The 257,108-nt window shown below is 46.1% G+C and overlaps 14 protein-coding genes across 19 annotated transcripts; 5 read left to right on the top strand and 9 right to left on the bottom strand.

Annotated features, from left to right (window-relative positions):
- Nucleotides 1-15,996: 15,996 nt before the first annotated feature.
- Nucleotides 15,997-20,767, bottom strand: LOC8052646. The gene is made up of 4 exons (XM_002435819.4): nt 20,588-20,767; nt 20,480-20,495; nt 19,662-19,800; nt 15,997-16,732 (listed from the first exon to the last, which is right to left on the bottom strand). The coding sequence occupies exons 1-4, from the start codon at nt 20,621-20,623 to the stop codon at nt 16,021-16,023; spliced, it is 903 nt and encodes a 300-aa protein (XP_002435864.3). The 5' UTR covers nt 20,624-20,767; the 3' UTR covers nt 15,997-16,020.
- Nucleotides 20,768-24,777: 4,010 nt separating this feature from the next.
- LOC8052639 (ATP-dependent RNA helicase DDX3X) lies at nt 24,778-47,809 on the top strand. Of its 4 annotated transcripts, none has more exons than XM_029967416.4 (13): nt 24,778-24,940; nt 26,559-26,604; nt 28,860-29,012; nt 30,064-30,169; nt 31,691-31,897; nt 32,124-32,359; nt 33,723-33,802; nt 34,334-34,576; nt 35,519-35,846; nt 36,442-36,632; nt 38,667-38,784; nt 39,174-39,345; nt 43,236-47,809. In XM_029967416.4, the coding sequence occupies exons 1-13, from the start codon at nt 24,896-24,898 to the stop codon at nt 43,468-43,470; spliced, it is 2,160 nt and encodes a 719-aa protein (XP_029823276.2). In that variant the 5' UTR covers nt 24,778-24,895; the 3' UTR covers nt 43,471-47,809. The 4 variants fall into 4 exon arrangements, with proteins under 4 accessions (XP_029823276.2, XP_040359876.1, XP_029823274.2 ...); XM_040503942.2 differs by having other exon boundaries at nt 24,788-24,940; nt 28,860-29,003; XM_029967414.4 differs by having other exon boundaries at nt 24,811-25,145.
- LOC8052638 (semaphorin-1A) lies at nt 47,428-49,807 on the bottom strand. The gene has a single exon (XM_002435817.5). It carries the CDS (start codon nt 49,719-49,721, stop codon nt 47,835-47,837), a length of 1,887 nt encoding a protein of 628 aa, XP_002435862.3. The 5' UTR covers nt 49,722-49,807; the 3' UTR covers nt 47,428-47,834.
- A 13,599-nt stretch (nt 49,808-63,406) lies between these two features.
- Nucleotides 63,407-116,957, top strand: LOC8052637 (flocculation protein FLO11). Of its 2 annotated transcripts, none has more exons than XM_029982419.4 (13): nt 63,407-66,095; nt 98,696-98,914; nt 99,661-99,764; nt 100,436-100,538; nt 100,670-100,744; nt 101,184-101,270; nt 102,238-102,394; nt 103,499-103,547; nt 104,004-104,090; nt 105,987-106,131; nt 108,950-109,099; nt 110,865-110,968; nt 112,979-116,957. In XM_029982419.4, the coding sequence occupies exons 1-13, from the start codon at nt 64,251-64,253 to the stop codon at nt 113,124-113,126; spliced, it is 3,273 nt and encodes a 1,090-aa protein (XP_029838279.3). In that variant the 5' UTR covers nt 63,407-64,250; the 3' UTR covers nt 113,127-116,957. The 2 variants fall into 2 exon arrangements, with proteins under 2 accessions (XP_029838279.3, XP_042149728.1); XM_042293794.1 differs by lacking the exon at nt 112,979-116,957 and adding an exon at nt 111,348-111,491 and having other exon boundaries at nt 63,420-66,095.
- Nucleotides 115,087-119,992, bottom strand: LOC8052636 (centrosomal protein of 19 kDa). The gene has a single exon (XM_029982418.4). The coding sequence runs from the start codon at nt 119,990-119,992 to the stop codon at nt 119,489-119,491; it is 504 nt and encodes a 167-aa protein (XP_029838278.1). The 3' UTR covers nt 115,087-119,488.
- Nucleotides 119,993-120,419: 427 nt separating this feature from the next.
- Nucleotides 120,420-162,413, top strand: LOC8052648 (mucin-5AC). The gene is made up of 23 exons (XM_029982416.4): nt 120,420-120,501; nt 124,530-124,601; nt 126,171-126,270; nt 126,398-126,472; nt 127,466-127,647; nt 128,424-128,612; nt 132,925-133,202; nt 134,849-135,044; nt 136,283-136,504; nt 139,076-139,213; nt 140,794-141,065; nt 142,670-142,831; nt 143,199-143,364; nt 144,247-144,371; nt 145,625-145,730; nt 146,233-146,412; nt 146,488-146,564; nt 147,255-148,746; nt 150,867-151,199; nt 153,677-154,720; nt 155,931-156,010; nt 156,606-156,770; nt 162,269-162,413. The coding sequence occupies exons 2-23, from the start codon at nt 124,541-124,543 to the stop codon at nt 162,308-162,310; spliced, it is 5,685 nt and encodes a 1,894-aa protein (XP_029838276.3). The 5' UTR covers nt 120,420-120,501; nt 124,530-124,540; the 3' UTR covers nt 162,311-162,413.
- Nucleotides 162,414-163,528: 1,115 nt separating this feature from the next.
- Nucleotides 163,529-202,621, bottom strand: LOC8052634. The gene is made up of 18 exons (XM_029982417.3): nt 202,535-202,621; nt 195,339-195,579; nt 190,786-191,010; nt 187,926-188,161; nt 186,210-186,371; nt 184,768-185,076; nt 182,989-183,036; nt 180,805-180,904; nt 179,367-179,524; nt 178,049-178,152; nt 176,559-176,661; nt 174,336-174,515; nt 171,251-171,408; nt 170,511-170,613; nt 169,699-169,737; nt 168,087-168,185; nt 167,656-167,703; nt 163,529-163,996 (listed from the first exon to the last, which is right to left on the bottom strand). The coding sequence occupies exons 1-18, from the start codon at nt 202,563-202,565 to the stop codon at nt 163,902-163,904; spliced, it is 2,439 nt and encodes an 812-aa protein (XP_029838277.3). The 5' UTR covers nt 202,566-202,621; the 3' UTR covers nt 163,529-163,901.
- Nucleotides 202,622-213,134: 10,513 nt separating this feature from the next.
- Nucleotides 213,135-213,817, top strand: LOC121838242 (the record flags this gene model as incomplete). Its single annotated transcript, XM_042294344.1, has 3 exons — nt 213,135-213,602; nt 213,682-213,782; nt 213,814-213,817. Coding segments are annotated over exons 1-3 (573 nt in total), but the record flags the coding sequence as incomplete, so codon positions are not given.
- An 8-nt stretch (nt 213,818-213,825) lies between these two features.
- Nucleotides 213,826-216,508, top strand: LOC120846806. Its single transcript, XM_040503946.1, has 2 exons — nt 213,826-213,889; nt 216,117-216,508. Exons 1-2 carry the CDS (start codon nt 213,826-213,828, stop codon nt 216,506-216,508), a joined length of 456 nt encoding a protein of 151 aa, XP_040359880.1.
- Nucleotides 216,509-217,115: 607 nt separating this feature from the next.
- On the bottom strand, nt 217,116-218,691 carry LOC120846807 (translation initiation factor IF-2-like). Its single transcript, XM_040218685.3, has 3 exons — nt 218,573-218,691; nt 217,811-218,029; nt 217,116-217,474 (listed from the first exon to the last, which is right to left on the bottom strand). The coding sequence occupies exons 2-3, from the start codon at nt 217,992-217,994 to the stop codon at nt 217,176-217,178; spliced, it is 483 nt and encodes a 160-aa protein (XP_040074619.1). The 5' UTR covers nt 217,995-218,029; nt 218,573-218,691; the 3' UTR covers nt 217,116-217,175.
- A 7,458-nt stretch (nt 218,692-226,149) lies between these two features.
- On the bottom strand, nt 226,150-227,716 carry LOC8052633 (NPC intracellular cholesterol transporter 1-like). 2 transcript variants are annotated; one of them, XM_029973760.3, is made up of 2 exons: nt 226,854-227,630; nt 226,150-226,820 (listed from the first exon to the last, which is right to left on the bottom strand). In XM_029973760.3, exons 1-2 carry the CDS (start codon nt 227,601-227,603, stop codon nt 226,743-226,745), a joined length of 828 nt encoding a protein of 275 aa, XP_029829620.1. In that variant the 5' UTR covers nt 227,604-227,630; the 3' UTR covers nt 226,150-226,742. The 2 variants fall into 2 exon arrangements, with proteins under 2 accessions (XP_029829620.1, XP_002435857.2); XM_002435812.5 differs by having other exon boundaries at nt 226,150-227,716.
- A 9,876-nt stretch (nt 227,717-237,592) lies between these two features.
- Nucleotides 237,593-239,051, bottom strand: LOC8052632 (NPC intracellular cholesterol transporter 1). The gene has a single exon (XM_002435811.5). It carries the CDS (start codon nt 238,513-238,515, stop codon nt 237,766-237,768), a length of 750 nt encoding a protein of 249 aa, XP_002435856.3. The 5' UTR covers nt 238,516-239,051; the 3' UTR covers nt 237,593-237,765.
- A 3,274-nt stretch (nt 239,052-242,325) lies between these two features.
- On the bottom strand, nt 242,326-245,873 carry LOC120846818. Its single transcript, XM_040218699.3, has 4 exons — nt 245,726-245,873; nt 243,810-243,863; nt 243,596-243,649; nt 242,326-242,452 (listed from the first exon to the last, which is right to left on the bottom strand). The coding sequence occupies exons 1-4, from the start codon at nt 245,871-245,873 to the stop codon at nt 242,364-242,366; spliced, it is 345 nt and encodes a 114-aa protein (XP_040074633.1). The 3' UTR covers nt 242,326-242,363.
- An 860-nt stretch (nt 245,874-246,733) lies between these two features.
- Nucleotides 246,734-256,381, bottom strand: LOC121838240. Its single transcript, XM_042294343.1, has 6 exons — nt 256,311-256,381; nt 255,587-255,744; nt 254,193-254,293; nt 251,625-251,712; nt 248,780-248,935; nt 246,734-246,897 (listed from the first exon to the last, which is right to left on the bottom strand). The coding sequence occupies exons 1-6, from the start codon at nt 256,379-256,381 to the stop codon at nt 246,734-246,736; spliced, it is 738 nt and encodes a 245-aa protein (XP_042150277.1).
- Nucleotides 256,382-257,108: the final 727 nt, after the last annotated feature.

The following is a 257,108-nucleotide window of genomic DNA, read 5'->3' as shown; positions in this document are numbered from 1 at the left end:
CAACCAGAATACAGGAACATCTGACAAATGCTATTATAACTTGTAGGGTTCTGTGTTTTCGGTCCAAAAAGGTCAGAAAATACTCCTCGGTTAAATTCCTGTAAATTCAGATTTATCCGAAAAACTCAAAATTTCGAAATCGCGACGGCAAAAAAAAAAAAAAAAATATATATATATATATATATATATATATATATATATATATATATATATATATATATATATATATATATATATATATATATATTGTGAGGAGTGTCTGGCGAAGGACTATGTCAGGCGCACGTGCCGCGCACGTGCCGCGAGAGTACAAACACGGAATGGGAAAGACGACGAGGACGGACCGGGGGGAACGTGCAGTTAGGTTCTGGGATTTAGGACGGACAGTAAAGGTTCCATCTAGTGGCACTAGTTCCATCCTAACAAGTGCGGGCCCGTCCGGGATCGGAGATGGACAACCTGGAGGTGCCAGATGAACTGATAGCCCGCCTTTTGAGACAAACCGACGGATCCGTGATGCATCGGGAGCGAGCTTCTGTTCAAGTGCGCCAACTGCTACTGACTGCTGCAGTGCCCCCAGCCAACGAACCCGAGGTGACCGCGGCTGCAGTCCACCCGTCTGGCGGCCCTCTGCCGAGAATTGCGGCGCAGTTGCCGAAGTTCACAGGCTTCAGTGATCGACAGTCGCCCGAAGAATTTATCTAGAGGCTAGAAAACTTTTGTTTGATTACGGGAGTCACCACTGAAAACCGTCTCAGCCAGGTCGTTCCGGCTGCACTGGATGGGAGCGCCAAATAATGGTGGCGTTTTATCGGTAACTTCGGCAGTTGGGATGATTTCAAGACGGCGTTTCGTGCCGAGTTTGCCTCAATCGACGCCAAGCGACGTCTAAAGGACGAGTTGAGACACCGCACTCAACACCCCGAGGAGAACCTCAAGAAATTCATTTACACCATCGCCGAATTTTACGAAAGAATCGGGGAAGGGGTGCCCGACTCAGAAAAGGTCGACCGCGTGCTACGCCAAATGCATCCCCAGCTCCAGGATTTGGCGGAAGGGACGCAGTACGCGAATTTGAGCGAGCTTGCCAAGGCAGCGGACGGCCTCATGGAGCGTGCCTGGCGGCGTCTTCAGTACAAACCGCCCCCCCCCCCCCCCCCCCCCCCCCACAAGAAGCAACCAGGTCGCCCGTGACCTAGCTTTCCGGGCACAAGGTAACCGCGACTTCCCCGGGACGGAAACTGCAATTCCCGTTACTTTCGCACCGGCTCTAGCAGCGGCTGTGTCATCTGCAACAGTCGCTATGCCGTCGACGTATCGCTGGCCACTCCACCCTGCGGCAATCGAACCAGCCTACTACAGGGACCAGCTTTCAGGGCCCACAACGTCAGGGGGAGTTGCAGATTCAGTTCGGCCGATGTCTCAGTGGCATCAGCGCCAACAAGGAGTCGACCGTTGCCGGAGATGTGGAGGAATCGGTCACTCCGCTCGCACCTGTGCCACGGGTCGGCGTTTGGGTCCAGGCCTCTGCTTCAGGTGCCGACAGCCTGGCCATTTTCAAGCACAGTGTCCGGGAAACGGACACTGGTAGATGCTGTCCCGGTGAGCATCTACGACAGAGCGCTGCAAGGGGCGACTACTGCCGGGGGAAAAGAGCCTCTCCTTGACGTTACCATTGGGTCATCAACGTTCAAGGCGCTGCTCGACACAGGCTCCAGCGTCAGTCTCTTGGGTCCGCCGGCCATCGCAGCTGCTCAAGCCACAGGTGCCAGTCGAAAAAGGGAAGTGCGCACACTGCGACTGGCAACAGGATGGTCCCAGTCCACTGCATCTCTTCGGTGCAAGATCCGGTGGGCGGCCGGTTCCCGGAGACAACGTTTTTTGTGTATGCCCGACCTCTGCAGAGACATTGTTTTAGGAAGGGATTTCCTTACAGTGACAGATATCTCCTTGCATGTGGCGCTTGGGGGATGGACAATTGGAACAGAGCCCCAGCGCATTGTTCCATTTGTGAAGACCATAAAGCAAGCAAGCAGCGAGCTTGGGGCAGAAGAATACTCGTACTCCCTGGAGAACCTCTTCAAAGAGGAGTCAACTTGCGCCACCACATTCAGCCATAGTGCTACCGAAGGCGATGGAGACTCTGCAAAGACACCGGGAGTGTATGCTCCTATAAAGAAATTGTTGGAGATCTTTGGGCCAATCTTCACCAAAACTCCCGGCTGCACTTCCCTTGCTGAGCACCGAATTGACACAGGAGACAGTCCACCCGTTCGTTGCAAGTTGCGTCCCGTCAATACCAAGAAACAAAAGATCATTGACAGTTGCCTTCAAGACTTGCGGGAACAGGGACTTGTGCGTCGGAGCACCAGTGAGTGGACCAGTGCACCTGTTCTGGTGGCCAAAAAGTCCGGAGGCTTTCGCCTGGCCATAGACTACCGGCCGCTCAACGCACGCACCAGGGTGCCAGTGTATCCAATGCCCCGAACCGACTGGCTGCTGGCACAACTCGGGAGAGCGGAGTGGTTCTCAAGCTTTGACCTTTCGCAGGGTTTTTTCCAAATCCCTATGCGCGAGGACGACATTCCGAAGACGGCGTTCATATGCCACCAGGGCACCTTCGAGTTTACAAGGATGCCGTTTGGTGTTGCAGGTGGTCCAGCCTCCTTTCAAACGCTGGTGGACAGAGTCCTGAATGGAATCAACCACCAATTTGCTATGGCATTTATGGACGATGTACTTGTGTATTCAGAGACGCTGGACAGCCATGTTGCACATGTCCGAGAAGTCCTGGAGCGCATCAGATCAGCAGGACTCACCATGAACCCCGACAAGGTTCAGGTGTGCTGCCAGTCGCTGAAGTTTTTGGGCCATGTAATAAGCCCTGGACAATCTAGGCCGGACGAGGGGAAGGTGTTGGCGGTGCTCGACTACCCCCGACCTACCACAGTCAAGCAGCTGCAAGCCTTTCTGGGTTTGGTTGGCTATTACCGGAACTTTATCAAACTGTTCTCCATTATTGCCCGCCCCCTCACCGATCTCTTGAGAAATGACCGAAAGTGGATCTGGAATCACCAGCAGGAGTATGCCTTCACCCTGCTCAAGGATGCACTGGCTCACGATGCGGTGATGAGTTTGCCAGACCTGAATCGGCCCTTCGTCGTCGAAACAGATGCCAGCGGAGTTGGCATAGCTGCAGTGCTTCTACAGCAAGGCCCCGACCAACTGCAACCGGTGTCCTTCATCAGCAGGGTGCTTACTGAATCTGAGCGACGTTACACCGTCCAGGAGTGGGAGTATCTCGCAGTGGTCTGGGCAGTAGACAAGTTCAGACCTTACCTCGAGTTTACCGAGTTTGAAATCCACTGCGACCACTCCTCACTATCCTGGATTTTCAGCACCGACCAGGCCTCCCCAAGAGTCAAGCGTTGGGTGCTTCGACTCCAGGGCTTCAACTGCAAAATCAAGCACCGGAGAGGGCTTGCGAATATCCCAGCAGATGCCCTCAGTAGGACACCTCTCCAGCAGGTAGACATACCTGATCAGAGCCTGCCTGAAACGCTGTTTCCCATCTGTGCACCAGAGTCGGAGCCTCAGATCACCTTTGAGGCAGCTGCAGCAGTGTCCCTGATCGACGATGTCACCTGCTTGAGCGACAGAGCAAGATTAATTGACGAGCAAAAGCAGGACACTCTTTTGTCGAGGCTCCTGAGTGTTAAAGAAGGCATGAAGCTTCCTGATGATGACCCTGACCGGCGCCTACTGGCGGACTTGGCGGAAACAACCGAAGTAGAAGCCAACGGCCTCCTCGTTCAACTACGCGGGGAAAGAAAGGTGCCCTGGCTCCCTACCCATCTTCGCCAATTGGCACTTAAGATGTCACATGACCATCCCACAAGCGCTCACGCAGGTTTTTTCAAAACTCTAAAACGCGTCTCTTCCCGCTTTGTCTGGTTGGGAATGAGAGCTGACGTCGCCAGGCACGTTCGTTGCTGTCAAGTGTGCCAAGTGCCAACGCACTAAAGCCCGCCGCCAGAAGCCACAAGGGCTTATGAGCAGCCAGTGGGCCACTGCACCGATGGAGGAGCTAAGTGTGGACATTGTAGGACCTCTGCCCACCACACCTAGACGCAACAAACACCTTTTGGTGATAATCGACAAATTCACAAAGTTTATCGAACTTTTTCCTTTACGAACAGCAACCAGCAAAACCATTATAGAGTGCATGGTGCAAGTTTTCTGCCGACACGGCACACCTGTTTCCATCTCCAGTGACAACGGCAAGCCATTCGTCAGTAAACTGTGGCGAGGTCTCCTAAGCCACTGGGGGATCGCCGACCGCCACACTGTGCCATACAGGCCATCAGGACAAATGGTAGAGAGGCACAATGGCACGGTGAAGGAGAGCCTTAGAGCATATTGTTCTACCCACAGAGACTGGGACCAGCACATTCCTGAAATCGCTTTCGCGATGCGCACGGCAGAAAGCGTCGTCACCGGATTTACCCCAGCCTTCCTTTGCTACGGCCGAGAGCTTCGCACCCCGTGGGAAGTGGCGGGACTCAAGGATGACAGCGAGCCACCAGCTTCAGAATGTCATGCTTTTGCGGCGGAAGTCACTCGGCGCCTGCACGACGCACTCGATTTCGCTCGGGATCACCAAGAGAAAGCAAGGCAGGCCCAAAAAACTTATTACGACCGGCACCGGAAGCCTGCAACAATACGTCAAGGTGACCTTGTCCTCCTTGACGCCCACACATTGAGCGATGCGGCCAAAGGCATTACTGCGAAGCTTGCTCCACGCCGCACGGGGCCCTTCCGTGTGGTCCAGTGCCTGGGTGCTAACGACTTTGTGCTTAAGGACCCAGTTACTGGGCGAAACCGACACGTGGCTAACGCAGACCAGCTGACACCGTACCACGAGCCAGTTCCAGATATAGAGGCTTTACACACGCGCCAGAATACAGCCGCCATTGCTGACCTTCTCTTGTCTTACGGAGATACCGAGCCACTGGAACGGGTGTTGACGAGCTTCCAGAAAGGTCAATGCTGGGAAGAAGGACACAATGGAATCTAAGATGGCAAAAACCTGGTCTGCTATGGCAATGACGAAGTGATGAAAATGGAATAAGCGGAAACAAAAACTGAAGGTCAGTTATGGCGGCGCCCATGCACAACTGCTGTAAAGCGTCTATACTCCCGTCTGGTTCACGTCTCAAGAGGGGGAAACCTGTGAGGAGTGTCTGGCGAAGGACTATGCCAGGCGCACGTGCCGCGCACGTGCCGCGAGAGTACAAACACGGAATGGGAAAGACGACGAGGACGGACCGGGGGGAACGTGCAGTTAGGTTCTGGGATTTAGGACGGACAGTAAAGGTTCCACCCTAACAATATGTATAAAATAAATAAATAAATAAATAAATAAATAAAATAAAGACGGTGTTTTACAGCTAAATTTTATAAGAGCCTAGGGTCAGTGGTCCTAAGGAAAGGCCACTTGAGTTTGCTTGAAATCTTGAACTACTAAAAAAAAAAACGTTTAGCCTTTGCACTCTCGTGAAGAAGGAAAACCAGCGGACCTGTACTCGATACACTGCCGCAACGCGCACGCGCCCGTTTCCAGCTTCTTCTCGTCCGACACACCACCGATGCCGCCGATCGTGGATACGTCTCCGGCGACCCAGAGTCGGTCGCACACGGCGCACGTGACGCCAAACGGGTAATCCACGAACTCCCTCCGGAACATCGCCGTCGCGCCCGGGAACTGTTCAGCTGGCGTGGAATGCAGTCGTCGCCGGGCCTCGCGCTTGCGCTTGGCCTCCGTGGCACGATCGTCGTCCGTGGCGTTGGCCCGCCGGCGCCCTTTCCATCGCTGGTTCTGTTCTCGGCGGCGGCTTACCAGGCGAGCGATGGGCTCTTTGGAAAGGGAATCTGAAGCGCTCGACGCAGTGGAAGTCGAGGCGATAGCGGCTTTGCGGCGGTTACGGACCCATTCGCGCTGCTGCGTACGTCGTCGCTCCTTCCGCAGCCAGTCTTCTTTCCCCGAAAGGGCACGCGGCTGATTCATCATGAGTCCAATCCGAAAGTGATAAGAGCGTAGCAAACAGCACGCAAAACAGACGACGACGAAGAAACACACGTGACGAGCGCTGCGCTCGTTACGTGTGCTTCTTCTTTGTCTTCGTCTGTTTTTCGCGCTGCTTCCTACGATGAATTCCCACCGAAACGCCGCCCAACTATCCAATATTCTATGATTGTATTGTATTGTATTGTATTCTGCGGCGCAATCTCTTTGAAACGAGAGTCGAAGTTCGACACGCCAAAAAAGTTAAAAAAGAAAAAAAGGAAAGAAAAGAAAGAAAAAAAAAACGGGGAGAGAAGCGGGGAGGTCGTCAAGGCCCACCATCTGTCGTCGATGGCCCCTGATGGGCGGAGGGTAACAGCTACACGATCACGGTTGTCCGATCGGTACGCGCTGACTTCTCGGTGCGCAAATCACCGTCGCACTTTCCACCACGCCTCCAGTCTTTGCCTAGAACAGGCCACGTGGTCATGTTCGTTCGTGAAGCCGAGTGCCTGCTCGATGCGGGAATCCCCAATGGGCGCTGGGAGGAGCTTCTGGCACGTGAGCAGCAAATGCTCGATGATAGCTGGAAAGGTTGGCGCCATCTACGAGCGACGGCGGCAACCATGCTGGTTGTGTGCTTGCCGCCGTCGTTTATAGATGGCGGTAGCTGTCCAGAAGCATTTTTGTCGATAAGTGTTTTGTACCGGACACGATCCTCGGGAACCTAGACCTTAAAGGAGCGATGCAACAATTTTTGTACTTTGCGCAAATACCGCTTAAAACGGATCCCTAACGTTAATGACCTATGAAACAGGCGTTCGTTTTTCACCCCACGCAATAGAAGTCCCAGAAAAAAAATTAAAGAAAAACGAGCAGCGTTCACCCCCTCAACTCGCACCCAGAACAAGCGGCCACGTGATCTGGAGCCGATTATATGCCGCCAGTGTTGATCATAGCCACGCGCTGGGGTTGGCAAAGCGCAGGACACGCGCTGAGTTCCAGACGTTGTTATGGCTCGGCTGTTGTCATCGTTGCAGCGATTGGACACGGCTCACAACCCGAATGCTCCTCGAGCTAGCAATTGTCACGAGCCCAAGTCGAGTGCCCACGCAATGCTCGGGTCCAATCTATGAACCGCATTCAAATATCGTCACTTGGGTGTACTGCGATCCCCGAGTTACGTCATCAAATTTTGCAAAGGAGAGATTGAATGAAAATGATCGCTTTTGTCCTTGAAATTACACCGCAACAAAGGAGTTTCTTTGACAATGGCGTTGCGTGTGAGTATCCTTGAGTCCCAGGTGTGCCATTAAGCTCGTGTAGAGAGAAAAACATTCCAATTGAATATCGTTGCACAGCTCCTTTAACAGCTCCCCTGTAAAAATGGCTTTACTTTTCAGCTCCTCCAGGTTCAAGACCTCTGGGTCACGACAAAAGACATTGTTTGCGTTTCCACTTTGAACCATACTGTTGGTGCTTTTAAGAGAGAGGGAGGGAATTGTTGGAATAGCAGCGGAAGCTATGAACCCATAGATTTCAATGGACGGGGAGGTCGGCTTAAGATGCTTCTCAGCGGCTACGTCAAGAAGTATAGTTATTTCAAAGTATCAACTGTGATTGAGTCAACGCTTCGTTGAGGTACTTGTCATGGAATAGTCAGCATTCCCAATGGCAAGGGCACCAATGCCAAATGCAGCCGACGAAATATCCTTCGATACAGGTAAGTTCTGATGAATTTGGGGCGGGTTTGTGTTTGGACTTTGTTTCTCTTGTTCGTGAGTTTCGAAAAATTGAGAACGCAGTAAAATTAAGCACCGAATTTCATAGATTTGAGAATTTAACAAAAATAAACTCCGATATGCCCCGAATTTTCGGTGAAAAGTAAACTCCGAGAAAGACCCTTCAAATATCATAAAATATGAACTTCGAAAACACGGAATTTTAAAGAAATCCGTATTTTCGGTGTTTATTATTATTTTTTTTTTATTTGGGTTTTCTTTTTTTTTCTTTTTTTTTTTTTTTGGGGGGGGGAGGGTTGTCTTTTCTACAGATTCGGTGTGCTTTGTTTAAATTATAACTTTACCAATTTACACAAAAAAGCAGTGGAGAACACTTAAAGGGACACTGACAAGGTATTTATGCTCGCCGAGGTTTTTAGTTGTACGTGACATATGAGAGCTCAACTACCCAGAACAGAATTTGCAGCTCGAAATTCGGTTTCTTTCCGCCCGAAAACCGCCGATCAAGAACTGGCCGGTTCGAGTCTCGCTCACTCTCTTTTCCGCGGTCACGGGCCGTTTTCTAAGGTATCGATGCGACCACCAAATTTAATCAAAGTCGTGGGTCACTGAAGGCACACACTCAATATTAAAAATAGAAAAAAATATGAAACCCATTTTTTGTGGCTTCTAAAAAGCTGCAAATACGTTGATTGAAAAAAAAGTTTCACAGACAACCGGAAGCATTCTGTGCGTGCGTCGTTTCGCGTATCGTGGGACTCGCAGGGACGCGATGGCAGCGGACGACGGGCGTGGGACCTCTATTTCAGAACTGTCATTCGCGGTACCGGAGAATTTTGTCTGCCTTTAAAAGAGAAATTTGGGACTGATCAAAAGAATTGGTCTTCATCCCGTACGACACGCCCGACCACCAAGCCGATTTGCACGAAGACGTCGCCGAGCCGTCGCTCCCTTCTCGTGGCTGAAGACATCGCTCGCGCAAACGTCAAGCACGACGTGTCTACTTCGAGTTGAGTATGCACGCGTACGATTTCTTTACAAGGTGAGAATGTCGCCAATGCGGGGTGCATCCCGACTTCGACCCTGGAGTGCTTTTGCCAAAGGAAAATCGGTAGCAAACTTTCCAACTTACAGTTTATCGGCTGATTTATTACTAAGGAAAGAGATCCCCTAGTTTCGATATGCCCCAGTAGCTTAGTGGGAAAGACGTCCGCTTTACACGCCGTGGGATCGGGTTCAATCAAATAGTTCAATCCCCCGTGGAACTTTTTTTTTTTTTGTTGTTATGTTTTTTGATGTCTACATTTCTTTTCTTTTTTTTAAATTATCACTGAAGAAACAAAAAATAAAAAGAAACAAATGTTGTGGACGACACGTCGCTGAATTAAATGGTATGGGATTTCCTTTTTGACACCTGCGAACTCAATGTAATCACTCCACAAAATGCAAGAACATAAAAATCAGGTAGCGTCCGCTTTCCGAGGTGCCCGTAAATGGTCTACAGGAATTGCAGCCAGCCATTGGTCCCGATCCCGTTGATCTTTCAGAAACTCTGTCGCACAATGCCACTTCTGTTTCGGACGCAGGACATGTGAGCCAGCTCTTCACGCAACATCGTGGGTGTATTCTTTTCGGAGCCGATCAAGATTCACCACGGGCACTCACTACTCATCTCCAACTCCTCAATATACAAAACAACTCATCTTGGAGTAGAGAACAACGAGCGGAACATACATAACTTCAAAAGAATCCCACGGCGAACAGTTCCCGTATGCCGCATGTCATCTGCTACCGGGAAGGAGAAAAAAAACAAAAAAAAAAAACACACGGTCGGGTGTAGCCACGTGACTTCCGCCACTCGCTCTCTTCTCTCCACTTCTCCGACCTCCGTCGGGTTTCGGTTTCGAGCAGTTGCGTCTTTTGGCTTTATTAAAAAAATACGCTACTCTGTTGCAAAATATTAATTGGGTAGTCCTCCGACGCCATAATGAAGCGCCTGGCAAAAAATTAAAAAAAAATTTTGGGGGGTGTCAGTGTCCCTTTAACCCCAAAACACAAGTACCTCTAAATTCGAAAAAAAAAAAAAAGTTTAAAACACAGAACCTTAATTATAAGTCGCTGGCAGCTTAATATTTTCCAGACGGTGCCCATAGGCCATCAATCACCGGTGATCGATGGTTTCGAAGCGCCGTCAAGATATAAAATTGAATGAGGAGAATTGTGTTCCATAATCTCGTGGATAGCCGAAGAACGCTAGTTTCGGTTTCAAGGTAGATTTAAGCTTACAAGGTGGTGGGTTGTCAAAAATAGTCCTGGGAACGTGGGTTGCACTTGTCTATGCTCTGTTTCACCTTATGATGTACCGCAGGAAAGGCTACAAGCGCGAGCCCCTTGCTCTAGGGCACATCTCGGCGGCACAAGCTCTCGTGCGCTAAGAGTAGCTCCCAACGCTATGAGCTCGCGCTTCCAGCCTTGTCTGCGGTACAACATAAGGTGAAACGGAGTATAACATGACTAACCGCTTGCACCAGTCTTCGTAACAAAGATGGATGGTAATATTTACATAATTCATCTGTCTTGTGGCATAATATTTAGCTCTGAAGAGCTCTGGGGACACTTTACATTTTGCTATAGGCGTCGCTTAAAACAGATATAGTTGTCAGTAAGCGTCACTATAATTTCCAAGGCTGTCCTGAGCCTGCGTGCACGTTTTATGTTTCAAACAAGGCGCACAAAAATTCTAAATACGAGAGAACTGCAATCGAGCCCTTGACAAAATGAAGGTAGAACAGAGCGAAAGCATTCTGCTGAGGGTGTAGGTGTATACTAGCTGTGCTTCACATGTCTAGGCATTCTTTCGTTGAAGAACACACGTGTTACGGAGACTAACTCTTCGACGAACCAAAAATAGATGACGTCAGTTGGAGTGCACTAACTTCCAGAAGTAATAGCCGTGAATGTGGGGCACATTTTAAATATACTGAATTTTATTTAATTGTCGTTTAATTTGACATAGCTGTAGAATTAAGTTTCGGTGTTTATGCGCCTTCTTCACTTACATTGCATTTTGAAGAATAAAATTTAAAAATCTTTTTTTCCACATTTTGTCAACCTTTGTTATTTGAAAAGAACAATTAATTGGCCACATTTTAACATGTCATATAAATCCGTACGCAAATTAGCTATGAAAATATAAGCGTTTACACGGATCCTCTGAAATTGGCTACTTTTCCCGCATCTCAGAGCTTTGCAGCCGATGGCACCGAGACTTTCGCTGATAGGAGTGCCAAAGCAAGAAACGTTAAGATATTAACTTAATAAACCACGCGTTTCTTTAATTGTCAGTGACACGAGCGCAGCCTACGATGCTATGAAGCCAGTCAGGCAGCGCTAAAAGCTCATCGTCACGGCACTCGTCGTCTTTTTGCCCTTGCTATCACCAGCTAAACCAATTGCTTGAAATAATGCAGCGCAATCCGGCGTATTTTCTTCTTTTTTTTTTCCTCTTCTTCCTCATCTTCCTCTCTCTTCCCTTGGAAGAGAGAGGAAGATGAGAAAATAAAGAAACGTTCAACTTGCACTATTCCCCATAGAAATCGTGACGTGAACGGTTAACATAAATCAATATAGTACGCCAATCATGATGTTATCTTACGCGAAGGTATGCACTTTCCGGTGCAGTAGTGTATGCTTGATTGCGTAATATGGGAGAAATGATTCTCTTGACTAACATTGTGTTCTGCTGTTGACAGATCATTCGAAGTCGTATTCTTTGGGAAGCATGTCATAGATTATGTTAAAAAAAATGTTTTTCTTTTTAGAGGCATGCACAAATTACAGCCACAAACTTTGCATAGCACTAGAAGTTATAGCTCCTCTATTTCCAACTTCATCCAAACCTATTTTATGAAAAGCTTCCCCAGGATCGTGTCCCCCGCAAAGAAATGAAGACACCGAACTCTGGACACCTACCGCCATCTATGAGCGGCGGCGGCAAGCCACGTATCTGGTTGCCGCCGTCGCTCATAGATGGCGGCAGCTTTTCCACTCTGGCTTGCCGACTTGCGGCCCGCCATTATTCGCGACTCCAGCGACCTATAGGGGGCGCCACCACCAAACAAACATGGCGGCTGAGTCCAGGTCGCGTCGGCTCGGCCGAGCCGCCTGAACGGGTGGCGCGTTCAATTTAACAGATTTTCTTTTGTTTAATGCCCAATTTTATAGGTATTTGAACTGAGACGGTTAAGTGTAGCCCGTGCAAATAAATTTGCAAAGCATAGTTTTGTTTTGCCGGTGTTTTTTGTTCTTTTCGTGTCAAACTTTCGTTTCGGAGATTTCGTTCAAAACCGAAACTATGGACTCCGGAGAGGCGGTAATATACTAATCAGTTTTGATCATCTAAGGAAAGCGGCGTTGACTACAGACTTGTTCCACAGAGAGTAACGTTTCAGCTAACTCGCATGCCTCGACCATGCGAATTATCTGTTCGCGAAATCCAGCTTCTGTGCGTATCCGCGTTTAAGAAACTGCTCCAGTCGTCTGCTCGGTCAACAACACAGGCTGCAGGAAAATTACGAAAATTAAGCAAGCGCTTCTTGAGTCAAGGACCATGTTAACCCGCTGGCGCCCGACTAAGCAGCTGATACTCGTATTTCAATTCAGGTTTTAGTAGCAATCGAGAAGATATTTTGACGAGCGGGTTATGTATTATATTACGTACTATGTCCACTAAGGTGATATTAGTATATTCTTCGGGTTGAAATATGAGTTGACTAGCTATTAGGTGAGCTGTTGAATAAAAGTATATTTGACAGACAGAGAGATACTACTTAAACTTAGCCAAATGGTTCTATAGCCGGCAGCACGGAGACAAACCGAAGAAAGTCTTCATCGAGCATTCACGCAGAACCTCTCTGCATTGAACTTTGCTTCGAATCCTGAACGGAAAAAATGAGTATTTTTTGTGGCCGGTCAACCTGAGCAATGTAGACGTATATTGCTGCTGGCTTCGATGTCCTCGTAATATAAATATTGGAGGCGCGATAGGTCAAAATGCCGTGACAGCATCTAACGTTGCGAGACTCGTCCCAATTTCCATCACTCATAATTTGCAGCGAGCAGGTTTTTCTGAATCAAGTAATTGCGAAATCAGCCCAACTCCTTCAGTGTGGTCCAGAGGCTTTTTCGGCGAAAAGCAGTCAAGATGAATAGCCAACGAACCGACCGGGGTGGGTGGCTCAAACTTGAAGCAATAGCCGAACACAACCAAACTCAACACTCTCAAGAAAAAAGGGTGTCAAAAGGTGTATCATTACACCCTTTGTCCCATATAATACACCCCCAAACTTTAATTTGACGTCCAGCGCCCTACAGTCGAACAGACGGCCCGAAATTTTACGAGGGGCTTGATAGCCGTGTGGCCCAGCTTTTTAAATAGCTAAAGTACGTTTCAAAGACGACATAAAGAAAACATCGAGTTTTTACAGTAGGGCCAAGAAAACCCCAATTATTTTTTTCGTGGTCAGTAAAACGTACATTAGCTATTTTAATGAGTTGCACCACACGGTTATCAAGCCCCCTCGTAAAATTTCGGGCCGTCTGTTCGACTGTAGGGCGCTGTACGTCGAATTGAAATTTCGGGGTGTATTATATGGGACAAAGGGTGTAACAATACACCCTTTTACACCCTTTTTTCTTGAGAGTGAAGGAAAGCAGCTATCGAACCTTTCCATTCACTTGACTGCAACATTGATGTTCCCTCCAGTGAAATGCCTCGTCTGTCGTCCTCAGTCCACTGTTCTACATCCTTATAAAGAAAGCATTTATCAGTTACCAAGTAGTCGTCACTTTGAATGTGAATCGAGACAGACAAGAAATGAAAACGTTTTTCCGTGATTCCTCCCCATCCAAGAAATCGAAAGCACGCGACCGTATGCTGTGGAGTAAACGGGCTTTCAAACACGTAATAGAAGAAAACAATCTACTGAGGCTTCACCACACTAATGATCACTCAGGCAAACTTAAGAAATATTCGGACCTTCGTCAAATTACAGTGTTCGCGACCGCGCCGACTACACGCTTCCGCGAAAGCCATCAGAGACGCGGAGGGGCGCGAGCGACCTGGACCGGCTGGTTCCCGGTTTTCCCGCTTGGTGGTGTCCGTTTTGCTGGAGTCGCGAATACCTTCCATTGCACAGCTTCGCTTCCTTCTTCACCAGAGTGGAAAGACTGAAAGTTTTTGAAAACGTTTTTGCTATACTGCCACGCGAGCCATGCCCACGCGAGCCAAGCAACACCACCACGGAATGAGGAGCAAACTACCTCAAGCTCTTGAGTTTCTTACCATACACCGTCGGTCGTATGATGATTCTCTTTCTTATGGACTGAGCGAACTAATATAACGGCTTCGTGAGAAAAAATAAAACCCAATTTATTGGTCCGGATAAATAACGCATAGAAAGCTCGAACTTCGCGAGGATGTGGTGCTAGCGATGGTGAAGGAATGTCAAAGGTGATAGAATGTCAAAGGACACGACGTTACCTGGATCGGAATATAAAACCGGGAAACGGACTCTCTCAGTGAGCCCACGTTTACATGACAGGATTGTCAAGCCAAACAATGAGATTTCGGGTACCTGTAGCATTTATATCAATTCAAACAAACTGCCAGCAAGCAAGAGAGCAATACTGTCTTTCTTGCTGACCCCCCCCCCCCCCCCCCCCTTCTATAGTGTTTTCAAAACAATAAATTCAACAGGCTCTCTCTCATGGTGTCATATTTTGGGTTGACGAATACTGGCTTAGGTGGACGTCACGGCTCAGAAAATGTTCGCGCCTCTGTTTTATCTTTCGATTCAAATAACGCAGTGTTCTCAAACTTAAAGGAGCGGTGCAACGATATTCAATTGGAATGTTTTTCACTTGACACAAGCTTACTGGCACACCTGGGACTCAAGGATACTCACACGCAACGGCACCGGCCAAGAAACTCCTTTGTTGCGGTGTAATTTCAAGGACAAAAGCGATCATTTTCATTCAACCTCTCCTTTGCAAAATTGGATGACGTAACTCGGGGATCGCAGTACACCCAAGTGACGATATTTGAATGCGGTTCATAGATTGGACCCGAGCATTGCGTGGGCACTCGACTTGGGCTCGTGATAATTGCTAGCTCGAGAAGCATCCGGGTAGTGACCCGTGTCCAATCGCTGCAACGACGACAACAGCCGAGCCATAACAATGTCTGGAACTTAGCGCGTGTCCTGCGCTTTGGCAACCCCAGCGCGTGGCTATGATCAACACTGGCGGCATATAATCGGCTCCAGATCACGTGGCCGCTTGTTCTGGCTGCGAGTTGAGGGGGTGAACGCTGCTCGTTTTTCTTTGATTTTTTTCTGGGACTTCTGTTGCGTGGGGTGAAAAACGAACGCGTGTTTCATAGGTCATTAACGTTAGGGATCCGTTTTAAGCGGTATTTGCGCGAGGTACAAAAATTGTTGCATCGCTCCTTTAAGCATTTTATCACCAGCGCTAACGTCACATTCTCAGTAATCTTCAGCTTTCTGTGATGTGTAGCTCATTTATGCAAGCCCGAAAACTGGGCTTAATTTTATCTCACGAAGCCGGCATTCAGTAGGCTTTGATTATTATTCATCCACCTGCTTTCTCAATTAAGCCCAATGAACAGACGCATGCCATTGCCATTTTTAGTTTAAACAGTCATTAATTTGCATTTCGATGTTCGTTGCGAAATTTAGATTAACAGTTTTTTATTACTTGAATAAACTTAATTTCGTTTTCTTCGTGTTTTTTTTTTCTTTTTCTCTAGAAAAAAAAAAGAAAAAAACTTTCTTTCTCCCTAAAATCTTAGTTTTTTACACATCCCTAGCTGCAGTAGAACCCAGGTTGCCCGTTTCGGTCAGGGTGAGCATTGTACCTGCGTGCGGTTGTCTATCACTATTGCGAGGTGCACGTTAAAGACCCCAGGCTAGCAGTCGTACTGCACTGGCTAATTTTCTCATGTGCAATGGGTAACAATGTCGCCATGTTTCTGCAGAGCAAACTCCGCTGTAAAAAACAACTACCGACTAAATTATTTTTTGCTGCTGCTGCTGTTGTTGTTGGCATCCTTGAGTTTTTGGCGCATACCCACGGGTGGGACTGGTCAGTGGGCAGTGTAAGTCGCTGATGTTCCAGAATATGTTTATAAGTTTATTAGTCATCCTCCTCCTCGCTGTCTTCATCATCCCCCGGGGCACTTTGACCGTAGACAGTCCTGTCACCAACGAGCTGCATGGCGGTTGGGGGCGCATCAGACGCGGGAACTTGTTGCAGCCTCATCTCTATGTTGGTCCCACCGTGGCCTACGAAGGTTCCTGCGGTCTCGACAGCTACGCCGTCTTTGACCTTCTTCAGACTGGGGTCGACCTTTGTGAGATGTCCGACAGGGTAGAACCACAGCCAATGACCGTTGACCTTGTTATGGTACCAGACGGCAACGTTCCCCGTGGCCACCACGTCGGCCGTCCACGGCGCCTCGATTTCCAGGGTGGTCTCTGTCCATTTCGCACATACAGCCGTCATCGGAGGCACCGCAATTTCTTGTGCATTGTGGACCATCTCGCTGTCGTATTCGTTCTTACCGGTGGTGGTGTTGAGGTTGATAGAGAAGCTTACAGGTAGCTTGACATTGAGCTGAACCTTGGGGAATTTGGCGGTGCCGGACACGTTGAACCCGGACTTGAAGGTTTTGCTCTTCCTCCACTCGAAGGTAGTGTTGCGCTGCAACAGAGACTGTACGATGACGGTACGAGTTTTGTTCGCTTCTAGGTTGGTGAAACACTTGTTGAGCATGACCCTGGTGGTATTGGAAACAGTTTTCACGTCGCCATACTTGAACTCCGGGTCGTGTAAAGTAACGTGCATTCTGCAAAAAAGAAAAAAAAAATGTACCCGAACATTTTTGCAGAATGTGAGGAATAAACTCCCTGTAGTTAGTACTACGTCATGCGGGAAGACAGTTTGGTTGAGAGACCATATGAGACTAAGAATATGTCCATATTTTTTCGCAGCAAGATTTCTCGGTAAGCGCATTCATAAACGGGCAGTAACATAAAATTAGCTTGAAAAGTGTGTGTGTGTGTGTGTGTGTGTGTGTGTGTGTGTGTGTGTGTGTGTGTGTGTGTGTGTGTGTGTGTGTGTGTGTGTGTGTGCGCGTGGGGGGGGGGGGGGTATTTCGAAAACCACGTTGCAGAAGTTACGAATACAGGCTACACAAAGTATACCTTGATAGCATAATCGTACTGCGGTGTCTTTTTTTTTTTTCACTCTAAGAAATGTCTGCGCGTCTACTTACCCGCAAAACACTCGAAGAGCCAATCTCTGCGATCTACGAAGTCAGCTCAGCGAATGATGAGGCGGAACATCTGTTTAGACCTAAAAATAAAGTCTGCGCTGTAGCATTACGCAATGCAAAGCGTCATGCTTGCATTGCGTAATGCCACAGCGCAGACTTCATTTTTAGGTCTAAACAGATGTTCCGCCTCATCATTCGCTGAGCTGATTTCGTAGATCGCAATGACTGGCTCTTTGAGTGTTTTGCGGGTAAGTAGAGGCGCAGGCATTTCTTAGGGTATACAGTTATCTGAAAGCTACAGGAAAAGGATGCACATGACGGCAAATTTTTTCAACTATTTTGGAAGCAAGATTTTCCTCTGATATCCAAACTACTGAGCGTTTTTGCACGCCAGATCAAAAGCCGGAACATTATTATAATTTATCATTATCCGCTAAATCAACGAAACAGCGCGTATGGGTTGGATTCTTCACAAGAAAGTTATCAGGCCAGTCTAGGAAGTTTTATCTGCTGTCGAGTACAACCCTGCAAGGGCGTCGATTGCACTGTTCTACTTTAGATTAGTAAGAGGCAAGGTGCACATCAGATAACGATGCATACGTGTACCTAAAAACTCTCGCATAGACTAATTGTTCTCATATCAGTGATATTAAAACAAAATAAAATCACAATTTCTATTGTTCTCGGTGCAAGAAAAAACAAAAAAAAAAAACTGCCACTTGCGAAGCATAATAGCAGTATTTAGTAGGAATGCCAAGACAACAATATGGATTGTGTTGTTTTTTTTCGTTTCATGCAGGACGATGTTTTTTGTATACTAAACTGGTGTTCGTCATTTTTTAAATTAATTAATCCAGATAAAACTAAATCTTTGTCCTTATAAGAAAAAACGAGAAGTAATTCTCGTTTTTTCGTTATCTTGGAGTGTTGTTTGATAGCTAGTTTTCATTTGGCTGTCACGTGACTCATATTGTCGGTTGTGCAGTTCGAATATTGGGTCTAATATCTCGCATAACTCGAAATTCTGATAATGTAGCATGAATACTTCGTTTAATCACAACCCTCATCCGATGTGTGCTAGAGTTTGGTTTTATAGTATAGAATTCGTTCAGTTCATCTTGTATAGACCGTATAGAATCGATTCAGCGACGTTTTGTTCATATAAGCTATTCCAGATACTTTGGCCGAATGCGCTTTTATAATTATAAACGCCTACTGGATCAGCCAGAAGTTCAAGTTTTATCCATTGGAAGGCTGTTACGTGATGTTACCTTTTTGTACAAAATAACTAACGGTGTTATACACTCCGAACTTTCGTGCCCAGTGAACTTCAATCTACCTTCTCGTTTAAATATGAGTGCACTTACATTTTACCCACATAAATATATGTTAACCCCGAATTCAATATTTCAGGCATGTATAAATGATTTTCGGAATGTAGACTTGGGAATTTTTTCGTTTGCAATTATGATAATTTTGTTAGGCAGCTGAATGATATGCTTATCCTTTCTTATTAGTGCATTGAATTTTCGCCTTGATTGTGTCTGTGTTATATATATATATATATATATATATATATAGTTATGAAAGTGCGTTTTATTTATTTCTATGCTTGGGAGAAGAGCGTGTTGGTTTGGGTCATGGATGAAGAAAGAATAAAACAATTAAAACAGGGACAACACAACCACATCTTTCATTGAAAGATTTGGTTGTGTTGTCCCTGTTTTAATTGTTTTATTCTTTCTTCATTCATATTTATTTCTGCACGTTTTACATTTTATTACGTTGTGCCACATTACAGATGATTGTTGTTTATGGTCAAAGAAATAAAGACGACATGGTGATGGTGATGATACTATAAATTGAAAAATTTTGGTCTATGGCCGAGCTTTGAGGTGATGAATGATACTTCGTATTTCATAAGTTAGGTCGTGGGATTCGTCGTAAATTCAAAATAACTGTGGGACCTAGCTTCGTCGAATCTCTGACTAGATATACCATATGGCTGCTTTTGCTTTGTCGAGCTGCTTTTGAATCAACTTTGGGGATATCCCCGATCGCAGAGGACAGGGATAGCACGTGCAACATCCCTTTGCACTGCCTGCTATTTCTGGTGTTGATATGGATGAGAGCTGTATGGTGAATACTATGCGAGGCACACTGCACTGACCAAATTTCCCTTTTAAAGCAGTGAGGGGAAGTTCTAACCTTTCAGAACCTGTAATCTTCTCTCTGTATAGACATCCGTGCAACCAATTTGAGTCTTTTAAAGTGAATGACTTATCGCACGTTTGTTATAACAGCATATGTCGCACAAGCTTCATCCTCGTCGGGAGTCGTGAAGTACGCTCCCGAGACTTGGGGAATATCGTTTTGCTTCGTCTCCATAAGAGGGAGCTCCGTGATCCCATAACTTCTCGTGGCGACTCATAGAAACGTGTGACTCATCCAACGAGCATGTTGATTCCACCGCACTGTTAGCTTAGAGGGATATTCTTACCTCCGGTATCTCGCTTTTGTCTTGAGATGGGGATGTTTCCCGTAGGCGTCGTGCCAGGACACTGGCTGCTTGTTGTCTTCAGACATTTTATCTACAAACGCCTTGACTGTTTTGTCAAAGTCGTATTCATCAGCGGCCACTGCAGGAAAGATAACAGGCGTTAAATCACATCGAATTTAGTTTGTGATTCCAACGCGCTGAATAACAATTTTTTTAACGGTTGAATTATTTATTATTTTTGCGTTATGTTGATAATCAAGCTACGTTCATCGAGATAAAATTAATTATCTGATTGGCGAAGTTCACCTGGCAGGCAAGTCACTGTTTGAAACAATGATGTTCGATACTAGCGCACATTCACCTTTATTCTTTGTTTATAATTTTATACGAATATATTTTCCTAACTGAACGTCGCAGTATATGAAAGCGGAAGAAATCAAGTCTCTGAATCGCATTTTCTATATATGGGACTAAAAAAAATCCCTTAGAGGAGGGCAGCAGAAACGTCCAAGCCTCTTTGACGAAATTTTGATGAGGAAACGAATAGTGAATAGGAGCAAGTGGCAGCTCGTTTGTTACTGGCACAAGCGTTCCATCACCGAGACGCATCAAGATATATTAGCGAGCTTTAGTGGGCCGCCTTCGTGCGATCGCCACTGCGCATGCGCGGCCGCTTTGAGTTTGAGCGTAACCGGCTGCGCACGCGAGTGGAGCGGAAAGTTAAACGCTATCTACTAAAACTCCCTTTTTACGCGTGTCTTTAGAGCGATGTTACGTTTAGCTATTTTAAACACGGGAAATGCGGACAACGCACTCACCGGTTAGGCACACGACCTGTAATTAAATAAATAAAAATAGAGTTAATATTTTGACCATAAAAAAAAAATTGACGAACCTATACCACTCGCAAACAAAACCGGACTCACCAAAGATAACACCACCAGAACCCTCGCGTAAATCATCCTGCAAAGTCGGATGGTGCCACTCTGTGAAAAATGCTCGAGATCCGGATAACACCTTTTTTATATATCTCCTATTATCTGCGAGCCCCTTTCGTCTTAATGGTTCGATCCATTAGACTGTCCACGCTAACATGTTCGTTCTATCTCTGTCTCTTATGGTCTTATAATCGATGACGTAAGCTGCGCTCGCTCGAACCGTCGACACTTATCGGCGCTTCGATTGACGATATTTTATTGGAACGACATAGCTTCACATATCATGAGAGGCACTAATGATCCCGTGACAGTGCCCAAACAATGGATCGCCCATTTCTCTCTCTCTCTCTCTCTTTCTGCTTCTTGCGCGGTTTGCGGATATTTTGTGAATACACATCTATATAGCCGGTGACAGGCTCAGGGAAAGCTCCTCCCACCCATTCTCACTTTAGCAGAGTGAACGTTGGAGAGGAGGTCTCCTCCTCTCCAGCGTTCGCTCTGCTAAAGTGGGAAAAGGTGGGAGGAGCTTTCCCTGAACTCTTCACCTGTCACCGACTATAGCGAGGAATTAATTTGCGTAATATATTATTGTGTGTTCAGCAATAAATTTTAGGGGTAAATATCTTTTTAAAGACAGCTTGTTTTTGCAAGTTGTGTCGCTCTGTGTACTTACGTTATGCACACGTGTGTGGTGGTAGTGACGGTGTATTTCATAAAGGTGTAGAAACACCAGACCGAATTGGAACGTTTTAGGGTGAGAAATGACTCGTTTCAGGTGGCGAAATGACCACCTGACAAAGGCAGAGGAGGGGCGAGATGTTCAAAGAACTTTGACTCATAAAGCGTTCCCTCGCATGGTAAGAAACTGAGGCAACCCCATATTTGTTCCACGGTGGGACTTCATGAGGACAAGGCCCCATGAAGACCTCCGCTTGGCTCCTCCGTGAACGCGGTTCGTCAAACATTTCAGTATCTGGAGGATGTACCTTATACCTTGAGGGTAAATAAGGAAATAAACAAACTGGAGGATGCACCTTGTACCTTGAGGATAAATAAAGAAAAAAATAAACTTATCAGAATATGTGCAGGCTGAGCTAATACTGTATGGGCCTTGTATAAAGTTTCCATTCACTGGTTTGCGAGACCAAAATGAATATGCACCTTCTTCTAATGCAGGTCAACATTCTGGATAGCCATCTGTTGTGCATCCTCCATATGATGTGCTATCCTGCAGCAAGAAGAAGATACAATATTATAACTGTCAGTGTCAAAGGTCAGGAATCTAATAATACGCGGACGGATGCTATTTTATATCTGAAGAGTAGCTGAAAAGCAGGACCTGCACAAAGCAAAAGTGGAGCCATGTCACCAAAAACCAAGGTAGCATTTCAGACAAAAAATGGTGACATTAAAAACTGATCATATTGTTATATTTCTTTTGTTCCTCGCGTACCAAACAGTTTGCTCCTTTTTCTTCCGAATATTTTTAACGCAATCAAGAACTTTTTTTTTTTTTTTACTATTTTGGTGGGTAAATTTTTTTACGTTGAGCGGCTGTCCTTGAGATATGTTGGAGACAATGGTTCAGTGCCCTAGAGAGGCAATTTAGCTGACGACTGCCACCAATACGGAGTGGCTGATACAGTGCCATAGTACTGATTATACGATCGCGCGCAAGTCGTGTTATCATTATTAATACAGAACATGCATTCCTTCTACATAAAATAAATAACAGAAAGAAGACCCATGGATTTATCGTGACTTAGTGCATTACAAACCGCACCAAATTTGTTTGAAAACAAATCCACCACTTCTAGCAACTTCTTTACTGAAAAAAAGAAAAAAAAGAAAACACTTTACGGGAGACCGTGGCAATATCTGTCAATTTTGAATATACTTTTTACATGACTTATTGTTTATCATCTGCAATTGTGCACCACGTTGTTGTGAACTTACAGGCCGCGTCTGTTTTCGATTCTGTTCTTTTGAACTCTCAAGTCTGAAGACTTGAGAGTTCAAAAGAAAATCGAAAATTCAATCACTTCAATTTAGGGGTGCAAAAATATAAATTTTTAACTGCTAATCGATTACGAGTGTCACATACTTGAACCGAATCGAATGTTTTAATACGACTTTTACAGAGACTGTTAATTAATATGAATGCTTTAGCAAATCACAACCGGATGTGTTTTTCTTTCGACAAACATGATTTGTAAAAATTGTTTTATTGCTTGACAAACATTTCACGCTCTTCTATTCAATATACGTATATATATAAAAAATGTCCCTGGTGAGATGAGTCCAGTAAAACATAATGTAACATGGCAAGTAATGTAATAACTACCTTATCTATTTGAATATAGGTTGACGTTCGTTGCCAGCACTGCCCCCCCCCCCCCCTCTTTCCTTTTTTTTTTCTTCTTCTTTTATTGTCGCTCGATTTTATGCTATCTGTCGAAGTAGGTTGACCCGTAGTAGTAAGCAATATTTTCCAGCCCATCGGACCAACAGAGATGTTCCGGTACGCCAGCCGTGTTTCTCCTAGCACGCCGGTGCGAAGCAGTGAAGACTGACGCGAGCGCATCGGTGTAAAGCGGCAAAGTTTGACACGAGTGCAGGGGGATCGGTGACCCAGTAAGCTAACGCGTCTCAGATCGGAGCAAAATAATTGGGGTAGTGGGCATGGGCGTACCAACCGGGGGGCAAGGGGGGCGCTTGCCCCCCCCCCCCCCCCCCCCCCCCCCCCCCCCCCAGTTCTCAGAGTGGGGGGCAAGGTATGTGTTTTGCTGGGCAAACACTGGCCGGCGGCGCCCAAGGGATACCAAGGGCAGCGGCTCCCGTCCCTGGAAGGGGGGGGGGGGGGGGGGAGTGACTGGATTGCCTCGCCCCCCCCCCCCCCCCCCCCCCCGCTCGAATACAAGTTGGTACGCCACTGGTTGTGGGTAGGGTGTCTACATGTTTCCGCTCCGGAGCATACCGGAGCGGCGGAAACATGTAGGCACCCTAGTTGTAGGGATATTTATACAGCGTGTAGTTGGTCAGTCATTTCAAAGTTGCGGCGAGTCACCCGCTGTAGATGAGCAATTTAGCCAGTGCAGTACAAGTTGGTGTCTTTAACGTGCACCACGCAGTAGTGATACACGACCGCACGCCGGTACGATGCTCATCCAGATCGAAACGGGAGCGGGTGGAGATTGAACCCAGGATCCCTGGGTTGTGCAGCGCGAGCTTTCGCTCCACGTGCTACGAGCTGGTGTGCGCTAGCCCACTCGGCCACCGACCTCCTCAGATCAGAGCGTGGGGCGAAAGCTTGCGCTGCACAACTTCCCGGGTTCGATCCCCCACACCCAGCCCGTTTCGATCTGGATGAGTTTCGTACCGGCACGTGTTTGTGTAATCACTACTGCGTGGTGCACATTCAAGACCCCAGGTTACCAGTTGTGATGAGGTGGAACTTGACGAGAGAAATCTGGGAATTCCGACATTACTCGTATTTTTTAAGATTCGAAAAAAAAAAAAAATCATATACTATTAACAAAACGCTTGGTGCAGTAGTAAAAACACTGCGGGGCGCAGGTTCCTCTGCTTCTTGCACGGGGGTTGCGAGGATGTCACAATGAAAACAAATACTGGGTAGACCTCAAGGCATCTAGCATTGGGGTCTACCCACTATCCTGCTAATCAAAGCCAATCGGAACTCCACGTCCTTCTGACGTCACCCAGTCACCGCAACCCCTGCGCAAGGAGCAGACTCGCTCTCCGCATTCGGAAATTATTTAAAGTCCCGAATATTCGCGCACCCCTACATACCACTAATTCGATTCCTAGGCTTCGCCCACATGGATACTGATGGAATAACATGGAACAGTGTCGGGATTATTTCAAGGGGATGAAAACAAATGAATGCATAGATGGCGCAAGCCGCCGTCTAATTAAAAAGGCTCACTCGTGTGTCTCAGACCTACATAGTTTTCGACAAAACCTTTTATTGCTTAATTATTCAAGTTTATAAATAAATTTTCGTTTAATTTTCAATACTTTACATACTAAAATGCTTTATTTTACTCGAAGTGTGTCGCTAACGTCGCTAAGGTATATTTTTACCAATTATGTTTAGCTGTAAACCAGCGCCGCGCAGCGTACGGTGGTATTTTTCCAAGACGGATATGGCCAGGGCAAGTACAAGAGAAGGACATGACGTCACTGCGGCCTCTGCTTTGTTGCAAGAGGAACTGATTATTGCTGTGGTTTGAGTCGCACGTATTATCCGTGAACTATCCATTTGTTTTGTGTAATATGATTAATGAATCCGACCAAAATGGGAAGGGTCTAGAGCAGCAGGTAAATTTCAGCCAATTTGGCCTTTTCCACTGAACAGGATATTTTTTTTTTTTATTTCGGCATAAGACAAACTGCAGGATTCCAAGTTAGGGTTAGCGTGTAGCACGGTACTCTCAAGAAGATGGCGCATTGGGATAAAAGTTTACCCTTGTGGAATCCCTCCGTGCCTCTGGATTTTGCATCGTGTTGGGTCCTCTGCAACAATGTAATAACCTTTCCTTTTCACGAGTGACACAAGATGTTTGTGCTCAAAAGTTTTTGCTCGGTTTGTGCGGAAGACTTACATTTACGAGGACGATAGCAAAGTAGTCTTAGGACCAAAAAAAAAAAAAAAAAAAGCCACGAATTACTTTTTCTTCGCCCTCGACGCTTCCTTTGTTCTGTCGGTCGCTGGCCCTCTTTTTAACCTCCGGACTTAACATCGCGATGGACCTGGCGTCCAGCGCTGCTTTTTCTGGCCGTTTTTAATCCCGTTGAGTGCAACCGCTGCCCCGTAATCGTATCTGCTCTGTTCGGCCTCTCCAAAAAGATCGCCTGCCCGTGGCCTAGTTCCGTTTCACTCGTAGCCGGCTCAGCACCCGGCGCGGTTTGGTTTGTCCAAACACGGGTTTATTCCGCACGGTTAAGCCTTAACATTAGTCATCCCTTCCTCCTAAACCCGTCGCCGACTCCTACACGGTCCTCGGTTCGAGCCTTTTACGTTTTCGCGTGGTGTGGCGGCAGACACCTTTCCAAGCCTTTTTCTCTCGGGAGCAACGCTTTGTTCTTTCGCACTCCCATCGGAGTCGATGAAAGGTTGACGGCTTCGGCGAGCCGATAACTGCGCGTGGCCACGGCGAGAGTCCCGAATTAGGATAGCGCTAGCGTCGTCGAATACCTGCAGTTTGCTTGCCTTGGTTAGTTTTCTAGCGCTAGTAGTCTAGCGTAGAGAGTTCCGTCCTGGCTCCTCGAGTGCTACCCAAATAACATGTCTTTTGGGGATCAATTTGCCTTTGGTTCCTCTATTCTAAGGCTCTCTGTAGTTACTCAACCGGATGGGTGTCAACAAAAGCAGATAAATTCCGTCTGTGCTTGCTGTTTCTTTTTTATATTGTTTTCTTTTTGCATGATTTGTAATATTTCAGTTGTGTGCAGAGATCTCTGCTTGTAGCCATGTTAGAAACTGATCAACTCATGGCCAGATAAATGGAGAATCTGGAACCGCAAATCTTTCTGGAAGAGTGATAGATTTGTTTTTTTGTGGCCCCAGATGGTTGGACTTTCTGAAATTGTCATGTACAAACTCTGCTTAGGCTTATTTTTTCAGTTTGAGATTGAGGTTCTCTCGTTTTAGTACCTTGTCATTCAAACTTTGTTCATTGATTTATTTCTTATGGAATGATCAGCTTATGAAATCTCGACAAGTATATATTGTGAACCCTACCCTGTTTTTGAAATGAGTCACTTTAGTCCATGGAGTTGTAAGAATTGTAAATATAACTTTTTGTTTTCATTTCTTTTGCGTTGAATGATAGAAAGGTTAGCCTGAGCACATGGCTCTAGTTGAATGAATGGGGTAGAGAGGAATGCTCATGTTGCAGTTCACATGACCTCACATGTTTTCCCTGAATTTTCTTAGTTTGCTGGTCTAGACTTGAACTCCGGTTCCCAAGGAAACAAGTCTGGTAAGTGATTTCTTCAAACATTGGGAAGGGGAGGTGGGAACTACCAGAATCTAGGGAGAGGAATACAGTATGGCACGGAATTCTTTCTGATGGTGAACCACGTGATCTCGCTTTCTCACCCCATATTATTTTTCTGTAATGGCAGTTTTTAATTTTCTAAGTAATTCTTGAATAGCATCGAAGTATTGTCTCGATTGCCTTGTGGAGTACTGTATTGCTGTACGTTTGTGCACACTTGCATGAGAGCAAAGACATGACTAACTTCCACTTAGAGATGAGAAAGCAATTTTTGTCACGCTTTTGGTTAGGTGTAGGCTTAAGAATTACTTTTTGAGGAGCTCATGTCTGAAAAAAAGAAGAACTAAACATACAATGTTTGTTTGTCTGTGCCAGCAATTTTTTTTCATCAATGGTGCATTTGCCTACAAGTAAACTGGTAGCTTCTCAGTTTTTCCTGCTAACAGTTTACTAGCTTGACTTTGGCTGGGGCACTTTGTGAAATATAGGAGCAGTTGCTAAGGTTGCAGTGAATGCGGTTAGCAGAATTTAGGTGTGTTTTTTTTTCTTTGCTTTCAACATGGGTGCTGGAGTGTTTACAATCCACCGATTTATGCACAATGTAGCTCGTAACAATGCTGGTCTTATAGCTGCACCATAGTTATTACAATAACCGCTAGAGGCATGGATGGTGCTAGTGTGCAGTTGCATTTTGAAGCAGGCAGCAACCAGTCTACATATGACTTCCGATGATGCATTCCTTTGGGGAAACGCAAATGCTTTTTCTCTTCACTCTTGATTATAAAAGCAAATCTTGCTTAGTGTTGTGACAGAATAAAAAGTTAGGAATGCTTTGCAATCAGATGTACGAAAATATCTCAGTGTTTTTCTTTCGAATTCATGGAGTCTAATACTGCACTACAATAGCCTAATACACATGTATAATATGTATTGGATGTTGCAGACTGCTATTATGGGGCATGTATTTGCGCATATAGTCAATGCTATGAAGCACACAGAGTAAATCAACTTGACAAAACACCAAAAGGATGCTAATATATGCCAAATCAAACAAAACAGACAAGAACGAAGCATGGAATTGTGGAACGAAGAACACATACCGGATTAGTAATCAAAATAAAGGAGTAACCGAGTGTGACCTTCTTCTTTATTTTTTGCTCGAATTGATAGCTTGTGTTGGACATATCACGCTGTACAACATAGACCTGGGCCTCAAAGTTGGTAACTGAAAAATTGCTCAGTAATGAAAAAAAATAATAAAGTAAGTCACTTTTATAATGCAAATAAAGCTTCCCTAGTACCCGTTACGAGTAGAGAAACTACAGATTTGTATCATTCCCTGTTGAAGAGAAAAATATCACTTACATTTTCCCATAGAAATGCACAGCAAGACTGGAAAAGTAGACTAATTGCTGTCTGCTTCAGTTTGCAACCGCAAGTCCCGCAGACACTAGCGCCAGCTGAGCCTCTAGCGTTTATTGTAATAACTATGGGCTGCACATTCTCGAACCCAGGTTTCTGGAAAAGGTAGATCCGTTCTTTTGCAAGAGGTGGATCCGCTCCTGGGGAACTGGGCTAGATTGTGGCCTCTCGAACTTCCCTCTCTCAAGAAAGATCCAACTTTCTCGACTGATATCCAAAGAACCCCATCCATTCTCGGTATTATTGTAGCAAAGTGGCGCAGAAACCTTTAGAACACGTAAACAGTAATGACCATACCGGGGAATGTATGGCACATGGTTGCGTATAGGTAGATAGCTTATGATTGCCAAAAAGATGTTAATTTAACGGGAAAAACTGTTCACTGGGAAGCAGGGACGGTGAACAAAAAAATAGGGAGTTCGGGAACACCGGTGTTCCCATACTCTGTTTCACTTTCGACCGCGGCTGAGAGTACAATCTGGCGGAGCCAATCGAGCAGTGCCTCGTCACAGCGATCAATGCATTTGCTGTCGCCAACAAAATTAATCGCGCGCAGTGAATGCACCTTGATCCTGGACATTTCTGTACATGATTGTTTTATCCAGTGATGGCAAAAGACGAGGAACGCCGCGACGACACGCTCTTGGTGCTGATTGTTTGAGTCCCTCGGAAGTGAAACGTGGTATAGGAAACAAGTTGTAGAAGCCCTGGGCTACGTGAAAGACCGCAAGTGTCGTCTTGGAACTGACCAATCTCTGTGACCCCAATGGAAAGTTTCCCTAAAGTCCTTCCGCGGTTGGGTGTTCCCCTTGCAGCCGCTAGCAGATACGTGCCCCCTCACCTGAGGAACAACCGATCTGTGGTGCCTGGACCTCCTCAGCCCAACAGCCAGTGGAGCCAGAAGGGGGCCTACCCGGACCCGCAGGGAGGAGACGATTGGGCCGCTCGGGACGGACAAGGTTTCAGGGGTCCGTTTCGGACTCGTTTCTTTGGACCCCACCCCTCCCCCCCTCCTCTGCATGCTGTCTTAGCTGCCGACGCCTGGGGCAAGCTTGGGCTCTCGCGGGGCTGCGTCGTGTGGTTTGTTGAAACTAGCATCAGAGGGCAGAGAAACCAACTTTTCTGTTTGTCGCTGGGTTGTGGGCACATTCCCATCCGTACAAAGATTGTAACCAGATGAGTGCGGACCGCATCGCCATGTGCTTGAGGTCGAGGAATTCTTTGTGAGGTAGACGAGAAGTGGACCTGCCGTCCAACTTACCTGGAGTTCACTTTTGCTGCAAGTAGCGAGGCCTTACATTGCAAGTAGACAGTGAGGTGTCTTACGTGACTGCTAGTGCCAGTACTACTGGTATTCACAATGATATACTTGCCGCCTTTTCTAGCGAGCGACATTGCCAGGAATGTTTGTCCCTTGGTCATAGGCGGAGGGGATTGACTCGATGCTGATAGCTGGCTCGGGGTCAGTGAGGATAGAGGTTTGGAGCTGGTTTATGTGCTTCTCGGTTGGTGCACCTAGAGCCGAGAAATAAGCTATGCTTGGAGCGTCGGTCCCCGGTCTTCTTGTGGGCTTTGGTATTGGTACGATTAGAGAATGCAACTTCCCGAGCTTCGGTACAGTCTCATTGTTTTGCTCTGCCACAAACTGTTTCAAACGTTTCAGGAGGACATAAAAACGTGCCCCATGATTTCAGACAAAGGTTCAGATAACTGGCAACCGTGAATTTAAGTGCCAAGACGGCTCAAGTACGGTTTTTCTGAAGGGTAGCTTGCTCAGTGGCATGAGAAGCACCCAGAGGGGTTTGTGCAAGAAGGCAATGGACGCCAAGCAGAAAGCTCCCTAGACGCAGCCCCACTCTAGCCGGTGCGAGCATGGCTGGGCAGCCTCGTGAACTCTCTAAACCCCCTCTCCCCCTTAACCACTGAGCAGACCCGTTATGTGGTTAGCGGCAGAGTTGTGTTTTGGGATTCACGCCACGCGGTGCTGTTTGCGTGAACCAGTGTCTTCCCCATGTCCAGGCAACGATCGCGGAGGAGGTGGCCGTGCTGACTTCTCCAATTTCGGAGGACGTTCCAAGAGGATCGATGGCCCCAATGTGCGCAACAATGCCATGCCACCACGCCAGTGAGTGGTTTTCACATTTTTTAAAATGATTTTCAGATCAACGGCGAGGACCAGGGTTTGTACGATTGTGTTCCAAACTCGCGTGAAAACCACGAGCACCTCTTAAAAAGTGTGGAGATTAAGGAAGCTATTGGGAACCCAAAGCAGTCTCCCTTTTACCTGGAAACAGCAATTCAAACTAAACAGCATATTTTTTTAAACACAAGGCTGGAATAAAGAAAGTTCGTCAGGAGAAAGTATAAATCTTTCAAATTGCGGTACTTCATTGCTGTGCATATTTTGGGCAGTTCAATACATCATATGCAGGCAACTGGGGGGGGGGGTTGGCCTTTGTTCTTGCTATCATACACGTGCATGCACAATGACAATTCCAGTAAAACATGCTTGTATACGTGTACAAACTACTGTAAACGATTAAATTTTTGCGAGTCACGTACAATTCGCGAAAAATACACCCCGCGAACAATTCTGGCAATATGTGAACGCTACGGAAGCTACACTCGATTCGTGAAAATTAGAACTCGAATAATTTCAAATTTCCAGCTTTGGCCCGATTCGCGAAAATTTAAGCCCGCGAAAATTAAGTCGTTTACAGTATATCATTATTTCACGAAGAAATCCTGTTCCACAAGCATTTCAAAGGCATTCATTAATGCATCTGCAAACCAGCGCATGCAGAGTGGCACGCACAGGGTCAGGGTTGTGAGCTAATTTGCCAGCCGCCCAAAGGCTTTTGATATAAATGCCACTTCAAATGCTCGCAAAGCAGGGTATAATATCCTCCCAACTGATAAACATGCAAACATAATTTCATTTTCTGAAACACTTGCGCCACCACTTCAGCGACCCCTCGCACACTACTACCACCTTGTGTCGTGTGGACGGATGGGGAGGTTCACCGGTGGAGCTATTTCTGTCGATAGCTTTTGGTATTTTTAACCTAATTATAAAGATAAAAGAGACAAACATGATAAGAAAAGGTACAGAAACACGTTGGTATGGTCTTGCCCAGCGTCTTGTACGCCGGGTAAACGAAGGCCCGCTCCTCGAAGTCCATGCAGCACACAACGGCTGACGTTGACAGTGCCTTTCCCATCCTTAAGTAGTCCATGCTTTCTTTAACCTCGACGTCTTCGGGTGGTGAAAGCGCGTACTGGCTTTTTGGGATTTGCATTGCAGCTCTAAACAGTAGGTCAGCATGATCGGAAACCAGGATACGGGGGCAGAAGTGAGCTGAATGTGGGATTGCGAAGCGGAGTCCTTCCCCCGATGTCACGGTAAACCTCGCCCGATCGGGGCGCGGCGATTGCAGCGACGCTTGTATTCGCTCTCGGGCCTAACAGAGCACACCGACTAGACACTTGTGACGATGACTCTGCGTTTTTTTTTCGGCAAAGTTTAATCAGTGCGTTCCGCTAACTTTCGGCGCCAACTTTGTGTTTGACGAGTCTATATCTTCAAGAAAGTTGTTCTTTCTTTCGGAGTGTCTCTCAGTGGGCTGCTATTTTGTGTGTTGCACAGGGGAGGCTCTAACTGGCGCAATCCTGAGGAAGCGGCCCGGGAGGGCTGGGGTGGAGGAGGAGGAGGCGGCGGCGGTGGCAGCCGCGACGACCAGCGTGGTGGCGGCGGCGGTGGCGGCAACTGGGACCGCCGCAATGGGGGGCGGCGCAACTACGACGGTGACGAAGACTGGACCAGACCGCTACCTAGGGACGACAGGATAGAGAGGTGAGCACGATCCTCCTCGCCCTGCAAGCCTTTTTTTTTTGGAGGGGGTTCATTTGTTCCGTTCCCTTTCTTTGGCATTTTAGAGAAAGAGAGAGTAAGCGAGGCGTGGCCCAATAAAGGAGTGCAAAGCTCGAGTCATGTGAAAAGTGGTTGGCGGCCTTTGATTAGGTTGCAGAGGCTTGAGTGGAAGGCAGACTCGAGAGCCTGCGGCGTCTCTTTGTTGCAGAGAACTGTTCTCCCAGGGACACACTGGTATCAACTTTGAGAAGTACGAGGACATCCCTGTGGAGGCGACGGGCGAGGACTCTGCCAAGCACATCAACTCGTTCGACGAGTGCTCCTTGACGGAGATCATTCGTGTGAACATTGAGCTGGCCCACTACACCTGCCCGACCCCCGTGCAGAAGCACGCCATTCCCATCATCCTGGCCAAGAGGGACCTGATGGCCTGTGCCCAGACTGGTGAGGTGCCGCTCATCAACTTCACTTTTTTTTTTTTTTTTTTTTGCATGTGTGTGTTTGTGTAGTACGATTTGAACTGGTTTGTTTTGTAAACTGCAACAGCTGCGGCCCCAGCAAGCTCGTCAGACCGAGGCACGTGAAACTTGCCGTTGAAGTGTTCTGCTCCTGCAGAGAGCTCTCATTATTGTTTTTGTCGCTAAATTGGCTCACTAAAACCATAGCATTAAACATGTACGAAGTTACCGCTAGAAAGGCGTCTAATCTAGGAGTGTTGGCCGTCATTGAATGACTGAAATTTCTGTTCGCTGAAAACTGAGAAATATTGAGCATTTAGTGTCTTCAGATCACTTTTGTACCGCAAACAAGTACCGTATTCGAATATAGGTCAACCTTTTTTTTTTTTCGGAAATGTTGTCGAAAATTAAGGGTCGACCTATAATCGTGACCAAAGAATTTCGACCTAATTCGCGACCAAAATTTTAAACCCTACCGAGGGTGTGGAGCTATCAATCACCTAGCCGGTGTTGCGGTAGAGCCCCGCGCCGAACAGCAGCAGCCGACAGCCAGCTACGGCTCTCGCACATTTTCCTCGGGCGTCGGGTTTCGCCATCACGCCTGTAGCGTTCCCCTCGCTGGGCAAGGGGGAAGGGGAGGGAGAGGAACGCGATGCGCCATGCACTTTGCCCTTCTATGCGCTCCATTCCTCTCTCCCTCGCAAACGCGCAAAAAAAAAAAAAAAGAAACGGAGGTACTTTAGTTTGTTTTTCTTCGGCGGGTCGCGTGTTGCTCACGGGGCTCGCAGCGTTGCTCATGTCTTTGTATTTGGTCTTTCGTGGCTGGCCCGTCTCCACCTTCTTTCGTTTCTTCTTGTCGTCATTTTACAACGGTGTCAGTGACGTATTGTTGCCAATTTGCGAGGATGTCTACCAAGCTGACCAAGCCTCGGACAACGATATGTCCGGAAGTTCTGACGATGAATAAGTTTTTGACATCGCCCTGTGATTTAGCTGAGAGTGCTGTAAATAAAGGTTTGTCTCTTTTGCCCTAACTTTCCCCTGTTCCTTAAAAAAAAAAAGAAAGGTCGACCTATATTTGAATTATTTTTTTTTTATTCTCGGTGGGCTCAATAAATAGGGGTCGACCTATTTTCGTGGTCGACCTATTTTCGGGTAAACACGGTAGTTGCGACAGGATATTGGACAAAGCAGGAGTCGTTTTACAGTTATGTGGTTTTTGTTCAGTACTGAGGGTTTATACGTTCCTACCTGATCTATAGAAAATTGAGCTGCTACGGGGAACCTTGGTGGCAAAGTGAACTTGATGTCTGAGCGGCGTGCTCATGTGCCCTTTCTCTCTTGTACAGGGTCTGGGAAGACTGCGGCCTTTTTGGTGCCCATCCTGAACCAGGTGTTTGAGGACGGACCGCCGAAGAATGTCCCACAGGTGGGTTGTGTTTTGTCTCATCGTTCCCTTTGTTGGCACTTTTTTTTGTTCCAACATGTGCCAATGCTGCGAGCAGAGGGTTGCACCACTGCAGAGTCGTATGACTACGTCTACGTTCTAAAATTAACGACTTGTTAGTAACTGTGGCACATCTTGACGTCGCTGAAACTTTGAAGAGTAAATGGAACATCACTCGGTTTCTTATTGCAAGTAACCGTGGATATAGTCGGTGACGATTAGGAGTTTAGGGGAAGCTCCTCCCACCTCTCCAGTTTAGCAGAGCGAACGCTGAAGAGAAGACAATTTTCTCTCGGCTAAGAGTACAGCTGTTGTCCTTTCGCTGGCATTCCTTTCGTGCTCCTCGTTTGTTGTAGCTGTTATTCCTATTGTGTTAAACTATTACCAGCTCTCCCAGTTCAGCACCGATTAAACAGCTCGATTATTCTTGGAGAGTGACTCCCAACAATTCGGTCTGTGCTTGGTCGTGAAGTGCTTGGGAAATGGCCCTGACTGTTACGGGGCCCCTTGCAGCAACCGCACCGCTACTCGTCGCGGCCCAAGCAGTACCCGCTGGCCCTGATCCTGAGCCCGACCAGAGAACTGGCCTGCCAGATCTACGAGGAGGCGTGCAAGTTTGCCTACCGGTCGCGGGTGCGCCCCTGCGTGGTCTACGGTGGTGCAGACCCCATGCAGCAGATGAAGGATTTGGACAGGGGCTGCCACCTGCTTGTGGCCACTCCAGGACGCCTGGTGGACATGATGGAGAGGGGCAAGGTGGGCTCTCTCTTTCTGCCTCTTCTGCTTCCTTCAGGCTCCGAATGAGTGGGAATGGGCGCCTCCATGTGTGCTTTGCTTAGGGCGCTGGCCTGTACCGTTGTGTCCCGAACACTCCTTTTTTTCTTTTTTTGTTCTCAAGCGCGTAAGAAAGAGCACCTCTCGGCACGAGCTCTGGGCGTTGACGGTGCTATGGCGGAATTTTGTTGCGGCTATTTCTTTGTATTTTTCCCGAGAGCGTATGCTGTCAACATTAGGTGCTACAAAGAACGTCTCTCCAAGTGGAAGGGCATTGAGGCACCCTAGGTTGGGGGCTTCAGTGGACCTGGAGAAGTAGGGGAGGTGCAAAAAGAGTTGGGTTTTGTAGCTAAACTCTTTCACTGTTTTATTTAGAGCATGCGTGCTAGAAAAGGTGCCATTGTATATTTTTTTTACAAGTGGTGACTGTTGTATGTTCGTCAAGGAACTGTGCTAGTCAAGGAAGTGTACAAATCTAAAAGGATGCCAGTCAGTGTGTGTTCGTTCGTAGATGAAAGCTTGGGAGACTATCATTTTCATTTTTGATTGATCTTGCATGTGGCTCACGAATCGGTAGTTTTCTAAAAAAAGAATAAGCAGGCAAAATATAGTAACGTGGTGACGAGCTCACGACAGGGCAGTTGTTCAGAGATTTCAAAATGTTTCTCGTAATTACCAGTTTGGACATTCATACGAGGAATTAAAGATGTGTACATGGTCACACCTAACGATCTGTCCCATGCTAGATTATTGGTGCATATGAAACAGTCTTGCTCCAGGGAGGTGAAGAGACAGATAGCCTTTTTATTTTAATGTCACTGTTTGGATGGGTGACGTGAAAAGCATGTTTGGGGATGTGGGGGTGACCCTGGGCACACGAGCGTGTTGCCGACCCTTTGTCCTTGTCTCTTGTGACGCATCCAGGTGAGCCTGGAGTTGGTGCGGTACCTGGTGCTGGACGAGGCTGACCGCATGCTGGACATGGGCTTTGAGCCCCAGATCCGGCGCATTGTGCTGGAGGACAACATGCCCCCTGTGGGCCAGCGGCAGACGCTCATGTTCTCGGCCACCTTCCCCAAGAAAGTGCAGGAGCTGGCCCGCAAGTTCCTCGACAACTACATCTTCCTGGCCGTAGGACGGGTGGGCAGCACCTCGGAGAACATCACCCAGAAGGTGGTCTGGGTCGAGGAGCACGACAAGCGCTCCTTCCTGCTCGACCTCCTGAATGCCGCAGGCCTCAGGACTGGCAGCCGTGAGTCTTTGCCACTGGCCTTTTAGAGCGGAGCTCTTAGGCGCCTGTTTCCAAGTTTCACGGCGTCGGCGTAACTGCGCTTTGGGAAAATCAATGTCGCGTGACCTCGGCACAAATTCAACTCCCCGCTTAATTTAGCGGGAAAAATGACGTCGCATGACTTGGTGTCTTGTCACCTGTGAACAAATTCAATTTCTCCGCTAGATTTAGCGGGAAAATTGACGTCGTGTGACTTCACTACCAATTGAATTCCCCGCTAAATTTAGCGGGGAAACTGAATTGGTGTTGAAGTCATGTGGCATCAATTTTTCAGCTAAGTTTAGCGGGGAAACTGTGGGAGGAGGAGGAGGAATGGAAGAAGAGTAGGGGCATACCCTACCCTCCGTATCCTCCCTTCCTCCTCCTCAAGAGCTGCGCTCTGATTTCGTGTTAAGAGATTTCTGAATGTCTCATTTTTTTCTCTCAACTTTATTTTCTTTTTGTCCATCGGGTGCTGAGTAAAGTTGAACTGTGCCTCTTCCCAGTCCTTGTGGACTGTTCTTCTCTAGGACCTTGTCGGTGGTCCCGTGCATGTGGTCAAAGGGTTATCTTGCAGAGGCGGCCCTGTCCGACTCGCTGACCCTGACCTTTGTGGAGACGAAGAAGGGAGCAGACTCGCTGGAGCACTTCCTCATGAAGGAGGGCTACCCCGTGACGAGCATCCACGGCGACCGCAGCCAGAGGGAGAGGGAGGACGCCCTCTGGTCCTTCCGCAAGGGACACACCCCCATCCTGGTGGCCACTGCCGTGAGTCTCGGATGCCTCTTCCACTCTCCTTGGGACGCTGTCTTGTCATTCTGCGTAGGAGAGAATGGTGTTCTCCCACTGTCGTGTGGTGTCCGGTTCGAAACACCTTCTGCAAACGTTTATTCTGGAGGGAGTGAAAAGGGGGAGTGGGAAGGTTCTCCCCACCATGGGCGGCTTTGCCGCCCTACGCTCGTTCATGCCACGGGATGACTATGCGATTTTGCCTGCACACATGGCTGCAAACTGCCGTACTCAGCAATCCTGCACACTGCCACTTCATTGTGTGTTATCGCATCGCCCACTGCTGCCACTCTTTTAAACAAGGAAGAGCGGAGTTGCAGGATGCTGCCGGCGGTGCGGAGAGGGTGTGGGGCAGGTTGTGCTCGACCGAGGAGAAACACAAAATAAATATGCGACGAATGTGCATTGCGCATCAATTCTCCACAGGTGGCGAGTGGCCGAAAGGACCTTTACAGCAAAGCTGTTTATGGCTAGGGTTCCGTGGATTTGTCTTGTGTGCAGTGACTAAAAACGCTCGCATTGCCGCACGAGTGTGCCTTCCCCGTATAAAACCAAAATAAAACATTGACAGACGTGCGTGCAAGATGTCATTTGTTTTAGGATTTTACATTAGAACAGTTACCGCTGCTGACGCCGGCACGTGTGGCGTGTGGAACACCATTTTCTGCATTCTCCTTGATGCATGGGTAACTTAGCAATAGGCCTGTTCAGTAGATCTTGAAAATGGGCTCCATTTTCAAGATCAGTTCACTCTCAAGCAGATTATAAAGGTCTCTCATATTTGCCGCTTTGCGACCTGCGTCGGCCATGTTCGCACGCTGCACTCCGCACTCTCCCGGGGTGGCAGTTCCGTCGAGCGTGTCTAGTTTCCTCCGGCTCGTCGGGGCAGGTCTGTATCGTCTGCTAAACAGCTTCGTTGGTAATCCACCTTCACAGAGTGGAATGGCTCATGATTTGTTTTTCCTTCACTGCTCAATGCTTGCTCGCGCAGTGTCTTGGTTTATCTCCGCCTCTTCGCTTGCTCCTTTGCTTTCCTTCACATTTTTTTTTTTTGTTTTCTAGGACAATTTGGTCTTTGTTTTAACGCCGCGGCATGGCACCACTCACAGGGTTGCAAAGTTAGAGAGCCTACAGAAAGTGCAGTCTGTCAGCAAGCCAGATCGTGCCTCCATTGCAAACTATTCCCTTACCGCTGCCTCCACTCTCATGGTGGTTATGTCCACCCCTAAGAAATTCCTGGGGAGGGGGTTGCTTTGGCTTTGCCACCTTGGGTGCTGCTTTGGTGTGATGTTTGCTTGGAGCGTTCTTGCATAGTCCAGCAGGGACGGTCCTATGCGGTCGTTTCTCTGTCGACTGCATAGGACCGTCCCTGTCGCTTTTCTGCAGCTCAGTGGGGATTATCCTTTGCAATCTTTGATGGCCTTTTGGCATCTCACTAGCTTCAGGCATTCTTGCACGGCCCTGTGAGTATCATTCTTTGCAAACTTTTGACGGTGGTTCAGCAGCGAACTTCATGGACAGCCCAGCAGGCACTGTCTTTCCAACCCCTGCTGGTGCTTCAGCGTTGCGCAACCTTGGAGTCTTCTCGCACGATCCAAGTGCCGTTGAAGGCAATGATATTCCACTGTTATGGAGCTGTGTGTCATTCCAAACCTTCCCAAGACTAGTGGTTTGATTTGGCCACGGGAGAGTCAAGCCGCAGTTTGGCTCCTAAGATGTGACAAACTGCATTTTGGAAATAAAGGTGCAGATTGCTGCAGGTTGAGAAACGGGAAGACTCTTGACGAGTGCAGAAGCATGTTGCGGATTTGGCGTGTACGAAACGTTTGCAAGAATATGCAAACTGCTAGTAGTGTAATAGTTACACGGCTCAACTCGGATCACGTGACCATATTTAGATAGTGGTTTTTTGAGAGCAAAACAAGAATGTCGGAAAGTGTGCCGCTTGCAACGTGCTTTTGACCGCATAATTGCATATCCTCGTGACTTACAAGTGCCATACCTTGGATGCAGGTGGCAGCCAGAGGCCTGGACATTCCAAACGTGAAGCATGTGATCAACTTTGACCTGCCGAGCGACATTGAGGAGTACGTTCACCGCATCGGTCGTACGGGCCGTGTGGGCAATCTCGGTGAGTGGCTTTGGCCTGGTGCTTCCTTTTTTTTTTGTGGGATTACAGAGGGTGTGGCTTCCACCATGTTTCATTAGAGGTAGCTAGGCCTTTGTGTGGTGTAATTTGCATCAAAGTGCTCTCGTGGTCTAACGCATTTTGAAAAGGTATAGTTTTGAGTTGAGGTTTCCCCTGTATTAATGCTATAGTCACTGACAGGTGGGAACGGCAGGGCTCTTCTCTAAAACGCGCTCGTTTCCTTTGACTGGGTGTGCACCCCCGTGGAAGGTGACGATAATCCGCTAATATTCTGCTCAGCTGTCGTGTCAGTCGTACGAAAATGGCTTTTGGTAAAGCACGCACAATGTGCTTGAGCTTAGAGGGCACGGTGCTCTTCTTTACCCATCCAGGCCTGGCGACGTCGTTCTTCAACGAGAAGAACCGCAACATGGCGCTGGACCTGGTGGAACTGATCACGGAGACGAAGCAGGAGCTGCCCGACTGGCTGGCCGCCCTGGCCAAGGAGGTGCAGGGGGAGCAGAGGGCCACCAACCAGAGGCGCTTTGGCAGCGGAGGCAGAAGGTGCGTCCCCCCTGCACACGAGATGGCCCTTTTGGTCTGGGTAGTGGGGAAAGCTGTCTGTTGCCGCCCCGGTGGCTTTATTTCTGCGAAGGCATATCGTCCTATCCACTCGGACGTCCTGGAACCATGCACCTTTGCTGGAGAGCATATTTTTTGTATTGGTGCTGGATAAACTAATTTTATAAGCGGCGCTTTTTTTTTTTCTTTCTCTCTTTCTCTCTCTCTCTCTGTGCCGATCTGTTACCTCGGATTTGGCCTTTGTGGAGCCCATTTCGGTGTCCCGTAACTAGATAAGCAGAGGCATGTTTCTGAGGCTAAACCTCTGGCAGAAGACTCTAGCCCTGGTTCGCTGGCTATGTGTAGTCGGCAGGGATGGGCAGTATTTCAAATAGAAGTATTTGAAATACGTATTTCAAATACTTTGTGTATTTTGCATTTGTATTTAATTATAAATTGAGTAATGTATTTAACGTGTGTATTTAAATACTAAAACGTGGGTATTTCAAATACATTTGTAATTAAATACAATTTTGTGGGCGAAAATACATCCCTCAAATTTATTGTCACTGTCCAGAGCAGTAAGAAAGCTACGCTCTGCACCGAATGCAGTGTATCTCAATCAAGCACAAGCGTTTAGTGACTTTGTGATTATGGTGCTAGTCCAGGTCAAGAATAGTGACGAAATCGACGTTCACATGCAGACTGGCTAAATAACTGCCTGTGACAACTTGTGATGCTTTCCAGCCTGATTTCCATCCATATTTTTGCCTGGAACATTCTAAATGCGCCGGTCGTCCAGATTTTCATAACTGATGCGAGTTGCAACAATACAAAATTCTCTAGCTGGTGCTGCGCGTCTTGGTAGTCTCGGTTCTTTGATGGTCTATACCAAAATGTAATCGACAAAAAAAGCTGCTTGAAGCTCTGTACTTTTTCCACCTATTACGTCCAAGCTGATAACATTTTTTTTGTGATTATATTGTTATTACGTTACTAGAGCCTCGCACACTAACTCCCGAGTGTGCGATGCAAAATTAAAATGAGATACCAGAAACCTTTTGCAGATGCCCTGAAGTTGCTGACGCAAATTTTGAGGAATGTATCTGGAAAAGTATTTGGAGGAGACGAAATACATTTGGTTGTATTTGTATCTTGTATTTAATTGCTTTTGGAAAAGTAATTAGATTTGTAATTACTTTTTTGACGAAGTATTTTGTATTTGTATTTCGATACATATTTGCATGTATTTTGCCCATCCCTGGTAGTCGGCGTACGTCCAAAGCATAAAATGTATTTGCACGAATATAACGCGAGAGCAGGTTTTAATGCCCTCAAAAAGCAAGACTACTATTATGACGCGAGCCGGAGGCTGCGTAAATTTATTGGACTCTGGGACATAGCTGAAGTGAAAAGGCAATGTAAATCGGGGAAATGTGAGTATCTTTTGACTGCATTCATCCTACTGCTCATGTCCTTCCATTTGCAATCCACTTGGTGACTTCGCAGATATGCAGTAGCACGGCGTCCCTTATCTGGTAGTTCCTTTTTCTTCAGTCCACAAGCAAAGCAAGGCAGGAAGCAGATGCACCAACATACAAGCACCACACCACTCTGGAGCGGAAACTAAAAAATGCGCAGGCAGAAAAAAGACTGCTGGACACGATACACCATCACACTCATTCTTCTGGTTCCTCCGCATAAACGACTGCCGCCCCATGACGCTGAGTGTCCGTGCCGCGAGGGCGCCTGTAACACCAAGCGTCCAACGTCAGGAGAGCGTTCGCAGGGCAGACGCAAATACGCTGCAAACGAAACACGGGAGCGGAAGAACAGCACGCATGCTTTCGCATTGCCAACTGATGAGAAGTGCTTAGGTGTACCTCAAGCCTTCCTTCCCCACCCAATCTCCTGCATTGATCCAGAAGGATTGCTTTCTCCAGACTCACGCGCCTCATGGCTGAACTTGATTCCAAATATTCGCGACTCCAGCGACCTTTAGGGGGCGCCACCACCAAACAAACATGGCGGCTGAGTCCAGGTCGCGTCATCTCGGCCGGGCCGCCTGAACAGGTGGTGCATTAAATTTAACAGATTTTCTTTTGTTTAATGCCCAATTTTATAGGTATTTGAACTGGGACGGTTAAGCGTAGCCGGTGCACATAAACTTGCAAAGCATAGTATTGTTTTTCCGGTGTTTTTTGTTCTTTTCATGTCAAACTTTCGTTTCGGAGATTTCGTTCAAAACAAACTATGGGCTCCAGAGAGACGGTAATATACTAATTAGTTTTGATCATCCAAGGAAAGCAGCGATGACTACAGAATTGTTCCGCCGAGAGCAGTTTTCAGCTAACATGCATGCCTCGACCATGCGACTTATCTGTCCGCGAAATCAAGCTTTTGTGCGTATCCGCGTTTAAGAAACAGCTCCAGTCGTCTGCTCAGTCACCAACACAGGCTGCAGGACAATTATGAAAATTAAGCAGGTGCTTCTTGAGCCAAGGACCGTGTTAACCTGCTGGCGCCCCACTAAGCAGCTGTCACTTGTATTTCAATTCAGGTTTTAGTAGCAATCGAGAAGTCGTTTTGTTTAGCGGGTTATGTGTTATATTACATACTATGTCCCACTAAAGCGATGTTAGTATATTCTTCGGGTTGAAATATGAGCTTAATTGACTAGCTATTAGGCGAACTGCTGAATAAAAGTATAGTTGACTAGCTATTAGGCGAACTGCTGAATAAAAGTATATTTTACAGACAGAGATATACTACTTAAACTTAGCCAAATGGTTCTAGCCGGCAGCACGGAGACAAACTGAAGAGAGCCTTCATCGGAGATACATGCAAAATCTCTCTAAGCATTGAACTTTGCTTCGAATCCTGAATGGAGAAAATGGGTATTTTTTGTGGCCGGTCAAACTGAGCAGTGTAGACTTACATTGCTGCTGGCTTCGACAGGGGTATAATATAAATATTGGTGGCAACATTTGTGTTCCCTCCAGTGAAACACCGCGCCTGTCTTCCTCAGTCCACTGTTCTGCATCCTTATAAAGAAGCCACTTATAAGTTACCTAGTAGTCGTCACTTTGAATGTTATTCGAGACGGACAAGAAATCAAAACTTTTTTCCGTGATTCCTCCCCATCCAAGAAATCGAAAGCATGCGATCGTGTGTTGTGGAGTAAACGGGCTTTCAAACACGTGATGGAAGGAAAGAATCTACTGAGGCTTCACCACACTAATGAACACTCAGGCAAATTTTTAAAAAAAATATTCGGACCTTCGTCAAATTACATTGTTCGCCACCGCGCCGACAACACGTGTCCGCGAAAGCCACCAGAGATGTGGACAGGCGCGGAGCGACCTGGTCCGGCTGGTTCCCGGTTTTCCCCATTGGTGGCGTCCGTTTTGCTGGAGTCGCGAATAACGCGAGGTGTGTTTTGGAGCACGTAATTACGAGAGAAAAACCTTGCGCTATATTCATGCAAATACGGTAATTGTTAGCAGTGGCTGGACACAAATAAACTACCCTTCCAGGCTTGTTGTATTAACCCGAAAATATTGCTGCACGTGAAATACGCGGAGGGCCAGTCATTACGATTGCAAAAGGGGTCCTATAAATGAAGAGGCACAAAAGTGTTCTTCGCCGGGCATATTTTGCGTTTGATTTCCAGCTCGAATGCTTCACACTCACTTGTCTCTTCTACATTGTAGTACTGACCCTTCTGTACTTTTCTTTAGGCTTTGGTCGTAGAAAGGGCTTACCTTTTCTTCGGTAGAGGCAATAGCCCGTCAACGAGTAATGTCCGAAGACACTGTCTCGCGTTGTGCGAGGCTTCTGAAGACGTCGGAACCCTATTGCGTCTCCTCAACGTGTCTTCCGTCCACTCGCAGCACCCGTTATGGCGCCGGCGGCTTCGGCAGCCGGGACTACCGGCAGTACGGGGGCCGCGAGCGCACGGCGGGTCCTCCCAGCGCCGGCGGAGGCCGCAGCACGGGCGGCGCCCCGGGAGGCTATGGCGGAGCCCCGCAGTACGGAGGCTACGGCAACAACAGCTTCGGGGGCAGCTACCGCCCGAGCAGCTACGGGGGCAACTACAACTCCTCCAACGACTGGTGGGGCAACTGAGGGGGCTCCGGGTGTGCTGGGGGGGACTCCTATCTCTCCGCCCTACGGTGCCCCCCCCCCCCCCCCCCCCCTTTTTTGACATTTTGGGTCCTCCCCTCTTTCTTTACTTGTACCTAGCTCGCTTCTTCGGTCCCCCTTCCCCCGCTCGATTTCTTTTAACCGCTTCTTCTTCTCGGCGGGGGACGGGGAGGTTGAGAGTCTGTCTGCTGCACAGGGTGGACCTCCTTGTGTGTGAGCGAACAGACTCTTTGGTGGAGAGAGGGAGGCGCTCTCTCTTCTCGCCATGTATTCCGTTGTTTTCCGCCGCGACTCGTTCGGTGAACTGGACCGTCGCTGCCGCTACGACTGCTGCGACAAGGGGTGGCGCCATCTCCGGCCGGCACCACCGAAGACGACCGAACCAAAGTGGTGAAGTGCACGTTTATTTTTCCCGAGGTTTTCGAAGGGAGGAGGTGCTTGTTCCTGCGTGACGGAGAAGGTAGGCGAGTTAACGGCATTCTCTGTGTGTGCGAGCAAGGTCGGAGGAGCGAGACCCAGGTGACCTTTTTTGTCGAAGGGGGGAGCACACCATTGTTGTCTTTTTTTTTTTTTAAGCTTTCTCCTCGCGCTCATTGACGAGGAGGGAGGGTAATAGCAAAACAAGATGTGTGAGAAGAAAAAAAATTGACTAGCATTGTTTTTATCCTCCTCACGCCTAGATTCTTTCAATTAAAGTATGCGGAAGTGAAAAAGGAAAATGGAGAGTTCGTAACTTGCACGGGCTCTCGTAGTCTTTCTCGGCAGCCGGCGTAACATCCGGTAACCGCCGTCGGCGTTTGGGATTTGGGTCCTGATGCAGTAGAGGTCCCAAAGAATGTCGCTTCCCTTTCCTAATTTATTGCTCTCGCATTTGTTTCCCCCTCGCTGTCCGAGTACTACACATGTGTGCCGTGGTTGCGGCCGTCCTTCGCTCTGTTTTGGAAAGCCAGCATCGCAATTCTTGACTGCAGGAAAAAACAATCTGGACAATCTAATAACTCCCCCACCCCCTTCGCTTTTTCTCTCGAGTTTCTAGCCGAACTTTTGAGTGCGTCTCGACGGTATGGGACTCTTTCCGGCCTCGGATGTTTGTTTCGAGCATTAGTGAATGTAACACTGTGCGTGTGCTTTACATGTGTTTCGATTTGCTCGGCGAGTAAATGCTGGCCGGTTGGGTCAGTCAAGGCCAACTCCTGTGAACCTTTGCCTGCGTTCTCCTTGGTGTTTATTACTCCCCTTTTGGGGGTGGAAAAGGGAGTCTTTCCCCGAGCACGAGCTTGGCCAGGCCACTTGCTAGTGTACCATGACTCGAGGCTGCCAATTGCTGTGTTCTTTGTCCGGGAATTTTTTTTTCGTTTCGCTTTCGTTTAAAAGGTGGTTTATATGCATACGTATATATATATACATATATATAGTTGCGGTTGTACTGGCGGTCTCATTGGTTTTGCATTTGTATGCTTTTGTGTTCTTCCATGTAATTCTAAGTTACTGTGCGCACTGGAGGAAAGGTGGGAGGTTTAGTAGCATAAGTCTTTCTCTTTGTTTTTTAATGCAAAGGGTGTGAAGATTATTTTTTTTGTCTGCTTTCTGTGTTTGCGTGTAGTGTTCTCTTGTTACTTTTTTCCCCTTCTACTCACTAGCTTCTTGAGACGCCGTTATGTATACACTTGTGTATGTGGAAATATCTTGGACACTTACATTTTTTGGGGAGACGCACGGATCCCGAGGGGTTTCCGGCGCTTCCTCTGAACGCAGGAGCAGGCACACAAAGTGGGGGACGAGGAGACAAGGCGCTACTATAGGTCTGTGTGCGGCACGTGTGTGGCTCTTCGCGGTTTCGCTATGCGCTACGGCGGATTATGTGGCAGATGTCACAACCAAATCCCCGTCTCTCTCTCCCGGAGATCGGGAGGGCGAGGCCGGTGAACCTGCCTATTTTTTCGAGTTTAGGTGTACAGCGCGGTTTTAAAAACAAATGATGGGCAAGATGAACAAAGCGGGGGAGGGATGAGGCAAAATTTGAGCATTGGCAGCACAATTTCTGGAGTGGCGAAAAAAATGGGGACGAGTCAAATTCTTGTCTTTTTGTTTTGGTGGGGAGGGCTCATAACCAAAGGGGTAGGACAGGTTTTTTTTTTTTTTATCTTGCTGCTGGATTGTAGGGCAAGAGTCTTCGTTGGTTTCCTTCCAAATTCCTCGTCGATGAAATCTCGGAAATCCGTCAGAGCAGAGACCTTCCGTGGCACGGTGGAAAAAAAACTGACAAAAGAATGAAACGGCGTCTTTCTTTTGTGGCCAGGATATGCAGGGTTCTCGCTCTTTCTGCCAAGAGATTAGGAAGTGGTCCAGAACATTTTGCTCCCCGGCAGGGGGAGGAAAGAAAGGGCTCGTACATACCGGAAGTATTGTGGCCTCGTGTGCCCTTGGGCAACCTTTCGTTTCAGCGGCATCTTGAAAAGGCTCATTTTATTCCTTCCCACCCATCTGGAGTCGATGGCTCTTCTATTTCTTTTAATGCGTGTATATGTGTATGTATATCAGCGTGTGGCGCACACGCGTGTATGTATGTATATATGGCTTGAATCTAGAACTGCGAGTCTTCCCGCATTTTTATTTCTCCCGTTCCTGCGATGCAAAGGGAAACAAGCTGCGAGGCCACAAAACTTGACTTTCGGTGTTTTATTGTCTGAGCGAGGAGGTCTCGGAAAGGGCGAGAGTATACACCATCCCACCTCCCAGGCACCAGCCGCTGCACGCAGCAGTACGAGAAGGCTGTCTAGTCTTTGTTCCTTCCTGTTGAGAGAGTCTCGCACGACAATGCCGCGTGCCTTTGGAGCCCTCGCTTGGCTCGCAGAGCTCGTCCGCCGAAAGGTTTGCAGGCGAGACTCTCTGTTCTCTACGGAGTTTGAAGAAACCTTTTTTTTTTTTTCCCTTTCTTTGCGCGCAGAACGTCGCTTCCGTTGCGAGGTCGTACAAAAAACGACGAGTGGACAACCATTGATTTTGCGGTCACTCAAAGTGTATGGGCTCAGTCTTGCCTATAGCTGGTGTGGGGCGTCGGGGGGCCTTTTGTAGGGGTTGGGGGCCGAAAGAGCTTGAGGAGGGTACGTCCGTGCTTCCAAGTCGGGGGGTGCATCGCGGCCGTCAGTTCTGACGAGAACGTGCCTTACGACGACTAGTGGAAGGGGCAGGTTTTTACACTGCCGCTTCCCAAGCAGTTCTTGGCTGGGCACTTGTACATAAGTTCATCTGCAGGGAGTGCATTAGGTCTCATTGTCTATAGGTATATATGTGCATTACATATTTATATACGGGAGGTGAGGTGGCACTCCTGGCGTGCGTGTGCCCGCATTTTCTAGCAGTTCCGGGGATTGTACATAATCGGAGGGTGCCCGGGGTAGACTTGTGAGCTGCAGCCATTGCCTCCTGGGCTGGCCCGAGCACCTTCCTTTGCCGGCGGGAGTGGGTAGACCATTGGGTTGGGAAGTGGGCGCTTAGGCAATTTTAAGCAGAGTTCTCTGAATTTCGGAGTATTTAAATGGAAGGGGCATTTCTTTGGGGATGGTCGTTTATGGGAACAACAGGTTTCTCCCTTTTTTAACCTGTATTTAAACGCTGCAGCTTTCATTTGGACAATGAGAGAGAAAGTGCTGTTGGCACATAGCCTCTGTCATCAGGTTCAGTTTCAAATTTTCATCCTTCACTCCAACATTACTTTCTGGAACAAAGCGTTCGTCCTGGGAGGTCCATTGCCAATCTCTCGTCGTCTTGGCATTTGTGAGGGAAGACGCCGACACATACATTTTGCCGGAGGTCTCTGCTACGTTTTGGCGGCGCAGCTCCTGAAAAGCATAACTGTCCACCAGAACAAATGACCAAAGTACACAGCACAAAAACAATTTTGCCCATCATTGCTTTCTTGATTTTTTTCTTTCTTTCTTTCTTTTCGGGGCTTGCATTCTGTTTTGGAGTGCAGGCAAAGTTTAGGGGAGACAGGCAAGGCCAGTTGCTTCTTGGAAGGCCTGAGATTAATAGACAACCTGGTGAGAGCTGGTTGTGGTGATCCTATGGGTCACATGCAAACGTGCCGGGCGGGCCTGGCGATTTCGCGAAGTACACAGATTAAAAGGCTGAATCCTCTACTCCAGAAATTGTAATCTTGTCTTACCTTGGGTAGCGAAGGCCTGTTGTTTTTTTTCTCCGTAAACAACCAGATGTGGGGAGGATTGTTTGGCCCCCAAGTTTTGGGCATTTTATTGTCATTGTATTGGATGTGACCTGTTCCAAATCAACGAGAAATAAAATTGGTAGTCACGCACCAGCTACATTGTCTTTTCTTCGCTTGCTCACCTGTAGTTAAAGTAGGACATGTCTTTTCTCTGGTAGTGTCTGTACCAGTAACCGATTCCAAAGCCGATGACGATCGAACCCATGATGGAAAATGCGATCGCAAAGCCTAGTGTGTATGCGCTGTACAGGTGAGCCATACCTTTTGCAGCAGAGTCTGCACCCCAGTGATCATTGAAGCTTGGCAATTTCATGTTCGAAAAGTGTTTGGAGAATTCGTCTGGACACTCCATGCTGTGTCCCGTGAGCACTTCCTGGATGACTCCTTTCGGAGGTTCGCCGTCCACAAGGGACCGACACTTTCCTGTGGCTTTGTCCCACACGCAGTAAGGATCTTGGAGTCCCACGCACTGAGTGCACGTGCGTACTGTCCAGTTACAGTTGTCCAGCGGCACGGAAACCACCTCGACGTGTGATGTCGCCAAAAGCGTCATCAGTTGGCGGCGGCGTACTACCTTTAGCTCTACGACAGGCTCTTCGGCAGGGAAAACCACTATGTCTTCAATGACCACCGTGGAAACCTCCTTAGCTCCTATATTGATGGCTTTAATTATGTGACCGTGACTAGTACCCACAAAGAAGACGTCGTACCTTTTTCCATTAGCGCTACGCACTTGCGGGTCTATCGTCAGGCTGGTGTAACGGTAGTCGAAACCAACGTGAGCCAGGACGGGTTTGTTGAGGTAGTTGGTCACATCAACCTTAGAGAGTGGGTCGTACCGCTCAAGGGGCGTGGATGTTGTGGATGAGTTCGCAACTACTGGAGACTTTCCACTGCACCCACTCTGGTTCGATTTGCCATCTCTGAAAGATCTGTCAATGTCTTCGATGCTGAACGCGCACACGGCTGAAGCCTCGAAGGGACTGTCACGAACATTAAATGCGGCGTACAGCACAAAGGCGTCGTTCCAACGAGTCAGTACTGGACTGATACTCTGGATGTGCGAGAAGTCCAGAGGATGTGTGCCATTGAGTGAACAGCACAACCGTGCCTTCTGGAAGGTGGTCCACATCCATTCGTGCGGTGGCGCTCCGCCAGGGTCGTTGCCGCAGACTCGGACAACCGTGGACGCCACGCGTCGACCGCAGCTCTCCTTTTCTAGCGCCGTCTCCGTCATGAAGAAATAGGCGTACTCTTCGACCGCGAAGGCCGCAACGAACTGCGCGTCGGCGCTGAGGTACTTCCAGTCGTTCAACTTTGTGCGTAGGGACATGCCAGTCAGCATGGGCAACTTCTTGGGCGTTGTGTGGGCCGAGACGCCAGCGATCTGGCGGTTCCCGAGAAGCAGCATCACGGCAGACTGGTTGCGGTTGTATGGACACAGGTTCTTGCCATCCACCTCGGTCTTCCACGTGTAGCCCTCGGTGTCGCTGTATTTGTACTCTCGGCAACGTGGCGAGTACGCGTTCGTCCCGCAGACTAAGAAGCCATTGCGGGAAATCCGTTTTGCTATTCGAATGTAGTTGGCGCAGTTAGGGTCTACTTTTGCTTGTAGCGCGGGACACGCATAATCTAAGCCCCCGTACGACGGCCAGCTGATGTTGCCGAGCTGTTCAAGCGTCCGCAAACTCAGGTTGTAGAGGTAGTCTCTGCCCCCTACGAGGACATTGTCCCTTTCAACCAGCAGCAGTCGTAGACTCTCTGCCGATGCGTGGGTTTCGTTGCTCCTGGAGAAGACTTGAACCATCTGATGAGGATACTCCTCGATGAAAAGCTTGGGCTCCAGCTGCCGCTCCCAGAAACCTGTGCAGAGGGACAGCGCTTGGAGTATCGTCAAGGGAAGTAGCGACCGCATCCTGTCTTTGCGTCGTAAGTTGAGCGGAGGCGGTGAGGAATTTCTGGTCCCGATTACGGCTCCAAAACTGGGGTCTTCATCTTCCTTCATAGTACGTCTTTTATAACGTGAAGTCCATAGAGATAGAAATGATGATTGGACTTCGTTGGAGAGGAGACTATGCGCCGAAGAGGGAAAGGAGGATATGCACGAGAATGTCAGAACGCGGAGCTCTGGTTCCAATGATTAGTGGGTAGGCCTAAAGCTGGCCCTTGTCTCTACTGCACTCGTCGAACGCGTTCGAATGCCAAACGCCGGCGTTCAGCGTTCTAACGCGTTTGACGAGTGCTACGGAGTAGGCAATGTACTGTTTGAAGCAAGTAAGCAAACGCCTGTACTGTTTCAATATAGGTTTAGGTCAATATAGGTCGAAATACATTAAAGGGGTCATGAAACGAATTTTGGGCTGGGATGAATGATTTCAAACTGGGACTTTACTAATCGCATATCGTTTAGTTGGCCAAAAGAAAGAGGGCAGATAGTCAAAAAACAGCTTTCCGGTACGGACATTTGAAAATATGGCGGACCTATTTTGTACATTCTTTCCTTCGAAAGCCTTTTCACTATGATACATCCGCGGCTCCCAAAAGCGCGTCACCGGCGCCAACCTGACGTCAGCCGAGCCCAGCTCACGCATTGGACACGAGAACTGAGTCACTCGGACGTATGCGCTCGTCAATAATCAATCCGTCGACGAATATTTGGATTCGCGCTCGTGGCCAATGAGTGCCCTGGCGGAACTTATCGTCACTGGGGAATGACAAGTTCTATGGTGTGCATAAAAAGCACGGTGAAAGCTAGGAGTCATCGCACCGGTGCCGAAGAACGTCACGACTACGTGATTTCACAGTTCGCATTTTAGCTGAGCATTAAAGCTAAGGAGGTAGAAGTAGGAAAATCGTTTCATGATCCCTTTAACTGATGGCGAATTCGGGTGGTCAATCGCCGGCGAGCTCACGCCGGCGGCACAGGCAACGAAAACCGCGCCAGCGACGCACCACATGACCCTCTCCACCCGAACACAAAGCGCCTGCAACTGGCGTTTTCGTCTGCCTGGGTAGCGCGTGAACTTCGTTAACTTCTTCCTCGATTATTTTATGATACAATAGGCACGCTGTAGGCATCAGCAACATATATTCGGACTCTGAGATGTGGGTAAACAAATTATAATATATTTTGTTTAGATTCTCGAAGAACTGTTGACATTTTACAAGGATCCCAGAAGGCTCACCAGCGTCGCCATTTTATATTCTATTTTCTTGTCATTACCTTTTTGTAGGAATCCTCAGCATTTTGATTTGACCCAGCCCTTTAAAATAGCAATGCGCGTTCAAGTGTCGAGCTGCAGCACTATCAATACATTCTTTACAGCGGTGTAATAACACGCTGTGTCCCATAGGAAACTGATCTTGCGGAAGCTTCCTTTAAAATATTTTATCTTTGTCTCCGTTTTTTTTTTTTTTTGCTGTCTTTTCTAGGACCACAGAGGGGTGTCTGTCTCAATGGCTTCGTTTTCAACTCGAACCCGCTCTCGGCGACCATTGTTTCGTTTGGTTCCCTTTCCCGATTCGGATATGACGATACCGGATACAGTCTGGCAGACAAGCTGCCCGAGCTCTTGGAGCTCGGGCAAAAATTGTGCCGGTTAATTGCCAGCACACGCCTGAGAACTGCCACCCGAACGGCGCGCACTCGCCAGCCTTTGACCACGCGAACGCCCTTGGCGGAGATATGGCAAAATATTTTGCCGGGAAATGACCACGCGAGTTCGCCATGAGTATGTACCTATTTTTTCTGCTACTTTCCGAAAAAAAGTACAATTCCCGATTTCAAAGTGCATTCGCCAAATCTTGTTAAATTTGTATCACAAAATGATACCGCGTAAAAAAAAAGTGCATCATAAGTTTATTGTGTTACGTTGTTCGTCAGCGAGTGTAAAACAACTACGTGGGCGCTTCATCGCCACTCCCCCCCCCCCCCCCCTCAAAAAAAAAAGTGTTAGTTTGAAAAAAGAATGCACTATGAAAGATCGTGTTAAAAAGTACTCGTACTTTGCTATGAAAGTACCTGAGTTAAAGTGCTAAAATACTATTCATAGTACTTAACTTCAAGAGCATTGTGCCCGGTGTACTTACTACTTTACTTAGAGTAGATAACCTCTAATTTGATCATAATTTACTTCAAGTACATTTGACATGTACTTAAACCCAACACTGGCTCTAGGCCTACCCAATAATTATGCCAAGCAGAGCTTGGCGTTATAAAATCCCCACGCTCCCTCATTTCTTTCCCTATAAGTTCCTCGGCGCATTAAAGTTTGCTTAATCTTTTTTTTTTTCGTTACCGATGTAGTAGAGCAGTCGAATATTGCATTTAGAAAAGTAGTAATTTGAGCTACTTGGTACTTCAACATCATAAAACAGCGTACAAAACACGGAAGAGAATTCGGGACAGGTAGAGCGAAAGAGCGCCGACTCCCAACTGATTTATGACACACCTCATTATGGGGTGTATCTGTGCACCCCCGAATGCTGAAGGTGTATAGAAGGGTGCACATATGCACCCCTAAAGAGGGTGTATATATGCACCTCGTTTTGAGGTGTTCTTGTACACCGTTATGGGTGTAGTATATGTGGCAGCACTTACACCCCCTGTGGGTGTACCCACTACACCCTTTTTTTTTAGAGTGTAGAAATGGACCCTACGTGATAGCTAACAAAGTCGCAGCATCACAGAAAGGCCATTGGCCCGTACTTGAGGCCCGTAGCGCCGAAAGGAAAAAGAAATTTCGAGGACACCGAAGCCCTTCTTACGAGTTGTGAATGCGAAAGCATGGACGTCGTTCTTCCGCTCCTTTAGTTCGTCTGCGGTGTACTGGCGTGGACGGCCGCGTTTTGCTACTGCCCAAGTTCCGGTCTGCGGCCGAGCGCGCGCTATCGTGAAGCGGCCGCAGCCCATTAAAAAAAAGCAAAAAAAAAAAAAAAGCGTTTGGTAGCAATTTTGTACCTTCATAAATTAACCCACAATTTGAAAAAAAAAAAAAAAAAAAATAGCCAGCAGGTATGATGTTCCAGTGGGTTTTCTGCGCCCAAAGGCTAGCCAAGATCTGCGCAAAGGTGGGCTCCGTAATTGACCATCGTTCACGAACCGCATGCCACAAGAAACACAAGAACAAGTTCGTTGCCTGCACGGAAGGTGCAGTTTGCAAGATCCCCCTAACCTGTGCTGGTTGCTACAGGACAGACTGAAAGATGCCTCAACGACCGGCTTAGAGAACATTCTTATTCTCTAGTAGGAGGGCATCTGCCTACACATTGTCTCACCTGCCAGTGCACACCGACTTTTAGTGGCACAACTATACTCGAGATATTTCAAGGTCGGACTACCCGAGAGGTACTTGATGTTCATCAAATTAAAAAAAAAAATAAAAAAAAAAGTTGGAGGGTATAATGCGTGAGCCAACCTCCTCTGTCGTTGAGTGCCAAAGACGTGGCATTCTTAGTCAACGCCAACGGCGAGTGAATTTGGCCAACCGGGAGTGAAAAAGTGCCGTTTTGTATCTTTTCTGTTCTTCTTATTTCATTTTCTCTTTTTTGTTTCACCGGCGAGCTTTACGGTTTCTTCTTCCTTTTCCTTTTTCGCTCAAATCAATCACGTCTGTTTATATTTTCTTCTTTTTCTTTTTCCTTTTCGTATTAACTATTACCTGGGGTCCAGGTTTATGGGTTCTTTTTATTTCCTTCTCAAAATAAATGAGTTGGGAGTCAGCGCTGTTTCCCCCTACCTGTCCTTTCTCTTCCTCCGTGTTCTGTGCACCGTTTTATCATGTAACAGGGAGTTTTCGTAGATGGCTTTTGCCGTCCCGCAACGCTTTCTGCAACCCGCTACGATACTCTGAACTCTGCGGTCAAGTCCATGGGCGCGCAAGCGCAGGCTTCTCCGTTGCGGAGGGCTTAGCGGTGGGGGGAAACGCGGCCTACGAAAACTCCCTAATATTGCATTCGTTTCTCCGTTGTCTCTCAGCATCAGCTACCAGCGTCCTTTCAATGGCGTGGACTTACCTATAAGTCAAGGGTGCTCATAAAATCAAGGAGTTTCGAATCCAGGACGGCTCTGAGCATTTCGGAAAGTCGCCTGTGCGCCTGCGCCGTGCAGCACGTGCTCGTGCTTTCTTACGCAAAAGCGCGCAGTAAGGCACGGTCAGCTTTCCCACATAGCTTGGGATCGAGCATTTTGAACCAGGTATCAGGATCGCCGTAACAAATTAAAGTGGTAACTGGTGGGCATCAGCGGTAAGTCGAAGCCACGGGGGGCATCGTCTAATCCATAGGCGAGAGTAACCTGTGCGTGTATATTCATGCGAAAACAAGCAGAGGTGAGCGGGATTGGGCCGATCTGTCACATGGCTATGCCTAGATCACAATCCGCAGTCATTTTCTGGGCTCTGCCAGATGACCTTCGTAAGCTCGTAAAACCCAACGATTTACTACTACTTTTCTGTCCTTTTCTTATTCTTTATTATTATTTTTTTTTTTTTTAATTGCGGTTGCATATGATCGTTACCGCGATTTGCATAGCATCCTTGGTTGCGGGTTTCGGGTCGGATGTACGCGGGCACAGCTTGCAGTGACATTACATCAGGGGCCTTTGTGAAGGACCTTGCAGCTGCGCGCGTAACTCACATTTCGCACAACCGATTTTTTTTTCTTAGCAGTAACGAACGAGTAGGAATGATCGTGGTGTTGTGCGATGACGTCACGTACAAGCCACTTATACGCCTTTCTGAAGTCGATGCAAGAATGGCGAAGAGAACGAGCAGAATGGTCTGTCTTGGACAATCCTCGAGGAAGTCTCCCAGACCTGTCACGCGCAAGGCAGCAGACTGCGAGAGGTTCACGACCTCTTGTAATGTCGTGGATGTTGTTTGTCGTGCCGCCCGTGCCGTGTCCTTTTATATAACTCGGGGTCCTCACCCGAGGTCGGAAGCTTGCTCGTTGAACGAACACACGGTTATTTTGGGAGTCGGCAACGGTTGCTCTTTTCCTGCTTCTTCACAATGCCCGCTTTCACTCGAAACGTCTTTTGCTCGACGCGTTTGTGTATCAGTTTTATGGGACTCTGGTGTCGCTTATATAAAGTGACTAGTGTCACCGCTGGAGACTACGCGGCTTGCACTGACGTCGCATTTCGGTGACCTCGGCGCTGAGCACGCGTCTTCAGCATGCAGCATACGTGGTGCACCACCGAATCTGTTTTCCTGCGCAAGAACAAGTAGAGATGGTCGCCAGCATGATGCGATGAGGCCGTCACCACCGGTTCAGTTAGATACTGTCACCATTCCTTCTCAAGAGCCATGTGCAGCGTCGTGTGAAGTACGGCGAACAAGTAACTTGTGTATATGTGCTTTGTTTGTGCGCCTGCTGGAGTAACTTTGCGAAGCACAGTGCGGGGCTGCGTTCGTTGATATTGACGCACGGGATTCGTGAGATCGAACTTCGGCCTGCCTTGATTGTTCATTGACTTGACTCGAGCAGTTGTGCAGGGAAGTAGACTGGCTTTGTTTGGATGACTTTTCTGTGTAAGCACGTGCAGCATGGAAAAGAGACAACTTCGGCAAGTCTTCTGTCACCCGCGCTTGTCCGCAGGGACAGAGGTATGGAAGCGGCCAGATTGCCATTTTTGCAGTCAATAATGTATAGAGCCTTTTAGGAATTATTCTATTCAAGTCGTACATTTTTCTCAAAGACGGCACCAAAATTGGATCCCTGGAAATGCCTTTCCACTGTATAGACCACGAGCTGTTTGTTCGAGGCCAGAAGTGTTGCGGGCAGCGACATAAAGGGGTATTCACACGAGGGAGAAATCCCGGGGATTTCTCCCCGGCACGCGCATCCAACGACGAAAACGTCAGGCTTCGCGATGTGCAAAAGCCTCGCGTTTTTATCTCGTGATGCGCGCGTGCCGGGGAGAAATCCCCGGGATTTCTCCCTCGTGTGAATACCCCTTAAAGAACTAGGTTCCAAGAATTTGACAGAGTGTGCAGAGGAGATTGCGACGGCTGACTGAACACTTGATTTTGTACCGTAAAGAGCTGCATCTCGCCGAAGGTGTGATTGTCCCAGATAAAAATAATAAGGTTTATAAAATGCAAAAATTAATTTTACCTGAAAAAAAAGTGCACTATTTACATTGCGAGGCTCATTTGAGTGATTCCGAAACGTACTTCTGTTTCGGGGTCGCTGTCTCAAAGCCTCCGAATCGCTACTAACTCAGAACGAAGCTCGTGACGTAAATATTGCGCTACTTTGTTTTACATAAATGTGCAATTTAGTTTTTGAAGAAGTTAATATTTCTTTTTTTGTTGAATGCCTTTGTAAGAGAGCGAGGAGAACAACAAAAAAAAAAAAGAATGTAAGGCAGCTGATTTTTCCCAAACATAGATAAACTGATTTGTGACTTAAATCGAGGAAAGGACAGACGTTTTCTTAGTTCTTCCCTGGCGGTCTTTGGAACACCTGCTAGGTGCCATGCAGTTGCACAGAGGCGCCTTTCTCGTACCGGTCTCAATTTGCAAAGTCATCAATATAAAAAAATCTTCACCTTAATTTTGTTTAAAAAATGACAATTTTTAATGAAAAACTGGGAATAGAAATACGAAGAATGGTTAGATAGTGCAAGCCACCGTTCGATTCAAAGAGACGACCGGCATCCAGGGATGCAAAATTTCAGAAAACTTTGAAGGCCGGAAAAAAACATTTATTTTCAGGAAATCTTGGAAACATTTGGAAATTTGTTTTAGCAACAGTAATGCAGAAACCTTTCGAAAAATACTGACGTATATCAAAAGCGGCAAAAGGTTTTCGTCAGTTCTTGAGGTAGTATAATTACCTTTTTTTTTTTTTTAACGTTTATAAGAGTTCTGCCAATTTAGCAGATTTCTTACTACACGTACGCATCTGGCAATAGCAGTAAACTCTTCATCGTACTAAATGCTGTATTATTGGATTTGCAGTGATGGAAGTGCTGCGCCAGCTGCGCCAGATTGCGGCACGAACGAAAGTCTGATATGTCTTGCGCCAAAGTGCTATATTTTCTAAGACCTGCGCCAAAATAAGCAAAGTAAAAAAGCATTATTGATTGATTGATTTTATTATATAGAGAAGTAGGAGGAAAGAAAAATGCTAAAAATATGTATTTCACAGCGTCTCTACTCGGCGTATAGTTTGTTTTATCTTAGGTCAGAGCACAGTCGAATACTCGAACACACACAACTATAAAGACACACTAAAAGCGCAAGTCACGGGACATTTGCTGCACTTCATTCGTTTAGCGGATGAACGACCACGCAGAGGAAGATGGACGAATGCCACGATGTCGCGCTTTAAATCAAGGGAACCGCGCTGGTCGGCTGATGCGCTGACGGATTGATCGCCGACGTCGTCTAGATTTCCAGACGATGTCGGCGATGTAAGCAGCTACACGTTGCGAGAAATGATTGCCGAATTTTAGAATGGTGGCTACTGTGATAAGACAAAATCAGGTTTTGTTTTACCCCCGATGAGATCACCTAATTATCGTGTCTGCAGAACGCCTCCGTGCCGCCTCTCACCAGCACGCGCGAGTCGAGCTTCACTGCTTCGCACCGGAGTGCTAGGTGCAGCGGCTGACATGGGGGAGCGCCCAGGTTAGCGCGATAGACTCGATAATTATGCTCCAATACTATTCCAGCTGTACATTTTTTTTTGTTGTTTTTAGAGCGCAGCTCTTAGGCGCCCGTTTCCGGCTTGAGCGGCGTCGCCGTCGCCGTCGCCGTTGGCGTCGCCGACGGCGTAACCGCGCGGTGCATTATGGGTAAATTTCCCCGCTAAATCTAGCGGAAAAATTTCCCCGCTAAATCTAGCGGAACAATTTCCCCGCTAAATTTAGCGTAAAAATTTCCCCGCTAAATTTAGCGTAAAAATTTCCCCGCTAAATCTAGCGGTAAAAATTTCCCCGCTAAATCTAGCGGAAAAAATTTCCCCGCTAAATCTAGCGGTAAAAATTTCCCCGCTAAATCTAGGGGAAAATTTTCCCGCTAAATCTAGCGGAAAAATTTCCCCGCTAACTCTAGCGGTAAAAAATTCCCCACTAAATGTAGCGGAAAAATTTCCCCGCTAAATCTAGGGGAAAAAAATTCCTCGCTAAATCTAGCGGAAAAATTTTGGTCACGTGACCCGGGGGGTCACGTGACCTGGGGAGTCACGTGACACCCCGAGGTCACGTGACCCCCTCCCGAGGTCACGTGACCTCTGAGGGGGGCACGTGTTTGCCCCCACGTGACCCCACCAAGGTCACGTGCCCTCGGGGGGGGGGTCACGTGACCCCCCCCGAGAACACGTGGCCCTCGGTACCCTCCCCTCCTCCTCCTCAAGAGCTGCGCTCTAATTCGGCGTTACAGGGAGTGGTAAACGGCTTTCACTTTTTGTTTTGTTTTTGGTGGTAGGTTGATTTCCGATCTTTCAAATATGCGCCGAAGTGAAAAAAAAAAAACTTTCAGCCTTTCCACTTTGGTGAAGAAGGAGGACCAGCGAAGTGGGAATGAAGTAATGGCCGGCCGCAAGTCGGCAAGCCAGAGTGGAAATGCTCCAAAGGTGGCCGCCATCTATAAGAGACGCCGGCAACCAGACAACAGGCAAGCCGGTTGTCTGGTTACCGCTGTCGCTCATAGATGGCGGTAGCTGTCCAGAGTTCTGTGTCATCAGGTCATCTGAGGACGGACACGATCCTCGGGAAACCAGCCCTTAACAGCTCCGCTGTAAAAAAAATTTGCGGGTTTATATTTAAATAAATGGTAGTCATGGGTGTCCCCGTGCAGCTGTCGAAAGAACAGCGAACTTTGACTTCACTCTGGTTCCAATGCCGCTAAAGATCAGTTTCACTTGCAGAAGTGTAGGTTTTCATAATATTGCGGGGTGGTTGTTTTGGCAGTTTATAATATTAAAGTCTCGAGTTCGGTAGGTTCATGAAACTATGGGCACGCATTTTTGTTCATAGACGAGCTGATTTTTGCTGGCATTTTATGGAACTTATGTATACAGGCTAAATAAATTACCGGCTGTAAAAGTGCGAGGAAGGAAGCTCGATCCCAACTTAAGTGTTGCACTATGGTAAATGTTTCATAGATATATTTTACTATCCTTTGTAAACAAAAACAAGGCTCTGACTAGAGCCTGATTTCTAAAAAAAAAGAACGCTCTGTGTTTTTTCTGCGCCTTATTTATTCTCATTACAAAAGGTAATGAATAATATGCTCCAGTATCAAAGAGGAACCCTCACTCATTATCAAAGATGGGGTAATTTGACGATGCAATCACTTTTTTTTTTCTTTTCTTCGAGTGATGTGCTAACAGATGTTGGCGTCTGCTCCAAAAGGATCAGTTACTGCTCCAAACTAATGTTTTGCCTGCAACAGAACGCGCTACAAAAGGTCGACTGCCGCTTCCATCACTAAGTTTACTGTAACTGTTAACTTTCAGAACACAAAAGTGTGTACATATTTTGGTGCTGTAGCAGAGGCTCGGTGTCGTGTTATACAAGTCCCACGTCCCTCGTTGACGGGCGGGAAATATTTGATAGATGACATAAAAGAAATCGCTTCTTCACATACATGCACATTCACATGAACAAATCTCAGGCAGCTCTAAATTATCACTCCTCTCTTTTAAAGTTTTCGAAACTTTATTTTGATATGCTTCTAACATTTATAGCCGTGCCGCTCCACAATTCATACTGAAGAGCAGAAAAATGCTCGTTTGATGTATGCTTTTAGGACAAGGCAAACAGTTTGACGGCAGATACAGTCAGGAGACGACCACAGGCGTTCGCGTTTCTTTCCATTTTTTCCCCTGCTACGTCACTGCACCGTTTATTGATTTATTTATTTTTATGGACTGACTCATTCAATATGGTATCGTGTGTTTAGTTGTCCGCCTGCACTGTCGAAGAAGTGACGTGCGATATGATTACATTTTGTTTTGACGTAGTGATTATTGTAAATTTTAACGTATGTTGCAGAAATTTACCTTATAGGTCTGTTAATAATTGAAATAAATTGGGCCTAAGTTTTGTTTTTCTCGTTTTGTTCGGCTTTTTATGGTAAAAAAAACGCATTTTTACAAAAAAAAATGTTTTTAATTTTTTTTTATTACTATCGGCATCTGTATCTGTCGCAATAGACGTTCCTGTCATAAGTTATGATTGCGTCGAAATGGTTAAGAAATACAGTAGTTGTTTCCTATCGTGCAAATGCATCACGGCTGCGGGTCAATCCACATAGTCAGAAGACATAGGTAGTTTGCATATCGGGGTCTTTTTTTTTGTCTTTTTTTTTTTTTTACAATGATTGATTTCAAATACCTTTCCAGATATGAAAGATTTTTTCAAAAGGTTTCTTTTTAATTGTCCATTCATGTATTGATCGTCACGTTAAATATAATTTTCAGAGAAGGTACTGACTGTAATCGTTTTATAAATCAAAGTGAATGCCTCTGGACGACAGTTATTACTTCCTACTGAAACAATATTACTAGCCATTTAACTCCTAAGTAGGAGTGGGGCAGAAAAATAGGCGAGAACATAAATAATAGCAGACGAATAGGCATGACAATACAATACACTGGCATTTTAATAAGGAACATAATTAACCATCAATCAGCATGGAACTACACCAGAGACACGAACACAGAAGGGTGTGAACGGATGAAGTGAGTGTAGGTGTACACTTATCGCAGTCTTCAGCTAGGAAAAGTGAGAGCGTGCGCAAACCTTAAATAATGAGACTCCGCTAGTCATCAAGACGTTGAAGGTCTTGGGCAAAGCTTGGTAAGGAGATACAGTCATTATAGTGGTGCTACGAAATAAGCTAAACTTAGATAACGTCAGAACGAGCAAAGGCTCGCGTAGAAAGGTAATCTGAAGGGTCTGAGTGCAACTAGCCCGGTTGCAAATAAATAAATAAATAAATAAATAAATATATATATCAGGGTGTCGAACCGGAACCGAACCGAACCGAAAACCGGAACCGAACCGGTATTTTTTCCGGAACTGAACCCGAACCTGAACCGTTATATTGTTATCGCGATGAACCCGAACCGGAACTGAACCGGAAAAAAAAAAAATAACGGTTACCGGCTCATGTCAAAACGGTTCGGCCACGCGCTGTTGACAATAAATATGCTATCAATGCCATTTGTTTTTTAAGTGCCGTCAACTGACACACACCTCGCTTACATATTTTTCCTCTCCACTCAGTCTTAGGAATATAAACGCTGCATCCATGAATCTTGACAAACGGTTACCTTCTCCCGCATCCCTTTAGACGTCCAGGTAATATAGTGTGCGGTGTAGTTAGTTTTGTGCGAGTGGCGGCCGCTGACGAAAGCCAGCACCACGATGCATCCGGTTTCGTATAGGCACTTAGAAGCTAACATATTTGTGAGACAGCGAACTCTTCTATTTTAATATTTATCCTATTACGTCCTTCTGGCGTTGCGTTCGGTGAAGTGTTTTTCATATTCCGTATCTTGTTTAATGAAAACTTCTTTAAGGGTCTAATTTGAGTTACCCATAGCTAGTTCAAATAAAGAAAGCTGTATTTTCTCCCCACTGTTCCTTCAATTGCTTACACGCCGAGGTGGCGGGATAGTTAGCGAGTTCTACTTGTAAGTGGGTTTGTAAGGAGGTCGCGGATTTTACAGCTACTGCGTCGGACCCAATTAGATGAAGTCCGAATGCGTAAACGTCGGTGAGGTAACCTTTGAGTGCACATAAAGAAACCATTCCTGGTAGAAATCCCTGAGCCTTACACTACGATGTATCTCGTTTCGTATGTGCTGATTTCAAATGTTTTATTTGTAATTTATTTTGATGTTGGAATTTGTCATTTATAATTTCTGAACCGGTTCGCGAACCGGTTCAGCGCCGCGAACCGGTTCGCGGATCGAATTAATCGAACCGGAACTGAACCGGAACAAAATAAATTTACCTGAACCTGAACCGTAACCGAACCCGTATTTTTTTCGGTTCGACACACTGATATATATATATATATATATATATATATATATATATATATATATATATATATATATATATATATATATTGCTCGAGCAGTTTGTTGTGTATATTGGTCTGAATTAGCTGGGAAGGTGAATCTGCAGCCTCCCATATTTTGCATAAGTGAAAGCTTTCCGCTGGAACCATTTCCAATCTCCATGCGTCTTTCGGAGTAAAGAAATCGCAAAGAGTATTTGCATGCTCAGTTAGGGCCTGACCACTGAGTTGTAAGCGTGTCGGTGCACAAATTTTCTTAAAATTGTGTAGTAATTCGTAAAAGTAGTTTTAGTAGAATTCAGCTCCATTTTCCAGTCAAGGTTTGACGCATGATGACCTCCAGCACTGTTTCAGCAATGGAAAGTTTGTATAGGGCAGGCGAGCATGTTGAAAGAGATAGTTTATTTGTAATATTATAATAATAAACTACTTTTGTCATCAGTTCTATTATTTAATAGACATGCCTCGTATGAGACGATTTATCGCAATCAAGATACATTGTTTTAGCTGTAAGCTTATTCCAGTTGCTGTAAGCAATCACGTAAAATGTCACAAGCGTGTTTTCTCTTTTCAGAGACGAAAAGGTTAGGGTGATGGAGATGTATAAGAAAATTATCAATAAAATGTCCGATTCTCGGCATTTCGTAGAAATTCTAGGGGGGCATCAAACTCTACCCGGAGGATGTCTTGGGGGGGATGTATAAATAACTGTCGATGCCACACACCCACGTGCTCAGACGAACGCGGCGAAAGAGAAGAAAAGCTCATTCGAATCAATGGGGGCCCGCAGTCAGTGCTCAACTTTGATACGAGTCGCCAGCCGGCAGCAAGCATCAAACTGACAGCCACCGCCATCAAAATAGAAGCCCTCCCTTTGGCCGGCCAGTTGTCGCTCCCCTTCTAAACCCGTCGCTGTCGACGACCGCATCCTGGCCAGACGCGGAGGATATCAGTCCGAACCAAACCGCCGAACCGCTAACCCCCCCCCACACACACACAAAATAAATAAAAAAGCAGGAAACGTCCCACCAACGTGCACACACGCACACACACACACACACCCGCACAGAGACAGGTGCTCGCCGCACTCGCGCATCCCTACAAAACGGTATGTGCTCCCACCAGAGCGTAACGGAGCTCCGAGCTGTACGCGCCTCAACGACCGCATCTCCTTAGCTGCAATTTAATATACGACCCCGCCCCCTCACGTCCACTAACAAACTGTGCAAGTTGGGGGCAGAGCAGTAGCGCGAGGTGCCACGCTGCTTTTTGTTCTTCTTTCCTTTCCTCTCCCTGCAAGCCAGCTTCACCGCGCAGCACGAGGCAGTGCTCGGCGGCAAACGTGCCTTTGCGTGCTGCCGGCATGCGGTGCGGGCGAGCGTTCCTTGTTCCGGTGCGCGGTGCAGCGTTCCCGCTGCCGCTGCGGCGACCACGTCTCCAGCGGGACTCCGACGGCCGACTCGCGAGCGGCACGGCAGCCTCGGCGGCAGCTCGCCCACCCGGCCCCTTATAAGGACTCGGCGACACTTATAGCACAGCGCCGGTCCTGCCGCCACGGTCTGCCTGCGGCCGGCGGAGTCTGGGCGAACTCTCGCTGCTGCCTCGGTTGCCGCCTGGGGACCCCAGAGCTCCCGGGGCTTTTTTTAGGAAGCGGGAGCAGCCGGGAAGAAGAAAGACGATTTCGCCAGCTTCTTCCTTCTCCCAAACCGCAGCCCGTCATCGTCGCGCCCAAGCGCGCTCCTTCGACATCAAGAACTTTCGCCACGCGCTCCGACGGATGGGAGCATCGTGATGCGACTCCGTGGCCTGGACCTCTGGCTCGCGCGCACGGGATTCACCCCGGATTCGTGACCCCACCGACGCCGAAGTGACTGTGCAGGGTGAGCAGGTGCGAGCCCTGAATGCCTCTGGACGTGCGCCGTGGGTGCCCTGGCGTACGAGTGAATCATCCGGTTCGGCGGCCGAGGTACAGTTCGAGTGATTTTGGTGGCGTCACAGGACCGCTAAGAGAAAGGCGGGTTTTCCTGCTTTTGTACCGGCACTTTGTCGCGAATTTCGGTGCCAACGTTTCCGTGGTTCCGCACGGACTGGTACGCCCGCGCACTCTGCGTGTTTCGTGAGAACGTGCGCCGTCGCTGCCCCTCCGCTTCTTCGCCAGTGCTCTCTCGAGAGGGCGAGCGAGTCGACCCTCGTCGTGTTTCCTGCTCTTTTTTAAAGTGGTGCGCGTGGCCGCAACACCCCCACTTCTGCCTCTCGAGTGTTGTTGCTTGTGCCTTCCGAAAAGTGTCGTAGATGCCAACGCGCCGCAAGGACAGCTCGCGTCGTCTGTCGGAGCCGTACGGACCACGCTGTTCCGACTCGCAGAGATCGGACGCGGGACATGAACTGGTGCGTCGCAAGCGCGTTCGTACCGGACGGAACGCCTACCGCTCCTCGCATGCTCGGATAGCAGCCAGGTCATGCTCTAGGAAAGGGACCTACGAAGGATTATGTTGAACTATGCGTGCTGCAAATACGTGGTGACCAAAGCGACCGTCTACCACAGTTCGCTGATTGACCTCTCGCGAAGCCGTTCGGTGCACGCTGTGGAACATCAGCCCTGTTGTCCGGACCCCCAGCTCCTGTCGGCAGCCGACTGCAGGGCCGTCCACTACGGTCTGTGTTCTCCTCTCCTCAAGCTCCCGTCGTTCTCAGTGGCGCCGACGTCACCGACCAAGACGGCTCCACAGCCGCCGAGGGCCCAGTCGGCCTCTCCGGCCGCCGGTCTGGACCTCGAGGCGCTGGACCCCGTAGAGCTCCTCGCCGCCGACCTGGAGGGAAAATTGGAAGCTCTGGTCAACTCGTTCGTCGCCCAGGATAAGGTCAGGCTGGCGGCGAGGAAATCCAAGACCACGGCTGTCCCTTCGGCGCAAGCGTCATCCAGCGGGAAGAGGTCTGTCCTGGCGCAGTCTTCCGGCGTCGACACGTCTTCAAAAGCATCGTCCTCGTTTTCAGCGAAGAACAAGGCTGACGTGGACACGAAGCTCGAAGTTAAAAAGAAGTGGCTCGCAACAAGCGACAAAGAAGCGAAGGCTAAGAAGGATAACGGTCTGAAGTCTGGTGAAACGAATTCACCAAAAAAGAATGCATCAGATTCGTTGCTTTCTTCCACGTTGGGAAAAGCGAAGAAAGAAGTAGCACCCGCTCGCTCTTCTAAGGTAAGCGAAGACAAAGCGACAACTTTGACTAGGCTATCGAGACAATCTGCACCAGACGTAAAAAGTCCAAAATCCAGCTCTGGCTACGGTGCTTCGAGAGGCGAGACATCTAAGCCACATACTGCCAAACCTGTGACGAAGGACCTGAAACCGGCTCCGGATGAAAAAGCTCGCAGTCCTGTCCTCGAATCCGTCAACGCTGACAAGTCCCAGAGGAGCCCTTCTCCCACCTCTACTAGATCAAGTCCTCAAAGAACAGTCTTCAAGGTTTCACCACCAAGCGTGATATCTCTAGTCACAGGAGCCCCCAAACCAACTACGACGACTCAGAGTTTCAGTGCGACCTACGTTCCTACAGTGACAACCGCTCACGCGGTTCCCGCGTTGATCACAACAATTACAACAGACAGTGTTAAGGCTCAAGAGCCCCCCAGCGTTAAGAGCCAGAAAGAGGCCGCACGTCCATCCAGCTGCACCAGTGTTCCCAAAGAAGCCACCGGCAATGCGTCTAGTCAATCCTCTAACGGCGATACAAAGCCTACTACTTCAGCACTCAGTGAAGCTCTCGACCCCAAGCCCAGCACAGTCAAGCAATCCACGTCTTCCGCGGTGGACTACGCGAAAGCGCGATTCCAGGGTAACGCGGAGCCCCACCGCTTCGAGGAACTCCTGAAACAGAGGCCAAAGAACGGCCACGTCGTGAATGATGCCAAGTCTCGCTGGGAGTCGTTGACTTCCCCGGAACAGCTATGGACCGGCGGCGGGCCGTCGGTCCCGTGCGCTATCCCGAGCGAGCCGTGCCACGAGATGGACTCTCCCTTGTCCACGTCTCCCCGGAGACTTCACTCTCCGGACGGTCTGTACATGGAAGGCGGCGCGCCCGCCATCCCGCACCCCAAGCTCACGTCTTCGCAGAAGCAGCACATCAGGGAACGGTCCCTTTCGCCCACGGAAAGGACTCACGCGCACGTGCCCGTGCGTCCCTTCCTCACCAAGGGGTCCGTGGCCGAGCGCGTGCTCTTGTTCGAGCGCTGTCCCGAACGCAACTTGGAACGTACGCCCGCGCCGTCGAAGAGCAAGAACGCCGTTTACAGCGCGTGGAAGCACGGATCTGTGGATTCCCAGGCCGCGGTACAGGTGAGGCGGAATCACGCAAGCTGCCTTCGTTTTTATGAGGAAACAGCTTGGACTCTAAACACTTACATACTTGTAGACGGGACAGGACATACACAGAGCTGGCTATCTACAGCTCTGTGTATGTCCTGTCCTGTCTGTGCGTAAGTGTTCAAGCTGTCTCCTCATAGACACGTACGTACCAACTAGCTCAACTCAAACCGGTTATTTGCCTTCGTTTGCCCGTGTGTGTATGTTGTGTCTATATGTATTCCTTTAGTCGCGCAAGGACTGGTCTTAGTTAGCGGTAATGGTGACGGTGCAGTATAGGGCATGATCAATTTGATCCCGTCATTGTGAATATCAAATACGTAAATTAAAATACACAAATAAATATTGCAATTATATTTAATACAAAAGATAGCTGGTGACTATTCATAATTACGAAAACTCGAGACTGGGGAATACATAAAAGGGGACAAACGCATAAATGGTGTGTTTGTTGCCGTCTACGTGTTTTTCAGTCTCAGTTTTATTTTTTTTATTATTATTGAGATGAAAACAAGTTTATTTTCGCGTTTTTTTTTGTCGGCATTAATTTTTTTAAGGAGTTAGTAGTGACAAGTCGGCGAATTAGTTTATTCTTAATATAATGAACCACTAAATCGTTGTTTCGCATCTTTATATTTACTACTCTTTGTAATTTCACAGTATTTTTTTTTTATTTGTAGTCATTCATTTTTCAATTTCTGGGCGAGCTTCTCAACGTATGAAAGTGCGTCGTTCAGGGGATTTCTCTGAAACCCAGGAAAACCAGACCGAGATTGTCGTTGACGCGCATAAGAGACGGAAATATGCGACAGATGTTGAGGTCTAAGGTCCCCGAGACAAACAACTAACAAATATGGAAACCAACTAAATGAAGGGGGGTTGAAATTCAGGTCTGTTACACCATTCCAATGTTTACAAATCTACGGCCCTGCGTGCGATCTCCACAGGCCAGCACGCGCGAGCGGTGATCTTGCATCAGGAAGCGTCCAAAGCATACTCACGAACCCTAAAGATAGCAACTGCCAGAAGAACTTTTATGAAATGGTCTATAATGTCAACCGCTTTTTCCTAGCGGGATGCAAATCCGCTCTTGCTCCTCTATTACACTCGCCACATTGGAGCGTATACTGGTAATTTACAAAATTCAAAAGAAAGCGAAAAAAAAATACGAAAAAGGGACAAAACATCTGCAAAACAGCAGCAATCGCGTTGATTTTACCCGTCAAAACGCGTAAAAAATACCCCGATACGGTCCAGATAAGCGAGACACGTCTACTACATGAGTCCGTCGAACACTCAAACAAAACGTGTTTCTTGCTTCGAGCTCAGACCATGCCGTTCAAAGCGTGAAAGACTCCACTCTCAGCGCTCACAAAGAAACTGTCAGTGTTGCGGGTGGGATCGAAGATCCAATTTGCCATGGCTCCTCAAACTCCTGACAGCGATGTTTGACTTGCGTTTGACCCCATTGTTTGCCCCGTCAACGCACACACATGTAGGGCACGCTGCATCGTGAAAAACCGCAATCCGTCAGCTCCACCTCGGCCGTCTGCTGCATGTTCGAGTACTATCGCCGCTTGTTCCCGTCGCCACAAAAAAAAATATAGTTTGTGTCGAGCGGACGACGACGGAACTTGACTTTGAAAATAAACCCGGTGGGGCCGACGACCTTTTTATTTCGTTGCGCGGCGATGGAGGAGGGAGGGCAGTCGGGAGAGTGATGCCTTGAGTACGAGTTTGTCGGCTCGCTCGCGACTCTTCGCATCGCGGAGACAGATGACACCGCAACATCGACGCTGCGCGGAGAATCCTTTGATGGATGGCCTCCCTAGCCTCGATTGTTGCCGCGGACACGCACGAAGCTTGGCGAGCAGTTGTGAAGGAGTGCGCCAGTACGCCGCGGGGTGTGCCGACACGCAAGTCCCTTTCTTCCGTTGGTGGAGATTTGTACAACGGACAAACCAACGACGTTTTGCCTGCATACGCACATCGCGTTGTGCGGGTAGCACGTGCATATTTTTCCTCGTTTCTTTTTTTTTTTTTCTTTAAGAGTTTTTACAGCTTTTTTTTTTGCGCAAGTTTTAACTTACATTTGTTGATGGGCCGAAACACCCGAGGTTCGGGGGAGGGGGGGGGGGGGGGGGAGGCAGAATTTTGGCAGTTCCAGGTTGAGATCGGCTGACTATCGACACAACCATAAAAGTTGCGAACTTTGATAATTTAAAACCTTGGACGTTTTTCTTAACTGAAAACATATCGTCTCATACGCTGCAAAAAAAAAAAAAAAAAAGAAAAAAAGTTGTACTGCATAACTTACGCACGGCCCGCTAAGGGCCTGCCTTGTTTGCACCGACGTTAAGACATTCAATGGACCCATTTGGAAAGACTGCCCTCTGTTGGCCGCTGAGAAATTCCCGCACAATAGCGGACTACAACAGCAACGTCACGGCACACTTTATGAGTTTGGTTGAATTGGAAAGTAAACACCCACAAAAAAAAGAGGATGAGCGCCGTGACGTTGCACTTTTGACGCTGTTTGATTGGTTTGTTAGGCTCCTAGCGTTTGCCGCGCTCCGACGGTCGCTATCTTATGGAATGACTTGCACGTACTACGATGTCAGCTGTTCCGCCATTATGCAGTGATTTCAATCTTCTAATAATCAGAACGTGACTTTCGAGACCAGAGCAAGAGCAAGTCGTCTGCTTTTTTATTTGCAGGAGTTGCGGTGACGTCAGGAGGACGCTGAGCTCTGATTGGCTCTGATTGAAGGATAGTGGGTAGACATCGAAGCAAGCTGCCTCGAGGTCTACCCCTTCCTTCATTCAGAACCAACCAAAGCTCGGCGTTCTGACGTCTTCAGAGGCCCTGTAAAAGAAGCAGACGAACTTGCGCTTCGCACTGATATGCCACGAATGAGGATTTGCGCAGTTGATTTGGAGCCTTCCTGCATTCTTTGTTTCCCACAAAGGGAGACTGAGGGACACACATATGTATGCTTGTCCCGCTTGTATGTTCTTCGAAGATAAAGAATCACCGGCTCGGTTTTCTAGGTTGAATTCATCGCTGTTGAAAAGTTCCCAAGAACACCTGTGTCTCCAGTCAACATCACCTAGATATAACGAGGTCATGGTGCTGAATTTCCCACGTCGCCCACTGGGGGTCCAGCATGGGGCACAGACGGTACAGACCGTGCTGCGTTGGCGTGCGGCTGGGACTAGTGTTCAATCCACGTCCCGCGATGGCCTCCGTGGCGCAGAAAATGCGGCGCCACGGCCTCGTTACCTAGGATGTGTTGCCCCAGCCAAAACCAACTAGAAGCCAAGGCCTGCGCGTGACGTCATCGTTAGTGGATCCCCTACCCGCCCGAAGTGGCAAACAGGCTGACGAGAGTCGGCGCAATGCGGCAGACGAGTCCGCCGTGGCGTCGCCGCTCGTGAGACGCTGGCATGCGGCGACGCCACGACAGTCGCAAAAATTGCGGCGGCGACCATCGTCAAGCTTCAGCCTGTTTGCCGTGTGGGGCGGTGCGGGAAATCACTAACGATGACGAGGACCCAGGCCTTGTCTTGTAGGTGGTATTGCTCCAGCCAACACCTTCTAGATAAGGAAGCCTAAGTGCTTTCCTGCGTCACTAATGAAGGCCACCGTAGGCCACAGATTGGGCACGAGTACGTCGTCAGCGTTTGGCTGGGACTCGGGCCCTCACCTATTGGACACGTCAGGTGTCCCGGCCAAGCACTGACGCTGCGCCCGTGTCCAATATCTGGCCCACGATGGCCTTCTTTGGTGACGCAGGAAAGCACTCAGGCTTTCTTATCTAGGAGGTGTTGCCGGAGCACGTGGCGCATGACGTACATGTCGTGCATAAGCGCTTTTGCATCGTGTGCTTCGCGCCTGTAGTCAGTTACAGGTTAAGAAAAGCTTCCAAGGAAAACGGGAACTGGAGAGGAGGAAGCAGATGGAGCGCTGGAGAGAGGGGGAGGAGGTTTCCTCCTCTCGTCCCCAGCATTCCGTTTGCCCAGCCGTCCTTTCCGTCGAAAACTTTTCTTAACCTATGTGATCACAAACCGGAAGAACAATCAGTCTCCGAGAGGAATCGCAAAGTTTTATTCCTTTTGGAGATCATGTCACCATGTGGCAGCGCCACCGATCACGTGTCATAGACAGCTGTAGACAGCTGTGTCTACGATAGTGCAGGCGCCATTTCTCGGTTCATCCTCGAGAGCGGTCTCGACCCTTCGAGTCACATCAGCGTCACCTCCGTGGGTGGATGACGGTTCGAAGGAAAAAAGAGGCCGGGGAACGTGGGTTGCCCTCCCTCGCAGGCTTCCTGCACGTGTGTGAAGGCCAGCACTGCGCTGGAAAGTGTTTCTTTGGCCAGATCTCGCTGGGACTTCGGGGCGCCTACTACAGCCGTTTGTGCATCGAATTACGTGCCCGGCGAAACGCGTCCCATACAATCCGAGTCTGTAAAACAAAAAGAGTACCGTTATCGGCCAGCGCTCCCCGTTATCGCTCTTCCGCTTTTTTTTTCTTTTAAATTGTACGGGTTTTAAACCCGGAAATGAAAAGAGCAATAGTGCAGTATGGCGAGAGTGGAATGAATAGTTTGATCACTTTTGCTAATGCTTGGTGCTGCGATGTCACTGTGTTCGGGTCTTTTTTTTTTTTTTTCCCCGAACGTTGAAAAAAAAAGATATTTATATATATATACGATCACATATGCTTTTCTGGCAGCCGGTATATTAAATCCAGCCCTTTTTTCCACCAATGTGTAAAAATATTTTGAGTATTGTTACGGTGTTTCCTTTCTGCAAACAACGAGTAATTTAGGGTATAGTATGTTACCATATGAAAATATATTTGATGCTACTGACACCGTGGTGTTCTGTTGTAATCCATCCTCGCGTCTGTTACGACTCGGTTGAACGAAATGTGGGTGGAAGGATCTGTTTTGACTTCAGTACCTTCTGGTGCAAAGGATGGAGTCTGAAAAACCCATGAGTCTGCCTGTTTTCTGCATGAGCAAATTACGAGATACTTATGTTGCTGCTGACAATACATGGAGGTATTGTACTCGGTGGCCTATTGCATGTCAGTTGAGGAAACTTCCGAACGCATTCCCACTGTAAAACATAAGACTCGAAAAAAAAAAATACAACACTGTACGGGTCGGAGTGTTGTCTACACATTAGAAATGTGTCTTTTACAAAATGTGTCTTTTCCAAGTTCATATTTCCGTTCCCCGATAAACCAGAGCCAGTTGTATTTTTTTTTTTATAACTGTGTGTAAAAAACAAACATGCCCGAAAATTCTCATTCCTTTCTCGAAAAAGACTGACTTGTCATTATTATTATTAACTTTTTCATACGGTGCGTTTGCAGCGCTTGCAGCCGCTTTCTTGCTCGGTTGCTGCGAAACGCGAGTTTTGGCCGCGATGGAGCAATAGGCTGTCATACGTAGCCTTCGCGAATGTAAAAAAGAAAAGAAAAAAACATTTATATGTGAAAATAAATAATTGCCGACACACGCCTAATCTCACCTTGCAAACTGCTGATCAACTGAGTTCGAGCGGATATAAATTCCGACAAGAGAAAAGCCCCGTGAGTAGCATATTAAACAGCGTGTCTTTCTCACTGGATTCGCAAAGCCAACGTCAAGGAAGGCAGTTGGAACATGTGGGTTTAGCTCCAGTCCGCAAAGGTTCGTTAATCTCCGCTTCCTCGCACTTAGTGCGACTATAGTCCCTACGTGAGTTTCCTGTTCGTCTGTGGAGGTTCCTGAACCTATAGCATCGAACCAAGCCATGCAGGGGCTTCAGCGGGGACCCAAACTTAGCGGCGGGGAGTCCACACATGGGCGACCATTCCGGAGAAGTGTGACGTCAGAAAGAAAGCGGCGAGGATTACGTCCCGTCTCCACTGTCTGCGCAGCATCTGTTCCGCTTGCGAAAGACGTCGCCAAGCCGCGTGGACAGCGAGCTAAGTTTGGGTGCCACTTCTGCGTATACGGTTGTTCCCCTTCTCGGGAAATTCGAGTCTTCCGAACTCGAGGTCCATGTCTTTGGAAGATGCGCGTCGTCAGCTGCGTACTCGGTTGCGGAATCGTCACTGAATTGAAGGGTAGAGCGAAGGCATCACTTGCACCACTACGCTTGCATTGACGTCACTCTAGCAGCCATTGCGGTTGCATTCTCCGGAGCATCTGCCTTCTTCAGTATACGATTCGTACAATCGAATTTGTTCCCTGTGCAAGAACAAGCGGGAACGATCCACCAGCTTAATGCGATGACGTCACTTGCAAGCCATCCATGGATTGAATACAACGACCGAATCATCCTTATTAGGAGTAGTTGTCGGATCCTACTGATGATCTTGAGAAGTTGCGCTAACTGTTTTCATTGGCGTTTTGAAACAGACCACCGAAAGTCTCAATAATTAATTTCATCCTCATTCAACGCGTGCTGATACGCGATATTTTTTTACACTTAGCCTTGTACCACCCTTGCAATCCTCGCCGGCTAATCTGATTGAAATCCAATTACAACGGCCAGGAATCTGTTTCGGGAGGAGGGAGGTTCGAATCCCGATGACGGAAGGGCGGGTGGGTATGGAGTTGGTCGTTAAACAAGGTGAAAAAGGGAAATTACACCCCCGACCACCTCTGCGTACGTCACTTCATGAGTTCTTGCTATTCCAGATGCGCTGTGCTCGCAGTATATCAAACGCATGCCGGGGTTTTAGTGGGTGAGTGCGTGCATGCCCTCTGCGGCTTGGCTTTGTTCGAACGTATTCTGTACGCCGGAGGCGGCTTGTGCGAGTGAGAAGAAGAAACACGACTCTCGCGAAGAATCTTGAACTTTATTTTTCCGGCGTCGTGCAAACGCTGCTCGCGGCACAACGGTTCTCGCGAGTGCTCGGTAATGGGTCTGGGCGGCCGCGAGCACATGCACACACACATCTCGGGGCGCTCGCCATTGCGAAAGAAAGCGAAAGAAGGCCAAGGCTCGGCCAGATGCGAACTGAGTGCGCGGCCGCTCGCAGAGCGACGACGACGAGGAATCCCCCGGCCAGTTAGCGAACTCCAATGAACCTCCGAGGTCACACGCTGTCTGCCACGCTTTTCCCGCTTCACTTCATTACCCCGTTCTTCATGCTCGGCGCACGGGAGGCACCGTGTATAGTCACGCCGGTTTGTGTGCACTCGTCGTCCGGATAGAGTGGCATTATTCTCGGCGGTTCAACTCTATGGGCGACATTTGGGATCTCGGTTGAAAGGGGTGGCGGCACTGGGTGTACCAACCGGGGGGGGGGGGGGGGGGGGGGCAAAGAGTGGGGGGGGGGGGTCAAGGCATGTTTTGCCCCCCCTTTTTCTGAAACAGCTAGCCGTCACTGGGTAGGGCAAACACTGGCCGGCAGCGCCCGAGGGATACCAAGGGCACCACCCCCCCGCCCCGGGGGGGGGGGCGGGGGGGGGGGCGGGGGGGGGGGGAGGGGAGGTGCCTCCCCCTTTCCCACACACACACACCCTCAAAAACAAGTTGGTACGCCACTGAAACGGAGTACAGCTGTTCCTCACTCCCGACTGTGAACGGGAGGGTCGCCGCAGCGCAAAGGAATGTGCGAATTGCATCCGTCGCCCGCGAAAACTGCGACATCAGCCGAGCTGCGACTCGTACGACGCGCGTGTGACAGTAGGCGGCGTCTGGATGCGGTGTACCGTTTTGTTTCTCTGTGTGCGCGTGGTCGCGGTGGGCGTGACCGCTTGCTCCAGTTGAGCGCCGTTGCGCCCTTGGGCCCCTGACCTCATGCATATGGAAGGCAACAGAAAGAAGAAGAGACCCAAAGAAACAAGCAAAAAAGCGATGTGCGGCGGAAGCGGAAGAGGGCGGTGGCGTTCCGTTTATTCCGCGGGTCCGAAAAACAAAGAAACGCTGAAGTTCATCGGCACTTGCCGACGCTGACGGCGCACGGTCGCTGCCGTCCCGTTTTCGGACGACAATGGATTGTTTTTTAACGGATCCGAAATTAGAATGGTCGCAGTGCTGGAATACAAAGCGTTCAAAAGGGAGCTAGTCAACGCGGACAGGAAGCAAACAGTGCAAACGGGAACGTGTTTTTTTTTTTTTTTTTACTTTTTTTTACGAGTAACGAGGAGCCAGTTTTTTTTTTTTTCGGAGTTTATTTTTGAAGCCAAATTGTATCTAGCAACGCTTTACTAACAACTAATTCGTATGCAAAAAAAAAAGAAAGAAAAAAAAAAAAAAAAAAAAGGTTAGGGAGATAGCGATTTTTACGCGCGAATAATTACAAAAACAAATTGCGAAGCTATGTTAAAACCGGCCCCTATCCAATCCAAAATAGAAACCAAGAGATCAAATTGACGCGATCGTTAATGGTATAACAATTGAAGAATAATCAGACGCGATACGCACGAATAAACAGAACTTTAGGCGTTGTTTCGGTGGTGATATTGTTTAATAAGCGAAGAGATCGGTGCAGGAGTACGTGGTTAGTCTCGCACAAGAAATGGGGCGAGAGAGTCAAGGAACGATGTGGGCAACATATCCTATAGGGTGTTTTCACATGACGTCAATCCGCCATTTTGTTGTTTGTTTTTTCGAAGGAATTTACTTATTTTAAGGATTACATCGCAAAAAAAAACCTGTTAAGATGATGTCCGCGTTTTAATACTGATAAGCTTCTATGCTCTACGCATTTGAGTGGTCTTGTGTATACTTAGAATGCTCACCTTCGACACACGCCAGGCAGCTCCCAACGAGAAAATGGTGGACGAAATTGCGTCAGTGAAAACGCGTAGCTCTCGCTGCGCAAGATCCTATTGGGAACAGAGCAGTTACTCTATTGGGAGTCCACATGGTGCTTCTGCTGACAACTTTGCCCGCTAACTGACGATCGTCTGCGAGTTATTACCACTCAATCGTCTCTGATTGAGCGGTCGTGCACGAAGTACTAGCATAACGGCCTTGAGCTTCCTTCACGAAATTCACCCGAGACTTACTACACAAAAGACAGTCTGCAGGCCCCCGACTTCGTTAACGTGTCAGAATCTTAAAACCGTATAGTACAGGTTTCGTGATACAGACACTAGCTTTGTCCGACAAATATCTAGTATACTATTCTTGTAATTTTGTCAAGCGCCCCAAAGAAGCTTCAGATTCTGTCAAACACGACCGTGATGACAGAATAAGAATACGTTAAAAAAAGTTTTATATTAGTCTTTTTAAGTACAGGATACAGATTCACTGATCTCTAGCTGTATTCGAGGGGAGGGGGGGCTCAACACGCGTGCTTTACGTCGAGATAAACGTTCTGTAGAACTGTTCTTCAGTAAGTTTCTTTTGGGACAGCGAAAAAAAAGTATTGTTGTAATAAAAGACGAAGACAGTTGTCTTTCATGGCTTGCACGGTTGCTTGCTAAGCCGTGAAAGGAAATGAGTGCTTCAAGACTAAATTAAGAGGTGATTTAGAGAGAGAGAGACAAGGAGAAGGAAAACTATTTATTCGACGATGACGAGTAGCTAGACGTTTTTGAAAAGTTCTAAATATGGTCAGGGAGTTCAAACATTATAGATATATTTGCAACATTGCATCGTGTAATTAGGCATCACATAATTATGAAACTCAACCGAGGAGTAACCTTGGTATTCAGCCGATAGCGGTACTTGAATTAAAACTTGGAAGGAACTTCTCAAAGTGTACAAATTCAATACTGCGTCAATTGTTGACAAGAGTCGCTCAATCGTACTATCACCATCAAAGCTTTATAAGAATCTCGTAATATTTGATGAAGGTAAAATTGTCAACTGAAGAAACAGTACCGCATTTTATCACAGCTGCTAGGGTTCCAATTAGGCGAGGTACCAGCTTTCTTTGGTTTTTGCTCTAAAACGTTTCTAGCTTGTGCGATGGGTCATCATTTTATAGAACATACTTTCGGGATACTCGATACGTAGGGTTTACGTGACTCGATGTAACACGATTATTGTTTTTACTAGGCTGTCAACAGAATTAAAGCACCACGAACGTAGGTTTCTTTTCGCATAGTGTGGTATTTTTTTTTCTCACAAATGCGTCATATCGTCGTGGACAATTAGATTTTAGCGTGTACAAACACATAGGTTAGAAACCCAATATAAAACCAAAGATATAAACTTTCTACAGCGAGGCACTGCGGTTTGTACCGGATGGAACGTAGCAGGCGTTACTTTCAACTGCACAAAAACACACACACACAAAAAAATATTCTGGATGTTCACTGAAGCTGGCAGCCTTACAAATTCATTGTCCTTAACCACGCGATCAAACAGGAATAGTAACAACGAAAACAACGAAGGCATTGGAGGTTCCAGGGACATCTTGGGCAAGCTGAAAACAAAACAAAACGGCGCGTTGTTTATCCACTGCCGGATTTATCTTATAGCCGCATTTGAGCAGCGAAATCGTCGGGCTGCTTAGCTCCTGGGTCGTGCATCGGGCTCGGGGAAGGGTACCCCTTTAGCATCGAGGAAAGAGTGAAGAAAAAAGAGAGGACGTAAAAAGAAAACAAGTTTATTTTTTGTTTGTTCTTGTTTTGGTGGTTGTTAGAAGTGTCATTCCTGACTTCCGCTTCCGTCGACGATGTCGGCATCTGCACCGTTTGTGGTCCCAGAGACGGCGCAGACCGCGAGGCAACTGGGGTGGAAGAATCTTGCGCTCGTTCCAGCCCTGGTGCCCTCGCGTGGCGCATGTCCACGGTATACGGGCGGAGAGCCTTTTGTCCGTTTGCTTTTGGTCTCCCGGCGTGCTTTTGGACCGGGTTGTTTGCCCTATTCAGGGTACGAAAATACCGCGTTCACGCGCGTTTTTACGATTGCGTCAGTAGCTGTGTGTTGCCCTAAACATTACGAAACTTCGCCTGTTCACCTCGTGAGGCAGAGCTGCGGTTCCGGTTTGAATTGCGCAGTATGTTGCAGTAGCAGAAACGAACCAGGGAAACGCAGCGTAACTTCATTGTCGCAGAGCGTCTCTCGCGGTTCAGAGAATACATATAAGTCCAAGAACGCGGCATTTTATACTAAAATGGCGAACGCACAAACATACAAACCCCAGAATCAAGAAGGCATACCGCAAGATTGCGATCATTCCAGCTGTCAAGGAAATGCTATCGCATTTACAACAGAAACTTGTTGGGAACAATGAGCTGGTGCGTCGAATAAATAAAATAAATTCGGCGCGCTGAGAGAAATAAAAAGGAAGAAAACGGAACGGTGCGTCAGGAAGCTAAGACGCAAGTCGTGCGCTCCCGAAGCACCCGACAACCGACAAGCGGTTGGTAACTTCTGGCACTCGGCGTGGGGTCCCGTCTCGCGTGCCTGGAGATCCAGCCACTTTCCGGCGCGCCGTCGTTATGCGAGGACGCTTGAACAAGTGCCAGGACAGCGTTTTGCCCTTTCAGCGTTTTTTTTAAAGGAATCTATCGGTACAACCGTCCCGAGGCGACTGGTTCACACACTCACTTGCGAGATACTGTCGAGACAGGTTATAACGAAGTCAACGGAAATCGGAAATCACTTCGCTATATCCGCTATTTCGTTATAACCGGCTTCGGTTATAACGAAGTGCAAAAGGGAATGGGAAATCGTGATCGCTTCCCTGTAGCGGCCATTTCGTTATAACCGACTTCGTTATAACCGGTTTCGACAGTAACATATTAGGGAGTTTTAGCAGATCTTTTTCTTTTGGCCCCGATAACGACACCCGATAACGATACGACGCATGCCCAAGGCCGCCGGAGGGGAGAGGAGGTATCGTCATCGGGGCGAAAAAACGATCTACTAAAACTCCCTACTATCGTCATCTATGGGTAGCCGTGAAGCGCAGAAAGTTACGGTATAATCTTTTTACAATGTTATAAACGACCATTTCTCGTAGACAGTACGTACATTTGATCTCACAAAGAGCATGGAACCAGTGAAAGGCAGATCCAGGGTCACCTCATAGATGGCGCCAGCGTGGCAGTGTGTGCTCTCCTCGCAAGAGGTCGCAACAACTCGGCCCTGGGAAACTCAACTGTGGAAACGTGAAAGGCACTCGGAGTCGGCGCTTTCCACTTTTGCCCTCGTCTCTTCCTTTCCTGTATCCTCTCCACTTTTTATCTTGCTCCAACTTGGCTCCTCTCGCAGCTTAGGAGAGGGGAACGCTAAGAGGATTGCCTTTCCTGCCGAAGACACTCGGCGAGAAAGTTAGCGACATCGCCGACTTACTCACAGAGTGTCCAAATTAGAGCCTCCGGAATGATTGCGCTTTCATTCAATCATTCATTTATTAGCCATTTTGGTTGGGGCGGCAGGGACAAAAGGTAAAACACTTCACCTGACCAGGGTCCCACACCTCATACAGGTTTCAGTGCGACGCAGTCGTCGGTCGTACCGTGTTCCGTCCACCCGATGTTGTGGAAAAGGAAGCAAAATGTGTTTTCCTAATCGCAACCTGAGAACATTCGACGATCTATCGTAAAATTGCTCATTTGTTCCTTTGGCAACTTTGTTTGCGAGTCATTGCAATACCGAATCTTGCAAAATGCCGAACGCCATTATTCGTTACACAGTCGTACTGTGTTATGCTTAATTCTTTTGCAGTAGTAGAACTCTGACCCTATTAATCGGTTATTTACCTTCGAAAAAGCGCCGAGCATCAGATCATTGCCCGGCCGTATCACGCAAAACATCTAAAAATAACTCCAAAAATGTTGCTAGCTTCAATCTAAAAAAAAACAAAAAACGAAAGATGTGGGTAGTATTTTACTCTTCACATTCACGCGCGAGCTCATTATGTTTATGTCTAATATTGTTTTACTCTGACCCACTTCGTGTCAGCAGAACAGCTACGTATATGTCAAACATACGTTGCAGTTATGCCAGAGCGTCCATGGCGGACGTTTGCCAGCTCCAACTTTGACCGCTTCTTGAGGTACTACAGCAGCTACATCTTAAAAGCGCAGCCCCCGAAATGCATGCCAGTTCGCGTCGTCCCAAAGCAGAGCCCCCCGTCCCGCTCCCCACGCTAAGCAAACACTCTCGTTTTACTACACTCGCTTTTCTTTTTTCTTTTTTTTTCTTTTCGCTGCATTTAGCGAACGAATTGCGGACGCGTCCCCGCTGTTTGTTTTGAGAGGCCTCGCATATTTCTTACCTTGGGACGCGCTCTCGACGTTCTGGTATAAGAAGTATTCACTGGCGACCCTATCTGTGTGCGTGGTTGCTGACGGTGAGCTTCCACAGTTCTTTTGCCACGTGCATTCCGCACCATCAAGAGTGCCGGTCTTACCAAGCTATTAATGTGAGCTCGTTCTGAGCATGCGCTCTCGACATCGCCCTCAAATATGGCGTCCAGTGAATACCCCCTATACTCGTTTTCACCTTAAAAAGGAAGTTTTGCGCATTGTTTATACGCCGTGCAAAGTAGTTCCTACTAGATATGGTTGTTAAAGGAAGAAGCGATGCTTTTTGGCATTTGAAGCGGGTACATCTGGATAAGATAACAAGTACCATGGAATACAAGATGTATTCCATGGTAAAGTTTGTTTTGCTCAGCCTTTCCGCCCACTGTCCTTTCCACGCGGCAACGCGCGGATGCGCTCAAGCAACCGCGCGGGAAGAATGAAATGCCCTGCGTTGCTCCCGGGCTCCCTGCGTCAGCCGGGCGACCTTCGCCTCCCTTTCGGCCACCCGTCTCGGTCGACGACGAAACAAGCGGCACCCTTGTGCGGTGCTCGCGGACTATAACGGCATCACCACCCATCTTTAGCCCTTCAGGCGGGGGGAACAAATTGAGAGATAATTCACGTTGCTGTCGCCTATCTTGTCCCCGAAGAGCTCGGCATAGAGCAGCGACAGGGTTCGCTCATATGACTTCACTGTGAAGTTTTCTGTGTGGACGTTTAGATAGCTGGTTTCATTGCTGCAGATATCATTTGTCCAGTGCACCATGGCGGTTAACCTAGGGTCTTTAACATTCATAAAGAAAGAGCCATCTCACGAATTAGGGGTTGTTAGAACGTCTGTTTGTATAAAAACTCCGCAGGATTCAGTTATGATATAGCTATGTTTCCAACTGTATGTGAGCATTCGCTACGTATGCTACCGGCTGAAGAAATTTCTTAAATTAAAAAAAAAAGAAAAGAAATCAATGTTTTTTATAAAGAGGTGCGGGAATGAGTCACGCTGCAGAATTATCCAAGTATACTTCCCTGGATTGCGAAATATAAGCATTTTTACCCCATTGAAAGATACTGGCAAAATGCTAATGTCAGCACTTACTGATTTGGTGCCTTTGGTGATATCGTGCATTACATGACATCGAGCATTCGCTAGCATCTTGCATCTGCTGATATCGTTGCAGCTGCTTATCAGCAAATGCATTGGCATTTACTAATATAGCCATATTATTAGAAAATGCACACTACCAGCTGTAAATACATAGCAGAAGGATACTAGCGCGCGCCATACCAGAATTTCCTATTTTGTAACGCTTTATATGGACGACTCTTGTGTCAGCGACCGGAATGAAACAGGTGTCAAAGCACTTGTTGTATGAACACAGTGATGTGTACATTGTACACTGCCCCGTGGAGCACTAACTGCAGTGTAAAAATCTAGTATGGTTAAGTTGATTTTTGCAGTAATATCTATAAGGTGTGTTCTGTGATCGTTTTCATGACAAGCATCTGAAACTTGATTCTGTTCGGTAACTGTTTACCACGACTCTCGGTATTCCTGTAAACCAACCTGCGCTTGAAATCGACGGTTCTTCTGTAAGAAGTTTGAAAGCTGTAACTTGATTTTATAGGAATTGTGAATCTCTCACGATAAAGTAAAATTCCCGACCCTCTTCTGGGTCTTCAGTCTTGTGTCATCTTAGAAACCCACGCTTACAGGATGTACCTTCGAACACAGCCAGGCGTCCGCACGCAAGCTAATTTCGCCCGAGGTGTTCGTCCGGAACTTGACGATGTTCCAGGACTGCGACGGCGGTTTTTTTACTGCATGTTCAGATGTTTTAAGAAATTCGTGGTTCACAGTTCTCAGAAGTCACCAACTGGGAATGTGTGACAAGTAAACAATGAAATCGCGTAAAAAAAATATGTGCCGAGCAAGATGGTGTTTCTCCCTTCGAATAACATTTGCCAACACAGCGTCGAGGGAGATGTAGGCGACTCGACATTTGTCGACATGTTGACGTTGGCTTGGTTATCACCACCGCTTTTTCGGGGACTCCAATTTCACCCCGCAAAGAGACAGCGCGTTTTAATCCTGAGGACAAGCACTCTCGCGTGTGCCAACCCGAAATATGCGCAGCTCCAGAGAAAACCCATTGCAACGCATTTTAAAGCCCCTCTCCCACGTGACTTCACTTACCAAACAAGAAACAACTATATATAGTTCGTGCGGGCTTATCAGTAATCGCAACAAAATCCACGTTATTCCTACATGTAAATTAGGAAAGGACGAGCGATCAAGCACTCACGCCAACGATGTCGCAAGACCAAGTTGGTAGTTGAGACGTGCAGTTTCCACTCAAATCGTTTTAAAGATGACTATCCTCATGGCAGCACATAGGGCTAAGAAACCAAGTTAGATCCCAAGGTCTAGTCTAGGTCTTGAGACCTAGGCTAGACCTTGGCTTCATCTTCTATCTCGGACAAGATCAAGGCTAGGACAAAATCTAGGCTAGAAAAAGATATCGAACAAGATTTAAGCAAGAACAAGATCTGGGCCAAAACAAGATCTGAGCTAGAGCAATATCTAGGCTAGAAAAAAGATCTAGACTAGAGAAAGATCTAGGCTAGAACAATATCTGGGCTAGAACAAGATCTAGGCTAGAACAAGATCTAGGCTAGAACAAGATCTAGGCTAGAACAAGCTCTAAGCAAGAACAAGATCTGGGCTAAAACAAGATCTGGGCTAGATCAATATTTAGGCTAGAAAAAGATCTAAGCTAGAGCAAGATTTGGGCGATCAAGATCTAGGCTAGAACAAGATCTAGGCTAGAACATGATCTATACTTCGTTTCACCTTAGACGCAGCATCAAGCAGCGTTTCAAAAGCGCAAGTTACTGGGCCCTTTCTGTTTCCGATTAGTTCAGCAATGATCTACAACACGTACACAAATATGACGAACATCATGATAGTGCACTTTTGACGCCGCCTGATTTGTCCCATCAGCTCACTGCTTCGGCTGCGCTTGGACAAGCAGAGTGTAGCTTTGTGAGTATACAGGACACGATGTGGGGGACTCAGAGTTTTGCAAAGCGCGTTTGAGTCGTCGGACCGTTTCTAAGGTGCCTCAAACAGGAACAGTGCTGGACATGCTGGTACCGCTTTTAAGGAACTTTAACAGGAACAGCGCTAGGCATGTTCGAAACGTGTTAGGTTAACTAGTATTTGTCTCGAAGCGCAATATACAAGCCTTCAGGAAAAACTTCAACCTCACGAAGCTCTCGCTTTGCGCAAATTCTAAGCAGTCACTGTTTAGAACAACACGGTCTCACGAACATAACTCAGGAGCGGCTCCCAATATACAGCCAACCACAGCAGCGACACTAGTGGGTGTATAACCATGACGAACGGGCGTCGAACGTCTGGTTCCCACGTCCACCGAGCTGTCGGACATTGCAGCCCCAAGAAGGCACACGCACACGCGTATACCTCACCACGGCGAACAATAGAACCGGGCGTTCGGGCGTATGACCGAGCCAGTGGCTCGTTTTCGTCTGCGGATATCTCCAACCCGTTCATCGTTATAAATAGAAGGGAACCACCACGAGACAAGGGCAGATTGCCAGGTGGGCTGGGACAAGGAGTGCTGTCCCGATGCTCCCACAATTGCAACCGCCCCTCATTATTCGGTCTGTCTTCGCCAATTGACGATGAAGAGTGGCCGAGCTGCCGACCTTCTAAACTGCGGTCACACTGCATGCATCGCATACAAAAGACAGTCTGGTGTCACATTGGTCATACAAAAACTGTCTGCAGACATGTATGAAGTAAACATGCTTCGATTATGCTCAAGGCCTGTCAGCAGACAACTCTGTCATCATGTCTCCAGACCGTGTCTTTTGCATGATATATATACCGGGTGTTTTTGCGAAGACTTTCAAAAATCCTAAAAATTAGGGCGATTGAAAAAAGAAGAAACTCTCTTCGGGAACAAACTACCAACCACGGCGGACGTCAGGAATTGCCAAAAACCTACTAATTAGCTAGATAATTAATTAAAACTTGTTAATTAACTTTTTTATTAGGGGAAATAGACATATGGTTCCAATTAGAAAGTTGCTGAGCGTTATCGAAAACCACTAAACCAGTCATTTTCAGAAAGACTTTGAGCGCGTGAGACGAGTAGTAGCGCACTAAAGTTACCACTCGTGGAGAAGGTACAAGGCTAGCGGTTGCGGTAAGGCGCCCGCGCGATTTTTCCGCCTCTTATCTAGCCCCAGCCTTGTACCTGCTCCACGAGTGGTAATTTTAGTGCGCTACTACTCTTCTCAAGCGCTTAAAGTCTTTCTGAAAATGACTGATTTAGTGGTTTTCGATAACGCTCAGCAACTTTCTAATTGAAATCATATGTCTATTTCCACTAATTAAAAAGTTAATTAACAAGTTTTAATTAATTATCTGGCTAATTAGTAGGTTTTTGGCAATTCCTGACGTCCGCCGTGGCTGGCAGTTTGTTCCCGAAGAGAGTTTCTTATTTTTTCAATTGCCCTAATTTTTAGGATTTTTGAAAGTCTTCGCAAAAACACCCTGTATATACGAGCAGTGGGATGTTAAACATTCACGATTGAAGTGCGGACCACTGTAAGCCCTATTTCGCCAACTCCTGAAAAAAAAAAAAGTTTTTGTTTTTAGTGCGCAACATACTGACGACTTCTGCGAAATCGACAACACCTATAATTGCTAAAACACACACACACACACAAAAAAAAGAACTGTCGCGGCTGGTTTGTTTCGCCAGTTTTCTTGGGTGCATCAAACATTCACAGCATCTGGCGGTGTAAGCACGAACCCGTGAAAATAGATTCGAAAACGCGCGATGAAAGTCTCCAGTAGTCCTCGATACCTCGAGGAAAACAGTTTTGGTGCGCTCCCGAGCTCGTGGGAAACTCGGCGGCGCACCAAAGTTACCCCTCGTGAAGCAGGCGCAAAGCTAGCAGTGGCGGAACGTAGATGATGAGATTATCATCGCGTTCCGCCACTGCTAGCTTTGCACCTGCTGCATGAGTGGGAACGTTTGGTGCGCCCCCGAGTTTCCCACGAGCTTCATGTCGTACTAAAATTGACTGATATAGTGGTTTTTGATTATGCTCACATGTTCCTAATTGAAACCATATGATTATTTTCACTGATTACAAAGTTAATTAAGAAAGTTAATTATCCGACATATAGCCAAGATTAGCCACCTATAGATAATGTCCCCCTGGCCGTATAACTCACCTACCCAAACTGTATTTGTTCACATTTGACGTTTTTGATTTTTGTAATAAATCTGTTTGAATTTAGATGGGACACCTGTTATGAGTATACATATATAAATATAAAATCTGTGAGGTAAAAGATTGGTCAGAAAGCTTCGGTCCTTTTCGTTAATTATGCCCATGCCAGATGTTAAAACTAATGTGTTTTTTTTAAATTTATTTTACTAAATTCATGTTGTTGCTGCCGTTTATGTCCGGGATTGTGTAAGGATAGGTTCAAAGGTTTTATCCTTTTATGAAAGAAACGTCTGAAGGTCATTAGAAAATTCAATCTGCGCAGTCTTAACATTCTCGTAACCAACGACAGCTGCAGAAGCCAAGACACGATGGAAGTAAGTGTTTATCTAGTTCCCTTGTCCATGCACGTATCTCTACTTCTATTTCTAGGTTATCACTAGTCCACGTGTCCCCCAGGCACTAACAATTTATGAAGAATAGTTTGATACTGAACTGCCGCCCATTTCTAGTTTTCTGTGTCTTTATACAACTCTGAAGTTCGTGTGAATCAACGTTTATAACGGTCGACCTAGGATTATTATTTAAGCGCACCGAAAAATAACATTTTATTTTGGTAAGCTTTATATGGCATAAAATAATAACTTGTAGCGGATGTAGTATTCTCTATTTCCCGAAGTCTTAGCTGGGGCATCTGGTTCTGGTCGGCGCTCATACGGCACCGGGGATTTGCGGACCCAGAAGATATAGCGATGTATACACATTATATCAGTATAGAGATAATGTTACCTAGAAATGAAATGGCTTCGTCTACACAATCGGCGACTTCGTGAAAGAACGCGTCTCAGCACCAGAAATACGTATAATGTGTCGGTGACGTCATTTGGCGAATTAGCGGAGGCACGAACGACAATCCAACGCGCCCAGCTGTAGCTCACAGCTGGCTCCAAAATGCCGCACCTGTTTAGTCGAGTTCAGCGAGAGTGCTCGAACTCCTTACGCGTTCTGTCAGATCTTTACCCTATACTGCCCGGACTCCGGTATACAATGACCATCGGGAAGCTCTCAACTAAAACGGTGAGGTTGGAGCAGAATCTGAGCTCTCAAGATTTTGTAGTTCGTCGTCCTCGCTAAGTAGAAGCTCCAGACGCGGGCGGTTGTGCACCGGGGCACCACGTTTGCTTTCGAGGGAATCAGGGAGGTGCATCGTGAAACCAGTTCGAGAGAAACTGTAAGGACGAAAGCGGACGCATCCTTTCCTCTAAATTCCATATCAACGTATCGTTGCGGTCAGTTCCCGAACTGAATGGATTTTACGTACACACTCTAACCAATCATTGCGCTGCTGCTTTTCCGCAAAAAACTCCGAGAGAATTTACTGCACTCGGCGAAGAAATTACCGATACAACGCATTCTAAAAAAAAAAAAATATATATTATTTGATATTTTTAAAAGCGCAACGTGAGCTGGGAACGCAAATGCAAATGAAACGGATTGCTTAGTGTTTCTGCAAAGATTTAATTTTTGGTTCCAGTCATGCGTGTTTCGTATTTGTCACCGAGCTGCTTCTGCAGAATGCAATGATTGATTGTCTGAGTTCTCTGTGGAGAAGTAGACTTGCGGGTATTTTGTTGAATTGACCTGCGACGAAGAGAATATATCGGTTGAAAGAGTAGTTCTATAATTCTGGCTTAGTTTGTTCGATAATTCACACGGCAGGCTTTCGGATGTACAACGTTTATAAGGTTACTCGGAAGCCGATCGGTACACCAACGAGTGAATTAACTATGTAAGGTATTTGTCTCGCGTCGCAGAAATAAAGTACGAATTTCATTGAGAAAATGACGGCCCACGTATCCCCCGAATCCATGAAGAGTAAATACCGTCTGCTATCAGGAACAGGCCGCATTTCGCTAAGCCTCTTTCAGGTGACGCGATTTCAATTGCGGTTTCGCAGTTGCGACGTCGCACGTGCGGCAAACGCGAAAGCGTGGTGGAAGCTAGCTGCGGCGCTTGACGTCGCAATTGCGAAATCGCGCACAAAATCGCACCACGTAAGTCGGGCTACACTGACAATTTCCAAAAATCGTTCTTAACTTGCGAATCAGTTCACTTTGGCAGAGTCTGGGCTTTCGGCAATGCGCAGTTTATCTCATGCGATGCGAATAACGCGACCTTGTTTTCCTCCCAGACATCCGGTATATTTATTTAGGCATATTGTGCCGATCTTTACAACTACTAAACATAAACGGCAAAAAAAAAAAAAAAATCTGAACATAGACTGTTAACTTGAGTGTGTTAGCGCACCGCAGCTTAGAGTACGGGGAGCGAAATCTCGGACTGCAGGACCAATCCTGGATTCGATCCCGATTTTTTTTCTCGTTTCGATCTGGATGAGCGTCTTATTATACTGGCGTCTGATTAAGCCTGTATTACTGCATGGTGCATTGCACGGATGGACGTTAAAAACCTCAGGCTAGCGTCAGTGTGGGGTAAAGTACATCTAAAAAGTACTTACAGTAAAGTACAAAGTAAATGAGAGGTTATGTACATCAAGTAAAATAGCAGGTACACTGGGTGCAATTACTTGAAGTAAAGTTCCATAAATACAATGTACTCTCAAACTAAAGTATAAGTACTTTTTTAACACGATCTTTCATGACGCCCTTTCATTCCTCCATATATCTATTTTTTTTTTTTTTTGCTTTGAAATGGCGTTGACAGGGTATTTATGTTCGCCGAGGGTTTTATTTGAACATGACCTATTTGAACTACCCAGAACACAATTGGTGGCCCGAAATTAGTTTTCTTTCCGCCAGAAAGCAGCCGGTCGAGAATTGGCCGGTTTCAGTCGCGCTCACTCTCCTTTTCATGGTCACGTGGCGTTCAAACTATGATTACCAAATATATTCAAAGTCGTGGGTCATCTAAGAGACATATTCAATATTAAAAACAGAAAATAATATGAACACCATTTTGGTAGCCTCCAAAAAGTAACAAATACGTTGATCAAAAAAAAAAAAAAATGTTGCTCAGATTACAGCAAATACATGTACACGTCATTCTCAATATGGCGACGTACCGTGGGCTGGACGACGCGATGGCAGCGCACGACGGACAAACGTTGCGAGAACTTGCGACGGACGTGTGGCAGCGACTTCGCAACTGTCGTTCCTTCATGGTACCGACCAATCGATCTTCAAGCGCAGAATATCGAGCCGAAGTGATATAAGTGCGAAGCAATCACACGACAAACGGTGCACGCAAGTTCGTGGACGCGTCGTCGTCTGCTTCACACGCCAAACAAAAAAAAAAAAAAAAAAAAAAAAAACGCGGTCGGGTGTATTTACGTAATTTCCGGCCGTGAGCTTACGTGCTCGCGTTTCAATTTCGGTTTGAAGCAGTTAATATTTTTTTTTTTACTTTTTTTAAAAATATATCTGACTCTGCGGCACAATATTGATCGGATAGTATGCCGACACCATATTAAATCTCCTAGGAAAAATTAAATTTGTTTTTTTGGAGTGGGGGGGGGGGGGGGGGGGGGGTCGTGTGTCTTTAACCGGTATGCAACGCCTCAGTGGTAATCGGGGGTGCATCAGTTATTTTCGGAAATGACGACGAATATTAGATAAAGTTAAGTGCCCGGAGGTAGTTGTTTCATTCTCGGTGACAAACTATTTAACGCAATCAACTTATAAAGCACGTATAAGTTGACAAATGCTAAATATCTGATACAAACAAGACCAAATTTGCGGAATGTACTTTAGAGTCGGAGTTGTTCTTTCCTCGGAAAGCACCAGAAAAAATACTAGAAGTACAAGTACATACTCAGATAATGTTCTTCCAGTAAAGTAAAAGTTTCCTATCTACTTGAAGTAGTACTTTAAGTAATTTCCCAACACTGCTAGCACCGTTGTACTGCACTGGCTGAATGTTTCATCTACGGCGGAGACAGCAGACGGGCGTGACTAACTTGGAGCCGACCAAACAAACACACAACATGATTACTTTAAGACCGATCTAACGCGGTACACAAGACCAGTATCCAGTAGCACGTTCTCAACCCGCGATTCCCGAAGTGGGCGTCCGTCGTCAGTGGCCGCGGGCATCTGCGTTTCGTCCCAAGCCCACGGCTCCCGGTGGTCCGTCGATGGCGGCCATTTCCTCTCGAAACAAAATAAGCGCAGAGCCGGGAAACTTGGCTATTCCGGGATCGGTCCGAAGGCCCTCCAAGGACGCCTTTCGTTTACGCCAACGTACGCCCCGCGCTCTTCCGGCCGACGGCCGCATGTTCGCGGACCCATTCACTCTCCGGCCGACAGACGAGAACAACCTGTTGTCGGGAGGTCGAAACGGATCAACATTCGCGTCGTCTTTAGCCTCGGCAAAGGAAGAGAGGTAGGATCTCAGTGAGGCAAACAGAACGCCGGAGAGAGGCACGTTGTACCTCCCGGAGCACATCTACACCACCTATATATACTTCGTTCCCCAATAACCTGACAGCGACGAAAGCTACGTGCTTGTTGGACCAGTCGTCTCTCTTTCCTCTCGGAATCACGCTCCCGCCCATATCCACGCGCAAAGAGTGGAGATCAGGTGGTCAAAAGGGAAGCGGCTGATTGGTCCGTGTAACTTCCACCCCGTTGTCAGCTTAGATGGGAACGGAGTCTAGCAGCCGACAAGCCGAATGGCCAATCAAACAGTGCCGAAAGCGCCAAGTCACGGCATTTGCCGCCTTCCTGCGCGTGTTCATCCACCGGCTCATCCGGACAGGCGCAGGGAGTGCGCCGTGGCTCTAAGCTTCTATCCTGCGACTGTGCGCTTGTTTGCCTTCTCGGCTTTGGACCCGCTCGGACTTGTGGGGAAACCAAGTGTACATTGATCAAAGCCAGCCCACTAAACTTTTGACGCCATCACAATCGATGGGTGGAACTACGCTCGGTGGCCGTCTCGGGTCCAATTGCCAAGTTAACGTAATGTGCGGGCGATGACGTTCAACGGAGGTAGAGAAGGTTGTTCGCAGGCTTTGATTATTATATGCCCGTTTTCACCTCAAGAACTGCAGTAAATGAAAAAAAAGTCCGTCTTCTCACGGGGCATATCACTAGTTTTCTCTTTTTAATAGAGACATAAGATATATGCAGTTAAATTTTAAATTAAATATGTTATCTTACCAAGACTTCCACGTTTTGAATTCCAAAAGCATCGCTTCTTTTTCCGACAACCAAATCTTGTAAGAACTACTTCGTGTGGAGTATCAACAATGCGCAAAACTTCATCCCTTTTTTTTTCTCTTGAGGTGAAAACGATAGGTGGTGTTTAATATTCACTCCTCCGGAAGGCTCTCACGTGCCTTGCGACGTCGATGTAATTGGTTCACAGGGGTCGTAGCTTTCGCTCATTTTCCAAGCTATGCTGGAATGGAGAGTGCATTCATGCACGTGTTTTCTCTCCCTCAAAACTGAGCCGCCATTGTTCTGCGAGATAGTTACTTCGAATTACACCTTTGCTGCTAAAAGATTTGAAGGCCTAAAAGCTGGTAATTTCAGGCCAAGGTGTCTCACTTTCAACGTGACGAATTCGAAACTTAGGCTATACTTTGTCCCACCTGCGATGGACGGCCAAAAGTACGAGTTCCCCAAATCCATTCGCGAGCCAGTTAGAAACCAGGTGGTACGTAGATTGCTCCGACGAACTTATGACCTATAGACTACAGCTTTAGCTGTAGTTCATCGCAGCATGAAACGAAGTATAGTTGATGGGTAATTTCATAAGAACTAGATAAGTTCTTATGAAATTATTGATTGATTAAATTTTAAAATTCGTACACCAGCTTGCCTTCCTTTTCTGTTTTACATTTTTTACAATACGACGAGAAATTTTCATTCCAGATTTTTATCTTTCACCATTTTCAGAAACGCGGTAGCCAAAATAGATTAATAAAAGCAAAGCATTTAGCCGGTCCTTTTTTCCTTTTTCAAACGAACAACGACGGGTTGAAACTTTATTTATAGGACTATGTACTACGCTTTTAGTTCTGAATTACCTTTTCAACCGCAGAAACGCCTCGTGTGGCCCGCACCGGAAAACATCTCCGAGAGCGTCGGTCGTGTCCTCTCACGGTATACCAGCCTTACTAACGCAATGGCCTACTTAAGAAAACGGCATGCAATGGGATTTTGTTGCCTGAGCACGCTACCCAAAAGGAAGGTTGTTGCTGGAGCGAAGAACGTGGATACCGAGCAGAGAGCAAGAGGCGCAGGAAAACAACTCGCGTTTTGCCTCTTCCTAAAAGAGGGAGAAGAGAAACAAGAGCAGGAATATGATATTCGTAAAAATAGTAGCGCCCAAAATCGTCCGCGCTCGCTCGCGCCCCCCCCCCCCCCCCCCAAAAAAAAAAAAAAATAAAAAAATAAAAAATAAAATAAATAAATAAAAATAAAGGAACAGGCTGTGTCAGCGTTTAGTTGCAACATACTCGGTTAAAAACTCATTTTAAGGTGATACGAGCTCGCAAATATTTATATTCGGACAAAAAAAAAAATCTATTTCGCAACTAATTCACCTAGCTTTGCGCGCAGCGCGTGGCACAAGCTGACCTCTTCGTCACATGCCGCTGCACCGGTTCTGTTTCTTCGTGTTGTCGATTCGACAATAATTAGTTTCTAGAATTGATGTCACGTAGGTTGTAAAAATGGCGCCTTCTACGAGTCGCCATCCTACACGTTTGCAAGTCCGGCTTCAGGGCGCTGCCATCTTGCTTGACTGGGGTGCGCTTGGCCGAGTCATAATCCGATTACGAAGCCTTGCTAAGGCGTCGTAATCAGATTATGGCCGCGCCCAAGAGCGCACCCCACTGAGGAAGATGGCGGATCCTTGAGACTGGACTTGCAAACGTGTTAGACCGCGCAATACGACGGTCGGAGGCGAGGGTTTTCAACGCTCTCCGATGCTACGAAAACCCTCTCCCCCCAAGGTCATTCTGGCAGTCCGCACGTCGGATCGGACGGTTTCGTCGTACATGTGTTTCGCGCTTGAAGCGCGAGACACATGGACGGCAAAAACGTCCGATCCGACGTCCGAACCGACAATCCGAACGCTGCTCCGAATTGCCGGACGCGACAGTTTGAGACACACGCTTCCGACCTTGCATGCGACACGACGATCCGTTCGGCTCCGCCCAGGACCCAGGAGATCCAAGCGTTCCAGCGGACTCCGGAGGTCATCTCTGGTCCCAGATTGACGGTTCAACTCGCACGAGCGAAATTACGAGCTCGTTCTCAATAGCGCGTGCATTCTTTGCTGGGCCATCTTTCTCGAATGGGTCAGCGCCGGGATTCACGCCGCGCGTCCGGCTTCTCCTCGCCTGTCCCGTTATCGCGTTCGCTTCGTCCCGCCAGACCCAGTGCGCAGTGGCGTACCAACTTGTTTTTGAGTGGGGGGGCAAACCCGACCCTCTTCCCCCCCCCCCCCCCCCCTTAATCGAAAATTCGGCGCAACTTTTGTCGAAGTTTTGTAAAGATGTGGCAATGATTCGGCAAAATTACAACGTTACCAGACTTAACATTGATATTTTGTTTTTTCTCACGAAAAAAATTTTGCTTCTTCTTCTTAAAATAAATACAACTTGTAGTGCCTATTGAAACAGTTATGATTAAATAAGGTGATATTCTACAAGATAATTGTATCGATGTCGCTTTTGTGTGTTTACTGGCAATTTTAGTGTTTGCTTGCAGAAAGTGGCGTGACAACGAGGTTGGGTAGTAGCCGGAGCAGTCACGAATCACACTACGAGAGTTTTGATTTTGAGGCTTCATCAGCGCACGCCTGCAAGTGTGTTTACATTGTTAAAATAAAGACAATCACTGCGTTCTTACTTTCTCTGGGAGTCACCGTTTCGTGCGCGAAAACGGATGCAACGGTTGTTTAGCCTTCACCAGAAGAGATAACAATACTGTAAATATGCATGTTTTTCGATTTGAGTCACTTGACGTCAGCTTTGCATGAAAGTGCGCGTTCCATATTCGCAACGTGCCGTTTTTAACCTTTAAAATTCCGGTTTCTGGTGTTAGGACACACACGGACGTTTAGGAAGATGGGGAGAGTTAGGAATGTCGGATGTGCAACGTCGAGCATGATAGTTCTGTGTTTAACGAATACTTTTCATCAGTGTTTACTAACGAGTGCTTGGACTTCGTCCCCACTCTCCCTGAAGAGCTTTACGAGCGCATGCATCCTATTAACGTTAACTCCGCTGGTATTAAAACATTGATTGATAAACTAAAACTTACTTCGTCCGCTGGAACCGATAACATCAACCCTAAAATTTAAAAGAAACACCCGTGTTATTTCTAGTGAGTATTTGAAACTCATCTTCATTCAGTCCTCATCTCAAAGCTGCCTTCCATCTCACCAAAAGGTGGGAAGGGTAATTCCCAGTCTTTAAACAGGGCAGCCGCTCTTCCGCATCTAATTATCGCCCTAATTCATTGACTTCAATTTCTTGCAAACTACTTGAGCATATCCTCTACTCCAATATCATGAGGCACCTATCATCCCATTTCTTTTCTTTAAACAGCAGCACGGTTTTCAAAAGGTGCTTTCCTGCGAAACGCAACTCTGCGACTTCATCCATAACTTGCACACTAACCTTGAATGTCACGTCCAAACTGACGCAGTTTTTTTTTTTTTTTTTTTTTTTTTCCAAAGCGTTCGGCCGTGTCCTCCATCAACGCCTTCTTTCTAAGCTATCATCTTTTTGCCTCGACCAATAACCGTTTGCATGGATTCGTGACTTTCTTTTTTCCCGTGTACAGGTCACGTCCATGACGATCATGAATCTTCCTTAATAAATGTATCTCCTGGTGTTCCCCTGGGGTTCGTACTTGGGCCCTTACTCTTTTTAATATTTATTAATGACATTCCCATTGGGATTTCTTCAAAAAAACGCTTTTTCGCCGACGACTGCGTCATCCATAACAAAGTAACTTGTGTGCAAAATAATAACCAGCTTCAGGAAGATCTAGATAAAATTAACAATTGGTGCAAAGAGTGGATTATGTCACCAAACAAGTATAAACGCAAACTAATCCACTTCACCAAGAAAAAAAACCACTCTGTCATTTAATTACTTCTTGGACTCCGATCTGATTGAGACCGCTACTGTGTATAAATACCTTGGTGTAAGACTAACATCTGACCTTCCCTGGAATAACCAGATTGAAGTCATTACCGCCGATTCATCTGGAACTCTTGGACTAAGCAGACGTAACTTAAAAAATCGCTCCACCCTTTGTCCCTAAGCTAACCTTTAACACGTACGTCAGACCAAAAATAGAATATGCTTCAACCATCTGGAATACCCATCGACTGTACCTCATCAATACGCTGTACAGGCAGTTCAGAACAGAGCTGCTCGCTTCATTTCATCCACTTATGACTTTTCTTTCAGTGTCTCGGCGCTAAAAACTGAACTAACCATGTCCTCTTTGCAGCTTCGCAGGAAAGTCTCTCAGCTGTGCCTTATTCACAAAATCTACTACCACATTCCCGACCTCAAAACCACTTTGTTATTACCCCTCGACCGAACATCTTCTCGCCTCAACAACGTCTGCACCATCAAACACACTTCTGGCTCTACGAACGCTTTCAATTGGTCATTCCTTTCTCAAGCCATCAGCCACTGGAACAGTCCCGCATCCTCCATTGTCACCATCTTGGACCCTGCTGATTTCTCCTCTGCAGTAAAACTACACCTTTCTTGGCCCATGTGATGGTGTGCGGGGCTAGGCAGATCAGTGAAAACACTTACGCAGAGCGCTTGCCAGGCCAGACTTGTACGTAGTTCAACTACTTTACTCAAGTTACTGTAGTTTAACTACTTTTCTGGGTAGTTTAGTAACTTTTAATTACATTTCTATTCTAGTAATTAGTAGTTTACTTTAACTACTTTTCCGAGTGACTTCCACTCAAATTACAAATTACTTTCTAATTTTAGTGGTTGTTTTGCCTATCAACAGAGAACAGAGGTCGGAAGGTCAGCTGATATTTGCAGAGGGGGAAGCATGCGGAGTAGAAAAGGGGGGGATGGGAAGGAAGAAAGTGATTTAGATAGTCCAAAAAACCCCAAAATTTTAACGAGCCCCCCCACTGCAACAACACTGCTACGAGGCGCGGGGAGCGAACAGACACGACGCAAGAGAGGTCGAGTAACTGTGGGATTAGCTCCGAATAGTGGCGTTTCTTTGTATTCCGAAGCTCAAGGAGACTTGACGCATTTGAAGAAAGGGCTTGTCCCCGCTTCTCTCCAATGTAGGAATTCTTGCCCACTACAGGAGGTGCACACACTGCTCCTTTTACGGTGCAGGCGATAGAACCCCTAACAACGACGCTCACGCCGGATGGGCTGCTCGTGTATCACTCGAAGCGCGTTAACCCACCCCCGCGCCTGCGTTCACGCCGCTTCGCGGTGACGGTGTGCGGCTGCTAATTACAAATCTATTAACCCACCTAGCCCCCCCACCCCCCGTACACGCCGCTTTGCGGCGTCCGGTCGGCAACCCAAGCCCCGCTGCCCCCCATGCACTTCCGTAAATAGAGTCGATACGATTTAGTTTAGCGATGTTTCGTCAACAACATTCGTTTTTTTAGTGTTAATGGTAAAAAAGAAATGTAAATATCGCCAAATGCCTCGACAAAACAAAATGTTCGAGAAAAAAAATAAAAAGAAGTAAGCCGGCCCACACCATAAATAGAACCCGGGTCTGACACGTATGAGGCAGACATCTCACCACCACTAAGTTACGCTACCTCTTCGGAAACTCGCATTGTATCCGCTGCCTATGTTGACGGCGGCAGCGCCTATCTCCAAGCAAGCAAGCAAAACTTTATTTTGTGTAAGGGCCTACGTCCTGGTCTGGACGGCCCGTCCGGCCCATGTCTCGCGGATGGATTCCGTAAGGTTACCGTGTAGCCTTGTTCGTGGAGCAAGGCTTTACGAACCAGCCAATCCGGCGTGCGTGAGCACCGCTGCTAGGGTTTGTATCGCCTGCGCGTTAAAAATATGCCCGCGCGGGTCGGGTGGCAGTGCCCTTGGTATTCCTTGGGCGCCGCCGGCCTGTGTCTGCTCTGCCCAGTGGCGGCCGTTTCAGGGGGGGCAAAACGCATGCCTTGCCCCCCCACTCTGAGAACTGGGGGGGCAAGTGCCCCCCTTGCCCCCCCGGTTGGTACGCCCATGCCAGTGCGTCATCATCACGTTCGCGCTAGCTGTGCTGTCATTGGCTGGACGCATCCGACAATCCGTCCGCCGTGCGAAAGTATCTGGCGCGTTGGACGCGCGTCGGATCGCCGATCCGACGTCTGATGCGACCAAATTTTTCGGATCAGGCAGTCGCATTGCCGGATCGGACGTCGGATCGGATGGATTTTTCGCACATGTGTCTCGCGCTTCACTCTCTTTCAGCGGAGACCAAACGCCACCCACGCATCCGCCCACAGCATTTTTCGCCCGGTTGATGAGCGCTGGAAAAGTGTATTCATAGCATTCGCAGTGCGACGAAAAGGCGGATTTGCTACCACAACCTAAACCAATCGCGCATTAAAAAAAAAAAAAAAAAAAAAAAAAAGAAGTTTGTGATTGCGGTTTATTTACTGTGCTTGATTAATCTGGTCGGTGACAGCAAACAAACAAAGACGACAAGCGCTATGACTATGCAATTTTTGGCGCTGCTTGATTAGAAAGTTTTAGCATAGACCGATCCAATGCAGAGCGCAAGTTCATCCGCTTCTTTTGCGGGGGTTGGCTCTGATTGGCTCTGATTAGCTCCGATTGAAAGGATAGTGGGTAGAAGACCTCAAGGCGGCTCAAGGCGGCTTGCTTCGAGTTCTACCTCTGCTATTCTTCGATCGGAGCCAATCTGAGCTCTGCGTCTTTCTGACGTCACCACAACTGTCCCCCCCCCCCCCCCCCCTCCCCCGCGCAAAAGACGCAGTCCCCGACAACGACACGATGCACGCGCAAGCATCCTTATCAAACTCATATCGGAACCATCTATTCCAACTCTCTATTGGTTCCATTGCATTGTCGTCTGCGGTCAGACGTATAGTGAAACGGAGTATATGGAATGACACTCTAGGCTCACTATTCACATGGAGCTCCGCGAATCATGGAGGCCGGAAGAAACGTCGTCACTATAGCCACCTAGAAAACCAAGTCTGCATTTGTGGCACTGAGCCAATAGCACCCATAGTGAGGCATGCTGGTTGCCACAAACGCAAACATTACTGCGTGCCGAAAAAAAAAAAAATTCTAAGCGCGTTACGCCGCAAGTATTTCTACACGCCGCCCGCTTTAAGTAACACAGTTTTACTACAGCGTGTGTCGGAAAAGTTTCCGGAAGCCAACTGGAGCGGGAAGTCTTTTAGTGCCTTCTCCAGAGACCATCCGCTCGTATATACCACGGAAAAAGTTGGCTTTGCACCAAGGGTAGGTTCTGGGAGTTCTCGCGCAAACCCTCCCTGGAACACTCTATACCAGTTTGGGTCGAATGTACGTTTTCGAAATCAAAAATAGATCGGCCTCGGTACCCTCACCACGATGGCGTCGACGTTAGTAGAGTACAGCGTGCAATAAAACGAAACAAAGAAGACTTTAATTTGCGGGATATGACGGCTCCTCGATGTCTGTAAAAAAAAAAAAAAAAAAAAATTGTCTTATTAATTAATGTAGCGCCTCTGTGCTTCAAGCAGTTGTCAGCATTCTTTGGCCTCACTCAGTATTCCATCTTTAAAACCTACTTATTCGATACTGTGGCGGATTCCGAACAAAACTATCTGGTTTTCCAGCTCCGCCAATTATTGTGATTAAATTGTGCCAGCACGAAGATCGCGAGATTATTGGAATCCTGGACACTATGATAAACACCAATTTATAGATTAATTACGAATACTTGTGCGTGGTGGTGGTGGTACTGGTGTTTGCCTGACGTGAGGTTTTTCTCACTGGCTGTGGAAAAGTTAGAAAAACCTCACGTCGGGCAAACACGTCAGGCTCATCTTCAGGCTGCAAGTGCTCGATCAAAACACCGACGTACACGTTTCGCCTAAGACAATGACAAAGCCCCTACAGGCTTTCATAAATCCCAATATTCAACATAGTTCGTGTCTTGGAAGCTTTCTTTTTTTAATTTAGGGTGTTTTTTGTTTTTTGGGGGCGGGGGGGGGGGGGGGGGGGGGTATTTTCGCCAAAGATTGGGAATTTTTCGGTATATATATTAAAAAAAAAAAAAAAAAGATCGGAGTATATCGAGGCTTATGGTGAAAAAAATAAGATACGACATTTTCCAACCTCCAGGTGATACTTGGAAAGCGTCCCCGTACCGATAAGAAAAAGAGACAAGATATCTGAAACAAGAAGCCTCGCAGACATCGGGGGCTGTGTTCCGGCTGAGCACAAGCCGTACATTAAGGTTTTGACTCCCCGTGAAACTTGGGAATTGCTCATTCGAGGACTGGCTCCTATTCGGATTTTTTTCGCTTTTCACCGATTTGGATAGAACCGACTCTGGTGTTAACTTTTGGTGTTTATCGGTATTTACCGAAAGCACGGAACCTTATATATAGCTACATTTGTGATTAAAACCTCTTACTATTAATATTATTATTAATTGCGCAACTACCCCCTTCCACTGCCCGACTTGGCAACAGATTCACAAGAGTAAGTAAACAGGCGAGCTGGCTGATGTTACACATATTTGAAAAAAAAAAAAAAAAAAGAGACGACGGACGAACAAGGGGACAAACACAAAACATCTGTCCCTTCTTCGTTTTTTTTTTTTTTTATATGTCTAACTTAGTTTTTACCTTTTTTAAACTAATTTTTAAATGCCTCTAGCGTACCTCAGTGTGACTTCTTCATTGCACACCTGGAAGTGGTAAGGCCTGAGGTATTATTTAGGAGCCATCTTGCGAGTGGTACTTGTAAATACCTCCGGCGCGCAGCTCTTTCAAGATGATTCATCGATGTCGTTCACCCGAGCGCGTCTTGAGCTCTTGGTTCGCCATTTCCCCCGTCGGCAGAGCCCCCACGAGAAGGCGTTCGTGGACTCCCAGACGGCGTCCCTGAAGCGCGTGGTGCGGTCCTCGGCCAAGGCGACCTGCATCCCGAGGTTCTACTACCCGCAGGGAAAGCCCCTCACCGCAGCCCAGGTGGACGGCCACCTCAAGAAGGTGTGCGCCGCCTTCGCCGTGTTCCGCGACGGCAGGGCCACCCGCAGCAACTTCGCCGCCATCGCCAGGGTAAGGGACACTGGCTGCATGATATAGGTAGTTTTTGGTGGATCGTTTTACCCTCTTTCTTGATTGCACTCTCCGCAAACGAAGACGCCATTACTGCGTGCGCGCTCTGCTGGCCTTCCCTGCACAGTTCCGAGTGTTGCGGGACGGCGAAAACGAGTGCTTTTGTGCCATGCGCGCCTCTTACGTTTAAAGAGTATAAAAGCCCCGGGCACACCCTTTTGGGTGTTATAAAGGTGCTTCGGCGGCTTGCACCCCCTTTCAGCACTCCATTTGCTGGAGTGCTGAAAGCGGATATGTTATCCCTCCCTCGCGTTCCAGCACGAGGGAGCGGTAACTATTTGCTTGAAATTGCTTCAGCGGAGATTGTTTTGGCGACCACGTCGAATAGTTATGGCCTGCACTAATTCGTCTTAGTTGGAGACACAGTTCACGAACCCCGTGAAATCGTTTCATGCGAAATATGGGCGAGAAACAGACAAGGCAGCATGTTTGCAACCCTTTTTACGGTAGAGGTGACCCCGACGAAATGAGTGCCGAAAGTGCATGTTTATTTCGCGCAGGAAAAGTGAATGGCCATAATTCCGGAGTTGTGAGTTGCTTTGTGACTCATGATTTGTTGTTTCTGTGTATGTAGTACGTGCTTTAAGTAAACTGTATGTGTACAGGAACGTCGGAAATGTACAGAATATTTCAATGACTTGTTTTCGATTGACCTTTCGTTTTGCGCTCTCTCGCTTCCATTTAAGGCCTGCGGGATTCCCCTGTACTGGAAAATGCCGCTGTTCGTGGCGTGCGGCGGCGAGTCGAGGGGATACGTCACGAGCGATCACTTTACGGGTTTCTGGAAGAGGTGCGTATCTTGATTTTCTTCTCGATGTTTGCCTCTCAATGCAGACGAATTAATAACACTGGCAAAGCATGCGTGAATAAACAACAGAAACAAATGTATTGCTTCGTTTCTATCGAACCCCAGTATCTCGATGAAAACTCCTCCATTACTCAGCATGGGGCCCCAGTCGTCGGGATATACAGTAGTAAATAAATAATATTAACTGACAAACCTCTCTTTTTTTTTTTCGTGGATTGACAGTTTTATTTGGAGTTGTGGCCTGGGTCACAATAATGCGATAACTAGATTCCGTCGATGGGAATGGACGCGACAGATATCAGTCTGGCGGCGTAATAATAAATAGCGACCTTCTTAGAAAAACAAAAACAAAAAAAAAAACTTTTAGTTTTTTTTTTTTTTGGTGAAGAAGGAAGATTAGCGAAGCTGTACTATGGTGGGAATGAAGTAAGGGCCGTTCGCAATTCGGCAAGACAGAGTGGAAAGGCTCGAAAGGTTGGTGATTTGAGGACGGACATGATCCTGGGGAAACTAATCCTTAACAACTCCACAGTAAAAAAAAAAAAAAAAAAAAAAGAAGAAAAGTATGCGTTTAGCTATAATAAGTTTTGATAGTATAGATACGATCTCAGCAGGGAAATATTGAGGTAAAGGATAATTTTCATTACTTCCAGGATAGTCTCTGGGGGTCGTGACGAACCAACCTGGTTCGTCAAGATTCTAAGCAAAGGGACGAGAAACTATCTCCTTCCCGACGACTTTATTCCAATGATGCAGGTATGTACAACTTTACACAGGTCAGTAACAATGGATGCTCCTGTTAATGAACGTAATGGTTACTGTTGGAAAGAATGACAACGTCAAATACGGCATAAGATACTTCACTTTTCATTTTACTGTTTCGACAGGATGTGATAGACACTCATCCAGGATTGACATTTCTCAAGGAAGCCGTGGAATTCCACTCAAGATACATTAATACGGTGAGCCACCTATGTTTCCCCCCTACACACGTTTATGTCTAATGGAAACCGTAGAGGTAGATTATGTCCTTATGTCTTGCTCTTTGACGGCGTATAGTTCAGTCCCTACACCGCTCGGTGTAAATTTTATGTTGAATTTTAATGTTAATGGCAACCACACGTCTTATTAGGCATGCGAAGTAAAAATGCCACTACATATTTGTAGTGTTATGTCACACGCCATCAAAATACATTTGTATCAGGCGATAGTTATTAATGTAACAGCCTCATAGTGGTATTACAGAGGGTAGCAAGTAGAAATTAAGCAGAAAAAAGAACCCACAAAATATTCACGTTATTAGACTGTGTCCTCGTGAGCCCTTTGTGACTGTCGTGTTAGGTTATGTGCTGATATGTAATTACTTTTCTTTTAATATCTCTTTATATATATTTTTTGCAGGTGATTGCTAGGATATTTTATTGTGTAAATAGATCGTGGAGTGGCAGGATTACCATTCCCGAACTCAGGAAAAGCAATTTCTTACAAGTAAGTCTTTTTGCTACAAAATTACCCTATTCAATTAAAACACACACTCACACACACAGGCGTACGCACACACACGCGCGCACAAACACACACGCACGCACGCACGCACACACGCACGCACACACTCAGGCACGCACACACACGCACACGCGCGCACACACACACACACGCGCGAAACATAGATTTCCTCTGGAGAACTGTTTAGCGTTATAAGTGTTGCCAAAACGGGACCAAACAGGCACAAAATATCTATCTTCAAGGCAACGGCGTCACGTATACTAGAATAATATGCATCATGTAATTTTTTATGGCCACATTAAAAACGATCACATGACTTTTCACACACCAAAAATAAATAGTAAAAATCGCCCTTTTTCAGATAATTGGCCTTAGTACTTGCCTTATTTCCTGGATTATTGAGGGCCGATTGCTTGAACTTTTACAAATATTCATGCCCCAGTGCGTGCAGCTATTATAGTCCAAAATTAGCACTTTAATGTTCTCGGTGCCAAGTTTGACCATTTTTAGTTCAAACGATAAAGTTAAAAAATATATAGCAGCCACTAAAGCACACTGTCTAAAAGCAGAAGTCATGTGAAAGTTGCCCTAAGTGTCAATAAATTAAATGTTTATTAAAATGCTTTCAATTTCGCCACCGGTGACGGCAAAACTTTCTGACCGCCCGTTTTTACCTCCAGGACAAAATATTTCGAGAACCAAATTAGTAAATACAATACAATTGGTACGGTTGTTGTAGTTATGAAATTGGTCAAACTATACTACAGTTAATTTAAAATTTGTTAAACACTTTTCTTGCACAATTTAAGATAAAATTGCCCTTGAACATAGCTGCAATAGAGAAAAAAATGGATAATTTGCGGATTCCGGTTTAATTAAGTAATTGAGTACCGCAGTCTACAGTCACTAACGATCTAAGCTGAACGCTAGCGTGGACGCTAATCTCCAGGTGCTGTCACTTCTGGAAGACGAGGAGGACATCAACCAGATTACAGAGTACTTCTCGTACGAGCATTTCTACGTCATCTACTGCAAGTTCTGGGAACTCGACAAAGACCACGACCTGTACATCGACAGGTACGACTTGTCACGACACAACGAGGGAGGTAAGTCCTCGCTTCACGTCGTAAGAACGCTTGCACGCCCGAATTCCAAGGCGATATAACGTCATGTTTGATACATCACACGCGTCAGTGATCCCTTCTTGGCACATATGTCCGGTCCAAAATAAGTGTATACCTCGATTAATTGTTCGAAATATGAGAAGCAATAGGACGTAAAGATTGAACAGAGACATACAATGAACAGAGAAAGAGAAATTGCAACTATACGACCCGAAAGATGCAGTGCAGAGTAAGGAAGGAGTTATAACTGTCATAATAATAATAATAATAAATCCTTTATTGCACAGTCTTTCGTACAGTGAAATCAATGGCCCACTTAAGCGCGCAAGCGCTTGTGTGCGGGACCATGGCAACCCAGCAACGCACTCAAACAGTGCATACATCTCGCTCAAAACAAAAGTAAATGATGGCAGTCACATCCATGCTCAAAACAAGTGTACAGAATGTTAAAATCGTGGTGACGAGTCCGCTGGGAAAATAGATAATACATGAGAATTGATAACATTTATAATTCAAACCGACAACACCATTCCTTGAGCTTCTGTTTGGCTACTTTTAAAGATGGCAAGTCGCATAAATCTTGAGGAAGTTTATTAAAGTAGGAGGGAACATAGTATTTTCTTAAACGTCGTCCGTAATTTGTGTATACCATAGGGATAGAAAAGGTTTCCGAATGTCTTAGGGTCTTTTGTCTGGTGACTCTGTGCTTGTAATTATTTTTATTATAATAATATTTTATTAGAACAACAAATTCCATTAATTCCTCTATTTGCAATATTTGGAGGGAGGCCAATTTTTCTGCTTTATCAAGGTTTTCATATTTCGAACCATAGGCAATGCTAGTCATGCCTTTTTGAAGGATGCACACAGGGACAGGAGGTAAATCGAAGGACGCCTCAGAGCTTTGAGTAGTAGCGCTTTCTTCAGAAAAACTGTGGGAACGGAAATACGTTTAGAAATGCAAACGTTTCCTAAAAAAAACCAAAAAAACAAAAAAAAAACCGAAAAACATTGGTTGATTGGAATTAGTCTTTGTCCTTTGATTTTAGCTTTGTAACAAAAGATCGATTCCAATTTTAATTTCAGCCATCTCTATGCGGATGATTGAAAGAATATTTTCCGGTGCCGTGACAAGGTAGGTATATAGCTTTTTTCCCTGCACAATCTTTCGCTTCAACGCTAAAAAAAAAGGCTTTATTTATATTTAGTGATTGCAATCTTATCTTGCACGCGTCCATACACTGGTTCCCAGTGTTGTGATATTTGTGCACCAGCACCTTAATCAGGTGAATTTTAGGCGCGAGTTCGGGGCATTCTTGGTGCATTCAAGGTGCGCCATGGATGCCCTTCAACAAATCAATCTAAATTGTAAAAAAAAGAATGATAACAAACGCATTGATTGGCGGTGAGGGCAGTAAAATTGGCGCTACGATAACCTGTAATCGAACCAGGATATTCATAGTAATGATGTCCGTATAGCTCCCATATAGGAAATCCATGGGACTTTATGGCGACTGCTGGACGTTTTTGTGAGAATCGGTGCTGTTGGAGCCTTTCTTTTCTCACGCTGTCACTGTGCGTCCTCTGACAGGGGTCCCGTGCAAAGGGAAGGAAAAATGAGCTACAGCGAGTTCGTCTGGTTCATCATGTCAGAAGAAGACAAGAGGCATCCCAGGAGGTTAGTGCCTCTTCTCTACTGTAAGTTGTAATTAAAGAGATGCCCTAAAGAGGACTTACGCGCTGTGGGCGTCAAAAAGGTCGTACGGAAAGAAGCAGGGAAAAATTCTATCCTGTTTTATGTTTGTCCCTTGTGCCTACTCACGTTCTAAACTTGCGCGAAGTTGTACAGACTGCACACTAAAACAATCCGTTCTAAATCAGCTAACTAAGAACGTTAAACGGAGTGTAAAAAAACAGTTTTTTTTTTTTTTTTTCACTTTCGAGCGCAGTTGATTCCGAGAGTTTACTTACGTGCTTGTTGAGCGTAAGCAGTGACTGACGTAAGACCAACGCCGTCATCGCAAACCGCGATTTTAGTGACGTCATGGTGCTTATGACCATGCCGCGCTGGCATCCTTCGCTTTTTGTGCCGTTGGTTCCGCCGTCTTGCTCCGCGTATGCGCCTTCCGAGTCACGATCAGCTTCGAACGCATTGTTGCTTCTGTCTGTTGATTTAATTTAGGACGACAGACGCTATGGTCATATATAGTACAGCATCTTCATTGTTCTTGACGAAATCGTCGCACGTAGATTACGCACGGCGGTCAGATGGTCGGTACAATTAGCAGTCACGTAGTCACCTGACCTGATGGACGGTCACATGACGATGTCACGCGACGCCACCGTGTCACGTGATCCGACATCTACGTGTGACCTGGTCACGCGGTCGGTATACCGTTACGTTGATGACATCCCATGAACGTCATCTGCTAAATTTGGCGGGCAATGCTTCACGCGAGACATAACACACTTCCGTAACGCACTTCCATGGCGAACTTCCGTGACGCAGTTAGGTCACGCTGGAATGTGCCCAGTACTCTCATATAACATCTTCCACGTTAAAACTCTCGGGTTGCACTGCCTGTACCGTACTAAATTTAATCGGTAACACACACAGATGTAAGTCAAAACGCAATTGCTGCATTCGTACATCAGAAGAGTTTTTGAAGCTTGCAAAACTATGGCGCGTATCTGCGCATGGCAGCCCCTCGCTATGCTGCTTCCCAGCACCGCTAGAGCGCGTTGGGAGAAACATCCTTCTCAGGCGGGAGAGATTGTGTTGTTTTGACCAGGTTATATAGCTTGTCTATGTGCAGCCACTCGAAACGTTACAGATGGAAAGTTCACGCGACTATATTCAGTACACTTGTACTGAATATTGTACAAGAAGAAACACGCAGACGGCAGCGCTTGTACCGTCTGCGTGTTTCTTCTCTTTCGTCCGTGTGTGGTTGCGCTGTTTTTACATTATGATCAGTACACTACGCTATGCACGCATTCGGGCGCACGTTGACCATTTATGTTTGCCCAGTGGTTTGCCCCAACGACCTTGTTGTAACTGCATTTACTTTTCTTCCAAAACCTCAATATACAAAAGAATAGATGTACTAAAGTTACTTATGAATCCTATAGCCTGTTTCATAGCTTAGAAATACAGCAGTTTCATTAAAAATGGTCGTACTCATTAGGTACTATCGGACCAAAATGCAATAAAGGAGAGTGAGCATAATGTTTCACACATTTTTCGTGCTGCCTATTAATTGTTTCATGATAAAATCCTGCATTTTTGTGCATTCTTAATGTTCTTTTCCGGCTTTGAAGATTCAGTGATTGTCGCAGATATGTCGTGTAACAACCTGCCAAAATCGCAGTTGCAGCTGTGGTTGCATATACGGTCTCAAACTATGTAGCCAAGGCTTGGAAAATATAAGATGCACAAGAACGCAATATTCCTACTCCAAAATGGTGAACGGTATGCCAGCCACGTATGGAAACACAAAGCTCACATCGCCCCTGTGGGCAGCTTGCTCTGAGTTCTAACAAATAGCTCTCTTTCTTTTGTTTTGTTTTTCAGCATAGAGTACTGGTTCCGGTGCATGGATATAGATGGCGATGGGTACTTGTCCATGTATGAGTTGGATTACTTCTACGAGGAGCAACTGACACGCATGGAGGCACTTGGCATTGAGACGCTACCTTTTGGAGACTGCCTCTGCCAGGTATGTGCTGCTATTTAACTATGTTATAGGTTCAACCTATTCCTTTTGATTTTGTCGTTAGTCATCAGCCTTGGGAATGTGGAAGTAATTCTTTCAGTGCCTCAATTTAAGTCTCATGAAGATACTGTGACTCATGTATGCTTCTGAAATATCACCCGTATATTCTAGACAAATGAAGGAGGACTATATACAGGGTGAAACAAGGAGACGCCAGGCTCTTTAAATCGACCGGAAAGTTCGGTTTCTTAACCTATCGCGCTACGACTTTGTGCAGCGTTGCCCACAGATGGTGCATTTTTTTTTTTGTAAAATTTGCAAAGAGCGAACTTACCCGAGGAAAAAGTAAAGAAAGAAAAGGCTTAGCTCCTATGGAAACGCAGCGACGCCACCGGTCTTCAAACAACACGGCGCCGTTTCGCACGGGAGACAAGAGATGGCGCAACGAACGCCGCCAACGAACGAGCATACGGCGCCGAGAGCCGGCGTCTTTAGCAGACAATCTTTTCGACTCAAAAGCGGCGCGAGTTCCGCAGGCGGTGACAGTCGCAGAAACAAAAACAGGCGCGATAACAACAAGGAACTGCAGTTCTTCGTCTGCTAAAGACGCTGGCTCTCGGCGCCGTATGCTCGTTCGTTGACGGCGTTCGTTGCGCCATCTCTTGTCTCCCGTGCGAAACGGCGCCGTGTTGTTTGAAGACCGGTGGCGTCGCTGCGTTTCCATAAGAACTAAGCCTTTTTCTTTCTTTACTTTTTCCTCAGGTAAATTCGTCTTTGCAAATTTTACAAAAAAAGAAAAAAAGCACCATCTGTGGGCAACGCTGCACAAAGTCGTAGCACGATAGGTTAAGAAACCGAATTTCCGGTCGATTTAAAGAGCCTGGCGTCTCCTTGTGTCACCCTGTACTATGCAGGAATACGCAAAATTTGCAAGCTTTTTCAAGAATTGGGAGCAGATTGCTTTACTCAATTTTGCCATAGTTTCAGCATAGAGTTATTAAAACAGCAACCCTCAGGAAACGCACAAAGTTATTGCACATTTACGGCCACACCTTAGCAGTTATTACGAGCATTATTTCAAGAAATAATAGATATAGTTAAAACTAATATTTAAATTATGATAAAGAAGCGTGGACATGACAAAACATTTTAAATGTTCTAACATTGATTAAAATAAAGTGGTTAATGAATCACATCAGCATTAGAAAGGTTAATATATTCTCGGCTTAACAGGACACACTATATATCTACGAGGTGCGATCAAAAAGCTCCGAGACTTATTTTGTGGCGTAAAAATAGAGGGCAGGACGGTGATGCGTGTGCAACTGTCGAAGGACGGTGATGCGTGTGCAACTGTCGAGGGTGTTCATGTGTCATTAGGACAAATGGCGTCGCTTTGTGAACAATTGAAGCTGAACTACACGAAGTTTTGTAACCACGTGCACGAGCTCATCGGCACTTTCAGTATAAAGCAAGGAAGGAATTTCTATTCTGCGTCAAACTGGCAAAATCTGGAACAGAGTCCTCAAAATGAGTCAACAAACTTACGAAAAACAAAATTATTCATGAGAGGCCTCTCGAGTGGCGCTCGAACTTCAAGAATGACAGAACTTTAGTGGAAGAAGAAGGAAGTCTGGGAAGGTCGCACTACCTCTCTTTGTGAGTTTCCAGTGATGTTCTGCCATTCCTGAAATCCAAGCACCCCTCAAAACACCTCGCACGACTCACTTCTTTTTCGCTATTAAGTCTGCCGACTCAGCCAAATGTATCTCTTTCCGATTTGCCAAGTTTGATGTAGGACTGATGTTCGCTTTGGTTGCAGTCCATGCTGAAATCGGCTTTGTGCTCGTACACATGGTCACAAAAACCCATGTGACACAGCTACGAATTCTCATAGAATGATGTCCTTTAGGAAAATGACGCATGAAGGTCCCTACCTTCAACAGCTGTGTACGCATCACCATTGCTACCCTTTCTTTTAACACTACAAAACTAGTCCCGGAATGTTTTAGTCACACCTTGTACATTCTAAAATGCCCGCTCATCTACTTTTCGGCAGAGCCCACGGCGGATCAATCACCGTTCTAAGCAATGCATCCAGTGGGTGGCGAGGCCCAAGAAATGGTTGTTTGTAAACGCAATCTGCACAGGGATATTGAGCATGACGTTTTGTTTGCCTATCGCCTCTAAACAGAAGGCGTTTTCCAGCCAAACCGTTTTTTTTTTCGCCTCGTCAATCCCTGGACGCGTAAACTGTAGATCGCAATGATGGGCCTCTTGTGTGCATTGCAGGAAAGTAGGGGGGCAGGCATTATTTTTCAATGCAACTTAGGGGAAAGGGTTTCGCCTCCAACATAATTGCACTGTGGCGAAGTAACCCTGGCAGAATTGATGCCGCAGTGCCGCTTGTCCACAATACGCTACCATATGCATACAAAAAAAAAAAAACAAAAAAAAACACTCTTTCATGCTGCTTGTTCAGCAATCGCTATGACTGCTGTAAAAATATGCCAGACATAATTTTCTGTACAACAAAGTTAGTGAAGTGATTTTCGATTTTTATATGTTCTGTTACTAAATTATTTTTCCTAATTCCAAAATGCCGAAACTAATTAATTTACTAATTAGGGCAACCATTTGGTAGAATCATTAATTTTGGAGCTCTTGCTGAGCATCTAACTGCTTATAACGTCAGAAGCAAATGTATAAATACCGTTTCAAGGCACACATCTTGATGTATGAACATCAAGAGAAGACATTGTGATGTCTCGACAAAGTATCCCCATGACCCCAAGTGCTTACCTTCCAATATGCACTCCAGATGTTGGACATGATCCAGCCGCGAAAGAAGGACAAGGTATCCCTGGCGGACCTGAAGAGGTGCAAGATGACGCCCATCTTTTTCGACACTTTCTTTAACCTGGAAAAGTATCTGGATCATGAACAGCGTGATCCGTTTGCATCTCAAAGGGTAAGGGCTCAGGTTTTAACAGAATAGCGTTAAGGAACTTGTGTCGCAGAAAAGCAGATGTCGGTGGCGTAACGGGAAAATCCTGATTGGTCGATAGGGTCATGACGTCACAGCCATATGACCTCGCGCGGGAACTTCAAACAACCCACAACGCTCACGTGACGTCACGCGTGGAATGAAAGGGACTAAAAAGCATTACATGGAATGCAAATCAAAGGTCGTCGCATATCTCAAATGATTTCACTTCATAAAGTAATTAATTCTTAAAAGACACACTATTGACTAAGCCATGTCCGCCACACGTTCTGCTCACTGGCAGGAAGAACATGAGAAGCGAATGAGAAGACGATGCGAATGGCGCCCGATAATGCGATCGCGTTGCACTCTTAAAGGCAAAGTTTAAGCGTCCTCCAAGTTTTTTTTTTTTTTTCATTGTGTATCGGTGTTTAAGTTAAGTCCCTAAACATTAAACACGAGCATATATTTCATTTGCATTTGTCCCAAAATTGCGAGTACACATTCTTACTTTTCTTGGGTGTACTCGCTGCACAACCACATGCGTGGAGGAATTCTCCTTCTGAACTGCAAAGTTTGAGCCCGTAGTTTTCATAGATTACTGAAAAGAAAATAGATTTTAGAACAAGTGCGTTAGAGGACTAAAAAAAAAAAAACACAGAAGACCGACAATTACAATTACATTGTTTTATTGCCACCCCCAGTGCCCCAAGGACCCTGAACGAAAATAAACGGTGTTGGTGATTTAAACAATCAGATGGCTGGTGAATTTGTGATGATACAGTTTCACACCATTTAGTTTAATCTTCAATACGTTTTTTAGCGTTGGTTGCACGTCTCCTAGAATGGCTATACGTTATCGTAACAGCCCTTTTTATTCACAACAGTCACAATAACAAACAACAGAAATTGCACATACAGTCATGTCTCGTTTACATGGACCCCATTAATAAGGATACCCCGCTATATAGACACCATTTTCGGGGACAAACTGAGAAAATACATGCATTTTTATCTCGTCATTATGGACTACTCACATTATGGACGATTTATGGAGGAGCGTAGGTGTCCATATAACATATCACTGTAGCCGTATATTTATTCATTTATTTAGTTTTAACATTCTGCCATCCAGTAAAACAATCAGTTTAGTCCTTGGAGTTTATTCTAACGAAGAAAAGTTAGTCGATTGAACTAGAAAATGTAACGAAATAGACAATTCCTGTCACGCTGTGGGGAATATGAAATGCTGCGGGGGCATTTGTCATATGAAAAATATGGAAACAACCATACAAATATTTTTAAGGCATGCTCTGCACAAATGTTAGTCATATTTAAATTCAATCATAGTAGAACAAACAGTTCTTAGATAGCAGTTGATCTTTTTTGTAAATTGGCTTTACTGTATATTTTATAGGAAACTGAATACAGATGGAGTATCACAGATTCGCTGAAATCTGACTGCAACGCTCAACTGTTTTGTGTTACTGCAAAGCCCACCAGAGAACCAACATTTATTACTAGTATAAGTGAGCACAGTTTAGTTTGTCATGACACGTCATTGCTGCCTATACTGGTATGATTCGTGGTAACCATAGTTACAATATAAATTAAATAAAAGAACTTAATTTTTATCAGTACTATGTAAAAGTTGAGTGAATAAAAGGGGAAAAAATCTCACATCTATCACGAGTTGCACTTTTCGTCCTATAGCCTCACTTATCTCATTTTGTTTTCTGCCTCTTTTTAGGACCATGACGGTGACGGGCTAGAGATTTCTGACTGGGACAGGTTTGCCGCCGAGGAATACGAGCTTCTAGTCGCTGAAGAAGGAAACCTTGAAAATCATGATCTGTGAGTTACTGATGTATTTTCACTACTATTTGGTACGATTCTACATTCACTTCTAAACAAAATATAAAGAATGAGGACTATAAACCATTGCTATTCGATCACAGATTTCCATAAATGATGTTTTACGCAAGTACACGAGGAGACTTGGCACCTCTCAAAGTAATATGTTCTCAAAAATGGTCAAACTCTGGTACGCTATGTTTCACTTTCTGTCAACTGTGCACAGAAAAGCCGCAGCTGTCTCAGTTCCTCTCCTCTAACGTTAAAATGTAAAAAAAAAGAAAAAAGAAAAAAACACTAGCAATTATGCTCGAATAAAGTGAAATCTTTGGGGTTATATAGAAGCCAAACGCAAGAATGCGGCTACTTTTTTCCATAGGAGTGGATCGCCGCCCCGAGAATTACTCTACTTGCTGTCTACTTCAATTGGATCCCACGACCTGCCCGAAAGCTAATGTCGGCCGAGCGTCTAGCCTATGTCTAAGAAAATCTATGGACATATTTAGGGCAGCTCTTAATTAAGGTTAGTAGTCTCTCGAGTAAAACATCACTCGCTTCGGCTGAACTCTGAATGTGCTTATATACTAGCCGCAGAGTTCCTTCTTTAACATCCAAAGTTCAAACTGCTAGATAACGTAACCATGTGCATGTGCACTCTCCAGTCGGCGCATGTGCTCCCGCCTCCCCCTGAAAAGGGCGCTTCTCCCCATGTCACCGGTGCAATGAAGGAAAGTGGCACATCAAGGAGCCCCAAAGCACGGACTCACTTTATTGCTCTAGCATCCAATTAACAATGAAATGGCTGTAGTCTGGCTTTGTACGAATATATGTACTTCTTTCCTAAAGTAGTTACTTCACATAAGAGCTGAAAACCAGTCTCACAGATATCAAATAAGCATGGCCATATTGAAAAAAATTGCAACAAGTTGGTTGACCTAATTATTTGATTGAAAGTACAGAGGGAAGCTACCAGGCTACTTCACAACTCAGCCTATTTTATGTCATTAGCTTTTCACGTATTCGAGAGGGACGTATTATGCATCGGCGATAAAAGTACAGCATGGACGAAATGGATTGAACACATCTTAAACTGACCGCATAAATCGGTTTCTTAACTTATCGCGCTGGGATTTTCTACAGAGGTGCTCGAAGCTGGTGCATTCATTAATCGAGAGTATAAATACATAAAACCTCTAAAGTCAAAAGAAAAAAAAAATAAACACTTGCTTCGTCTGTGGAAAAATTATCCCTAAGCCTTTCATTTCAAAGGCATCGGAAAATCGTTGTGGGCTATTCTGCCGTTTACTACAATTTAAAAAAAAATGGACTTACCTTTTTTTCACTTTATTTGGCCCAAATAAGCGCCACAGTAAACATATTTTTTTAGTGTACATGCAAAGTATGGGGAAAACAGGTTTTGATTCTTCTTGAATTACTCAGGTCAGTCAACCTTTCCTCAATTTTAACGAAAGCTTCCACCGACTTCAGGCACCTGTGTGGGAAATCCCAGCGCGATAAGTTAAGAAACCGATTTTTGCGATCAGTTTAAAGTGCGTTCCATCCATTTCGCCCACGCTGTATAATGTTCACAATGCCGTTTCCTCACTCCCAAAGCTGGTTATATCATTAAACTAAAGCAGCCAACACACAAAACTAAAAACACCGACGTGTATTAATCTCAAGTGATGCGTACAATTTGTTAGTTCGATTATGACTATTGTTAAGGTATCTAAAATCTTTTTCTAGAAAGAAGTCTTGGATGCACCACCGTCGATTAAGCTGATGTTACATTCTTTACTCAATCGAAAATAATAGGAAGACACCATATTCTTTACTCAGTCGAAAATAATAGGAAGACACCATATTCTTTACTCAGTCGAAAATAATAGGCTTTACCCATTTTGCTTTTTTAAATGTTGCAGATGATACAGAAGTTCCCATACAGAAGCCGTACATATACAGGGCTCGATGAATCGAGAGATTATTGATTCTGCAACCGTGCCCTTTCAGGATGTACGGCGACTACGATCCAGACGACGATGACCTGTCGCCCCACTTGGACAAGCTGGGAGAGCCCTTCCGCTGCCGAGGGCGAGGTGGAAACCTCGATGACGACGAGTATGACTACGCGGAAACGGACGCGGACTACCACTACTGAAGCCACCAAGATCGGCCAAATCCTGCGAGCCATGAAGTGACTAGAGTCCTTTGAAAGTGTTTTTTTTTTCCTCAAAACCGGTGAAAAGGAGAGCCGAACAGCACACAGCTGTCGGCCCTAGGTGTGCTGTTAAGACGACGTGAAACATGACGCAACCATCTTTCAGCTTCTACAGCCACATGGAACATCGGTACAAGTGCGCCCTACCGTGTAGAATTTAAGAGCGGTTTACATCCTTCAGTGCAGCATGCAAGTCACTACAGTTGCCTTACATGAACTACGGCAAAATATTGTTTTTGATGAGAGTGCAATAGTCCAGTTGTCGACGTTTATTTGGCTTCTTTTCCACGGGGAAAAAGTCACAATTCATATCATATAGCAAATGGTCCACTGCAGCCTTCTTCGCTGTAACTTTCTGAGCCTGCGTATTTAAAATATTGTTTATCGTCCTTAAAACAAACTGCAAATTTTTTTAGCCAGCATATTTTATTTTCTACATTACCTCTGTAGGTCATCTCGGGAGTTCTCTGGAGAATTGCAGGAGGCGTGGATGTGAGCACGACTTCGGAAACTGCTTTGTCTGTCCTAGTGCTCGTGCAAACCAGCGATTTCCCTACACCCCCCCCCCCCCCCCCCGTTTTTTTTTAAGGCAACGACTCCTCTATTCTCAAGCCCTTCCCCCCCCCCTAATTTCAATTCCTGGGAAAACCCCTGGTGCAAACGCAACTACTTTTTGGACCTCTGCTTTCTCCTTTTGCCCTTCATAGCATTGCACAGAACTTATGAGACAAAGAAAAATATAATATATATTATTTATAGACAAAGGCATTGTCTTGAGCAAGGTTTGCCACATCAAGGGAAGGCCTTGATCATGAAAGCTAAAATGTAAGAGCAGTCATAATTGAACGAGCAAAGGGAACATATTTTGTATGTAAACCCAAATTGAGATATAACACAGAGCTACAAGATGTCTTTCTTCGGGCAAATTGCAGAAGACAAAAATAGTTGACATGAGGCTTGAAAGTGGTAAGGTCACGTAACTAAAAGTAGATTGGTTTTAGAGTTCCTCGTCTAATGTCAATGATTAAAACTCGGTTTGTTGCACGACGTCAGTCTATATTGTGATAACCATAAAATTCCCAAGTTTGGGGAAGCTAACTAAATATTTGTGCTATTAAATGAAACTCATGCCTCTTCTCTGCAGTAAAGATAATTCATTATGACATGGTTTTCTGAGTAATAGGGAGACAGGGGATGGAAGTTCTTAACTACTGTTTGCGGTACTTACAAACCTTCAGGAATATTCTTAATTCATTTTAAACTAAACATTTGGTATCTTTAAAGATAACTAAAGACACCTAAAAAACATATTAAGAATAGGGACAAGGACAAATCGCTCTCTGCCAAAGATAGATTCACTATACTTCATTTTTTTTAAAGAGGGTTGCACGGGCCACCATTTATTTTACAAGTGCTTTACTACTATGACGCAATGCCCATTTGGTATCCTAGATGATGGGTTTTCAAACTACGATGTAGGAGACAAATAGTATCTACACTTGAAGGAAAGCTGTCACCAAATTGTATTCTGGTCAAGTATATTTTTATTAGAGAGGATAGTATATACCACCAAAACATTCTGCAATTTACCTTGTTATTGGACATGCAGCACTTAGGTATCATTATCTTCTTTAAAGCTTGCTGCCTAAAACAAAACGCAAGCTGGACTCATGACCGTATTTGAATAACATACAGATAAGAGCTCATCCAAGAAAGGAAGAAATGAAGGGAGGTTTAGCACAATGAGCCAATTGAAATCAAAGAAGTGACATGACAACTGGCATCTAGCATGGCTTATCATAGCAAAAATGTGAGAGTATAACTCAGAAGGGTCTTACTCTCACGAGTCACCAATTGCTTGTAACTGCCGTAGTACCGATTTTTGTCTCATTATTTTGAAGTTTTGAAAATGCTTGAAATTGCCAGTACCCACAGGTTAACCAGCTACTTTCTTTTCCATCGCAGTTTGCCTTTAACTTCTAGTCTAATGAATGGAAGTATGACTAACATTTAACATGAAGGGTCACACCCTGTTGGTGAGATGAGCAATGAAGCTGAATAGAATTTGTGCAAACTACAACTTTTTCTGGTCCTACTTTCTAGTCCATTCAGAGCAATTTGTATGTATGGCATAATAAATTTATTGGCATAAATTACTAGCTACATAGTCTCATTAGTTATCTGCAGTTATGTGTAAATGTATTGTAAATTAAGATTGATAGCATAGTTCATTATTTACAAATATGTGCAAAGGCTAAGACACCTACCAAAACATGCGTGAAAATCCTTGACATACTTATGAAACCTGCTTTTCGTGATACCCATGTCCCCTACTGGCAGCAAACAGTTGAATATTTTTAGGGTACAAAAGCAGCAAATACTATTTTAACAGAGCTAACAGCCTCTGGAGATAACCGGAAAATACCGAGCATCCGCCCATTCTATTTTAAGCGCCTACTCCTCAATTTTGTAACATTCAGAAAATACAGAAAAGAGATATCTTTACATATTGTAGACCTAAAGAGTGCCCATTCACCAATTTTACATGATTATCTTCAAATTATGAGTGGATGCTTGCTCGGGATTTTAAAGGTAGGCATTTGTACTAAATGACTAATATTCGTCTGCTACCATCTTTTTTTTTTTTCTGAACATGATGTGCCACATTTTATACATTAAGACTAAGGTCCTCCCATAAACACTTTGTTTGCATTCGGCTTGTCAGTGTTTGCAAATTGTTATTCAGTACAAAGATGTTTTTCCCTCTTTTCATCCCAGTTTTGTGTTTATTAATTAAGCATCAATCGGCCTCATTGTTAAAGAGTTAGCTGAAACAATGTTCATATGTAAATATGACCAAATCATTTTTTGTGTCCGAGTGTATGTAGCATCTAGGATGTTTCTGCAGAGATATAAATGCTAGAACTTTTATTTATAAGACTACAGAGTTGCAAGCAGTGACCACTCTAGGCTATAGAGCAGTGGTTTTCAAACTCTGGAGCATGCACCTCCAGGGATGCTCGAGTGTTTAATTATTTTCTACTATATTCATTAGTGCAAACTGGGTTGCACAGGCTACAAAATATATGTTTCCCTAAGTGTAGATTTAATTGGTCAAGTGCATAATCACTTGATGCGAGGAAAATCCCAGTATCACAACTGAAGATAAAAATGCAACACAGCAGGGGAATCAAATTTGTTATGCTTAACAAGCTAGCTGCTTTCAAGATATTTTTTGTTTTTACCGAAGTATGGGCAAACTCTACGAGAAGTAGCCCTTGCTGTATTTAATTCTAAGCTTTTTAAAATACAATCTAGAATATATTCAGAGAACCAAGAATACAAGTGACACTCCACTCAAAATGCTTGGAAACCACTGGTCTTTAAAGGAAAAGGAAACCATGCTTTTAAAAGTGCAAGTAGGGTATGCATTGCTTGCTTAACAGAGTATAAGAAATGAAGTTTACCTTAAGTAGAAAAAAGCTGCCATGAGAAAACTGTAAATACAATGGCATAACTTCTAGCTCTTTGTCATCACTTTTTCCCAGAAAGTTGCTGTGGGGAGACGGCGATTCCCATGCGTAGTGCACAGACATACTATGCCAACCAGAGTGCCTTCGAGAGAGAAACAAAAAAGAATTGCTTCGTTTGTGCATGATGAATGAAGCTAGCATATTTATTAGTTTGATTGAGTTGTTTGCGAGTTTCTTTTATGCATCTAATTTGTTTCACAAGTGTACAAATTTCTGCTGTGAAATAAAACTTCTTACATAACTGTGTGTCCTATGAACTGCATCTCCTCATTAAATAATGTATCCTTTGTAGTCTTGTGCGAATAGTGGATTTTGAGTTCGAAGCGAATACTGGTTTTGGCTGAATATTTTCGATTTGAATATCAAATAGTTTTTCCACGCATTTCACTACCATTGCATAATGCTTAGACGAAAACCCAGCTAAACTTGTGAAGGTTGTTCCACTTGTTCATTGATAAGCTAAGTTTATCCATATTTTTGAACTGTGTCTTCATAAGGTCTCATGTTTTGGGATGGCAATTAAACGAGGAATTAGACAAAAAATGAATCCCAAAGAGATGGCCAGCTATACCCAATTGAGTGAATTTACAAATCTTGCTATATAAAATATTCCTTCTTTAACCTCGAGTTAAAAAAGAAATAATTGCGCATGTTGAATGCAGGTTGAAAGGGCATCTCGGCCTACCATAGTATTATACTCCTGCATAACTGTCAGTTTAATTTTGGAACTTTTACTACAATATAGATATGCACTTTTACTAAGTTTTCATTTATTCCCAAATACAGCCGGCACGTATGCACCATCCCGCTTTGAATGTATGCTTTTCTTCCAAGCACGCAATTGCGATATTCATACTTTTCCAAGTGTTTATCTCGGTGGGTTACCCCGTTGAGTGCGCTTCTTACCGAGCACTGATGTAATGCAGAGAAGCAATACCCACGGAGCTCGCATCCGTGGGTATTGCTTCTCCTCTCGGCACCAGTTCTCAAAGAGAAGCGCACTCAAAGGGGCTAACCCACCGCAATCAACACTTCGAAAAACGCGAATAGTGCAGTTCTTTTCGAAGTGAATATTGAATAGTCTATTATTCGAAACATATATTCGAAATTTCGAATATTCGCACAACGCTAATCCTTTGCCTTACTACACCAGCCATAGATTGTCTTTCAAACCATTTCAAATGAGCAGAATTCTCTAAATTAGTGCAAGGTGTCCCACAGATATCCTTTGCGTTTACCCACAATGAGAAATGAAAATACCTTCTCAGAAATATAATCTTAACTGATTTTTCACAGCGACAGAATGGTTTAAGATGTATTAACACGAAAATCAAAATGCAACAGCTGCTGCGAGGCACTTTAAATACATAAATAAATAAATAACTAGATTAGTTACAGGTACATAATTATCACCATAGCTCCAAGGATTTATCTACTGCATCTATATGAGAAGAGAGTTAGCAGCCACACCACTGGTGGTCAGGCAGTGTTAATACAAGAAACATAAGCTCAAAATTCGACCAGCAAGAGGTGGCTATAGTTAGAGTAACTGTATATGCTCCGCTTGCGGGGCTCTGCAAGCAGAGCCTATACAGTTACTCTAGCTATAGTAAGTTACAGGTCAAGAAGGTAGCGGCAAATGGCCCTCAAAGGGATTCATACATCCCTCTGCCACCACCGCATCCAATAGCGTCCCATCGTTTTTGTGACGTTGTGACCAATGCGGGAGAGGGTTTTGCCTTCCTGTAAATATTTGCCTTATCTTTCGACTTTGACTTAGCGTTGTGGAGGCCACGAGAGGAAGGTTAGAGTTTCCCCCCTTCGATGGAAACAAATACGACTTTGGGGGGTTAGGTTCCCCCTCCGATGGATACAAAGCCCACTTTCAGGAGCTCGGTTCCTTCTCCAATGAATACAAAGGTCGCTTTCTTTAAGAGTGGGGGTTGTAGACAAGTTGGCATCATTCTGTAGCCAATATCTATTCATTGATGCGGAACAAGGGTCGTTTCCAGTGAACTATTCTCTCTACTACAGATGAATTTGAACCGGGCGCATCACGCTTGTGGGAGGAGCTTCTACTATCTTCTTGACTTGTAACCGACTAGAGTGACCACAAAGGATATACCAAACAGTTTAAGGATGAGAGTCAAGGCTTGGCAAGGCCAGTTTCTCCCATTCTTGTTGACTGAAATGGACAACATTCGGATCCACGAACGGCCAGTTGTGCAGTTGAAAAACTACATCTGATAAAACATTTTGCGGACACCGCACAATGCCATAGACCCGTATGGCCAGTAGAAGTTATTAGCTTCTTCCGAACTGGGGTGGGGGGAGCGGAGCAGAGGTGCTTATGCAAAGATTGGCATGCTTTCAAAGGCCCAAGACATCCACACAATGTCCCTACTTTGGTAAGGGAGCCACTGGCAGAATCAAAATGCTCAAAACTCCCAACCTTGGTATATGAAAGAATTCAGTTACCGTGAGAAGGTTTCAGGTCAACTAGGAGCAATAGGAGGCGCGTAGGGCTTGGGTTCGTCCGATTGATCGATCCAAGCACACCTTACATCAAATAGGCACAAAACTAAAAGCGTGAAAGATAAGACGCGCAAAGGAAGCGAACGATGCGCCCGAAACGTCGCCTGCTTCCTTTCCTCTTCTTTTTTGCACGTCTTACCTTTCACGCTTTGGGTTTTGTGCCTTTTCACGTGCCGGCAGCACCACAACCTTACATCAGATGTCTGCGACATATGACGAGAACGGGTGTAGGACTCAGAACCCAAAGTCGTCGTCCTTTTCTGAATCCCATCCAGACGTCTCAATGGCACCTTCCAAGTCAAAATCCTCTTCGACGTCGTACTTGAAGTCGGGATCTCCGGGTTTCTTGCAGTTCTTTTCGAAGGTGAGGTTCATGAGGTCCTTTTTCCTCTGAAGCGTGTCGTCGTCCACTTTGTTGAGATCTTCTTCGGGGTTGAGGGTGAACTCTTTCGCGACGATTTCTAAGCACTCGTCCAGAGATTTACCCTTCATGCTCTCCTGAGCGAGACGCAGCATTTTTTCCACTTGCACCAGCGACGCACTCCCGAAGATCGCAGCGTGCCGGTCGCGAAGGGATTCGGCGACGTTTCGGACGTTTGAGTTCTTGGACATGTCACGAATCGGCATCGTCCTTTGGTGCAGCTTCCCACTGGGCGTTTCGTAAATCACGATCAATGCAGGACCCTTGAATCGTATTCCAATCTTTTTTAAAACCATTTTTGTGGAAGAAGCCATCATCGAACTAAGAGGCAAGATGGTAAGATCGTGATCGTGCTTTTCACAGCATTACTGTCACGCCTGAAAGGATGCTATTATCACTGCCTCTGTGATACAGACGGAATAACTGTGTTATTATCTTTTTAAGAAGCATTTTCTGCCGCTTTTAAATCGGCGGGAAATAATTTAAACACTCGCCTACCGACATTCGCCACCTCCACAATCAACATCACAAAACGGAAATGGGGCATGGCGTAACTAACCGATAAGCCGCAAAACAAACCGATAGCTATTTATGCACAGTATAAAAGATTCCCACACCGAAAAACAATATTGATAACGCAGTTGTTTATCTGAGAGGAGACAATATTAGCTTCAGCCTCAGTTATTTAGGACACTCTTACTGCTCGACTACCTTTGCCTGGCGACTTCCTTCTATGCATGTCAAACATGGCGCACGTCAAAGTAGCTGGCGATTGAAATGGAGAGAAAGTGCGCTTGAGTTTCGGGGGTTGTTCGACCTGAAATCGGTGAGTACACGCTATTTTTATAAGATATATTGATCGTACAAACTTTCTGTCCGTGTGGCGTTCTTTAGGGGCCCGTAGCCTGCCAGAAATCTGCTAGTGAAGTCGCAACAGTTTTTCGAGCCTCTAAAGTTGGTTTACAATGTTTGCCCCTACGTTTGAATATCGCTTTAGCTCGATGTTCTTTTGGATATTGCTGCAGTGTACGGCTGACGCTTAAGTAGTTCAGTTTCCCTAACCGAAGTCTCCGCATTGTAACAGGATTATAAGATCGACCCTTGTTGTTTTGCACGAATTTGGTGAGTCGAAAAAATGCGCGGAACATTCGTTTGCTACTCGACGCTCGGTCCGTGCATCACTTCGAACATCAACCTACAGGTTTATCTTGCTTACAGGATCCTTCTCCTGTAGGCGAAATACCTTGGTCACCGATTTGTTTCCAGTTTAAGACGTTTGTTTTTTACGCCGTGACGTTTCGTCCGCGGAATCGCCAGGAGCGCAAAAATTTCAGTCACAAAAAAACCGCTCGGTCTGAATTTTGTTTTTTTGGCCACGATTTCGTTTTGGTGTAGCGCTAGTTACCATCAAATGGAAACGTAAGCCGTCCAGATTTTTCGTTACACATTTTGCTTTTCTCAGCTGGCTTCGAAACATGCACCTCGCGAGTTGTTGACGCTTTTGCCTTCTGCCTAGCACGGAGAGAGTAACTGACCTTTTTTTGTTGTTGATACTCTTTCGATCACGACGTTAAAGGCGCTCGCGACTGTGTCGCGCGGCGGGTCTTTCGTGCCTTAATGTATTCCAGATTGCGTTGTGATTGCGCTTTCTTCCGAGGAAACAGTGTTCTAATGCCAGCATATGCTTCATATTTAGGCCAGTGAGAATGAAAACAAGGATCATTCGTGCTCTGACCGTCTTCGCTTGAACAGGATCTGTCTGCTAGTATGCCCATTTCTAAGACCATTCCTTATTTTGGGAGCTACTCCCTGTGAAGTTGGGAGGGACTCTGGGGAGTTGGTATAGCAAAGCTTGCACTCGTTTTTAAGTAGGTTTAGTTAGGTCTCAATTACACGGTCCTCATGGTGCACTATTAGAATTGTTGGCGAGCGTGTAACATGGCTCTACGAGGCTTCAAACCTTTTGTCTAGACCTTGGTTGAATCCTACCGAAGAAAGATTAAACATTACCGGGAATCAACATACTATCTTTCACTACTAAATAATATTCAAAATAAAATTATTTATGTTTCATTGTGCAGTTAAATAATATTAAGAATAAGCTTATCTATGTTTCATCGTGCAGTTACTGCGGAGTGTATATTAGTGTTTCATTGTGTGCCCTACCTTCTGCCTGAAAAACCCGGGATACTGGAGCAGTGCCAGCTACTATGGCACACAGAAAGTCGAATACAAGTGCATGTAGTGCTTCTCCGGGATAGCAGGCACGGTCGAGGTCCTTTCAATATCTAGGTGTATCCCCTACAAGCTTTCGTAGGCATCCACAGTGGTAGACGAGGTGGAAAATACCCCTTTTATACCACTTTTATTTCTTTGGTATACCAGCAAGCATGAAGCTTCTGGCTAAAAATTTTGTATTTAAATACACTCCGACCACATAGCTCGAGATATAAACCCGTAAAACAAAAACTGCATTTCAAGATTGTCTAATGGTTCTACTCACAAACTTCTAGATTGGCTGGTCAAACTCTAGGTGGGGAATCACGATGTGGGCCAGTAATACAAGCGCTAGCTCAAACTTTGTGCGGCGGCAGTGTAGGGGTAGCGAGCAGGTGGCACCATTTTATGTGTGCGCTGAGGGCTTTGCATGAAGTTGCAGACGGGTCGGTAACATACATTTTTAGCATGAATATTTCTGTTGGTTTTTGGATTAACGAATTTTGTCTAACACTAGAACAGAAACTGACTGCTCCTAAAATGTCTGCTTCCAAAAGCTGACATGCAGATCAGGACAGTGGAGTTGGGCCATTATAGTTACTCTTCTTCACCTCAAGAACCATAACGGGGAAGTTGCCTCCTTGCGGAATGTTATAGCCAGTGACAGGTTAAGAGTAAAGTGGAAGCTCCCCTCTCCACTTCAGCAGAGCAAACGTGGGAGAGGAGGTCGCCTCTTCTCTAGCATTCGCTCTGCTAAAGTGGGGAGAGGAGCTTCCACTTTATTCTTAACCTGTCACTGACTATACCAGCTTCCTCATTTATGTAGTGAATTAAAGGGGCTCTCCAGAGCGTTCTGCGATGGTCTATTTATGGCGGTAACTCAATCCACAGGCCCTAAGGATCGTAAATATCATAAAATTGCGGTCATGCGCGGCGGATTTCTTTATTAAAATTGCTATCAAAGTCCCCGGCACGTGCCCCTTTCTGAGATGACCGCGGGAAACGGGAGGGGCATCTCTTTACGCGTCAGCCAATAGCAAACGAAGGATTCCGGCGTCACTGCGCGTCACCAACGCGGCCGACCGCCGACCCGCGGAGGAATCTCTAGAACACGCGCGGACCGTCGTCAAGGAGCCCGGACTTTGTGCTCAGCAGTCGTCGTTCGTCGCACCGCATCGTCGCGCTGCTACTGCAGTACGCAGTCGCATTCCACAGATGACAAGGAAAAGTTTGACTTGTTTACATGGAAGGATTGCAAAGCTGACTTCGGAGTCGGGATCCACGGGAAGAAGGAACACGTGTCCCGCAAACGCACGCCTGCAGACGCCCCGGGAAGCAGACAAGCCGACGCGCTGACGCATCACCCCCTAGCAACAAGCTTGCGGGGAGAAAACATAGTTCGCTGGTTTTGGAGCGATAATTGCGGACTATGTTTCCCGCACCACAATCAGTTTACGTTTTTCTCAAACTCTAATTTACAACAAGCTTAAAAAGTGTTGCAATAATAACATTTGCATTCACCGTGTGATGCAGCATTTCCATTGGTCAAGTTTTAGCGATGGCCAGGGAATGGGGGATTGTCTTCCAAGAGAAAATAGTCCCGATATATTTCTACTGCCATCTGCTCAATAAACGGTTTTGTAATCTAAAACTTAGTATACATATTAACTTGCACCTACTATGGAATATAACAACATAAACAGACAATCTCAGAAAGCTCCGGAGGGCCCCTTTAAGATACTTGTGTATACATCAAAGATCAGTTATTTGTTATTTTATTCGCATGTGCAAATTTCAAGTTGTTTGGTTGCTTGCTTCTCTGGCAACCAAACCTTGTAGGAACTACTTTGTGTAGCCTATGAGCTATACGCAACACTCGTTTGTCTCTTCAAGTGACACCAAGTTTAGCTGACTTACCCGAACTGCCATTTGTTTCCATGACTCATGTTTGCCTTTCCAGTTAATGTATTAACACGCTTGAGCCCCTCTCAATCTCACTTATTAATTGAAAAAAAAAAAAAAAAAAAAAGTCCCTCTCTTTCTACTGCCTATGCTTTCCCCACTCGTCATCCTTTGTTTACAGGAAACAGATTTTGGGTCACTTGCAAGCTGTGTTTAACCTGCCTTCAAAGCCACCCCCACACACATATGTGCCTTTCAGTATCTGGCTCAGAGGAAGCATTAGCCCAGCGTACTTTAACAATTTGTATGCTTGCCCCACATAAAGGTGTAATGAGTGAAGCGCATCATTGCTTTGGTGAAGTACAATGTTTTCTGAATTATAGCCCGCACCGAGTGCAGAGTTTGCGGGGGCAAGTTTTGGCAGAGAAATGAGTTTTCCTTAGATATTCCACATGAAAAAAAAATAATGATCATACGCAGTATTCCTTAAAATATGCCCGATTCAACGGCACACAAGGAAGCTTGAATCATTGAAAAATCATCTACCGTTCGCAAAATCCGTCACATCTGGTCATAATGAACAATTGTGTAAAAACAAATCCTTATGTAGCCCCCACCTGTAGGTAATCCGGGCAGCATAATATTTCAACTTTTAGACATGTATAGTCCAAAAAATATGGTACTACCTTTATTTTGCACTTTGGTGTTGCAGTGAATGTTAGTTTTCTTCTGCAGGACCATCAGCCATGTGGCCAATGCTTCTGGACTACACACGGGATGAATGCCAGAGAATGCTCAGGAAACTGGGTGAGTCAGATGTCGGGAGTCCTTTTTGTTTGCTCCACAAGTTTCATTATCTTGTTGACTCATGGTCAAGTTCTCTGTTCTTAGCTAGTCAAGCCCCAGGGTCTTCGCATTTTGTCTCGAAGACTGCCGAGGAATGCCGAGAAAGGAGCATTTTCTTTCTTAACTCATTGTCAGTGTCGAAAGTATGAGGGACGTGAATCCTGGTCTTGTGAAACTCGTTATAAACACGAAAGCAGGAAAAGGCAGTGGGATGCATGTAGGAAAACACATAATTGCTAAAGAGAAAGGAAAACGATAGGAAGTAGGCAAGCAAATCCAAAGAACATGATAGGCTCCTTTCATTTTCTCTATCCCAATGGGGAAAAGACAGGGCAGACTGATTCCACACCTCTTAGATAAGAAGGTCATGGTGCTGAATTTCCTACGTCACCTACCAGAGGTGAGCATGACGCCCAGGTTGAACGTGAGCACTGCATCGGCGGTCGGCCGCATTTCGTGTTTAAGCGGTTAGATGACGAGTCCCAGCCGAACGTGTTCTATCTGTGGCCCACATGGGCCTCTGGTAGGTGATGCTGAAAGTTCAGCACTACAGCCTTGGTGGACTCAGCTTGCAGAAATGACCGAGCGAGGAAGAGGGCTGACCCTAGCATTGCAGATTGTTTTGTGGGGAAGGTACGAAGATGCTCGTTTTCAAATATGGCTTCCGTCGGCTGAGGTTTCCTGACTAGTTTTAGTCAAGATGTTTAAAGGTAGAATTTCCTTTGCGCTTGGCATGGCCCATTAACCCTTTCATGGTCACATTTTTTGTCCAAAGATGCGCGCCCGTGGTCGGGTTTTTTTGCTCGATGCGATAGCGAAGAGTATACACTAGTTTATTGTCGCATAAAAAAATGTAAGATTTAAAATAAATAGTACACACGCTTCAAAACATCTGCGGCACACTAGCTGGAGGCTGAACGAAACAAAAACGACTAAAACTTGGATGCGCCCGCTTCTGAGACACTCTAGCAGACGGTGCGGCTGTTGGTCAGACTTCGGACTCCAAACCGAGCTGGTTTCCAGTTGTTCATGGGATGTCGAGCTGTCATCCGACTCAGTCCGAGAAGGGTTCAAAGTCTGAACCCCAAGAGCCATCGTTCCAATCTCCACTACACTACCCCCGAGCAGCCGGCACGGGCGACCATCTCAAAAGTATCACTTGCTCAGAGCGTCTAGTTTCGCAATTTAAAAAACCGCGCCAAAACAAACACGACCGGAGTTATACAGTCGTAGTTCCCTACAAACCCACCAGATGGCAGCACGTCCCCGCGAACGCGCCCGTTCAAGCAGAGGCGCGAATTTTTGAATGAGCAGTCGCGGACGTACCGGTACGTCAGCAACCATGCGGGACGCTCCCGCGCTGACGTACAGGTACGTCAGTGACCATGAAAGGGTTAACAGCTTCTTTTTTGTGGCCCTTTGAAACATAGTGTAATTTGTTGCTTTCAATTGGAAGCTGCTCTAATGTTTGTAAGAAAGTAAAAGTGTAGCCGTTTTCTTAAAGCTCCCGCTTTTGCATTTAATGCGTAGAACTGGAGGCATATGCCTCGGTGGTGTCGGCCTTTCGAGCCCAAGGGGAGCTGACGAAGGACAAGAAAAAGATGCTCCAGGAGCTCAGTGGCATTCTCTGGTAAGCACCCTGTCTCTCTTCTCCTTTGCTTCAACGAGAGTAAAGAAAGATGGTGCTACATGCACCATCTTTTGAAATGTTGAAAAGGACGCCTTTAATCAAAGAGTATGATTGACGGGCTTTGCAGCATATCGCTGGAGCGGCATCGGGCGGAGATTCGCAGAGCTGTCAATGACGAGAGGTTGAACACCATTGCGGATCGGTAAGCCTGTGTTGAGCACTCGGAGCTAATCTCTCTTTTTCCGTGCAGCCAGGCATGGAAAGGAAAAGTTCAAAAGTTTCGTACCCTGGTGTTAAAGGGATGCTGAACCGAAATCTGGATTCCACAAAACATGCGGCAGAAGCATGCAATGGGATGCTACAAACACCAAAACATCACTCGTACAGCAATATCTCGAATGGATGACCATATTTTTCTAGAAAAGGAAGTGCATTTGACAGAAATGTTCACGTCATGCTTCTCCGAGAAGGAGAGGGAACGGCCTCGCGTCTTCTCCGCCTCGCAGCCTTGAGGGAGCGAAGCGAAGAGAGGAAGAAACTAGGTATCTTCACGTCACGCGCCTCGTCGGCCACGTTCAATCTCGACCTCTTTTTCCGAAAATACGGCCGTCCATTTGAGATATCGCCTTACGAGTAGTGTTGTAGGAATTGTAGCGTCCCGCCTACATCTCTCGCATTGTTTTTTTTTAAATCCAAATTTCGGTTCACCATCCCTCTAAGCCTGGCTTACATTACCGGTGCTTAAGTTTGGTATACAGCATGCAAGTTTGTCTGCTCTTTGTGCACCTCGTGCGTTTGCTTATGCCCCAGATGCTCCCACAGAATTTTCCGATCTCAACCAATAAGGCGTATGCTTGGATGCCTCATCATTGAGCGTTCTCTGTGTGTTGCCCGTTGATTGCCGTGACCCTCCTTGCGTTCCAGTCCACAAAAGACGCTTTTTGGAGCACTTGCTCTACATAGACAATCTTCGGCTCAGCGGGAGCTTGAACGAGCTTTCATGAATGGCAGAGCTAAGTGCAGTTGAACTGGAATTCCCGCTGACTAGAGAAGGAAAATATATCAGCAATCAGCAGCTGCATTTTTTCGAGGCTCATGCAACGAACGGCGCTCACCCAATACAACGTTGGCCCTGTTGTCATTGTTTTTTTTTTTTCCTGCTGTTCCCACATTGATGTGGCCCTCATGTTTTCAGCATCCTGGGTCCCAACACGGGTGCGGAGTGGGCCATTGAGGGCCGTCGCCTCATCCCCCTGATGCCCCGTCTGGTGCCCCAGACGGCCTTCAGCGCACTCGCCAACAGCGCCGCCAACATACAGGCCGCCAAGAACGCCGCCATGCCGCCACCCAGTGCCACAGGAGTCAACAAGGATTCCCGTGAGTCACCTGAGTGGAACAAAGTTGGTTCTGATGCTTTATCACTCGCATTCATGTGCAGAAAATGGGGCGTATGCCGGCCTTCAAAAATAAGAGATATGCTTTAGACGGTGCACTACTGCCGATCACGGGATTCTCCTTCCATATTGTGCTGCAGATAGAAAAGCTGGATTGCCTCTAGATGGTTCGCAGTTTTTGAAATCCCCCCAGAACGTTTGGTAACGTCACGAATTGCTGCGAGCCTCTTCCCTTGCTTCGTTTTTTTTATTTTTTTACCTTCGATGTGCTGCCAGCAGTGTGGGAGAGGAGGAATCACTGAAAGTGCTCTGCAACTTTTCTTGGCGTAAACTTTCTTTTGTAACATTGTCAAGGTTAGCGTAGTGTCCCTGTGCTGCAACCCCGCGCTATTTCAAGGGCACTCTGTCATGCATAGGGGATGCCAAATGAAGCCATACACCCTAGCAAGTAGCTCTGACAGCATTGGAGCGTCGCAGAAACTATGCTAGCCCTGGCAATGTAGCGTAGCTACCTTGACGCTGAGTATAGCCATTTGCGGCGGCTATTCAGTGACAAAACGAAGCTGTTGTTTTTACTGAATTTTTAGATTCGGTTTTGGGACCTCTTATTTGATATTCTGGATCAAAATCCAGGTGACTCGGCCAAATTATTTTGATCCTCTTCACCGCAATCAAACCGCATTTAACATGTGTTTGACTGGGCGCACCCTTTAGACGTGCGACACAGTCCAAGCGGCCACCCCTCTTGTTTTTCCTCAGCTGGGAATGGTTCCTCCTCTGCCGTGTCCCCCGTGCCACCAGGCAGCCCGTCCACTCCAACCCGGATTCCAACGCCGACGTCGGTGGCTTCCACAGGCGTTGCTAGGGTCCTGGGCCTTGGAGGGTCTGGGTGCGGCCCCCCCGGCGTCAAGTGCCCCAGCCCCACGGCGACCCCAGCCGCCACCCCGGGTGAGGGCGTGCTCTTACTCCCGGGAGGGATGTTGGCCCATGTCGGAGGTGGGAGCTCCTTTTAGGTCTTCCGGCACTGCGAAGGGAGCACCCTGCGCGACGAGCGTGTCCGCGTTCTCACTTCCGGTTTCGTTTTCGTGCTTCGTCGTTTCCATTTTGTTTCACTCCTGAAACGTGTTTCTAGCCTTGTCTCTCGATAGTGCACCGTCACGCCTGGTTCAGGCAGTTGCGTTGCTAACACTCGTAGCAACTGAAACGGCAGTAAGGACAAAGTCTCCAGGGAAGCTGTTTGCCTTACACAATGGGGCAAGCAACCAATCGTAAGTCAAGGTTGGCTCGGTGCTGTCATTTTCCTTGCTGTAAATGCAACCAACGTCAATGTCTGAACCAGCCTTCACACTGAACCAACTTTCCTGCACAGCATTTGCGAGGCTAGCATTGTTTCTGTGGCACTGCAGCTTTGCACTGCACCCAGAAAAGGGTGAGAGGGGTCACCCTTTCCACCTAGCGACACTGGAGATGCTGCTCTAGTTAGAGAAAAGGAAAGAGGAGTGGGAGATGTCTTCCTTTGTTTATTTCTTGCCTCCTTTCTCTTTGAGTACCGAAGAAACGTGCTAGGCCCGCCAGCATTATGCAGAAAGGCTGACATGGAATATAGTTGACAACACGTTACGGGGAAGTCATATAAAATTTGCGCTACTGCAGAGTTTATGCCAGCTTTGTCACAAAACGTTGATGTAAAGTTCAGCGATATATTTAGTAGAGAGCTTTTGCTACAGATAAAGTTGCTAAGAAGTGGTAATGGGCTTAGCTGCTATGCAGACTGTCCTTAAGTGCATCGGTACTTGTCTCAAATTTTTACTCAATGTCGTGTGTTCGTTGGGCACGATTAATTCATTGGTAGAGAAAGAAAGTGCTCATTGTCCAAGTCTGGCTCGTTTGCTGATCGTAGCGTTTGTTTGCGTGCACACCGTGGTGAACAGGCTACATCCTCCATAAAGTGAAGAGATGCCATGTAAAGTTTCATGCCCACATTAATTTACAAAACCGGCGGCAACGAGCAAAACACATAGGTGGCCAAAGCCGCAACGATGAACTCCAAAATGAGTCTCTGGAGCATCAAAACAGCAGACAACATTTTGCTAGCTGTCTTGGCGGAATGTCGGCTGTAACTCCCGGGCTTCCAAGATGCTTCCCAGTGACGACACCAAACTAAATTTGATCTGGGTACCATTACCTTCATACCGAGCTTAGGCTGGATTGTGCAAAAAACAGCTGATCACTGCAGGCCAAGTCGGTGGTGCAAGCACTGAACTTCAAAGAGATTATCCGGTCGAAACTGGAAGTATGTTTTTGCGCTCGTTACATCGAGGGAGCCTTCATATTGGTAAACATCATTTTTATTTTGATATATGATGTCTCAATATTAATTAAACCTTCATGAGCGTGTGCACAAAACCGCATCCTGAATTTCACCAGAGTCAATGGCTGACATCTGTAGCTGCTGCGTGACGTCGCATAACGCGAAGGATTGTCGGATGTTCAGGATAACAAGCGTTGGTTGAGGGATGTCTTGTATTTTGTTTCGAATTATGCGGTTTCCTATGCTGTACCCTACTGAAATATGTTTCTTGTAATGCAGTTCCAAGCGTGTGCAAAGATGTAGCGCCTTTTAGCAAGATATTACTCGAAAGCAGCCGTGAGCTTTGAGCAAACATATGCCGTTTCGCGCATACAGAACTGCGACGGTCAAGGAGCGCTTGCAAAGTGAAGCACGCGGATTTTGCCTCTGAAGCGGCATCTGGGATTAGGAGCGGCTTCTGGGTCCACATATCGGGGGGTCCACTGTATCAGTGATGCGGCTGCAGGTCGTTCCCTCAGAGGCGATGCCCGTGGGTCGAAGACAAGCAGCGAATCATTCAAAATGTTCAAAATGCATGTAACATTTCAAGATTGCCACTTGACTTGGACGATCTTGGTGGATCGTAGCCACGCTCCATTGTCACACGCGGGTCAAGCAGAATCGGGCTGCACGCTTGCTAAATATGACTTTTGGCATCATTTCAAGATGGCTTAGCTGTTGGTTCCAGTTTCGCTGCATAATCAAACTGATTGATCCGATTTGGGCGAGGAGTGGGTAGACGTAGTCGAATATTGTTGGCACAGCATCGCACCTTGGCTTAGGAGCCTTCTCTCGGCTTAAAGCTCAGCTCGTAACTCTCTTCCGTGAAAGGATTGCTCCATAAGCGGAATCTCGATCTTGATGGTGACCCAGTGCTTCCTACGCACGGCGACGATGCATTTTGCTCGTCGCTGCATTTCTTGTGGATCGCAGATGCTCCCCGGTGGTTCTGACTTCCAACTGCGCAACCAAAATCTCACCCATTTATGAAAAGAGTCGAGCACAACAACAAAAATGAAATAGCTGCAGCATTCACTCGCAGGCAAACGACGAGACATAAAATGCTTGCTATGCTCGCTTTGCGTTATGTGATGTCGGGGCTTCAATGTTGCCAACGAAAGCACCGTTTACCCTAGGATGCGATTGGAACAGTTTAAAATTCAATTGCTCATGCAGAAGGCCATATAAAATTCAGATACAGTCTAAGCTCATTATAACAGACCTGGTTACAACATGCATTTGGATATTACATACCGATTTGTGAAGTTTGGTTGGTTTTCCTCTACATACCATTGACTCAACTTCATATCTGCATACAACATACTCCTTTTACAACAGACCAAAATCATGGTCAAAGTTAAGGTCTGTTATAACGAGCTTAGACTGTATTGTATGGGCGATGTGTTCCGAGGCAATAACAATGATATTCAATTAACAAACAAAAAGTTAGGGTACAAATGATTGTTTATTTGAACACAAAATTTGACCAGACAATCCCTTTAAAGGTGCACTAAAGACATTTCTGAGATCGTCTGTCGTTGGTGATACCTCATTCTACGGGATATTAGCATCCCAGAAATCGAAAAATTATGTTTGTGTGATGTCTATTTCCTTTCTACAAATGGGATAGAAGTTTGTGCCACTCCCCTTTCTGAGCGGGAAAATCTGGAGCACAAAATTCAGCGGAGGCGCCGGTGACGTGATTACAGGCGCGTGTCAGCCAATCGCAAGCAAAGATGCCGGCAGCGGAGGCACCGCCGGTGCCTCCGCTAGAATCTGCGCTCCAGATTTTTCTGCTCAGAAAGGGGTGTGGCACTAACTTTGATCACATTTTTAGTAGGGAAATAGACGTCGCACTAGCATAATTTTTGGGTTTCTAGGATGCTTGGTGCCCATAAATTAAGTTATCATCGAGAACAGACAATCTCAGAAACGTTTTTAGTGCACCTTTAAGGTTCGTTCACACACTTGCGTTGGCTTACGACAGCTCTTGGAATCTCTTGGGGTGACCGACAATAAAGCCAGTTATATTTTACCTAAATCGTCTACGGGGTTAACACTATCCTTTGAGAAATGATCGTTAATAACCTTGTCAAAGGGTTTCTATGCCCCCCCCGAAAAATAACAATGCGTTAAAAAAAGGAAATATAAGAAAAATAAGTGTTCCATGGCTACTCAATAGGAAGTGTAATTGTGTTTTTTCGTGGCGAGAGATTTTAAGAGGTTTCAACCCTTTGGGGTCACATGTTGGGTATGTCCCGACAAATAAATATCACCATTCTGGACAAGTGCTGGGGCTCCTCCGACAGGCTCATTTCGCCTTTGCGGGCAAGCGTCGGGTACCTCTCGAAAATTTCAACTTTCCACCTCTGATTGGGTATGTAAACTATCCAACAAATGCCGTAAAAGGCGGGACACCTTTTTTTTTTTTTTTTTTTGCTATATGCGCGGGCAGGCATTTTGTGCATGCCTTTGGGTGTTCAAGATGGCAGCCTTTACTCTGTCTCCATTTTACGTATTGTGGAGGCTGGAGACTGTGTAGTCTGCAGTCACAGGGAAGTCAAAAGGCAAAGACACTAAAATGTTTTCTACTTAAAACCTGCACTCGACACCCTGACTTGCACCTCGGCATTTGCTTTGAAAAGTATCATATGGTAAGCAAATACGCTAGTATAGTTCAGTCATTCAAATAAAAACATTCATGACATTGCATAGTTATATCAAAGTTAATATATTGATCGTAGTATATTAAAGAGATAAATTTTGAAGTCACTCATGGATTTGATCTTTTTTAAATTAGTTCTGACTAGAGGGGCCTACAAGTGGAAAACTCGCATGACCCCAAAAGGTTAAGGTACACGTTCATAAGCAGTTGGGAGTGTCTGAACCTGCCTTTACGCAATGATGCAGCTGGTGATCCAACCGGAGAGGACGAGCACATGCAGCGCAAGCGCAAGCGCTCTTTGAGTCTGGACTCCTCCTCGTCTGCGGCTGCCGCCACGTCCCCCGCCGCCCCCCCGCCCCAACGGGCAAGCAACGGCATTGCCAGAACCGGCACGGGACTCGGCTCTTCCGGGATCGTCCCGGGAGTCGCCACCAAGGTGGTGAACTTGCCGATGGGGCCTGCGCCAGTTCGAGTCACCCTGGCACCCCAGAAGACCACCGTAACCCCTCCGTCTGCTCCCAAGGTGAGCCAGAGTTTAACACGTCGCCTATCGCGGGCCAATGTGGGGCACGCATCGGCATTTGGCGGGGGACGCATGTTCAGTTGCCGAGGACGCGAGACTAGCCGATAGCTGACGCATCACTTTTGTCTGTCGGGTCCCCTTTGCGCCGGATGGGGCGTCCTTTTGACAATGTAGTTTTAACACACACGCTCGTGTCCTATCTGGTAGGTGACGTGAGTGTAGTGAATAGGGCTGAATGTGCCGAACATTCTGCATCCATAGTTCTGCATCCATAGTTCTGCGTCCATAGTGCGGAATGTTTTGCATCCATAGTGCCGATTGTTCTGCATTCATAGTGCTGAATGTTTTGCATTGCCTACCTCTGGTAGGCGATGCGGAACATTCAGCACCATGGACTAGAACTGAGCAGACATTAGACTACTGAGCGAGAGTTTATTGGTTTGACTCCCGTCAAGGATGAGAAGATTTTTGTGTAGAAACTTGGCCATGTTATGTTTTTTAGACTGAAGGTGTTAAGGGCTAGTTTTCCCTGGATCGTGTCCCCCGCAAAGAAATGTCAACACAAAACTCTGGACAGCTAGCGCCATCTATAAACGACGGCGGCAACCAGACAATCGGCTTGTCGGCTTTGCTTTAAGATGGCGGACAACCTTTCCAGCCTTTCCACTCTGGTTTTCACCAGAGTGGAAAGGCTGAATTTTTCTAGGCATCGTCCTAGATGTCATCCTTGAGGTTGTCCTAGAAGTCGTCCTTGAGGTCTTCCTAAACGTCATCCTTGAGGTTGTCCGAGAGATTGTCCTCGAGGTCGTCCTAGAAGTTGTCCTTGAGGTTGTCCTAGACGTCGTCCTTGATGTCGTCCGAGAGGTTGTCCTCGAGGTCGTCCCGGAAGTCGTCCTTGAGGTCGTCCTAGATGTTGTCTTCAAAATCGTCCTAGAAGTTGTCCTTGAGGTCGTCCTAGACGTTGTCCCTGAGGTCGTCCTTGGCGCCGTTCCTGAGGTTGTCTACATGTCGTCCCTGAGGTCGTCCTCTAGATGTCGTCCTCGAGGTCATCTTAGAAGTCGTCCTTGAGGTCATCCTAGACATCGTCCTTAGGCGGCGTCCTTGAGGTCGTCCAAGAAGTCGTCCTTGAGGTCATCTGACCATAGTACAGCTTCGCTGGTGTTCCTTCTTCACCGGAGTGGAAAGGCTGAAAGTTTTTGTTACAAACTTTTGTGACACCCTAGACTTCATGCTGGTTTACACACTTGTGACTACTTACAACCGAGTGCCTTAAAACCTTTTAGAACTTTTTGCAACGAGAGAACAAACTATCAAGTGGTCATAGAACACTTATGATTTCCATATATTCCCAACTTTTTTCGTGCATCACTCTCTTTCTTGGCTCGGAAAACTTTGACCAATGTTACGAATTACCATTTTTGGTAGATAGTGCATACATTTAATCTCGCAAATTCCAGAAAACCTTCACTCTAGTGAATGTCAGTTCCAGGGTCAGCTCATAGGTGGTGCCAGCGTGAGAGTGCTCACCCTAAGAGATAGCGAGAACTTGGTCTTAAAGAAATGCTAGTGTGAAAACCAGCCTTTAGAAACCAGCCCTAAAACGCATTCCGCGTTAAAATACTTCACGATTTCTTTATTGCACCCAGGTGATACTGGTGTCGACGGGCGGTACGTCCTCCTCGGGAATGCTGCAGCCGCCCCTAACGGTGCCGGTGGTGAAGACGGTGTCGGCCCCAGGATCCACGTCTGCCATGCACCAGGGCAAGGCCGTGCTGCCTGGTGCCGGCACGAGGGAGTATGCTGCGCTCACTACAAGCGTCACCTCCGTGGTCACCACTCCCGGTGAGGCTGGACTCTGCTTCTTTCGTCGTTTTTACCGCTTCAGGCGCTTAAACCTTCGTATGGCTCGTACCTGTTATCGGTTTCTTTGTGCTACCCGGGGAGAATTCGCACTTTCTCCCCGGGCATGTTGGAGCGATGCTTTCCTCGAGCTGGAGTGGTATTACGTCGCGGGACGGTGTAATAGTGCACTGCATAGCCGAAAGGCTGGGTTGCACGTTTGCGTTTGACCCTGGCACTAACACTAACACCACGTGGGACAGCTTACGACTAATGAACATACTTGGCTGCCGACGTCATTTATCAGGTCGCCTTAGAACCCCTTCGATCTGGGCGCAAGTAAACTGAACCTTTTGCAATGATTGCGAGTACAACTCTATGTACTGTCTATGAGAAAGTGTCTTTTTATGACATTGTCAGAAAGGTATTAAACTTGCAACGAAAGAATGATGCACAAAATGTATGCACGTGAAAAGCATTCCTGCTCGACAGGTGGCACTAACGTGTCGTCGTACGTCGTCGCAAGTGGTCTTGGCGCAGTCGGTCGGAGCACTCAAACGCAAATCTGAACCTGGGATGTAGCATTAATATAATTTGAGCAGAACTTGAACTTGGATGCCAAGTTTGCCATGCAGACATGCTTGCAATCAAAGAGAAAAGAGAGTTGAAAATGACAGAATATAGCTGGCTGAGAAAAAAAATAAGCAGTAAGAACTGCGCGCTGCTTGTGCGATATTGCTCGGTTGGGATAGCCGCCATTGGTAGTTTACTGGGTGCACGGGTGGTGGCATGCAGTTACGAATTATTTGTGGTGGAGCCAATTTGTCAGTAAATTAAAGGGCTCGTTTATTCGTGGAGTTGGATGCAGTGCGGTCGTACCGTGGCGATTGGTTTGATTTGTCCAAAATCAAAAAATTAACAAGGTACGAACTAACGACTTTTTGCTGCAAGCATACTTAGGGCCGATTCGGATGCTTACGTTCGACCGTGATCGACCACTCATGACCGCTTTTTTGACAAGGTGGTCGCCGTGCCAGCCGAGTTTCGTGCAGCGCGTCGTATCGGAATTCAAGGTGTCTTCACGCGGACGGTCACACGCAAACGCAAATCTCCGAACCAGCCTTACCAACGCGAAATTGTTTCTTGCTGAAATTTCCCGACTTGGGTAGCGGGCTCTTTTACAGATGTACCTCTCAATAAATGCCAAAAAAATGGTAGCCAATGAGCCATACTCTTTGCAGTTCCGTCCCCGTCCGTCTCCGGAAGCGAACAGGGCATCGCGAGGGCAGTGCGCCCACGGGCGGTGACGGTGAACCCCCGGATGCCCCTGCGCCTGCCCCGGGGTGTTTCTTCCCCCCTGGGGGGGCCCCAGCTCCCCTCTCCTGGTGGAGGAGGCTCCAGCTACGGGAAGGCCACCATCTCGGTGCCCAAGGGGGCCATGATGCAGTACCGGCCCGAAGGCAGTGAGTCCGATGGGTTTCTCTCGCGACTCTGGGACGCATGCGGGAAGAATCCTTCCTTCGAACACGCTCTGTAGGCGACGCATGCAACCAAGAGTGTTACCCTGGTCCGCCTTCCACAATCGACCAAACGCCCATTATGACGTCTCGAGTACAATGAATTACGCTTTTATTAGTTGAGGCAAGAGGATTCTCAGACTGTTAGCTTTGGCGGTGTTGGTTTAAGGACGCGACGACTGCGAGCTTCCACCTGCTTTTCACACGCGCCACCGAAATTGTCGCTGGCAGTTGATAATCCTCTTTGTGACGTCACAGATAGGAACCGTGAGAAAGAGCCATCGAAACGTGTTGTTTGCAATGTTCTGTCTCGCCGCAACTTGACAAATGGAGAAGGCTACCGTCGCAGTGAGGCAATCGGCGCGTCTGAGGTAGTTGTGCGACTTTCTCACCAGTTGTGCTTGGTGCTGTCGAAGCCATGGGTGGAAAGAGAGGAAAGCCACTTCTGCATGAATTTTGAGTGCTAATCTTGTTTTTGAGGGTAAAAGCACTAAAAACAATGGACAGGTAAAAGAAACGAACAACACAGAGCGCTACTTGCAAATGAAGTTTATTCTCGGAAAACACACACATATATATACACCGTGAAATCCCGACATGTAATCTCCAGGAGTGCTAATCTCCAGGGTGGACTAAGACAACCTCTGAGACACGCAAAAGAGGATCCGGGTAAGAGAGGAATTCCTCCTTCCCCTCTTCTACTGCTTGGGTTACGCTCTTGCCCCCATACCTTTGGTAAGGGTCATGATGTGGGGTTGCACGAATAATCTAAAACTTTTGAATATCGAAGCAAATAATTCCATATTCGATTCAAAGTTCAAATTGAATAAGGCTGTTCGGAAACTTCTAATATTTTCAAAGTGTTTCGAAGTTTCACGTTCTGCAAAGCATGCCTTAATTCAGACTAAAAAATAACAAACAAAACCACTATGTGGTACATACTTGAAATGAATTCACCAACCAAGGTTGGAACGTAAGTAGCAATAAAAATAGCGGCAACAAGCCTACTCCCTCGAATCGATTTCGGATTGCGTTTTTAATAGCTAACGCCAAAGTGTCTGTGCAAACGAGTCTCAGCATTTTTTCCCTAAATAAACCGTGTCTTTTGCAGCAACGCTTTTTGTTCATTATTTGTGATCTTGACCTTGATTTACTATTATAGACAGTTCACATTATGGACGATTTTAATGTGAAAGCATTAACTGGTTCCATGGAGCGAAGTGGGCGTGGTTTGTAACTGTCTGTAGCAGCGAAATGGCAGTTGAATTCCCATTGGCCAGCGAAACGGCAGTTAAATTCCCATTCGCCGAAAGCACAGCAACGCAGATGCTTCGTCACGGAAGCCGACGAGGCTATTCGAGGTCAAAGCGGATGCGCCTCAGACATAAAACGCAAAGGAAAGCACAGCAGTGAGATGCATCATCACGGAAGGCATGGGGCCAGGGGGTTCGCCGCGCCTTCACAGTGGGAGAGTGTGTTGTCACCGTCAGAGCGCTGCGTGAGAGAGGAAGACGTGGCGCGCTGCTTCTAGGAATGCGCCGCATGTAGAAATGCTTTTACATTCTTACGTGTAAACAGTCTTAAGTTTCCTCTTTAGTCTTTTTTGTGGGCAATGGAAGTGTCTATATTAATGAGGCATAACTGTATTGAAATAAGAGTAATTGTGGAGGTGAGCTGGTGAACTACCCTTCCGACCTTGCATTTCATTTTTTTTTTTGGTCAATGGTCTCCTTTACCATGACTGTATTGATTACCACAGTCTATTCACTTCGGTTTGAAATTATTTGATTTGATTCCAAAATTTTCGTACAAAAGAATGATTAGCTTCGAATAGAAAAATCACTATTTGCACATCCCTACTGTGATCTGTCTTGCCTCTATCTAAGTGGCTAGAGCAGTCCGTAGCATTCGCTGTTTGCTAAGTTATGGTGAAAGAAGTATGACGGAACAGGAGTTGTTACACTTGTTGATCTTGAGGAATTCCTGCTGGCCTCGAATGACCCCCATGGAGTCCCTGTCCCCTTCTGCGGCATTACATATAAGTGGTGCAGAGGCTTACATACTTTGTTAACAATAATGCACAGTCCAAGGTTGACTGATAGCTGGGTGTTAGTGTATAGCACAGGCAGGCTAAAAAGCTGCTTGAACTGCGGAAACACCCTACAGTAGAGCCTTGTTATAGGCGTAGTTGGCAGGAATATGGGAGCGTGCGACATTGCTAGCACGAACACGACATTGGCGCTTTTCTTTCATTCTACCTTGAAAGGGTATTGGAGGCATCGCATTTGGCCATGATGACAGCCCTTTGGTACTGAGTGAAATACAGATATAAATGGCAATTGCTTGTTAGTGTTAACGGCGTCGTGCAGTGTACATACCTACAGCAAAGCTGTTGATTTCCAGTATCTTCCCTTTCCCCATTGCTATTTTCCAGTATGTCGCTCGTCAGTTTGTCGATCGCGAGTTTGCCGATGCCACCCCACTAAGACAGTTGCACGTCATTCTCTTACTTTACAGCTGTGAAAATTATTGCTCAAAGCCAGCTGCCCATCTCAAGCAGCAAGCTGGGTTCAAAGCCCGGCGGCACCATGGTGACAGCCACCTCTGCCGGGGGCCCCAGTGCGGCACCTCGGGTGTCCACCGTCTCCATGACAGGTAAGGTGGTCACTGAATTTGTTTTGTATTGGATGAAAGTGAACCTTGCCTGGTGGAGCAGGACGGAATCTGTGGCACCCATCTACCTGCATAGCATTAGGTCGTAGATTTTCCGGTGTCTTTAGAGGGAGGTTGGCAGATGCTTTTTGGCTTTCGGTATTTAGTTTTAGGATATTGCTATATTTTGGTGATCTGGTTTGGACGAACACTAAAAACGGTGACTATCGGTGAAAAAAAAGCTTATAAGGAACTAAACATTCTGTTGTAAGGGGGGACTGTTTGGCAAAAAATGAAAGATGTTTACAATTCTCTGTAGTGCATAGAGCGCAGCTCTTAAGGAGGGGAGGGTATGCCCCTCCTTCCCCTCCGTACCCTCCCCTGCCATTTAGAGGGAAATTTTCGCTAAATTTAACGAAAATTCTTTTGTGAAATATAGCGGGGAACTTTTTTTGCTAAATTTAGTGGGAAATTTTCCCCGCTAAATTGGGAAATTCAGTGAAAATTTTCCATCTAAATTTAGTAAGAAATTTAGCGAAAATTTCGTGCCTAAATTTAGCGGGTTAAGTTCCGCCGCTAAATTTAGTGGGGAAATTGACGTCATGTGACCTCAACACCAATTCAGTTTCCAAGCTAAATTTAGTGGAGAAACTGTGACGCAATGCGTGCGGTTACGCTGACGCCGCTCAACCTGGAAACAGGTGCCTAAGAGCTGTGCTCTAAAAAATCCTAGCGGGATCAAAAATTTCCAGAAATCAGTGCTTTGTAGGCCGCAAAGTCTACGGCCCTACATGTAATGCACATTGCTGTTTAGTGTGCACCCTGCAGTCACTTCGGATGTAAATACAGTAATCCCTCGTTATAACCAAATCACTTTTTTCAAGTTATCGCTTTTATTGAAGTTCAACGTGGTCTCGACCGAAATGCCGGATGAAATTATTGGCAAACTTCACTTAATTATTTTTTTACTCAGTAAAGCTGTCGGGAGTTGTTCATAAGCAAGGTTTGTTTGATTAAATATGCGGTCAGAGTGTTCCGCAGTGTTCCCATCCACCTTCAAGGCTGCTGTTGCTGTTTTTTTGGCTTTCCTGCTTTTATCGAAATACCACTTGTATCAAACTTTTTTGCTGTCCAGTTGACTTTGATATAACGAGGGATTACTGTAAAACACTACTCAATCCTAGAACTTTTATAAGTTCCCTACCAACCTTTTTCTTGCAAGCTCTTTGTAATGCGTTCACAAGGCCTATTTAGCCGGCTTCTGCAAAGACGCCGTAGCTTCAAAGTCGATGCAGAATCGAAAACTATGTTTATGAAAAGGAGTTGAAAAGGATATTAAATGGTTTCTGTTTTCTTATTTAGTGTTTCTTTTTTGTCACACCAGAATTATAATGTGTATTGACCCTCCTTACATATTGTACTCCAAGGATGACCTTAAAATGGAGGACTAGCGAGTAAATGAATGAAATATTGGTCGTCTCTCATTGCTACTTGCATTCCTCCTAGCACCTCAAATTCTCGTACACCAGTCAATCAATCTCGACTGATCCATCGATGACTCGGGTATTCCCGACTCCCCGCAGGCACCCAGGCCCGTGTGGTGAATGTGATTGCGACGTCCCAGTCGGGCGTCGTCCGGACGTTCGGCCGTAGCGTGGGCTCGCAGCTGTCCGGCATCAGTCCCCGCCTGGGCCCCGGGGGCACGAGGCCATCCGGGCTGGGCTCCTCCTCCCACCAGGGGGCCAAGCCCAACGTGATTGTGGTGCATAAGGCGCAGGTGTGGCCCCAGAGTCAGGCCGGCCACGCCTCGGGGTTAGGTTCCTCCCTGGGCACGATGCACGCCGGCAAACCCACGGTCGGTAGTCTGCTTTGTGTCTCATTTCGTATAAAGCGGGGGTTCTCGGACGAATTAGTTAGAGCTACTAACTGAGCTACGCTTTGGAGTAGCGACACCTCGGCCGTCTTGACGATTAAACTAATTTTTGGCAGTTATGTGAATGAATCTTTATCTGAAATCATAAGAAATGGTGTTCCAACATTCAGGAATATCAAAGCAAACCACGGCAGGGCAGTATCACTCGAGCGTTTTGATACCGTGTCGAGAGCCCAGAAAGTTGCATTTTAGAATCGTGACGATCGCCCATTTCGCCCCCTCTGCTGTAGGCAACAAAATGGCGACCCCCGCAGGAAAAATGGGGAATAGAGTGCCGACACTCCGAGTTTGCGTTGCTCATTTAGTGGCTCTAGTTTCAATCTCGAGGAACCCCCGCTTGTTTCGAATGGCAGCCAAGGATTTCCTTTTGACTTTTGGGTAGGGGTGTGTGAATATTCGAAAACTTCGCGAATAGCACTTACTATTCGATTCGATTCGCTTCACACTTTTACTGTTCAAAGTATTCGAGTTTTTCAAATATTCGAACAATTCGAATAACGCAGAACTTGCTGATTAGTCTCAACTTGCGGTTGTGTTCCCAGTCTGTTTTTGGACTGTGCAACATGGTTTCAAGTTTGGAAAGTCCAATAAACCAACCTAAGTTCCTTTTTTTTTTTTTAATGAAGCACTGGAAAGTTATTTGTAAGCGGTATCACAATCTATTTTTTGCTTGCCATGATGTCTGGACTCCAGAGTTGGCAAAGTGGTTATGGCACAAACGTGACCATCGCTGAGATCTATTTGATAAAGGTCCACAATTTCCAATTGATGTGAATCTTCATGAGCACAAACGCCACGGACTACAATCACTAACTACAGTCACTAACTACAGTAACAAAGGTGCTATGAATTCGAATATGGATCTACGGCTGACCTCAAAAATCGGTAATATCTGTTACAGTGGTTACCGTCGTTGCCGTGATGGATCTAGCAGCTCGTGTTATTTCCGGCTTGATTTTCCGGTTCATCAGTTTTCCAGTGTTCCTTTTGCTATTTATTTCTACCCGTTTTCACTGGTCGCTCTCTCAACCGAAACTTATTTTGTTGCTTGGTGGCACCCTCTCGCGGCAGAACTATTGCGCAGGGGAAGAGATTGCGCAATCTCCGACTGTGTTGTGGCTTGCCAACCCACCTCCGCCTGTTTTCTTTCGTTTACATTCTGTAACTTCACTCCTTTAATGGTGTTTTACTGACTGATCTTTTATTTTCTCTTTTTTTGTCAGTCACGTCTGAGATTTTTTTATTTCACTAAGCTGGGGCTTGCCGACCCGCTACTGAGTGCATCTGCGAGCAGGCTAGCAGAAAGCTTGTAAGGCTTTTTTTTTTCAGAAAGCTCGTAAGGCTTGGGGGCTTTTATCTTGCGGTAACCTCGAGAAGAGGGAGGAGTTCTATGTTTGTTTCTGAAGGTGGCCGGACGTTCTCCCAGCCCAAAATATTTGGAGACATCTTGTCTCGACAACTACTATGTTTGCAATCAAGATTAACTAAATTTAATTTTTTGTCTCCCCCCCCCATTTTTCTTTCAGGAGTCGCTAAGCTACCTGCAGCGGCAAGACCGGCTGAAAGGCATGGCTGGTACGAGCACAGTGACAGTCGTGAAGACGTCTCCTTCCATGTCTCAACAGTGCAATCCCCTGCTGAGAGTGAACAGAAACACCGTCCCCAGGGCTTCCTGTCAGCCAGTGAGGGTGAGTTCTCCGGTGGGAACATCCGCGTCTTCTCGGACAGAATGCCGCTCGAGACATTTCCACGGTTGAGTGTCGCTCGCTAAGCTGAGCAGGACAGTTTGAAATGAGGAGCCGGTAGGAAATTTCCTGGGTGATCCATTGAAGCTCGAACAAAACTGTGAGGTTTCTTTTGTTAGGCGTCAGTCTGTTTCGGGCCTTTATGTTAAACGTGGCTGCTATTTTTTTGTTCTCTGAAAGTTTTCATGTAATTCAAATGTCAACAGAGGCTGAAAACATTAGTTTTATTTTATCTTGGAATCCTGACCTGTGCACATTGATCATGGAAGAGAAAAGAAACAATGAAGTGCGCCCGTCGTGCGGTTTGCAGTCGTCTCCGGACCAGGAGCAGAGCAACCTCCTCGCTGACCTGATCCACGCGGCGGGCATTCTGCCCGACAGCCTGGCAGACGACGTTCCCCACGCTGAGGTGGAGGTGGCCATTGACAGCGTGCCCCTGGATGACAACGCCCTCCTGCTAGACGAAGGGGCACTCAGTGAGTCCCTTCGACCATCTTATTAACGTGGGGCCATTTCCTGCGATGGTGTTTGTGTTCGACATTCTCTAAGCTTGACATTGGTCTCTCTTCGTGAATGAATGGCTTGAGGCTACGTTTTTGTTAGCTTATGTTGTCCGAGGCCATGATCGCTTTCAGCTCTTTCTTATCTATTGGTAGATTCTGTTTGGTTTGGTATCTACTGAATGAGGCCAGTGAATGTCCGCTGGTTAATCGTTTGGCTCTTGTTGCATTTATATTCTAGGATACATACGGCCGTGTGCGTGGCAGAGTTGTCAATGCATGTGACTGCTGCCCGAAGGAATGGGGTTCTAACCCCACTTTGCCTTGTTCGTTCTTTTCTAAATCTCTGGTCTTCTAGGTAGTTCCTGCTTACTCTCGGTCACCATCGTGTGTTATGGTTCCGAACATTCCTGAACATACCGCGTGTATAAAGTAACGCTCTGCTGTGAGGCAGTTGTCCTTCCATTGCCAATGCAGAATGTTTGTTTTAGTTTCAGGCACAAGTTTGCTTAATTCAACATTTATTTTTGGTTTCTCACTTCATTTTCTGTTTTTACTCGTGACAATACTACAAATTTAATATGAGCGTAGAGAGCTTTCATCATGATGTCTTTGTGAGCATGTGTGTTCATGATGATTCGGCAGCTAGTGAAAAAGCAGGATGTTTTTTATGTACTGAACTGCAGGACTTCCGTTTACCTTTATGCGCCATGTGAGTGTTTACATTGTGCCATGAAGTTGATGAAGGTGGGGTGACTGCTAGTAGTAGATGCAGAATTATTAACCCTGAAACCTGCGAAAGATGCCTGTTGAGAGTGTTTTCTGGCTGTTGCATGATGGCTCGCTTTCTGTTTGCAGTCGATTCTGAAGACATTGTTCCGTGTGAAGCGGAGAATGTTGTGGAGGAAGCACCGTGCATGCTCCAAGACCAGATTGTGTGCCAAGAGGTGGAGATGTCTGATCAGCCTGGGCTCCAGCTTGAGGTAGGTTTTCTTTTTTATCTGAGTTTTGTGAGGCTAGCAACGTTTAGACTTTTTTTTTGTTGTTGTATCATTTTCATTTTTGGACACAAATACTTCGAGTCATCCCTTTGTTGCTTAATAATATCCTCGTAGGAAATTCTCAAAGAGAAACGAAGGAACATAAATTTAAGGGACCATGAAAACGTTTTTGAACTTTTTTAGGAAAGGGTTTTTCGACTCTCTAAGGACCTGGCAATATGCTCAATCTTTTTGCGCAGTTTTATGAAGCGGCGCTTTGTGGTTTGAGAGCATTGTACCAGTTGTTCCGCGTTGCCACTGCAAGTAAACAGGACATACTTGCTTCGTACGCCGCTTACTAAGCTACTTATTGAATCGGTTGCCACGCTTCGTACGAAGCACGGATGACCGGTGACTGGCGGCTGTTTGTCGACGCAACACTGCCAAATACGTTGAAACGCAACTGTGTGTATGAAAAGCTGGATGGATGTGCAGGAAAGATCGGGGCGTGCTAGACGAGGTCTGACAGAAGCTTTTCGACACGGATCCGGAGGAGTGTCGGAAACTGCAGCGCGTCGGCCTGTAACAGTTTCTGCAGCTCCCTTCACTCGTTCAACCGGGCATTGCGCAACAAAACTAACAAAACATAATGATGCGCCATATCTGTTTTTTTCGTCAGAAAAAAAACAACCTTATGTGGTTGCCACACTAACTGCTTTTCAAGTCCGTCCCTGCCCACTATTCGCGAGTGGAAGGCACTTGGTTTTTCAGTTTTTTCAGTCCACGTGCCCCTGGAATGAAAAAGTATTTCATATCTATTGTGGTAATTCTTTCTGACAAAAATATGTAATTCTCGTTCCACATGACTCAAAGGCTGTTTTTCTTTCCCAGTCTCGGGCGTCACTGTGATCGTTCCTATCGTGATTATTGCTAAATCTGCTAACTTAATTTCTGCGGCGCACAGGCGCAACTTTGGTCTAAAACTTGAGCAACATTAGCTGTAAAACAGCTCACATCTATTTCAATCATTCAACAGAATTCCAAATCGTCTTCATGGTCCTTTCAAATAAAGCTATTGACAACATGCATTAGGTGATGTCCGAAAGGGTTAAATTTTGTTTTCGGTTATGCCTTCTTACTCACTACTTGGTATGTTGAACATACCAAGTTTATTATGCAGCTCTTAGTACTAGTCTTTTTGCCAACTGAGAAGGTCTGGTATCCTCAGTTTTCATCACCTTTTTGTGCAAATGCAGGTGGTTTCAACATCCCCATCAGAACCTGAACCTGCAAGCATTGAGGAGCCTGCACCTTTGGAGCAGGCTGAGACATCAGGCGTGGTCGCAGTTGAATCTCAACAAGGTGAGCCCCGGTCAAGTAAAGTCTTGAGGAGAGCAGTTGCCGAAAAATAGTGGTGCAAAAAGTGGGAGCTTTCAAATCATTCTTGATTTAAGTCAGGGACAATTGTGAGCGCTTGTTATTTCTCAGTTCATAAAGTTGTGAATTCACACCATATGTTTTTCCAGAAATTTGTTACCTCTCCGTTCATAAATGCATTTTTGTTCCCGCATTCTTTTGGAATGTATTGGCAAGTGGACCTTTGAGGCATTCTGTTACTTGCTCGAGATGATATTGCTCATTGACAAATGAGAGGTGGTAATGTACATTGCTCGACCTTTTTATATGATGGTTTAGTTTTGCAGCAGTGTAACTATAGTAACCAAGAGTTTGTGACCATTTGTTTTTGCTATTCTCCTCTCACATATAAATACCCTGAGTTCATATTTGCCTAGTTTTAATGCAGTTTATTATTCAGAAGGATCACTAAATGCTTACTGCATTATCACTTTGGTGCTGGTTCCAGGTACGTCGCGTCAAGATGTGCCGCCCACGGTTAGAAACGAGAGTAGTCAAGATACGGCCAGCTGTACCAAGGATACGGGAGACCGTTTGCGAACTACGGGCGGCTCCTCACCTTCGGCGACACCGTCTTCCAAGGACGACGACAGATCCCAGAAGCGAGGAGATGACGACCCAGATCCCTGTAAGCTTATGTCCATATGCCTGTTGTCCATAAACCCAATGGGCCTTACTAATAAAATACTTTTTGTTCCTGCAGCCAATGAACGAAGTGCTGTCGTAACAAGCAATGGTGCTGACGTGCCTGCGGAGGACATTGAAAGGCTGCGGGGCACGGTAATGTGCTTGCTTTGACCACTTTTTGTATGCTTTAGTACGAGGCACCTGTGTTGGGAGAAAGGTGTAGCTTGAGCTTCAAACTGAGTCACTTAGGAAAAGCTTGTGGTTTGGCATTCTTCATGTCTTTAGTCAGAGAATGGATGCAGTCAAAGCTGATAAGGGGAACTTGAGAGGAACCTAGCTTCAGGGCTCAGCCTACTTTTCACTAAGAGACCTAGCTGGGAGAAGTCAAGCTTCCCAGCAAAACAGCTTTCTTTCTGAGGCTTCCAGGAGTTTTCTTCCTAATTCCTACTTTCAGCTACTTGAGTTATCATTCATGCTTTTGACAGCGTTTTTGCTAAGTCATGTTTCCAAAATATTTACTCCCGATGTTACTCATATTACTAATGGTTCGAAGCAAGTAAATTGAAGTCAGAAAACTTGGTATTTTTTCAAGTTAAGCAGTAGATGTTAGAGCTCTGTGTTTAGTGACTGTGAAGTGACACCACATTTCTGTGCCTAATGTTCCTGCTTTATGCTTGTTTCGAAAAAAATGAAAAGTGAAATTGTTGGTAACTTTTAGATGATGCCTTTTGTTCAGAGTATGCGAGACTATCTAGATCAATCAGCTCATAAGAAAAGACGTTTTGACCAACTTTTACGAATACATCTTTCCAATTAAGAGAGCATTTACATTTCTTTTTACAGACATCATCGCCTCCAAGTTCCATAGTCCTATCTCCCGACAAAGACTCAAGTTTTGAAGCCATGCCTACCGTAACCACAGAACCCGCAGCTAGTCGCCGGAAGCCGTCCAATGAAAGGCTGCCCATCGAAGGTGTAGCTGGTCCAAGCGGAATCTTTAGCCTGCGAGCCACCCTGAACGGCAGCATCGGTTCATCCACTCCGCGATCTCATTCTACTCGCGAAACCCCGAAGCAATTTCCAAGGTCGACCCAGGAAAGGAGGATAGGCGAAGGGGAGCAACTTTTACCTGCGCCTGCAGCAGAACTGGCATCTGTCGCTGGCAGTGCCAACGACAACGTCGCCGCCGCGGGTTCAGTTGCGATGACAAACGGAATCTCCAATGAGATCCCGCTCGAAGTCCTCAATGAAGTCTCAATCGCAATCTCAAGTGCCACTTCAAATGCCTTGTCCAACGCCATCTCAAATGTGGTTTCGAACGTGGTCTCAAACGTAGTCTCCAACGTCGCCTCCAATGCGGCCTCCGACACCGCCTCTAACAACAACTCTAACGAAAACTCGGACGCGAATTCGGTTGAGAACTCTAACGAGAACTCGCAGGAGGGCAACAACGTGTCGGGGGCGGACGAGGACGACTCCGTCGGACCGCTCCAGGAGTCCATCTCAAGCTCGTCGTCGATGTGCTTCTTCCGCAACCCGGACGAAGAACAGTCGGCCATCATCAGCTCGTCGTCCAACGAGCACGGTCGGCGGGACTGCGGCAAGTTCAAGCGCACGTCCGACGTGAGCAGCTCCACTTCGGTCTCTGCTTCCTCGGTCCTTCTCAACGTAGCGACGCCGTCCGTGGCGGCTCCTTCCACCAACGAGCAGCGCCCCCTTTCGACGAGTGCGCCATCTGTCCAAGAGCAGAACTCTCCGGACCAAACGGGGGAAAGCGGACCGTCTGCAACAAACTCGCGGCCGCCCGAGAATGGAGACGGTTCCAACGTGACTTCGGCTGAGTTCGAGATTGCAGTTGTCTCGTCGCCGACTCCCGAAGGCCGGGAGTCGGGTTTCGGGGTCGAGGAGAGTTCGGTGGACGTTACGAGCGCCGAGGCGAGCGACATCGTCAACGGAAGCAGCGCCGTGGAGTCGTCGGAGCAGGACGGTGGGGAGGTTAGCTCGGCGATTTTGATGGAGCCTGGTCGGCAGGAGGAGGTGACGTCAGCGGAGAACGGCGGCTCGTCGTCAGTCGCCGGCAACGAGGTTACTTCAGCGGTGTCGTGCCGGGACTTTGGGGATGACGATCCAGACGACAATGAGGCGGGTCCGCTGGTGAGCGAGCTGCTCGTGGACGGGGAGGTGAGCACGGCGGAGGCGGTGCTGGTGAGGACCGAGGACGTTGCCGAGATCACCTGCTCGAACGTGGACCTTCCGGGCGTCCTTGCGGACGGCGTGCTGCACCTCGACCGGCGACCCCTGTCGGTGTCCAGTACGGAGGAAACGGAATTTTTAGGTGAGCTGTCGCGTGGTAATTGGGTTTGTAGGTTGTCTTGCCCTAACCTCTTACAACCTCTGTTTTATAAATTGTTTTCATGAGAAAATTGTCATGACCGAGGGTCGTGGACGAGCGTCTAGAATGTATGCTGGGAGCGTTACATCGCATTCAGGCTATGTATAAAGATTGTCCCGTGTAACATACAAAGGACACCTCAGCAGGCCTAAACCTGGGTCAGTTTTGTGGCATGGATACTACTGATCTGCGAAGCACAGCTACTCTAGAAGAATATGTGATTTTATTTCCATGAAAATGTGCCGGCAAGAGAGGCATGTTTTGAATGAAAATAAAATAAAATAATAAATAAAATATAGTAAGAAAAACATAGATAATAAAAAGTAGGGGTGTGTGAATATTCGAGATTTTGAAATGAATAGAATATTTTTCTTATTCGATTCATATTCGATTCGAGAATTGCATTTTATGGAATTTCTGAATATTCGATTATGGCCGAATATTCAGGCAATGTATGAATATTCGAGCAAATAGCGAATAATCCGCACATCGGACATGCCTTGAACATCCAAAGCTTTCTTAAAATCCAAGTTTAGTTGCCTAAAATGGCAGATAATGTAGCCCTTGCCGTTTACGTTATACATAGAAGTACTGTGTTTGTACAATTCTAACGTGCAGCCAAATCTACCAAGTAGGCAGATTTAGCTCCCAGATATTCAAAAAGTAAATTGCTGCCGATTCTGCCGCACAGGTAAAATAATGAAGGTCGAACAGATACCTTACCTCATAGAACAGATTTTATGAAATGCATGCCAACACAAAAATGGATACCACGCAGTAGTCGCCGTTGTCGGAGCCCGACGATGGTTGTTCGCTCTCCACAGAGGTAATCCTTGCTTTTGTCTAAAGCAATTTAGGCGCCACGTGTCTTGCACTTGTACGAGTGCCTGATCATCGCTTATGGGAGGGTCGTCTTCCAAACACTTCGCGAGCTCGTCGGGTCGCTGGAATTGGGAGGCCACGCACTGCTACTTCGTTGTTATCTTTTCCCGTGAGCGTGATGGCCATTCGTTTCAATAAAGCCTCCTAGTGGAATTTCCTTTGTTTTTCTGTCACGATGATGACACGAGTCCTTAGATGCGAGAGATTCGCGTGATACGGATACCAAAATGGCGAATGTAAACCTACGGTCACTTAACCTACGGTCACGGTCACAAACTGTTATACAGCTTGTATAACTGTTTTTCATGCAGTTGAACCTGTTAAATTGATGCTTCTTGGGTCTTGTGTTGCCCTATTGCAAAGAGCTGAAGATTCGAGCCTACTAAAGTTTGCATTGGAAATGCATACTATCGATAGTGTCAACTCTGGAAGTTTCCGTGTCCACAGATGTATCCTCGATGGTGACACATGACATTGTGATGTCAGCTGAAACGTGACCCCCGTGACATCACGTGACACAATGACTTCACATGACACAGTAGCGTCGCATCGCATGGTCATGTGACGGTCACCAGGTGACTTGACAGCACGATGCCACATCGTGGAATATAAATATATAATATAAGACAAAAACATTTCCTCAACTTTGAGGTGTGGTACTTTGTTCTAAATCAAGACTTTGGTCCGAGTCCCACTGGCGTGCAGACGCCAAAGTTGATGGAATGCTTGTTGGCTTCACATCGGTTTCATCACTCCTGTCGCTGCCCAAAAAACTATCGTCCAATCCCCCAAAGTCGGGAAGGCATTCTTGGTTCCAGGTGCGTGAGCATTAATAACTCATAAAGGTTCTCGTATCTCTTCGTTGGCCAAAGTGTACCTCCGCAGCAAGGCCACGTTGTTTTAGAGCAGATGCTTCTGCTGTTTTTTTTTCTTGGCTAAATGGAGCGTTTTCTCTTTGTCAAACAGCAAAACAAACAAGCAAACATCCCAACGTAAAAGGAGCAACAGGGGAGGTTTTGCCGCTTGTCGAAGAGCGTGCTAAACACATGCCCAAACCGAAACAGAAGCGCCACTCGTGGTTGACCTTTAGGGTCTGTAGGGGGTGGCACAAGTGACACTCGTTATTGGTAGGCAAGGGGTTGAGCTTATGAGAGTGGTTGTTGCCTGGTTCACGTTTTCAGGTGCAGTGGAGGTGGATTCCCACGAGATGCCTCTGGAGGTGCGCGTCTTCAGCGATGTGGGCACGAGCAGCAGTAGCAGCGGCGGGGCAGCTGTTGCGGTGCCGCCGGTGGTCTCGGAAGCGTGCGTGGATGTCGTTGCGGCTGCCGAGTCATCCAGGGCGGTGGCGGCACCCAGCGTGGACGATTCCCCCGACACAGACGATCGGAGAAACGCCGCCTCCGACCAGCCGAGCCAGTCCGAGAATGAGAGCTCGCCTGCGGCTGTGCTGGACGACGCCGTGGAGTCTTTGGGTGATGGCGAGCAGGTCTATCAACTTCTCATCTGTGGCTCTGGTAAGTGGGCTGGCTAATATGGCATCCACTAGAGTGCTGCCTCGTATGCTGTTGTTTTCCATACCGAAAGTCTTTTTGCCCCTTATGTGGTCGTACGATGCATGTTGTTGCAGTAAAGTGCACCTCAGTGATTTTGTGACTATGGATAGAACCAGCTGAACATGTTGTGATGAAGGAGACGGTGGCGCTAGGGCAGTGGCATGTCTGACCATGGTGCGCCAGGCTCTGTGCGCACGGCCTGGCTTCTTAAAATATTTATATCTCATTGAGTGAATATGTCTTTGTCATTTGCTGCCGGTCGGACACCATTGTAACAGTATATAGAAAGAAAAGCAATGAGAGAAATAGTAAATGCTGGACTAATAGCTGCAATGATATCGAAGATCTTTTTCTTGCTCTACTATGAAGCCGTTACTCTCTGGTTTGAAATTTCTAAATGGGAAACTTCTTCATCTTTATATATCCGAAGTGATGGTCCCTGTGGAACATTTTTGCTTTCTCGTGCAGCGCAGTGAATTGGGCACTAACACAGTTGTCGTTCTATCCACAAGCATGACCCAGCTAGCTGAGTTCCAATCCATTGTTAGAATTTGTGGTGATTTGGGGCAGCTTATTGCGATATCTGCCCAGCTTTTGCATTTCACACTCCTGTTGTGCGTGTATTCATGGCATGCGCTGTGTGAAGAATGAAATGATATTGAACTAAACAATTTTATTCCAACGAAACTACCCTGCTTTACTGCCGTCCTGAGAAACAGATATACCGTAATATTCCGAATCATCGCCCACCTAACTTTTTGGCTGAATATCAGTTTCTCAAAAAACGCAGAGTGATTGCCCACACCTACAATTACCCAAACGCTGACTCCGTGATTTGCGAAAGCGCCTTTTCCACATCGCATGTAGAAAAGGCATTGTGGCATGCCGAGAGGGGTATTCGGAACGCCAGCGACAACGTATCAGCGGAGATGACGGAGAGAGCCTAGATTTAAAAGAGGGAGCAACTCCAACCATTGACACATTGAGAGCATTTGCGATTTAAAGGCGGAGAGGCGGACACATTTGCAATCGAGCAGTTGCCCCCTGTCTTAAATCTAGGCTCTCTATACCAACGAAAGACGAGCTTGAGCATGAACTTGGTGCCGTGCGCGCTTCCTTGTTTGCTTCGTGTTCCGTGTCGGCATCGCTGGTCGGTGTGGTTGCTCTTGCACAAAAGTCTTAACTTTGCTCAAGCACCGATTTGGTAATCATCACCGCCCAACGATAGAGAGTCTTTGCACTGCTGGCACCTCAATGGGGAACACAAAGGCGATCTCCTTGAAACAAAAGCGTGCCGTCCTCGATGAAGTGCGCACAAACTTAAAGAATGCCGTCCATCGCCGACGTCCTCCGTGGCGGCCATCACAGCTGTCGGCACGGTCCGTACGCAGCTCGCAGGATCTCTTCTCGATAGGAACTTTTCGCAGTTGGCAAGAAGTGCTTCTGATCTAGCAGAGAGTGGATGCAGGGAAACCTCGACCGCTTTTTGCAGGCACGAAAAACATGAGCCCGTGACGGCCCATGTTATCTTTTTTTTTTGTGTGTGTGTTACTTTTATGAGTTCAGATATAACGAAGAAGCGGACATAACTAAGTGATTTCTGATTTCCGTTGACTTCGTTCTAACCGGTCTCTACACTGTGCACCAAACAAGAAAGTTGCGCAAGAGCCTGCTCCTTGAGGTTGACAAGGCTCCCAACTTAGCCCAACGCCAAAGTATTTGCTAACGTGATAACCGACTTTACCACTTCCTCAGCATCGCTCTTCAGTGATTCTTTCGCTTGCTCGCTCTTTGCAACAGGTTGTTTTTTTATTTTCTTGTTGACTTTCTTTTTTTACTAATGAAGAGAAATGGCGGCATTAGAAACGTGCTTTCAAGGAACAAACGTTCGTGCTGTATGCCGTTCGGCAGTGTTCATCGCGCGTATGTGAGCAACGGACTTTGCGATAGTAAAACATTCTTTCATGCACATTTCTTGTATAGAACAATAGATCTAATTCGAGTTTTGAGTTTAATGTATCTCTTGTGCAGCCTCGCTAGGTATGTACAAAGAAATGGGCTTTTTTTTTTTTTCATTTTCTAAACTTTTTGTGCTTACCCAGCGAGACATGGCCTGCCCCACTTTCTTTTATGAATTTCAGGCAGCAGGGGGTGGGCAATGACTTGAAATATTACTGTAAGGGATATCTGAGATGAGTCCAGGTTAGTTCAATTTATTAGACTACATCAAAGGCACTTCAAGTGAAGTCCAATACTTGAGAGAGGGAGAGATGCCTACTGGGTTTGTTGAAAGACTCAATATTGGCCCTTATTTTTATAATGGTGCTTTTACCTTTGAGTGAGCGAAGGCCTGCACTTCAGTTTGAACAGCGTACCAACGATGACATTCTGTAATGTCCAACCTAATTATCCGCCCATCTTGGCTTTTCTCGTTTCAGAAAGCGGGGAGGGCCTCACGTCAGTCATGGTTGACTCGGTGTCGAGCACGGTGTTTGGGGCGCAACGAGTGAGTGGACCGTCCTCGTCGACGTACCACCTCCTCTCGTTGCCTTCCTGCTCGTCTTCTGCGCCTAGAACCGCCGCCTCTTCGTCCTTCGTGCCGTCCGACGCACCTTCGCTGATGGCACCTCAGGAAGTCACCAGCGCCGAAGGATCCTCGGAAAGCTCTTCTTCTTCCTCGTCGAGTGCTTCGCATCCCGCCCTCGCAGATTCGTCGGCTAGCGTCTGCCTCCGCGGCGCGCCGGCCCAGCCGAGAGATTTGGGAAGTGTCCATGTCCAGCCGGACGATCCGCCCAATGCGCTGGAACTGGAATCCAGCATTTCCCAGAGCGTCGACGACGCGGAAGCGTTCGGAGTCGGGACGTCCACCGCTGCATCGTCTTCCGCGTGCGAGGTGATCCTCGTCGGCCACGAGCCGATCGTGACCTCCGAGATCGTGATCGCGGCCGAGGAAGAACTTGTGGAACCCGCGGAGTCCTCAGAAGACTGCCCGGCAATCCCCGAAGATCCGTCGGGGAACTCTGTGGCCGTCAGCTCGTCCGCCACGCTTCTCCCTGCTCCAGAACCGCTCTTAAATGGCCTGGCAGAGGACGAGGACTCCGAGAGCGCCTCCAAGTTCCTCCCTAGTGGCGGTGAGGTGGACTCGGCAGCCAGCTCTGTGGCTGACCTCACAGAAGTGGCCGTCGTGGTCGGAGAGGCTGCAGGGGTCGCAGACTCTAATGTCGTAGAACTTGCGGTGACGTCGTCTGCTTCCACGGCGCCGGCGTCCCTGTCGCAGCCGAGCACATCGCGGGGGACGACCTCGCAGCCGGCGAGGCGGAAGCGGCGAGTGAGTGCCGTCGCGGAGGAAGCGGCCCTGGTGTCGGCACACGTGTCCGGATGGGCGAGGCTTGCTTCGGGGCTGTTGGACCGCGTCTGCCGGTTCCGGGGAGCGGGCAGGCCCAAAGGGATGCTGCCGCCTGCTCACTGGTTTCTCGAGCCAGGTATGTACGCTCCAGCACATTCTTTTAGGGGGAGGGGAGAGCAGGAAATAAGCCTCCAAGTTTGGGCAGTCCTGGCTGTGCGGCCTGCCGGAAATGCCCAAACGATGAGAATGGTTTTCGCCCTTTTTCTTTTTCACCCCGTTGATTTGTTTGAAATGCCCGTTAAAGGGAAGGGGGAGCACTTTTCAAGAAAGCTGAGTTGGGAACAAACTTCTGTAGCTTTTTGCCCGTGAATTCGGTTATCGCACTTATCTTGGGCAGAAGTAAATGTAAACCGCATTTATTTTAAAAACCACGTGCTGCGAATGCCGCACGGCATGCGGTGATCCTCTATGCCGCCTGTTATCTGTCCTGAGCGTCGTGATGGCATCGTCAACATCCCCGAGCCAGCTTAGTGGCGAGCAAGGATCATCTGATCCTGCCGATGACGTCACTTTTGTCCGTTTTTTGTCTTTAAACCTTTATTGCCTTTAAACGCGACAAGAGCAAGCGCTTCCATTACGAAAGGTAGTTTTCAATGACAAATCTGTCGCTATGTCACCGTTTACACTCACTTGTCTTCAGGGAGGCCTAGTACTCTTTAACTTCACCTATTCTGGAGTCATCTCTAATTGCTGCCAAGCCTCAGCTCGGCAGGAGATCGTCAATGGCGGCATTACTCGCACTCGCTGTGGCGACGACTGACATAGTCGTGGTGGCGCACCGTCTAAACAGGGTTGCCTGTTTGTAGTCTTTAGCGTAGTCGAACATGGCGTCTTAGGATTGCCAGCCGCAATTTCGGAAAGGTTCTATCAAGAAGGTTTCTTTGCATTTTACGTTTGTCACTCCCACGTCTGGATAATATGCAAAACAGCACCGTTGTGTTTGTACTAGCTGTGTCATGCAGTATATGTTTTCCTTGCCAGGCATAGTGTGGTGACCAAAATTGATTTTTAGAACTGGGGGTTGCCTTTGGTTTGGCCAGGAAAATAGTGACCAATTAGGCCTACAGGTTGCACCACTTCCAAACTAGGTTGCAGTAGGGTAGGGGCTTTTAGCAGTACTTCTTCAGCATTTATAGGCATTAGCCTGCTGCAAGTCTTGCTTCTCTAGCTGTGACCAAAGTGGAACATTTTCGTGGGCGCATAATTCAGTGGGGTGACGCAGTTGACTGCCTGCAAACTACCATGAATTGATCTGTCGTGCTGATATTATTTGTTTCTTTTTGCAGTTGATCCCGAAGATGCGCCCGGGTATTACGAGATCATTGGACAGCCCATGGACTTCGCTACCATCAAGAAAAAGTTGGAGGTAAGTGTGCTTTTCTCTTTGGTATTGCAGTCACCTGTTAGAGGCAAGGAGTTATTGAGACACGGGTGATTGACATTCAGCTTTGCATGCAGTTGATAGGCATCTGTGCTCGCAAGTCTCATGGACCCGAATTTATAGTACTTACTATAGATAAAAATATCAAAGTCGAATCTAGGGGTTTTACGTGCCAAGCCAAAAGAGGGCATCTGGGGTTTGATTTCAACCACCTGGGTATCTTCTGACACGAAACCAAAGCTTCGGCTTGTCTGCAAATAAGCCTCCGTTAAATTGCGTGCACCTCAGCCAGAATCCTAAACCACCAACTGGGGATCTTTATGTCCGAGGTGGCTCTTATAGATAACAATATAGTTCTTGCATACATCATAAGCGCTTGTCAATCACAATATTTATAGATCACAATGCTGCACAAACAAAGAGATTTTGGAGAAAATGGCATTGTTAGGAGCATGATGGCATTGGAAAAGCTCAAGTGCACTGCTAGATGAATAAAGAGAAATTATGTGTGGAGCAGATGAGCATTTATGCTTGTGTAGTGTTCATGCAGTGTGCTTCATGCGCAAGTATCTCGTTGCAGAGTGGCCAATACAGAGACCTCGCAGACTTTCACGCAGACATGTTGCTCGTGAAGCAGAACTGCGAGACGTACAACCCTCCCGAACACGAAGCATGTCGTGACTGTGATGAGGTGTTCACCTTCTATCTTCAAGAGTACAATCGCCTTGTGGAGAAGTGGCAAAAGGTGAGTAACCCTCACCGTTACTGTTTCATAGACTTTTTTTCTCTCAATGAGAACATATAACTTGGGTCAGAGCTGTGCAGTCGGTTCAAGCCAATTTCTTCCAGACATCAAATCGGATCATATCAAGTCAATTTGTTTGTTTTTGGGTAAAGTGCATCGGACAAGTACTTGAAGTAAAGCGCAAAGTAAACAAGAGGTTATGTACCTCAAGTAAAGTAGTAAGTTCACCGGGCATGATGTACTTGAAGTACTATAAATGCAATGTACTTTCAAAGTAAAGTACAAGTACTTTTGAACACTCATTCCCCTATACAGTGTTTTTTTTTAGGGGCGAAGCTCCTCAGGGGCTAGCCATGTCCGTATGTCCGTCCAATGTCCGGCGTCGGGTGCTCGTGCTCATGTGCTTGTGTAGGGCAAAAAACAAAACAAAAAAAACAATCGCATCTCCACGTGGTGAATTATGTTGATTGGGGCGAAGCTCTGGTGGTGCTTGTCTGCGTAGACGGTGAGCCGCAGAATGCCGAGCCTTTCGTTCGTTTTCATCCATGTCAGAAAGAGAATGTGTGGTATGGAGCGTGGTTATATACGCATTTGAGCATTTGACCGCAGCGTGACGTGGATGAAAACGAACGAAAGGCTCGGCATGCTGCGGCTCAGCATCTATGCAGACAAGTACCACCAGAGCTTCGCCCCAATCAACATCATTCACCACGTGGAGATGCGGTTGTTTTTTTGTTTTTTTTAATTGATACATTTGTGCCAGGGGTAGTCAGGGGTGCACCAGTTGCTTTTTTTTTTAAAATAGCGGCGAATATTGGGTAAAGTCAAGTGGCCACACAGTCACTGATCTCTATTTTATTAGGCTGGATCGCGGATCAGGAGCCCGTCAATGTCGCCACCGGCGGCCATTACTTTACACCAGGCGATACACGCAGGTCTATGGGAGAAACGCACGAAAGCAAGAATATTGAAGCATGTACGCTGTGCTCGGAGGCGAGTATTTTATGGTGTGCTGCGATCCTTATGTCGGGTGTTTTGAGGGTCGCCAAATAAAAAAATCAAACGTACCGAAGCACCTACGGCTGAGCTGGCAAGCTTGCTCTCGTAGTGAAGTAAACAGAGGAACTTGCCGTCAATAAGACCGTCCTCGGGGAAGTCCAGACATTGATGAATGACAAAGAAGTTCCATCTCGACAACGACTTTCCGAGAGTGAGCGAATTCCGCGTAGCAAAGCCTTCGAGCTTGTTGTCTGCTAAACCCAACTTAACGAAACCGCCACCGACTCTGCGGTAACTCTAGGTAACTCGCATCATTGAACTGCACTACTGCGGAGTCACTCTCGACCACAAAATATTTATTTATAAGAATCGCGAGGGCTGTCAGTTTTAATGTTTGTACGCAAGCTATTTGACGGGCTTATCGAAAAGCATCCAAAAAGTTTCAGTGCCGAAAACGGCTTAGAAACAGGGGAAAACGGCACTTCTTCTCGTTCTTCCCATAGAATCCCATGCATTGGCTGGTGTCAATCAATGGCCGCCAGTGGCGACACTCGGCCCCAGCTGCCGAGGCCGCGGTCCGTGATCCAGCCTACTACAATAGAGATCAGTGCACAGAGTAGTACCGTATTTGCACGAATATAAGATGTTTCTTTTTCTCAAATTTAGTGCTCCAAAACGCACGTCGCATTATATTTGGAATCGTGTTCAGCCACCAGGCACACGAGTCTGGAGAAATCCATCCTTTCGGCTTAGGGCAGGAGATCGGGTGGGAAAAGAAGTGGGGGTGTGGGAAGGAATTTATTAGCTACTGGGCCACCTGAAAGGGGGAATAGGAAACATAAAAAGCATTTTCATCGCTCTTGTATTTGTACACCGCACGCGGAAAAGCACAAATGCAGGGCACCATGCCATGCTGGAAAATGCGGGTACTGGCCAATTCAAGCTAAGTCGAGGCAGGCCAAGTCAAGGTAACTCAAGCCAAGCCAAGACTACCCACCGTGTTTACGCAATGTGGAGAGGTGTTTGTTTATGTCCCTTGAGTAGGGACCAGAACTAGAACGAGTGTAATGAAGTCCAGCAGTCTTTTTTTCTGCCTGCGCATTTTTTAGTTTCTGCTCCAGAGTTGTCTGGTGTTTGTATGTTGGTGCTTCTGCTTCATGCCTCGCTTTGCTTGTGGGCTGCCCTGGGGCTCACAGCGAAGAAAAAGCGGCTGGATGCTGCTACGTGTCTGGAAGTTGCCAATTTGATTCGAACGGTAGGAAGTGAGGAGTGAAAATGAGTGCAGTCAAAACATAAACTGATATTTCTTGTATTTCCATTGCCTTTTCACTTCTGCTATGCCCCCCAGTACCGTAAATTTACTTGGCCTCGGGTTGCGTTATCATAGTAATAATATTTTTTTTGCTTTTTGAGGACATCAAAACCTGCCCTCGCATTATATTTGTGGTCACATTATATTCGTGCAAACACGGTAGTTGTTTTACTCTCACTGACAAACTATTTAACACAAACAACTTATAAGGCACGTATTTGTATTGGTCTTATAGCCACCATTACTTCACTCGGAGAACGGACTAAATGATATCTCAAAAGACGATAGCGCGTTTTCAGGCAATGATACACCATTTTTCTGTTAGAGGTTGGTGAACTCTTATACTCGACCTCGGAAGTTGTGTATAATAGTGGGAAAGTCAAGGACTTGAGTGTGTGGTCCTCCAAAGAGCTTATTTTCATTGAGACGAAATCTGGGGAATGTACCGCATTTGCATGAATATAACGCGACCATGAATATAACACGTGGGTGAGTTTTAATGCCCTCAAAAAAAAAAAAAATTACTGCTATTATGACGCGTGCTGGAAGCCGTGTAAATTTACGGCACCGGGGGCATAGCAGAAGTGAAAAGGCAATGTAAATCGAAGAAATATCAGTTTATGTTTTGACTGCACTCGTCCTCACTGCTCAGGTCCTTCTGTTTGCAATCCATTTGGCAACTTCACGGATATGCAGTTGCAGGGTGCCCCTTGTCTGGTAGTTCCTTTTCCTTTGGTGTGAGCTCCTGGACAGCTCACAAGCAAAGCAAGGCACGAAGCAGAAGCACCAATGCACAAACACCAGACCACTCTGAAGCAGAAACTAAAAAATGCGCAGGCAGAAAGAAAGACTGCTGGACCCGATACACCATCACACTTATTCTTGTTCTGGTCCCAACGCATAAACAAACACCTGCCGTTGCACGATTGCGTAAACACAGTCGGTGGTCTTGGCTTGGCTTGTGTTGACTCGATTGGCCTGACTCGAAGCAAAACAGAGTTCCAATGGCACATTTGTTTCTTACATCTTCTTGCATGATCATAATTGAAACATCATGTGCACCATATTTTCAACCATGAAGAGTGGCTACGTTTGACCCTCGTGCTCTTATTAAAACTGTTTCTCGCTACCACCGCTGGGGGATTCTTTTTGGCTTCTGGTTGACCAAGAGAGCGTGCCGAGCCCTCTATCTGCGTCTGGTGCATGCCCTGGCTTTGCCCGCTCCTCCCATTGACCAAACTATGATGCCTGGAGCGAGTCCCCGACTGGTGTGTGTAGCGTCCTATGCTGCCCATGCATCAAAAGGGGTCCCAAAGTGGCAACAAATGACGTCACAGAAGCCGGAGTGTCATGCTGTCGGAGGTTGCGATCCTGGCAGTTGGCCGTAGAAATGCTGGAGAAAAGCACGAGCAAACGCGAGTTTCGCTAACATCACTGCGTCCAAACTCCTGGTTTCTGAAGCTTCCGTGGACTGTCACACCAAAGAGTGACCTGCGGCAGAACAGGCGTCTGCCGCATACATCACTACTGCTGGAACACCGCCAGGGTCGCGACCGGCGACAGTATGACACTTGTGTGACGTCACCAGGTGGAAATCGGGGGACCGCTCGATAAACACGCCAGTCGGAGACTCATTCCAAGCACCATAACCGAACGTTTTCTATACACGGCTCTGGCCTGACTTTGCTTGGCTTGAATTGGCCAGTGCCCGCATTCCCGCTTGGCGCTCTGCATTTCTGCGGCGTGTTGTTCGGCGTGCGTTGTACAAACACAAAAGTGATAAAAAATGCTTTTTATGTTTTCTATTCCCCCTTCACATGGCCCAATAGCTAATAATTCCCTCCCCCACCCACCCCACCTTTCTTTTCCCACCCGATCTCCCGCACTAAGCCGGAGGGATGGCTTTCTCCAGACTCGCGCGCCTCGTGGATGAACTCAGTTCTGGATATAAGGCGAAATACGTTTTGGAGTGCATTATTTCGAGAAAATACTTGCGTGATATCTGTACAAGTATGGTAATTTGAAGTCAAGAGTTGTACTTCCCTTGAAAAGTATGAGAGAAAAATATTTTAAGTAGATTACAAGTTTTCTAAACCTAATTGAAGTAGTTCTTGAAGTACAATGTACACTTGATGTACTTCCCAACACTGGGGACTGACACTCGGTGATTCCCTGGCCTGTAGCAGAAACTGTCTCGATTACAGTTACATTTTGCCTGTCTGAACGCGTTGGCTTCTGAGCTGAACTGAATATGCGATTATTTTTGGGGTCGGAGGAGTGTTTTTGTTTGTTCTCGACTTAAACTGGGCTTGGCTCCTTAAAGGTGAGCAACCTTACCTTCTGTAAGGCAGAAGATCGTCTTAGCTTCCTCCTCCCTCAAACCGTCAGTGTGGAGAATGAGGAAAAAGGGGATTTGGAGAGGAGGACATGCCCCTGCAGGCTTTGCTTTGAGAGAAGATGGGAACTCTTGGAGGAAGAGGGAGGCAGAAAATGCGGAAAAAAGGTACCGCAAAGTACCGAGCAAATGCCCATGCAAAAAAAAATCACGAAACAGTGGGGTTGGACGTTTGGTAGGTTTGAGTGCAGGAAAGCAGAAGGGCCACATTATAGGCCCTTGTTTTATCCGACAGAACAGTAGAGGAGTAATAGTACAAGTGCCTGACGAATATTTTAAAGCAATTGCGCCACCCCTGTCAAGTTTGCTTTACTCTCGCGTCAAGCTTCATTGCTTTGCACTGACGCACGCGTGTAAAGCTTCACCACTTTGCGCTGGCTTCTCGGAGAAGCAGCCGACGCGGAGGAGCACTTCATAGCTCGGTGGGCTCGGAAGTTTGCGGAGGTTGGTGCTTGATGTGTCCTTCGCTTATATTTCGGATGTTCCAAAAGTAGCTGGTGAGCGCTTATTGTGACATGGGTGCTTGTTCGGTATTTTAAGGGTAGTTGGCAAAACGGGAAAGCAGATGGCGCACGCTGTGGACTTCTGATTGAATGTTCGATAATCAAGTGATGACTCTGACGAGTTTGTTAGCGATTCTCTTCGGTAGAAACTAGCTTCCTGACAATTTGCTTACAAAGTCTTTTTATTCGTTTGTTCTATTCTGTGGCTAGCGTTTCCCTCTCAAGCTTGCTACTGAAAGAAGGGACCTGGTATGGTCCTCTCGTTGACAGTACCCCTTCTCCCTTTCAGAGCCACCTACTGTCCTCGCCGAAAAGGTCGAAGTTTAGCTGAAACAGCAGCAGTCATCCTTGTACAGTGGGCCAGTGCATCATTCACCCTGTATAATTGACATTTGTGATATCTGCCACAGCATCATGTTCCCTCATTTTGCGCAGGCCTTAAAGAAACCTACTTAGATGTAGTGGCACCATGCTGTGCTATGTGTAGATACGAGGTGTGTCGGCGTGTCAACGACGGATTAGCTTGTGTTTTGTTTGTTTCATCAAATCAAATGGCTTTCAGAGCTCCACCCGCTGTAATATATATGCGTTCCACTTGGTTATATGGGTGTGGGAGAGAAACGAGAGATAGTTCTATACTTTGGAGGTTTTAATCGGGATGGAAGGGTGGTTCACACTTATTTAATGAACTAGAGCTGCACACTAAGGTAGCAGTACGCATCAGTTAGTTGAGTTGTGTATTGGAACGCTGTTTTATGCTGCCAACAAATGCCATATCACACTGATTTGTTTTCTTCCTTTCTCTGTAACAACTTCAGAGCTGTCATGGTCTTCTTCCATTTTGTGTTTTGCACTGTCAACTAATTAGATTTTCTTTTCTAGGGGTTAACTTATTTTTATAGTTTTTGTGTTTGGCTGTAGGCTTTTTGCAGTGTAGTTAAGGAATGCAATGGAGTATGTTTCGATGGCTGGTTAACTAATCGCCAACGAGTCATTTTTACACTTCTGCACGCAAAGAAAACGTAGAGGGCAGGTTTTGTTACTTTGTTGCGTAACTTCTAGATTGTGGAGGATTACGGCTGAAAGAAAGTAAAATTCTTCCGTGCAATAAGCTGTTTCCAAGTTGGGAGCAAGCAGGCTAGCATAGTTATCATCAAGTGGCATGCTTTACTGTATCGATTCACTGCGGGGTGGTGAAAGCTCATGCGCTCATTCAGCGTTTTTGTACAAAGGAGCTTTATATGTTGTTATAAAGTTGATAGTTGTTAGGGTGTCAAAAACTGCTTTTCGAGTGTGTTTAATGGCGCTTTGTGTAAATACGTCGGCTGGTTTATACAAAGGAATAATATACTTGTTGTGTTTTGCTCTTGATCGGTTTATTGTACAGTGTACAGGATATGTGATGTAAAGAAAGGGTATTTTTAGCTTTCATTTTTGTACATGTAGACAGCATTTTGACTGTTTTTTGTACTCAGTGCTCGTGTGGACTTTCGATTGCAGCTAACAAAGCCTATACCACATAGCTGTTCTAAAATACTCAACGCAGGTGTGAAAGAAACATAGTATATCGGTTTATTTTTCTGATATGAAAGATGAACATGCTCATGAGGAAATAAATGGTGAAAAAAAAGGCAGCACATTCTTCTTTGTTTATGCTGCTTGTGCATGTTCCCCCACTTGACACTTTTTATTGTACAAACCGTTATGCAATCACTAAAATTCGTTTTGCTCTTTATTTATTTGTGAAATGCATTTTCTGTCCCTTCTTTCGTACATTTGTTATCATTGCTACTTTGGGTTGATTGTTTTGGCTTCTGCTTTGGCAGTGCACACGTTGTGCCCCATACTGCACTCAATGTGTGTTGTTTGCTTCTGACCCGCAACTTGAGTTTCCTCGTGATCTTCGTCGTCAGTGTGACGCGCTAGCTGTGGAGTGCATTCCTCGACAGGGCAAGTGCAGTCAGCAGCAGCATGAGGGGCGAGAACACCGCAGAAAGAACTCCAGCACCATACATCCCTGGAAGAGTACAAAATGCAATTCAGATAGATGCTTTCTGCTATTGGCATTGACAAAGTGAGTACAGAAGGAAGAAGCCTCAGTTGTTCCGCTTCAAGCACAAGCTTCCTGCCTTCGACAATGCTTCGACGTCTCGTGCACCTTGAGCGCACGCACGCGTCCAAAGCATGACTGAAGGCAAGGAGCATGTGCTGGCGGCCGAGTGTTTGAAAGACGCGCCCTGCAGTTCTCATTCTGTAAGTCTTGAGAAAGCTTGGAGCAGATTGAAAGTAAGGCGAGACCCCGGTAGTGAACATTTCATTTCTCGTCTAATTAGTATTAAATTTCTGCATGTTTAATATTTAGGTGCCAAGAACAAACATACGCTCATCGTTTTCATACCCATCATAGTTTTTGAGAAAATCTTAACTTCATTGGAAATGTGCCAAACTTTTTGACAATTCCCCATAAAACTCTATGGCCCAAATATGTTTGCATGTTCTACAAGGATAGTGTGGAACAGAACCACTCATAACTTTAGCATAATTGTGTATAAAGATGAGGAATTTTAATTTTGCTCGTCATTAGGAATGAGTCATTGAAAGTCTTTGCCAGCTAGAAAATATTGCAGTTAACATTTTCTAGAAATATCAGTATTGCACGTCCTCATTTATTAAATATCCACCCCTAAAGAGAAAAAAGAAATTGGTTCTAAATATCATGTTTAAAGGTACTGTTAGTAAAACAGCGTTGTGACGAAAAAAAATTCTTTTGAGAAAACGGGAAAAACTTTTAAACATGCTTATAAACAGCCGAATATGGAACTTCAGTAATAAAAAAAATATTGTTACTGCAGTGCAATTTATAACGATAATGAGAAAACCTGAAAATGCAATTGTTATAACCGATTATCGTTGTACCTGGAATGGACACCCCGCGCAAAAAAAAAAACAAAAAAAAAAAACGCATGTTTTTCTATAAGCTGATCGTTATAAGCGGTTCATCGTTATATGTGGTATCGTTATAGTGGATTGCACTGTACATATAAAAAATTATTTAAAACTAATAGTAAACAAGTAAACACTTGAGCATTATGAGCCATTTCACATATCAAAAAATATTTGGCTCTTTCGAAATAATTTAAAATAGCTCTAATTTAAAACTGCTGGGGACCGAGAAGAGTTGAACCACGCGAATGTCACTGAATTGGATTACCGCTACGGATTCGAACATTGAACTGTTCCTTGACTAGTGCGGGAATGTGCCGATTTAATGGTTGTCCAAACAAAAACGCAAAATCTGTCAGGGTTAAAAAAAAAAAAAAAAAAAAAAAAAAGGCTCGAGGTACACCTAAGCACTTCGTATGAGTTGTGAATCCGAAAGCATGCATGCCGTTCCTCCGCTCCCTTAGTTCGTCTGCGGCGTACTCGCTGACCTTGGGCGTGGAGCGGTGGAACCGCTGCCTCGCGGACACGCAGCGCCATGGGGTGGCGCTAATTGAAACTGACGGGTGGCAGCTTCATATCACTGTCATTTTGCATGGCTTTCTGTGTGGTTTCAAAGCTGGGATGCCTCATATCGCGGCTTCGGGAATTTATCTGCCGTTTGGCGCGGTATGACGGCGACTCGCTCCATGGGACAGTTAATGCTTTCACAATAAAAGTGTGCACACGCTTCTCAGAAAACATGAATGTTGCGGCTCACGCGTCCGTTTTCAGTGAGGACATTACAACCACGCGAACAGTACGACCTTCGCTCCACCCCTTTCTAGTTTTATGGGAGGTTGGGAACTGTCAACACTGAAGGCCTTGACGACAAGCCTGCAGAGTGTGCGAGTGACTGTCAGGACCCACGTGATGAGCACGCTTCAAGGTCTGCCCTAGGACGGAAGCAAAAAAATAGCTTCCTCCCCTCCCCTCCCCCCCCCCCCCCCCCCCCCCCCAAAAAAAAAAGTAGGAAGCCAAAAAGAAAAACGTTCCAAACTGACTCATTAAAACTTTGGTTTGGGCTAGTTGGTCCATGGTAGGTATAAGGTTTAAAAGCGCAAACAGACAGGGACAATAGAAATAACAAACGAAAGGGACAAGGCGCGCGATGGCACCTTTGGCTGGCAGGCATGCCCGGTGTTCGTGAAGGAAGCTAGAGAGACTGCTTGTCAGCGTTGGTTGTTTGTCGCTCTGGTTGGACTGGGACATTACAGAATGGTCCCCAAATCCCTATTGTTTCGTTGGCGTCTCCCAGAGACTTCCGCGTGTCTGCGTTTGCTTATTTTGGGCACATTCCGGTTCATGTGATATGCCTTGATCAGATGGATATTGCATTATTTATGAATTTCGTATCTTTTATATCATTTTCTTTTTATGTCCAAAGTTATGGTTCGTAGAACGTAATAAAAGTCGGGTCCATATCATATGAGTGAATGACGTTTTAGCGAACAGCGACAATCGAGCGAATCGACGTTTCAGCAAATAAAGGGGGTGCGCGTTAATCCCCCCCCCCCCCCCCCCCCCTCCCCCCGCCGCACTGCGCTGCGCTTCGCCGGCGGCAGTCTGCGGCGGCTCATTACAAAAATGTGAACCCACTTTGCCCACCCGAAAACGCCAAATGACACTATTCGCTAAAGTGTCGTTCGGTGCAACGTGGGCTTTCGCCAAAACGTCATTCGATCAAATGAGTGCCTCCAGTGGATTTTGAGTTCAAAGCAAATAGTGGTTTTCGCCGAAGGTTTTGAAGTTTATTCCTTTCGGATCAACCGAAAGGGAAACAGAGACTAAAGGCAAAAAAATGCCTGACGAAGGTATCTGTCCTCCTGCAGTTTGTACATACGGTACACAGTATAATACACTTCGTACAGCCGTATGCATCAGCAGTTCAAGAGAATGTTAGGGCTTTGTGTGATATTATGACGAGAGGATCACAGGAACCTAATGTCGAATAGTTTCTCTAATACTTTCACTACTGTTGTACCATGCTTGAACGAAATCCTAGCTGAATTCGTGAACGTGTTCCCCAAGGTTCTACTTGTTCATTTCTATGTTAATTTGAATCAAACTATATATTTGCGGACTGTGGCCTGGGAAAGTCCGGTGCCTTGGGATGGCAATTAAACGACGGAGTTGACATAGAACTAAACCTACAGAGCTGCACAGCTATACATGACTGAGTGAGTTTATTAAGGTTGCTGTATGCAAATAACTCGATCTAAAAAATCACGAATGATTTTTTTGAACATTGCAATTAAAATATTAAGGCACAAAACTTCGGGTCGTGTTTTTTCTTTTCTTTTTTTTTTTCTTAGTATATTAGGCGCGCGCGTGCCCTATCCCGCTTCGAAAGTGTGCTTTTCTCCGTAACACGATTGCGATTTTCACCTTTTTAAAAGTGTTAATTATTCGCGGTTGGTTACCCCGTGGAGTGCGCTTCTTACCGAACACCGGTGTACTGGGGAGAAGCACCATACGCGGAGTTCGCTTCCGCGGTGTTGCTTCTCCGCAGTGCACCCATGCTCGGTAAGAAGCGTGCTCAACGGGGCTTACCCGCCGCGATCAACACTTTGAAAAATGCGAATATCGCAATTCATCTCGAAACAAATATCGAATAGCGTATTACCCAAAACTAGTATTTGAAAATTAAAAATATTCGCACAACCCTAAATTTTTTAAGTTCTTTAACGGACTTACCTTCGTGGGTTATTGTGAATGGAATTTGCTGAGGGTTTCGGCACATACCTAAGGATAGAAAAAAAAAAGTTCGGTGTAAGCAGCCAGCCATAACTAAATAACTTAATCTCTTCCAGAAATTGTGCGCCATCCAATACAAAAAAGAAAATTGGGGGTAGCAACATTCTAGCATAGTTTGGAGAAAAAAAGAAGAAAAAAAAAAGGTGCTACGAATTGCCATTCTTTGCCCAAATCTTTTGATATCCGTGACACTATACTATTTGGGGGTTGCTTTGAAAACAAAAGCATTTATTTAGAAAAGAACATCGCGCATTTTTACCTCATACAAATAAGAACAATACTGTTCTTTCTAACGATGTACCCAAAGCGCAGCTCTTGGAGAAAGGAACTCGGGTGTTCATAATACACCATGCGTCGCAAAACGGTCTTACCAGTGCAGGACTCGACGTCCGTCATGCTCTGCTGCTGACCGGGCGCATCATCTTTGCCAACGACCGCGAATGTCAGAGCGGAGCAGCTGTTAGGACCCCCTGGATTTGGAAAAAAACGAGAGCAGCACTGTGGCAGGTGTCTAGCCGATGGTACCGCGTGCGTGGCTGAGTCGGCAGCGCGCGCGGCTCCCGTGGGAATGAACCGGGACCGAGTCCCGCTTGTCTTTTATTTCATCGTCCGCTCCTTCGCTGTACAGTTCTAGCCAACGTCAATAGAACCCTCAGTTGGGAAACTCGCCGTCGAAACTTGGGCCACTGGCATCCACCGAGACCGAGCTAAATACGACAACAGCGCCACTCTTCGTCATTTGTCTGTACTGTGGTCACCTTGAGCTTTTAGAAAGCATGTTTTTGCGTTGAAACAAACGGAAATACTCTTTTTGTATGAAATTTATTGGAGTTTAGTACAAAATGAAGGGCGCGTGATGTTTTTAAAATCTTTAGTTTGCAAGGTTTTGTAGCACAATTAATATTGTTTTTATACAACCATGCCTCAGCGGTGCTTTCAGGTAGCGCGTCCCGACCTAGGTGCATTTTAACTTCGGTAGTAAGACGCGGCGCGTTCGGTGGGGGGACCGGGGTGGCGCCCCTCTAACCTCTTCCACCGTATCTATTTCGGCGCCAAAATGGCCGATTAAAGCCCAAAATAGAAGTCACGTGCAGTTCCTCAAGTGGCCGCTGCGGGAGAAATGGCGGCGTTGTGTTCGCCATTAGCTCGGTTCTCGAGGACAGATCGGGGCCACTTTTTAAGAGCAGTCTCTATAGCAGTTTCCCAACTGAGTGGTTTAGTAACGTTGGTTCCAGCGCATTCTCCTCATTCGCCGCCAGTTCTATGCTCAGTTTCACATCCGACGGCAGCCACAGCTGCGATTCGATAAAGCCAAACGGGCAGCGGCAAAAGTGCTTCGTCACGACTCTGGTCCTTGCGCGTTTGCTCTCATCGGCTAAACTAATCACGCGCAGAAAAAGCGCAGGTCCACGCCCCATTCACTGTGCGTACGGTTGGTTTTGTCGGAGATAGAAGACACAAAGAAGTGTACTGTCGAAACCGGTTATAACGAAGTTAAAGGGAATCGGAAATCACTTCGCTATATCCGCTATTTCGTTATAACAGGCTCCAGTTAACCAAGTGTAAAAGGGAATGGGAAATCGTGATCACTTCGCAGTAGCCGCTATTTCGTTATAACAGATTTCGTTATAACCGGTCTCGACATAGTCCGTCACGGCAAACGCTTTAGTGTATACCGTCGCCGGTGTGGGCGAACGCGGATTTTTTGTAAACAGTGAGTTCGTCGATAGCGCTGGCTGTGGTACGGAGTATACTTCTTCACTCGGACAAGAGACGAAATTACTGCCTACGAAAACGAACACGAAAACGGAATTTCACCAATTTGTTATTTTCTTTCTCGTACCGGTGCGACAAATGATGCGTAGACGAGAACTTGATGCGTATTATCTAAAATACTTCTCTACGTGGCCGAACCATTAAAATAAAATTCACTAGGGGAAGGCAGGAGGCCCGGACAATGTTTGAGGGAAGGAAACCACTTACTCTTGCACGGCCTGGTGTAGTTGAAGGAAACGGCCTTCACTGCGAGAAAGAAAGGTTGTCAGGGTTCGGCATTTGTTCCGGGAAAGGTAGAAAACATGGAAAGGACGGCGGGTGCGGATCATTCTTCCAATTTGCCACACATTTGAGTTTAGCGTTGGAGACACTTGACAACGAACAAATGTTAGTAAACGAGCGCTAGCGCAGTATCCCGTTTTTCTAACAGAGAACCATCTTCGCGTGCTAGTTCCACAACCACGCATGCAGTGCCGTCGTCTTTGCGTGACAGCAGGAACGTGAGTTATGAATGCGAGCGTTCGCTTTACAACACATGAGAGCTGGAAAACTTAACGTGTTTGGTCGTGTCCTTGTTTCTCTTTAGTTTCCATAACTGCCTACATGCTCGTGCAGGTGGTCTAAGCTGGACCTTCTACAGGAAAGTCTACTTTCTCGCCGAGTGTCCAACTTAGCCCGAGGTCTTTCGTAAACTGGGGTTCGGTGGCCGACTGTGGTAACGCACCGCAGCTCGAAGCACGTGGAACGAAATCTCGTGCTGCAGAACCCGGGGATCCTTGGTTCAATCCCCACCCCTGCCCGTTTTTCTCTGGATGAGCATCGTGCCGACGCGCGCTCGTGTATCGCTACTGCATGAGCACGTTAAAGACCCCAGGCTAGCGGTTGTACTGCACTGGCTGTTGGGGCTGACTAACATCCGGCTGTATAAAAACACGCACAACACAATCTTCGTAACGTGCCTGAAATTTTATACGCAAACTGCAAACAAATATGAGTAAAATAAACGACAAATAACCTACTTTGATTGCTGGTCTCGTAGCACATGCGGCCCGCCAAGTTGCCATCGATGACACGTCCGGTCAAGTCGCAAACCCGGACGGGTGATCCGTTACCGGCGGTAAACTGGGAAGAACGGAATCAGAGGATTTTGTATGTTCGGACTATAGGCTCCGAAATGGAGTTCAGATTTATTAGTTTACGTCAAAATTTTAGTTCAAATAAAGATACACAAAATGCAGTTAAAAAAAGAAAAAAACGAAAACGTCCTAAAAATAAAAAATGGCCGAGATGTAACATTTGTAACCAAGATATCCATGATGTTAACATCACCATTTCCCCTTAAGGATTGTGACTAACTTTACACTAGATAATAGCTCGATGCTTTTCCCACTTATTCCTCACATCACGATGGAAAGATTAGTAAACTAATTCTGTCCCTTACAGCGGACACAAATACGGCTACATGCGCATCACAGATTAAACCACTTCTGTTATACCTCGATCATTGAAACGTCTGCTTTTTAATAGGCTTTATCACTGCCTATTAAAATGGCAGCCTTCGTTGTCGTGAGATGCAGAGTGGTTTTCGAAGATGCATGTAACAGCGATTTCGGGCTTGAGCGAGCGTCCTTCTCTGCTTGGACTTGGCTGCCGCTAGGATAGCGCTCCCATCAGATAATTGACAGAGTTTGGACGTTCCATGTGAGTTTGGTTAGCACTGTACATGTACGCACACAAAAGAAAAAAAAATTAGGCTCACTTTAATTTGAAGGTAACTGCTGGCCGAGTAGAATTCCGTGTCATAGGACCAGTACTGCACAGTCCGGGGTGTGACGAAGCCTTCGAAGGTGGCTTGAGACTCTGATCGCAGGCGCGAATCCCTCGACATGGAGTTCTTGTACTGCAGAGCCGCCGGAACTGCCAAGGGACGCGCGATAATCATTAATTTGTCTCCGCGGCTCTTCTTAACGAATAAGTCGTGTACAGGTTTCAAGCTATAACCTTGACAATAATTTACGGCGCCATGTTATCTTAAGTAGTTTTTTTTTATTTTTCCCGCGAAATTTAGCGAGAAAGGACCGTAGAATTGGTGCATACAGTTAGACAGCAAATCAGTTGCTACGTATTATGCACTAATTCCAGCACATCAACTAATTCAAGGATCCTTTACCCGGTGGAGGCCATAGGGACATACGTTTAGATTCAACAGCAGGAAAGGTTTCCAACAAATTATAAAGGTATCGTCGAAGGTAGTAGGACGTTGTCGAAGAAGGTATACGGAAGTTCAGCCACAATCATTGCTTGCACGTCATACAATAGAACGCGGTATTCGCTGCAGACGTGATGGCAGAATTGTCTGCGGCCCTCTTAGGAGATGTCGGCAGACAGTTGTATGACCATTGTGGTACGAGGAAGGCCTGAGACAGCGTCTGCGGACTGCCTTTCGGATGAGCAGTGGGAGCGCGACTTCAGAGAAACAAGAGCTGCCACTCTGAAGCTTCTAAAGAAGCTTTCAATTCAAGCACAGAATATCTTAAAACGAGACGAAAAAATCGAGGGCTACTATTGCATTTTTAGTGATGCATTTGTCTGTTGCCCGGAAACAGGAAATTCCAAGATAGAAATTACGACTGACGGTTCATGGAGTAAAGCCTTTTTTTTTTTTTAATTCTGGATTATCGCCAATATCTCGGAAATTAAGAACAGTGTTTGTATTGTAACTTCAGTATTCCGTTTTCTACCGCGAATCCTGAAATATTGGTGCCGGCATCGTATTTTTACCTTTTATTTCTCCATAGTGGATGGGCATTTATCTGGGGCTTTACAGTATGATAAACTCGGGCTTTAAACCGCGTTAAAGGGATGGTGAACCGAAATTTGGATTTCAAAAAACAATGCAGGAGCGGTAGGCGGGACGCTACAATCCCTGCAACACTACTCGTAAAGCGATATCTCGAATGGACGGCCGTATTTTTGGAAAAAAAGAGGCCAAGATTGAACGAGGCCGACGAGGCACGTGACGTCAACATATCTCGTTTCCTCCTCTCTTCGCTTCGCCCCCTCAAGGCGGCGAGGCGGAGAAGACGCCAGGCCGTTTCCTCTCCTTCTCGACTCTTCTCGGAGGAACAAGACGTGAACATATCTGTCCAATGCGCCTCCTTAAAAAAAAAAAAAAAAATTACGGTTATCCGTTTAAGATATTGCTGTATGAGTGATGTTTTGGTGTTCGTAGCACCCCGTTGCACGCTTCTGCCGCCGTGTTTTGTGGAATCCAGATTTCGGTTCAGCATCCCTTTAAAGAATGACAAAAAGGCCTCCGAAATTGCAGCGCAGATTGTCGTTGAAACGTGATAGCATTTTGTGCCGTCTTGAACTGCGTGAAGGTTTCCTTATTAAACAAGCAGTGCAACAATATTCTGCTGATTTTTTTTCTACACAAGTTTATATGCACTAATTGGGCCCGAGCATACTCGCACTGAACGTCACTGACCAAGAAACGTCTTTGTTGCCTTGTAATTTCAGGGAGAAAAGCGAGTGTTTTCTTTCCATCTCTCCTTCGCGAAACATGATAACGTTGCCTGGATCTCGCAGTGTCGCTACATTCCCCCTGTGACGATGTTTGAATGCGGCTCGTAGATTAAACCCGAGCATTGCGTGGGCACTCGATTTGAGCTCGTGATAATCAATAGCTCGACAAGCATTCAGGTAGTGGCTCTTGTCCAATCGCTGCAATATTTGTTTGTTTTGTTTGTTTGTATTAGTTTATTTGAGACAAACTTACAGAAAGTCTCAATGACGACAATAGACCTATTGCTATATTACCCAAGCATCAAGGAGAATGCAGGGATTGGTGTTCCACGCGCCACACGCGCACGCCTTCCCCGTATAAAAGATTCGAAGTAAAAAACTGAAAAAAAGTCGTTGACGAACGCGCGTGCAAGGTGCCATTTGTTTTGGGTATTTGCTTTAGAAAAGTTACTACTGCTAAGGCCAGCACGTGCGGCGCGTGGAACACCAATCGCTGCATTCTCCTTGATGCTTGGGTAATATAGAAAAAGGTCTATTGGCGACGTGAGCGATCGAAAGCGTCGCTGCGGTCGGCCCACCACAATTGGCGAATGCTGACTATGACGTCAGCAAAGGATATCTCATCGACGGAAATATGAGGAATGTAAGAACTTAAATTTTGACGGTGTTGGCAGTGTTGCTTTGAAAGCGCTATGATGTCAGGCTTCCACCATGCCCATTACAAGTACCATCGAACTTGTTGTTCACAAGGTAATGACGTCAAGAAAGGTAACCAAACGAGGGCGCCACCGAAACATCTCGCCGCTAATAGCCGAACCATAACAACGTCTGGAACGCAGCGCGTCTCCTGTGGCTTGCCAACCCCAGCGCGTGGCGATGACCAACATTGGTGGCATATAATCTCCTCCAGATCACGTGGCCGCTTGTTCTGGCTTTGGGTTGAAAAAACAAGCGCTGCTCAATTTTCATTTTTTTTTTTTTGCGTATATTATTGCATGGGGAGAAAAACTAACGCGTTTTTATTACTATAAACATCGGATATTAATTCTAAGCGGTATTTGCATAAAGTACAAAAAGCGTTGCACCGCCCCTTTAGATGCCTTAGAAACTACTGTAAAATTTCTAGGAAGTGTTCACATAATTTTCTGACATGTCTACTACCCGCGGACGGCCCTCCGACCAACCAACGGCGTTTGTTGTAGTATTACTGCAATTCAAATGTTTCTCTCTTACTACATTGATATAAACACAGTAAGGCCTTGGTGACTATATTTGCCGTTCAGAAGCTAATACACAGGCTGAATGTATTGGTTTACCTTGACATATCTTCTTTACGAGGCTCTTGAGTTCGTTGTTTTCTTTGACGGGCTTGAGATCCAACGGTTCCTGCTGTACCAGCTGTGTCAGCTGCGAGATATCGACCACGGTGAGGGCCGCCGAGCCAGCGTTCAGCGCGTCCAGCGTCTCCTTCAAGCCGACAGCAAATATGGGCACGTCTGGGAGAAATAGACCGGGGAAATACGCGTACTGATGGCAGCGGCAAGTGTAACCTCAAAATGCAAGTGAACAATTATTTCTATGTGTGAAAGACGTACCGGGTGTGTAAAAGAAAAAACAACCGCGTTTTGCTCGCCACAAAACTAAACTATGCGTTGCTGAACACCCTGTCTCTGCCACAAAGTAGCTCCAGCCGTTGGGACCAGATGGCAAAAGTTTCAGGACGTACTGTTGTTCGATGCAAAAGTTACAAGCGATGTTGGAAAATTTTTAATGAAAAAATGGGTCCCGTTTCCTGTGTCAAATGTCTATACGTATGTGCGATCTTCGGTGACCGCCATTTTCGCAATGAAAATGTAAAAAAAAAAAAAAAAGAAAGAAAAGGTCGCTAATCGTTTTTGATAGATATAGCGATATTGTTCCGAAACTTTGGATTGTGGATTCGGCGATGAGTTGTTTATTTTTACGGCAAGAAAAAAAAAATTTTTTTTTTTTCTCGAACACCCGGTAATTACCTCTTTCATAGGCGTAGACTTCGGGGGGGGGGGGGGGGGGCATCGGGGCCCGTGCTTCTCACCCCCCCCCCCCCCCCCCCCCCCTTTCTTGGGCCCGGGCCATGATCCTTACCGAGACGCTGTTTACGTGCTATGTAACGAGCTTCTAGTAGTGACATGTAAACAAAATAACGTCCACGTTGCCTTTATTGACAAAATACATGGGAAATAGAATCCCAGCATGCTTTCGTTAGCTTCAATGTCCAGTTCTGGCAAAAAGGTAACGCTCAGCACCCCGCCTCCCCTCCCCCGAGAACTTCTCATTCTGCCCCTCCCTCCTTCCCTCCCCCTCCCCCCCCCCCCCCCCCCCCCCCCCCCGGGAAAATGGAAAGTCTACGCCGCTGACCTCTTTCATATAAAAAGCACAAGGCCAACAATGCCAGGACAAGTAAGAAGAGGGTATTGTGCTTTTCTAGGTGCTGTGCTTGTCAAACTCTCTTTTGAGCGGTGATATTCTTTTCTTTTCCTTAGTTATCTACGGTGTAAACTAATGAAGTATCGCGACACTGGAAAGCGCACACTAAGTCATTTTACACCCCTAATAAGGTAAAAATGCTGTCCCCATGGCTACTTATTTTGGACCCAACACACCTTTTTCAATTGTAAAATAGAATGCCGTCGCATTGAACACCCTTCATTTCAAAGGGTGTAAAAAGAGTGTTGAAACGGTGAAGTGAGGCGAACACCATGAAGGGTGTTCGCCGCATTGGCACTTGCTTTTGCCGTGTCTGTCTTAGCGACGATCTCGAATAATCAGGACCTGTGCCAATCGTTTTTACTCGGAGATACATCCATTGAACTGGCATTTATTATGCATTACAAGAAATATTGTCCAAAACAAAACAGTATACATGTCGTGTTTTTTTTTTTTGTTGTAATTGCAGATGCGATTATTTGCGAATGAATATCCTTGAATTGTCAAGTACTGTATAAGGCGGCGTCTGTATTTGTTGTTGCCGGGCATGAGAAAACTGCATCTAACGCTTGTTGCTTCTAAATCTGCTGCACGTAAAAATATTCCTATAATGATTAGGGTGACCATAATCTTCAGCGTAGAAAACAGGTATCCCCGCGGCGAAGGAATATTTCTGAAGAAAATCTGACATATTTGATTGATAACGAATGTACTCGTTTTGTTTTCAAATTTACTTCCAATAAGTAAAATATTTTTTTTTCGGGGAAAAACAAAACGTGATAAAGACGTGTATTATGCGAGATAAACCGACATTATATGCCGTTATAGCATAACATAGCATGGTTCTGCTTTTATAAGCATTCTTCTCCCGTGCGTGTATTCTGCAGCGTTATGTGTTTCTCATTAGTTACGAGAACGGTTGAAAGTTTCCCTCTCAATATCACTAATCGATATCACTAATACAACACTAACTTAACTCCCCATTGACAAGACCCGCATAATTCAGGCACCTTCGTGGCCTCCAAAGCTTGTGTTGGAGGCCTAACCAACATTGCCAAGTGAATCTAACTTACCTGAGTGTGTGACTCTGAATCTACTGAGGGCTTCTGACAGCTGGCGATTTTGTGCCTGAGATCCTGAACCCGTGGGCTTTCTCAGATTAAAATAGACGATCACCTGAAAATTCCAAGCCGTATAAAAGGAAAAATCAGCAAACTAAAATAGGCTGAGAATTAATCTGCAACAATGTCAAGGGAACTCAACCGCATGGTACATGAAACGAGGACCTGTGAAGGTCAGTTAAGCGCTTCCGTTGATAGTGCCATTTTATGACTGACCGAATTCAGAAATCGACCGGGAAGTCAACTATATTCTACTTGCCGAGTGCCAGAAATTAAAACGTACTCTCAGTAAACTGCACGCTGTTGAAATGTACTTGTAGTAAAATACGAGCATTCGAAACACGCTTGAATTACTCTGCTTTCAGTGTTAATGCAGGTTAAACATTTCCCAACATTGGTACTTCATTTCAGCCCAGGTGAAGCCGACGCTAAGAGGTAATGGGACCAATGAAGCATAGTCAAAAGCGCAAGTCACTAGGCTTTTTTTTTTGTTTATGGTTGGTTCAGCGATTATGGAACACGCACAGAAACATGACAAACACCATGATGGTGCGCTTTTGGCGCTTGCTCTTTGGCCCTATCAGCTTGCAGCATCGGCTGCGTCTGGACTGTCGTGTCAGCGTGAACCGAAATTTCGGGCCGTGCCATTATCCGGACTTTGTCATTTGCTCAGCAATCTCAGCGATTCACCGTCTGCATGCTCGGCGAAGAACTGGAAACACGGTGCCGGCGTGGTACGCGTCTTCTAGTCAGTGGCGTAGCAAGGGGGGAGGCTTATAAGGCTTCAACCCCCCCCCCCCCCCCCCCCCCAAGCCGAAATCCTGTCGACTCTATAATACATGCATTCATTCTTTCCTCTCCCCACTGCCCCACCTCGGCACCTCAAGTCACGGAGCCACCGCAGCCCCCAGCACCCTCCTCTTCCTCCTCCCCCCCCCCCCCCCCCCTTCCCCTGCAAAACATTCTTGGATACACCATTGCTTCGAGTGGTGTGTTTAGCGTCCTAACCCGCCCATACATCAAAAGTGGTTCCAAATTGGCAACAAATGACGTCACAGAAGCCTAGCCGTCATGCTGTCGGATGTCGCGATCCTGGCGGTGGGCGCCATAAGGCCCTGCAAAAAGTGCAAGGGAACGCGAGTGTCGCTGTCGTCGTGGGGTCCCAACTCATGGCTGCCGAAACGTCGGTGGTCTGTTAAGCTCGAGAGCGACCTGGAGCAGAACAGGTTTCTGCCACATCCACCGCCACTGCTGTGACACCGCCAGGATCGCGGCCGGCGACAACATGACACATCTATGACGTCATAAGGCGAAAATGGAGGGACTATTTGTGAGGGCGTGGTAAAAACACCAGTCGGAGACGCGTTCCAGGCGCCATAGACAAGTGAAAGTGCCGATGCTTCAGGTTTACGCTGGAAAACAGCTTGACGGAGGCAACGCACCTTACTGGCAACACCGTGCATTTCTTCCCTGGCTTTTTTGTGATTCGTAATGGCTTCGTTGAGTGTATTGAAGACATCCGTCTCACTGTCGGCCCCCACGGCATCTGCAATGGGACCGCGTCAGCACAACCAAAGGTTATTAAAATGGAAATTCGAACATTGCATATGAAAAGGAAAGAGGGGAAAAGCTGACAAAGGCTAGTAAGCACATAATACGAACGGCCCTCCACTTATCGGCGCTGCATAGGGGCTAATTGTTACGCTCAAGTCATCGCTGCATTTATGGGCGTACCAACCGGGAGGGCAAGGGGGGCGCTTGCCCCCCCCCCCCCCCCCCAGTTGTCTGAGTGGGGGGGGGGGGGGGCAAGGCATGTGTTTTGCCTCTCCCCCTGAAGCAGCCGCCACTGGGCAGGGCAAGCGCTCGCCGGCGGTGCCACAGGGATACCTAGAGCACCGCCCCCGGCACTTGGGGGGGGGGGGGGGGTCTGGTTTGCCTCCCCCCCCACACACACACACTCAAAAACAAGTTGGTGCGCCACTAGCTGCATCAGCGCTCTTCCGAGTGTTGATTTAGCGCTGCGATGTATGTCTGAATCGCCCTAAGTCACTAAAGCGTACTTTCAAAACGCATAAAGTAAAACATTAATTAAGGCGGCCCCAGATAGCATTCCAGATCACGTAAATTATTCTAGATAAAATTGGTAATTTACTGATGTAGAAAATCTATGAAACAGTTTGGAATCTACAAATGCCCGTTTAATCATACCTTCATAACCACGAGAGCGCAACGAGAGCGTTTTTGGAATGCCCACAAACATTATTATCATACTGACTAGTGAGCCGAATCTGTACCTATTTTCCCCCTTTTTTTTTTCTTCTTTTTAATCGCACACTGAGAACGCGTTGCACTGCCCAGTGGTCAAAAGCTTGCAGAAGGCGACCATTGGAACGCTCTACATGCAATTCTCCAGCGCTTATCTCCCTGACGAAAAATGCCGTGTCAATGGAGCGCGGACGCATGTGCAGCGATCTGGAAGAACTACTATTCTCATGCGGAGAACACGTTCCCAGTCAAGAATAAGAATCAAAGCCACGTCATCACAATGATAACGAGGGCAGAAACCGATTGGACATGATCGCAGCGTACGGCCTCGAGTTCAGACAAAGCGTCGAGGGACGCAGTTGCCGAGTTGGCGCCGCCCGAGTGTGATGGCGTTAAGTAGTGGAGGCTATCCACATGCTATGATTATTCAGTGTTGTCCCAGTAGACAAAGACGACAGCACGCCGAGGGAAATTAAAAAAGGACCCTACACGTACTTCTCTCCATGTCGGTGAGGAACAGAGCCGCGCACGCGGGACATCCGCCGGCGGCGCTGTGCCTGGCGAGTTCTTGCAGCAGGGTGCCGTCTCTCTTGCTCCCGTACACTCGCAGGGTGCTCACGCCGTTCTCGAACTTCAGCTGTCGCGTGATGACCCTGAAAAGGGACATCCACGGGTTTCGCGCAACAAACAACTGCACCGAATACGGTTACACAATACGTGTATCTGATCAGGATGTCACAGCGGGCTGCATCGCCATGTTTAGGTGTAAGGGGCTTGAAGCGTAATTTCGCTTGTGAGGTTTCGGAAATGAGAGCGGCTATTTTTCGATGCAATGGCATTTCTGGGGCCAGCGAACCATAAAATCGCTTGCCTCCGTCTGAAGCATTTCGATAGCCAAATTTTATCGGGAAGCGTTTCCCCGCTGAGTTTAGCGGCAATACGTGAACTGGTGCATAATTGACGAAGTGTCACCTCGTGCGACACGGCATCGCATGACGCGAAGTTACGTGACACGAGCGTCACGTGCCACCAGAACGGCACGTAACACTGTAACGTCGTGTGACGTCGCACTCATGTGACGTCCCATGACTGTGACGTCGCATAGTCGCGTCACGTGGCACTGTGTCGTGGCGTAATGTAACGCAATGTCGCGTCATGTGACAGAGTCACATTAAATCACACTGCGTCAGGTGGCTTTCACGTCATGTCACAGAGGCTAAAGTAATAAATAACTCGACTGACAAAGGGAATATTTTGCAACTTAAAACGGTGCAGCAGTAACGCTACGATAAAGCTTTCTAATATAAACATGGATAGTACGTTTAGGCAGCGTTGAACGAGGTCGAGGAAAACGTTTCATTGTACCTTTGTATGGTGGAGCTCCGGCGTTTTTCTAAGCTTACTGAACTAAACACGTATTCGGAATACCCAGGTTTTACTTTTGCTTATACGCTATTTATTATCTCTTAATACAAAATAGCTATTGAGAAAACGGTAAATGGAAGTTACGCCGTAACCGACATTTAAATTTTCCCGGGCGCCCAGTGCGGTTACTTCAAATGCTAGTATTACTTGCAAGTCGAACAGGTAGTATACAAAAACGCAGTATTATGTTCGTTTTATTTTTTCGCTTTACTGGCGTGAGCTTTCCCCATCATTCATTCCACACTCTCAAACTTCTTGTAACATGTATGTCTGGAACAAGCTGTGCCGCAGCATTCAAGCAGTTCACGTCGTATTTTTAGTATTACCTGTAGAGCCTTGCAGCCTTTTAGACCAAGGTTCAAACTTCCATATTATAGGAAAAACAAACAAACAAACAACCCTATTGTGGATTGTAATTGGGGTTGCCACGTGGGATTTATGTATTAAATGAGTTAACCAATTCTGAGGCAAATCAGTGAGTGTCAGAATTTCGCCTTGAACGGCTCACCCAAGGATTTCGCTCTGAAGTTTCCTGTAGATCTCGTTGGTGGCGACATCCTGCGACGTGTCGAGCACCAGGTACAGGTCGGTGGGCGTTTCACATGGCGCTGGAAGAGGATATATACGTTAAAATTGGGGTGGGAGCTGTTTAGAAGCAATAGCCAATACACGTACACATAGATACCTCGTTTTCAACATTTGGGTTAAAGATATAGCTCTTAAATTTCTTTTTGATTAATTCTGCTTCTTTTGATTTCAAAACATGAGGTCATAAAATATAACCAGGTTTTAATACAGAATCGATTAAAAAACAAAACAAAAAATTCTGACTTCGGAGATCTTTTTTCTTTTTTTTAGCTAGGACTTTTTTTTTTTTTGTCGAAACCCTCTTTTTTATACTTAAACTCTTAGTGTTTAATGATATTCTTTTCATAAATAGCCGCCGTCCTTAGAGTCAGTCCGATTTTTTAAAATAATGTTAATAATCATCAGCTTGCGTGCTTTTGTTTACTATTTCCATTTGTTGTTTATTTCCCAAAGCTTGTACTGCATCGGGAGACGCACGAGCGCAAACGGGTGATCCGAGGCAGGTTCTGTCATAGCGCGGGTACTATACTCTGTTTCACCTTATGATGTACCGCAGGAAAGGCTACAAGCGCGAGCTCCTTGCTCTAGGGCACATCTCGGCGGCACAAGCTCTCGTGCGTCAAGAGCAGCTCCCAACGATATGAGGTCGCACTTCTAGCCTTCGCTGCGGTACAACATGAGGTGAAACGGAGTGTAGATAGCGTGAACATAACTCTCATAGTCACTGACAGAGAGAGAACGGCAGGACGTGTCTTTCGAACGGCCGACCTCCAGAACGCGCTCCATGCCTTCTACCGTGCTTTGGCTGCGCGCGCAAGTTCGTCTGCTTCTTGCGCACACTGACGTCAGAATGCTGAGCTCTGATTGGCTCTGATGGAGGGATAGTGGGAAGTCCTCGACGCTAGCTGCCTTCGGATCTACCCACCATCCTTCCAATCGGAGCCAACCACGGCTCGGCGTTCCGATGTCACCGCAATCCCTGGTCAAGAAGCAGACGAACTTGCGCTGCACCGTCGGTGCCTTCGACTCCCCTGCACACAACTCATGTGCCCTTTCGTTTGTATGAAGGCAAGGAGTCACTTCCCTGCTCAATTTTTACATCTACTGCTTGTCTGGTAGTGACTTCGATGACAGTGAAGACAAACTGCTGCTGTGCTACCATAATTTGTGGAGAACGTGTCAGGGGCGAGTGTTTCGAAACCATCCCACATCGTACCAATACGGAGAGAAACTGAGAGGGAGGAAGAGATAAGAACGCCAGTTTCACTCCTTGTACTTAGACTAGGAAAAGTTCTTTAGGCCTTTGTCTAGTTCAGCCCAATCACTTCGTAATCTAGCATACCAAAAAAAAAAAAAAAAACATTGCCAGCAAAATGTATTTATTCCGGTCTGTAGGTGAAGTTCGTTAAAGGTTCACCTGGTGTGGCGCGGCCATTTATTAACCTGTATCACGGATGCGCGTGGAGACTAAAGCCGGGGTCACACTGCTCATAGATCATACACAAGACAGTCTGCAAACACGAGTCACAGCAATGACCGTGATTCGAATGCCGCTTGCAGAGTTTCTCCTTGAACTCACTGCCATGCGGAATTCGAAGCACAAATGTCGCGGTGACTAGCATTCGAATCTGTATGCAGCCGGCTTAAAGGTGAACATTTCGAAATAATTTAAGGGCTTGCTGCGTTGCTGTTCGTTAAGCCATTAAAATATTTTTTTCGCCCTTCTTTTTTATGCCCATTCTTGTTTTCATTTAAACCCGAGCACGTGTATGGATGTATTACTCAAAATCCTGGTAAGAATACAGAAGACACGAAAGTATGTGGAAGGGAGCGCGTTGGTAAGACTTTTTTTTTTTTACATGTACATATCGACAATATTCTTCTATTGCATATATTCGCCGATAACTTTTTTGGTTACTTGTAAATTAATAAATGGACATATTTGGTACATGTTCTTTTACTAAATGGGCTTGGGGAAAATCAAGTTGTACATGAGTCTTTTTCCTGTCACCTCTACCAACTTGTTGGATACTAATAATAATAATAATAATAATAATAATAATAATAATAATAATAATAATAATAATAGTTATAGTATACGTACGTTCGTTTTCGTCCGTAATCCTGTAGCAGATGTCACGATCGTTGGCAACTGCATCAAAGCAAAAAAAGAGAAACGTTTTTCCTATATTAGTTTTAGCCCAATCAAGAAAATCCAGTAGGATTATGCAAATATTCTTTCTTTTTTAAATTGTGGTTTAGAATAATACACTATTCGATATTCGCTTGGAGAAGAACTGTGATATTCGTATTTTTTTTCGAAGTGTTTGATGCTGGGTTAATCTCGTTGAGCGTGCTTCTAACCGAGCACCGGCGCACTGTGGAGAAGCAACACCCCGCGGAAGCGAGCTCCGCTGGGGTTGCTTCCCCGCAGTTCACCGGCGCTCGGTAAGAAGCTCGCTCAACGGGACTAACCGGCCGCGATCAAAACACCGAGAAGTACAAATAAACACACTTTCAAAGCGGGATGGTGCACTAGGGCTCGTGGTGTATTTAAAAGTAAACGTGAACCATGTGAATGCTGATATCTACATTGCGGTAAAAAAATTCAAAATTAAACTGTGGCTATTATGAAAGAGTATTCTTCCGGCAGAGATGCCCTGACAACCTATCTTCATCATTTGTGTTTTTTTTCCCCCTTTAGAATTTGAGATTGAAGAAAGGATATTCGCATATAGCGAGGAGATTAATACGTTATTTTGATTAGATATATATAGATGGGCATCATTTTTGGTTTAATATCATGTCAAATCCGTCGTTTACTTGCCATCCCAGTGTACGCACTGAACTTTCTGAGGACACAGTCCGTAAATATGGTTGAATAAAAATGAACTTAGCTTCATAATGAACAAGCAAAAACTTGGGAACAACCTTCACGAGTTCAGTCAGGTTTTCGTTTAGGCATGGTGCAGCAGCAATAAAAGGCTCGGAAAAAAACTATTCGATATTCGATTCCAAGATATTCGTTCCAACGCACTCTTCACTTAAATTCGCTTCGAACTCATAATCTACTATTCGCACATCCCTCAAATAAAGCTGTCAATAGACCTTTTCCCGAATTACCCAACACCAAAAAGAACGCCGGGAAGGCAGGTTTACGCGCGTCACGTGCAGGCGTCTGCAGCAGTTAAATGTTCGAAAGCAAAAAATCTGAAGATATAGCACTTTGCACGTGCGTTCCTCGAGGCGTTCTTTTGATTATTTTCTTCGAATACTATATACCGGCAAGGCGAGCACGTGCAGAGCGTCTACCCATGCTCAAGGTATTTTCTTTACACAAAGCCTGCTCCTCCCCTCGTCGGCGAGATGTTTTGGTGGCGCCCTCCTATTGTACCCTATCGTGACGTCATCACCTTGGGAACAAAAAGTTCCATGATGTTTGTAATTAGCATGGTGGAAGCTTGAAATCATTTTGCTTTCAAAGCAGCACTAAAGAACCGTCAAAATTAAAGTTCTTACGTTCCTCTTGTTTCCGCCGATAAGAGATCCTTTGCTGACGTCATAATAAGCATTCGGCCAATCGGGGCAGGCCGACCAAAACGACACTTTCGATCGCGCACGTCGCCAATAGTGGATCCACGCAGTGCCGCCTAGCTTGCGTCAACGTTGCTGCCATGGTGCGTCTCGTAGCGACTCACTAGAGTCACTACGTCTAACAACTAGCACAACTAACATGGGTCTACTCCAGATGAGCGCTTCTGCCGTTTTGGCTCTTTCCAAGCTTCAGCCTGTTTCTAGCTTAGGGCGGGTCTCTACAAAAGATGACGCAATGCACAGGCCTTGTCTTCTAGGCGGTGGATCCCTTGTACAAACGACGACTTACACCTGGAAAGATCTCCCATTTTGTTGTTGAGGAGTCCCATGATGTTGTCCACGGCCTCCTTTGCCTCCCTCTCCCTGTTATCCGCGATGAGGCCCTTGTAGGCCAGGGCGGTGCTGAAGTAGACCACCTGCTGCTTCAGCTCGGCGTTGTTCAGGTTGTTGAAGAGCTCCTGGCGCCGGCAGTGGGTCAGCTGCCGATTGCCGCTCGACTGGATACCTTGAGGCCCGTAGTACGTGCGCAGTATGGTGCTCAGGTTCCAGTTCCGGAGCTGGGAGTTCGGCAACTTCAGCTCCGTGCCAAGTATAAGACCTAAAAAAAAAAAAAAATATATATATATATATTAAAGCCCGTTTACACATTTGCGCTTTCTGATGGACCCCTTCAAAAATTACGTCCTCTTGCGGTCCATCTAAAAATACTGCAAAGTGGCGGGCGCAAAAGCAAAAGCAAAAAAAAAAAAAAAAGACGCACCAACGTTTTCAGTCACGCGGGTTCAGTATCCGGTATGCGGTACAAAAAACAATAAAGCATTTCAACGTGAAATATGCGAGAAAATATACGTAAGGTAAAACAATGATGTGTGACAACCACGCATTTTTTGTTAACACCTTCCAGCGGCGTGGACAGATCAAAACGATGTTTTACCGCATACCAGAAGCTAACGATACTCAAAATGGCTGCGCCTTGTGGAAAATGTGAGTAACTATACTCCGTTTCACCTTATGTTGTACCGCAGCGAAGGCTAGAAGCACGAGCTCATAGCGTTGGCAGCTGCCCTTGGTGCACGAGAGCTTGTGCCGCCAACATGTGCCCTAGAGCAAGGAGCTCGCGCTTGTAGCCTTTCCTGCGGTACAACCCAAGGTGAAACAGAGTATAACATAATACTCACTTTCAAGAGACTGTATACAACTGATAGGCTTGCCGTTCTTGCGGTGTCTTTTGAGCACACCATTTTGCAGTATTTTCAGATCGACCATAAGAGGACGTCATTTGTGAAGGGGTCTGTAGGACCACAGTGGAAGAACAGACAGCCCTCTGAACGGCACCGCCTCGCTACGGATCGAGGGTGTCAAAGATTCACTGCCATTTTTGACATGCGCCTTGAGATGGCACACCATTACAGGAGCTTGAGGAACCGTCTTTTTCGTTGGAATCTTTTTGGACGTGTAAGCGCGCTATCGCATCTACCGCACTAAAGGCGTGAGCATGAAGCGCCTCTGAATCACTCCAAACCCACCCAGGGAATTCAAATAAATTTTGTCTCTGTTGATATCTTTCCTTCTTGGTCTTCCCAGTGCTCCAAGGCCGGAGGTAGAAATAAGGGAGATCTCCAGACCGGAGATCTCCCTCCGGCTCCACATCTGGTGGCGTCATGTCGCCTCCAGAAGCTTCCTACCTCCTTGGCTTTAAGGGTCTCCTGGATGAATGTAAGGTTCACCTACCGTCGATGGCCCCTGCAATGTGAGCCAAGGTGGCCGACGTGTTGGTGGCTCTGGTTAGCTTGTACTCCAGCATGCATCCAGACTCTAACCACTCGCCCGTCAATCCGAAGTTTTTCTGGAGCTGAACTCGAGAATGCAGGACAGCGGAGCTTCCTAAGACATCTGAACAGAAAAAAAAGTAATACAAGTGTGTGCGTTAAAAATCTAAATGTCAGTATCAATTGAAATAAAAAAGAAAGATGCATCGATCATAAAGTGTTGCTTCCGAATATAGTAGCATTAGATTGCATTCACTGGTAGCTATGACCGCTGGTAAATTTGAACTGTTCCCTCTGCTCCGGAGCAGACGACGACGTTCCTGGCTTTGAATGGAGGAGCGGGTAGACACAAAGGCAGATAAGTGTCTACCCGCCATCCTTCTAGTCAGACCTCAGCGCTGTAACGCCTTTGTATCCACTGCGCAAGAGGCAGACGAACTTTCTCGCCGTATACAACCCGAAAGATGTTTTCTTTTTTGTAAATTGTCTTACTGGATGGCAGTACCCCGTCTCTCTCCTGCTGTCCGCTCATCGCGCTCCAAGACGCTTCCATACAAGGACGACTCGTTCCAGATATGTAACACTACTGCCGTACTGGTCAAACCTACATAATTTTGAATATCGCTGCCCACCTTGCCTGAAATGAAACATGTATGCAGAAGAGCGTATGTGCCGCAGTGTTCTCATTTTTACAACATGTAGCCGTCTCGTGTGTCAAGAGGTGAATACCAAGCTTCTTCAGAAAACACAAAATCTATATAGACGTATACACTGTGACACTTAGCGCGAACAAGTCATCGCCGTTTTTTCCCTCTCTTTTTTTCTTCTTTGTTTCTTTTTTCTTTTTCTTTCTATTGTTCTTCTAAGCTTTAAAGGACCGTCGCCAAAACTACTACAGCAATGGAAAATGCTCAGTTGGGGTACTACCCTAAGTGGGAAATTTTGATGCCGCCAGTACCCTTTCGACGCCAAATGTTTGAGAGAGAGAGAGAAAAAAATAACGTGATGGGTTGTTGAGAGATTGGCTGAACGGAAACGAAGTGCATCATTCCATTTTTTTTTTCATGTAATTTCTTTCAAAGTAAAAAAAAAAGAAAAATAAGCAAGAAAGATTTTGGTTTTGGGCGAAACGCGTGGTGCTCTTCCGAGCAAATTGGAGCATCCCGCTATGCTTCTGCTTTCCACTTCGTTCCTCAGCTGCTTAGTGTCCCCTTGCGAGCAAAGTAGAACACAATAGGAGGAATGTAAAGCAAGAAAAGGCCGTGTGCGTGCACACATACGCACACACGAACCGGCAGGAGAGTGTCAAAGACTCGCACAGAGACAGGCAGACGGACCGCCGCGTCATACGTCAGGTTGACCTTACATCGGTAATGCCCCGCTGCACCTCAGTTTAATTCTGACCGCAGCCGACTGTACGATCCGCGATGGAGCCAGTGAGGCAGCGCCAAACGTGCGTTTGCACCGGAGGCTATCACGAGAGCAGAGACTGGTCGCGAACACCGCGTCAGCGCTCGGCCGGGACTCGTGCTCAGTGAATAAAAGCACGAGCCACAGCTGAACGCCGACTCAGCACCCGCGTCCAATCTGCGTAAAAACACCCTGGCCGTCATCAGTAGGTGACGTCGAAACTCCGACGGTCTCGTTATTGTAGCGTGAACAACACGAGCTGTCTCACCTCCAACGGTGACGGCTGGGATGGGCTTGAGCAGTGCCTCCTTCTCGGTTTGGGGGTTGCCGGCCGTGCTTTCCGTCGTTGAGCCGATGGCGTCTTTGATGCTCTTGTCCTGGATCGCGTCATGGGCGGCTGCGATGCCGAACAGCGTCCTACCGATGGCCACTGTGGTGTCTGGTGAACCCGTCACGCTGACGACGCCTTCTTCCCTCGGCGTCTCCTGGACCTGTGCCTCTGGGCTGAAACGTCGTGTCACGAATGTTTTAGATGTGATGCAGCGAGCGAGTGTTCTGAAATGCGTCTTTGGCGCGTCTGAACGCAAGGAGGGGCACGCCGAACAAAGGGCAACGTCGAGAACGCGCAGATAACGGACGATGACGAGGCAGCCAAGCTCGCGCCACCGTTAGGTCGGATCGGGGGTAAACAAACGCAAGAAGGAGACCAACATACACGCCGTATATGGAGAGAAACGAGAGCGTGCGGGGATGTTAGAGCGCCGAGTTTTCATTGGAAGGAATAGTGGGTAGACGCAAATGCTAGCTGCCTTTGTCTTAACTAACTGCCTTCCTCCAATCAGAGCGATCGAGTGCGTCGGGTGCTCCCTGCGCAGACACTCGGGTTCGAACGTCAGGGGGATTGCTGGCCGGGTGGGATAACGCACCTCAGCTCGGAGCGCGTAGGGCGAAAGATCGCATTGCGGAATTCAGACCTCCTGGGTTCAAATCGCAGCCCTGCCGGTTTCGATCTGGATGAGCATCGTACCGGCGTGCGGTCGTGTAGCACTACTGCGTGGTTCACGTTAAAGACCCCGGGCTAGCGGTTGTACTGCACGGGCTAAATTGCTCATCCACGACTGAGGGACAAGTCGCACATTGAGGCTGACTAACTTCAGGCTGTCTAAACATACATAGAACACGCTGATCGTAATTTCGATACAAAGCAATTACTTTTACGTTTGAACAGTGTGCAGAGACGGAGGCACCTATCCTTTACGTTGATTCACTATCCTTCCAATCAGAGCTGGGCGCTGTAACCTCCCTGCGCGCTTCCATCTCCTACTCTCCCTTAGTTTCTTTCTGTACAGATTTTCTTGTAACTAAGCGTTGCACCTGACTGCGTCAATCAGAGTTCCCAAACAAAACGCCTGGAAGTTCTATAGAACTACCAGACAATTCGTATGTTCATATAAAGGTATTATCACGAAAAGGAACCCTTCCCTTTGCTCCGCGGGATGGGCATCACGTGGTAACAACATTAGGCTTTTCTGTGGAACCGCACTGAGGCGTCTCAGGCGAACGAGGGAGCTTTTGCTCGGTCTGCACAAACGTACCCTTTCTTGGCGTGAAGTCTTTTTGCTATTGGCGGTATTCAATTCCCGTTGTTTGTTAACTTCACCAATTTCGTTCAGCGAGGTGCCGGCGGTGGCATCGAGATCGCCTAACTTGTTATGGCTTGCGCTGTTGCGCATGTCGTCCGATGCGCCCGAAGGAGTCTTCGATATTTGTCAATGTCGTCCTCAAGCCGCGCCTAATACAACTGGGTTTTCGCTCCACGTCCTTTGTGTTGCATCCACCCATTCAGGGAGTATCTTTCTTTTAGCAGGAAGCATGAGTCCCCGCCGTTCGTGTGAACCAAAATGTGTTGCTGGGCGAGTTGGTTAGACATGTTGACTTAAACAGCGCAAAAAGCTAAGGAAAGAAAAGACAACAGGAAGGAAAGAGCGCGAAAAGAAACAGCGCTCTTTCCTTCCTGATTTCTCTTCCTTCCTTACCTTATTTGCGCTGTTTAAGTCAACATGTTCGTGTGAATGCTTGAGTCGGGGAGGGAGCCCCGCTGGTTACGCCGATCGCTGACGTCACGCCCATCCCTCGCAGAAAATCATCCCTCATGTGAATTTGTAACTGACCAAAGGCCGCCCGTAAACACCGTAGAAGGGCATTGGCAGAGCGCACCTTCTCTGGCGCAGAAATCACGAGCCAACGAGCTTGCGCCCATAATGTGCAGCGCTATTTTTTAAGCTCCCGAGATAAACTGTCAAGACATCCGGACATGTGGGTGCGCTCGGTTGACTGAAGAAGCAGATAAATGAGGAACTCCATTTACTGCGGGTTGCCATAGAAACCGTGCACGTACAAGCGCTACAACCAACGAAAAAAGCAGCCATAGGTCGGATGCGTCGCTTGCATCTAATCAATCATCAATCAAGACATCCCCGCGTTCTCTTGCCCGTCTGCGACTGGTCGGCTGCAAGCAATACAACTGACCGACTGCTCCTTGCGTAGGCTGCAGCGGCCGTGTGGTGTCGATGCAAGCTAGAATAATCAAAGCCTGTGAACAGCTTCCTTTACCTCCATGCAACGCCATTACGTTTGGATGGCACCAGCGTCCTTCGAAACATTTACTGAACACGAGCCGAACTCCGATGCACTAGTCGCCTCCAACTTGTGTCTGCGTTCGATCTTGCTGCGGTGACGTTGCAATGCTAGGGCACGGGCTTTGATTATGCTATACTTCGTTTCAGCTTAAGCCCCGACCATGGCAGTCCAGACACAGCCGGTGCTACGAGCTAATGGTACATATCAAGTAGAGACAAAAGCGGAAGTCACTGAGCCCTTTCTGTCTATGATTAGTTCAGCGATGTTAGAACACGTAGAGAAACACGACGAACATCAGGATAGCGGGCTTATGACGCTGTCTGATTGATTCCATCAGCTCGTAGCTTCGGCTGCGTTTGGTGAAACGAACTGTTGTTGGCGGTTTGCGGTTGTGGCGGCAATCTTCACTCGCCGGGGTTACAGGCACAGTGAGTGCAGTGAACGTACATGTCTGAACTGACCTTTAAGGTGAACGAATGTGCACTCACTTTGCGGAGTACGTGTCGAATTTCTGGTAGGTGAGAGTGCTGTTCACGTTGTGCGCCAAGCTAAACACGAAGAAGCAGATGTCGTCTTGGTCCAGCAGCGTCTCCGGGTTGATCGTATCATCGCGCAGGTTGGCCATGATGATATTTATGAGTTCTTTGGCGTGGTTGGTATCTCTCATGTCGGCGATGCCCAGTCTTGTCCAGGTGTAGTCGTAGTATGAGAACCTGTGTATAACGCGTAAACAGTTACTCGTCTTTGTAGAGACCGCAGTAAAACGCACACGGCTATAACTCCTACGAAGTGATGAAGCTATTGTTGCCGGAGCTGCGTTCGCTAAAAACAAACCTTTGGCATGGTTGTTTCAAATTGTCGAACGATAACAAACGATAAGTTAGCCTACACATCGCTCCAGCTGTTTACCAAGTCATACTCATGCGAACAGTGACTTTCCGTCAGTTTACAAGATTCTCAGCGTTTTCAAGGAATCAGATCCGAGCGAAAGCTAAGAAAGCGAAAACAACGAAAGACGAGGATATCTGAGGTTTACATGCATTAATTTTGCGCATTTTATACATTTCGGTTACTGGTCATATGGGACCTCTAAACACTCTTATACTCAGTTTACCATTAAGCTGACCGGGCTGCGGGAGCTACGCGCTCGCCAGACCGATCGACCGCCTGAATTTCACCAAATGACACCACTCTTTGTTCGTGGGTATGGGCGGGGGCGTGATCATCTGGCTCAAAATGGACGGGTGACTGGTCCAACGAGCACTTCGATTCAGCCAACATTACTAGATTACCTGAGTTGTGGAACTCCCGTGGAGGGGGGTAACCCCCTCACTCACTTCCGTCCCCCTCCCGTCGTTTGAAGCGCCACCTAGATTTTTGTTTTTAAAACTGCGTGCTCCATAGAGTACGGTGGAACGCCATCTAGACGCTCGGCTTCGAAACGTGCATATTCCATAGGAAACACTGCAGTTACCATAGTAGCCGTCTGGCGCGTGGAGCGACGGGAGGCGAGCCGTGGTGAGGGAGGGGGATACAGCTCGTGCGAGCAGTGTCTATGAGCAGTTTCGTAGCTATAATAACGTTGGATTCAACTGCACTGTCTGCAGACAGTGCAGTTGAACAGTTTGTAACCCGTAAGCATGCTTACGGGTTACAAACTGTTCGCTTACGGGTTACAAACTGTTTACAAATGAGCTCGCGTCAGCATGTGGGGGCACTGAGCCTGCACAGAAACCCCATTTGTGTACATCCGCGCATGCGGAGAGCAGTGGCGTGGCGTCAGAGAGTTGAGTTGGTCTATAGGCCAACACTGTTTACCAACAAGTCGACGTTTGGCCACATCAGGTGTTGGCACTGCACGTGAGCAGAGACCAGATTTCCGTGAAGCGAAGCATCTGCGCATGCGCAGTGCCGACAGCAGCGCCACCGCAGTGCTGTGACGTCAGATAGTTGAGTTGGTGTATAGCAGCTGGGCCTGAGAGTGCTTAAGAATACGCAGCCACAACTGAAGTCCTTTTTTTCCCCTTTTTTGTCGCTCTTCTTAATCAAGAGGGTCACAGAAAACTTCATTTTTAGACAGCACCGTGCTCTCGTAACTAGCTCAGTCCCTTTGTGGATTCGTGATAGCAGTTGTGTTGTTTGGCATACCGGTGAAACGGGGAAGTGAGTAAATACAAGTTAAATTCAGAACAATCTGGCGAAAAGGCCATACTTGTATCTTTTCATCTACCTCATAGACCACCCTCGCCTTTTTTGCACACAATGTATATGAGGCTAGGGTTTGATTGAAATTGTCCCACAGAAATATATAACGTAAGAGGAACGCAGAAATGTAAAGGAAGTGCAACATGTGTTTGTCGTGAGTTGTAAGTATACACCAATTTATATCTTGCTGAATGTAGAGGGGAAGCACTCTGCCGTTAAACTTGTAGTGGAAATTAAATTAGTTTATAACTCTACATTTTTACGTTTCTCAGCTAAACGTAGAGGAGAAACGCCCCCCCCCCCCTCCCCCGCCAAATTCAGCGGGCGGTGGTTACGTGACATAATCAGCATAACGTCGCTGACGCCACAACGTGACGTCACGTAACTCCAACCACGCGACCACGTCACGTGACACCGTGAAGTCACTGTGAACGGTACAAACCACGCGGCCGTCGTACGTTCTGTACAGCCTACAACAATACGAAAGACCCATTGGATGAGGCAGTTTCTGGCGACCAAACTGGATTGGCTTTGGACAGGCCCCCATTGCTTAGGGGGAGGAGATACACAAATGTTTGTTATATTATTTCTATAGAAATAAAGAGCCTCCGGCCGAAGCCTCCTTTACTTCGACGAATCAGTTTTCATATTGTAGGAGACCGTCTAATCGCAGTCAATATAAGCTGAAACAGTCCTTCACGCTTCTTTGGCCTAGCTGCCAGTCCTCGAGAAGCCCGTAGTCCGAACTAGAAAAGGAGCGCCAAGTTCAGGTCCCATACTTCGAACCCGTTGACAAATTGAGATATAATAAAGCTCGTGAAGACCGCAGACGCAGAGAAAAAAAAAAAAAGAAAAGAAAAACCGGATCGGGTGTTTCAAATCCTATTGATCGTGATAATACGTACAACGGGTTTTGAAAAGCTCATAGACAACAACGAAAACATGTGTCTCCATATTTAATTCATAGAATTGAGATATATTAAAATTTTAAGGCATGAAATGATTCTTATGGGAATTCTCAGTCCCACAATTATGTTCGTACGTGTATTTCCGGCTATGTTAATGGGAGAATCTCGTCCTATAGACGCTTTACACACGCGCCAAATTACAGCCGCCATTGGTGACCTTCTCTTGTCTTACCGAGATGCCGAGCAACTGAAACGGTAGTTGACGATCCTCTACAAAGGCCGATGCTTTAGAAAAAGACACAGTTGAATCTAATGTGGCAATAACCTGGCCTTCTATGGTAATGATGAAGTGAAATAAACGGAATAGGAGGAAACAAAAACTGAAGGTCAGTTATGGCGGCGTCCATGCACAGCTGCTGCAAAGCGTCTATACACCATTTGAGCCTCTACTCAAAATTTAAAAGGAAGATTGACATCACGTGGCCTAAACACAAATCAACTTCTCCGCTCAATTTAGCTGAAAAATTGACGTGATGAGACCTATACTCTGTTTCACACTAAGTGTACAACGCTGTCAAAGCTGCTGGTGCGAACTTCGGCTTTAATCTCGCAGATCATTGGCAGGGATTCTCGCGCAACGAAACCTTTGATGAAGCCACACTCTCGCGCCAGGAGCTTTGACAACGTTCTATAGACGCTTTACACACGCGCCAGATTACAGCCGCCATTGCTGACCCTATTTTGTCTTATGGAGGTACCGAGCCACTGAAACAGGTGTTGACAAGCCTCCAGAAAGGCCAATGCTGGGTAGAAGGATGCAATAGAATTTAAGATGGCAATAACCTGGCCTGGTATGGTAATGATGAAGTGAATAAAATTAAATAAGAGGAACTAAAAACTGAAGGTCAGTTATGGCGGCGCTCATGCACAGCTGCTGCAAAGCGTCTATATTAAGTATAAAACGGAGCATATATATATAGCAAAAGACGTATTGCTAAATTACCCAAGCATCAACGAGAATGCTGGGTATGTAGGTCTACGCGCCGCTCGTGCTGGCGCCTGCAGCAGTAACTGTTATAAAGGAAAAACCTAAAACAAGCGGCATCTTGCATGAGTATCGGTAAACAGCCTATTTTGGTTATCTACTTTGAATATTTTGTACGGCGAAAGCTAGCGCGTGTGGCACATAGAACTATATTCCCAGCATTCTCGTTAATATGTGGGTAATTTAGAAACAGGTCTATTCAGTTTCCCAGCTAAGTCTGGCGCAGAAATCGATGTTACGCGACCCAATCACCGTCCGTTTTCCCGCTAAATTCATCGGGAAACTTCACGTCACGTGACCTATACAGCTATTCAATTTCCACTTCAGATTGCGTTTTCGTAACCTGCCGTTATGTGACCCATACACCAATGGCGCTTCTACGCCAAAATTACCGGGGAAATTGACGCCACGTGAATCTAGGCTCAGTGTTCACACATGCTGCGGAGCGCTCCAAGCATAGTGCTGACCTCGCGCTAAGTGCGTGCTGACGGGAGCGTTCGCCAGCTTTGTACCGCACCCTCAAGATTGTTGTCCATGGCAGACGGTAAGTAGCTGACGACTCGTGAGCAGCGCTACATCGGCACTTTGCTGCATGTGAGAACCAGCCTTTGCGCACCAAGTCAGTAGGGAGCTTTTGTAGACAGCGTTTTCCCATACACTAAGCCCTCCGTAACGAAGAAGCCGGTACTGCGCCTGCGCGCCGATGGCCTTGACTGTACAGTTCTGACTATCGTAGCGGGTTGCGGAGAGTCGTTGCGGGACGGCGAAAACCATCTACGAAAACCCCTGCACTAAATGCTAGCGCATTTCGTCCAGAATCCGCGTAGCGACAGCAGCGATTTCGGCATTTTGTTTTTCCTTCCTGGTCAGGAAAGGCGCTTACTTTCGCAGCAGAAAGGCAGCCATGTCGATGGGTGTGAACGGTCGAGTGCCTGGAGAAGCTGCCAGTTTTTCTTCGAGGAGTTCGAGCCTGTCCAAGAAGCTGGACATAGCGAAGCCCGCCGGTATCTGTTGCCCCATCTTCACATGTCTGTTGTCCCGATACGGCACGAAACAACGGGATTTGTGCTGACTGGCGAAGTAGCTCGGGCTCATCAGGCAGGAACCGAGCTCCAGCAGGCACCCTGCGAACGAGCATAATGATGATCGAAATTTTATTGCGCAGAAGTATCTAAGGCTATGATGCACCATAAGCATGAACTCTTGTAAAAACCAGGGGCGGATTAAAAAAAAAAAAGGAGGGCGGGAGGGGGGGGGGGGGGGGGGGCTCTTTTAAGCTTCTCAAGGGGTTAAAACAGAGCCCTTGAAAGACTTAAACTTTGTTTTATAAAAAGAAAAAAAAATTGAAACTTCTTTTTTAACCTTTTTATTAAAAAGATAGGACATAAACCAGCTTTTTTTTAGAAAGATATGTTTAGTTTGTGGTGCAGTGGCCAATATTAAGTCAAGAATATAAATCTGGGCACGCTTTTCCTGTAACGTCATAATTATTTTATATTGTTTATTTCAGTTACCTCACAGTGCCCGTGAAGGCATTATACTGGAAAAGGAGCAAACAAGTAAATGACGCCAATACACACAACAGAAAGCACGCAGTGCCTACAGCAAACACAGATCTTTAAAAAAGAAAAAAGAAATACTATGGTACATGCTTATCCGCTAAATAACAAAAAAATATAGAAATTATAATACATATGGAGTGTTAGAGACTGAGCAGGGGGTGAATAACATCGTTTTCTTTTTGCGAGATTATATTTTTTGTTAACTCGTTCCAGTGCCGAGTGGTGCATGGAAAAAAAATGAGTTTTTGAAGATGTCAGTTTTAGATCAGCAAGGCCTTACCTTTTTTTAGTATAACTTTTCACTGTCTGGATTACGGAACTGAAAATCTAACTGGAATTGTTTCTGAACATCTGAAATCCAAATTGCAGACAAAAGAATAATTTCTGAGAACCTGAAACCCAGTGAGAATTCAGATATATTTCCAGTGCCATAATCCAGATAGCGAAAAGTAATTCCGGGTTTTTCGTTAGGGTAAGTATTTTTTTATTGATACCGCATTGTTCATAATATATTATATATATATATATCCTGGCTCCGCCAATTTTTGGCTTTCGGCGGGTTCCTGAAAACTTTGATTCTTTGATTCATTGGATTAAGTACGGTTCATTCATCTGCACATATTCGTTTATATATATATATATATATATATATATGTGTGTGTGTGTGTGTGTGTGTGTGTGTGTGTGTGTGTGTGTGTGTGTGAGTAGAAGTTTAAGCCGGAAGCATTGTCAACGAGATTGCAAAAGTTGCCAATGAAGTTCAGAATTCAGAGCACTCACAGGTTGACACACCCGGTAGGAACTTAACCCAAGCCTGACTGATATGTTAAAAATCTTTTCTATGCTGTTGATTCAGTACTGCTGGCAAGGATCCCAGAGTTCGGAAGCATATTCAAGGCCTGGTTTGATGGTATAGAGTGTATTTAACCGTCCGATGACAATTCCTAAAGTTTGCCTTTGATGAAGCTGCTTAATGTTCTGTTTGCCTTAGCAGTCATATATTCTATATGGTGGTTCCAGGAGAGATTGTGGGAGAAATAGACGCCTAAATATATTACGTGCACCTAGGAATTGACGTCGATGTTGTTAATGTTGTAGACGCCGACGACGGTGTTTCACTTTTTGGATAGCCGCACAAAACAGCATTTTGAAACATTCAGATCTGTGCCATAAGTGGAACACCAGTTCGCTATGCGATCGATGTTTTACTGGAGAGCCACAGAGTCACTAGGGTCACTTTCTGCACGATACATTGCGCTGTAATCAGCGCTTAGACGTAATAAAGACGAAATGTTTGCAACAATGTCGTTAATAACTATTAAAAATAAAAGTGTTCTCATAACAGAGCTCTGTGGCACGCCAGAAGTGACAGGGATAAAATTAAATGATTCGCCGCTAATTAACCGTTTGGATCCTACTGTTAGGTAGTCAGCTAGCCACCCGAGCACGTTATCATCTATGTTTAGTGCCTTTATTTTGCGAAGAATAAACTTGCACGGCACAAGATTGAACGTTTTTTTGAAAATCGAGGAAAACACAGTCTCATTGAGGACCTTAGTCATATATGTACGCTAAGCCATGGCATAACCATTTGAGTTGTACATGACAGGCACATGACAGGCCTGGCCGAAATCCAGGTTGCAATGGAGTGAAAATATTGTTAGAGTGCTAATGTTGTATAATGCTAGTGTAAATAACACGTTCCATAAGGCTCGAGGACGAGTACAGAAGCGATATGGGCCTAGAAGTTTCCACGTTGTTTTTGAAACCTCATTTATGCGCAGGGATACGCGCGCCTTCTTCCAGTCGCTAGAAAAAACCACTGACTGAGGGTGATTTCGTGACGCCATCTCTCTCTGCAAACCCCTCTTTTAAGCCTGACCTGTCATAAATCCGCACCTGGTAAAATGTAATTATGGAGAATAAAAGTATCTTGTAGAGAGTGATAAGATAAACCTATGTGCATGGATTGTGTACAAAAAAATATATAAGCAAGGGACATGAGATCAGAGCATAAAATAAAATAAAATTCGGTACGGTATAAAAGGCTCATCACTATACTCCTTTCACTCTTGAGTTGAAACTAGAAGCTCCGCCTTTAGCGCGAGCTTTCTGCCCTTGCTAGCACAAGTGTGAGCGCGCAGGCATGCGCAACGAAAGCACTGCGGAAGCCGGCGATTTCGCGCTGAAGGCCGAGCTTCTAGTCTCAGCTTGAGGGTGAACGGAGTATACCTAATGGCTGAACTTCATGGAGCGAATTATGCGACGAATAACTAACGAACGCCGCCCGACACCACGCTCGCTTTGCGCGTGACGTGGCAGCCACTATGCTGATGCCACCCGCAGAGCAAAAGCTGCCGGACGAAATTGGTCGATTATTCGCAGCATATTCGTCCCATGGAGTTCAGCCTTTAAGTAAGGGGGCCGGTGGCCCAGTGGACTAGCGCTCACCAGCTCGGAGCACGTGGAGCGAAAGCTCCGCTGCAGAACCGAGGGATTCTGGCTTCGATTCCCACCCTTGGGCCCGTTTCGATATCGATGAGCGTCGTATAGCGGCGTGCGGTCGTGTATCACTATACTGCGTGATGCACGTTAAAGACCCCAGGCTGGCGGTTGTACTGCACTGGCTAAATTGCTCATCTACAGCTGGGAGACTCGTCGCCCGTTGAAGAAGACCAAGTTCTAGAGGCTGTATAAACATACACACACCAATGTTTTCCCGCTAAGTAAAAGTAGGAGGTGTAGAGGTGTGCGTCCTTCTTTATAATTGGGAGAAATGTTGAAGGCGTCGTGAGTCATACGTGGGAGAACCATGCAGCACCGAACGTGGAGTCTCCCACAAAAGAGAGTTGTATAGTATTGCGTATGGGGCAAACCCAAGCGCCGTGTGTTTGCGTTAGTGTTGCGTGCTCCACGCTGCGCATGCGCGTTGTTGTCATGCGCCAATGCAAGACCGCAGTTTAGGTTCCACGTGCGCGCAGTGTGAAACGCGCAACGCTAACAGAAACGCGGAGTGCTTGCGTTCGGTGGTATACGCAACACTTAAACTCACTAATACGAAAGACCCGTTCGCCGGGGCAGTTCTTGTGGCGGTGCTAAGCTAACCTTGTCCAGGAGCACCTTATGTTTATGTTTATGTTTATTCTTATTTTCAGTGACCCACCAACAGCTTGACGCCTCCTTAGTGGTGCACTTATTCCTTCAGAAATACAACGCTAAACAGGATAAAAGCAAAACGTTAGGAAAGAACAATAGCCTCAACACACTGTCGAAATTTACGCTTTTCATCAAATATATCAAGGCTAGCATTCGCACAAATCTGTTCTAAATGGTTATAAGTCAATTGTAGGCGTGTTATGGGTGCAGCATGATAAAAGTCTATAGGATAAAACAAAGTATGAAGTCTACAAGACTGACGAGGAACGTGCAAATAGATGTGGCCGAGTAGCTCTGGGGAGTCAATTATACCATTTACAATCTTATACAAGTATGTCAGTTCACGAATTGTTCTCCTGTTGTGCAACGAGTCTAACTTCACGAGTTCACAAATCCTCTCATAACTATAGAAATAATTCGGTTGAAAATAACGATCAAACAAAACACGAACAAACCTACGTTGAACACTCTCAATTAAACCTGAATTTGTCACTCCAATACAGTTCCAGACAACTGAGGCATATTCAACACGACTACGCACCAGTGAAGAGAACAAACGTAAAATACAAAGTGGTTTAGAAAAATCGCGTGTCACTCGTGTAATGGCTCCCAGCACTCGAAAGGAAGCATTCGTAATTGTGGTCACGTGATGGTTGAAATTAATTGCAGGATCCATAAAAACGCCTAGATCACGAATGACCTCAACGCGAGTAATATTGGTGGAATCTAATACATAGGGAAAACTCAGAATTTCACGCTTCCTAGAAAAGGACATAACTTTCGTCTTTGACTCATTTAAGAGTAGGTCATTTAAAAAACACCACGCCGAAATAGAATCTATATCGCGCTGAAGACATTTACAATCGTCAACCGTTTTAACCGCTGTAAACAACTTAATATCATCAGCAAATAACAAAAACCGCGTGTGTTTGATGCAGGAAGTTAGATCATTTACAAAAACCAAAAACAGCAGAGGACCGAGGTTACTGCCTTGAGGAACCCCAGAAGTAGATAAAAAAGGAGCAGATAATCGGCCGGATACTCGCACAAAGTTAAGCCGATGAGATAAGTAACTATCGAGGAGACGACAGTACTTAAGGGACAGACCGTAACTACAGAGTTTACTCAACAGTAATCGGTGATTAACTTTGTCAAAAGCTTTGCTCATATCAAAGTAGACTACATCCGCTTGTCCTCCGCTATGGACAGGTGGTACAATCTGATGTAGGAAGGAACACAGGTTTGTTTCTGTGGAGCGGCCTTTCATGAAACCATGTTGCTCAGGAATAATTTTCCGACAAAAATATGCGTAAAGGCGGGTATGCAAAACAATTTCATAAACTTTAGAAAAACTACAAAGGAGGGAGACTGGCCTATAGTTGTTAACCATGGATCGATCTCCCGATTTATGTAATGGAACAACAACAGAGCGCTTCCAAGCGGTAGGAAATGTTTCAGATGCAAGTGATAAGTTAAAGATATGAACCAAAACTGGACAAAGGAGTGGAGCACAACCTTTTACTATGAAGCTGGGAATTCCATCTATTCCCGTAGATAACTTTGGTTTCAATTTTTTAATTGCCTCCAAGACTTCAGATTCATTAATTGGAGCAACAGTCAAAAAATCCAGGCAGTTTATATTCGAGCTAGGCATTAGGCCATTATTTGTACTGAAAGAAGCACTAAAGTAGCGCGCAAAAAGATTAGTTTTAGAGACAGAATGGAACAAAGGTTCACCTACTTCCTTATCCTAAGAAATGTTGGTCTGACCACACTGCATCTTTACCAGCAGCCTGACACTGTTGCATCCAATGGGTCTTTTATATTTTTGGAGAATACTATTTAAGATGCCGTTGCGTACACGCGCTCAAAATCTGCGCCGGCAGTAGCATGTTAGGCTTTTGCTTGAAGGCGCACTTCCGTGGTTACAATATTCTTCTCGTGGAATTTCGAACCATATATTTTCTTTTATATATTTTTTTCTCAATAGAGCTTTGTGTTTTTTTTTTTTTTTTTTACGCTATAACGGAGCATTAAAAATATATGTGACGCTGGTTGTAACGTTTAAACCAGAGGTTAATTAAAAATAACAATATTTAACAGCACATAAAAAAAAAAAATAAACCCGCAGTGAACCAGGTTCGGCGACAAGTGTACCAAAAATATTGTGCTTGATCCTAGAGAAAATTGAGCATCGATGAAAAGGTTGCGCTAATATATGGCGGTTTACGTCTCATATTTCCCGGGTACAAAACAGACTTGAGCAGTAATTCGTCACTTTTTCAAGTAATTTTGTAACTGCCACCTTACTTTTTTTTTGCGGCAGTAATTTGTAATGTAATTTCGTTACTAATATTGGTAAGGAATTACATTAATCACTCGGTACTTTTTAGAACAATGAACATATTACACAAACTGGATCAATGTGAGCTGGCAAGTCAGCAACATAAAGATAACAAGTTCAACAAAATAGAAAGCATCGTGAAAAAGGAAATAACCGAAAAGAAAACACGATATTTTTTTTTTGTATGACCGGTCCATTGAACCACTAGAAAAACGCTCTCTGACGTCACGCCGCTGCGGTGGCGCTGCTGTCGGCACTGGGCATGCGCAGGTGATTTATCTAGGTCGAATCTGGTTTCTGCGCGCGCGCAGTGCCCTCGCCTGGTGGGCAAACGCGGGCTTGTTTTTAAACAATGTGTTGGTCGATATACAAATATAAAAAAACAAAGATCAAGAAGTCAACGCCGAGTAGGCGTTGCCTTTTTCATTTCGTAGCGGAGGTAGACGCTGCTACGGAGCAATCGCACCGCTAGCTTTATCTGCAGAATTCCAGGGACCATTTCCGGAGGCCGTAAGCTAGCGGAATAAAGAATGTGGTCTCAACTTTCGCTGCCCCGTCAACCTTACAGGTGAAGGGAGTGCACCCACATTCTTTCTCTTAAATACAATATTCTATTTTTACGAGCACTACCATAATGCGGGCGTACGAGAAATGGAAACGTAGTCTTGCGGACCATTTTTGAAAACATCAAAATATGTTCTTTTCCTTTCTTGACAAGTGTACGGGAAAAGTAACGTTAAAGTAATTTGTAACGTAACGAGTAATTCGGTACTTTTCAGCGAAAGTAACATGTAACGGTAATCCATTACATTTGAGGCTGGGTAATTTGTAATTGTAATCCATTACATTTTTCAAGTAACGGGCACAAGCCTGGTACAAAGCAATTTCTTCGATTTGTTTAAAATCACGAAAAACAGACGAAGTCAAACTTGTTTTAGCAGCAACACGAGGCCTGAGCACTACAAGCTTGTTCGAGTTCTGCTGCGACGAGAGTGTGCTGTGGGCGTATGAACTCACCTGCCAGGGCGATTGCCAGCAGTACCCTCATTATCTGAAATCAAAGAAAGAAAAATGAAAATAAGTAATTGTTTAATTATATCTCATTTATTTACTCCCTACCTCGCAGTTATTATGGAGTCCAGAGGTGCTGACAAGCGGAGTTACAATGTAAACTAAGACTGGGGGCCCTTTCTTATTATTAATTAATCGGTTAATCGATCAATGTTTTATTCGCGATTAGTATTTTTTACCGATTAATCGGCGGAGCTTTAGTTTGAAATTTCGAGGGAGAGAGTATAATAATGCTTGCTTTACTAGTAGTGCGGATTTGTGTAGCACTGTTTTATTTCACAGCGAAACACTTTAGCATTATCTATGCTTGTAATCCAGAGTTATTATCATGTTTAACAAATAATGTAAATATATATTCTATTCCTAAAATTCTTTGCCCCTGTTTTATTTTTGGGCGTTTCAGCTTCAAGTTTCAAATGAGGCTGCCGACAAGGATTACATGGCAAGAAATAGTAACAAGGAATATCTGGTTTTGACACTTTCTACACATTATGCCTGAAGTTCAAAACCACCGATTAATTGATGATTTATCGATTAAAGGCTAGTGTTTAATCGTGTTAAAATGTTTAATTAAAGACGAGCCCTAATGTGAACAATTAAGGAAATCAAAGGTGAGGAAACGAGGGAACTCACGAAGGACACACGAAGAACTAGTTTCGATATGGACTTGTTACTGACTAGTTTTTATGTTAATAATATATCATTAGAGGTTTTCTGTCCTGAACCTATGCACATTGAGAAGCACAAACAAACAAATATAATCAAACGTGTTTTAGGGTTTTGCCTGAGGCTCCACTGTAGACTGACGCACAAAATGAAACTACTCTAAAGCCGACTGGTTATACAGAATACCAAAGACAGTCTGCAAACAGATTCGAACGCGAGTCACGACGAGATTGAGTTCAAGGAGGAAACTTGGCAGGCGGCATTCGAACCACGGATATTACTGTGATTCGTGCTTGCAGACTGTCTTTGTATTATGTATGAGCATCAGTGTTGTAGGCGTTGCCGAGAAAAAGTAACGAAATACGTAACTCCTTACTGGAAAAATAAAGGAACGCGTTACCGTTACCGATAAAAAGTAACGCACGTTATTTTTGCGTTACTTTATATTTACAACTTGACAATAGCAGCGTTTTTTCTTTTTTTTTTCTTTTCTTTTTTGACGACATCGCTTTCCGACACTAGGACAAAGGGCGTGAGCTTACGGGTTTTTGCTGAGGTGGAACTTTTTGCGTGGGGAAAAGACACGCAAAATTATGAAGGTATGTGGAATGAGTGCAATAATTAAATACTAGGCGTCTATACTTGGTTTGCGCTTAAGTCCAGGCGTAGTCGACACTAATAGGACCAATGAAGCAGCGTCAACAACGCAACTCACTGTACCTTTTCTTGTTTATGATTAGTTCAGCGATGTTAGTACACGTACAGAAACTTGACGAACACCATGCGTAGCTATCGATACTTGGGGGTCGATCTTGATTCCCGATTATGTTGGCGTCGGCACGTAACGAATCTTGTACGTCAGACGGCGATGACGACATCTCTCATTCGTCGACTTCGTGGACTTGAGTGGGGATCGTCCCCTAAAGCCCTACTATGCGTGCACCGGGCGCTTAACCTTTCCCGCATTCTTTATGCAGCGTCATATTTGCCGCCTACGCAATCTCTATGGGATCAGCTGGAACGATGCCACCGAGCCGGAATAAGAATGGCTCTTGGTTTTCCCTCGTACTCCCGAATCGATGCAACGTGGATTGAGGGCCGAGAGATGCCGGTAGCTTTACACGCTGTGAACCGTGCTCTTAAACATCTCGTTCGGCTTGCTGAGTCGACCAGTGGTGTCTCGCTGTTTACTGACATGCAACAGCGTCATCTTTCACAATATGGCGGTCACTGCACCTCTCTAGTTGAGGCTCTCGGCTTCATACCCTCCGTCCATTCTCCTCCAGTTGACTCCCCGTGGAGCAAGCACCCGTTCACCATCTACGAGGACATCCCGGGTTTCCACGGAAAATCACGACACCCCTGTGTGGTTAGTCGAGCCCTGACAGAGGAGGTGATGACGTCTCGGCATTCCTCGTTTACGGCCATTTATACTGATGGCTCTGTCGACTTCATTCATGATGTCGCGTCTGCAGCTTACCAGATCCCATCGGAACCCTGCTCATGGTCAGGACGGTTCGACCATGCCGTGTCGTCGACTACAGCTGAGCTGAGTGGAATCCACGCAGCTCTTCTTCACATCACGACGAAACCACCTAATAACTGGCTTTTGGCAACTGACTCTCGGTGTGCTATGCATAATATCCTCAGCAGCAAAGGCGCCAATCCTGATTTGGTTTGTGAAATAATTAGGCTGGGTCATCTACTTGTCTCCCATGGTTCTAACCTGCGAGTACAGTGGATACCTTCGCACATTGGCTTACCCGGAAATGAGATGGCTGACCATCTGGCCTCAACCGCTCTAAAACAAAACTGCAACTCCCACTGCGACGTTGAATCTCCCCAGCCACTCTGACCCAAGATTGGCTATTAAGACTTGGATACAACACAAGCATCCCGTTTCCAGTGTGGCGTCTGATGAACCTCCTCCTCCAGCTTGTACGCGTGGCCTAACACGGAAGTTCGCTTCTCTTCTCCACCGCTTAAGAACAGACTGCGCGTACACGCAAGTGAACCTGCACCGTATCAAAAAAACAACCAGCCCCTTCTGCGAGCACTGCGATCAACCAGAAACGCTGACGCATATATTTTTTGAATGTAGACACTACAATACAGAAAGAACCGTCCTTCTAGCTTCACTGAAGAGCCTCGGTGTTTCACCCACCCTCGTGGATATGCTATTCCCCAAGGGTCCATCATCCATGTGCATACGTCTCCGAAAGACTGTGTTCAGCTTCTTGGATGCCTGTGGGCTTCTGGCAAGGCTGTGATGAGTGAGAAAATACGACCGCCGACTTCTCTTTTCGTGGTTGTGTGCCAGTGATAGTTTTTCTCGTGAAGTTTTCTGCGGGAAGTTTGTGAACATTCTGTGATGCTCGCGTTCTAGATGAGCCCATTTTCTCACTTTTGACTGATTTCTTGCCGACTTTTTATTTTACTTTAATTTGTTAACTTGTGTTTCATCATCCTATATTTCTCATCACCACCTGTTCCCCCTCCTTTCCCCTGCATTCATTCTCATCAATACTGCAATAACCCAAGCCCGTGAAACTTTTCCACAGCCAGTGAGAAAAACCTCACGTCAGGCAAACACCACCACCATGATGGCGCCCTTTTGACCCTGTCCGATTAATAGGGAGTTTTCGTAGACCGCGCTGCCCCCTCCGCTAAGCGTTCCGCAACGAAGAAGTTGCTACTGCGCCTGCGCGCCGATAGCCTTGACTGTGGAGTTCCCGCTATCGTAGCGGGTTGCGGAGGGCCTTGCGGGACGGCGAAAACGATCTACGAAAACTCCCTAATCTCATCAGCGCTTAGCGTCGACTGCGTCTTGGGTTAAGGTAAAACGAAGTATAGAGACACAAAAAATATTTAAGTGTGCTTTTTCCAGGTCTTGGGAAGAATATGTAACGAGTAACGTAACTACGTTAAGCGTTTCTCAAAATAATATAGGGAATTGTAGTAGGCCGTTTCCGCAGCCCGCTAAGCACCCGGATAGCGCTCCGTAATCCGCCACAAGACCTCGAACTATGCAGACAAGGCTGGCGGCGCGCATGCGCAGCTGCGGCGTTTTCTTCGGGGATACCGTAACGGGGGAGAAAAACGATCTACTGCAACTCCCTAATTAGCGTAGGTGCGTAAGCCGTTACTGTCTTGAAAAGGTAAGAAGTACGTTACTACGTTGCTGAAAAAGTTACGCATTACGCGTAACGCCGTTACTTGTAACGCGTTACCGCCAACACTGATGGAACAGTGTGACCCCGGCTTAAAGCGTAAGACTTTCAGTCAACATTCTGCCAGGAGACAGAGTGTGCATGCACTGCGTTTTCATAAATACATACCTAAAAACTACCCCAGTATTTTTTAACGACAATGCTAAGCTCAACGCTGCCATCATAAAATGCTTATGAGATGATATAATCTCAACACTGATCTTAAAAGCAGTTCGACAGGCCAGACTATTGTTTTATCTTTTAAGTAACAAAAATAGAATCGCCTTTATGAGGTGGCCGTGCCACCTATGTGACCTTGGAGGGACTCAACGATGCGGCGTGGCCCGTGTTCCCGAACCTCGGGTTCTAACTTCCTGTTCCGTCTGCGGTCAAAGCACAGTACCGTCAGTATGTGGCCGACGATCGGTAGCGAAAACTGTTTTCTCATTGTTTCGTTACTGGTACTTGGTCGCCGTATTTCGTTTTGTCTGAATACTACGCCACGCATAACTTTAACGTACTAATCCATACACGTCGCATTTGATCACTGTTCATCACCGAAAAAAGGGGTGAACGAAACAATAATACAGCATGGAGACATACGCCCCCGGACAATATAAACTAAAGCGCGCGATCTGGACCTTTTTTTTTTTTTTTTTTATGCGAAATCACCGGTTTTAGCTGAGCCAGTTCGTACATTGTTACTAATAGTGGGGAAACAACTTGAACACTAAACGATTACACGGGGCAAGAGACACATGCAGAAAGCTGTTTTGTTTTTTTTCGATAAAAGCTCCATTATCTTTCAAATTGTCAGAGTTCAAAGTCCGAGACGTAAGCTTCGCGTTCCCAGTCAAGTTTGAACCAAAGCTTTTTTAAGAACTTTCAGGAGAACCGCAAAAGCATAGGAAGCGGTTTCAGCTTATATTATCCGGGGTATTGCGAAACAACTAGGTTAACCTGACTTTTTTTTGACAGCCTATGGTTATAACGAAAATATCATCAAGATGCAGTTTACGCGTATGGCTGTGGATGTGCCTGTGCATTTGTTTTTATCGTAATCTAAACATTTCTGACTCAGACTGTCTTAAATTTCAGTCACCAGTGCCTGATCGCAAACGGTCGGTCCTTATGGCGGTATGTTTTGTACGCATGCTAACGGCTTATTAAACAAACTCTTCAAAAGAAGTTTACACAAAAGCGCCAGTCGGGCTTGCTTCCAGCATAGCAGCCGTTATCGAGACAAGTTAGGCCTAGCATAGACACCGCCCAACAAGAGTACCCGTGTCCCTTATCTGGCGCGAGCAAACGGCAAAAGGAAGTATATACAGCGTCTATTTGAAGACACATTCTTGAAGCCATTCTTGTCTCGCTCGCCTGCTCGAGCAATGGCTCCACTCTTCGGCAAGAGGTCGTCACGCTGACAGGCCGATGCAGACGCGGGAATCGAACACAACTCACCTGTGGCTCTCAATGAATTTCCATTAAAGTCGCCTTCTGTTTGTTCTTGATTCTGTAGGGTTGTTATTCGTGGAACTACATATTTTTGTAGACTTTATAAATATCAGGCTCTCTTCTTTTAAGGGCTTTCTGTTATTTTGTGCGTAAAACGGTACGTCAAGTTTCAGTGCAAAACTTTGAATTGGAAGAACAAAAAAAAAAAAAAATTAATTTTACATATTTTTGTAACGTATGTCAGCCATCAAAATCTCTTGTTCCTTGAATTATCTTGCTTATCGAGTAACAGGCTAAAAGTCCACTCTCAACGATGGTTATTGAAGTTAAGAATGATTTCAATTTCTAAACATAGCGAGACAACGCCGACGAAAGCTGGGTTGTGACTCACTTCTTGGCTATACTTGATTAAGCGCGCGTTTCCTTGCATGGTGCAAGAGTAGCGCTCTTGGCGCCATATTTACCTCTGGCGTGACGTCACGTGGTACCTATGGATGCCCGCAAAGTACTCGACGTTTTTTGTTCAGCTAAAATATGAGCACAACATTATGTCTGTGGGACCCGGTGCCTTCTGAAACTGCACTGGTGCTTACAAATTGCCCGCTTTCACCGATTCAGCTGCATACCTCGAAGCCATGTTTAAACTGCGTTTACATAAAACTACCACTCTCGTTTTCCTGCAAGATAACCTTTTAGAGAAGGTGCAAATGCATATACTCATTTCGGCCTAAGTTTGAAGTGCAACGAATTCAGGAAATGACTTCTCCTTTTGTTCAAATCCAGGGTTGGCTTTTCCTAGTCGAACCACACGTTGTCGCAGCCCGACCTTCCAACGAGCGACGGTTGCCGGCAACAGGGCGTATGCCGAGGAGCTAGTAAAACCGCTTGTTTCTGCGTTAGAGAAAAGAAGTAGCTAGGCACGTTTACTTACCGCTTTCTGCTAGAAGTTCCTTCTTCGTAGTGTGGCAAGACTGCGCCCGCGGAGAGAAAACCGCAGCTAACGGGGTTCGCTCCTCTTCCCAGCGAGAGAAGGCTTGAGAGTCGAACGTCCACCGGCAAGGCTCAAGTCCACAATGGCGCCCGGTGAGGGCCCTCGAACTTTAGACGCCGCCCTCGCCGCTGCTGTTACCTTGCCGACGCTATCGAGGTGGCCGCCGATAAGAGCGTACCAAGTCGCGTCCTTTTGAAGTTAACCACGGGTTGTTCTTCTCTTTATAAGGCGATGCGACGGGATTCTTAGCAACACGGTAAATACTTCGTACTGAGTCAGAGAGGGCTTACGCTCCGCCGTCTCTGACATGGTTTATAGCTGGTGGTTGAGACCCTGCGTGCGCAGAAGTAAACCCCGGATGCATGACGTGTGTGTGTTCGTGTGAGAGCAGGTGTGACTTCCGCGTACCCATGCAGAACTATGATATATGATTACAAAGTCTAAAGGTTCCGCCGATAAAAATAAAATGGAAAAAAATGAGTTGTGCACGGGTGTGTCTGGGTTGACATAGGCCCATGACCGGACCTTGTGTAGGTGGATGTTTTCTAGACTACGTACTGCGTTGGTCTTGAAGGCTGTTTTTCTTTCTAAAGTAAAAGTGAACCAACAACGTGGTTAGAAGAAAGTGATGTTTCTTTTTAAATGCAAGTTCTAGCTCGAGGGAAAGGCATTTAGTATAAATACCGTAGTTTTCACGCTTAGACCCACGTTGATATTAGACGAAATACGAAGTAACTCCTTTTTTGTTAGTATTTTATGTGTTTACATTGACTTGAAATGTAAAAAAAAATAAACGGACATTTTCTTGTTTTTTTTTTAATAAATCTTAAGTCAAGATAAAAACATTTCCGTTAGACACAAATGTTTTACTACTTAGGCAAAGATACAGTTAAGAACGGTCCTCCACCTAATATTTATTTTTTCATATAAAATACCGGCTTATGTTACCAACCGCTTCCATATAAAAGTTACGATTGATGATCGTTCATCCGTGCACATTTCTCGCAACAAATTCTTCTACGAGAGTGTACGTCATTTCAGATTAGGGCGATAAACCTCTCGAAATGAAATCAATTGGGGCTTTATACACCGGAGAAAATATTACCGTTGTGATGCTTCCCTGTCCCTTGTGCGTGCCACCCACTAAATAAATAGGCTACGCTTCAGAGCGCGGCACGTCAGTCATCTTTGTGCTTTAAATCCTTTCGCTTGATCATGTTCTCTGAGCGTGTATTGGACACGATTGTGACGTCAGTGTTCTGCGAGGACAGGAATCCAATCACAAGCTTCTTGTCCAAGCAGTGGCGGTTGTCAATGTTGCTCGAGGGACTTTTGACAAGGGTCTCGTTGCACCCACTCTGGAAAGAGCACCAAAATGGCGGCGCCGTCCATAAAATCTGGAAATGGAAAGTCGACAATCTAAACTTAACTTGTGACTCTAGTGATCGCTATTTCCTGTTATGGCTCAAATTTGGGCGGCGAATTCATACGGGTATTGTCGGTGACAGGGTAAAAACTTCTGGACGCGATGAGTCCTGTTCATCATTCCGATATCATCTCGTAAGGAAGCCGAAAAACAAATCGTGAAGTATAAAATGTGAACATGATAAATCATGCCCCATGTTTCCTAAGCTTTAAGTGACTAGAGATCCCTTTTTTGCAAAGGCCAGCGAGCAGTGCTGCTTTTAATAACACAAAAAATACACTTGACATATTTTTTTTTCGTATGCTCTCAGTATCTGAAGTATACTTTTCATATATACTTTTTGTACACTTTTTGAGACAAGCGCGTTGGTACAGTGTAAATATTTAAGAAAGAATTCAGCACAGAGGGACAGAATACGGACAGCACATCTTCCGTGTTGACCGCGTTCTGTTTTATGCTCTAATTCCTTCTTAAGTTTTTATACTTTTAGTGTACATCGTATCATAGCGGTGCGGTCTGCGCGTCGACCCAGTCTGGTGACTAAGGTATACGTTCTAAAAATATATAGTCAGTATATTATTAATACACATCAAATATACTTCAAGCGTACTTGCGACACAAGTGTACGTTATTAAAGATTTCAAAATAGTCATGGCGAGTTTAAGAAATGCTGAAATGGGCTTAATAAGGTAACGCGTCTAGCTGAGAAGCGGTAATAAGAAGACCGGGATGCACTACATTCTGCTCTTCTTGTTAAGCTGCCAGTCAGTGTGTAACTATTAAATAACGAGACTCATCTTAAAAAAAACAAAAAACAATTTATTTAAAAACATTACACAATGGCAACGCCGTCTTCTATGTACTTCCCTCACCCGCACCTGCAGCGTTTCATGCCAATTTTCCATTGCTGAAATCATTGCTGTAGGTCATCGAGTGATAAGTCCTTCTGAGCTCTGTCGCTCAGGGGCTCCGGAAGCGGGGGGGCAGGGTGGGCTTGAGCCCCTCCTGTCCTCAGGACCGAGCTGCCGAGCCCCCCTCCCCCTCCTTTTTTTTTTAGTTTGTGTGTTTGCAGGTTATCTGGTATAGGCCTTCGGCCTATCTGCTGTACCTCCGTCTCTCCTGAGCCGAAATAAATGAAATGACCCTTTATGCATGCTGACCTACCGCCCTCCTCACCTCCGCCAAGCACAAAAAGCACCGGGGCGACGGAGAGGCTTGCTTGAAACGTCAAAACCAGAAGAAAATGACAGGCAGGACTCATGAGCCTGATTGACAACCAGTTTAGAGCGAACAAAGAGGGGACAGTAAAATGAATGGATTCCGACAAGACGACGTCGGCGAGCGTTTGTCTGCTTCCCCCGTGTGGAAGCAAGAAACCCAGAAGATGCATGGTGCTTCTCTGGCCCGCGGACAAAACAGGCAGGCGGTACTACCGCGGCGCTTAGAGGCCATCATTAGGAGAGGAAGGGGGGAAGGGGGGGGGGGGGGGGCTGGTGAGCTTGAGTGGGGATTCGGGAGTGCTTAGAAAAGGCGAGTCTACGAGCTCCCAAATTTGACAAGGCGCCTTCGATGGCGAAAGCTTTGCGCGGATGCGGTGTCGTGCCCACAGTGTGGTGAGGTATTAGGCGACACCTGTTTACAAACCCAGGACAACACAACACAAAGTCTCAAACACAGCTCTTATCATTCAGCACCTTCCTTTTGTGATGCCTCCCAACTTGCATTGCCGCCATGAGTCCGAAGCGATCACGGTCGATGTACTTGACCCTGAGGTACATACCGATGTATGCAATCTCTGCCTCCAGTTGAGACATCCGATGGCCCAACATTGCTGTGTTTGAGATTTTGTGTTGTGTTGTCCTTCCCCCCCCCCCCCCCCCCCCCCCCGAGTCTCGGGGTTTTGTCTAAAACATTTAACACTTGTTTGTCTACGTCTGCGTTAATACATCATGCTTCCCCGAGAATCCCTAAATGAAGGAACGTTTTCATTTTTAGACATAGCCAATTTGGCATAGGCACAGCTGCGGTTGATATGTAAAAGTTGGTATAGGAAAGAAAAAATAAAGAACAGATGGTGCGGCTGATTTCAGTGGTTATCCAATCATTGTATGAGTTGTCAGTGCAAGCTTCTTACTGTTATTTTACTGAACCATTGTTTTACTTTGTTTTTCATGGATATGTGCGTGAATATGCGAACGCGCTGCATTAATATGTTTTCATTCCAATATGGCAATTAATGTCAACCTGAAACCAACCTAACCTTGAGGATTTCGGAGATGTCGAGCCCCCCCTCCAAAGAAAGACTTCCGGAGCCTCTGCTGTCGCTTTTGACTTTCCAGCCCCAACAAAAGAGAGTTTTAGTAGATCGTTCCTATAACGATACCCTATAACGATACGATAACCATACGATACCGATACACAGAACAGGAATGAGCGTTTAGTAGACCGTTTTGAAGACGATACATCCGATACGGTCACTTAAGGCGCTGGGGCACTCCCTAGTGGAAACGATTTGCAATTTCCAAAACGAAAAATAACGAAATAAAAGAAAGATGTTTCACTGAAGGAAAATTAACAGTTCTTACATTTAATAGAATTAAAAAAAAACATCAATTAAGTTTTATAAGTTGCAGAAATTAGAGAAATGCAGCAGCAAGCTACATCTAGCCAACTAAAGACATGCCAATTTAGCCCCCCCCCCCCCCCCCCCCCCCCCCCCCCCGTGGCTTGTCACGGGAAGCCATAGAAAGCACGGGTGGCACGGCCGTGAGCGAGTCGAGCGAGTGACCAACCTGAGCCATGGCGACGTGTGTTTTCGAGGATCCCTTGGCCTTAGCTGTTTTGAGGTGGGACGAAATTGAAGAACTTTCCTTTCTGGATATGGAGTACCCCGTTCCGCGGAGGTTTAGGTCCGGGCGAGGCTACTTGGATGTGCTCAACATAGATAGTGAAGCTTTCCGCCATCAGTTTCGTTTTGAGCAGATGGACTTAATGGAGCTGTGTAGCGCGCTGCGAGTCCCTCATACAATTAGGACGGCCCAGAACGTCGCCATCCCCGGGCAGGAAGCTCTGTGTATTCTACTGCGGAGACTCTCCTACCCCAACCGCCTCTGCGACCTGGAAGGCATGTTTGGCCGCCACTCTTCGACACTTTCGAGTGCGACGACTGTGGTGCTAAACCATTTGACGTCCACGTTCGGGCAGCTGACCGCGGATCTGTCAGCTCACACGTGGTTGAACCGTGCAAGCTTGGACGAGTTCTCCGAGGTAAGCATATTGTAAAGTTAAATTAAAAACACAAAAAGAAAAAAAAAATGCAAGTGCGTTGTTGATTTTGCTTTTGCAGGCGGTCCGCGCGAAGGGGGCACCTCTTCAGAATTGCTGGGGTTTCGTTGATGGAACGGCCCGCCCCATCTGCCGACCCACGGAGGACCAGCGGCTTTATTTCTCTGGCCACAAGCGTGAGCACGCCATCAAGTACCAGGGCGTCATGTGTGCCAACGGCATCATCGTGGAGATGAATGGCCCTTACCCGGGACACCGACACGACGCCGGTAAGTCAATAGCAAAAACTCGGAAATCGTAACCTACAGGTTCTTGGAAGAAGCGCTCATAAATAGAGGAACAGCCTCTATCACAGCCAAAATAAGTTGAAACGCCACAGGCAAGACCCGTGCTGCTATCAAGGCAGCCTGTGGAATTGTTCTGCAAACTGTGATGGGCGCCGTGGCCAACACAGAGTTCCTTCTACACTGGCGGCTCACCTCTATATTTCCGTGTCGTCTGCTATTGAGCAAATGGTTGCGACATTTCTTCCTTTCGCCAAACCTCAAAACCCACGCACGATGCAGAATAAATCTTTATTGCAGATCTTGTCGAAAGACTGTGCTTATGATAACACAATAATTGGTAAACGATTTAGTGCCCGAAACACATAGATCGCACCTACAGGAATGTGGTTCGACCTCAGGGTACACCACGTAAAGGGCGTTTTCGTGTTTCAAGGGACAGGGACCGCAAGCTTGCCAGAGCTGCATCGGTGAATAGACCTTTTTCAAAGCACGATGCTGCTGTCCACAGCACCGGGGACGCGACAGGAAAGTAAGGCGAGCAACTGTGCTATACCTCTTGCTCTCTTCAGTGTCAGGGGGGGCAGGCAATGAGGGATTTTTGCAAAAAGCATATTCCTTCCAATTGGAGTGGGAGCTTCAAGATGACCCGACCATCGAGGCATCCTTTTGAACAGAACTGCTGTTTCATAGGCAGAGAACACAGAAAATCAGGGTGGCACAACGAGCGCAGAAAGGGGTATGTCTTGGCCTCATCGTGCATCACAGTTTGCAGAACAGTGCGGCAGGCGGCTTGGAAAGTACTGCCTGCCTCACATCCTGGCTTTTCAGCTCATCTTGGCCGCGATAGTACAGAAGAAATACTATTTCATGCTTAAATGCTGAAAGTCAAGCTGGTGTTCTTCGGACAGGGAGTTAAACTCTTAAACTGGGGTGGAAAAATAATGTGACAGTACGAAGGGAGGCAAACACTTGTCCCATTGCTTTTTTGTTAAAGGGCGTTGTTGTATAAGCTTGGGACTGTGGAATAAAAGAAGACAAAGCTGAGAATGGATCAGGAATGGCAGTCCTTTACTCCTATCCTAACATGTCAGTTATGACTACTGCAGTAGACCTATTGCCACTGAATGCAGCACTTACCCTTGCGTGGTTACTTGTTTCATTAGGCTGCTTGCCAGAGTTGCGGATAGTTTTCCAGCGTGTTCGATCGTGCAGACGAGAGCCTGCATGCGAGCTGCCAGCTTGGCAGCTCACAAGATCATCGGGCATTCCAGTAAATCAATGTTTCGGTAACCATTAGCCCAGTTATTGAACACATGATGGCAGCATTCACAGTCGCTGACGCAGTGCAAGACACTGGCCGAACAAGGGCAGCAAGCTAAAACGATGTCAAGCTGGTAACCTAAGACTGTGCCTAACTGCCGTGGTGGGAATGATTTGTCCGCAGAAGTAAAAGTTGAGGGCTTTATGTGCCAAAGTAACGACGGGCGACTGGCACGCACCAGTGGAGGATTAATTTATACCTCCTGGGTATCTCGATGTGCAACAAAAAGCTCGGTTACGACGGCACCTTCTCTGTAATAAGCCTCTATCAGAGTGCTAGCCGCCTCGGTGGCTCCGAGGCGAGAGCGCTGTCCTACGGATCCTCATGTCGCGGGTTCGAATCCCGGCCGAGGTGCCCGCAATCTGACGGAGGCTTATTGCAGAGGAGGCGCCGTGTAACCGAGCTTTCGGTTGCACGTCAAAAGATCCCCAGGTGGTCCAAATAAATCCTTAGTCCTCCGCTGGGGCGTGCCAGATACCCGTCGTTGGTTTGGCACGTAAAACCCCCAAATTTGACTGTTCCATCAGAGTGCTGGCACCTCGGCGGGGATTCGAACCCGCCACCTGAGGATCCGTAGGCCGACGCTTTGCCTCGACCGAGGCGGCTGATGCGTCCACAGCTCTGATGTAAATCCCTTCGCGTTTGAAATGACAACAAATTTGGATGTTTTCAAACTGGAACATTAAACAAGGTGGCTGTGGCAGTGGCAACAGTACCCTCTGACCTCTAAATTGGCAAAACCAAACAAGGTCACACAAATCAATGTTTTGCTCTATGCAGTGAGGAAAGGGCGTGTCGATCTTTGTGGCTTATCGACGTGCAGGTGGTGATTGTCACTGTATGCTACTCAGTGTTTTATCGTTGTGTCTCGTCTGACTCCTTTTTCAGGTATCCTGCGGCTGAGCGGCCTTTATGAAAGGCTTGAGGACCTCGTGCAGGGCAGCGTATACACGATCTACGGTGACCCTGCCTATCCTTTGCGGCCTTTGTTGCAGAAACCATTCATGGGTGCTAGCTTGACTGCCGCAGAGCAGAACTTTAACAAAAAAATGAGCAGCGTGAGGCAAGCAGTAGAATGGGGCTTTGGGAAAGTGTCAACTCTCTTCGCTTTTGTAGATTTCAAAAAAAATCAGAAGCACAGGCTGCAGCGCGTGAGCGATATGTATCAGGCTACAACACTGTTAACAAACTGCCACACGTGCCTGTATGGCAGCCAAACCTCCACGTACTTTCAGCTGTCTCCGCCGACGCTGGATGAATATCTTTCACCTCGTTATTGACTTCGTATAATTTGAATTCTTTTTGTGCAATCTTTTTTTTGTCCGAGTGCCTATAGTCTGTTGCATGTTGCAACACGAGAGGGTAGGGCGAGGGAAAGGGAGGCCAGGGAGGAGGAAGTAGACGGAACCCTGGAGAGGAGTGGGGGAAACCTCCTCCTCTAGCGTTTCATCTGCTTCCTCCTCCTTTGTCTTTCTTTTTCTCGCCCTACCTTCTTAGTTGCAACAGACCATAGCATTTTTTATGACTATTTATTCCACGGGATGACTTTTGTGCAATTGTCTGGTTGCTTACCTGCTGCATTTCTTTTATCTGCCTCTTGTGTTCTTTTCAAAGCAGCAACCGTGTTCCTATATATATTGTTTTAGTTTTGTGAATGATACAGGTTTATATGTTAAGTATATGCTATTTCTGTTATTCGTCAAGCGCCTTCAGCTTGACATAAATTTTATCAGCGTGGTGATTTTCAAGTGTCTCATGTTATTGCTTTGCCAGTCATTGCCAACATAGCATTTGCTGTCTGTTCAATATTACACTCAAAATATTTCTTTGTATAGTAAATCGAACGGGCCTACCCCTGCCGTTTTTTTTTCAACTACATTGTTTAATGAAATGAAAGATTTATTGCATTATGTATTATGATGTCATACCACTTGCTCACACTTAACTTTACTTGTTAATTTGACCATTCACTACTTTAAGGTAATGTTCTTGCAGTTGGAGACGAAGCCTCCTCTCCTCTGCTCCAGCCTCCTGTAGCACATAAAAATTTTCTCTTTCAAACGCTAAGCGATTTTCGCTTAAGGTCACCTGGCGCTCTTCAATGGCCAGGCGCCTCTCCATTTGGCGCTCCTCCATGGCGAGATGCCTTTCCTCAAGAGCGATCTCTAGTTTTTTTATGCTGCGGTCCTCTTCTGCTCTCTTCTCCAGCGATGCAAGGTGCTCCCTGTACCGCTTCTGCCTGGTTGCTGGAAAAATACAACAAAGGAAACAATGCACACAGCATCAAATAAACAACTTTTTTAAAATTTTTCTTAGTGTGTAGGTTGACAATTGATTGAATGTTTATTTTATTGGACCTGGCAATTCAATGAAGGTACTGCACAAAAAATACTGGGTAATTCATGTGTGTTCAAACAGTGACTGAGATATGTCTGTCTAGTAAGCAAAAAATAACAAATGTAAATCACAGCCCAAAACTTCTAGAGCAGATTTGGAGAATTTCTACAAATGGGGTTATGTGTATCCTCTTTCAAAAGTTTAACGTATGTTTGAAGCATCTACTGAAAGATGGCAGTGCTTACCCTGTCCGCCCCAAGTCCTAGGTCGTGCGACAGAAGTAACCGGCACACGAGCCTGGACTGGTGGCAAGGGGGGTTGGACCAGCGGCACAGGGGTCGGAACCGGCGGCACAGGGGCTGGGGCCAGCTCCACAACTTGGTCTGTGTTGCCTGGTTGCCAGGCGTCGGCGTCCTCCACGCCGTTCATTATGTCAGCAAAGATAGACTGGCAGTTCTCAGAACCTGTAAATAGAGTATTCCATAAATATTTGTGGTGTATCATGACACACGCTGTGGAGCTGGGCATTGAAAATGTATGAAAAATACAACGCAGGTATGATGGAGTCAGATCTTCAAAAGACCATTCCAAAATATGTAGTGCCTCTTATCGTTTCCTCGACACATCACGACACTCCGATGTGCGGCGCGTGAGGGAAAATGTTCCATGAATAGAAGAAGCTGTTCATGCCGGCTTAGCATTCTGCATTTTCTGAATGCCTGAAACATTAATGTATGTTTAGAACATACATTAATGTATGTTTAGAACATACCTAATCAGAACTCGGCAGTTTACTCAAAGCTGTGCTCTGGGAACTACAGATGTACCCAAGTAAATTACACTTTTACTTGAGAGCAGCAGACCATGTAAGTCGTCCTCAGTAGGCTATTCGATGGGAACTCGCGAGTAGCCTAATATCAGTCGTAGACAAACGCGATTGATGGAGCGGTCATGACGACCTGACTTTCCTAACCAGGTGGGGTTCATGACGCACGTGTCATACTTACTAGACTGCCCTGCCACTGCATTATGATTGACCGGTCTGTACTCGGCTGCAGCCGCAACAACTCGCGCTGTAGTGGCAGCATCGCGAGCAGCCCGATTTGTCGCCGGCCTGGTAGTGGTGGCTGTGGCACGTTCCCGCGGTTCCAGCGCAGCGGTGGAGGTGGTGGTGGCACCTTCTACGGTGGCTGTCGCCTTCCTGAGCACTGGCTTAACCTTGTAACAAAATTCACAGGCCAGGTCAGCAACATCCTGCAGCAGCTGCTCTTTTTCGGTGTACTGCTCTTCCGTTCCGGATCTAAGGGTTTCAGGGGGATGCGGTATCAACAAGTGCGCCTGTCTTCCTCAAGCGTAGATCTGTTATTTCAGTCAACGAACATGAGTACATCTCCGTGTCGGGAAAGCTGCAACGCGAACTCGGTAGTTTGAAAACGCGCTTTCCTACGCGAAATGTCTAGCGGCACAGGCATGTGCGTTTCCAAACAACAAGCTCGCGCTAGCTCGCAGTTGCGCTAGCTGTTGGACAGGGTATGGCAGTATGCTAAAACTAGAGTGCCTCAATGTCCTTCTGTTTAGGGTGATGCCATCGTTGGTAGTACCCGATGCCGACAGCACGCGCTCACAGGGAAAATACAAAGAAATCGCAGGAAACAAAATGTCGCCGTAGCACAGTCAGCACCACGAGCGCGTGCAGGGACATGCACTTTCACGCGCTTCAGAACAAAAAAATAAAAATAAGCGTTCGAAACAAAATGACCAGATGTCATCACGCCAAGCAAAGCGCACATGAAGGCACCCCAGCTAAAACGCTTCTGAACTTTCAAACGGGACTCAAAAACGACTTACTTTCTCAAGTTTGTGCGGTCGTCTCGCTTGAACAGACCGAGCAGCAGGGGTGCTATGTTGCGCTTTTTGGACTCCCAGGAGACTAGGGAGAGGGAAGTGACGTCAACGACACAGCAAACGCAGATTGGGTGTTGATTTCGTTTTCTTCTGTCAACATCCAATCTGCGTTTGCTCTAGTCGTTGACGTCACTTCCCTCTTCCAAGTCTCCTGGGAGTCCAAAAAGCGCAACATAGCCCCCCAGGTCGCAGCGGTCTCTCACTCCGCGAACACTGAAGTTCCTCCCCAGTGCTTCATTTAGGTTCGCGGCCACTGTATCCCACCGTGAAGAATTCACAAACGGATTCACCGCAAGCACTTCCCTTAAAAGGAGGATATCCTCGATGATCGTGAATCGTTTTCGACCCGCTTGGGCAGAAAGAGGCTCGAGTGGAGCGGCCATGATCGTTCAGCTTTTGCCGGATCTCGTCAACTCTCGCGATGCACGAGAGTGCGCGCGATATTTCCCGATATTCCCGATACCTGCGCCCGAAACACCCGATACTCTAGCGCATGCGTGATGGCTCCGCCGCAGTATCGGGTATCGTTATCGGAGTGAGAAACGATCTACTAAAACTCTCTAAAGTCAAATATCGTTCCTTTCAACTCAGTCTTCATCTCGGGGAATAAGGAAGAGTCAAATGGGGCCAGGTCAGGTGACTATATGGCGGATGTTTCAACACGGTGATGCTACGCTGAGCCAGGAACGACATGGCTGGAGGAACGATTCATGGATCCTTTATGGCCAGCACACAAAGCCTTGACAGGCATGTCGTTCCTGGCTCAGAATAACATCACCATGTTGGAGCATCCGCCGTACTTTCCTGACCTGGCCCCATCTGACCTTTTCTTTTTCCCCAAGACCAAGTCTGGGTTGAAAGGAACGAGGTTTGACCTTGTTGGGCAAAAGCGACGGAGCTCATGAAGGGCTTATCACTCGATGACCTACAGCACTGCTATCAGCAATGGAAGATTCGCAGGGAGCGGTGTGATGACAGGGGAGGGGTGTACATAGAAGGAAACATTACAATTTGGGCTGGACGATTGATCGATTAACCTACCGATTAATCAAGTGATCCTTTAATCACGATTAATACGTTTAACCGGTTCATCGGTTAAATTTTGGCAATACAAAAGAAAGTAATAATTCAACGCGTACACCACAAAAACGTGAATGTTTTTGCACCTGTACGAAGGGCACATTTTAGGTGAAATTTTGGCCTAAACTACAGGGGTGATATTTGTAACTCTAAACAAATGCAGAATGTTACGTCTCTTAAACGCCGTGCAAGTTGCCGTTTAGCGCAGTAGAGATTATTGCGAACACACAAATGAACTCGCTCTTGCCAGAGGATACCAACGTACCTAGCTCTTTGCCTCTGCAGCTGAAGGACTAATATTACCTTAGTCTGAGTATTTCTGGACTCTTCTCAACTACACATCGAGGTTGATTCATTATAAAAACTGTGCACTAATTACGCCATTTGTAACGTATTCAGCAAAGGCAAAAAAAAAAGTAATTCTGCCTTTTTTAGATAATACGCATTGAAATGAACAAAACCAATTAATCGAGTAAATGGCAGCGATTAATCGGGTTGAATTTTTAATTCGACGCCCAGCACTACTTCCGGCCCCTTCAACGCCGTGCGAGTGTCTGTTTAGCGCAGAAGAGGCTATTGTGAACAGTCGAAGGAGGTCGCTTTTGCCAGAATATCAACGAACCCCTTTGCCTCCTGCAGCTGAAGTAATAATCTGAAAGTGCCAGTGTCTTTAAACTGTTCTCAACTTCACATCGAGGTAGGTTCATAATCAAAATTGTAAATTGCGCCTTTTATTACATATTCAGCAAAGGCAAATAAATGTAATTTTGGCTTCTTTATAAATATTATCCATGGAATTAATTATTCGATTAAAGGTTGGCGATAAATCGGGTTAAATTTTTAAATCGACACGCAGCCCTAATTACAGTTCTGGAAGTTTTGTTTTAAATATTATTTTGTAAAGAGTTGCCTTGTTATTTAATAGCCACGCCTGTATAATATGCTTTTAGTGTATTACTCCTTGCAAAGGGTTAAACCTATAATTTCTCCTATTCACGAATTCACGTGAACAAATTAGCAGGTACACGCTTTATGACTGTAGCCGCAAGTTAACATCGCATATGAGAAAAAAAAAAAGTGAAAAATCGGAAATGTGATATTCGTATTTTGTTTAAATACTATGTACCATGTTTTATATTTGTATTCGAATCAGGCCGCTATCTGATTTCGCCGTTGTGCTTTTATTTCCCTCTAAAAGTTCATAGCGGAAGCAGACAGCTTCGACATTAACTCCGCGTTCGCATTATACGTGGTGTGTCGCGCGTTTTTAGAGAGATTTAGAATTGACATGCGCTTTGTGTTGTGAGAAAGGAAGCCAGGCGAAGATAATTGCTTATTCCGCATAGCTGTGCGCTTCGAGTCAGTTTGGCCTGCAAAGCCCAACTCTGCCCTCCCGCGTCTTGCATACTGAAAAAAAAAAAAGTGAATTATTAACATTATAATTGTAAAGCACCGACACAGCTTATACATGTTTCATAAGTTATGCGATGAGCTACCAAATACCACGTATACTGTACGTAATTATACTTCCTCAAAACTCATAAAGAATATTTTATGTTTTTGTTTTTCCTTCATGAAGCCGTCCAGTTCCTTGTGATCCTGGTCCACTTTCCCCCTTCCTCGTTTTAGTGCTCCTCGTAACCTTATTCCTCTTTCCTGCTTCCGCCCTCTAGAGTAACGGAAAGATTAGGATTCAATGGGACAGGAGAATCCAGAGTCTCTCGTTAGAATAATAATAACAATGTTGGTGAATTTATTCCTGGAAATTGACATCTCATTGACGCTTCACAGCCAACGAAATTGCGGCCTTTGACAATGAAAACGCTGATCATAGATTCACAAGAAGTGTGAACATAACAAGCCACGTTCTGTGTATGTCTTTTTTTTTTAATAGTCAGTGACTGTAGTATTGCGAGAATGACTGCTTATTTACAGACACAAAGAAGTTACCGTAACCTGCATTTAGAAATGAGAAGTCTGCTAACTACGCAGCCATGCTGGAATCAATAGTGCGGGATCGCAAGCAATGTTCTGCCCAACTGGAGTTCCCTCAAATCGAAACAATTCAAGACCCCCAGAAGTTCAAAAGTCGCGCAAATACAGAACATGAATAGTTTCTGCGAAGGTATGACATAATGATGGAATCGAAAAAGCAGTTTCCGTATGCCATATCTCTATACTCTCTAAAGTGTGTGACTGTCACCAACACAAATGACTGCAAACGGGGGAGGAGTAATAAACTGGATAGATGTAAGAACAGACGTTGTTTTCGTCCTCATGAAGGTGGCCTTCTATGTCCAGGAAGCCACGGTCCCTCGCCGTCCGCCGGGCTCTTTCGACCAGCTTGATCTGGTCGTCAGGCTCCGCGCTGGTCAGCTGGTTCTCCCACTGTTCTACGGTTGGACCTTGGATGGACGCTACTGATGTGCCGCCCCGGCATTCCCGCACCATAGGGTATAGGTTGTTGGGTACTCGTAGCATGTTGGGTGGATCCGGTGGTAGAGTGCTCCACACGGGAAGGCAGAGCTTTTGTAGCTGCCTCCATGAGACCGCCTCCTCTTTGGTCAGGTTCTGGTGCAGAGGGGAACAGACCGTTCTTCCAAGTCTGTAGTGCTCCAGGATCTCCGTACTTCTTCTGGGAACGCCTTCGTGTGGGCTCAACATAGCTCGATCGACCGGCAGGGAGGTCCGGAGAGTGTGTTCTCGGGCCACGGCGTGAGCCGCCTTGTTTCCCGCCAGGTCTCCGTGCCCCGGAGCCCGGACGATTTGGATATCTGGGAGGCCCTTGATCTTTGCCGAGATCTTGAGGGCCGCTGCAGCCACTCTTCCCCTCTGGTAGTTGCTGTAGGCTGCTTGCGAGTCTGTGACGATTGTGATGCACCCCCATGCCAGTTGTTGCTGCGAGATTTATATGGCCACTTCCCGTGCCGAGTCCGTAATCCAGGTCTCGGTGGAAGCCGCTGCTAACTCTCTTCCGCTACCGTACACCACGCCCAGCGCGTACGCTTCTCTCGCAGCGTACTTCGCCGCGTCAGTGTACATCGTGGAGTTTTCCATTTTCACCTCGTACATCCTTTCAAGAGCCTCTTCCCACATAAGCAGCGAACAAGTTGAATGTGAACTTATTGAACATCTATAACAACATCTATTGAACACTTACTGAACATCGACCCAGAAGTAGTTCTGTCAAGCTAACGGATTCACTTTTCTTGTTATTAGTATTTTTTACCAGTTTGTACGATTAATGAGCTTGACCTGAATGTGTAAATTAGCTTGTGTTTCTTCCTTTTCTTGTTTGTATAACATGTATATACCCCCTTATGTAATGCCCTAACCGGGCCCTTAAGGTGAAAATAAATGAAATGAAATCTATAAGAAACAAAATGTTATACTTGACTCATACTATGCATGGGGTCAATTGACAAAAATAACACGTGCCTAATAAAACGCGATATGAAGTTTATAATTCAAGCGAGTATTGTACAACTTAGTAGAATACCTAATTGATAGGTAAATTAATTAATCCTAATAATATGGGATGGACACAAGTTATGTAATCTAAGTTTTTGTCTGTCTCAGTTTGGGAAGTTCTTGATCACTCGTGACGTTTCTTTTTTGCCTATTTTTACTTTAGCCACCCCCATCCCGATAATTGTAGCGTCCACCTACGTGAGAATAAAATTGTGGTACGCTAGGAGTTTTCTAAGACATTACAGTTGTACAAGCATGTTAGACAAAACGAAAATGTCAGCTTTTCCAATGATGCTGACGAGTAGCATTCTAATAAAAAGAAAAGCGAAAATAAGCATGAAAGCCATATTCAAAGATAACGAATTGCATAAAAGTTAATCGAACTAGACCGTTTCGATAATTTGCGTTAAAAATTCTTACGAAGAATGTCTAAGAAGCTGAAAGAGTGACTCGTCCATGCCGTTCTTAGAGAGAGAAACAAAGATATAGAAGGAGAGAGAGAGAGAATAAATGAAGATGAGAAAGGACAAGAAAGGAGAAATATTAATATAAAAGAAGCGAAGAGATCAGAGAGAAAAATCATGAAAGAAAACAAACAACTCCGCAGGGCCAACGTATTGCTTTATGAAGATGGAATACTTGCTCCTTCATTCTAATACTCATAGAAGTATTTAACTGAGTGATATTCTCGGACGTAAAAACTCCATATTGCCTCTGATGCTTCCGCAAGCATGGAACGTGGAGTAGAATTTTCCACGTTCGAGAGCCGGCTACTTATGCCGGATGATCGATTCTATTGAACTCGACGCCCCACGCGTGCCTAGTCCTCGACGGCGCGGCGGAGAAGCGAACCAGGGCATCGGGGGAACAGGTTGGCTTCGGGTGTCGCCCTGCCTCCAAAGGCGCCCCTGGTCGCGATTGTTGTCGCCGACGCCGCCGCCGCATGGGGTGGCGTCACCAGACCAGCTTTTGTGGCGTAACACGGCGGGAGATTTTTTTCCCGTAAGGTCTTCGTGCTTCTGGTCTGCTCCGCTAATGGGAACACCGTTAAAAAATGCACTCCCACTAGAACAGAATAGAATGTCTGAAACGTTCTACCGCATTCCCGCATATCTATACCACGGCCGCTCGATTCTGGTTCTCGCTCCGCTGGGAACGACCTGCCGAGTGGCTCTTTTTCCTAGAGAAAACGAAAGCGCTCAGAGCGGCCAAGTGAGTGGTACTGAGCCTTTTGGTGCTAACCAGCGGCCATGGTGGTGGCGAGCGAACGGAAGCGGCGCAAGGTCCGAGCTGCGCAAAGCTAGTTTTCGTGTTGAGTTTGGTCCCTGCGCCTCCAGGGACCAACTCAAGAAATTAAGCTGGGCCTCTGTTTCTACGCATCTCCCGGTGAAGCGACAGGCCGTGCCGAAGCGGCAGTGGCCAAGCGGCCATGTCTATATAATCCAAAAGGGGGAAAATGTTTCAGAGGTTAGTGTTAGCTCTTAGTGCATTTGTTTCGCTCGTTTGTGCGACAGCTCTTACTTAGACTCACTGTACTCATAAGGGTGGCGATGTGCTTTAGTTGGTTCATACTGACGAAAAGGCAAACAGCGCACAGTAAACTGGGACTAAAAGAAGTGCAAACAGGACAAGCGCTGCCCTCATAAAGTACAGCTCTTTTATTTTTGCACACCATGATGTGCGGGAAATCAAGCAAGATCGAAATTTTAAAACACATATTTTGTGGCAACCGTATTTGAGCGTAATGTTGTTACATACTTGATGTTAAGATCTTTTTTTGTACGTTTGGAGGTGTGTATTAGCAATAAACGCGCTCAGACGTAAAAAGAAAAATTGTGTCTGGACACGAATTTGACTTTGGAGATTGCGGAAAATTGCTGCAACGTAGTGATATTACATTGTGTAATAATTTATGAATTATCTAGAAAGTCGAATAGTCTGCACAAATAGTTCGTCAGTGCTTGAAAGTTGAAACATACCATGCTTCCAGAAAACATTCCTATGCTTCCAGACTCCAGTGCTTGAAACAATCCTACAACTTCCAGGAAAAAAAATGAAGTGTGAAAAAACTCCTTTGAAACCACTGGATAGAATAATAACACTTCCCGAAAGAATTCTAAAGAACAAGTTTACATGGACTACAAATTTATTGGCGTTCTTCAATAAACACATTTGGTATTGCACGTGGTAGACGTTTTGCAATATGGGATCACTAAAACAAGCGCGCCGGAACGTACACTTATTTCATCAAATAATATATTATGGCACAATAAATGTGACAAATACAATAACAAAAAAGTTCACTGTGTGCGCTTGACAAGACTTGTAGGCTTATGGGCCACTCTTATTTCTGGATTATGCTACACGATGAGTGGAATTATGCGCCATGACAAACCAGCGAGTAGCCTGTAGCGTCTTTCTAAAATGCATCGAGACACGTCAGAATGATCTTCAAATTCACAAGGTGTCTTTTAGCTTGCAGGCTGATTAATTAACAGACGATAGGAGAGTAGTCGTAACATGAAAGTTAACAATTAAACTATTAATTCTGACAAAAGGTTAACTAACTTTTTTTTTTGTGCCCACTACAAGACCACTCCGCATTTGAGGATCGAGGTTTGGCTTTCTGACTCAACAGCTGGTCCCATGGGAGGAGGCGCTAAGAAACCGCATGGGCGCGATGTGACGATTAAGCCTAACAAATCTTCGGAAGAGTACCGCTCATACGGTAATCGCGGGCTCGGCAGACCCTCCCGTTGACGCGGGGGCCGATGGTGGAAGGGCCGCAGGGTCCGGAGCAACGAACGATGCGTCTGGGTTGGAAAGCTGGGAATCGTTGGCATCCTGACAGAGGGCTTCGCAGTCTTCACACGAGCACGTCTTGCCGGCGACGGTCTCGTTGCAGCCGAACGCGACGTCCTTAAAGGCACGGTACTCCCTCACATCGGTGAACGTGGCGTCTTGGACCAGTGGAACGTAGGTAACATCCACAGAAGACAGACCGGCCTTCTTCTTGCCCAAAGCGCCGAACCACAGGTTCATGGTGCAGTTCTGGTAGTCCTTGCCGCAAATGTTGGAGGACAGCGGCAGGAACTGAATGACTTTTTTGGCGTTCATGCACGAGCCGTACAGGCCGCGAAGCAGCTTGTAGTCGGCGAAGTACTTGATGGCGTCGACGGTGTCGTGGTTCTGGTTGTCGTGGCGTTGGATGAGTTGGACGTGATCTCCCTGGTGCGGTGAGCAGACCATGTTGCAGAGGACCTTCTGGAAGTTGGCGTAGCAGGCCTCGCATTTCCGCAGCCCAAGGCTCTCGACGGTCTTGAACTGTTCGACTAGCTCCGCGATCTGAGCCTCATCGCAGCAGAGCAGTTCGGTGGGCTCCTTGAAGTAGTCGCCGCAGACTTGCGTGAAGGCGTTGCGTGCTTCGGCGCTCTCAATAGCTTTAGGCTTTCCGAAGTAGGCACAGGGTAGCTTCTTTTCGGCGTCGCAGAATCCACGCATCGAACACTTGATGGCATCGCCACCGGTGAAACAATGCAGCAGGGCGAGCAGAGAGAGCGCAGTCAGTCCGGTTCCTCCCATTGCGAGCGTTGTGCGGATTCTGTCGGCGGTGCGGGCCGGATTAGCGATGGATATCGTCTTTAGCTTCGTGTGTTTTGTTCGTCGAGCGCTGCTGTCGCTGCGGTCCCGAAGGTCGGAACGACTTTTATATTTCCCGTTTCGCAGAATCAAAGAGGCTGGTGGTCAAGGCCGCGAGTATCGTTCGCGTTGTAGCCTCTCGATGCGCTTGCGTAATTGGGAGTACTTTTGACGTCTCGGATTCGTCTTCGGATAATGTCACCGTTGGATCTTAGCCAGGCGCGCTCATTCTGTGCTTCTTGAGCGCAAATGTCTGCATTATGCGCGCCATATTCTTTTGTTTTGTATGCGGAAGATTCGAGGTTGTGGCGTGGCCAGACAGCCCGATTAGTGTTCTCATTGTACTGTTCTTTTTTTATTATGCTGGGCACGATTTTTAACTCGGACTGGATAGGAACGTCTGAACATTCCCCGTAATAAGGCGACCAGTAATGTAGATGCCTTATTTTTGCATCAGTCCACGTATCATTTTTTTTTCTTCTAGAGTCTGAATGTTTTTTTTACCCCTGGTTTTATCTCAGCATGCAGTCGTGGAATGGCACGGTGTTCACCATACTTAGGCAACACCTACCTGCTACGTGTCATGAAACTAGAAATAAAATCTGCACGCGGGATTTTCTTTCATTTCCTAACACTACGCCTAATTTCTGTAGTCGTGTTGATCCCCTCGAATTTCCGTTGTCTTTTTTGAATGTACAGGGTGTCACAAAAGAAAATTTACACGGTCTTTTTTACCGCAAAAATAAACTAGGCACCGCCTAACGCTCATTCTCCGCCGAAGGGTAGAGCTAGAGGTCACAACCAGATGCCAAAGTTTCAGCCCGATCCGATAACTGAATCAAAAGTTATAAGTGATTTTCTGAAAATTTCAATAGGAAAATGGAGCCCATTTTTGCCCGTTTTCGGTTTCTGGTGCCATAGAGCCCCATGTGTTCGAAAACTTCGTCGGCTGCCATTTTCCCATTGAAATTTTCAGAAAATCACTTATAACTTTTGATTCAGTTATCGGATCGGGCTGAAACTTTGGCATCTGGTTGTGACCTCTAGCTCTACCTTCGGGCGGAGAATGAGCGTTCGGCGATGGCTAGTTAATTTTTGCGGTAAAAAAGACCGTGTAAATTTTCTTTTGTGACACCCTGTAGTCCTACATAGGGGCGAGGGACTAACAAATACCATACACTCCGAGATATTTGTAGCGCCTTTTAGTCTTCATGCCTTTGACAGATATGAAACGTTCAGTCAACGCGGTACATTTCACTGACGACTTCGGAAATGCAAGGCTGCTCTTAGTTTGAACCCGCCACTACAGCCTCTAGTATATACCTGAAACCATATTCTATAAAACACGAGGTCCCTCGAGAACTACGTGAGCTAGCAGGTGTTCGTAACTTACATATTTTAAAGTTGTTGGTAGTTCCTAACAGAAAGGGGAGGGGGAGACAAAGAGCAAACAAGTATAACGCTTGACCGAGTTTTTGCTTCAACGTCCATCTTATGGAACTTTCGTAAAGTTTACACTTTAATACATCTCACTAACATAAGGTCGTGTAGTGAATCCATTCTAGTTCCATATATTCGTTCCGTATAGATTCTTTTCCCTTGTACCTATTTTGCGCTATTTTCTTATGTCACTATAGATGGAGTTCTCCACATATTGGCGACGTGCGCGACCAAAAGCGTCGGTGCCGTCGAAGTTCGTGAATGGTCAAATCATAGCTTCTTGTATTACAATAATGCTTGCCAAATCGCCGTTACACGGCGAAGCAAATTCTACCAATCACGGCGAGGCTCATGGTCAGGCATATCCTTGTCGTGACGTCACGAAAGGAAACCGTAGGAGGGCGCCACCGAAACATCTTGGCGCTAATAGACAGCTGTCGTGGCTGCATGATGTTTTACACCCTCTTTACAACATATATTTGGCGATTTGATTTGATTTGATTTGGGAGGATTTGCAATGCTTCGAAACGCATCACGCGATGTTAGAACTAATCTTTATTTTTAGAGCAGTTGTGCTGTCACTCCTTATCGCTTAAGTCACAAAGAGCAGTATTATAGCAATAGTAGTCAAAGTTCGATTGCTCTCGATTGACCTCTCAGCGGGACAGAATTTCGGCAACAAAAACAGCGTAGTTAGAAATTACCGTGTGAGCTCGCATTTATCCATCGTTGAGCGCTATGACGAGTAATCACGTGTTGAATGCGTCTCGTTTACGTTTCTTTTTACGAGTTAATTAAGTTCAACATCGCAGTTTATCGCATCAAAGAGCTTTCCCAAACGCCTCTCGTAACGAGAAATGCTGGATGAGGTAGGCTGGTCATTGACGATAGTGGTACTACTGCCGAGACCGGTTATAACGAAGTCGGTTATAACGAAATAGCGGCTACAGCGAGGCGATCACGATTTCCCATTCCCTTTTGCACTTGGTTATAACCGAAGTCGGTTATAACGAAATAGCAGATATAGCGAAGTTGTTTCCTATTCCCGTTGACTTTGTTATAACCAGTTTCGACAGTATTCTCCGTTTCAATCCAATGGAGCCAATGAAGCGAAGTGAAAGCTCGTTCCCCGACTAGACATGCGCAGAGAATGCCCCATGATCACGTTTCTTTCTGCGGTATTGGTTTAGCAGCCAAAAACAACGAACGCCGTGATGATGCACGTTTTTGGCGATTCTTGATTGACTCAATCAGATCCTTAGGTTGGCTGCGGTTAGACTTGAAGTGACACGGAGTGTACAAACAGACGAGAAAAAAAAAATGCGTTCAGGAAATTACGTTAACCTTTGACGTCAGCTCTGATTAGTTGCTAACCGGTCAAGAACGGGATTAAAAAGAAAACGAGTTGAGTTTCCAAAAGGCACACAACCGAGTAAAGGTTCTAAAAAATAAAATGCTCCCACGTTTCTTTTTTTTTTTTTTTTTTTTTTGCGATGGCATTTTTTGGGTTAGCATTCCTGAGATTGTATGCGTCTCTCCGTCGCGGCTCGGTAGCTAAATTTAGCGGGAGAGGTTGAATTTGTGCATAATTACTCAATTTATGATAAAATTGCGCGAAAATGGCGCCGCGCTGACGCGCACGAGGAATGCCGAGGTCTACATATAGCTAGCGGAAAAGATATAAAGAATACCAAATGCTATCGCATTTCATTTCTTTTGGAATGCAGTGCAGTGCGGAGCACAAGTTCGTCTGCTTCTTTGGCGACGGTTGTGGTGACGTCAGAACGTTTGAATGTAGGGTTGTGGTGACGTCAGAACGCCGAGCTCTGATTGGTTTTGATTCAAGGATAGTGGGTAGACCTCAAAGTAAGCTGCCTTGAGGTCTACCCGCTCTCCTTCAATCAAAACCAATCAGAGCTCCGCGTTCTGACGTCACCACAACTCCCGCAAAAGAAGCAGACGAACTTGCACTCCAGATAGCATTGCGAGTACATGTCGGAATTATTCTCTTCAATCAAAATCACGGCAAAATTATTCATATCAGCACCACCAGACTAGGGTGCCTTCATGTGCGCTTTGCTTAGGGTGGAGACATCTGGCCATTTTGTTCCCACTTTTCCATTTATTTTTTGTTCAGAAGCGCGTGAAAGAGCTTGTCCCTGCACGCGTCTGTGGCGCTGACTGTGCTATGGCGACATTTTGTTTTCGTCGATTTCTTTGTATTTTCCCCGTGAGCGCGTGCTGTTGGCATCGGGTACTACAAAGGGTGGCATCACTCTAAACAGAAGGTCATTAAAAGGCAGCCTGCAGCAGACTAGAATGAACCTAGACAAACTGAATCCATCCTGTCTTTGGCCTAGACAGTTGATTCTCGAGCAAATGCAATCGGAAGTTGATTAGTCGTAGTCGTTGTCAGAACGCTCCCCACTCTTCACGGAGCTCATCTGCAATCGTGAACATTCGTGTCGCGGAAGTATTGCAAAGCAGCGGGTCAGTCGTTTTATCATATTTGAATAAGAATATCATTACAGCACAGGACCACGTAGGAACCTGTCAGAATAGCTTTGTTTTGCGTAGCCGAAAAACAATGTGTAAGCATTGTATTTATTGATTTGGTGCGGCAGTCAAAACTTGTGACGTTGTCGTATTGCACTGCAAGTTGTTGCCGCTTTGTATTTCAGTCACACAAACTGAAAACATCCGTGTCACATGGTACAATATTTCTTAATTAACGCCCGTGCGATGTCCAACACACTACTTTTTGGCGCAGCTCTTAGGCGCTCGTTCCCGTATTTCGCGGCGTCGGCTTCGCCGTCGGCGTCGCCTACGCCGCAAAACACGGGAACCGGAGGAGGAGGGTTTGGTACGCAGGAGGAGGAGGGGGTACGGAGGAGGAGGAGGGAGTACGGAGGAGGAGGAGGGGAAGTTACGCAGGAGAAGGGGGTACGGAAGAGGAGGGTAGAGTACGCAGGAGGAGGAGGGAGTACGGAGGAGTTTGGGAGGGTACGAAAAAGGAAGGGAGGGTATAGAGGAGGAGGAGCAGGGGAGGGCACGGAGGAGAAGCAGGAAAGGGTACGCAAGAGGAGGAGGGGGTACGGAGGAGGAGGAGGGGAAGTTACGCAGGAGAAGGGGGTACGGAAGAGGAGGGTAGAGTACGCAGGAGGAGGAGGGAGAACGGAGGAGTTTGGGAGGGTACGAAAAAGGAGGGGAGGGTATAGAGGAGGAGGACGGGAGGGCACGGAGGAGAAGCAGGAAAGGGTACGCAAGAGGAGGAGGGGGTACGGAGGGGGAGGAGAGGAAGTTACGCAGGAGGAGGAGGGGGGAGGGTATATCGCAAATTTGAAATACCTCAAGAGCTGCGCTCTAATTTCACATTAGAGAGATTTGTAAACGTCTCATTTTTTTCCCTTCACGCCCAAGCAGGATAGAAGGGTAAGAGAGGGCATGACGCCAGCCGCGTAGCCTCCACAAGCCATGCTCCCTTGACGCCTTGCCTCTTTCTCATTTTCCTCCTTACTCTCCTCACTTACCACGCCAACGTGACCACATCACGTGACCGTAGCTAGCCTCCGTCTTGCTATGGGGTACTAGAATACACCACAGTCTAGCCTTCGACCTGATAAAACCTACCGGACGGAGCGCGCACAAGCCTGCAAGGAGTCCTTCTACAATCAACCATCCATCTCACACGTGACATGTCACGCGCACCAATCGCCAGAGGGATCTACGGTCACGTTGGCCACAACATCGTTTAAACTTTTTATGACTAGGCTTCACCAATATTGCAACGTGCCCCCTCCTAGGGGTGGTTATCATTTGCGCCCGTTCTCGTTTCGCCCTTCTCACTTGGCCCTTCTCAAAACAACCATTCTCAAAAAGACCTTCTCACTTTGACCTGTCGCATTTGGCCCTTTCGCGTTTCGTCCTTCGTATTTCAACCCCCCTCATTTGGGCCCGTTCTCTTTTCGCCCTTCTCACTTGGCCCTTCTCAAAACAGATACTCTCATAAATATCTCGCTTTAACCGAGCACATTTGACTCTTTCTACCCCAAATTTGGGTTTTTTCGAGTAATATATATTCATAAATTCACTAATATTTTCTTTTGTGTGTGTGCCAGGCTACCGGCCTACTCTCTCTGCCAATGATTTTAGCCGTGCGTCGTGGTCGTCAAGAAAAGATAGTGCCTGACAAAAAAACAGACCAACTACTTATCGTAGACAGATCACATTCCGAAATGTCATCTTGTTTGAGGTGGCTCGACTTGTGACCATGCAACCACTTCTATATTGAACATACATGTGCTATTCCTGTTCAAACAGAGTTTCCAAATGTTCATCGTTCTTTCTTTTCTTTGCGTTCGTTTCGAGAAAGGAAAGCAGCTACGCGTCATTGTACAAATGCATTACGTTATCTTGTAGTATTTGTATTTTTAGGAGGTGAGAAGAGTATGTGTGTGCGCGTGGGGGGGGGGGGGGGGTTACGGGAGATGTTTGTCGGTAAAAGATAGTATCCCTTTCTTCAAATGCAGAAAAGTGGATTCGACCAAGCTCTGATGGTATGTTGGGTGCCCAAGCAAGGTAAGACTTTCGTACAAAGCCGGGAAGGCATAATGACGGCAGAAGCCTGCCAAGCTAGTCCGATTCGGTCGTAGCGCGAACGGGCAATATGAAAATACGCCCAATTGCAAAAAAAAAAAATCTTTTTGGATTTTTTGAGGCTGTTCCACCGAGGCGGACCAAATGAGAATAGGACTGCGCAAGGCTCAAATGCGAATGGTCCGTTTTCGGATAACGGGCAAAATGAGAATAGGCCCAGTTGAAAAAAACCTGATTCGGATCATATGAGAAGGTTCAAACGAGGCGGACCAAATGAGAATAGGACGAAATACGCAACGTCCAAATGCGAAAGGGACGTTTTCAGATAGCGGGCAAAATGAGAATGGGCCCAGTTGAGAAAAACCTGATTCGGATTTTATGAGAAGGTCCAAACGAGAAGGACCAAATGAGAATGGGACGAAATGCGCAAGGTTCAAACGCGAATGGGACGTTTTGAGATACACCCCCCTCCTAGTACTTCTAACCTCCTTGTTCACACCAGTGACGATGGTCGTGCAATGTTCAGCTTGCGTATTTCCGCAAGTCGTAAAGTTGCGTATTTCCGAAAAGTTAACTCGTAACTTTTAAAACTGAATTTTAGCAAACATATCTGTAGGACTGTGGATAGCGTTCCGGGCATGCGCAATAGCTCCCTTCTGGAAAATACTGTACGCTGCGCACGCGTCGGAGCTGCCGAGAATCAAACGACTTGGCACTTTTTTCCTGGCGCTGGAACGCTGTATGCGGAGCGCAAGTTCGTCTGCTTCTTGCGCAAGGCTTGCGGTGACGTCAGAACGACGCCGAGCTGTGATTGGCTTTGATTGAAAGGATGGTGGGAAGGCCTCGATACTAGATGCCTTGAAGTCAACCCAGTATAAGAATATATTTTTTTTTTCAGTCATCCAATCAGAGCTCGGCGTTCTGACGTCATCGCAACCCCTGCGCAAGGAGCAGACGAACTTGCGCTCCGCATAGTTCGCGACAGTTTAAGAAACGCAGGGCTGTTATCTTCACACCTTTTAATTTGCGCGAGCATGGCAAGCTCTCTATCCGCGTCTGGTGCCCGCCCTGGCTCTGCCTACTCCTACGACGCTAGCCATGTATTGTTGTGAAGCGGCGACCGTGGAAATGTCCCGGATGTACGCGGCGGCGCTGCGGTGGCATCGGCTGGAGGATCCGTGCGTTCCGAAGGCCTTCCACGAGCAGGTTTGACTTTGCGGTTTGTCAGCAAGAACTGGCTCCCGTTCGGATCTTTCCCCCGTGTCTTCCGCCTTTTATGTGCAATGAAGTGCAATGCCGGATCGACAACGACGACAACGACAACGCCAGTAGCACAGCAAATATACAATACGAAGCATGCGCAACTATAACCTACACCTTAGTGGCGCCATCTCGTGCCGTCGACACGAAGTGCGGTGGCCGTGAGCGCTCGCTGAGCTCACTACGCCTGCTGTAGTTAATTTTAACATCGCCAATGATAGCTTTCGCCGTAAAAGATAAAATAGGAAATTTTCTTTGTATTCTTATGTTCTACCGTGGAATACCTCGTATAATAGAAGACCGTACGCTGAAAAAAACGGGCCCAGCGGGCCCGAGCTCAATCCATGCTTCGAAGTGACGACACGAGCTTCCGCTAGCAAAGCGGGGCTCTTCAATACGATCCACTGAAAGTATCAAATATGACATAAAATGTGTTTTACGCATGTTTTTAAAGCGGGAAGCAAACTGGAGCTTGCGAGCCGCGTGCGGCTCTCGGTGGGTCATAGTGCGGCTCGCGGCTCCCTGGTAAGTGTGGTCCCCCTCCCCTCCTGTGTCCCTAAGACAAAAAAAGAAAAAAAAAGAAAAAACAGTTCTAGAATTAAAAAAAAAAAAGAACTCGCGGTCATGGCAGCCTTGCACTACACTCCGTACATACAGCTGCACGGCTTTTTGACACAGGCATGTGTCAAGTGACCCTGTTTCCTTTATTGCTCTAAAAGGAATTTGGAACCGTATACTCATAACGGGCGTCAGGGACAGTGGCTGGCTAGAGAACTGCATTATTTTTCGCTCAGCGGTCGAAGAAACCTTCTGCTGCCTAGTGTTATTTGTTGTAGTCGACAATTATACTTGCCCCCTGGGAAAGGACTATTCGCATTCAAAAGCCCCCCTACCCTTTCTTTGTCTCTAGCGGTAGGAAAGGAAATTGCAGAAAATGAGACGGGATAGATGAACAAATTTAAATTTTCAGTTAACCAGGAGGAAACTGAAAGGATCGCGAGCGATTAGGTGTAATCAGTCATATTATTTATGGAGCCAACCGCTTTCCTTCTTGTTATTGTTGTATTGTAAATTACGGGAAAAGGGAAAATGCCCGTGTGGAAATATTATTCTCCCGTGACGGGGACAAGACTCGCGCGGGCGGGGAAAAGAAGAGGTAATGAGCAGATGTGGTAATAAGGGTGAGAAGATTTTGTCGATGCGTGTAAGGGGCTTCTAATATCTAACTGCAATGGTTTGAGGTAATTCGTCTTTTGTAGGGGTCCATTAGACGCCGCCTGCCGGGTCTGTTAACTTATACGTCAATGTAGACACGAAAAAAAAAAAAGAAAACAGAAAGAAAAAAGAAAACGAAAAAAGAGAAAAACCTTACTCTTCTTGTTTAGCCCAAAGTTATCAGTAACAATGCGCGAGAGGGAAACGTTGCAAACAAGGAACAGTGGGGACCTTTAGAAAACCGTTACCGTATTCCGCGTACCGCACTACTGGAGCCATTGAAGCATGCTTTTAAGCGCGCGCCTGAGTGATACCGTGACCGCGGGGCACGCGCTTAAAAGCATGCTCTAATGGCTCCGATATATATATAGTGTGGTACGCGGAACGCGGTAACGGTTTGCTAAAAGTCCCTAATCTCCCAAAGACACGATGCAAATACTTCCGAAAATAGGGGAGAGTGGGAAGGAATGGGAGAGTTTATAAGTTTTTGTGTAGATTAGTACGCGCATAAAAACAAATTTAAGCGTTCAAAATGTAGCGTGAAAGAGCTTTCACATCAGCTGAACAGCACTTTGTCCCAATTCTCCTAGAAATGTGAGCTTGTTCTGAGCATGCGCTGTGAACACCCCTTAAAATATGGCGTCCAGGGATTACTCTCTATACGAACCCTACGAACATAACGATACCTTCCTAAAATTCCCAAATTATTTTAACCTCATGAAGTTATTTGACTGTGACATCTCTGAGTTCTGTCATTCGCGTATTACGATGCATGCATTTGGTCTGCGTCTATGTCGCGTTTACGTTCTCCATTCACTGTATTGTTCTATGAGCTTGACCGTATACTATGTTTGCCCCTAAGCTGACAGAGCGGTAAGAGCACACCGTAACAGTCAACCGCTTGCCTGTCATCAGCTCTGACTCCGCTTTCTGCGTGTGGGTCGTGGCGTGATCACCTGGCGGAAGATTGACATACGACTGGTCCACCGAGCACATAGCTTCCTGTGTCCTGCTGTCAGCTTAGCGGCAAACGGAATATAGACAAGTTTATCTTTAATGAGACTCACCGACAAGGTGGCTCATATGTTAAGGCTCAAGCTGTTGTTGTAATCATCAGATACAGAATAAGAAAAAAATATATATAATGCTTACGTCAACCACCAGGAAAAAGGCGCGCTGACAAGTGCGAAAACAAAAGTAAGACTACTCGATTCGGCCACATGTCGGCTCGCATTTAAATTTGTGTGATAATATAAAATATAATATATTTATAAAATAAAAAGTGAGGAATTTAAAAGCACAAGAGCTTTTAAATTCCTCACTTAACGCGCGCCATCTTCCTCGACCAGTTAACTGAAGAGCGCACGCGCACTAGAAAACTGAGCATCCCGAATAGTTTGAAAAGAAACCTAACGAGCCCGTTTGCATTTGTCCGTAGACGTTTTATTTTTAACAGCAGCAAACGCTACGAGGAAAGAACAAACGCCGCGCACGTACGGGAAAAAGCGAGGCCACCAGTCTCCGCCCTTTCATCGCAAAGCACATAAACAACCGACAACGCGAAGACCTTCTGAGCGCCACTCAGCGGGGCTCATTAGCAAGCAGCCTTGCAGTGTTCGCAGGAGCACGCCGACACACGTCCTCTCGATTCATTGCACTTTTGTGGCTCCAGTGGCAGCGGTAAGTAGGTGGTACCGTCGACAACCCGGGGCTGCGTCAGTTGTACGAAGTTGATGTCGAACGGCGAAAGTCCGCCTCTCGATGGTGTGGAGCCCAAAAAGCCCAACCAGCGCTCTGCCGTACAGTTTTGAGCCCACTTCCCGCACATGAGGTTGAGCAGCGGGATAGACGAAATCCTGCTCCTGGTGTCCACACACGAGTCGAACAGTCCGTTGGCGAAACTCGGCGTCAAGTAGTACTCGACCTCGGCGACGTGGGTGGTCTTATCTTCTTCGTTCACAGCCGTCTTGATCAGTCGCAGGAAGTCGGACTGCCTGGGCGAGCAAGACATGCTGCAGAGGAGCGCTCTGAAGTTGACGCTGCACGCGGGACAGTTGTCAAGTCCCAGGACTCTGGCAGACTCGAAGTTCTCGTGGAAGTCGTCTAGCTGATCAGCATCGCAGCAGAAAGGCTGACTGCTGTTGGCGAAGACGTCGCCGCAGATGCCCTCCAGGAGCGCCCGGGCTTCCGGTTTGTCGATGACTTGAGGTTCGCCATCGTACGCACAGGATCCCCTGATGCCGTCCTGGTCACATGCCCCGCGCATGATGCATTTCGCACCGTCGACTCTGGCGAAGATTTGCGTCGCCAGCAGAGCACAGAGTGCCACAACTAAGGTTCCCATTGTTGGTCCTTCCTTCCTTGAACGCACACGACCACTGGCGGTTTCTCGCTTGCTGCTTCCAGCGGTCTTGTGTACAGAAGCGAGAAGGCGAGACGCACGAGCGTTCCGCTCGCCTTCCGTCCGTCACGCGCTGTTTGTTTCCAACCAGTCCTACCAGTCTTTGCGATGGCGATGCACTGCGTCTAGACGCTCGTCCTTGTCGTCGCTCCAGGTGAAAGTGCGTCTCAGCTGTTTGCCTCGAACGTTTTATAAGCGCAGTTTTGTTCGAGGAAAACATGTCATGGTGACCTTTGCGCGCTATGATGTCTTAATGCTGGTAGATGCTACATCCATTATACGCTCCCCACGCTTTTGAAATGAGAGTCTGCTCATTGCGGAGACTACTAGGTAAAACCGAATAAAAGTTGAGTAACTGTAAACGGCAAGAGAAAGAGAGTGAGAAAAAAGTGAAAGAGAAGGAGAGAGAGAGAGAGAGAATTGTCTCCCCGCGCCTGATAGAAGGAAAACTCGAGAAGGAGTAGGCTTAATGTCCTTTCGGATACACTTTGCCCATCAGAGCAGCGAGTGTATCCAGAGCTAAGGTCTTATACTAAAGACATTCTTTTTTTTTTTTCATATGTGCTATTCATAAGGCCGGCGTTAAAAAGAAAATCTCAAGAGTGAAATTCATTTAAGTAGCTTTCATTCGAGGAGTTTTCTATCATGGCCACGAACGTAAACGCACATAAGTGAAGAAATCGGCTGACATCTCTCTCCACCTTCTCGTGATTACAGAAGAGGCAGGAATTTCACTGCTCCCTTTCACTTAATTTCGACCGCAGTCCACGCTACTATCTGAAGGAGCCAATGAAACGGCGCCGAAAGGGTGTCGTGACTGCGTTCATCACCTTTGTCGCACTCGAGGGCAAACGGAGTAGAACGAGCGGGCTAATGGACGTTACAAAAAATGTCGAGCACTTGCCACTAAACATCCTTTCCCAACATCATATTTTGACGAGCCGGACCTTATGTTTAGACCCATTCCTCTGAACGCAGGAGGATGTCAATTTCGCGGTGACCGCCAATACCCCAGTTGCTAGAAAGACAACACAATTAAGTACTGACTTGCATTGAAAGAAGCCGTTATTTGCCTAATTTTACCCGTATGCGATCGTACCTCCGTAATGCTTTAGTACACCGAAACAAATGATTCACTCGAGTACACTTGTGTAACGTCCCTTTTTGGTCATTTTTGTCAGGTCGAGGATTCTTCGCGACTCCTAATGGGACATTGCTGAATCATATATAATGCCTACTTAAGAAGCAGGAAAAAAGAAGAAGAAAAAATCGCTTCCTGAACAATTAATCTTTCCTATCCTGGTCCTCGTATCCACCCGATGCCGGTCCCAGATTTCCTGTAGTCGTTGGTTGTCGAGCAAATTTTCACGGAACGTTTCGAAGACGACAGGCAAGGGATGAAAGCTGAGGACGTAGGGAAACCAAAGATAAACGCCTCTGTTCTTGGAACGGTTTTTATATACCCGCACGTTCTATTCAGTTATAAGATTGGACATTCAAAAGAATACAAACTGCCTCCATTGCTGCTGCGTTCCACTTCGAAGCACGTACGCTTTTGTACAAACTGGCAATGCATTAGCGTTTAAGCTTTCATTGTTTTCCTAGTGAATTTGTTTTTTAAGAAGCGAATTGAAAACATCAGATCTCATCTAGTCACCGACACGTTAAGAAACGAAGGGCGTGGCTACTCCCGAGAAGCAGCCGATGAAATTGGTGAAGTAACCGATAAGGACGCCAGAGAGCGAAATACAACTCGAGAAGCATTAGCATAATAATAAGACGCGCCGTGCGTTTCTTAAATTAAACTTTCGGTTACTATGGTCTGTTGAAGCATAAAAACGGCAGAAAAGACTCCGGCAGCAAAAACGAGGAATGAAGAGAAAAACTTCGCTGCATGCCAGATCTGCCGAAGCAAACTAAGCATTATGTAAAATGCAATCGTTTTTTTTTTTTTTTTTTCGTGGGTGCCATATTTAGCAGAGAATCATGATGACATTAATCCGAGACTGGGGCTCGAAAATATTAAATTATAAAGTGGTAGAGATAAAAAAAGGAGGACGGACCACGTCTCAGATGTCGTCTGGTTCTCTTTTTTATCTGTACCAATTAGGTTTAAAGTGGCGGTAGAAAGGAAATGGTAGATAAAGTGGTAAGATGGTTGAGATTTGTGCCTCGGCCTCGGGTTCTTGTAATTATGGTAAACGTTCACCTGTTTGCCTATTCATTAGCTTTGTTTGAGCCCTGAACCATTGTTAGATTTCGGCACTTTTCGACCCTCAACCGCTTAAATGTTACCCTCAAAATCAAATTTGTTGACATCAAGATCATATTCCTAGCCACAAACGAAATAAGAGAAATATAAAAAATATCAGCCCTGCCATTTGTTAGCAGAGCCACAAACTAAGCCTCGAGCGAGTCTGGTTTGTCCAAAACAGTTCAGTAATTGAACCGGGGAAAGCATGATGAGCTATACTCGCCTTGAATGGATTGAGGACGGCTCCACGTTGACGAGCTAGACTCGACCAAAATAACTGAAGGGTTAAAAAAAAAGGCGATGGCGAGTGGTTCCCACTTTTTGTGACGTCAAAGAAATCGTGCGGTGACGCTGAGTGACGCAATGACGCCATCACTCTTTGTGAGGTGTTTATAGGACGCCACCATCGTTGGTCGTTGCTCACAGCACGTATGCCTTGAACTACACTCTAAAAAAATCCCGTGCGTCTGCTTTCCCGCACAAAACTCGGAAAGCCAACCACCGCAACTTACGGGCTCAGCTCAGCGAATGACGATGCCGAAATATATGTTAAGACCAAAAAACGCAGTCTGAGTTGTGACATTAAGCAATGAAAGAGTGACGCTTTGCATTGCTTAATGTCACAACTCAGACTGCGTTTTTGGTCGAAACAGATGTTTCGGTATCGCCATTTGCTGAGCTGCGTCCGTAAGTTGCGGTGATTGGCTCTCCGAGTGTTGTGCGGGAAAGTAGACGCACGGGATTTTTTGAGAATGATAGGTCCCGTCTATCCTCTGCCAAGAGGAACAATTCTAATTGTTTGAAGTGCACATTGAACGTGCATAATTGTGCGTTCCTCCCAATAAAGTTTCTTTTTTTTTTTTTATGTATGCGGCGCTGAAAACGACAACCGACAATATGGCGTCATATAAATACTCGCTTCTTGATTTCGGAGCTTAATCTTGTTTTTTTTTTTTTTTAATTCCTAATTATAAAGAAACTATAGTGTTTAAATCAACCATTTCGTCGTTTACCCTGAGACTGGGTTTTTTTTTGAAGAGCAGAAGTGACAGAAAAAACCATTTCGTCGTTTACCCTGAGACTGGGGTTTTTTTTTTGAAGAGCAGAAGTGACAGAAAAAACAGACAGGTCTCAAACTCAGCTATCACTAGCTGAGTTTGAGACCTGTCTGTTTTTTCTGTCACTTCTGCTCTCCAAAAAAAAACCCCAGTCTCAGGGTAAACGACGAAATGGTTGACTTCCACCAGCTAGCCTGTACTTTGACTCTTTTTTAGTGTTTAAATATCATTTTTAATGCCTGCAAACGCACGCTGGTGGCCCTGACACAATTTACTAATGGGTCAAGATCATTCTGCGCAGTAAAAGTAACCCCAAGATGCGCCTCTGTTTTGTCTATATGAACAAAAAGAGCTGTGTACATAAAAAAAAAAAAAAAAAGCTAATGAAATTTCTACTCAGAAACAAGTAGCATACACCACGCGGTACCAATTAAAGTGAATGAAGACAAAAACTTGTTTTACAGAAGCAGTCGTTGCTTTTATTCGGGGAAATCATTGTCAAGTCCGCGAGGAGATGAATTATTGTTGCCATTGTGTTTAGCGGAAACAACCTGCTCCATGTGTGCATCTGAAAAAAAAAAAAAAAGGAATAGAGGGCAATGCTGAAATACGTTAATTACTCTATTTTCAAACCGTGCGAGTTAAAAGAACCTCGTAGATGGAATCACCAGCAGAATATGCAGTATATAGTATATAAACTGAACTGTTTCCCTACCTGCACACCCTAAAATATCAGCTTGGATATAAAAAAAAGAGAACAAAACAGAGAAGAAACAAGCATGAAAGCATGGACGTACAATTTCGAACGATGTCCAAGTCCTTTTATGGGCTAAAATACCGAAAAACCTATCAAGAGTTCAGGGTAACCACCGTATCACCTTGATTATGTGAGATAATGTGAGGTCGTCAATATGATTTAGTCCATATTTTGATTCAGAGGTTGTTTTCTTTGTTTATTTTACGTAACCTGCGGACTCCCTCACCTTAATAAATTAGGATAGATGATTGTAGTGCTGTTTACCTAACCAAATAGCCCGCGAGTTAATTTTGATTCAATACTTTAGCACGAACGCTTCATCGATAACTTTTATACACTAACAAAGATTATGAAAGCGAAATAATTGTTATTATCTATCCCGAATGACTATCCGCCCTGGTGTTATTTCGAGTCCGTTAGCCTCAACTTACATAAACGGTTTTTAAAATTTAGAAGTGAACACCAAAAAGTGAACGCTAAAAATATCAGTAGAGAACATTTTTAAAGTTAATACCTTTTCCAAAATTTGTTTCGTCAAAATTCCGCTGAACGTAGGACGCTTGATCGACTGACGATGTTAGAGCTGTTATCCTATTACCGTGCGACCAGAGAAAGGAGTACGAGGTAAATTGTACAATAAGTCACCCTGGCTTCGTTAGAGCTAATCTTGTGAGTGGTTTAATATTTTTCATTCAATACTCTAATGAACCGCCCGTCACAAAAAACCTGAGTCCCGCACTGAAGTTTCACTGATTGTAGAAAAATATTAGTTCAATGTAGTGCCTCATCAAGTGATCATTCAGTGAATGTCATTGTAGCAAAACCAGGTAGTATTGGTCATACAATCATCTTGATTGTGCAAGCCAAGAACCTTAGTCAGAATCAGAAAATAACGTGACAGAAAAGGTGAATAGTTTGAACTATATAAGCACTCCTTTTTGATGTGTTTCTCACCTTCAAAGGCAATCCGAAATTTTATCCTGTCTGTGGGTGCACACGTCATTGTCTCTGTGAAGAAAGAAAGCATATACTAAGAGGTCACAGACAAATGAGGATGCCTCAGTACAAACCGGGCATTATTTTAGCCATATAGAAGCATAAGAACCAGAGTGTATATTAATACGTTGCGGTGTGCTTGATTATTGAGAAACTCGTTAAAATTACTTACGACACTTAACGGCGATTCCAACAACAGCCAGGTGAAGAGAATGACAGTCGTCACCTGACAAATATAAACCAGATCGGATTATGAAAAAAAAAACATTGTCCTCAAAATATCGCCTGGCCTCTCAAACATCAACATGGTCCAAAAAACATATTTTAGGGGTATTTGTGGTTTGAATAAAACAAAGCTGCGTAACCTCTAACATTTACAGTACAAGGAACAGACAGAACATTCCGGTTTTCTTTACAGTGTTGATGCCATGCTTGGCAAAGCGCTATGTGGAGCACAGGTTCGTCTGCTTCTTGCTTAGGGGTTGCGCTGATGTCAGAATGCCGAGCTCTTATTGGCTGATTGAAAAAAAATAAATAGTGGGTAGACCTCAAGGCATCTAGCATTGAGGTCTACCTACTCTCCTTCCAATCCAAGCCAATCAGAATTCGGCGTCATTCTGACGTCACTGCAACCCCTTCGCAAGAAGCAGACGACTTGCTCTTCGCATTCGATTCGAGGCAATGTCCACGCGTCCCTAATATCTTACTATTCTTTTTCTACGACACAGGAGAAATGCCATGATCTCGAAATAGCATAAGCAAAGGTCCGTCTTGTGGTAAAGTGTCAGCCTGAAACAATGCTCACGTATCAACTTCTCTATGCTGCACTGCTGCAGGTACGGTAGTTCGTCTCACATGGCTCACCAAACCCCACGAGGGCATACATCAGCCATGGGCCGCCCAGTCCAATGATAAAGCAATTATGAACTGCACGGTATATTGCTCTATTTCGCGTATTAGAGTAGCGTATAAGATATGGCACGGCACAAGACTGTACTGGGACGCTACGCATAGCACTTTACACTGCTAGAGTCACTGAACACCCAAGAAACAGGAGCACCGAGGATCTAATTATCATTCAGCAGCCAATCAGGTGGCAGTATGAGCCGATCAGAAGATCTGCGTTTCTTAATCTCTCAGTGAGTATCATCCGACGAATGTCGACGAATATGCACTGGTTTCACCTAAGTCCGAGTGCTGTTGACGCTACGAGTCGACAGGGCCAATCAAGCAACGCGAGAAGTGCTGAGTCACGGCGTTCGTGCGTTCGTCGTCTTTCCCGGGGGGGGGGGGTGCGGGGGTGGGGGTGGGGGTTCTTATTCCCGGCTAAACCAATGAAGCTTAGTGAATGCGTCATCATGACAGTTAACGAGGTTTGCTCTATAAACGTTTTTGACTTCAGTCCCTGCCAAGCTCAAAACGGCACGACGTCTCTTACGAATGCATTTTCCAGCACGCGTTCGTCGGCTTTTGTAGTGTCTTATTGGCCGAATCCTGCGTGTTCGAGGCTGAAGAGACACCAACGCGATATTGAAGATAAGAAGTTCACACTGTAGGTGGGACAACAAAAACTTCTCCCTGCCGTTCTCATTTTTTGAGTGCCAATAACATTTTACACTTTCGATGCCCTCTAAAGCTGCAGCCCTACGACAGCCCTCCTTATTATGTAAGATCAATCGCATTTGTAAAGTATTTTATAGAAAAAAGTTTACGGATCTGTCTCTAGGTCAGTATTTTAATCGATTGCATTGCAATCAGGATTACATCTGATAGCCATGACGGGCTTAATAAGCGACATGTACAAAGGCTAAGAACAAGGTACTGGTGCATCGCAAGATTTCTCTATTCGTAATAGACGGATGGTCATCAAAAACCTCGAAATAAATAAATAATGACGTAATACTTTGGAGTAACTCTCTTCGAATTTTCATTTGAAGCTCGTTTGAAACTAACACGTTTTTTCGCGAACGTTGTTTTATTTTTAAATTCACCAAAACTGAACTGTCTTGCGGCCTCGCGCCGAAATTATGTTCTTAAATAAAAATTGGCAATTAATATAGGACCATCTATTATCATAAAATGACTCACTTGCACAGGTGACTCTGTAGACGATGTCTGTTAAAAGGAAAGCGATAGAATTGATAATATTATCATCAGTCCAGCATATGGTGAAACGCCAAAAATGTGTACAAAAATAAATATTGCTCACGGTCCTCAAACGCAGTGTCGCATTCATCGGGTTTGAGGATCAAGAATCTAGAGGCTTGTTGGCACACTTTGATTATTCCATTCACAGCACTGATCTGTCATGAGAAGATGCGTTAAGGCACATGTTGGGACATTTTTGGTAACAGCAGAATCGAGTACACAATAAAAAGGAGTTACCTATTTATTTATTTATTTATTTATTTTACCCTCAGGGCACATGGCATTACGAGGGGAGTGGGAACAATAGTAAACATAATAAACAATTGGAACAAAATATACAATACTTAAAGAACAGGGAACATGAAATTGGCAATAGATGTACAAAAAAGTGCGTGGTCATTAATTGATGTGAGCGATGCAGATAAGCGATTCCAGTCTTTGGAAGTCCTGGGAATAAAAGAGTCATAATAAACGTTACAGTGGCAAAATGGGACACCGACTTTGTGACGATAATCAAGGCGTGCTGAAACAAAGTAGGGGGGTATGATTAGTTGGGATTTAAGCTGAGGAATATGGTGATAGATTTTATGAAAAAGACAAAGTACGAAAGACTGCGCGACGATGTGCGAGGCTTGGGAGTAACAAATTATCTTTCATTGATGTAACGCTTGCGGTGCGGTTATGATTAGCCATTATGAAACGTGCAGCTCTGTTCTGAATACCTTCAAGTGAATCAACGAGGTAATGAGTAGAGGGGTCTCAGATGGAAGCTGCATACTCTAGCTTGGACCTAACTAGTGTTTTATAGACAAATAGTTTTAATGATGATGGGGCGAGATAAAGGTTACGTTTGAGGAAACCAAGCATTCGATTGGCGTTGTTAGTCACATAGTTCATATGAAGTTTCCAGGAAAGGTCAGCACTTAAAATCACACCCAGATATATATGTTAATTAAGTTTTTTGTTTACCTTTATGCGAATATGCTCAATGCTACCGTAGTTTTCGGGGCTGATGAGAAGATAAATGACGCCGTTTTCGGGTACGTCACCCTCGAAAGAACCACCAATCCTTCCATGTTCGAAGCAACCACGGCAACCCAGCAATGCCGGCGCTGTGGAGTAAAAAAAGTAGGAGTTGTTTTCTTTCATTTTTCTTAAATTGAATCTGCAAATCCCCTGGGATTCATATGAACTCGAACATGTCAAAACTAAGAAATCGTATAAGCTGATAGAAATAGCCGTCGTGTAAAAATTCACTGGAACTTTATTGCTTGTTCGTTGAGTTCCAGCAGCACCTGTACGGCATTATTGCAAAGGACGAAAAATAATAGTATGCCTTTTCTGCATTTGCAGCGCAAACTGTCGTTTTATATAATGACTTTCAGTTCCTTGATTCTCCTAACAAAAACTAATTCTTGGACAGCCCTGTACTGGTGTTGCTGGTGCTGGCAATATTGCCAACATTGATGTTTGTGGGCGCATGATGGCTTTATTGTAAGAATTCAAATTCTCTATAATTATAGCCAGTCATAGGCCAAATTAATGGCCCCCAAAATGAAGTCTGTATACTTCACGGCAGGTTCAAAAAAGACAAAAACTAAAACGAAGAACATTTAAACGGTCATAAGCAAGCGTTCACCCACTTCAGGAATCAGTGTAGTACGGAATATAAGGTCTTCACTTTTTTTCATGTTTGCTTGAAAATTAATGTCCTGATTAATGCTTATTAGTAAGGTTCACTGTTTTCGGATAAATCCGAAAAAAAATCCCAATAACACTCGTCAGGAAAAAATTTCGTCAATGAGGATTTATCCGATAAACTCCTAATTTTAGAATTCTATTGTAAAAAAAAAAAAAATAGTATTCTACAAATACGCACGCACAAAAAAAATCTGGTCGTAAAAGAACTGTTATCGGTTCTTCACCCTCTGCCAATTTTGCACCCTAAAAAGTTGTTTATGTACCCCCCTGAAGCGGTACTTTGTTAAAAAGCTATAAAGGTTTCTTTTACGCTCCTTTCTTGATGCGAAAGAGTTCTTTATTGCCCAGTTGCCTTTCTAGTGCGCCAGGGGGCGATAGTGCTTGAGGCGAAACCGTTCTTCACGAGCTGAAAGAGTTCATGGGGCGTCGAGAAACGTTTCAAGAACGGATTCTTTTAGAGTGCAAGCTTGTTCATATCATAGGGTCTTTGGTGCTGAGGAGAAGCCACTCAAGTTTTCTTTCAAATTTCAAAATCGTTGCGAAAAGTGTCTACAGCTTATCTCTTCAAGGCTCGGTCAGGGGTGTCATTCTGTTTCTGGGTCAAAACAAAAGCTACGGTGCGGGTTTCTAATTTGGACAAGAGTATATTTGATTCTTATTGAAAAAAGTGATTGTGTTGTTTAACAGTGCAAGTTATAAACCTGAAGATTTCATTGCAGCTGAAACTTCTACTCCTTTTGCCATTTTCTTGGGTGCGTGCAAGCCCGGGGGAGGCTGGCAAAATGGTATCACTAGTAAACAAGTTTTCCAGCTATTATGTCCGTGAGTTTTTATATTTTGAAGTATCAAGGTTTATTGAAGCAAACATGTGTGCAAGGTTTGTTATGAGACAGTTAGTATTAGCAATGTCAGGGGCAGTAACGCCAAATCCAACTGAATTTTTTTTTATTTGATCTGGACAACTCTTATAAATTTAGAGCGAGATTTTGATAAACAAAAATAGGAACAAAGCGAAATTAATTTTCAAATTCCGGTAAACTGAACCCCCCCCCCCCCCATAACAAAAAATCAATTAACATAAAAAATATTTGTGTAAAAAAAAAAAAGAAATCTTCAAAGAAAAATTATAAAATTAAGTATATATATATATATATAAATTCCGAAAACACGAAGCCCTAGTCCTGTAGCTTTTTTTTTTTTTTGTATTTTAAGTTTCACAAGCTATGCCACTTACTGCTCACATAAAAAAAAAGAACTAACGCAAACGCGAAAAACACAGAAACAATCACTTACCTCGGCAAGCATCGTCAGCAATTACCTTGGCGACATTTTTGGCGGCCTCTTCGTTGTCAGGAAGTACAACAGTCCTGTCGTAAAATCCACCATCTAGCTGGCTACGTACAATGCTGCTAAGGGCCGTAAGGTTGTTGCCGACAGCAATAATAGACCCTGCATTTTTTCGGAGGTGGGTAGGAGAGAGTGGAAGAACAGTGATTGACAATCGGTTTAATTTTGGCGAGGTGTGGTAGAACTTGGTTGACAAGGTGAGCCCTATTCAGAAGGTGAAGGTCACGCTGTCGTCAGCCTATTTCGCACCCTACTTTGCTTAAAATTCATAGACAACGTCAGCATCCAAAATGTATCTGAACGTTATGAAGAGTGAACATTTTTTGCTGTACATAACGTTTTGTCTATTATACATGCCCTGGCTTTCACATGTCAAACTTCCATTTTTAATGATCACCAAAAGTATAAAAAGATTATTGTTTTTATTATTTTTGCTTTATTATTTCTTAGTTTTCTCAGCTGGTTTCTTTTTTTTTTATGGTTGTTTCCGTTCTTTACCTTAACTGCCTGCATATACCAGTGTCGTCTTCAGAATTTAGGTACAGAAGGAAGTTTTCGCTCTACAAATGCTTAATCGAACTCGCAAAATAGCCGAGAGTCACTGCATAAAGATTCTGCACGTGATCACCTACTTGAAAGGCTAGATTAAAAACTGAAAAAAAAAGCAAGAGGAAGAGAAAGAAAAAAAGGAAGAGAGAGAGAGATAGAGAGACAGAGCTTGCGAAATAGGAAATACTAAAGATAGGAGTAGGATTCATAGCCAAGGAGGAAAATGCATTGGGGGCCCGTTCTGTACGGAAGAACGATAAGGCTGGCGCCATCTGTGTTCACCGGTGTCAACAAGAAGGTACGTGCGTGTACAAGGAGGGGTGCCGGCAATTGACTCCGTAAGTGTGACGTCATGGGTTCAAACAAACCGTTGCTAGGGTCGTTGTTATGGACAAATACATGTGGCTAGGTTTCGCTACGGAAACCGGACCGTTCAAAAATCGGGAGTAAGATTTAAACTTCTAAAAATCACAGATATAGAAAGCTTGAATGCCATATATGTTTCGACAGAAGTGTGCGAGTAATCACTTCTTTCTAAAATATTTACGACTGCAACTTCCGGTCCTCAAGATGCCTGCAGCAGACGACGAATGCAAGGAGAATGCCGTCTGCCACACGCCCGCCGGCTAAGCCGGCGCCGGCGTCTGCATCGGGTAAATAAAGACGATATTCTGATATTGCATTTGTTTGAAATATAATGAGTTTCAGACACTTATAAGAATTCATAAGGGGTGCGGTGCAAAATATGGTTTATCGAAAGTCCGGGCGTCGATCGAGATGATCGCAATGCACCCGTTAGAAAAGCGCTTCAGGCGATCGGTAGAGATCCCAAATTTTGTTTGCGCACTCGCGCTATGGGAGGGTGCTTCGTGCCTGGTTGTAACCATCGCGTGGAGAAAGATTCTTGCAGTTTCTTTAGATTTCCGCAGAACCCCAAAACACCGGATAAAAAACATAATTGCGATAGACAATTTGCGATAAAAATTGCGATAGACATGCCATATTGTAATAACCTGACAACCTCAATAATAATAATAACAAACGACTTACCTCGACGGCGTACGATTTGTTTCTCGTGCTGGCCTGCACTACGCCAATAATGCACTTCAGTCGTCGTCGTAACTGATCTGCATGACGTGGCTTGATTTTACGGAATTTTCGCCCCTCTGAAGTAAGCTGGGTTCTTCACAGAAAAAAACGCACATTTCGGAGGCCTCTACGGCCATGGCGATGCACTTGCTTGGGTTGCTCGTTTACCGACGCAATTTAACGAAGACGCCCGCTGCAACAGAGGCCAGCAAATCTATCGTGTCGTCTGCTACCAAAGCAAAGCGGAGTGGAATACTTCAGAAATGGCTTTCATAGTTGCAATACAACGTTGAGATGACAAGAACATCTTCATAATTGGATATCAAGAAGTTAGGTTGCTTACAAAAAATTATTTACTTACTTATAAACGAAAATCTAGCCTCTAGTGGAGTCTCAATGCATTAGTCCATAGCAACGCCCCTAGCAACGGTTTGTTTGGATCTAGACGCCATGTTGTGACGTCATCACTTACGGGGTCAATTTAAGATTGGAAGCAGAGTAAAACAATATTCTGGTGAGATCCTGAACCACAGAATATTCATTAAAACAACCGAACATTTTGGAACTTCCTGTTATCCCTCCCGTTTTTCCCCCACTCCTGGTTTACTGTGTAAATATGTTTAAATTTCGCTCTTTTCTGAATAATTACAAACTTGTGTATATACTGAAGCGAATTTGTGGCTGTCACTGACAGCACCTCGAGAAACATAGGGCGTGGCCTGGTCAACTTCTCTTTCTCTCTTTTCTCTTGTTTCTTGGCGTTCTTATCAGACAATTGCGCAACCGGTTGGAAGCGATAATACGATGCTCTGGGTCGCGACGCCATGCGTTTTTTAAGCTCCGAGACGTGGGTCGTGTTCCAAAATTTACTCGATCTTACTCCAGGGGCCCTATGCTACACGGCGGAGCCAAGGGGGCGGGACAACGCCGTCGGCTGCGATTGGTCAGTGCCGCGCCGCTGACCAATCGCAGCAGACGGCGTTGCACCGCTTGGTCCCGCCGTGTAGCATAGGGCCCCAGGGTAAGGGTTTTGTACCTTGGCGTCCTAAAACCTACCCGCGTCAAGCGTTTTTGAATCTGTGTTGTCACGTGACACGACCCGCTGGAGCAACTCGGATTTATTTGGGTACTATTTGGATCACAGCTAGCTTACCAGCCTGATTCTGCAACATCCGCGGGACCAGTGGCTTCAATCTTTGAGTGGGTGACCGCAGGTGACCGTACTTGAAGAGGATCACTGTCTTCGAGTACATTAAAAAAAATGTTGTGAGAGTTGAGTTTTGCACGCTTACAATATAGTCAACGCAATGTAACCTCATACCCTAGTTTCAGGAGGAACTGTATATTGAGTTAGTGTCATAAAAAGAAAAGCAAACGTTTCTATCGACCTTAAGCAGAATTAGAGCAACTCTATAATTGTTTTAGAGTGGTTCACATTAGCCTAATTGTCTGAAAAGGTTTCGATATAGAGGCACTTTTCGAGGAAGGAGAACCGTGCTTTGCTGACCGGATAGATAAACTATGCATCGGAGGTAGTTCGAACTCCGTGATAATATGACGCTAGCGGTTTTCATAGAACGCGACAGTTTGAGGACAAGACGTTTCCTGGCTCAAAAGATAATTGAGAAAATAGGAAATTCCTCTATGAGCTGACGTCCACGTATAGAGGAGGCTATGACCTGAGCCGGATATCGTCCAAACAAGAACTGGCGTTGTGGAAGCTTGTGGGATTTATATCACTTAAAAACCGTTTTCAGTAAAAAAAAATAAAACAAATGTTGTTTTTAGAAGTTTTTATTTTATGAAACAGATGCTACAGACGTTTACAGTGTAGTTTCTCGTTTTGACGATATTAAGCTTATGTTTACGTCGGCTCATAGAGAATTTTGTTTTTTATAAATTATTTCTTGATCAGGTAACGTCATGCTCTTAAACTTTCGCGTTCTATCTCAACCACCACCGTCACGTTCTCACTGAGTTTGAGCTTTCTGCGAAGCATAGTTTATTTCCACGGCCGGAAAAAAACTGTTCTCTTTACTCAGGAACTCCCCGTTGAATGGGAGGACATTAAATATTTTGGTATCAAAAACATAACCGATCAGCATTTAGAAATCAGTCAGGTTCACTTCTACCCGGTTTCACGGGAAATAGGATCCTTTTCAAAAGTTCATCGAGCAACATTGATGGTCGCCATTGCTAGGGCACGAAGCGCGTGAATAGAACCGTTGCCTCGCCGAACGATGATGAAATCCTCATGTCCAATACATGCTAAAAGTACGTGCTCAAGCAATGGCGGACAGGCGTTGGCGCGGAGTTTTGAAAAGATTTTACTCAGAGGCCTTCTAAACGACTACCTTGAAAGGGATACTTCAACTAAATTTGATATGCACCTGTCGTGTTCAGAAATAGGCTGAATATGATCCATACGTCTGTAAACGACAATCGCACGTTTCTATTTTGAGCCTGATGTCTGTAGTGTTCTATTTTGAGCCTGATGGCTGTAGTATTGTAAACGGCTCGCTCTGGCATGCGCTCGGAGAGCAGCCAGCGGAGAGCACGTGACATCCGGCGCAATCGTGACGTAGTTTGTCTCAGGACGAGCAAAGCTGCGGCGAGGCTGACGTCGACAAGAGGATTGCAAGCAGGGAATCTGGCCGCCTTCATGTCTCGCTCGTGCGGGAAAGTGCGCACAGTTACACGCTTGCCGAAGCTACGTTCACGCGCGCACTGCACATACTTGCTCGCATCGGGCACCTGTATCACTACCTGTCAGTGTTCCTAGACGGATATTACAAACGAAGTTTTAGCGACATTCACCAGGTGGCATTTGCTAATCGTTTCATTCGCTTTAGAATTTATATTCGTGTTTTTTTCAACGAGAGATTGGTGTGTATGATGTAATATTCTCCCCTGAACACGTATCGACCAAGAAATAAGCGCCGAAATTTCGTTGTAGTATCCCTTTAAAAAATCGGCGATTGGCCTCGCGATCTCGACTCTGGACGTGCACCTCGGCGTGCACTGATTCGCGGATTTTCTGAAGGCCCTTAATGGTGTATTCGGACGAAGGAGTTTCTCCCGGAGGAGAGGATAAAACGTAATCGAGTTTTGACGTCGCGTGCACCGCGTCACGGATGTTCGCTAATCCCCCGAGCTTCAGGCCAATCTGCGATTGGCCTGAAGAATATCCGTCGTCCCGTCGGAGCGACGGGGCAGCCTCCTTTGTCCTCCTGCTTTTGGGGAAGCATCATACGTGATCTTTAAAGTGTGGGGTGCCTTTTTTTTTTTCTTTTCTTCCCTGCTTTTGTTTGATGGGCCCCCGAAGGTCGCAAGCAGGTTCGCGAAAAGAAAGACTCCGGTGACTCAACTACACGCTACTCCGTCGTGCGAATGCTCGCTTGAATTTTCTGCACCGCCAGGCTTCTCTCGGGTTTTTTGCCTTCTTGTATCTCTATGATGTACCCGGTTTTCTCCGGAGATAAAGATCTCTCGTGCGAATACACCATAAGTGTCTTAAAAACCCAAAGTTACAATGATGTGCCAGCCTATTTCCATCCGAAAACTTTCTGTAAGTACTGAAAATAAAGCTATTCAACGAATCTCACTCCGACATTTTAAATACATTTTATTTTTTTCGCATTCCGGTTTCTTCTATGCTATGCTAATATTAGTCCTAATCCTGTCATTCATGTCCAAACGTGGCAGTCTATTTATTGCTCACCTTTGAAGAAACTGCACGATCGTCTTGTGCGTCGTATTTTTCCTTGGACAACGTTCGTTGAAGGGATTCCAACACCACTGCTTCATTATCCGTGGCAAGTTCTGCATTGACGTGCAATGGATATCGAAAGTTCATTATAATTTATAATAAACTTCAGTTCGCATCAAAATAGCTAAACTAATCTGCAGATCAAGACGGTATATTAGGTTAGTAACTGAACGAAATAGAAAGAATGGATCCACGACGAAATTTATTTGAGAACACCTCGGTGTACTAGAGTAAATCTGAGTAAAAAGTAATATACCAAAATTAAATATAAAATAAATACTGAGACTTAATCGAGTGCAATTTATGCTCTGCTTGTTTTGTTTCTTTAAAGGAATATGGAAAGAAAATTGTTTGCAATTATTTCTTCGTTTAGATGCGATCTATGCTGCGCCGGCAGCTCAAAAACAGTAGTCTAGGGTAGTGTGTTTTGGCTGCCGGAAGAAAAGTGAAGAAAACTAACTTTAAAATGAATTACCAGATTAAAAGATTCGTCCTTGTGGCGGTTTGTGAAGCGCCGTCAAAATGCCGACATGCCATGGCCCTCCAAGAAGAAGTAGTGTCGAATGTGACTTGGACGAGAACGCTAACGTGTCCAACACATTCTACATGTTAAAGCTTCCACCGTGCTTCCACAACGTACATTCCACACCCTCAACAAGATCGCCGTTCTTTGCAAATGCTAGGTATATGAGCTTGATCTGAAGATGTGGGGCCTTCCATGCCACCCCCCCCCCCCCCCCTGTTACCTCCGGATGCTCTGTGAATAATGCACTCAAGTATTATGGCACCCAGTGAGTAGCTTATATACATAGCTTGCATGTGTCACCACTGCTGGGAATTGGCAGTTATTTCTACTTGCTGGTTCCCTCGATCTTCTGCGGTGGGAAACTAGCACGGTTAACCGGACGCTCGTGGCACATACATTACCAGCATGACCTCGATTGACGTTACGGTCAAGCTATGTATAGGCCATAATGCGTGCAGTCCTGGGATACTACTACTAGACGAGATTGTCACGAGTTGACGCCACCAAGCGGCAACGCTCGCAGCTACGGTAACCTTGGCCGTGCAGGAACTCTTGACGTCACGGATACTCAATGCGCTTCTCGCTGGCCAATTTTGAAGTGAGAGGTGGAGCTCGCTATGACGTCCTTTTGTTTCCGTATCCCTGCAATGGTTCTGATTAAAGATTATATAAAAAGGTTTATTATTCCAAGCTTCCCTTTTAATGCCTATTATCAATGCAGCAATAAGCACTTGCTGCAACTAGAAAAAGCGGCGCTATTATTTTTTTACGAGCTTACATAAATATGCGTGCTTCGTGTATTGTGATTCTTTGAACTTGCCCGATAGTTTGGCTGTCTTGACGTAGCAGCTCACGCTGGAAGCCGAGGACATGTTCTTAAGTTGCTCTTGCAACTCTCCGTCAATGTCTCGCTTGTTGATGTACAAATGGAGAAGCCTCCTGACGCCCTTACCGAGATTAAGATAGTGCGCGATGTACCTGTAAAAAATAGATAATAAATCTTGACAAGCATTGCATTGTTAAAAACGTACAGCGCATTTCAATAAATAGAACCAAAAAGGAGATATTCTGTTTGATAGGAACACGGGAAGAAATCGGGTTTAATTGAAACAGTTACGGGTCAGAATGTACTACCTATTGATGATCGATGAACGTAACAAATGTAACAACGAAACTACAGGTTATCTGCATGTTCATGGTAGATCCTGGCGCATTCCTCTGCTATTTGAAACTTTCAAACGACATTTTTCAATGATAATGACCAGCTTTCACAAATAAAGTAACAGTTTCAGAAGTAAGTGTACCGTGTTGTGTGCACAGGAGCCTTGAGTTCGGTGGGAAACCTGATTTTTCTCCGATTGTTATTTTCTTTGTCCAGGCCGTATTTAAAGATTTAAAGTGTCCTAACGGATTAGTTTTGGAACGTAGCATTTTATGTTATTCTTCGTCTTACGTTAGCTCTCAATAATTCTCGTTTAGTTTCATTTATGTCTAGTAAAAAGAAGGCCCTAGTCTCTCCCTAATGACAACCCCATAATGATAACCATAAGAATAAACAGAGCCGGTGTGTGTGGTTCACTTTAGTTTTTGTTTTTATGCCGGGTTGGGTTGTCATTATGAACTTAGTTCACCATGTTGCCCCGCGTTTTTTTCACTTTCTTCATAGTCTCGTCAAGCTGCCTTTTACTTTATCCTCCACTTAAACAGCATCATCATCTTTATTATCACCTCTTTTGTTATTGTTCTCAGATATATTTTAATATTCGTTCATCTCTATGTACATTTTAAATGTTCGTTTATGTAACGTTGATACATTTTATGAAGTACTCTCCACCCTCATTACTAACTTCTTGCATATTTTGTAGGGCAACGTGACACCATCGTGCACTTGATTTGAATATGTGCGACAGACGAACTACGTGCGTGCCATGATTGACTCGGCCTGTAGTCTGTAACGCTCGAAGTTCAACGTTTGACAAGAGGCTTCTCAATGACGTTCACATCACGTCCGTTTACAATATCCTGAGGTACCAATCATAGGCTCAAGGCAGAGGTTGGTGTTTCGAGACTATGTGCTATTCTTGCCGACTAAATAATCGCATGCAAACTTATGAGAAAAAAAATAAGGCACTCCTTTGATCTACGGCCCGTATATTCATAATGCAGAATGCGTTATTAATATAGAAGGTGTTTCTGAGGACGCGGGCCAAAGTGTTCCTGCGTAAAGTATACAAATCCTAGAGAAAAAAAAAAGGCTGATATATTGACTATTGTTGAAGGGCCCATTTGAGGGGAAAAAATCACGTTCGTTAAAATTAGTTTAATATTTACTTTCGAGTAAT

This window comes from Ixodes scapularis, unplaced genomic scaffold, assembly GCF_016920785.2.
Source record: "Ixodes scapularis isolate PalLabHiFi unplaced genomic scaffold, ASM1692078v2 PGA_scaffold5__190_contigs__length_132052651, whole genome shotgun sequence".
Lineage (NCBI taxonomy): Eukaryota > Metazoa > Arthropoda > Arachnida > Ixodida > Ixodidae > Ixodes > Ixodes scapularis.
Note: the sequence above shows the minus strand (reverse complement) of the source record. Positions and strands in the feature narration are given on the sequence as shown.

Bases quoted from the DNA above. Each gene is read 5' to 3' on its own strand.
- LOC120846806 (XM_040503946.1), top strand. From the start codon at position 213,826: ATGTGTGCCAACGGCATCATCGTGGAGATGAATGGCCCTTACCCGGGA. The intron at 213,890-216,116 runs GTAAGTCAATAG...CTCCTTTTTCAG, and splicing joins GGGACACCGACACGACGCCG to GTATCCTGCGGCTGAGCGGC.
- LOC8052636 (XM_029982418.4), bottom strand. From the start codon at position 119,992: ATGATGGCTTCTTCCACAAAAATGGTTTTAAAAAAGATTGGAATACGA.
- LOC8052638 (XM_002435817.5), bottom strand. From the start codon at position 49,721: ATGAAGGAAGATGAAGACCCCAGTTTTGGAGCCGTAATCGGGACCAGA.
- LOC8052646 (XM_002435819.4), bottom strand. From the start codon at position 20,623: ATGATTTACGCGAGGGTTCTGGTGGTGTTATCTTTG. The intron at 16,733-19,661 runs GTAAGAATATCC...TCTTTTTTGCAG, and splicing joins ACAAAAGCGAGATACCGGAG to AATGCACGTTACTTTACACG.
- LOC120846807 (XM_040218685.3), bottom strand. From the start codon at position 217,994: ATGAACGGCGTGGAGGACGCCGACGCCTGGCAACCAGGCAACACAGAC. The intron at 217,475-217,810 runs GTAAGCACTGCC...GTATTTTTCCAG, and splicing joins TAGGACTTGGGGCGGACAGG to CAACCAGGCAGAAGCGGTAC.
- LOC8052632 (XM_002435811.5), bottom strand. From the start codon at position 238,515: ATGGGAACCTTAGTTGTGGCACTCTGTGCTCTGCTGGCGACGCAAATC.
- LOC8052634 (XM_029982417.3), bottom strand. From the start codon at position 202,565: ATGAGGGTACTGCTGGCAATCGCCCTGGCAG. The intron at 191,011-195,338 runs GTAAGCGCCTTT...CGTTATACACAG, and splicing joins GCTGCCTTTCTGCTGCGAAA to GTTCTCATACTACGACTACA. The intron at 185,077-186,209 runs GTAGGTGAACCT...TTTTTTTTTTAG, and splicing joins CATTGCAGGGGCCATCGACG to GTCTTATACTTGGCACGGAG.
- LOC121838240 (XM_042294343.1), bottom strand. From the start codon at position 256,381: ATGACAACCCAACCCGGCATAAAAACAAAAACTAAAGTGAACCACACA. The intron at 254,294-255,586 runs GCAAGTTCAAAG...ACGTCAATGCAG, and splicing joins CAAGACAGCCAAACTATCGG to AACTTGCCACGGATAATGAA. The intron at 246,898-248,779 runs GTAAGTGATTGT...TTTACTCCACAG, and splicing joins TGCTGACGATGCTTGCCGAG to CGCCGGCATTGCTGGGTTGC.
- LOC120846818 (XM_040218699.3), bottom strand. From the start codon at position 245,873: ATGAATGCGACACTGCGTTTGAGGACCGTGAGCAATATTTATTTTTGT. The intron at 243,650-243,809 runs GTAAGTAATTTT...CTTTCTTCACAG, and splicing joins TGGAATCGCCGTTAAGTGTC to AGACAATGACGTGTGCACCC. The intron at 242,453-243,595 runs GTGAGAAACACA...TTTTTTTTTCAG, and splicing joins ATTTCGGATTGCCTTTGAAG to ATGCACACATGGAGCAGGTT.
- LOC8052639 (XM_029967414.4), top strand. From the start codon at position 25,062: ATGGCGCATTGGGATAAAAGTTTACCCTTGTGGAATCCCTCCGTGCCT. The intron at 31,898-32,123 runs GTGAGCACGATC...TCTTTGTTGCAG, and splicing joins AGGGACGACAGGATAGAGAG to AGAACTGTTCTCCCAGGGAC. The intron at 33,803-34,333 runs GTGGGTTGTGTT...GGCCCCTTGCAG, and splicing joins CGCCGAAGAATGTCCCACAG to CAACCGCACCGCTACTCGTC.
- LOC8052633 (XM_002435812.5), bottom strand. From the start codon at position 227,603: ATGGGAGGAACCGGACTGACTGCGCTCTCTCTGCTCGCCCTGCTGCAT.
- LOC8052637 (XM_029982419.4), top strand. From the start codon at position 64,251: ATGTTGAACTATGCGTGCTGCAAATACGTGGTGACCAAAGCGACCGTC. The intron at 106,132-108,949 runs GTATGTGCTGCT...TATGCACTCCAG, and splicing joins TTGGAGACTGCCTCTGCCAG to ATGTTGGACATGATCCAGCC. The intron at 109,100-110,864 runs GTAAGGGCTCAG...GCCTCTTTTTAG, and splicing joins ATCCGTTTGCATCTCAAAGG to GACCATGACGGTGACGGGCT.
- LOC8052648 (XM_029982416.4), top strand. From the start codon at position 124,541: ATGTGGCCAATGCTTCTGGACTACACACGGGATGAATGCCAGAGAATG. The intron at 143,365-144,246 runs GTGAGTCCCTTC...TTCTGTTTGCAG, and splicing joins GCTAGACGAAGGGGCACTCA to TCGATTCTGAAGACATTGTT. The intron at 146,565-147,254 runs GTAATGTGCTTG...TTCTTTTTACAG, and splicing joins TTGAAAGGCTGCGGGGCACG to ACATCATCGCCTCCAAGTTC.